Source organism: Homo sapiens, chromosome 3, assembly GCF_000001405.40.
Source record: "Homo sapiens chromosome 3, GRCh38.p14 Primary Assembly".
NCBI classification, from domain to species: Eukaryota; Metazoa; Chordata; class Mammalia; order Primates; family Hominidae; genus Homo; species Homo sapiens.
In genome coordinates this window covers 56491047-56726538 of record NC_000003.12, presented here as the reverse complement: position 1 = coordinate 56726538, position 235492 = coordinate 56491047, and the positions used below count along the sequence as shown (strand labels likewise).

Sequence of the window (235492 nt, the reverse complement as noted above, 5' to 3'; positions counted from 1 at the left end):
TAGCCAGGCTTGATGGCATGTGCCTATAGTCCCAGCTACTCAGGAGGCTGAGTCGGGAGGATCCCTTGAGCCTAGGAGGCAGAGGTTGCAGTGAGCTGTGATCACACCATTGCACTCCAGCCTGGGTGACAGAGTGAGAACCTATCTCAAAAAAGAAAAAAAAGATTAGTACTCTGTCCCACAATGAGTGAGGTTTTTTAGATGAAAAGGCTAAACATTTTTAAGCTGTTAGTAGCCAATTCTCAATAGCACATTGGCCCAATAAGGCTGGTAGTTAGTCTTATCTTTACAATAAGCTCTCACCATTTTCTTTTTTTTCTTTTTCTTTTTTTTTTTTTTTTTTTTTTGAGACAGTCTCGCTCTGTCACCCAGGCTGGAGTGCAGTGGTGCGATCTCAGCTCACTGCAAGCTCCACCTCCTGGGTTCATGCCATCCTTCTGCCTCAGCCTCCCAGGTAGCTGGGACTACAGGCGCACGCTGCCACGCCCGGCTAATTTTTTGTATTTTTAGTAGAGACGGGGTTTCACCGTGTTAGCCAGGATGGTCTCGATCTCCTGACCTTGTGATCTGCCTGCCTCGGCCTCCCAAAGTGCTGGGATTACAGGCCTGAGCCACCACGCCCGGCCAGCTCTCACCATTTTCTTTAACATACTGTTAATTCCCAAATTTGGCAAGATATTCACATAAATAAATATAAGTCCAAATTTTTTCCCAAATGCAAAGTCGCTTCTCCTAATTTTTTTCTTCCTCCTCCTCCTCATCTTTTTTGTCCGTCCTCTTTTCTCACTGCTGCTTTGGCTATTCCCTCTGTTTTTCACTCCTATAATTGTACTGACTGTCAATGCTAAAGGATGTATCTTACAGTATATTAGAAGATGTTTGTACTGACATTTTGTGGGTTAGTACAAATGAGTGAGGGCTAAATGGTTTTTCTTCAGTCAATTTTCAAGATGTTATTTCACATACAACTAGATGTAATCCTTGCAGTCTAAATGAAAACTCATAAGCAATGAACAGAGCCAGAACTAGCAATTTTCTGTAAAATTAGAGCATGGTTTCAGCTTCTGGGTTGTGGTCACCGCCACTGACTGCTTTAGTTTCCATTCCCAGCACAGTCTGCGGCAGCTAAGAATGCACAACTCTTCATAACCACAGCCCTGTTTCAACAAAGACTGTGTGGCTGCAGGAAACTGCAACCCACCATCTTGGTGAAGAGCCTGTTCAACTTTCCATTTACATTCTGTCCATGTCCGTTTTTTACTAATTCTCCCAAAGCCTGAGGACTCTCAAAGATTTGGCAAAGAAACTGTCTGGCCAATCAGTTTCACTCACCTGGTTCCCCTTGGCATTGAGGAGAGAAGACACTGAATACCCCCCCTTATTGATGCAGCTGATTCAATTAATTCACACTAGCTTGTTTATTGACAGAATTCTAGAACTACACTATTGGAAGGGAAGAGGGTTACCCAAGCCCAAACCTACCAGTAAAAATCTGACAATCATCAAAATTTAAAACCTTGTCCGCATGAGCACACAGTGAGAAAAGGTGACCGTATTCACTGTACCTGAAGGGTATTGAGGGAAACAAGTTGGAAAAAAAAATGCTCATGACATCATATCTCCTTTCTCCAGGCTTGGTTCATATATCAGTCAGCTGCACAGACCTACCTAGTCAAAGCAGTTTTCAGTTGACGTGAGGGAATAGCAAGGAATTAGAAGTCATGCACTGTATCTTTAAGAGCTAATCACTTAGCCTAGGAAACTGGACATGCATTCCAAAGCTTGTCCACATGCAAACATACCTAGGTATTAATGAACTGTGCTCTCTCATCTGTGAAAGGTTTGAAAATGACATCCTACAAGTGTTTTATTCTCTGTTGCCAGGGACACTGGACCCTTCAAGCCCATTTAAATGTGAGACTGTATGTGAAATCACTTTTTAAAAAGATACTAAGAGCTAGTAGTTTTCATTGTTATTTAATAATCACTTTTAAATTTGTACATGTTGCCCAGGCATGGTGCCTTATGCCTGTAATCCCAGCACTTTGGGAGGCCGAAGAGGGCAGATCACTTGAGACCAGGAGTTGAAGATCAGTCTGGCCAACATGGTGAAACCCCGTCTCTATTAAAAATATGAAAAATTAGCTGGGCATGGTGGCAGGCGCCTGTAATCCCAGATACTCAGGAGGCTGAGGCACGAGAATCACTTGAACTTGGGAGGTGGAGGTTGCAGTGAGCACAGATTGCACCACTGCATTCCAGCCTGGGTAACACAGTGAGACTCTGTCTCAAAAAATAAAAAAAAATAAACCGTACATGTGAAATTTCTCAAAAGTGTGGCCTTGGCCTGGGTCTTTTTCATTCGTTGTACTATATACCTGGAGAGACTTTTCAATCCAGATAATTTGGAATTTTTTCTTGTATTTTTTTTTCTTACATATTTTCATTCCCACAATTTTCTATTTTCTCTTTCAGGAATTCCAGAAAGAGAGATGAACCTTCTGGATTTTATGCCTTAACTTCTGGATTGATTTTCAAATAGTCTTAATCTCTTTATTCTTACTTTTTATTTATTTATATTTTGTTCAACTCTCAAGGAGATTTCCTCACCTTTGTCTTCAGATCCTTCTATTAATTTGAGGAGAGGGTTGCCATCAGTTTTTTTTTCTACTATAAGTTTTTCTATCATTCTTTCTATACTTAAAGCACCCTTATTTTTATTTAATGAAGGCAGTGTCTTCTCTGAACTCTCAGAAGATGTCACAGTTCAGTTGAATTTTCCTTCATCTTTCATTGTTTATCTGGGAATAATAATGGTAATTAATAGGATTTGGGGGAGGATTCAATGTAGTAATACATCCAAAGTACTTAGAATGGGCCAGGCATGGTGGCTCATGCCTGTAATCCCACCTGTAATCCCAGCACTTTGGGAGGCTGAGGCGGGCGGATCACGAAGTCAAGAGATCGAGACCATCCTGGCTGACATGGTGAGACTCCATTTCTACTTAAAATACAAAAAATTAGCTGGGTGTGGTGGCGTGCCCATAGTCCCAGCTACTCAGGAGGCTGAGGCAGGAGAATTGCTTGAACCTGGGAGGTGGAGGTTGCAGTGAGCCGAGATCACACCACTGCACTCCGGCCTGGCGACAGAGCGAGACTCCGTCTCAAAAAAAAAAAAAAAAAAAACCTTAGAATGGGGCTATGCCCCGTATTTTTGTTTACTTCTCCAAATCCACTATGCACCCTGATTCACTCTTCTGTGTGTACTTCATCATGGGCTCTCCTGCCTGACGTTTCTGGTTTGGTTTGGCCCAGTGAAAATCCTGTCATTATATCAGTGAGAGGGAGAAGAGTGAGTTTAGAGTATTCATTCCTCCAGCTCCCACCTGGAGGATTTCCTTGGGCTGGTTGCATCTCTTATCGTGAGGTCACAGCTTCTCTCAAGGAGTCCTCTCTGAATTCCTGTAACCCTTCTAGCCTAGTATGGTAACAACCCCACTGTCACTAGCCCCAGGATATTGTATTGTCCCTACACACTGCCCAAACTTTGTGTACTGTCCCTTTATTAAAACCTCCTAATTTGAATATGTGATATTTGAGTATGCTGCTGAGCCCCTGATAGATACTGGTTCCTGATATAGTAAACATATATGTCTACTATTGTCATCATTTATGTTATTTCACCATTTGCTTTCCATTTTCAAATGTTGTGGTCCAAGGATAAACAGATCTTTGGAATCATCAAAGATGGGTTTTGTGTTTCTATTTTTTGTTATCGTGATGGATTGTTTTCTGGGAAGATAAATGAAAGCGTATTTCAAAAACAAAGGCAAAATACTTTTTCAGGCATATGAAAGCTAAAAGAATTCATCACCAGCAGACCTCCACTACAAGAAATGTTAAAAGGACTTTCTTTGAAGAGAAACAGAATGATACCCTGTGGACATATGGATCCAAACAACAGAATGAAGAGCACTAAAAATGCAACTATGTCAGAAAATAGGAGAGGCTTTTCTTACTATTTAAACTTCTTTAAAAGTAATTAGTTCTAGGTCGGTTGTGGTAGCTCATGCCTGTAATCCCAGCACTATGGGAGGATCACTTGAGCCCAAGAGGCAGAGTTTGCAGTTAGCCAAAATCAAGCCACTGCACTGCAGCCTGGGTGACAGAGCAAGACACTGTCTTTAAAAAAAAAAAAAAAAAAAAAAGGCGGCCGCAGTGGCTCATGCCTGTAATCCCAGCACTTTAGGAGGCCAAGTTGGGAGGATCACCTGAGGTCAGGAGTTTAAGACCAGCCTGGCCAACATAGTGAAACCCCGTCTCTACTAAAAATACAAAAATTAGCTAGGTATGATGGTGCATGCCTGTAGTCCCAGCTACTTGGGAGGCTGAAGCAGGAGGATCTCTTGAACCCGGGAGGCGGAGGTTGCAGAGAGCCAAGATTGCACCACTGCACTCCAGCCTGGGCAACAGAGCGAGACTCCATCTCAAAAAAAAAAGAAAAGTAATTAGTTCTAGCCATGATGGAGTAACAGGCACCAGATTTGCCTTTGCAACTGAAATAAAAACAAAAAGATGAAAAAACCTATAAAGCTATAGCTTTGAAGACACTGGACATCAGGCAATGAAGGACAGTGACCCTAAGAGAAGAGGTATAAATGAGGTGAGCCCTGCAATTGCTCCAACTTCCAGTCTTGAAAGGGATTTCAGGACACAGCACAGGGAGGGTGTCCATTTGCATTGCTATAAAGGAATACCTAGCCTGGTTAATTTATGAAGAAAAGAAGTTTATTTGACTCATGGTTCTGCAGGCTGTACACGAAGCATAGTGCTGCCCTCTGCTTCTGGTAAGGGCCTCAAGAAGCTTCCAATCATGACAGAAGGTGAAGGGGAGCCAGCGTGTCACATGTCAGGAGAGAGTGAGAGAGCAAGGAGGAAGTTCCAGACTCTTAAACAATCAGATCTTGTGTGAACTCAGATAACTCATTACTGTGAGGATGACACCAAGACATTCATGAGGAATCTGCCCTCATGGTCCAAACACCTCCCACTAGGCCCCACCTCCAACATTGGGGATTACAGTTCAACATGAGATTTGGAAGGGACAGACATCCAAACTATATCAGAGGGGGATCCCAGGTAGACTCCAGTGAACTTCCTGAGTGGAAGTTTTGGAGCTGAGAGTTTAGGGAGACCAAGGCAGCTACAGTTTACAGAACAAAGAGGAGAGCAGTCCATGGAGAGACAACCTCAGAGATTACTGTAGAGAGTCCCCCTCAGGTATTAAGCAGAGTATTGAAAAGTGCATACATGTGAAGAAAATACCCAAGGCTGAGGGGAAATACCCTAAAAAAATTAGAACACACATAGTGCTTGGAATAGTGCCTATTCTCACAAACCAGACTAGAAGAATATAATTCACAGGGCATTGGGTAAAGTACTCAGAAGGGTCTAGTTTCAGTAGTGGAGAATAATTAGTCCTAGAGTAAACACTGCTCTGGTCCAACCTAATAAATCTTAAAGACCAAATAGTATCAAATTGTTTCCAAGTAACCTAACTGCATCCTGGAGCAAAGCTCAACAATATTTATGGGAATACAAAATTATCCAGCACTGAATAGGGTAAAATTCACAGTGCCTGCCATCTAATGAAAGACTACAAGACATGCAAAGCAGGAAAACACAACCCATAGAAGAAAAACATAAAAACCAATCCAAACTGACTTAGACCTGACAGAAATGTTAGAATTAGCCAACAAGGATGTTAAAACAGTTGTTATAGCTGTATTCCATATTTTTAATGTTAAGTAGAAACACGAAAGAGATGAAAAAAGACCCAAATATAATTTCTACAGATGAAAATTACCATCAATGAGATGAAAAATATGGCCAGGTGCGGTGGCTCAAGCCTGTAATCCCAAAACTTTGGGAGGCCGAGGCAGGTAGGTTAACTGAGGTCAGGAGTTCGAGACCATCCTGGCCAACATGGTGAAACCCCGTCTCTACTAAAAATACAAAAATTAGCTGGGCATGGTGGCACATGCCTGTAATCCCAGCTACTGGGAAGGCTGATGCAGGAGAATTGCTTGAGCCTGGGAAACGGAGGTTGCAGTGAGCCAAGACTGTGCTACTGCACTCCAGCCTGGCTGACAGAGCAAAACTCTGTCTCAAAAAGAAAAAAAAAAATACACTGGATGGGATTAAGAATAGTTTAGACATTGCAGAAGAAAATACTAGTGAAAAAGACAGCAATAAAAATTATTGAAAGTGAAACATGGAGAAAAGAGGATTTTAAAATGAAAAGAGTATCAGAGAGGCATTGTGTCTGGAATTGGTGGGTTCTTGGTCTCGCTGACTTCAAGAATGAAGCCGCGGACCCTCGTGGTGAGTGTTACAGCTCTTAAGGTGGTGCATCTGGAGTTTGTTCCTTCTGATGTTCGGATATGTTCGGAGTTCCTTCCTTCTGGTGGGTTCCTGGTCTCGCTGGCTCAGGAGTGAAGCTGCAGACCTTCACGGTGAGTGTTACAGCTCTTAAGGCAGCGCGTCTGGAGTTGTTCGTTCCTCCCGGTGGGCTCGTGGTCTCGCTGGGCTCAGGAGTGAAGCTGCAGACCTTCGCGGTGAGTGTTACAGCTCATAAAAGCGTGTGGACCCAAAGAGTAAGCAGCAGCAAGATTTATTGCAAAGAGTGAAAGAACAAAGCTTCCACAGTGTGGAAGGGGACCCGAGCGGGTTGCCACCGCTGGCTCGGGCAGCCTGCTTTTATTCTCTTATCTGGCCCCACCCACATCCTGCTGATTGGTAGAGCCGAGTGGTCTGTTTTGACAGGGCGCTGATTGGTGCGTTTACAATCCCTGAGCTAGATACACAGGTTCTCCACATCCCCACTAGATTAACTAGATACAGAGTGTCCACACAAAGGTTCTCCAAGGCCCCACCAGAGTAGCCAGATACAGAGTGTCGATTGGTGCACTCACAAACCCTGAGCTAGACACAGGGTGCTGACTGGTGTGTTTACAAACCTTGAGCTAGATACAGAGTGCCGATTGGTGTATTTACAATCCCTGAGCTAGACATAAAGGTTCTCCAAGGCCCCACCAGAGTAGCTAGATAGAGTGTCGATTGGTGCATTCACAGACCGTGAGTTAGACACAGGGTGCTGATTGGTGTATTTACAATCCCTGAGCTAGACATAAAGGTTCTCCACGTCTCCACCAGATTCAGGAGACGTGAATCTGAATTGGGTGGTCAATGGGACTGGGCGCCGTGGAGCAGGGGGTGGTGCTCATCGGGGAGGCTGGGGCTGCACAGGAGCCCATGGAGGGGGTGGGAGGCTCAGGCATGGCGGGCTGCAGGTCCGGAGCCCTGCCCTGCAGGAAGGCAGCTACAGCCTGGTGAGAAATCAAGTGCAGTGCCGGCAGGCTGGCACTGCTGGGAGACCCAGTACACCCTCCGCAGCCGCTGGCCCGGGTGCTAAGCCCCTCATTGCCCGGGCCGGCAGGGCCGGCCGGCTGCTCCGAGTGCGGGCCAGCCAAGCCCACGCCCACCCGGAACTCCAGGGGGCCCACAAGTGCCTCGCGCAGCCCAGGTTCCCGCTCGCGCCTCTCCCTCCACACCTCCCTGCAAGCTGAGGGAGCCAGCACTGGCCTTGGCCAGCCCAGAAAGGGGCTCCCACAGTGCAGCGGTGGGCTGAAGGGCTCCTCAAGTGCCGCCAAAGTGGGAGCCCAGGCAGAGGAGGCGCCGAGAGAGAGCAACGGCTGTGAGGACTGCCAGCACGCTGTCACCTCTCAATCCCCCCTCTAAACAGGACACCCCAACTGCTGTTGGGAATTTGGCCGATGACCGCTCTAGCTACTTCCTGCTGGACAGGGGCAAAGAAGGGGCCCTGCAGTTGTAGTGTCCTTCAGAGGAGAGGTCTCTAGGCCAGGGAAAGTGCCAGCGGGTCGGTCCAGGGGTCCTCGGTAGAAGTTGTTAGTTGAACTCATTTGGGGTTCCATTTGTAAGACCATCCGTAGCTTGATGGCCTCGATTCTAGAGAAAACAAATTTGACAAGAAGGTTAAAAATACAGGGCCCAAAGGCGAGTAACAGCAAGATGGCTGCCACGGGACCTAGAAAGGGGAGAAGCCATGTTGCCCAACTCCAGAGATTGGTATAAGACTTTGAAAGGCGTTGTCTGACTTCAGAAGCCTTTTCCTGTAAACGCTGGGCAGCATCTCGTGCTATCCCCGACTGGTTAGTGTAAAAACAACACTCTTCCCCTAAGAAGGTGCAGAGTCCTCCTTTCTCAGCAGTGAGGAGGTCTAGGCCTCGGTGGTTTTAGAGAGTCACTGCTGCCAAAGAGTCTATTTGGGATTATAAAGCAAGGATAGATTTCGTTATTTCTTGCAAACTGTCTGAGAGGCAGATATGGGTTGAAGATCCACATAAGTAGAATATGCCTTGGCTGGGTAGATAGACATTTACCCTGGCTTTTAAAGGAATAGGGTACACTGTTTTTTCTTTACTACTTACATCTCTCTCTTTCTCTCTTCGACTTCTCCTTTGTCTCTTCCTCTCTTTTTAACTCTCTCTCTGACTTCCTGTGTCTGTCCCTCTTTCTCTCTGACTCCTTCTTTATCTCTTCCTCTCTGTCTCTTTCTTTGACTTCCTGTCTCTTTCTTTCCTTTCTGCTGCCTCTGCCAGCTGCTTATGCTGCTGTTCTCCCCTCTCCTTCCCATTTTGATGGCTTTGTCAGTGTAAGAGCATGAGGTAACTTTCAGTGCCCTAATATATATGTAGTTGGAATCTCTAAAGACATGGAGAGAGGCAGGAAACAAAAATCGAAATAAAGCCAAAATTTCTCCAAACTTGATGAAAACTATAAACTCACAGATCCAAGAAGCTTAATGAACCCTCAAACACAAGAAGAAGAAAAATACAAGGCTTTTTTTTTTTTTTTTGAGACGGAGTCTCGCTCTGTTGCCCAGGCTGGAGTGCAGTGGCGCAGTCTTGGCTCACTGCAAGCTCCGTCTCCCGGATTCATGCCATTCTCCTGCCTCAGCCTCCCAAGTAGCTGGGACTACAGGCGCCCGCCACCTTGCCTGGCTAACTTTTTGTATTTTTAGTAGAGACGGGGTTTCACTGTATTAGCCAGGATGGTCTGGATCTCCTGATCTCGTGATCCGCCCGCATCGGCCTCCCTAAGAGCTGGGATTACAGGCGTGAGGCACCGCACCCGACCACAACAAGGCATTTTATAGTCAGACTGCTCAATACCAGTGATAAAGAGAAAAATCTTACAAAGCAGCCAGAGGAGGAAAACATGTTACTTACAGAGGAACAAAGATAAGGATTACAGAAGAATTATCATTGGAAACAAGGGAAGCAAGAAGACAGTGAGGAATATCTTTAAAATACTGAAAGATGGCTGGGCGCAGTGGCTCACGCCTGTAATCCCAGCACTTTGGGAGGCCGAGGCGGGCGGATCACAAGGTCAGGAGATCGAGACCAGCCTGGCTAACAAGGTGAAACCCCGTCTCTACTAAAAATACAAAAAAAATTAGCCAGGCGTGGTGGTGGGTGCCTGTAGTCCCAGCTACTCGGGAGGCTGAGGCAGGAGAATGGTGTGAACCAGGGAGGCAGAGCTTGCAGTGAGCTGAGATCGTGCCACTGCACTCCAGCCTGGGCAACAGAGCAAGACTCCGTCTCAAACAACAAGAAGGAAGAAAAGAAAAAAACTGAAAGAACAATAGCTCAACCTAGAATTCTGTACACAGTGAAAATATATTTCCAAAACAAAGACAAAGTAAAGACTTTCAAACATAAAGCTGAATTTATTACCAAAAGACCAGCATTACAAGAAATACTAAAGAAAATCCTGGCCGGGCACAGTGGCTCACACCTGTAATCCCAGCACTTTGAGAGGCCAAGGTGGGGGGTTGGGCGGGGGGGGCGGGGGGGGCTGGATCACGAGGTCAGGAGTTGGAGACCAGCCTGGCCAAAGAGACCAGCCTGGCCAACATGGTGAAACCCCGTCTCTACTAAAAATACAAAAATTAGCCAGGTGTGGTGGCGGGCACCTGTAATCCCAGCTACTCTGGAGGCTAAGGCAGGAGAATTGCTTGAACCTGGGAGGTGGAGGTTGCTGTGAGCCCAGATTGCGCCATTGCCTGGGTGACAGAGCAAAACACTGACTCAAAAAAAAAAAAAAATCCTTGAAGCAAAGAAAATGATGCCAAATGGTTGCTTTAACATTCAAAAATTAGTCAATGCAAATTACCAAAGTAAAAAAAAAAATAGATGCATAAAAATGCATTTGACAAAATTCAGCATACTGATTAAAAAAAGAAAATCTTCAGCAAACTAGGAATACAGGGAAATGTTCTGACTCTAATAAAGGCTATCTATAACAAACTATGACTAGCCCCACAGTACTGAAAAACTGAATGCTTTCCCCCTAAGATTGGAAACAAAAAAAGGATGCTCATTCTTACAACTTTTATTCAATATTGTACTGGAGATCCTAAATAATGTAGTAAGTAAAAATAAATAAAAGACATCCCAGTTGTAAAAGGAAAGGTAAAACTGTCTTAATTTATAGGTAACATGATTAGGTAGAAAATTTTATGGATATACAAAAAAGCAACTAAAACTAGTGAATAAGCTTAGCAAGTTTGCAGGATACACAATAAACATACAAAAAGCAATTATATTTCTATATGATAGCAATGAACAGTGACACATTTGAATTTGAAACAACACCATTTAGCATCAAAAATATGAAAAGCTTAGCGATACCTTTGAGAAAAATATGCAAAATGTACACTGAAAATTATAAAAAGAAATAACACTTAGAAGACCTAAGTGAATGGAAAGATATACCATGTTCATAGATGGAAGACTCAATATTAAGATGTCAGCTCTCCCTCAAATTAATTCATAGATTTAACACAATACAATCCTAAATCTAAGTGGGCTGTGTTGTAAAGATTGGCAATCTGATTTTAAAATAGTAATGGAAATCTAAGAGAACTAGAATAACCAAAACAATTCTGAAAAAGAACAACAAAGTTGAAAGACTTACCCAAACAAAACTCACTATAATGCTACAATAGCCAAGACAGTGTAATTCTGGTATGAAGATGGACAGTTGGGGCTGGGCGTGGTGGCTCACACCTGAAATCCTAGCACTTTGGGAGGCCGAGGCAGGCAGGTCATCTGAGGTCAGGAGTTTGAGACCAGCCTGACCAACATGGAGAAACCCTGTCTGTACTAAAAATACAAAATTATCCGGGTGTGGTGGCACATGCCTGTAATCCCAGCTACTCGGGAGGCTGAGACAGGAGAATTGCTTGAACCCAGGAGGCGGAGGTTGTGGTGAGCTGAGATCGTGCCATTGCACTCCAGCCTGGGCAACAAGATCGAAACTCCATCTCAAAACAAACAAACAAAAAAGATGGACAGTGGCCAGGCGCAGTGGTTCATGCCTGTAATCCCAGCACTTTGGGAGGCCGAGGAGGATGGATCACCTGAGGTCAGGAGTTCAAGACCAGCCTGGCCAACATGGTGAAACCCTGTCTCTACTAAAAATACAAAAATTAGTCGGGCATGGTGATGTGTGCCTATAATCCCAGCGACTTGGGAGGCTGAGGCAGGAGGATCGCTTGAACCTGGGAGGCAGAGGTTTCAGTAAGCTGAAATCACGCCACTGCACTCCAGCCTGGGCAACAGAGGGAGACTCTGTCTCAAAAAAAAAAAAAAAAAGATGGACAGTCAATAGATACAAATAGGAGTCCAGAAATATAACCAACATATATGGTCAATTGATTTTCAACAGGGTTGCAAAGTGAATTCAGTGATAAAGGATAATCCTTTCAATACATATTGTTAGAACAATTGGATATTTCTATGCAACAAAACCCAATAATTTAGGCCTTTACATTACATCTTATACAAAAATAAATGGATCATAGACATAAATGTAAAACCAAAAACTATACAACCTCTAGAGGAAATCAGGAGACAATATTTGTGACCTTGGGTTAGGCAAAGATTTCTTAAATGGGACCCACAAATTATAATCCATAAAAGAAAATAATTGATAACTAAGACATCATTAAAATTAAGAATTTCTGTTCTTCAAGATATGGATTAAAACACTGAAAAGACAAGCCACAGAGTGGTAGAAAATATTTGCAAATCACATCTCTGACAGAGAACCTGAATCCAGAATAAAGAAATCTCAAAATTCAGCCAGGTGTGGTGACTCACACCTGTAATTCCAGCACTTTGGGAGGCTGAGGAAAGTGGATCATTTGAGATCAGGAGTTTGAGACCAGCCTGGCCAACGTGGTGAAACCTGGTCTCTACTAATACTACAAAAATTAGCAGAGCATGGTGGCAGGTGCCTATAATCCCAGCTATTCGCGAGGCTGAGGCAGGAGAATCACTTGAGCCCGGGAAGCAGAGGTTGCAGTGAGTGAAGATTGCACCACTGCACTCCAGGCTGGGTGACAGAGTGAGACTCTGTCTCAAAAAAAAAAAAAGAAAGAAAAAAAAAGAAAAAAATCTTTAAAATTCAACGATAAGAAAACAACCCAATTTTAAAATGGGCAGAAGATTTAGACACTGACCAAAGAAGATATATGGATGGCAAATAAGCATATGAAAAGATACTCAACATTACTAGTCATTAGGTTAATGCAAATTAATGCCATGAGATACCACTACTCACCTACTCAGCTATTATAAATCTAAAGTTAAAAAGACTAACCATGGCAAATAGCATAAGAAAAATTGTTCAACATCACTAATCATCAGGGAAATGCAAATAAAAACTACAATGATATTATCTCACACCCATCAGTGGCTACTGTAAAAAAACAGATAATAAGTTAGCAAAGATGTGGAAAAATTGTACTTCAGTGGGAATGTAAAATGGTGCCACTGCTATGGAAAGCAGTACGGCAGTTCCTCAAAAAACGAAAAACAGAATTACCATGTGATTCAGCAAGCCCAATGCTGGGTATACACCCAAAAGAATTGAAAGCAGGATCTTGAAAAGATATTTGCACACCAGTGTTTGTTTCAACATTATTCACAATGGCCAAGACATGGAAGCAACCCTAGTATCAATGGATTAATGGATAAACAAACTATAGTAAATACACAAAACAGAATATTAGTCAGCTTTAAAAAGGAAGAAAATTATGATACATGCTACAGCATGGTTGAGCCTTGAGGACATTATGCTAGGTGAGATAAGCCAGTCACAAAAAGACAAACACTGTATGATTCCACTTACATGATGTATCTAAAGTAATAAAATTCATAAAAACAAAATAGAATGGTGGTTGCCAGGGGCTGGGTGGAGGAGAACATAAGGAGTTTTTGTTTAATGGAGATAAGAGTTTTAGCTTTGCAAAATAAGAAAGTTCTGGAGCTTTATTGTACAATAATGTGAATATATTTAACACTACTGTACACTTGAAGCCAGTTAAGGTGGTAAATATTATGTGGGGTTTTTACTTATTTCTTTTGAGATGGAGTCTCACTCTGTCGCCCAGGCTGGAGTGCAGTGGTGCGATCTCGGCTCACTGCAACCTCTGCCTCCTGGGTTCAAGCTATTCTCCTGCCTCAGCCGCCTGAGTAGTTGGGACTACAGGCATGTGCCCCCACGCCTAGCTAATTTTTATGTGGGTTTTTTAAACTACAATTAAAAATGAATAAAAATAGGCTGAGCTCGGTGGCTCATGCCTGTAATCCCAGCACTTTGGGAGGCCGAGGAAGGTGAATTGCCTGACCTCAGGAGTTCACAACCAGCCTGGGCAACCTAGTGAAACCCGGTCTCTACTAAAATACAAAAAATTAGCTGGCGTGGCGGCGTGCACTTGTAGTCCCAGTTTCTCAGGAGGCTGAGGCAGGAGAATTGCTTGAACCTGAGAGGCGGAGGTTGCAGTGAACCAAGATCGTGCTGTTGCACTCCAGCCTGGGCGACAAAGCGAGACTCCGTCTCAAAAAATAAAATAAATAAAAATAAACCAGGACTGGGCATGGTGGCTCATGGCTACAATCCCAGTACTTTGGGAGGCTGAGGTGGAAGGATCACTTGAGGCTAGGAGTTCTAGACCAGCCTGGGCAAAGTTATGAGATCTCATCTCTACTTAAAATGATACATTAGCCACACATGGTAGTGCATGCCTATTAGTTTCAGCTATTCGGGAGGCTGAAGTGGGAGAATCACTTGAGGTTACGAGTTTGAGGCTGCGATGAGCTAGGATCATGCCACTGCACTCTAGCCTGGGCAACAGAGCGAGGCTGTGTCTCTAAAAAAAAATAAAAAATAAAAATAAACCAAACTTCTGGTCCAGATAAGATGATGTAGACTCATTCCTCCCTGTTCCTCTTCACTAAGTACAACTATAAACCCTAGAAATAACTCAAAAGGCGACCAAAGAAGAATTCTGAAGGCTAAGAATAGGAAGGCAAACTGGTTTGAGACCCTGGAACTAGAGAAACAACACAGTGGCAGGGTATCTTACTCTCCACCCAACAGAAGACACTGACCCAGGCCCAGCATTTCTTGAAGCAGCAATAGAAGACAGCCCTGGTAGGCTCATTTTCCCAGATCCAACAGGAGCCTTCCAATACCACCAGGTGAGGCCAGCACCACCAGAGATGGGGATTGGTTGGGAGTCCTGCTAACAAGTGCCATGGGAAATAGTCTCCTTCCCCACTGAGAGATACCAAGATAACCAGGTGGTACCTGCAAGAGGGACCCTGCCACAAGTGGCTCAGCCCAGGAAGCCTCTGTGTTCCCATTGGCCTGAGACTCCTCTCCCCCACCCAGAGATGGCAAGGTCCCACCACAGCAAGCACCGGGCCCAGGAAGCAGTCTTTGTCCCTCACAAGCAAAGGGGATCCTGCCAAGCACCCAGCCAGGGAGACATCTTCATCCTCAAGGCTCTGAGTCTCATCTCCCCAACTGAGAGACACCTGGTGGTCTAGCCTGGGGAACCTCTGTTCCCTCCAGCAGCACCAATAAGGACCAGTGGGAGCCTCAGCAGCATCAGATAAACCAAGCAGACCAAAATAACACTGAAAGCGCTCTGAAAAATGTCATTGGAACCACAGCCCATAAAATTAGCCCAGGACCTGCACACTAAACCTAAACAAGGTAACTGCCAGTTAAAAGATTTAAGTAATATGCTCCTAATGTAATAGAAAAATGTCTAGAATATAATAAAAAATCACCCATCATGCCAAAAACCAGGAAAATTACAACTTGAATGAGAAAAGATCATCAATTGATGCCAACAAAAAAATAAGTCAAATACTGGCATTATCTGACAGGATTCTAAACCAGCTATCATAAAAATGCTTCAAAAGTCATTACAAGTTCTCTTCAGGAAGTCTCAGCAAATAAATAGATCTTATATTAAAATGTACTGAATGGAAAATATAGAACTTAAAAATACAAGCGCAGAAAAATTTTAAAATACTTCTTTGAATGGGCTCTATAGTAAAGTGAAGATGACAGACAAAAGAATCAGGGAATTCGAAGACAGATAAATAGAATTTATCTGAACCATAAAACACACTTAAATATTAACAAATAATGATGGGTGAGGTGGCTCACGCTGTAATCCCAGAACTTTGGGAGGCCGAGGTGGATGCATTGCTTAAGCTCAGGAGTTCAAGATCAGCCTGGGCAACATGGCAAAACCCTGTCTCTACAAAAACATATAAAAAAAAAATTGCTGGGTGTGGTGGCACCTGCCTGTAGTTCCAGCTACTGGGGAGGCTGAGGTGGGAGGATCACTTGAGCCCAGGAGGCAGACGTTGCAGTGAGCCAAGATCATGCCACTACACTTCAGTCCTGGTGACAGAGTGAGACCCTGTCTCAAAAAAAAAAAAAAGATAAAATACAGTTAAATATATATATATATATATATATATATATATATGAGCAGAGTCCCCAGGGACCTGTAAGATTTTTTTTTTTTTAAATCCAGCATTGTTATACACAGACAAATGTGTGCAAGTTCAAATGTGGACATCTAAATAAGATTGTCAGATTTTATCAATGTCAGTATTCTGCTTGTGATGCTCTACTGTAGTTCTGAAAAATGGTTACCACTGGGGGGAAGAAGGTAAAGGGTTCACAGGATCTCTTTGTATTATTTATTACAACTTTGCAGTTATCTCAATTAAAATGTCAGTGAAAAGATGACCCAGGTACAATGTGGAAAAGGAATGGCAAATACTGGAACCATGCCTGGCTAATTTCTTGGTGTTTTTTTGTTTGTTTGTTTTTGTTTTTGTTTTTTTTGAGACAGAGTCTCACTCTGTCGCCTAGGCTGGAGTGCAATGGTGTGATCTCGGCTCACTGCAACCTCTGCCTCCCAGGTTCAAGTGATTCTCCTGCCTCAGCCTCCCAAGCAGCTGGGATTACAGGCACCCACCATCACGCCCAGCTAATTTTTGTATTTTTATAGAGACAGGGTTTCACCATGTTGGCCAGGCTGGTCTTGAACTCCTGACCTCAGGTGATCCCCCCACCTCGGCCTCCTAAAGTGCTGAGATTACAGGTGTGAGCCACCGAGCCCAGCCATTTGTTTGCTTTTTCAGACAGGGTCTCACTATATTGTCCAGGCTGGTCTCCAACTCCTTTCTCAGCCTCCCAAAAAGCTAGGATTACAGGTGTGAGCCACCACACCTGGCCTTGATTTTCTGTCTACCTTTTATATTAATTAGAGAAGTACTAAAATTTCCAACTGTAAGTTTGGATTTGTCTATTTCTCCTTTAAATTCTATCAGTTTTGGGATATGTATTTTGAAGATTTGTTATTGGATACCAACACATTCAGGACTGTTTTATCTTCTTGATGAAATTACCCCTTCATGGTTATGAAATGTTTCTCCCTTAGCTCTAGTAATACTCCTCATTATAAAGTCTCTTTATATTGGCATAACCACTCTAGCTTTCTTTTGACTTGTAGCATATATGGTATATATTTTGTCATCTTATATATTTTAATCTGTGTGTGTGTGTGTGTGTGTGTGTGTGTATACTTTTTTTTTTGAGACAGAGTCTCACTCTATCACCCCAGCTGGAGTGCAATGGCCCAATCTCAGCTCACTGCAACTTCCACCTCCTGGGTTCAAGCGATTCTCCTGCCTCAGCCTCCCAAATAACTGGGATTACAGGCACCTGCCACCATGCTCAGCTAATTTTTTGTATTTTTAGTAGAGATGGGGTTTTACCATGTTGGCCAGGCTGGTCTCGAACTCCCGACCTCAAGTGATCTGCCTGCCTTGGCCTCCCAAAGTGCTGGGATTACAGGCTTGAGCCACCACGCCCGGACTAATATATATTTAAATAGATTTATTGTGGACAGCATATATATGAGTCTTGCTTTTTTTTTTTTTTTTTTTTTTTTTTTGCGACAGAGTCTTGCTCTGTCGCCAGGCTGGAGTGTAGTGGCATGATCTTGGTTCACTGCAACCTCTGACTCCCTGGCTCAAGAGATTCTCCTGCCTCAGCCTCCGAGTTGCTGGGATTACAGGCACATGCCACCAGGCCCAGCTAATTTTTGTATTTTTAGTAGAGACAGGGTTTCACCGTGTTGGCCAGGATGGTCTCAGTCTCCTGACCTTGTGATCCACCCACCTTAGCCTCCCAAAGTGCTGGGATTACAGGCATGAGCCACCACGCCCAGCCTCTTGCTTTTTTTTTTTCTAATCTAGCCTGACAGTCTCTTTCAATTGGAAGCTTTATACCCTTTATGTTTAATGTAATTAATAATATAATTCATTTTAAGTCTGCCATCTTGTTAGTTGTTTTCTGTATGTTCCATTTGTTTTAGATTCCACTTTCTCTCTTTACCAACTTTTTTTGGATTAATTACTTTTTTTTTTTTTTTTTTGAGACAAAGTCTCGTTCTGTCACCCAGGCTGGAGTGCAGTGGCAAGGGAACCTCTGCCTCCCGGGTTCAAGCAATTCTCATGCCTCTGCCTCCCAAGTAGCTGGGATTACAGGCACGTGCCACCACGCCCGGCTATTTTTTATATTTTTAGTAGAGACAGGGTTTCGCCATGTTGCCCAGCTGGTCTCGAACTCCTGACCTCAAGTGATCTGCCCGCCTCGGCCTCCCAAAGTGCTGGGATTACAGGCGTGAGCCACAGCACCTGACCAGATTAAATATTTTCTAATACTGTATTTGTCTCCCCTTTAGTAGTTATTCTCTTTGGTCTTTTTTGGTTTTTTGTTTGTTTGTTTAGTGTTTGTTCTTTAAATTATCACCATCTACCTTCAAATAATATCATACCGGCCACGCGCGGTAGTTTATGCCTGTGATGCCAGCACTTTGGGAGGCCAAGGCGGGTGGATCATGAGGTCCAGAGTTTAAGAGCAACCTGGACAATATGGTGAAACCCCGTCTCTTCTAAAAATACAAACATTAGCCGGAAGTGGTGGCAGGCACCTGTAATCCCAGCTACTCCGGAGGCTGAGGCAGGGAACTGCTTGAACCCAGGAGGCAGGGAACTGCTTGAACCCAGGAGGCAGAGGTTGCAGTGAGCTGAGATCGCGCCACTGCACTCCAGCCTGGGCAACCGAGTGAGACTCCGTCTCAAAAATAATAATAATAATAATAATAGTATCATACCTTTCATGTATAACGTAGAATCTTACACCAATATACTTCCATTTCCTTCACCCCCTTCTCTGTGGTAGTGTTGTTACACATGTGTCTTCTCATGTTTTAAGCTCCAAATTTTATTATTATTTTAACATAATAGAGATAGATAGACATATTTATCTTTTAAAGAAATAAAACAATTAGAAAAAATTGTTATATCTGTGCCAATATTTACCTTTTCTTTTTTTTTTTTTTTTTTGAGATGGAGTTTCACTCTTGTTGCCCAAGCCGAAGTGCAATGGCGCCATCTCGGCTCACTGCAACCTCCACCTCACAGGTTCAAGTGATTCTCCTGCCTCAGCTTCCCGAGTAGCTGGGATTACTGGCATGTGCCACCACGCCCGGCTAATTTTGTATTTTTAGTAGAGACAGGGTTTCTCCATGTTGGTCAGGCTGGTCTCAAACTCCTGACCTCAGGTGATCCACCCACCTTGGCCTCCCAAAGTGCTGGGATTACAGGTATGAGCCACCGCCCCCGGCTATATTTACCTTTCTAGTACTCTTATTTCATTTGTATAGAAAAAAGTTTCCATTTGGTATTATTTTATTTCAGCCTGAAGAACTTTCTTTGAACATTTTTTATATTGGAGATATATACTAACAATAAACTTCTCGGCTTTTGTTTGAAAAATCTTTAATCTTGTTTTAATTTTTAAACAGTATTTTCACTGAAAATAGAATTTTAATCTACAATATTTTTTTCTCTGAGCACTTTAAAGATATTACTTCATTGTCTTCTGGTTTGCAGTTTCTACCAGAAGCCTGTGAATAATTCTTATCTTTGTTCTTCTGTATGTAATGTGTATTTGGGGTTGAGAGGAGCCTGCATTTAAGATTGTATCTTAATCATTGGTTTTTTAGTGATTTTAATTATGACATGCCTTGGTGAGGTTTGTATGTGTGAGAATGTTTATCCTACTTGGCATTCAATGAATGTCTTGGGTTTCTGTGTCTGTGATTTCCATAAAATTTGAAAACTATAAGCCAATATTTATTAAAATAGTTTTTTTGTAGTATCCTTCCTTATGAGACTCCAATTATGAATATGTTAGACCACTCCATATTTTTCCAGAAGTCAGTGAGGCTCTGTTCATTTGGTTAAAAAATATTTTTAACATTTGTGCTTCATTTTTAAAAACAGATTCTATTGCCAGGTTCTCAAGTTTACTATTTATGTTTTAGCAGTTTCTAATCTTAATACCTCCAGAGAAACTTCCATTTTCATTCTGATACTATATTTTAATCTTTGGATATTCCATGTGTTACTCTTTTGTAGTTTCATTTCTTTGCTTATGATGTTCATATTTTCACTTAACTGTGTTTACACTGTAATAATAGTTATTTTAATATTTCTATCTGCTAGTTCCAGCATCCGTATCATTTTTGTCTGTTTTCATTGATTGATTTTCTCTTGGTTATAAGCTAGCACTTTCTGGCTTCTTGGCATGTTTAGTAATATTTTATTGGATGCTGGACATTGTAAGCATCTGAATTTTGTTGCTGTTGTTGTTATTTTAAGGATATTAGGCCAGTTTACTTTTGTTGAGCACCTTGATAAAAAAGAAGAAGAATATTAGTCCAGCCGTGGTGGTTTATGCCTATAATCCCAGCACTTTGGGAGGCCAGGAGGATCACTTGAGCACAGGAGGTCGAGGCTGCAGTGGGCCATGATTGCACCACCATACTCCAGTGGTGCAATCATAGCTGGAAACAAAGGAAGAGAAGAGAAGAGAGGAAGAGAAGATCAGGCTTTGTTATGGCAGGCAGGTAAGCTAATTATAGATTATTTTGATACCTTCTTTTTTTTTTTTTTTTTTTTTTGAGGCAGAGTCTCACTCTGTCAGCCAGGCTGGAGTGCAGTGGCACGATCTTGGCTCACTGCAACTTCTGTCTCCCGGGCTCAAGCAATTCTCCTGCCTCAGCCTCCCGAATAACTGGGATTACTGGCATGTGCCACTACACCCAGCTAATTTTTGTATTTTTAGTAGAGACAGGGTTTCACCATGTTGGTCAGGCTGGTCTTGAACTCCTAACCTCAGGTAATCCGCCTGCCTCGGCCTCCCAAAGTGCTGGGATTACAGGCGTGAGCCACCACACCCAGCCCAGTTTGATACTTTTAAGGCCTATTTTAATTTTTGCTATGGCAGATATAGATTAGCCTTTACTCCAGGATTATTCCGTCTAAGCATGATCCCCCTGAATATTTGTCACATGGCTCAGTTAATTATTGAAGACTTTCCATTGGTTATTCAGGACCTTGGCTAATTGAAGTTCTCACTTCTCCCCACTCAGTTTGAACACTGAGTGTAATTCAGTTTACAATTCCAAGTCTTTATTTTCTCAGCCTCATGAAGGTTTTACTCCACACATGCATAGTCAAGGGGACTTCCTATGCGGTCTTCTGAAACTCTTTTTCTACAAAGCTTCCAATTCTCTAGAATTTTGCCTGGCAACTTTCAGTTACCTTCTGCTCCCCAAATCTCGGAGAGATTGCTCAGCTTCACTTGCATTCCCCTCCCCGCATCCACAACCTGGAAATTGCCTTCAGACAAAATTCCGGTGTGGTTTTAGGGTTTACCTTTTTGTTTCCTTTCTTTTAGGGATTACAATCCACACTGCCTATTGTCTGATTTCTGAATATAGTTGTTTAGAGTATTTTGGCCAGTTTTCTAGTTGTTTATGGGGGGATCAGTATAATTGGAAGCAGGAGTCTCAAAGTCATTTTTTAAATTTCTGTTTTAAAATGTAACAGCTCTGTGTACATACAATGGAATATTATTCGGCCTTAAAAAGAAATCCTGACATATGATAAAACATAGATGAACCTTGAGGATGTTATGCTAAGTGAAACAAGCCAATCACAAAAAGACAAATACTATATGATTCCATTTCTATGAGGTACTTAGAGTAGTCAAATTTATAAAGACAGGAAGTAGAGTGATGGTTAGCAAGTACTGCGGGGAGAGGGAAATGGCGAGCTGTTCTTTAATTGGTATAGAGTTTCAGTTTTGCAATATGAAAAGGGGATAGGAGATTATTTGTACAACAGTGTGAATATGCTTAACACTATTGGACTGTATGCTTTTTTCTCCCATATATATTCTGCTTATGTAGACTGTACACTTAAAATGGTTGAGGCCAGGTGCAGTGCCTCACGCCTGTAATTCCAGCACTTTGGGAGGCCAAGGTGGACATATCACCTGAGCTCAGGAGTTTGAGACCAGCCTGGCCAACATGGTGAACATGCCTCTGTAAAAAATACAAAAATTAGCCAGCCAGAGAATCACTTGAACCCGGGAGGCAGAGGTTGCAGTGAGCCTAGACTGCACCACTGCACTCCAGCCTAGGAGCCTGGGCGACAGAGTGAGACTCCATCTGAAAAAAAAAAAAAAAAAAAAAAAAAAAAGGTTGAGATGGTAAATTTTCTGTTATATGTATTTTACAATTTTTTTAAAAAACAGCTAACAGTGACTGGGCGCGGTGGCTCACAGCTGTAATCCCAGCACTTTGGGAGGCCGAGGTGGGCGGATCACGAGGTCAGGAGATCGAGAACATCCTGGCTAACACGATGAAACCCCATCTCTACTAAAAATACAAAAAATTAGCCAGGTGTGGTGGCGGGTGCCTGTAGTCCCAGCTACTCGGGAGGCTGAGGCAGGAGAATGGCATGAACCGAGAAGGCGGAGCTTGCAGTGAGCCGAGATCACACCACTGCACTCCAGCCTAGGCGACAGAGCGAGACTCCATCTCAAAAAAAAACAAAAACAAAAAAACAAAACAACAACAACAACAACAAAAACCACACCTAACAGTGTTCCAGTCATTTTACATTACGCTTAATCTGTGCAACAACCTCTTAAGATGTAGGTGCAATCATTATTATTTTGTTTTGAGACACTGTCTTGCCCTATTATACAGTGTGTGGTACAGTGACGTGATCATAGCTCACTCTAGCCTTGAACTCCTGGGCTCAAGCAATCCTCCTGCCTCAGCCTCCCGAGTAGCTAGAACTACAGGCATGCACCTCCATGCCCAGCTAGTTTTTAATTTTTTTGTAGAGGTGGGGTCTTGCTTTGTTGCCCAGGTTGGTCTTCAACTCCTGACCTCAAAGGATTCTCCCCCTTTGGCCTCCCAAAGCGCCAAGATTGCAGGTGTGAGCCACTGCAGGTGGCTGGCCTAGGTGCCATTTTTTTTCTCAACATGGAGTCTTGCTCTGTTGCCCAGGCTGGAGTACAGTGCGGCGATCTCTGCTCACTGCAACCTCCACCTCACTGGTTCCAGCAATTCTCCTGCCTCAGCCTCCCGAGTAGCTGGGACTACAGGTGCCTGCCACCCCGCCCAGCTAATTTTTTTTATTTTTTAGTAGAGATGGGGGTTCACCATATTGGCCAGGCTGGTCTCGAACTCCTGACCTCGTGATCCACCCACCTCAGCCTCCCAAAGTGCCAGGATTACAGGTGTGAGCCTCTGCGCCCTGCTGGTGCAATTATTATCTCAGTTTTACAGATGAGAAAACTCAGACCCATAGTTACAACATATATATGTTGTAACTGTTATTATAAATATATATACACATGCTTATATAAACAACTATAAAATATGTGAGTATGTGTGTGTGTATATATATTTTGTGTGTGTGTGTGCATATATATGCACACACACACACACACACACATATACATATATATGCGTGCTTTTATAGATGCAGCCTCACTATGTTGCCCAGGCAGGACTCTTAACTCCTGGGCTTAGGTGATCCTCCCACCTCAGCCTCCCCAGTGCCTGGGACTACAGGCATGGGCCACCATACCTGCAGTGACAACATATTTTTTAAAAGAATCCCATTGTACCTTAAATCATGACTCTTTGTAAAAGAGTTGGAAAACCACCAGGCAGATGACCCCAGTAAGACATTGTGGCTCGTCTTTATTCCCTCTTGGCATTGCCCCAGGTCCTATCCATCTAAGAGCCTTCCGCAGTCTTTGAACTCTGGGAAGAATTCTGTCCTGCCTAAATATAAGTATGGTAATACTGTAATTCCACAAATACTATGAGATTGTAGTTGTGGAACTACAGAACTCTTCTGGGGGAATATTTTAAAAATATTATTAGGTAATACAGAAAAGCTGCTAGGGTTTTGAAAACTGCTTAGTGAAGTTTTGCTGCCCTCTGCTGGAATTAAGCTGTATGCTCTTGAATGTCTGGTTTTCAACAGAAGGATTATAAAGCATTTAGTATGCATTGTTAGAATTTCATGGAGGTGTCTCAGGCGTTCTGCAAGCGTCTGGCACAATTTTTTTTTTTTTGAGATGGAATATCACTTTGTTGCCCAGTGTGGAGTGCAGTGGCAAGATCTCAGCTCACTACAACCTCCGCCTCCCGGGTTCAAGGGATTACAGGCACGCACATGATGCCTGGCTATATTTTTGTATTTTCAGTGGAGACAAGGTTTCACCATGTTGGCCAGGCTGGTCTTGAACTCCTGACCTCAGGTGATCCGCCCGCCTCAGCCTCCCAAGTCCTGGGATTACAGGTGTGAGCCACCATGCCCAGCCCAAATTTTATATTCTAAACATATTTAAACTATTTTCACAATAAAAATAATATTGTGTATTTAAATGTTACATATCTTAGTTTGACATACCAGATATTGCCAGAATCTAGTCTTGGAATGGAAAGGGAAAACCTTCCTAAACTAACCATCCACTCTTCTTATCTGTTCTTACATGTTTGTGTTCCGTCACTCCATTTCAAGCCCTACGGCCTTCCGCTAAACCATTTCAATAAGGAAAACACTTATAATGTTTTATAGATGATGTGATTTTTAGCTTGAAAATTGTTAACTATTGTAAGGTCCTCTACATCTGAATTATGAATTGGAAGTGTTTATATCCTTTATTTGGCTTATTTTAAAACACCTGTAATTCTAGCACTTTGGGAGGCCAAGCTGGGTGAATTGCTTGAGCTCAGGAGTTCAAGATCAGCCTGGGCCACAGAGTGAAACCCCATCTCTACAGAAAATACAAAAATTAGCTGGGTGCAGTGGTACTCACCTGCATAGTTCCAGCTACCTGGGAGGCTGAGGTGGGAGGGTTGCTTAAGCCCAGGGGCCAGAGGTTTCAGTGAGCCTAGATCTTGCCACTACACTCCAGCCTGAGAGACAGAGTCTCAAAAACAAAACAAAACAACAAAACAAAACAAAACACCAAAAACAATTAAAACACCTTGGCATGGTGGCTCATGCCTGTAATCCCAGCACTTGGGAGGCCAAGGCGGGCGGATCACGAGGTCAGGAGATTGAGGCCATTCTGGTCAACATGGTGAAACCCCATCTCTACTAAAAATACAAAAAAATTAGCTGGGCATGGTGGCGCGTGCCTGTAATCCCAGCTACTTGGGAGGTTGAGGCAGGAGAATCGCTTGAACCTGGCAAGCGGAGGTTCAGTGAGCCAAGATCGAGCCACTGCACTTCAGCCTGGCAACAGAGTGAGACTCCATCTCAAAACAACAACAACAACAACAACAAAAACACGTAACAAAACACCTGGCATCATCATTTTATGGTTTATTATTTGGTCCTTTCAGAAAGTTATAAATTACTGACATGTTAAAAAAAGAATGTGGTGGGGAGTGGGGGAAAAACAACAGCATCCTTTAGTAACTGTGATTACTAGTACTTTAGTAAAACCCATCTCTACTTCTTTCCTGCTTCTTTGAAATTCTCTCACACTGTAGTGCAACCTCAGTTTGTATCTAGGCTGACAATGACCAAGGATGGAGAAGTTCTAAGCCATCCTTACCTAGATTTTTGCAACAATGTCCTAAGTAGTTTTGTTGACTCCAATCCACCTAAAATCCACCTTCTATAACGAGAACCAGAATGCTCACACCTGTAATCAAGCACTTTGGGTTGCCAAGGTGGGAGGACTGCTTGAGCCCAGGGGTTCGAAACCAGCCTGATAACACAGGTAGACTCCCGTCTCTGCAAAAAATAAGAAAATTAGCTGGGTGTGGTGGCACACACCTGTGGTCCCAGCTACTCGGGGAGCTGAGGTAGGAGGATAGCTTGGGCCCTGGAAGTTTCGGCTGCAGTGATCTGTGATTGTGCCACTGCACTCCAGCCTGGGTGACCGAGTGAGACCCTAAGAAAGAAAGGAAGAAAGAAGGAAGGAAGGAAGGAAGGAGAAGGAATGAAGGAAGGAAGGAGAAGGAAGGAAGGAGAAAGAAAGGACAGGAAGAGAAAGAAAAAAGGAAAGAGAGAAAGAAATGAAAAGTTAAAAACAACAAAGAAACCCAGAATGATCTGTCTAAAATGCACGACTGATTGGGTCAGCTTCTACCTAAAATCCTTAACTTCTTATATTTTGCATCAGGATTAAATCCAAATCCCTTAATGTGGCATATGTTCTGTGATTCAGCTAGAGCCTTCAGACCAGCCCGCCTCTCCACTTGCCGCCTCATCCTGTATACCACAACAGCCAACTGTGCTTCCCTGCTGCAGAAACCTTTTTGTTTCTCACATTGGTATCTTTGTTCTTTTTTTCTCTCACCGTTTCTCTACCTGGAATTCCACTCATGCCATTGCCCTTCCTCTTCATCTCTGACATTCACTGACTCAGCTAGTCTCTACAAGATAGTCTTCTTCTCTTTTGCTAGTGTATTTACAAGCAGGAACTGTGTCTTATGTTTTATTCCCTGGGTCAGATATAGTTCTTAGCAAACACAAATTGTTCAAGAACTAATTGCTAAGTAATTGCATGTGTTTAGTAAGTGGGTGCCAGTGATGTCAATGTAGTAAGCTCCAGATTATCAGTGTCCCAGCATGAGGGTATGAGCATTCTCCTGTCTTTTGAATGTCTTAGGTTATTGTAGACAGACTGTAGTTAAAGGTACTTGAGGCTTTGAGACAGAATTGTATGCTATTTTGTCTTTTTTTTTTTTTTAATTGAGACGGAGTCTCACTCTGTTGCCCAGGCTGGAGTGCAGTGGCGTGATCTCGGTTCACTGCAACCTCCGCCTCCCAGGTTCAACCAATTCTTCTGCCTCAGCCTCCTAGGTAGCTGGGATTACAGGCACACACCACCACTTCCGGCTAATTTTTGTATTTTTAGTAGAGACAGGGATTTCACCATGTTGGTCAGGCTGGTCTCGAACTCCTGACCTCGTGATGGCCGCCTGCCTCAGCCTCCCAAAATGCTGGGATTACAGGCATGAGCCTCTGCGCCCAGGCTTTTACATTTAAAAGAATGTAAAACTTGCATTTGACCCCACTTCAAACTCCTTCAGGTAAGAAATAGATGTCTTAGTCAGTTTGGGCTGCTGTAACAGAGTACCATATTGCTGGTGGCTTATAAACAACAAACACTTATTTCTCACAGTTCTAGAGGGTGGGAAGTTTGACATCAAGGCACTGGCAGATCCAGTGTCTGGTGAGGAACCACTCCCTCATTCGTGGACAGCCATCTTTCCACTGCGTCCTCACATGGCTAAAGGGGTAAAGGGGCTCTCTGAAGTCTGTTTTATAAAGACGCTAATCCCATGCATGAGGGCTCCACCCTCATGACCTAGTTACCTCCCAAAGGTCCTACTTCTTTATCTGACAATTATCAAGGATGGTGAAATCCTAAGAGTTTCAACATATGAATTTGGGTGGGACATAAAAATTTAGTCTGTAGCACTAGGGAAGTGGAATTTTGCTTATTATCAGGCTGGGCATGGTGGCTCACACCTGGAATCCCAGCACTTTGGGAGGCCAAGGTAGGCAGATCACTTGAACCCAGGAGTTCCAGACCAACCTGGGCAATATTGCACAATCCCATCTCTACAAAAAATACAAATTAGCCCGGGTGGTGGTGCATGCCTGTGGTCCCAGCTACTTGGGAGGCTGAGGTGGGAGGATCACCTGAGCCAGAGATGTCAAGGCTGCAGTGAGCTGTGATCTCACCACTGCACTCCAGCCTGGGTGGAAAAAAAAAAAAAAAAAAATATATATATATATATATATACACACACACACACACACACACACACACACACATACACACACACACATATATACACATATATATATACATATATAGTATCTTTATACTTATTTAGTATAAGAGATTTGGAACGACTTTGACAAAATTAAATATCTTACGTTGCTTATTATATTTCTAGTAAACAGAAATTCAACAAAGGGCCATAGGACTTGTAATAACAGATTGATTAAGAGAGTGAAGAGTTCTTTAGCACTGAAAGAAAGGAGAGCATTGGCGGGTGCGGTGGCTCACACCTGTAATCCCAGCACTTTGGGAGGCTGAGGCAGGTGGATCACCTGATGTCAGGAGTTCGAGACCAGCCTGGCCAACATAGTGAAACCCCGTCTCTACTAAAACTACAAAAATCAGCAGGGTGTGGTGGCGCACACCTGTAGTCCCAGACTCGGGAGGCTGAGGCAGGAGAATCACTTGAACCCAAGAGGCAGAGGTTGCAGTGAGCCGAGATCATGCCATTGCACTCCAGCCTGGGCGACAAGAGTAAAACTCCATCTCAAAAAAAAAAAAAAAAAAGAAAGAGAAAGAAAGGAAGGAAGGAAGGAAGGAAGGAGAGCATCATCTGGTGAGTGTTAACTACTCCACATCTCTAACAGGAATGTGGATAAGCATCTTCTAAAGGAATTATGGATTTATACTATTTCAATACTATTTTTATCAAGGAAATGTATATGAATAGTATTTTATTTTTAATATATATTTTTTGTTGTTGCTAAGTAAGCAAAACTGATTTTTTGGACCATTATTATCATATATTCTGTCTCTAGAGCAACTCAGATTCTCAAGAGAATGGACTAATCACCAAATGGCACAAACTGCAAGTAGAATTCCTCTAGATAAGTAACTGAACACCACATTTTCTTCAATTAGATAAATGTCTGGTGTTATGTTTCTATAATTTATGTAAATTGCAACCATAGACCTACCAATTACCCTATTTAAACTTGGCTGGTTCCCCAAAGATTTCTTAGGAAAAAACTTATTATTAATTGCCTATCTTTTCAGAGCCACTGGGCCGGGGGTGGGGGAAGGGTAGGGTACTGAAACTTGAACTCGTATTTTTTGTAAAGCTCTATTTTTGAGAATCTCTTTTAACTGGAATGTTTTACATTAAATGAAAAAATAATTGGGAAAAAATATTTTTTTCACTTGGGAGTATTATGGGGAAGGACATTTGAAATGAGGCATTTAAAGCCAAACCATTATCTAACTTTTTGTTTCCAAGAGTTGAAATGGAACTTTTTGGGGAAAAGAATCTGGAATATTTAATGTTGTTAAGTCACTGGGCTTTAGGTTTAATGTTCTTTTTGAAGAGGGTTAATGTGAATTAACTCTAATACGAATCATTAAAATATAAAAACCAGGAAAAGAGCCAGGCACGGTAACTCACGCCTGGAATCCCAGCACTTTGGGAGGCCGAGGCGGGTGGATCACCTGAGGTTGGGAGTTCGAGACCAGCCTGACCAACATGGAGAAACCCTGTCTCTACTAAAAATACAAAATTAGCCAGGCGTGGTAGCGCATGCCTGTAATCCTAGCTACTCTGGGGGCTGAGGCAGGAGAATCACTTGAACCTGGGAAGTGGAGGTTGCAGTGAGCTGAGATGGCGCCATTGCACTCCAGCCTGGGCAACAAGAGTGAAACTCCATCTCAAAAAAAAAAAAAAAAAAAAAAAAATCAGGAAAAGACACAGCTAGCACTTTTGCTACTCACATATTCACATCATGGCTGGATATAGACATGCATAAGGTGGAGGGTCCAATGCCAATTGCTGGTGCTTTAATTGACCCAGGCCATATCCCATTGTAATCTTTGCGTTATCTTGCTATTATTGTATTGGTCAAATTTAGAATTTTTTCTTTTCTTTTTTTGGTGGGGGCAGGTGGAGAGAAAACAGGAAATGATTTACTCAGTTCTTTCTACACAATTAACATAAATTTAAGCATAGTTGCCTGTCAAATAACTTCCTGTATTATATACCTGAGAAAGAATTTCCCCCAAGCTATTAGTGGAACACTATATCAACCTCCTTTTTTAAAAAACAGTTTAAGGCTGGGTGTGGGGGTTCACGCCTGTAAGTAATTCCAGCACTTTGGGTGGCCGAGGTGGGAGGATCACTTGAGGCTAGGAGTTCAAGTTTGCAGTGAGCTGTGATCATGCCAGCCTGGGCTACAGAGCAAGACTCCGTCTCAAAAAAATTAAATAAATAAATAAAAATAAAAAATAATAAAAAACCGGTTTTAGATCCTTTGGTAGTTCATAAATTTCAGCACATTACCCGTCAGACATGAAAAAAAAAAGTTTCATTGATATAATTCATGCACCATACAATTCACTGACTTAAAGCATACAATTCAATCGTCTTTAAGATAATCACAGAATTATGCAACTACATTTTCATCACCTTAAAAAGAACCTGTACCCTTTAGCTATCATCCCCAAATTCCCTCATTAACCTAGCCCTAGGAAACCACTGATCTAATTTCTGTCTGTATTGATTTCCCTGTTCTGGACATTTCCTATAAACAGAATCATACCATATGCAGCATTTTGTGACTGGCTTCTTTTTCTTAGCACAGTATTTTCCAGGTTCATCCATGTTGCAGGATGTATCAGTTCTTCACTCCTTTTTATGGACAAATAATATTCCATTGTATAAATGTAAGATATCTTGTTCATCTCTTCATATGTTGATGTACTTTTGCTAATTTCTCTTAAAATCAGCATTTTGTAGCACCAACCATATAGCAAAAGGTCATGTCAAATATCTTTTTATTACCAGGCTTTTATGGACTGGGGAGAAAATGTCCAAAATTAAGTCTGAATACCTTTCTGGTACTATGAAGCACCAAATAATAAAACAATAACCTGAATCATGTGACTTAAAAGGGAAGCAGCTCTCAATTTAGTTATTGGTCAGCCAAAGAAATTGGATGACTTTGATTACTTCTGTCTGCCCAGAAATCATATATAAATCTGTAGGAGCTACGAGAAATTAGTGAAGAAACTTGTGTTTTTAAGGGAGTTGGTGGGAATATTCCTGTTCACTCAGAAAAATGAAAGGACAAAACAAGGGAGAGAAATGATACATAGAGGAATGATTAAAATGCCCAGTGGGTAACTTTGTAATTTTTCTTGATTTCCATTGAGAGTCTTGATTAACAAAGTAGCCATCCCAGAGGCCTATAAGCAAGTAGAACTGGGGTAGTTGCAAGGGTTTGCAATTAGATTTAGGAGGCAAATCTGAGTCCTGTTCCCTCACTTACTGGTGATGTTTCCTTGAGCAAGGCAGTTAAGTTACCATTTCCTCATCTGACAAATGTAACAATGTTTCTCTGACAATGCTGGGAAGATTAAATGAGGCAATGGGTATAGAAGCATCAGAAAACAAACAGGGTCAGGATGGATCTGCTTGTTTACAGCTGTAACCTCAGAAGCCCATCTTAGGGCCTGGTAGCAGGTTGAGAGAATAAGTGAAGCATTTGGTAAATTGCAAGGTGTTATTCACATGTTCTCTCTGTATTGTTACTTCTTTTCCTCCAACTTATTCACTGTCTTCCAAATTGAGTGCTGAGATGGGTTATCTTGAAAATAGGAAGTTCCAGACAACTTTCTTTTGGCCTCTTTTATCATAAAAACATAAAATCGAAGACACTTTTAATTTGAAAATTTTTTTTTTCACACATTCCACCTACGTTTGCACTTTTGTAGTGTACCACTTCCTCTTGAGCATTTTTTTTCTCTTTGTGTAACTTGGATTGTTGGCACCAGCCTCCTTCTTACTTACAGAGCTCCACCAACCACAACGTGAAGTTAGTATAAATTTAGATCTTTGTTCAGATGATAATGGCAGTGGTGTAAATGACTCTATAACTGCGTCTATACTGGCCAGTCAGCTGATAGAAGAAAACCATCACTTCCAATTCTTAAACCCTATTGATTTCAACTAGGCTTGAATTTGGCAAATGAAGCTCATCTATTTTTCAAATGCAGTAAAAAACACCTGGAACTTGTATAAATCTCGTAACAGGCATTTGAGTACATGCACTCTAATTTATATTTTGAATAAATACAGATTTCCATATAATGGATTCAGTTTGCTTAAAGCAAGATATACCAAACATTTAATGGGGATAAATCCAAATCACGTAATGTGAGACATCAACAATTTTTCTGCCAGAGAATATCAGATAGTCACTTTATCCTCAGGAGTCAAAAACATATTTATTTATTTATTTAAGTCTAGCTCTGTCGCCCAGGCTGGAGTGCAGTGGCGTGACCTCAGCTCACTGCAAGCTCCACCTCCTAGGTTCACGCCATTCTCCTGCTTCAGCCTCCCAAGTATCTGGGACTACAGGTGCCCGCCACCACGCCTGGCTAAGTTTTTTTTTTTTTTTTTGTATTTTTAGTAGAGATGGGGTTTCACCCTGTTAGCCAGGAGGGTCTTGATCTTCTGACCTCGTGATCCACCTGCCTTGGCCTCCCAAAGTGCTGGGATTACAGGCGTGAGCCACTGCGCCCGGCCCAAAAACATATTTAGTAAACACTTACTGTGTTCCAGGCACTGTGGTGAGCCCTGGGGATACCATGGTAAGCAGAACCCAGACATTGACCCTCAGTCCATGGTATGGCACAGACTGTAGTGAGAGAGACAGATTTAATTAAATAGTCCCACAAATGAGGGAGTAATTACAAATTGAGGAAATTGGGAGGTAAATGGTCTGAGTAAAAGGAGCAAAATTCTGTAAGAGCATCCAATGGGGAACTCGACCTAGAATGGGGGGCCGATTATGAAAGAAGTTCACACAGGGAAGTGAAGCTTCAGCCAAAGGAAGTGCAGTAGCTTACTGGAACTGGAGAAGAGGGTGGCACGGGGAAGAATAACATCCCACACAGGAAACATATCATGTGCTGAGGTTGATTGCATGGCCAGGGAGTTTGGCAAGTGTGCCAGACATAGGAAGAACCAAGGAGGAGCTTAGGGAAGTGAAGTGCAAGATGGAAAGGCAGGCAAAGGTCAGAATCAGTAAGGGTCCATTGCCCACATGAAGAATTCTTATCTTTGTCCCTGGAATAATGAGAATCCATAGAAAAGTTTTGTTTTTGTTTATTTAATTGAAGAATAACATCACAGAATAAAATGCAACTCTATGCATACAGTTCAATGAATACTTATATGTGTATGCCCCTGTCTGTATAACTACCACCCAGATCAAGATACAGAGCATTTCCATCATTCCAGAAAGTTCCTTCATGTCCCCTTTGAGTCAATTACCTACCACCCCCACTCCAAAAAGGGAACCACAATTCCTTTACTACCATAGATTATTTTTGTCTGTCCTTGAACGTCATGTAAATGGGATCATACAGTACATCTTCACCCCCACAAGGGAACCACAATTCTTTTATTACCATAGATTATTTTTGTCTGTCCTTGAACATCATGTAAATGGGATCATACAGTACGTCTTTCATTTAACATTATGTCTATGACATTAATCCATGGCATTGCATGTAATAAAGTCTTAGAAGGGTTTCACTCAGAAATGAAACAAAACTTAAGTGACAGCTCTTGACTTCTGGGTTTAGCTGAGGTTTGTGGTTACCAGAGTCAGCTGTGTTGGTGAGAGGACACTTGCTTCTTGTTCATTGCTAACTATATTCTTTTTTTCAATTGAATTTCTCCCTTTTGTTGCTTCTCCTCATTGCATGGAAGTTTTTCTTCCAGTCATTAACCAGGAATCAACTTCAACATGGTTTCTTGCCAAATTAAGAGGGTCTTTTTCAGGCTTCCCTAGTGTGTCCGGAATTGGTGGGTTCTTGGTCTCACTGACTTCAAGAATGAAGCCGCGGACCCTTGCGGTGAGTGTTACATCTCTTGAGGTGGCACGTCTGGAGTTTGTTCCTTCTGATGTTCGGCTGTGTTCGGAGTTTTTTCCTTCTGGTGGGTTCATGGTCTCGCTGGCTCAGGAGTGAAGCTGCAGACCTTCGCAGTGAGTGTTACAGCTCATAAAAGCAGTGTGGACCCAAAGAGTGAGCAGTAGCAAGATTTATTGCAGAGCGAAAGAACAAAGCTTCCACAGTGTGGAAGGGGACCCGAGTAGGTTGCCACTGCTGGCTAGGGCAGCCTGCTTTTATTCTCTTATCTGGCCCCACCCACATCCTGCTGATTGGTAGAGCCAAGTGGTCTGTTTTGACAGGGCGCTGACTGGTGCGTTTACAATCCCTGAGCTAGACACAGAGGTCCTCCACGTCCCCACTAGATTAGCTAGATACAGAGTGTGGACACAAAGGTTCTCCAAGGCCCCACCAGAGTAGCTAAATACAGAGTGTCGATTGGTGCATTCACAAACCCTGAGCTAGACACAGGGTGCTGATTGGTGTGTTTACAAACCTTGAGCTAGATACAGAGTGCCGATTGGTGTATTTACAATCCCTGAGCTAGACATAAAGGTTCTCCACGTCCCCACCAGACTCAGGAGCCCAGCTGGCTTCACCCAGTGGATCCCGCACTGGGGCTGCAGGTGGAGCTGCCTGCCAGTCCCGCCCCTTGCGCCCGCACTCCTCAGCCCTTGGGTGGTCGATGGAACTGGGCGCCGTGGAGCAGGGGGCGGCGCTCATCGGGGAGGCTCGGGTCAGCACAGGAGCCCATGGAGGGGGTGGGAGGCTCAGGCATGGCGGGCTGCAGGTCCTGAGTCCTGCCCCGTGGGAAGGCAGCTAAGGCCGGGTGAGAAATCGAGCGCATCGCCGGTGGGCTGGCACTGCTGGGGGACCCACTACACCCTCCGCAGCCACTGGCCCGGGTGCTAAGCCCCTCATTGCCCGGGGCCGGCAGGGCCGGCCGGCTGCTCCGAGTGTGGGGCCGCCAAGCCCGCGCCCACACGGAACTCCAGCTGGCCAGCAAGCGCCGCGGGCAGCCCGGGTTCCCGCTTGCGGCTCTCCCTCCACACCTCCCTGCAAGCTGAGGGAGCTGGCTCTGGCCTTGGCCAGCCCAGAAAGGGGCTCCCACAGTGCAGCGGTGGGCTGAAGGACTCCTCAAGTGCCGCCAAATTGGGAGCCCAGGCAGAGGAGGCGCCCAGAGCCAGTGAGGGCTGTGAGGACTGCTAGCACGCTGTCACCTCTCACTAGGACACACCTAAGAAATATTTGCTCAATGAGTAACCAGAAAAACCCTTTGGGGAAAGAGGATGACTCCTTGGAAGTAGAATTATTGTTGCTCAATATATGGAGGGAATGACAATTTCACATTTTTTAATGCATCTGAATGGACAGTGGAGTTGTAACCTTGTAATATTTTCTTCATCCATAAAATGAATCAAACTAATTAAGATCCTTAAAGTTCTATGAATTAGATGTTAGTGGTACTTTTTTGTTGACTGGACTTTATTATCTTTACTACTGTCTTTAAATGAAAATGTTAAAAAACAAAAAGCCTCCTAGCTGTGTGACCTACAAGGCTCAAGATATATGTGAGCATCAAAAATCACATCTTTTGGCCAAGCATGGTGGCTTATGCCTATAATCCTAGCACTTTGGGATGCTGAGGCAGGAGGATTGCTTGAGCCTAGGAGTTTGAGACCAGTCTGGGCAACACAGTAAGACCCCAATATCTACAAAAAATAAGAAAATTAGCCAGGTATGGTGGTACACACCTGTAGTCCCAGCTACTCGGAGGCTGTGGCAGGAGGATCATTGGAGCCCACGAGGTCAAGGCTGGGTGAGCCATGACATGACAGAGGGAGACCCTGTCTCAAAAAAAAAAAAAAGAATATATATATATATATATTTTTTTTTAACCTGTCTTTTACATGAAAAGTATGAAAGGACATAGAGGGAAAAGTCTCTCCCATCTCTATCTTCTAGCCCCTGTTCCCTTTCCATAGGCAATCAATATTGCTAGCTACTTATGTAGACTTCCAGTAAAGTTTTATGCAAATAGATGTAAATATTTGTATATATTTCACTGTATTTCCCATTTTTTGATATAAATACTAACCCTCTATTCATCCTGTTCTGCGCCTTGTTTTTTGTTTTTCGTTTTTTTTTTTGTTTTTTTTTTTTTTTGAGATGGAGTCTTTCTCTGTCACCCAGGCTGGCGTGTAGTGGTGTGATCTTGGCTCACTGCCATCTCTGCCTCCTGGGTTCAAGCAATTCTCCTGCCTCAGCCTCCCGAGTAGCTGGGATTACAGGCGTGCACCACCATGCCTGGCTAATTTTTGTATTTTTAGTAGAGATGGGGTTTCACTATGTTGGCGAGGCTGGTCTTGAACTCCTGACCTTGTGATCCACCTGCCTTTGGCCTCCCAAAGTGCTGGGATTACAGATGTGAGCCACTGCACCCAGCCAGTTTTTTTTTTAAACACTTAGCACCTAATGAGCTTCTTTATTAGAAAAATGGGAATAATGTGAGTACTTACCTCATAGCGTTGTTGTGAAAATCAAATGAGTTAAAATATACAAAGCACTGGCCGGGCGCGGTGACTCACACCTGTAATCCCAGCACTTTGGGAGGCCGAGGTAGGCAGATCACGAGGTCAGGAGATCGAGACCATCCTGGCTAACATGGTGAAACCCCATCTCTACTAAAAACACAAAAAAATAGCCGGGTGTGATGGCATCGCGCCTGTAGTCCCAGCTACTTGGGAGGTTGAGGCAGGCAGCAGAATCGCTTGAGCCTGGGAGGCAAGAGGTTGCAGTGAGGTGAGATCGCGCTGCTGCACTCCAGCCTGGGCGACAGAGCGAGATTCCGTCTCAAAAACACACACACACACACACACACACACACACACACACACACACAGCACTTAGAAAATGCCAGGCAAGCACTTAGAAAATGCCAGGCATGGCTGGGCGCAGTGGTGCACGCCTGTAATCCCAGCACTTTGGGAGGCCGAGGCAGGCAGATCACCTGATGTCAGGAGTTCAAGACCAGCCTGGCCATCATGGTGAAACCCCGTCTCTACTAAAAATACAAAAATTAGCTGGGCCTGGTGGCGTGTGCCTGTAATCCCACCTACTCGGGAGCCCAAGGCAGAAGAATTGCTTGAACCTGGGAGGTGGAGGTTGTAGTGAGCCGAGATTGTGTCATTGCACTCCAGCCTGGGTGACAGAGCAAGACCCCTCTCAAAAAAAAAAAAAAAAAAAAGAAAAAAAAAGAAAGAAAGAAAAAGAAAATGCCAGGCATATTGTGACCTCTGTATTAGTTTTCTATTACTGCATAACAACTAACACAAACCTGGTGGCTTAGAACAATACTGTATTAGCTCACAGTTTCTGCAGGTCAGAAGTCCAGGCATGGCTTAGCTGGGGTCTGTGCTCAGAGTCTCACAAGGCTAGAATCATGCAGCTGGGCTGCATTCTCACCTGGAGACTCAACTACAAAAGGGTTCGCTCCCAAATTCCTTCAAGTTGTTGGCAGCTATAAAACTCATGGCAGCTTGTTTGTTCAAACCCAGCAACAGGAGAGAGTTTCTGCTGCTTGGAGTCTCTGACCTCAAGGAATGCCTAGTCCTCCCCACCACCTTGAGATATAATTCACATATTATAAAATTCATCTTTTTAAAGTATATAGTTCAGCCGGATGTGGTGGTTCACGCATGTAATCCCAGCACTTGGGGAGGCCGAGGTGGGTGGATCACGTGAGGTCAGGAGTTCAAGACTAGCCTGGCCAACATGGCGAAACCTCATCTCTACTAAAAATGCAAAAATTAGCTGGGTGTGATGGCAGGTGCCTGTAATCCCAGCTACTCGTGAAGCTGAGGCAGGAGAATCACTTGAACCCAGGAGGCAGAGGTTGCAGTGAGCCAAGATGGCACCACTGCATTCCAGTCTGGGTGACAGAGTGAGACTCATCTCAAATAAATAAATAAATAAATAAATAAATACAGTACATAGTTCAATGATTTTAAATATATCCACAAAGTTGTGGAATTACCACCACTAATTCCAGAATATTTTCATCACCCCAAAAAGAAACCCTGTACTCATTAGCAGTCAGTCCTCATTCCCCCTTCTCTCTAGCCCCTGGTAACCACTAATCATTTTTCTGTTTCTGTGGAATTTCCTATTTTTCATTTCCATATGAACAGAATCTATAATATATCGCTTTTGTGTCTGGCTTCTTTTACTTAGCATAATGTTTTCAAGGTTCATTCATGTTGTAGCATGCATCAGTGCCTCATTCCTTTTTATGGCTGTATTCCACTGGACATACCTTTTGATAGATACTTATTTCCAATCCTTTGCTATTATTAACAACACTAAAGAATATCCTTGAATACACATTTAGAATGTGAATGAGTACATCTGTACCATATACATTTCTAGAAGTAGAACTGCTAGGTCAAAAGGTTATGCATCAGTAATATTGATAGTTATTGCTGAGTTATGCTATTTATATCCTGTCTTTTAAAGTACTGTTTGAGGAAGGGAGATGAAATGACATAGTGGAAAATGCACTGAGTTTTGTATTTTGTTTCAAGAGAAGTTTAATATATTGTGGTTATTAACGGCATGGGGCTTTGGAGGCACAGTGCCTGTGTTAGAATCTTGGTTTTGCAACTTACACTCTAAATGACATTAAGTTAATTAACTGCTCTGCCTCAGTTTTTTTCATCTGTAAATGGAAATAACATCAGTACCTTCTCTGGGCATTGATGAGACTACACCTGTAACACTCTTAGAACAGTGTCTGGGCTGGGCGCAGTGGCTTACACCTGTAATCCCAGCACTTTGGGAGGCCAAGGCAGGCAGATCACCTGAGGTCGGGAGTTTGAGACCAGCCTGACCAACATGGAGAAACGCCGTCTCTACTAAAAATACAAAAATTAGCTGGGCATGGTGATGGGTGCTTGTAATCCCAGCTACTTGGGAGGATGAGGCAGGAGGATTGCTTGAACCCGGGAGGCAAAGCTTGTGGTGAGCAGAGATCATGCCATTGCACTCCAGCCTGGGCAACAAGAGCGAAACTCCATCTCAAAAAAAAAAAAAAAAAAAAAAGAACAGTGTCTTGACACATAGAAAGTACTCAATAAATGTTACTAGCTTGCTATATGATCTTGAGTCATTGTCTTTTCCTATTTTTATTTTTTTACTTTTTTGAGACAGAGTCTCACTCTGTCACCCAGGCTGGAGTGCCATGGCACAATCTCGGCTCACTGCAACCTCCGCCTCCCAGGTTCAAGTGATTCTCCTCCCTTAGCCTCCTGAGTACCTGGGATAATAGGCATGTGCCACCACGCCAAGTTAATTTTTTTTTTTTTTTTGAGACGGAGTCTAGCTCTGTTGCCCAGGCTGGAGTGCAGTGGCACGATCTCCGCTCACTGCAACCTCCGCCTCCCAGGTTCAAGCGATTCTCCTGCCTCAGCCTCCCGAGTAGTTCGGATTACAGGCGCCTGCCCCCATGATCAGCTAATTTTTGTATTTTTAGTAGAGACGGGGTTTCACTGTGTTGGCCAGGCTGGTCTCGAACTCCTGACCTCATGATCTGCCCGCCTCAGCCTCCCAAAATGCTGGGATTACAAGCGTGAGCCACTGCACCCGGCCTTAACTTTTGTATTTTTAGTAGAGACAGGGTTTTACCATGTTGGCTAGGCTGATCTCGAATTCCTAACCACAAGTGATCCACCTGCCTTGGCCTCCTAAAGTGCTCACGGCCTACAGGCGTGAGGCACCGTGCCCAGCCTCTCTTTTCCTATTTTTAAATTGTGGAGTTGAAATTGATTATTTTTATGTTTCCAAATTTTAAAAGGCAATTGTGGTCCCTGGAAATTTAATTTTACACTATTTTATACTGTTCTCTAATATTCCTTGTGCTGCTGCTTTGCCCATTACTGATAGCAGGAGACAACTACAGGCTTTATACTTAAAAGCATAAACTTTTGGTAGCTCGTGCTTCAGAACTATGTGCCTCTGTGGTACTCACCCCCCCAAAGATATCTATATACATAAACATATATGAATACCTAGATGGGTATCTTCTGTATGTCACTGTGTTAGTTTTCCTGAAATAGGTGGGATTCAGCAAATTTATACCCCTTTTCTGCCCCTCATGTTTCTGACTCCTTACTTTACCTTTAGGTCTCAGCTTAGCCATCACCATACATCCTAGTTTCAGACGCATTCCCCACTGAACAGCAAATTTGAAGAAGGTAACCCTGTTCATTTGCTTCAAAATGACATCCTTAGTAGGTAGCAGTGCTTAGTCCCCAATACATAAAAAATATTTCTAATAGTGAACATTAGTAATGTTCTCCAGCTAAACTGAAATTTTTTTGCTATCTACAATAAATGAATATGTATTTAAAATTATATTTTAGAGACTCCTAATTTTTTTATACCTTGTAAGGCATAATATAGAAAATCTGATTTCACTAATTTTTTTTCTTTTATTATGATTATTTTTGAGATGAAGTCTCTCTCTGTCGTCCAGGCTGGAGTGCAGTGGTGCAATCTTCACTCAATGCAACCTCTGCCTCCTGGGTTCAAGAGTTTCTCCTGCCTCAGCCTCCCAAGTAGCTGGGATTACAGGCACCCACCACCATGCCCAGCTAATTTTTTTTTTTTTTGAGACGGAGCTGTTGCCCAGGCTGGAGTGCAGTGGTATGATCTCAGCTCACTGCAAGCTCCGCTTCCCGGGTTCACGCTATTCTCCTGCCTCAGCCTCCTGAGTAGCTGGGACTACAAGCGCCCGCCACCACGCCCAGCTAATTTTTTGTATTTTTAGTAGAGACAGGGTTTCACCGTGTTAGCCAGAATGGTCTTGATCTCCTGACCTCGTGATCCAACTGCCTCGGCCTCCCAAAATGCTGGGATTACAGGTGTGAGCCACCACGCCTGGCCCATGCCCAGCTGATTTTTGTATTTTTAGTAGAGACAGGGTTTCACCATGTTGGCCAGGCTATTCTCGAACCCCTGACCTCAAGTCCACCTGCCTCGGCCTCCCAAAGTGCTAGGATTATTTATTTATTTTTTTTAAATAGAGACAGAGTCTCACCATATGGTGAAGGCTGGTCTTGAACTCCTAGGCTCAAGTGATCCTCCAGCCTTGGCTCCCAAAGTGCTGGATTATAGGTGTCAGCCACCACACCCAGCTACATTTCATTAAAGTTTTTTTTTTTTTTAATAAATGTTGATTTGGAATGGGAAGCAATTTTTATCTTCACAAAATTTAAGATTCAACCTCTGTGGAGGGCTAATGGTTCTGTCTAGCCTTAGTTTTAGGTACTCTTTACTAACAACCTGTGATTGCTTTATGCATAGCCTACGAGCTTACAAGTAGAGTTGCCTTTTCTTGAGTGGATAAGTGGTGGCATTAGCATGCAATTAGTTGTTTTTGTTTGTTTGTTTTTAATAGAGACAGGGTCTCACTTATTGCCCAGTCTGGGCTTGAACTCCTGGGCTCAAGTGATTCTCTTGCCTCCACCTCCCGAAGTAGGATTTTGACGTGAGCCACACCTGGCTACAATTCTTATTTTTGAATTTGATAAAAATGAGCTTTTAGGGATGCCTTCAATGAATCAACAAAAAAGAAAGTTACCAATTTGGGACTGCAATGTGAGTTTCTGATCTTCTGTACTCTCTTTTAAATCAAGTAAAGCCCTTCCCCCAACTAAAAAACTTTTTCTTAAAATAATGTATTTTTCCCTCAACCTAGACCTCAGTTTTTCATTTAAACATATTTTAAAATGTGTGTGTGTGTTTTGAGACAAAGTCTCAGCCCAGGGTGGAGTGCAATGGTGCCATCTCAGGTCAGTGCAACCTCTGCCTCCCGGGTTCAAGCAATTCTCAAGCCTCAGCCTCCTGAGTAGCTGGGATTACAGGCATGTGCTACCATGCCCGGCTAATTTTTGTATTTTTAGTAGAGATGGGGTTTCACCATGTTGGCCAGACTGGTCTCCAACCCCTGACCTCAGGTGATCTGCCCGCCTCGGCCTCCCAAAATGCTGGGATTATGGGCGTGAGCCACTGCGCCTGGCCTAAAATGTGTTTTTAAACTATTTACTAATAATGGATTTACACTCTCTTTCGTATGATTTACTAAATTGTTTCGAATAGGTTGGGCAATTCATGATTTTTTTTTAATATCAGCTGTTAAACAGTGGTAATGTTTATTAGAGGACAAAAGAATCCAACTTTCGTGTTGCCCTTAGGAATGCTCTTTAAGCCTGGGGCTTTATTATGATGATAATTTGGTCTGTAAACTCCTTGGGAGACAGTTTGAGACTAGAGATCTGGGTCTCAAACCTGATCCTGCTGCTTGGCGACCCTCAACAAAATGTCAGCCCTCTGTTGCTTCGTCCATAAAATGAATAAAAGTGCACAGCTGCTGTGAAAATTAGGTCTTAGAGAAGCAGTCAGTGCAGTGCTTAAGTACTTACTCGGAGAGTTAAATAGACCCGGTTTCAAATCTTCGGTTACCATAATTTGTCCAGTGTCTTGCAACGCTTCTTTCAAATTCTGCAAACTAGTATCTACCTCATGTCTGTTGCTGTGAGGATTAAATGGAGACAATGCACGTAAATCACTTGTCCAGTCCGTGTCTAGCACGTAGAAAGCACTCAGTAAATATTGGCTGTACTCACGATAACCCGTGATAGTTTATACTGATAAGGTAGAAACCACTATGTAAAGGGCTCTTAACTATGAAGTTGTTCCCTTTATGGGAGAGCGACGACCTGCTGTGTATTTTTTAATGTGACCGCAAGTTTATTTTTTCTTTAATATACATTTACTATAGGAAAACGTTGATGAACGTTCCAGTGGAAGAAACAGTGGAGTTAGAGGTTTATCAGTGGCCAGATTTTTAACAGAAGTAACCATAGAAAGGGAACAAATGGAGGCCAGGTGCGGTCTCCATGGCGTGTGGTGGGGGGGGGTGCGACTAAAGGAAAAAAATGGGAAAAGTTAACAGCCTCCTCCCCTCAAACTCCCCAGAACCAAATCCTGTTAACACTAGGTTGTTAAGTCCCATCAGAGGATCTCAGGTGAAAGTGCTTGCTGGAGCTGTGACACTGGGTCACACTCTCTGAGATAAAAGAGAAGGCCGGGTGCGAGTAATCTATCATAAAGATACAAGATCCGGTGAGAATAGCAGGTCGCAAAGGCTGTCGAGGCTTTTAGGCTATTACCGCCTAGCCCATTCTTTTATCTCCTCTCCAGGTTTTTGTACACATGCAAATAGTTCATAAAACCGAGATCGTCCCGCATCCACTGCTCTGAAGCCCGTTTGGGCCGAGATAACTCGTGCGCAGAGGAAGGGTTTTGCCCACAAATGGGCGACGCCTGCGCTCCGGAGAAGAGGCCAAGCTAGTCTCCCTCGCCTGCAGCGCGGCGGGGGAATCCCCGGGAACCCGAAGATCGCCAGGGGCCCACGCATTCCGCAGGCCACGGCTGCGGCGTCGAGGTCCTCGCGGGGCGTTGCGGTCGCCCCTTTTGGCGGGCTCGGGCGCCCCGAAACTCCGCCCCCCGGCGCGGTATTTCCGCACTCGCGCAGGCGGGTGCCGCGCTCCCATTGGTGGAGTGGCCCGCGGTGGCCCCGCCCCCTCCCGGCCCCGACGCGCGCACGTTGAGTGGCGGGGGAAGGCAGAAGAACTGCCCGAGGGAGGAGCGGCTCCGAGGACCGGGCAGCGCATTTGGGGTGCCCGCTACAGGGCCCCCCAAGAGGCTGCCAGGTCGGGAGCGCAGCCTGAGGCCACGGGGGGAAGGGGGTGGGTGGGCTGAGAGCAGCTCGGCGGCGAGACTGGCCCGCCGCCCCTTCCCCCCACACCCGTCGACCTTGTGGGCAGAAGCTTCCCAGAGCTCCTTAGGCCGGCGCGATGGCGACTGCTGTGGAGACGGAGGCCTGTCAGCCGACGGATGCGAGTTGGGAAAGTGGCGGCGGCGGAGACGACGAGATGAAGCAGGCGCTTCCGGAGCTTGAGTCCTCCCAACAAAATGGCGGCGGCGGCGGCCTCAACATCGCTGAGCCCAGCGGCGGCGCTGGGCGTGAGGAGAACGCGGGGGCCGAGGCCGCCCAGAGCCTCAGCCACGAGCAGCCTCAGGACTCCTCTGAGGCGGGCGCGGCCGCCCTGCCCAGAGGCCCCGAAGAGCCCGAAAGGCCTGTTAGGAGGAGTTTTCAGATCCCCAGGAAGAGCAGAGAAAAGAAAGGTGGTGCCTCCCCTTCTTCTCAACCCCCTCTCTCTCTCCCCTCCATCTTTTCATTAGAATCTTTCTATCTCCTCTTCCCACACCCATCCGAGATACGTAAACACGCATGCAGCGCCGGCCGCCTCTCCCCTCACCGCCACGGCCGCCCAGCTGCCGCGTTTGGTGCGAGAGAAAGCGGTGGAACCACGCTCCCCTGCTGCCCCTCCCCGCGGAAGTTGGAAGTAGCTCAGGTTTGAAGCTTGTCCGTAAGGCTGCAGCTCCCAGAGAGGAAAGATGGTGCTCGGCGCCCCTCCCTCCCAGCCCCTGAAAGCAGAGAAGCCGTTGTGTCCTCCTAAGGATGCTTCTGAGAAGTCTCGCTATGGAAATAGCCCGTGGCCATGGATTCTGGGGCTTTCTCCAAGGCCATTGCCAATGTTCTGAGGACCATGAGTGCTTCTCCCCGTGGAAATTCTTCAGTTCTGTGTGTCTACTTGAAATGTGCTTGATGTCAGCGTCCTCCCTTATTTAGAAATCTCTATTAGTAGATGTGATCCATGCACACTGCTGTTTTCCATCACACTTCATTTCCATGTAGATTTTTCCCCCTTGTTTTTGAAGCGTTAGATTAAATAGGTTTTTCTCTCTTTAAATTCGAACTTAGTATTGTTTTTCTTATATTTGAAAAGAATGGAAAGGTAGGTTCTTGGAGCAGTAATTTCCCAATGGAAAAAAACTAATGAGAAGTTACCTTATTCTCAAGAGTCACCAACTTGGTCTTCTAGATGGTAGAACTTCAGGTTAAAAAAAAGTCCAGTCTTAGTTTTTGGAACCCATATGGAAACAGTTACATTAATTACTTGTACTTTTAAAAAATCTTAATGCCATATTGTTAATATGGAGTCAGAATTCCTAATGGAGGTCAAAATTAGTATCGTTTTTTGTTATTGGGGTATTATTTTTTAACTATCCAGTAAATTTTGGATATTCTGAATTTAGACAACTTCCTTTTTGCCCTACTGTATGGTTAGGTTTTCATTATTTACTTTGGAAAAAAATAGGATTTGTTTTTTTCCCGTATCTTTTCCATCCATCTGGTACAGAGTCTTGGCTGTAGCATTATACTGACTTTCCATAAGCATCACCAGTTCCATTTGCACTACTGGAATTGTTTGAGCCTTTTATTGGAAAAATACAAATAAAGTTCATTTGTTTGGATGGCAAAGCCAAGAAAATACTTGGTGTGAGAAACCATGTTGACAAAGATGAAGTTAACCTTTGGAAATTAGCATGAGGAATGTTTCTAGAAATATCTTTTGAGTTAATGTAATTTTAGGGTTCAGAAAGATACTTTTAAAGGTCAAAACTCAGTTCTTTTCGTGTATTTAGTTAAAATTTGAGATGTATGATTATAGTCTGTATGAGAAAAGTTCCCAGTGTAATCAATTGGTAGAGAATAGGTAGGAAGTACATTCAAATGGGCTCTGGTTATGAGGTAGGAGGTGGAACTATTTTTTTTCTTCACAGCTTGATAAAAGCCGTTTGAAATCTATTTTTAAGGTTTAAGTGCCTAAGAATATGGACAAACCGTGATTTTTTTTTTTTTTTTTTTACTGTTTGTTAGGACCAGAAGATTGGCCTAGAAACTCTTCAAAATTTAGTTTGAAATGTGGGAAGGCAGTAGGAACTGGAAAGGCACTGTGTTTGTGTGTTTTTTTAAAATTAGATAAAATCCAGAGATTGTTGTAAAATAGACTTCAGCTGAACACACTAAAAGTGGAAATAATTGAGGGATTAGGAAATATAAATCTAGCTGTTGTCCCCCATAGTCTTGTACCTCTTGGGTAAAACTTGTATTTTCCATTTTTACTTACAGACAAAAGTTGGGAGGAAAATATATCGCAGTGGACTTTGTCATGATTAGTGAAAATGAGCAATTTTTAACTTGTGTAATTATTTATACCCTGAACACCAGCTGTTCAAATAGTAAAATAGCGATTTAAATAGAACTTTAAAAAATTAAATAAGCAGCTATTTTACCACCATGAATTTTATCTTGTTCAAGCTGAGAGAAGTTAGTGGTTGCTGATAGAATTTAATACATAAATTCAACTTTATTAAAAAAATTCAAAAACAGTGCAGGTTCTGTTGCATTCATATTTTAATATGGTAGACCTTTTCTTGTGACTGTGCTTTTCCAGTGAAATTTAAGATTAGGACTTAAATATTTTAATACCTTAAAGGTCACTGCTATGCAAATACAACTTGACTCAGAAAGTTCTTTTTTTGGTCTTCCCAGTAGTGTGACATCCAAAATAACTGCCATTGTAATTGAGTAATAATATTGGCAAACACTTGTATAGTGCCTAATAAGTTGTGGGCATTGTTCTAAGCAATTTACATACATTGACTAAATCTCAACAATGTTTTGTGGTAGGTACTATTCCCATTTTACAGATGAGGAGACTAAAGTACTGAGAAGTTAGGTAACTTGCTTCAGGTCACACAGCTAAGTTGTGGAGATGGAATTTGAAGGTAGTTGTAGAGTACTTTTACTACTATAAAAAAGAAAAATCTTGCTACCCAGTTTGAATAATCTAAGGGTTTAAGTTAGCTGCTTTTGACCTGACCTGTTAGTAACAAAAACTGTTCCCCCCCTTCATTAAATATAGAAATATTTAGTATGTTTTCATCCTTGGGGAATTTTGACATTCAGAAATTATGTTTACTATCAACATTTGGTTGGTACTGACATACTAAGTGCGTCTTTGACTGGAAAGGTATACATTTTACTGTTTTTGATGTATGTTATTTATTGGCTGAGGCATGATTCTTACATTTAACCAAATTATAGAATTTAACCAAATTGTAGAATTGCATTTTGTTGGTAGATGTTTCACTATTGCCTTCTTTAAATCTAGTGAGTCATAAAAAGTAAATTAAAATTGGTAATTGCATTTGATGTAATTTTTCCCTCCAAAGTTCTTGGGAAATGGAGTAGCGATGATTCACTTTCTGGAAAACGTTTATTGGTTAATGTTTTTGTAGGGTCCAAGGGAGTCTCAAAAATTAATTGCGCTCATGCACTAAATTTCCATACTGGTTTAGTCCAGAAGTAATGGCTAATTCTCCTAACCTCCATCTTCCCCCACAAAATTTTCACTTGCCTTTTTGAAGTCATTGGAGCCAAGTCTCATTCTTAAGGAAATTTCCATGGTATTTCATTAGTTGTATATGGATGAGTGGGTTCTGAGAACAATAGCTCTCTCCATACATAATAGCAAAGTAATCAAGGTAAAATTTACTTTGAGCTATCCTCAGTCCAAAAAACTTTGTTTCGTATTTGTACTCTTGATTCCTGCCAGCATATTCATTTCTAATTGTACACTATGTTCAACCTTGTTGATGTAGAGATGAAGTACCCACTCCTAAAGTATTGTCTGTGGTAATTTTTTTTAGAATGAAGAAAAGTGATTTTAAAAAAAGATCTTACTGTGAAGAACAAATGGATGGAGAGTGGTTGTATTATAATCATTAATAGGCGTCAGCTGTGAATTCAGAAAATTTCAGATCCTCAGCCTCTTCTTGCTAATTATTTCGTCATCTTCTATGTATTAGTTACTTTAAATCAGACAATTGTTTATTTGTACTTCGTATGACCCATTTGTATGTCTTTTTTTTTTTTTTTTTTGGAGTCAGAGCCTCTGTTGCCCAGGCTGGGATGCAGTGTTGCGATCCCGGCTGACTGCAGCCTCTGCATCCTAGGTTCAAAGGATTCTCCTTCCTTAGCCTCCCCCAGTAGTTCGGATTACAGGCATGTGCCACCACGCCCAGCTAATTTTTGTATTCTCCTTAGAGGTGGGATTTTGCCATGTTGGCCAGGCTGGTCTGGAACTCCTGACCTGAAGTGATCCGCCCTCCTTGGCCTCCCAAAGTGCTGGGATTACAGGCATGAGCCGCCACGCCCAGCCCCATTTGTATGTTTTGATAGGAATGATATGTCTTTTAAGTTTAGCTTTTTTAAATTTATGTATATATGATAATATTTTTTGTGATACATGTATACATAATACAAAAAGATCTGCCTTAACACCAAACAAATTGGTAAAACTAATTGATGAAGATGTTCTTTTGATTAAGGAACAAAGCTGTTTGATGACCTAAATTATATATCAATGCCCACTGCCTTTATAAATACAACCTTCAAATCTTGAGTGTGGGCTGGGCATGGTGGATCATGTCTGTAATCCCAGCACTTTGAGAGGCCGAGGTGGGCGAATCACGAGGTCAGGAGTTTGAGACCAGCCTGGCCAACGTGGTGAAACCCTGACTCTATTAAAAATACAAAAAATTAGCTGGGCCTGGTGGTGGGTGCCTGAAATCCCAGCTGCTCGGGAGGCTGAGGCAGGAGAATAGCTTGAACCCAGGAGGTGGAAGTTGCAGTGAGCCAAGATCGCGCCACTGCACTCCAGCCCGGGCAACAGTGCAGAACTCCATCTCAAAAAAAAAAAAAAAAAAAAAATCATAAGTGTGTTTTGTATGATACTAGTAATAAAAAATATTTGATGATAGTATGGCTAAGAGTCAGGAAATTTGAATTCCAGTTGAAATTCTATGATACTATCAGTTTCCTCGTTTGAATTATAAATCTCTAAGTGCCCTTGTAAATCTGCTCTTCAGTCTCGTAAAATACATCTATAATTTGTAAGTAGGGAAACCTTGTGTGATCAGTAATCAACTTAGCTGTTCTTCTGACAGGCATTTAATGGAAATCGATCAAATAAGCAAAATTACACATTTCTTAATGTGTGAAAGAACTTCTATTGCTACTGCTGTTAACCTTTATAAAACAAAGGGTGTTACGACTCTTGGCCCTGTTGTCTCTAGAGGAAAATTAAAATCAGAAAAAATTAAGAAATTTGAGAGAAGATAGGAAGGTAGAAAGAGCAGTATTAGAACGAAATTCTTTGTTCTTTTATATTAACTTCCTGTGTCTAAGTGTTGTATATGATTTCTAGTCTATAAAGTGAGGAAACAGTCATTTTTCCAGCTCTTGACATGATTGGACATTGTATGTCTAATACCCATATGCACACACACATCATATATTTCAGGATACAAGAAAGGGAGCTTAACCACTTGAATTTGAATCCCAGCAGCTTGATTCATTCATTAACCCTGTAACCTTGGGCCAACTCAAAAGGCTACTTGTCTCAGTTTCAATTGAGAAACGGGCATGTTGAACTTCATAGTGTAGTTTTGATGATTGAGATGATATATGTAAAGCTCTTAGTACAGTATTGAAGGTGGTACTTAACCACTAATGGTTAGACAGTAACTGTCAATCTAGAGAACAGTGTATTGAATACTGAGTTCCCTGAGTGAAATGGATAATTCATATACATAATGCTTTCCCTATTTGGATAGACACAGGGTTGTTTATTATTACTACCTCAAATAGTGACCCATAATTGAGATTTTTGACTTAAATATTTTCTTTAAAAGGAGTGACAGGATACATTGATCGAGATACATGTAGTGTTAAATGACCTCTGAGGACATAAAATAGACTACCAGAAAATGTACATTCAGAACATGAACTTAATAAATTTTCTGAACTGCTGTTAGCAGCAAGTTGACTTGAAATCCTTAAAAATAGTTGCAGGATAATTTTATTATCTTAGAAATTATCACCAGAAAAAATGAGAAATTATAACCGGCCTAACGAAGCCACTGAGGCATTTGCAATACAAAATAATTAGGATACAGATATTTATTGTTAAAGCTAAAATGCTTTTTCCTTTTCATTTGCAATAATTTTTTTCCTGTCAGCTGTCATTTTTAGTACATTGGACATGACTTGGACATTGCTTTAGAGTCAACTGGAAATGTTAAGTACTTTGAGAATAATTTGGATGTGAACTTTTATGCAGATTCATGATTTGACTAATTTTTTACTTACGATTAGATTAATGGTAGAAATTGTATTGGGTAGCTTAACTAATGAAAATTTCTTTTATGTAGACTAACATTTCATAGAAATTGGCAGCCATGTGATACCTTTTTTTGTGTACATTTTATATATCTGAAGTCATTTTGTTTAGAAACAAAATCGTGTAAAACCCAACTTTTAAAATCATAACCCAACTTTTAAAATCATGCTTGGCCCACTTTGGTTGTGAAAGCCTATAAAGACCTCCACATGCTGCTTTCCTTGCCAAGTTTTTCACAGTTTAATTGGGGACAATTATCACAAAGATAAGATGTTTTTGTCCTACGTTCCATAACACAGGTTTGAATGAAGACAATATATGCCTTCTACCCTCTTTTCTGAGCTTTCATTTGTGTTTCGTATATTACTGAATTGTTGAATTTGTGAAAGAGTCAATTTTAAATCACAGTCATTTAGTAGTAGAATATATTGTTACCATTTTTAAAGCTCTTGACAAAATTTCTCATTTTCTTGACTATTTAATATATTTAGGGCTGGCACTCACAGGTCTAGCTACTGGGATGTGGGAAACACGAGTAATGAGCAAGGCAGGTTCCTGCTCTCATGGAGCTTACAATCAATAGGTTACCGAGCATATTCGTCTGCTACAAGTTTGATTATAGGACACTTTGTGTTGAGTAGTCTTGTTCTATTTGAGTACTTGTTTGAGCTTACTCCTGTTTATTTTTTAATTGTATTGCTATAACTGTTGACTATTTTTTTCGTGCACAGTTCGAAAATAGTGGTAACCATTTGTTTGTACACATTGTGCCATTGAAAACTACGTTTTTACAGACACTTATGTAATATATACATGCTTTGGTAAATGAATGGATGAATGGCTCTGTCATTTGACATGTCTTTTAAAGTCTAATAATCATGTATAAAAAAGATAACGGTTCGCTGCATCTGTTACCTTTAGGAGTATGTACAAGTGGAACATTATGTTTTCAGTAGTGACCTGTTTTGACTGTTACATTCTTGACCCTTATTAAATAGTGTCTTGAAAGAAATTAAGGTAATAGAGAATAACATAGTTTCTATGAGTAGTTCTCTCTACAGTGAAAAGTGGTTCCTTTTTGATTTGGGGAAATATATATATGTATAGACTTTTAGGTGTATTAGTAAATTAAAGTATTTTGTGCATAAGATGGAAATTTGAGGTTACTAGACCAGTAATTCTCAAGAACTAATTGCATAGTTGATTTAAATGTTTTAAAAATTAAGTGGGGACCGGGCACGGTGGCTCATGCCCGTAATCCCAGCACTTTGGGAGGCCGAGGCAGGTGGATTACCTGAGGTCAGGGGTTCGAGACCAGCCTGGCCAACATGGTGAAACCCCATATCTACTAAAAATCTAAAAATTAGCTGGGCGTGGTAGCAGGCATCTGTAATCCCAGCTAGTTGGAAGACTGAGGCAGGAGAATCGCTTGAACCTGGGAGGCGCGGAGGTTGCAGTGAACCAAAATCGTGCCACTGCACTTCAGCCTGGGCAACAAGAGCGAAACTCCATCTCAAAAAAAAAAAAAATTCAGTGGGATGTAGAATGGTTGGGGATGTGGAGGATAAAAACTTAAATGTCCTGGCTGGGCACGGTGGCTCATGCCTGAATCTCAGCACTTTGGGAGGCCGAGGCAGGTGGATCACGAGGTCAGGAGATCGAGACCATCCTGGCTAACACAGTGAAACCCCGTCTCTACTAAAAACACACACACACAAAAATTAGCCGGGTGTGGTGGTGGGTGCCTGTAGTCCCAGCTACTTGGGAGGCTGAGGCAGGAGAATGGTGTGTACCTTGGAGGCGGAGCTTGCAGTGAGCCAAGATTGTGTCACTGCACTCCAGCCTGGGTGACAGAGCGAGACTCCATCTCAAAACAAACAATGTCCTACTATGCGTCAGATGCTATGCTTAGAGCTTTTTCCACGTGTTGTCTAGTGTGGCATGTGGCATATAGTGGTTATTAGAGTAGCTGGAGTTTGCCATTTTACATATGAGAGAGCTGAGCTATATAAGTAATTTATTTACCTGCATTTTACTCCAAGCCAGTAATGCTAGGTCTGGTATTTGTGTCCAGCTTTGACTCTAAAGCCCCACATGTTTTCATTTTACTAAGTTGTCATAATAAATGTTCTACTACTTTTTGTGGATTATACAAGAAGCCACGTGAGTGCAGCATTTTATTTTTTATTTTTATTTTTGAGACAGGGTCTCTCTCTCACTCCCAGACTGGAGTGCGGTGGGAGAACGTGGCTCACTGCAGCCTTGAACTCCTGGGCTCAAAGGATCCTCCTGCCTCAGCCTCCCAAGTAGCTGGTACTACAGGCATGCACCACCATGCCTGGCTAATTTTTTTTTTTTTTTAATGGTTTGTAGAGACAGGGTCTCACTGTGTTGCCCAGGCTGCTCTGGAACTCCTGAGCTCAAGCAGTCTTGCTGCCTTGGCCTCCCAAAGAGCTGGAATTACAAGCATGAGCCACCAAGCTTTTTTTTTTTTTTTTTTTTTTTAAACTTAAAGACCAGTGTGTCAGTAACAGCATATTTTGTTACTTCACATAACGTCTTAAATGCTTTTATGGTCTCATACATGGTATAGGTAGTTTGCTGAAATACACAGTCTGAGACATACTTCAGTGTAACATAAAATAGGAGCTAAGTTGAGTATAAACACAGGTTCTTTTAAGAGTCTTTAAGCAATTTAGGTTGCCTAATATAGCATGCCTAAGGTTTGCAAAATTGCACCTTCCTTGTCTATGTATGTAATGCCAGATCCTCATTGTTGAAGGAACTGGTGTATGTAGGCAACTAGTTTTACATTTTTTTTCAATGAGTTAATAAGTATCTCTTTTGCGTATCACAAAGTAAGATAGCCTTGATGCCTTTTTTCATGGTATTTAAAGTTACATTAACCCACAAAAATATAAAAAGCTATATTTAAGATGGAGTAATGTTAAACATTTTAAATGTTTGTTTTTTTATTTTAGCACTTTTCCAGCCATTAACTCCAGGCTCTCGAGAATTTGAAGATGTTGTAAATATTCTCCATTCTTCTTACCTTGAACCAACCTCAGTAACAAATTTTAACTACAGACGTGCTTGCTTGGTACACAATGAGCTTTTGGAAAAGGAGGTATGTTTTAAATTATACTTACTGTAAGATTGTTTTCAGAACCAGTTAACAGCCTGGGAAAAAAATGTTCTCTAGAAATACTAAAATTTTTAGGAAAACCAAATTACAAAGGGAAAACAAGTTTTTTTTTTTTTTTTTTTTTTTTTGGAGACGGAGTTTCACTGTTGTTGCCCAGGCTGGAGTACAGTGGCGCGATCTCGGCTCACTACAGCCTCTGCCTCCCTGGTTCAAGCAGTTCTCCTGCCTCAGCCTCCAAAGTAGCTGGGATTACAGTCATGTGCCACTGCACCTGCCTAATTGGGAAAACAAGTTTTAAATGACATCTCTTTTTTCCACCAGATGTTGCTGTAGCATTACATTTATCTGCTGTGTTAAATTGTTACTAATATGCAATTATGTAAAATAACTTTTTAACTGAAAATCTTAAGTGTAGAGATAGCTTACTAGCTAATGGTTCAATTGTAAATTCAGCTGAGCATGGTGGCTCATGCCTGTAATCCCAGCACTTTGGGAGGCCGAGGTGGACGGGTCGCTTGAGGCCAGGGGTTTGAGACCAGCCTGGCCAACGTGGCAAAACCCGTCTCTACGAAAATTAGCTAGGCGTGGTGGCACATGCCTGTAATCCCAGCTTCTTGGGAGGGTGAGGCAGGAGAATTGCTTGAACCCGTGAGGTTGCAGTGAGCTGAGATCGCGCCACTGCACTCAAGCCTGGGTGATAGAACAAGAACTCTGTCTCAGATAAATAAGTAAATAAATAAATTGTGAATTAGTAGGGCTTTTTGCTCTTTGAGTATTGTACATGTTAATTAAATGCCTAAATTGGAAGGTAATTAATGAAGTCAAATATATGGGTGTGTTTGTTTTTAGGACATGCTTCATTTTTTCCACAATTATTGCCTGGTGGCTATATTAGGATTTTATCATTAGTACATATTCTTAGTGAAAAAGTTCAAACAAAGAAGAATAATTGAGCATGTTAGACAGTGAACTTAAGTTTCATGTACAAATTAGAATATTTGAGTTTTGATTTAGGAAAAGCCAGAATGTATAGATGTTTTGAAATATTTGATGCATAATGATTTCCGATGGACCTGAAATACGAATTTTTTATTTTTGCAAGTTGGTTAACCAAGTGGTACCAGGATTTAATTTTGAAAGGTTCCCTAAAGGGCACTGAATCCCAGAGAAAATTAAAATCTTAGTAGTTTGAATTGATGTGGTTTCATGGTATGGTAGCGATTATTTGTTAATTTCATATGAAAATTTAGTCTGAAGATAAATTAGTTATTAAAGAGCAGTAATAGCCTGAATATAAAATGTTAGCTATTTTATATTTTAAATGCATATCTATTTTATAGATAGGAAAGCCAGTGGTTTAGGATAACTTATAGTTCCAACTAGTTAGAAAAAGTCACTCTTCCATCCTATAAATATGTATGGAGCACATCTTATGTGCTTGGCATTGAGAATACAGTTACAGAGAAAAGAAGCATTTTTCTTGTCCTAATTGAGTTTATAATCTAGAAGTTGGTCATTCAGCAGATTTATTAAACCACCTGTTGGATGCAGTGTACCATGTTAAGTAAAATGGAAGATACAAAGATAATTAAAGCATGAATTTATAATCTATGGGAGAGTTGGAATGTGGTAAAATTATAAGATAAATTTAAAGATTGGTGAGCATTAGATGTTTATTTGACTATATTAATATTATATATAAAGAGCCAGTTAAAATAGGGGAAAAACTGAAGGACAGAGAGTATAGAGAGATAGAGATTATTTTTCCATTTTGGTAGGTGTGAGATTTCTTGGAAAAAAAAATAAAACTTGTAGCTTGAAAAACATAATCACATGCTAAGTAGTTGTTATAGTTTTAATTTCATTTAGTTTACAGAAAAGCGAAGAGAACTGAAGTTTGATGGTCGTTTAGATAAGGAACTTTCAGAATCCTATGCATTTCTGATGGTTGATCGATACCAGGTGAGTTAACGCATTTTATAAAAAACAATTTGGGGATGTTTCCATTGTAAGTTACTAATTTTGTGATTATTCAACAGTATTCTTTACAATTACAGACTTTTTTGATATATAAGTGGAATACATGATTTAATGGGGCAAAATGTTTATTGTTTGTAATTTGTTTTTCAAATGTACTCAGTTTTTTCTCTGACCAGTCCTATTTTCTTCCCCTAGAATGTGCTTGATAATAATACTTTTCTGTTTATTTATTTATTTTTTTCTGAGATGGAGTCTTGCTCTGTCACCCAGGCTGGAGTGCAGTGGCGTGATCTTGGCTCACTGCGACCTCTGTCTCCTGAGTTCAAGCGATTCTCCTGCCTCAGCCTCCCAAGTACATGGGGTTACAGAAACACCCCCCCACACCTGGCTAATTTTTGTATTTTTAGTAGAGACGGGGTATCACCATGTGGGCCAGGCTGGTCTTGAACTCCTGACCTCATGATCCACCCACCTCGGCCTCCCAAAGTGCTGGGATTACAGGTGTGAGCCACCGCGCCTGGCCTTTTTTCTTTATTAAGAAGACTGTCTTCTATATTGTTGATTATATGTGAGATTATCTTCTATATTGTTGATTCTATGTGCCTGGAACCATTTTTCCTTTTTTTTTTTTTTTTTTTTTTGAGATGGAGTCTCACTCTGTTGCTCAGGCTGGAGTTAAATGGTGTGATCGCGGCTCACTCACTGCAACCTCCTTCTCCCAGATACAAGTGATTCTTGTGCCTCAGCCTCCCGAGTAGCTGGGATTACAGGACACGCCACCGCACCCGGCTAATTTTTTTGCGTTTTTAGTAGAGTTGGGGTTTCCCCATGTTGGCCAGGCTGGTCTTGAACTCCTGACCTCAAGTGATCTGCCTGCCTTGGCCTCCCAAAGTGCTGGTATTACAGGCGTGAGCCACCATGCCTGGTCTGTTTTTTCCCCTTTTAATCGAAGATATTTAGGTGGAATAATATTTTGCTGTTTCTAATTCTCTTTGAAAAGAATTGGTTATATATATTGAGTGGCAGGAGTTAAGAGTATCTGTCACACCTGGCATGAAGAAAAATGATTGAAAAGTAGCCAGGCATGGTGGTGAGCACTTGTAGTTCTAGTTACTTGGGAGGCTGAGGTGAGAGGATCACTTGAGCCCAGGAGTTCAAGGTCATGCCACTGCACTCCAGCCTAGAGGGCAGAGGGAGACCCTATCTCTAAAAAAATTAAAATGAAGAAAAATGGATTCTAGATATGGTTACTTTGAGAAGTGTAAGTCAGTTTTACATTAATATTTATAAAGTGGCAAATATATAAGATTTCTGTGATCTAGAATGATACATAGTTAAGAAGCTTTGTTTTTATTTAAACCAAGTTTATAAAATTATTTTTTCATGTTTTAAATGTTGTTATGACTGCAAGATGAAGTATTTTTTTTTAAATTTAGGTTCAAACCATATGTGAAAAAGGATTACATGTGGGTCAGTCCAAAATAACAATTCTTGGCAGTCCTTCCATGGGTAATCTTTTTTCTTTTTAAATATAAATATCTACTACTAAGTTGCTGTCTAAAAATACATTGTCTCGTAATTTCACTGCAGTTGTTATTAAATTCATGCTTTATTATGTTCCCAGAAAAAGACTAGTCATAGGTTCTGAAATGTAAGATCAGTTTTATCTTTTGTTTCTGATTTTTGAACACCTCAAATTGATGAAGGATAACTTCTTAAAAATGTCTTATTTTAGTCCTAGTGATTTTGAAAAATATAATCAGTTTCCTTAATTTTTCCGTCTTTTCTAGGTGTCTATCTTTCTAGGTATGCTGATTTATTACAAGCGAATCCTTTGGACACGGGGGCAATGGGTGATGTTGTTATTTTTAAAATAATGAAGGTAATTTAAACTTACACACTTCATGTATGAAAAACTACACTTGATTTGGATTTTAATTTTTAGATGATGCTGTTTTTAGGAGATTGTTTAAAAGTTCATGCTTGTTAGTGTTTGGTACTTAAAGATACTTTTGAAAATGGTTTATTTGCCATCTTTTTTTGTGTGTGTGTTGTTTTTTGTTTTTTGGTTTTTTGAGATGGAGTCTCGCTCTGTTGCCCAGGCTGGATGGAGTGCAGTGGCGCCATCTTGGCTCACTGCAAGCTCCGCCTCCCGAGTTCATGCCATTCTCCTGCTTCAACCTCCCAAGTAGCTGGGACTACAAGTGCCCGCCACCAAGCCCGGCTAATTTTTTGTATTTTTAGTAGAGACGGGTTTTCACCGTGTTAGCCAGGATGGTCTCGATCTCCTGACTTCGTGATCCACCCGCGTCAGCCTCCCAAAGTGCTGGGATTACAGGCATGAGCCACTGCGCCTGGCCTATTTGCCATCTTTGAGCTAAGCTAACCGTACTTAAGAGTTTGTTTTCCTTTCCAAAGAAAGGAATGTAGAGAGTAATATGTTGGTAATATGATTTATATTAGTGAAGAGTATTATGAATGGAGTTTCTATTTACTTGTTATTAAACAAGTTCAAATGATTTTTTTTTTTTCTTTTAGTGATTAGCTTTTTCTTACTGCTTCAAATTTGGTAAAAGTGTTCTATGAGATATTATTTTATTTATTTTTTGGAGACGGAGTCTCACTCTGTCACACAGGCTGGAGTGCAGTGGCACAATCTTGGCTCACTGCAACCTCCGCCTCCCAGGTTCAAGCAGTTCTGCCTGCCATAGCTTCCTGAGTAGCTGGGATTAAAAGCGTGCGCCACCATGCACTGCTAATTTTTGTATTTTTAGTAGAGACGGTTTCGCCATGTTGGCCAGGCTGGTCTCGAACTCCTGACCTCAGGTGATCCGCCTGCCTTGGCCTCCCAAAGTGCTGGGATTACAGGCCTGAGTCACCGCGCCCAGCTGTTCTGTGAGATATTAAAGGGAAAAAATGGTTGGGATAGTTGATCTATATTCAAAGAAGTATTTCATAATATTAATGTTATATAGTCAACAATTAGGTTTAGGTAGACACTTAAAAGGTTTTCTCTATTTTAGGGTAAAATAAAGAGTATATATGACCCCATGGGTGTAAAAAGTTTGGAATCTATGTTAAATAAGAGTGCTTTGGACCCCACACCAAAGCATGAATGTCACGTGTCAAAGAATGCCAATCGAATTACATCACTTTTGGCTTACAGAGCCTATGAGCTTACTCAGGTAGGTTCCAGGATCCGTTGTAATGTTGTGATCTCATACCTGTTTGTTACCAAATCCTTTAAAATGTCTCCCTTTCAGTTCTCTCTGTCCCCACATTAGTCTAGACTCTGGTGTCTGCATATCACTTCCAGACTCCAGTGTCTGTTGCTGCTGTTTGTTCAGTGTTTTCTGAGATGTCTCAGAAACATGCAGTGGGTCTTCAAGGTTACAGGGTAATATTTATAGACTCCCTAGTCTAGCTCTTCCTGCCAGTAGACTGTGACCTGGTTTTTATATGATCATTGCCCTCAACACACCTCATTTCATTTTGAAACCTTGGCATTTCCTGGCCTAGAAAGATCTCTTGCCTAATAAGATACTACTCATCTTTCAAGGTAAAGTTGAAACCCCTTGAAATAATCTTAATGCATAACATTTTATACTATTGATTTGATAGGTATTTTCTATCTTTATTAACATTTTTAAAGATGCAAACCTAGAACTATTTTTTAAGCCTTATTCAAGTATAATTGACATATACTACACCTATATAAGAGTAACATTTGATGAGCTTTAGTGTTAAGTTTTTATATGAGGTTTGACTATAAAGCAATGGTTTTTTGTTTTTGTGTTTGTCTTTTTAAATAGAGATGGGGGTCTCCCTGTTTTGCCCAGGCTGGTCTAGAACTCCTGGGCTCAAGTGATCTTCCCACTTCGGCCTCCCTATTCTTGTTTTTTAATTATTAGTATTTTGTTGTTTTGAGACGGAGTCTCGCTCTGTTGTCCAGTCTGGAGTGTGGTGGTGTGATCTTGGCTCACTGCAACCTCTGCCCCCCAGGTTCAAATGATTCTCCTGCCTCAGCCTCCCAAGTAGCTGGGATTATAGGCACCTGCCACCTCACCTAGCTAATTTTTTGTATTTTTTTTAGTAGAGATGGGGTTTCACCATGTTGGCCAGGCTGGTCTCAAACTCCTGACCTCAGGTGATCCTGTCTGCCTCAGCCTCCCAAAGTGTTGGGATTACAACTGTGAGCCACCACACCCGGCACCTGTTCTTTTTAACATTAAAAAAAATGTCTATAACCAAATAGACTGCTTGTGAAAAGTAGTAATGTTAACTTCCCTGGAAATGTTCTTTCTTTAATTTTTGCTTTATTTATGTAAAATAAAATTTTAAGAACTATTGTTGTGGGCTTTTAGCAAAAATTATATTCACCAAAGTCATTTGGGACTGACTCATTTGATTACCCTCTGGACAGTAGCAATATTGGTAGGTGTGAAGTATACATGTAAGATAGTTATTGGCTTTTCTAGAAGGACTTGCAAACTGGCCTTACGTTTTTTAAAAACTCCAGCCATTTTTAGAGCAATAACAACATTATTGAAATCAATAGTTTCCCAGGGGAATGGACTTTGAAGAACTGTACTACTTTGTTCATAAACTCAGGCATTCTTAAAGTGAAAATCACTACTCTGAAAGTTACAAAACTGTACTATACTGAATGTGGTGAAGAGGTGAAGGGGAAAGACTGATGGGTAATGGGAAGAGGGAAGGCTATCTTTGTCACCTATGTTCAGATTCTTTTCCGTATCTCCCTTTGCTACTTTGTTTGCAATTGGAGCCCAGGTGTGTTTTTCTTTTGAAATAGCAAAACCATAGTTTGGTTTAGTTGAGATTGTGTTCTTAGTATTTTGCTTTTTGTATTAGATTGGCTATTCTGAGCTGACCTGGGAGCTTAGGCTCTGTTTATAATATTTTTATTAGGAAACTCCCGGTGGTCAACTCTTCAGAAGTAAACTTTTGGAATAGTTAGTAATACTCTGGGATCTTACGCACTTAGATGCAGAATATTTTATATCACAAAATGAATACAAAGTACTAATTATTTTAGTTAAATTGGCACGCAGAGCTTAAAGACATTTTTTGTCAGAAGTGCATATATGGTTTTCTATTTCTCAGAAATCAGGCAGTTAAATATAAGGTTTCACCTTGCCTTTTTAAAGAAGTTAATTTTTCATTTTCTTATTTTTAGTATTATTTTTATGAGTATGGCTTTGATGAGCTAAGGCGAAGACCAAGACACGTTTGTCCATATGCAGTTGTGTCTTTTACTTACAAAGATGATATACAAACTCCGAAGTTTGTACCTTCATCAAGGTAAGACTTAGGAGTTTTAGACATCATCCGCAGTGATAATTCTACTACAGATCCTGTACTACTGAGTTAGGAGGACCATTTTGTTTCCTTCCCATTTTTTTTTTTTTAACTTCCCTTGAAGTTGGTTGGAGACTGAAGTGTTTACAATGACTTTTAAATGGTCGGTGTGAAGAACAGACAGTTTACCATGTGGAAATAAATACAAGCTAAAATTTAAACCTCATCTCGCTAATCTCTTCCTTAGAAATGAAGGTTTGTGTAGTTGAGTAAGTGGCAGGTTTTGTTTGTTTTGAGATGGAGTCTCTCTCTGTCCCCCAGGCTGGAGTGCATTGGCAGGATCTCGGCTCACTGCAAGCTCCGCCTCCCGGGTTCACGCCATTCTGCCTCAGCCTCCCGAGTAGCTGGGACTACAGGCACATACCACCATGCCTGGCTAATTTTTTTGTATTTTTAGTAGAGACGGGGTTTCACTGTGTTACCCAGGATGGTCTTGATCTCCTGACCTCGGGATCTTACTGCCTCGACCTCCCAAAGTGCTGGGATTACAGGCGTCAGCCACCGCACCTGGCCAGTAAGTGGCAGTTTTAAAAAGTGAGATTTTGGCCAGGCGCAGTGGCTCATGCCTGTAATTCCAGCACTTTGGGAGGACGAGGTGGGTGGATCACCTGAGGTCAGGAGTTCAAGAACAGCCTGGCCAACATGGTGAAACTGTGTCTCTACTAAAACTACAAAAAAATTAGCTGGATGTGGTGGTACGTGCCTGTAGTCCTAGCTACTTGGGAGGCTGAAGCAAGAGAATCGCTTGAACCTGGGCGGTGGAGGTTGGCAGTGAGCTGTGATCGCACCACTGCACTACAGCCTGGGTGACAGAGCAAGACTTCGTCTGTATTTAAACAACAACAACAACAAAAAAGTGAGATTTTGTGTATTAGCACCCTTGGAAATGGGGAGCTTCTACAAAGGATGCTCATGCCTCACCACAAACCAATCAAATATTTAGTGGGCAGTCAAGGCATTGATAGTTTTTAAAAGCTTCCAGGTGATTCTGATTTTCAGCCAGTGTTGAGGACCCTCTGTTTCTTTTTTTTTCCTCTTTAGAGACAAAGTCTTGCTCTGTTGCCCAGGCTGTAGTGAGTAAAGCGGTGCAGTCATAGCTTGCTGCAGCCTCAAACCCCTGTGTGCAAGCGATCCTCCCAAGTAGCTGGGACTACAGGCATGCACCATCATGTCTGGTTTATTTTTAGTTTTCATGGAAATGGGTCTTGCTGTGTTGGCCAGGCTGGTCTCAAACTCCTGGCCTCAAGCAGTTCTCCTGCCTTGGTATTCCAGAGCACTAGGATTATAGGCATGAGCTGCCACACTTGGCCTGATGATTTCTTTCCTTTTTTTTGGTTTTCTGTTCTTGTGTTACTGAGTATTTCTTAAAAGCTCTAGTATAAGGTGACCAAATAGGAAGCAGTTACCATTTTTTTTCCCCATGTGTTGATTCTAAAAATGCTTTAGCCAAATGGAATAAGTATATTTATAGGGATGTAGGTGAGATGGTCAAATGTCTGCTCATTTTTTACTTTGGGTGTGTATACATATTTGAAGTCATGTATGATATCTATTAATTTAGAAATACTGCTGTTCTAAAACCATATATCATGAAACATATATGTACATTTTTGAGGTTGACCTCTTTGTCAGTTTTCCAGATCAAATTATCTTCTCTTCCATTTACGGTCCTTTTATGTAGGTGAATAATCCTTGGAAACCATCTATAGCCACAGGTACCAATTGACATAGTATCCAGACAGTTGTGGCTTTCATTTTTTGTGGCTCTAAATTTATGATCACTGTGATACATACTTTCACTACAGTGTTTTCATAAGTACTCTTTAAAAGACATCCAGCACTTAAAATTATGAGGTCATGCCCCCAGGAATAATGACTGTTAATTTCTTTGCCTCCTCTTTGATTCCATCTCTTGACCTCTATATCATTTCAAAGGAGCATTGAGTGAACATCCATCCTTGTACCTTGAATATTCCATGAATGCTCCTGCTTCAGGGCCTCTGCATTTGCTGTTCTCTCACTTTCCCCAGTAAGCTGCATAATTCATTCTACATTTCTTCACGTATTTCCTTATGATTGAGGTTTCTCTGTTTTTTTTTTTTACCTCTATACTCTTATGTCTCTTTTTATAGCACTGAAAACCATCATGATCTGTTATATATCATTGTTTTCTGTCTTCCTCATTAGATTTATGTAGGTTGGAACTTTGTTCTGTTTATCTCTATAATCCTATTACCTAGAACTGTGCCTGGTAAATAAGAGCTTAGTATGTATTTACTGAATGATGAATTAATATATTTATATATTGAGGCTGTGTCTTCTAATGTCAGCAAAATAATTGACAAGAGACTTTGGTGGACACTGTTCTCTCTTGGTTAATATTTTTGGAAAAAACAACTCCCTTAAATTTGGGTAAATGTGGTAATTTGAGCGAAGTAAGTACTTCTGTTTTCTCTAAGTAGACTTGGATTTACTAGACTTTGTAATGAGTAATTTCTTTGTTCTTCCTACCTGGAGGAAGGACTTAACTGTAGTATGCCATTAAAAATTGCACTTATATCATCTTACATGTTAATTTTTATGATTATACTAATGAGTAATGTTTTTCTTTTCTTTTAAAAAATTTGTAGATCTAACAGCTTTAATACAGATAGAAACATAGGTAAGAGATTTATGTTTCTTTAGTTTTATAAATGGAAAGAATAAGTACATATAGCAAAAGATTAAGTGCTTTGTATTATTTTTATAATGAATGAAAATCTGCAAAGTATGAAAAGTTATAATGTAGCATCAGCGCATTTGGTTGTCCAAGCATAAGATCTCCTTTGAAAATCTGCTACTGTGAATAGACTGAAAGGTTTTAGCACTTTAATAGAAAAAGATAAAAAATAAAACAGGTTTCATAACTCAGCTTTTTAAAAGTATTAAATTCACCAGAGGTGTAGGACTTAGAATTAGAGAAGATTGAAAGTAGCATTGACATTAAACTATTTTAAAGTTTCTTTGTTTTTTTTTCTTTTCTGAGACAGAGTCTTACTCTCGCCCAGGCTGGGGTGCAGTGGCGTGATCTCGGCTCACTGCAACCTCTGCCTCCTGGGTTCCAGCGATTCTCCAGCCTCAGCCTTCTCCTGAGTAGCTAGGATTACAGGCGCCCACCACCACACCCGGCTAATTTTTTGTATTTTTAGTAGAGTTGGGGTTTCACCAAGTTGGCCAGGCTGGTCTCGAACTCCTAACCTTAAGTGATCCACCCGCCTCGGCCTCCCAAAGTGCTGGGGTTACAGGTGTGAGCCACCATGCCCAGCCTATTTTAAAGTTTCTTTATAATGAAAACACAATGAGTAGAAGATACAGGACACTGTAGGCATTCATATAATCAACCAGATTTCATACAGTGTCCCTTTGGAGGAAATAAGAGATGAATAATTATCTTGTCTTTGCTCCCCAACTTTTCTGATAATGACATTTAGACAGATACATTTGTTATTCTTTGCAACTGGAATGATTTTGTAGGGGATAAATACCTGAAACAAAAATCCTAATATTTGAACTGTTAGTAAATAGAAGTGTAGAAGAGTCACTGTTTTTTTTTTTTTGCCCTCCTACTTAAACCTTGTTTCTAGATATTTTCCGTCTCATTTCTAATAAATGTGCACTCACTTCTCTGGGCTGCCAAGTGACTAAGCTGTGTCATTATATTCTTTTTATTTAGATAAATATAACTATACCTTGTGGAAAGGACAGCTTTTAAATAAAGGAAAACTTTTGTGTTATATTTCTCTGAGGTCAGCCACTCGTGCTTTTTTGCCTATCAAACTGTAAGTATAAGTAAAGAGCAGTTCGTGGTTGCTAATTTTATCACTTTCTTGAGCCTTTTTCCTTATTTCTTTTTCATATTTAAATTTTATTTTGGTTCATAAGAACTTCAATATAAATGTTGGTTTGTTTTTTAAATGGTTGATTTGAAATTACGTGATTTGGCAATATGAGTCCTCTACGTCTCTGTCTTGATTTGAGGATAGGCTAGTCAGTACATTTACGGTATAAAACTTTATCTTTTTTTTTTTTTTTTGAGACGGAGTTTCGCTCTTGTCACTCAGTCTAGAGTGCAGTGGTGCAATCTCGGCTCGCTGCAACCTTCGCCTCCCGGGTTCAAGCGATTCTCCCATCTCAGCCTCCTGAGTAGCTGGGATTACAGGGTCCTGCCACCATACCCAGCTAATTTTTTTTTGTATTTTTAGTAGAGACGGGGCTTTTGCCATGTCAGTCAGTCTGGTCTCGAACTCCTGACCTCATATGATCCTCCCGCCTTGGCCTCACGAAGTGTTGGGATTACAGGCGTGAGCTACCACGCCCAGCCTAAAACTTTTTCTTAGTGATTTAAGTCTGAAATATAATTTTTTAGTTTTATTCTAAGTAGATATATTTTTTTATGTAGCATTTTGAATATAGTAGACTTAAAAGTTACCAGTTCTTTGTTGGGAAGAGCTTTGATTTGGTGAGTTAAAATATATAGGCTGTTTTTAGTCCTATGCAGCATATGTTGGTATAGAAAGGTCTAAAATCTCTTGCTTCCATCATTGTGGGCCTTTATAAACATGTGAAGATTAACAGTTTATACTTCAGTTGTCCTTAATAAAATGACAGCCTTTTAGTTTCTGGCTTAAGGATGGAAGGTTGGAAATATTGCCTGGCTAGCTATCTACCCATGTATATATCTGGACTTCCAGTATCAAATCCCCTTTACTGCTGGGCACAGTGGCTCACTCATGTAATCCCAACACTTTGGGAGGCTGAGGTGGGAGGATCACTTGAGACCGGGAATTTGAGACCAGCCTGAGCAACGTAAGGAGACCTTGTCTCTACAAAAAGACCCAAAAAAACCAAAATTACCCTAGCGTGGTGGCACATGCCTGTAGTCCCAGCTGCCCTGGAGGTTGAGGTGGGAGAATCACTTGATCCTAGGAGGTTGAAGCTGCAGTGAGCTGTGATCGCACCACTGCACTCTAGCCTAGGTGACAGAGTGAGACTGTCACAAACGAAACAAAAGATCTTTAGAATAAGGTGAGATATTCGTAGATATGCTCTTCTATTTTCCATCAAGTGTACTTTTTTGTGTATGTGTTAAGATTGCTAGAGTTGAAAATACAGATAAGGCAAACATGTTTTTAAAATTTTCTTTCAGACCTGAGAAATTAGATGTTGAAACAGTTATGAGTATTGATCATCTGAAACAGAAAATCCCTCCAGCACTGTTTTATAAGGAAACATACTTAGGTCCAAATGAAGGTAAGGTAATTTAATTTTATTGAAATGCATTAGAAGCAGACTTGATTTGGATATTTACTATGTATTTTTCTTATGTCAGTTTTGAAGAATGGAATGTATTGCAGCCTTTATGAAGTTGTGGAAAAGACAAGAATTGGAAGTAACATGGAGAGTTTACTGCAAAAACTAGACAGAGAAAAACTTGTGAGTGAAAAGTTTTTTAATGTTTCTCATTCTTTGTTACAAATATGCATATTCATGTGTGATCATATTAGTGTTTCAGTTTATTTTTGCCTCTGAAAGTACCATGAGGTGTCTGTCTGTTGCTGCTGTTTAGTTAACAGTGTTTTACTGTGGTTCTGGTATTCTTTTATTTGGGCCATGGTATTGGAGCTTGTGCAAACCAGTCTTTCCCATGGAATATCTTTTTTTTTTTTTTTTTTTTGAGACGGAGTCTTGCTGTCTCACCAGGATGGAGTACAGTGGCGTGATCTTGGCTCACTGTAATCTCCGCCTTCCTGGGTTCAAGCAATTCTCCTGCCTCAGCCTCCTGAGTAGCTGGGATTACATGTGCACACCACCACAGCCAGCTGATTTTTGTATTTTTAGTAGAGACGGGGTTTCACCGTGTTGTCCAGGATGGTCTCAATCTCCTGACCTCGTGATCTGCCCGCCTCAGCCTCCCAAAGTGCTGGAATTAGAGGCGTGAGCCACCGTGCCCAGCCCCCATGGAATATCTTTATTATACTTTGTGATTAAGAATGTGATTATCAGGCCGGGCGTTGGTGGCTCACGCCTGTAATCCCAGCACTTTAGGAGGCCAAGGCAGGCAGATCATAAGATCAGGAGATCGGGACCATCCTGACCAACATGGAGAAACCCTGTCTCTACTAAAAATATAAAATTAGCTTGGTGTGGTGTAATCTCAGCTACTGGGGAGGCTGAGGCAGGAGAATCGCTTGAACCCAGGAGGAAGAGGTTGTGGTGAGCCAAGATCGTACCATTGCGCTCCAGCCTGAGTGACAAAAGCGAGACTCCATCTCAAAAAAAAAAGAAAAAAGAAAATCCAAGAACAATAAACTCAGTGAGGTTGAGGAGATAAAGGAACACTAGAGTAGTTGGGGGAAAGTAGTAGGGACCTGTGTCATACAGCGTCATTCAGGCAGTGTTCAAGTGTTTGGAAATTTGGATTTGATCCTAAGAGCAGCAGATTTTGAAGGATTTTCAAGGGTGTGCATTGAAACTTTGAAAGTGTATGCAACATAAGATCTGTGTTTTGAATAATTACGTTAGTTACTCGAGAATAAATTGAGGGGAGATGAGGTAGAAACTATTACATTAGAGGGTGATGGCGGGTGGGATGACAAGGTAATGATACAAGAAGAGACAGATTTATGGGATATTTCTGAGGTAAGGTCCAATTTAATACTGAAGCATATCTAGTTTGGGTAGAGGGATTGGGTCAAACATCAGATTGTGGTGGGTTGAGAAGTGAATGGAAAATGAATGTGATGCCAGTATATGTGGTTTAGCTGAAGGCGAGGAGGTGGTTGGAGAGAAGGGAAGTGGCTGTTCCAAGGTTTCTTTTTGTCTTGCTAAATGGTGGTCGTAAGTTCCAAGAAAGAGGGATACAACTTTTTTGCATAGGTGCGCCATTTAATACAAGTTTTACAACAGTTGACTTTTTACTTCTCACTTTGTTGAGCCTCAGTTTCCAGGTAGTCGAATGGCAGTCAAATATCTTTGAGTTTCAGAACGTGCAACTTCATGTTTAATGGCTACATAGAATTTAATTATTTTCATATATATGTGCTTAATCAGTCTGTTGTTTATAGATGGGATAGTCAGATTGACATAAAACTTCCAGGCAGAGTTATAAAACCCTTGCGAGTCTTTGACTTACAGGCTAGAAACCTTTCAATTAAATGTCCTAGAATTAAAACACACACGCGTGCACACACACACACACACACACACACACACACACAGTCTCTCTCTCACTCTCTGTCTCTCTCTCTTTTTTTTTTGAGACAGACTCTCTCGCCCAGGCTGGAGCGCAGTGGCACAGTCTCAGCTCACTGCAACCTCCGGGTTCAACCTTCCGGGTTCAAGCGATTCTCCTGCCTCAGCTTCTCGAGTAGCTGGGATTAGAGGCATGTGCCACGACACCCAGCTAATTTTTGTATTTTTAGTAGAGACGGGGTTTTATCATGTTGCCCAGGCTGGTCTCAAACTCCTGACCTCAAGTGATCCACCCGCCTCGGCCTCCCAAAGTGTTGGGTGAGCCACCGCGCCTGGCCCTTCCTTCTTACTTTCTCACTGCATATGAACATAATTTTATGTTTGTATTACATGGCTTGTTTTCTTCTGAAAGCCTGACTACAATGCAAGCATTCCTCATCATCAAAATCTATTCAGTTCCCAAGTTCAGAAAGTGAAAGTTGAGATAGTAGGTTTGGATATGGAGAGATACTGAGTTACACAAATCTATTTGGTTCTTGTGTTTCAGAGAGTGAGTATTGAGAATTCGGACAATGAGGGGTTTATCAGAAAATTACAATATCTTTCGGTTACTGATATGAGGATCAGGATAGGAAAGATGGCATTTCGTTCCTCACCTGACCAAGTATTACATTATGTTAATGGAAGACTGGATCTTTTCCAGAATCAAGAAGTAAAGTAAAATCCTAGATCTTAAAGGTTGCTAGCATTCTACAAGGATACACTCCCAGAATCTAATGTACCTAGGAATTTTGTGTAGCTATCCGTTTTCCAGCAGGCCTCACTGGGATTATTCCGTCTATAGCTACTTTATTCATAGTTTTCTTGATAATGAGCAGTGCATTGAGGAATACTGATTTTTAAATTTTGTCCAAGAAATGCACACAAGGTTTTCTGAATCAGAGACAGATTTTGTGAATACCCCACAGTAAGTAAAAATGTATTGGCCCTCCTTTGCCTTAGTCCTTAACTCCCTAGGGCATGCAGGCCTAAGCCACTTGTCCTGAGTAGCTGCATACTACATAGGTAAAAGATGGGGACAAATACTTTCTATTTGCTTATAAAAGGGAAGAGGCAGCTATTCCCTGCTATCCTGAATGTGTCTCTTTGAAATGTTATGAATATTAACTCCAACTCTTTGGTATATAAATAAAATCGCTTCAGGAGCCATTTGTTTAGCCCTCTTGGACCAAGAGACATTTCCAAATTCCTGGAAACTCATTCTGTATTGAAATGTAAATGCTTAGGGAGATCTCCATAGTCTTCTTGGCACCTCTGGACTTAACCTAGGAACCTCTCTTTGCTGTAATCTCTTAATCTACCCCACTTGATGCTCTCAGGGAGATAAAATAAGTTTTATTATTGTGGAGCAGAGCAATTAACTAGATAAATGACTACAGATCTAAATCTTAAGGTATGCGAAGAGTAAAATATTTGTGGGGGATATGAAAGCAAACATTCCCTTATCTTTATATCATATACATTTTTGTATATTAGAAGGCTAGGACTTTTTGCAGTGGCACGTAGAAATCCAGGGAAGTTTTCTTTTCACCCAGGGAGATGATACACGAAATAAGATTATATTGACTTTTTTTTTTTTTTTTTTCGAGACAGAGCCTTGCTCTGTTGCTGGGCTGGAGTGCAGTGGCGTGATCTCGGCTCACTGCAATCTCTGCCTCCTGAGTTCAAGTGATTCCCTTGCCTCAGTCTCCGGAGTAGCTGGGATTACAGGCGCCTGCCACCATGCTCGGCTAATTTTTGTATTCTTAGTAGAGATGGGGTTTCACCATGTAGGCCAGGCTGGTCTTGAACTCTTGACCTCATGATCTGCCTGCCTTGGCCTCTGAAAGTGCTGAGATTACAGGCGTGAGCCACCGTGCCTGGCCATCTCGCCCTTTCTTTAGTGTATTCTTTTTTTTTTTTTTGACGGTGTTTCGCTCTTGTTGCCCAGGTTGGAGTGCAATGGTGCAATCTCGGCTCACCGCAACCTCCTCCTCCTGGGTTCAAGCAGTTCTCCTGCATCAGCCTCCAGAGTAGCTGGGATTACAGGCATGCTCCACCATGCCTGGTTAATTGTGTATTTTTAGTAGAGATGGGACTTCCTCCATGTTGGTCAGGCTGGTCTCGAACTCCTGACCTCATCATCTGCCTGCCTCGACCTCCCAAAGTGCTGGGATTACAGGTGTGAGCCACTGCGCCCAGCCTAGTGTATTCTTTTAATAGAGTTTTAGAATTTTCTGGATACTAGTCTTGCTCATTTTTTGTTAGATTTATCCCCAGCTGTCTTACATTTTTTGATGCTTTTGTAAATAGTATTTTCTTTCTTTTTTTGGGGGGGGGCGGGGGACAGAGTCTCGCTCTGTCACCCAGGCTGGAATGCAGTGGTGTGATCTCAGCTCACTGCAACCTCCGCCTCCCAGGTTCAAGGAATTCTCCTGCCTCAGCCTCCTGAGTAGCTGGGACTACAGGCGTGCAACACCATACCTGGCTAATTTTTTTTGTATTTTTTGTAGAGATGGGGTTTTGCCATGTTGGCCAGGCTGGTCTTGAACTCTTGACCTCAAGTGATCTGCCTGCCTCAACCTCCCAAAGTGCTGGGATTACAGGTGTGAACCGCCATGCCTGGCCCGTGAATAGTATTTTCCATGTTAGTACATTTTCTGTTTCTTGTATATATAGAAATGTAATTGATACTTACATATTGATTTAATGCAGATCAATGTGAAATTTGAATGAAGTGTTTATTTTTGTACATTTTTGGGGGTTTCTATATAGAATTCATTATCTGGAAGGTAGATTGGTTTTATTTTTTTCTTCTCATCTTTATAGTAGTCCCCTGTTATCCTTGGTTTTGCTTTCTGTAGTTTCAGTTACCTGTGGTCAGCTGTTGTCTGAAAATACTAAATGGAAAGCTCCAGAAATAATTAATAAGTTTTAAATTAGTTTTCAGTAGTAGCCTAATGCTGCATCACAATGTCTATGTCATCAGCCTCACTTCCATCTCATCACATAGGCATTTCATCATCTCACGTCATCATAAGAAGGGTGAGTACATTACAATAAGATTTTGAGAGAGAGAGAGACCACATTACATAACCCTTATTATTATATATTGTTGCAGTTACTCTATTTTTTTGGTGGGAGGACAGGATTTCATTCTGTTGCCCAGGCTGGAGTACAGTGGTGTGATGTGATCATAGCTACTGCAGCCTTGAACTACTTGTCTTTTAAGTGATTCTCCCACCTCAGCCTCCTGGGTAGCTGGGCTGCAGGTGTATACCACCATGCCCAGCTAGTTTTTAAAATTTATCTATTTTTTAAAATTTTTAATAGAGAATAGGGTCTTACTGTGTTGCCCAGGCTTGTCTCAAACTCCTGGCCTTAAGCAACCCTCATGCCTCCACCTCCCAAAGTGCTGGTATTATAGGCATGAACCACCATGCCCAGCCTGTTCTATTTTATTATTAATTATTGTCGTTAGTCTCTTAGTATGCCTAATTTAAAAGTTAAACTTTATTATAGGTATGTATACATAAGAAAAAACATAGGGTTTGTTACTATCTGTGATTTCAGACATTCACTGGGGGTCTTGTAATATATCTTCTGCAGATAAAAGGGAACTACTATATACTACTTCTTTTTCCATGTTAATGTGCAGTCTAGGATCTGTACTAAGAAGTTGAATAAAAATGGTGATTTTGGGCATTCTTGCCTTCTTGATTTAAAGAAAAAAAAGCCTTATAACATTTTACCATTAAGTAGGAAGTCCACAGTAGTTTTTTATGTTTTAAACTTTGCTTCTTTATTTTTTTAACCATGAATGGATTTTGAATTTTAGCAGATGGTTTTTGTTTTGGGTCAGGGGTTGCATTTATCAATCTGGTCACACAGTATTTTTGGGTTCTGCAGAGAAACAGAACCAATAGTTTATGGTGGGGGTGGTATGTAAAAAGAGATTTATTGTAAAGAATTGGCTCACACATTTATGGAGGCTGACATGTCCCAAGATCATATCTGCAGTTAACAAGCTGGAGACCCAGGAGAGCCAATGGTACAGTTTCAGTCTGAGTATGCAGGTGCAAGAACCAGGACTGCCAGTGGTATAGTTCTAAGGCTGGCAGGCTCAAGACTCAGGAAGAGCCAATGTTTCAGTTCAAGTCTGAAGGCAGGGAACAGTTGACATCCCAACTTGGAAGACAGACAGGAGGAATTCTTTTGTTGTGGGGGTTAGGGTTTGCCTTTCATTCTCTTTAGGCCTTCAGCTGATTGGATATGGCCAACCTGCATTAGGGAGGTTGGCTTGCTTTACTCAGTCTGTTGGTTGTAAACTCATCCGAAAATAGCTTGACAGGAACACCCAGAAAAATATTTGATCAAATACCTGGGCACTCCCTGGCCAAATCTAGTTGACCTAAAAAATTAACCATCACACATGGTATTTATTCTGTAGACCTACTAAGGTGAGTTATATTTATAGTTTTCCAATATTAAACTACCCCTGCATTGCTTGTATAGAAACTACCACCCCCCAACCCCGCCCACCCCTGCCACAGCTTTTAAAGTAAATTGTGGGGTTTGGCTTTTGTTTAGGAATTTTGTATCTGTGATGATGAATGAGATTGACCTGAAATTTTCCTTTCTTATACCATCTCTGCCTTTTTTTTTTGAGACAGAGTTTCGCTCTTGTCTCCCAGGCCAGAGTGCAGTGGCACAATCTCAGCTCACTGCAACCTCTGCCTCCCGGGTTCAAGGGATTCTCCTGCCTCAGCCTCCCAAGTAGCTGGGATTACAGGCATGCTCCATGACACCTGGCTAATTTTTGTATTTTTAGTAGAGACAGGGTTTCATCATGTTGCCCAGATTGGTCTCAAACTCCTGGGCTCAAGTGATCTGCCTGCCTCGGCCTCCCGTAGTGCTGGGATTACCAGGGTGAGTCACCAAGCCTGGCCAACTTTTACTTTTTTGAGACTTGTTTTGCTATTTCTGTCTTTAAGTCAGAAAAATAGTCAATAAATACTCAGTTGTAAGTAGTGCTTTAGTTGCATTTCACGTTTTAATGTGCAGTATTTTCATTATTCATTTCTAAGAAATTTTTATTTTTTAGTTTCCAATTTTTTTTTAACTTTGATATATGATGTAGAGGTATGTGTATAGGGAAACAGGGATACTTTTGTCTTTTTTATTTCTAATTTAATTGCATTGTAATCAACAATGGTGGTGATTATTTGAAATTTGTTGAGACTAAGATCTACTGTGTGGTCAATTTTTGTACATGCTCCTTCTGTGTTTGAGAAAAATGTATAATCTATAATCATTGGGTGCTGGGTACACAATTCTGGGTTGACAGCTATTTTCTTGCACTTTGACTATGCTGCAGTGTCTTATGGCTTCTATTTTTGTTTAGGGGTTAGCTCTCAGTCTAATTGTTCCTTTGTAGGTCCCCTGCCGCCCCCTGGCTACTTTTTAAATCTTTTTTTTTTTTGGTCTTTGATGTTTAGCAGTTACAGTATCTAGGTGTAGATTTCTATTTATCCAGCTTGGTATATCTTTTCCTTTCATATCTGTGGATTTGTGTCTTTTTTTCTGGAAAATTAGTTATCTCTTTTATTGTACTTCTCCCTCATTTTCTTTAGCTTGTCTTTTCTTTTTTTTTTTTTTTTTTTTTTTTTTTGAGATGGAGTCTCACTCTGTTGCCCAGGCTGGTGTGCAGTGGCATGATCTTGGCTGACTGCAACCTCCACCTCCCGGGTTCAAGCAGTTCTCCTGTTTCAGCCTCCCGAGTAGCTGGGGTTGTAGGTGTGTGCCACCACACCTGGCTAATTTTCGTGTATTTAGTAGAGACAGGGTTTCGCCATGTTGGCCAGTGGTTGTGAACTCCTGACCTCAGGTGATCCACTGGCCTCGGCCTCCCAAAGTGCTGGGATTACAGGCGTGAGCCACTGCGCCCGGCCTGGCCTGTCTTTTTAGGACTCTGAAGAGGCATATTTTCCACGTCTGTTAACCTTGTCTATGTTTTCCATCTATTTGTTTCTCTGTGCTGCATTCTAAGTAACTTCATCATAACTATCTTCTAGTTTAAAAATCCTGTATTTAGCTGTGTCTTATTTGTTGCTTTATTTATTTATTGTGTTTTTAATTTCACAGGGAATGTTTTTTATTTTTAAAAGTTACATTTGAATTTTTTTGGATCTGCCTGGTTATTTTATAGCAGGTTCTTGTTAAGTCTTTCAGAAGTATTTAGTGAGTACCTATCATACGCCAGGCAGAGTTCTAGGAGGTGCACATTATATTCCGGTATTCTTTGCCTATATTTTTTAAGTGAAATAAAATTCACATAACATAAAATTAACCATTTTAGCCATTTTTTTTTTTTTTTTAAATAGGCAGGGTCTTGCTTTGTCATCCAGGCTGGAGTGCAGTGGTGTGATCCTGGCTCACTGCACCCTCGACTTTCTGGGGTCCAGTGATCCTCTTACCTCATCCTCCTGGGTAGCTGGGGCTACAGGTGCGTACCACCACACCTGCCTGATTTTTGTATGTTTTGTAGAGACAGGGTTTTGCCATATTGCCTGGGCTGTTCTTGAACTTGGCCTCCCAGAGTGCTGGGATTACAGGTGTGCACCACCGTGCCCAGCCATTTTAGCCATTTTAAAGTATATAATTCTATGTTTTTTTTAAAAGTAGATTCACACTGTTGTGCAACATCAACACTATCTAATTCCCGAACATTTTCATCTCAGAATTCACTGTACATTCCCCCTTCCTAATCCCTAACAGCCATTAATCTACTTCTGTCTCTATGGATTTATCTGCTCTGAACATTTTATATAAATAGAGTCAAGAATATGTGGCGTTCGGTGCCTGGCTTCTTTCACTAAGCATAATTTTCAAGGCTCATTGATGTTGTAGCATATATCAGAACTTCATTCTGTTTTATGGCCCAGTATGCTTTCATTGTGTAGATAATACCACATTTTGTTTGTTCTTTTATCAGTTATTTCTATTTCTTGGCTACTATGAATAATGGTGCTATGAACATTAGCGTAAACATTTTTGCTTGAAAATGTTTTTAATTCTTCCAATTATTTTATGTCTTTAAAGATTTCATAGTGGATTATTTTCCTTTTTGCATCTGATAATTCCAATTTTTGATGCCTTTGAGTGTTTGAATCTTTTTTTTTCTGCTGAATCTCACTTTAGTGTAGCTTATTTCCTTCTAAGCTTTTTTTTTTTGAGACAGGACTCTCTGTTGCCTAGGCTGAGGTGCTATAGTGCGTGGCACAATCACAGCTTCACAGCTTGAACTCTCAGGATCAGGCAATTCTCCCACCTTAGCTTTCCAAGTAGCCAGGACTATAGGCATATGACGCCACACATGACAACTTTTAAAATTTTTTTTGTAGAGTTGGGGTCTTGCTGTGTTGCCAAGGTTGGTCTTCAACTCCTGGCTTCAAGCAATCCTCCTCCCACTTCGACTTCCCAAAGTGCTGAGATTACAGGCATGAGCCACTGCGCCTGGCCCATTGTACATGTATTTATACTAACTCTTTTTTTGTGGGGGTGGGGGAGTGCTATAATACCTTTAATGTTATCTGGAAATTTAAAATAGTAGAATAAACTAATTTAAAAACCCCAGAGATTGGATTAATATCTTTTTTTTTTTTTAAGAATAACCAAACAGCTAAAATAGAGACAACAGGAGCACAATTTGCAGGATTTTTCTTTTCTGCAGAGTTGAATGGATTTCATTGGGCTGAAGCCACAGATATAACTGCTGAAGCCTCTGTCAGCCTTAGTGTTGTTTCTGATCATAGATTGCTTGTACTCCATGGATTTCTGGAAACATTGGGCCCCCTTAAAATACAGGAATCTTTAGGTTACTGGTAGTGGAATTTATAAAACCTAGTATTTGGAGTGAGTGAGAGGTTAAAGGCATCTAATTGGTTTTCGTCAGTGAGCACAAAACATGAAAATCTTGTGCTTCGTAACTTTTTATTTCATCAACTAGGAGTTTGAACAAAATATTAAAAGAAGTATATTATCTAAAATACTTTGGATAAAAGTATTTGAAACAAAATTTTCAGGTACATTGTCCGCTTGTAGTATACTCTAAGAGACTTAGCGTGGCTATAAATGGTAGCCGTAAGACCCAGTTAAATATCTTGCAGGGCCAATACTATATGTCAGCAGTATGATGTAACTTGGCCTGAGGATTTTTAACCTTGGCCCTGGGATTTTTAGGAAACAAGGCCACCTCAGCACAGATTAACTATTAGAAACCTTACAACAAAGTTTACCCTTACAAGAATATTTGAACTTCCTTTATAAAAGAAAGACCTGATAACTGACCCTCATGGAATCCAGGCAGTAAAAATGGGGAAAGATTCCCCAAAGTTTAGAATGGTCTTCAGATGGACCTAGTCATTTGGTCATCTGACCCCATGACTTTATCTGTCCCATACCACCAGCCTGCTTCCACTAAAATAACCTCCTTGAGTACCAGGTATCTAAGACTCATTTTTGGCACAGATTGAACTGAAGGAGAAGTTGACCCTGGAGAAAGTGGTCAACTAAGCTACCTGAAACCCCCAAACACAATACCACTTTACTTTTGAGTGTGCAAACAATGTTTTTATTAAATGTGAATTAGTAGCACAGTTACTTTTTGTCCTCTGAATTATTAGTTTTTATACAGGCGTTGTTTACTGGAATTGTTTTAGTAGGAATTTAGGTAGTACGAGTTTTCTTTCAGAGCTCAGATATCCTTTTGTGTTCAGTTGCCATGCTCAGTTTCTCATTTACCCAAAACATTGTGAACTATTGCAGTAGCCCCTGAAATAAATTCTTTGCATTAGATTGTTTTTCTGCGTCCTGCACTGTGCTGTCAAGTCTTCTTTCTTACTGTTGTTTTAAGGAAACAGTAGCTCAAAGGGATATGCTCTCAAGGACATTCCTGGCCAGCCTGGCTTCTGGTCTTTTTACAGCTAACCCATGATCTTTCATTCCCGACTTGTCTTATACATTTATCCTAGTCTGTCCTCACCCTGTTGCCAGTGATAAATATTGTGATGTTTGTAAACTGTCCATTACAACTCACCTTTGCTCATGGTGTTGCCTCTACTGAAATGTCCTTCCTACAATCTCAGGCTCTTGTCAGTGTACCCATTCTTCAAAATCCACTTTTGATACACTTTCAGTAAACCTTTCTTGACCATCTTTTACTACCGTAAACAAACTGTATTTTTCCATTTCTGTTATTTTGTAAATCTCTTAGGGAACTTTTCTGTCTTATGTAATTACTGGTATTTATTGTGGTACTCTTTCTACCTAATTATAAACTTCTCGTGATCAAGGATCTTGTGTTGCTTGTATTTGGATATCTCTGGGCAAATTCCCTTACATGTGAAAAGTGTTCATGTAATATGTGTGCAGTTAGATTATGGCAACACATTGGGTTTGTGATTAGTCTGAACTCTTGCAACGCAGTGTTTCAAAGCATGTTTTGTATCTAGCATCTAGCACATTACCTTGGCCATTAATAAACATGTCTTTTGAACTGATGAAGAAAATTGAAGTCTTTAGCTTGGTCCTTGTATTTTAGCTTCAGGGAAAAATTAACGTGGTTTTGCAGTTAGGGGAGTTCTTTCAGTAACATTTTCTCATTAATGTTATGAAAACCAAGGAATTTTTATTTGATTGGAATCCTGTTAATCAGCAGAGTTGGTAGAAAGAATTAACTAATTCATTAGCAATATTTTTTCTTAAAAGATGATTAAGAACTTTTTTTCTTTACAATTAGTAGAAAATGCTGTGTGTCTGCCTTATGGTGAATAATAATAAAGCAGATACAACTTCTTCCTTCCCCTCAAAATACAGGTTCTTGTTAAACCTTTGGGAGACCGAGGATACCTTTTTCTTCTCTCCCCTTATCAGATGGTTCCTCCATATGGTAGGTGGTCTCTCTTTAATAAATTTTTACAATTCTTTCTTAACTTTTTAGTTAAAACACATTGCTAATGAGTTTGGCTTCTGTTTTTTAGAATATCAGACTGCCAAGTCTCGAGTCCTACATGCTTTGTTTCTATTTCAAGAACCTAGAAGCATAGTTACTTGTAAGTTCTTTGAATATCTAAATCTGGTTACTTATAGATACTTAACATTTCATTGAAATTTTCCAGATAACTCACTAAACATTTTGTCTTTCTTACCTCATGTTTCAGGAAATACTGGGGGTTAAGAGGTATTAGCAATATAAGACACAAATTATATGAATTTTTTTTTTTTTTTTTTTTTTTTTTTTTTGATACAGAGTTTTGCTCTTCTTGCCCAGGCTGGAGTGCAGGGGCGCGATCTCAGCTCACTGCGACCTCCACCTCCCAGGTTCAAGTGATTCTCCTGCCTCAGCCTCCTGAGTAGCTGGGATTACAAGGCATCTACCACCACTCCCAGCTAATTTTTTTGTATTTTTAGTAGAGACGGGGTTTCACCATGTTGGCCAGGCTGGTCTCGAACTCCTGACCTCAAGTGATCCTCCTGCCTCGGTCTCCCAAAGTGCTGGGATTACAGGCATGAGCCACTGTGCCTGGCTGACGATTTTTTTTAACTATGAAAAATTAATTTGTGTTTATCAGTGCTCTCATAAAGCTTGATTATAATTGTTATAGTACTGTAGCTTAGTTATGATGGTTACTTTTTATTTATTTTAGAGATAGAGTCTCACTCTGTTGGAGATAGAGTCTCACTCTGTTGCCCAGGCAGTGGTGCGATCATGGCTCACTACATACAGCCTTGCCCTCCCTCCTAGGCTCAAGTGATCCTCCTGCCTCAGCCTCTTGAGTAGCTTGGGATTACAGGCGTGCGCCAGCACAGCTAGCTAAGTTTAAATTTTTTTTTTTTCTTTAGAAGCAGGATCTCACTATATTGTCTAGGTTGTTCTTGAACTCCTGGCCTGAAGCGATCCAACTACCTCAGCCTCCCAAGCTGCTGGGATTAGAGGCATGAGCCACTATTCCCGGTCTGTGAGGGTTTTGTATGATTATTTTTTAGCTTAGTTCAATTTTGCATTCAAATTTTAGTAACTCTAAAGCATCATTTGCCAGGATAAATATTAGGCAATTCAAAATTAATGAGAATTTTTGGCACTGATATAAGACAAGATTTGTTAACCACCTTTTCTAAGAATGAACTTTAATACTGTGTATTAAGCTAAAGTTCCCACTAATGGCTTTATTTCACTGTTGGATTAAGGATGAGTTTCTCAGTTGTGGCTACTCAGCATCTACATATCTGTTCATGTGAAGTTAGTTACTACTTTATAAGAGGAAGAGATGACATGCAGGACTGTTTTGCTTGGAGCCTCAGATCTTGTTCTGTCTCTGTTTCTTCTTACATATTGCTTGCCACTATTTGAATTTCCTGGGGGCAGTAGGAAGTGAGATCTTCAATGAGTGGGTGATTTTTCCTTTAAAAATGTGTTCTGCTTTTTCATTTGTTTTAGTTTCTTATTGGCCTGTTTTAGGATCCTGGACTTTACAAGCATGCTATTCATATATTTGCTATATTGTATATATGTACTAGGGTACATACTCGTCTGGTTCAACATTAATGTATAAATGTTTTTATACTTCTTTGGCAATATTTAGATCTGTATTTGATTAGTTTCTTGATTGCTAACATGGTTTGCTTTTTTGTTTGTTTGTTTTATTTACAGCACAAAAAGGTTCAACCAATGCAGCACCACAGGAGAGGCATGAGAGCATGCCAGATGTATTAAAAATAGCTCAGTTTTTACAATTTTCTTTGATTCAGTGTCGAAAGGAATTCAAAAATATAAGCGCCATAAATTTTCATTCTGTTGTTGAAAAGTATGTAAGTGAATTTTTTAAGCGAGGTTTTGGTTCAGGTAAACGAGAGTTTATTATGTTTCCATATGATTCACGATTAGATGATAAAAAATTCTTATACTCAGCTCCCAGAAATAAATCCCATATTGATACTTGTTTGCATGCCTATATTTTTCGGCCTGAAGTGTATCAGTTACCTATTTGTAAATTAAAAGAACTATTTGAAGAAAATAGAAAACTTCAGCAGTTTAGTCCACTTTCAGATTATGAAGGTCAAGAAGAAGAAATGAATGGTACAAAAATGAAATTTGGAAAACGAAATAACTCAAGAGGTGAAGCCATTATATCTGGAAAGCAAAGATCATCTCATTCTTTGGATTATGATAAGGATAGAGTCAAAGAATTGATTAATTTAATTCAGTGTAGGAAAAAGAGTGTGGGTGGGGACTCAGACACAGAAGATATGAGAAGCAAAACTGTCTTGAAGAGGAAGCTTGAGGATCTACCTGAAAATATGAGAAAGCTCGCCAAAACCAGTAATTTATCTGAAAATTGCCATCTGTATGAAGGTAAAATATCAGATTGCTCTTATAACAGCCAAAAATAAAGTAGTTCTGTTCTTTCTTGTAGCAGAGGGGCGTATAAATTAAAGCCTGAGGGTCAAATTCAGCCTGTCCACTATTTTTGTAAAGAAAGTTGTATTTGAATACAGCCATGCCCATTTATTTATGTGTATGTAGCTGCTCTCATGCTGTCATGGCAGAGTTGGCACTGAGACTGTATGGCCCACAAAGCCTAAAATATTTGCTACCTGGCCCAGTACAGGAAACACTTTACAATTCCTGCCCTGGTACATCAGATTTCTAAATTGTTTGGTTTAGGTTAACATGACATAATAATACTAATCAGAACTCTTGTCCTTTTATATTCCTTTATTTTTTTTGAGACGGAGTCTTGATGTCTCCCCAAGGCTGGAGTGTAGTGGCATGATCTCGGCTCACTGCAAGCTCCACCTCCTGGGTTCATGCCATTCTCCTGCCTCAGCCTCCCGAGTAGCTGGGACTGCAGGCGCCTGCCACCATGCCCGGCTAATTTTTTGTATTTTTAGTAGAGACGGGGTTTCACCATGTGAGCCAGGATGGTCTCGATCTCCTGACCTCGTGATCCGCCTGCCTCGGCCTCCCAAAGTGCTGGGATTACAGGCGTGAGCCACCACGCCTGGCCATATTCCTTTATTTTTATAGTTGAAGAAGTATAATATCAGAATAGTAGTATCTTTTAGGCTGTTGCATAATGAAAAGGAACCTTCTGAATTTGAAAATAAAATATGCATACACATACTCTTTTCTACCCCAAGAATCCAGGAATATCTTTGGGTTTTTCTTTTTTTGTTGTTCTTTTTTCCTTTGTTTTGTTTTAGTTGACAGAAAAAGATAGACATGTAAGGCGCTTGTTTTAAGTGTGTTTGTTTCAATATTGCAAGTCAGCTAAAACACTTTTATCTAGATTTTTAAGATCTTCACACTACTAGTTGATAAGCACAGAATGAGTTCTTTTGCATTCATAGAAAGTTGACATAACAATCCACGTTTTGTGTTACTGTTGCTCCTCTGATTATGGCAGAACTGAATATTCTTATGCTTTTTATTAAGCAACTTGTCTCTTCAGATTCAGTGTGTCTTAGTCTAGGTTAGTCAGATCAGTGTCTTAGTCTAGGTTAGTCAGATCAGTGTCTTTTTACACTTTTGCTCTTAGCAATCTGTATTTGTATCCTCACTTTTCACTTTCCTGCTCTTTTTATTTATTTATTTATTTTTGAGACAAAATCTCACTCCGTCACCCAGGCTGTAGTGCAGTGGCTCAGTCTTGGCTCACTGCAACCTCTGCCTACCTGGTTCAAAAGATTCTCGTGCCTGAGTCTCCCCAGTAGCTGGAATTACAGGCACGTACTACTGTGCCTGGCTAATTTTTGTATCTTTAGTGGAGACGGGGTTTTGCCATGTTGGCCAGGCTGGTCTTGAACTCCTGACCTCAAGTGATCTGTCTGCCTCGGCCTCCCAAAGTGCTGGGATTACAGTCGTCAGCCACCATGCTCAGCCTGCTCTCCTTTTACTTCTTTTATTGTTATGGTATTCAATGTGGTAGCCACTAGCCATATGTTTTTATTTAAGTTTGAATTAAAATGAAATTAAAATACATTTCAACAACCACACCATTGTATTAGTACAGAGAGAGAACATTTCCATTATTGCAGAAAGTTCTATTTGACATTACTTTTCTTTGCAGTAACTATAATGATTTTTTCTTTAGTTAACCTGTGTGTCTCTTTCTCTTTGCAATGTTGTTACTCTTTGTCTGTGTTCTTTATCTCTTTGGTGGCCTTCCTGACTTACTACCTTCTTGCACCCGTTTCAGTATCATGTTCTTCTCAGTATTGCTTTGCTAATTTGCTACCAATCTCATCTTATATACTTGCTTTTTAAGGCTTTGTTATAGACTAGCCATGTCCAGCCATGTTTCCCACTGTTCTCTCACATGTCTTGGTTAAGGGTCATCTCTCTCTGCCTAGAGTATGTCATGGTCAGTCTTTTATTTCCCTCTTTTTTTTCCTGAAGTAGCTTCCATTTCTTTCAAGCCTTATATCTTTGCAGTTCATATTCTCCTCAGCTTTCTGTCTATTCTCCTTAATGGTCTCCTCTAGTTTATGCTGGATTTGCAATCTGTGCTGAACCTGTTAGCACTTACTGACACATACTGTCTTATCTTGTGACATGTCTTGAGAGCTCTGTTTACTATGTGCTAGGTACTTTATGTATATGAACTCATTTATTAATAGTTCTTGAGTGATAGGCATTATTATCCTAATTTTGCAGATGAGAAAATCATCTCAGATAAGTTAAATAACTTTACCAAAAGTTATGAAGTTAGTGGCACAATCCGAAGTCAGTTCTGACTGACTCCAAAGCATTGTTGACAACAAACTGCTGCATTTCCTGTCACTGAGCACATTATATGCACTCAATAAATAAGATACTTATTTTTTGGTACTGTTTTTGTTGGTAACTAATTCTGTGTATGTGAAAAAATAGTTGTGGGTAAAAATCAGGCTTCATCAATAATTAAAATGATGAGAAAGCCATACTAATTATAATAAACCAAATGAGAAATGGAGCAGAGGAAGAAGGGTAGAATGCTTAACTAAAACTAGTGACTATCAGACTTGCATTTTTAGGTGTTTCTTACTTATTTCTTTTTAAGTAATTTTGCATACTTTGTTTCTGAAGGTAGAGATTTCAAGGTTGTATTCTAACTTTTTTTTTTGTTTTTTTTTTTTTTGAGACGGAGTCTCGCTCTGTCGCCCAGGCTGGAGTGCAGTGGCACAATCTCGGCTCACTGCAAGCTCCGCCTCCCTGGTTCTCGCCATTCTCTTGCCTCAGCCTCCCGAGTAGCTGGGGCGCCCGCCACCATGCCTGGTTACTTGTTTGTGTTTTTAGCAGAGACGGGGTTTCACCGTGTTAGCCAGGATGGTCTCGATCTCCTGACCTTGTGATCCGCCCGCCTCGGCCTCCCAAAGTGCTGGGATTACAGGCGTGAGCCACCATGCCCAGCCATATTCTAACTTTTAAAACACCCTGATCTTGATTTGGTGGTGAGCCCAGTCATTTTATGAGGTAACCTCCTAACCCATTCCCACCACCCCTTGTAACTTTTAACATAAACTGTTTTGAGGTACAGTTTATATCAGTGTACCTATTTAAGCACACAGTATGATTAGTTTTGACAGCTGTGTAATCACCGCTCCAATATATAGAACTTTTTTTTTTTTTTAAGATGGAGTCTTACTCTGTCTTCCAGGCTGGAGTGCAGTGACCCGATCTCGGCTCATTGCAACCTCTGCCTCCTGGGTTAAGCGATTCTCCTATCTCAGCCTTCCGAGTAGCTGGGATTACAGGCGTGTGCCACCATACCCAGCTAATTTTTGTATTTTTAGTAGAGACAGGGTTTCACCATGTTGGCTGAGCTAGTTTCGAACTCCTGACTTCAGGTGATCCACCCTCCTCAGCCTTCCAAAGTGCTGAGATTACAGGCGTGAGCCTATAGAATTTTTTTTTTTGGTGATGGAGTCTCGCTCTGTTGCCCAGGCTGGAGTGCAGTGGCATGATCTCGGCTCACCGCAACCTCCGCCTCCTGGGTTCAAGTGATTCTCCTGCCTCAGCCTCCCAAGTAGCTGGGACTACAGGTTCATGCCACTACGCCCAGCGAATTTTTTGTATTTTTTTAGTAGAGACGGGGTTTCACCTTGTTAGCCAGGATGGTCTCGATCTCCTGACCTTGTGATCTGCCCACCTCAGCCTGCCAAAGTGCTGGGATTATAGGCATGAGCCACCGTGCCTGGCCAGAACATTTTTATATGTTGCTTTGTGTTCTTTGTTAGGTAGCTCACCCCACTCCACTACTGATCTGCTTTTTGTCTTTATAGATTAGTTTTGCCTGCTCTATAAAAAGTTTACATAATTAGAGTCATACAGTATGCACTCCTTTGTTTCTGACATTTATTTTTGTTGTGGTACATTATACTCTTAAATTTGAAATCCTAACTCAGGCTTCACCCAATCCCTACCCCACCCCAATATTAAAGCACATGACTTTCTGAATGTTTGCGCCCTTTACAAGTTTTAAAATATATTGATTGTTACAGATTATACAGATTTATAGTGCATGCATGAAACCATGTCTTAACGTGTTTCCTCTTATAATACTTTTTGTTCTTGATGCAAATTTCGTGGAGATTTCTTCAGGGTGATTTTATCTCTATAATACCCTAGCTTCATTATGAATTTAAGTAATCTAGTCATTCAAGATAAGGTGTAGATTTTAAGTGTGTCAGCCAATGCCTTAAGGACAAAATATAATAGGTATGGAAAAGATAGAAATCAAATTGTCATTTTTTTAGTAGCCTAGTGTAATACACATATAATCCTAACAATTGGCAAAATAGTAATTACAAATGTTTCATCTCTTGTCAAGCACCTGGTTGACTTTGAGATTTTGATGGTAGTTATTAATACACATATTTAAAACCTAATGCATGAGCTTATTTTCCTATTGATAGAATGCTTAAATTACAATGGAAATTAAACTTTAATAGCAATTTTGAACTATGTGCAAAATTTTACAATTCTTTTTGTAAAGTGATGCGAATATTTGTAAAGTCTAAGCAAATTGGTTGAGTTCCTGACCATAAATGCTTTATGATAATTTTTTAGGTATATTTGATTTTAAAAGTTTTATGCTTGCTTTTAAACTTAACTTCAACCAATGACTTCCTTTTTCTCAGAGTCTCCACAGCCTATTGGCTCACTTGGACATGATGCTGACTTGAGGCGGCAGCAGCAGGATACCTGTAACTCCGGCATTGCTGACATCCATAGGCTGTTTAATTGGTTATCAGAAACACTAGCAAATGCGCGCCATTCTGATGCATCTCTGACAGACACAGTCAACAAAGCCTTAGGATTGAGCACTGATGATGCCTATGAAGAGCTGAGGCAAAAACATGAGTATGAGTTGAACTCTACCCCAGATAAGAAAGACTATGAGCAGCCTACTTGTGCAAAAGTTGAAAATGCACAGTTTAAGGGTACTCAGAGCTTATTACTAGAAGTTGATGCAACATCTAAGTATTCTGTTGCTATTTCTACCAGCGAAGTGGGCACTGACCATAAGCTACATTTGAAAGAAGTAAGCATATAGCTGTTGGTTACCTTTGTGTTTGTGAGTGTGTGTGTGAAAGAGGTGCTGTGAGTATGCTTCAGGGAATGATTTTTTTCTTTGAAAAAGAAATAAAATGCACTTTTGAGTAAAGGTGCCTGTCTAGGATGGTACTTCCTAAGTTATTCCTTGTTACAAAGAGATAAATGCTGAAGTAGTTTTCCTTCCTTCTTAGAAGCTTAATATATTGTCTACAGTTTACTTGTGATAAAGCTTAGGCGGAACAATCTATTAATATTTGTCAGAAATGGCTTATTGGGAGTTAATTCCTTATTGTTTCATAATGAAGTTGAATTATTAAAGCATTGGCTTTCTGTCGGCAGTAACAGAGAACCCAAAGGTGAGGCAGATGAGGATGCCAGTCTCAGTACAGCAGTGTGACAGTTAGGTACTTGGTATTTCTTACGCAAATAGGAATGGAACATAAGCAGCCTTTAGGATTACCCCTGAAGTGACTCTCAGCCTTGCTTATTAGAGTGTCCAGTATATTTATGATATATGTTCAGAGTGCTGGTTTGTAGCTGAGAAGTAGCCTTATCTGCCTTAAGCAGTCACTGCATCACTGGGGAATAGTTCTAGGATTGCACCGTATTCCTATGGGCTTATTTCTTCATTTACTGTCTCCATTTTCTCTTCCCTGCCTTTGTTTAAAAGTTGTATGCATGTCCCCATTCTTTCTCGATGTCGTTTTGGGATATTTATTTCAAGGGGAAGATGATGGCAGGAGGGTTATTGGGGTATGTAAGGTAGGCACTGAGGAACTAACCTGTATTAATATTTTCTGATATCTTTTGTATTTTAAATCAAGTTGATGGGGGGCGGGGGCATGGGTTGAACCTAGCACACTACCCATTTTTATAACTAAAGTTTTATTGGAGTACAGCTGTGTCCATTTGTTTAGGTATTGCCTGTGATAGACTAGAGAGTCTGGCCTGCAGAGCCTAAAATATTTAATGTTTGGCACTTCAGCACAAACGTTTACCAATCCCTGTTCTAAATTAACATAAAATTATGTTTCGAGGGAAAAGATGTTTTAATTTTGAAACTAGAGTATAACTTTACCATGTTGATTTTACGCATTTGTAATGTTTAGATTGAAGCACGTGAATTTTCAGTGAAAAAACAGTTTATTCTTGACATTAAAATGAATTGGAAATAAAGCTATTCAGTGTGTACTTTGATTTTTAGGATCCAAATTTAATTAGCGTGAATAATTTTGAAGATTGCAGTTTGTGTCCCAGTGTTCCCATTGAACATGGATTTCGTAGACAACAGTCTAAGTCAAATAATGTTGAAGAGACTGAAATACATTGGAAACTGATTCCAATTACAGGTAAGAAAAGTATACTTGGACTTGTGTTTGCTTCATTTTACTTAGAGACCAGTTTCCTGAATGTTTCCATCTTCTGTGGATTTCACTCTTGGGTCACTAGGTGCTTCATCTTAATTGGTGCTGACATCTTCAGTGTCTTATTTTGAGTAATACAGTGTTCATCACTGAGTGTTGCTGTTCTTGGTCAGCATCAGCAAGCACCTGCAAAATCACCTTAAAAACAGGGATTTAAGACACACTGTCTCTATGGAGTTTAGCATGCAGACTGCTGAATGAAGACTGTTGGCAGAAACTGAGTTTTTGATAAGGTGAGGTAGCTGCAGAGATAAAATGGTGCTCTTTGGACAACCAATTAAATGCTGTCTTCTCAAACTTTAAACTTCACCGTAACAAGCTGTCATCTAATAAGTGATAATGTTGAGGTTCATCTATTAGAAATTTGATTTCTTAATACTGGATTATCTTAAATAAATTGGATTATCTTAGAGAATGGCCTGAATGATCAAATGTAAATGTTATTGAACTGTGAGGCAAAAAGTTTAGCAGATGTTGAAATATTATCTTTTTTTTTTTTTGGTAGCATTCTAATTTCTCTGTGCAAACACATACATACACACACATAAATACATACTCTTAATATTCCAAGTTGTTACTCACTTTTCTAGCTAAACATTTTTGGAAATATTTTCAGGGTATACGTCTTTTCCAGTCCTACACCTCTAACCTTTTAAAAACAATAGCAACAGCAAACAACTTTTTGTTACAAAGTAGACTGGCCTGTGAACTAAACTAGAACCTGCTGAGACTTCCGAGGACTCTGAGAAGAATTTATAAAACTTGATGAGTTCCCATGGGCTTTAGCACCATCTTCTACTTAACATCTTTCTGGAGGGTAGGAGGCCTGTAGGTGATGATAGAGGGAACCTAGTATTGTTTTATGAGGTGGAAACATCAGCTTGAGTAGGAGAAACAAAAGAAGTAGTTGATATAAGAAGGTTATCCTAACCGTTTCTCATTTAGACACCTTCATACTTGGTGTTGGGTCATTTGAAGGTACAATGTCTTAAGTGTTGATATTCCATCATCACCAGTATGACCCTTCAGATTATTTTAGGCAGAAGAAGGAATGCTTGCATTGTTATCACTTGGGGTTGTCTGAAAGGTGCTTAGTGTAGGTATCACTAATGTCTGAAGAGAGTCTAATGGATGCTTTCCCTCAGGAGGGAATGCAAGAAGCCCAGAAGACCAGCTGGGGAAACATGGTGAGAAACAAACACCAGGTGAGAAGGCTTGCTTTGCTTTTCTTCCCAGTGTGCCCTTCTTCAGAGTTGCTACTTGCATTTCTGATACTCCATCAATAGGGCATTGACTTAAATTTTTTTAATTACAGAAAATTTGGACAGTACCATATTTATTTATATGTAAATCATTACTTGAGTTGTATCCACTATTCTTACTATAAAGAGTGTTCAGATAAGTCACCGAATATTTATATAAATTTTCTTCACCCATAGTAGAGTCTATCTTACAATATGATTTGGGAAGACCAGAATATATTCCTAAGCCATTTGTGCAGTATATTTTATGATAAACTCTTCTTTTTTTGTTTTTGGTTTTTTTGAGATGGAAGCTTGCTCTGTCACCCAGGCTGGAGTGCAGTGGCGTGACCTTGGCTCACTGCAACCTCTGCCTCCCGAGGTTCAAGCAATTCACCTTCCTCAGCCTCCCAAGTAGCTGGGATTACAGGCGCATGCCACCATGCCCAGCTTATTTTTTTATTTTTAGTAGAGACGGGATTTCACCATGTTTGCCAGGCTGGTCTCAAACTCCTGACCTCAGGTGATCCACCTGCTTCAGCCTCCCAAAGTGCTGGGATTACAGGCTTGAGCCCCCAAACCTGGGTTTCTTCTTTTTTAAATTTTTAAAAAATAGCCAAGAAGGGTAAGCCATTTATATTTTAGGTATACTATTCATAGTCTTTTAACCTAGTTCTTCTGATTGTAAAACTAATTTCTGCAGGTAGATTAAATAAGATTAAGAAACTTGGATTTCAGAAACAGTTGCAGATATTATTGATTAGCTAGTTGGCAGTGGGTACCTAGGAGATAATCTTTGTCTGATCTTGGTGGATTCAACTTCTCTGCAGATGGTCATAGGCATTGTTTTCTTGTTTACAGTTTGGTGGTGATCTTTTTTATATTTTCCTTCAGTTTTGTTGTATCTGACTCTTTTCAGAAATTAAAGTGTTGTTTTTTTATTTGTAAGAAATGTGAAATGACTACATCTTTGTAGTTATTTATTTCCTTTGGGAGTTCCCCTCCCCCGCTAATTAAAGTTACTAGTTTCCTTGAAGAAAATCTTCACCATCTCCTTCTAGGAAAATGTGGTTAAAAAAAAAAAGAAACCATGAACAACAGATATATAACATAGAGGAAAGTTCACAAATCTTTTTTTTTTTCCCCTCTGATACAGAATCTCTCTCTGTCACCCAGGCTGGAGTGCAATGGCATGATCTTGGTTCACTGCAACCTCTGCCTCCTGGGTTAAGCGATTCTCCTGCCTCAGCCTCCCAAGTAGCTGGGATTACAGGCATGTGCCACCGCACCCGGCTGATTTTTGTAGTTTTAGTAGAGACAGGGTTTCACCTTGTCGGCCAGGCTAGTCTCGAACTCCTGACCTCAAGTGAGCCACTGAACCTGGCCACAGATCTTTATTGTACAGCTTTTTGAAATTTTACATATGTACATGACCATCACCCAAATCAAGATGTAGAACGTTTCTAGCATCCCAGAAGATTTTCTTCCACATTCTCCTAGTTAGTACTCTCCTTGTTCCCAAGTAAGTGCTAATCTGATTAGTTTTGCCTGTTGTTGAACTTAGGATAAATAGAGCCTACTCATGTCGTCTCTCGTGTTTGGTACTTTCATGCAATATCGTGTCAGGGAGTCCATGTTTTGCATCTATCAGTAATTCTTTTCTGATTTCGGGGTTTTACCATGTTGGCCAGGATGGTCTCAATCTCTTGACCTCGTGATCTGCCCACCTTGGCCTCCCAAAGTGTTGGGATTACAGGTGTGAGCCACTGTGCCCGGCTAGTAGTTATCTTTCTTATGCTTCAGAATGTTCCATCAGCACCTGCATTCCTCTTATTTGGAAATACCATCTTTATATTTTGTAAGCTAAAGTGTAGACATCTGAATGATGGTGCCTTTAGAGAACTGACTACTCCCCTTTCACTTAAAAGTTAAAATACTGCAATTATTTAATGGCAATAAGTTTTTTTTTAAAAAAGCACGGTGTCTCATGTTTGTAATCCCAGCACTTTGGGAGGCCAAGGTGTGCGGATCAGGAGGTCAAGACATCGAGACCATCCTGGCCAACATGGTAAAACCCTGTCTACTAAAAATAAAAAAATTAGCTGAGCATGGTGGCTTGAGCCTGTAGTCGCAGCTACTCGGGAGGCTGAGGCAGGAGAATTGTTTGAACCTGGGAGGTGGAGGTTGCAGTGAGCCGAGATCTCACCACTGCACTCCAGCCTGGTGGCAGAGCGAGTCTCTGTCTCAACAACAACAACAACAACACCACCACCACCACCAACAACAAAAGCTTTATTATGGATTGACATGTATGTGTGTTTTCAATCACTTATAGATGAAGATATTTTCAAAATAATTAAGTTTTGTTTTTTTTTTCTATTTTTTTTTGCAACAGAATCTTGCTCTGTTGCCCAGGCAGGCTGGAGTGCAGTGGTGCAATCTTGGCTCACTGCAGCCTCTGCTTCCTGAGTAGCTGAGATTACAGGTGCTCGCCACCACGCCTGGCTAATTTTTGTATTTTTTTTTTTAGTAGAGACGAGGTTTCACCATGTTGGCCAGGCTGGTCTCGAACTCCTGACCTCAGGTGATCTGCCTGCCTTGGCCTCCCAAAGTGCTGGGATTACAGGCATGAGCCACTGTGCCTGAGCAGTTAAGTTCTTAATAAAATCATACAGGGAAATTTGTGCAAAATAAAATTAGGTTGTGATTATTTATATTTTATAAAGGGATCTATTTGGTTTAGAGGTTTTTAATTATGGAAAATTCTCCATGTGGATTTAATTTATATTTCAGGTTAAAAATATTCCCTTTATTTATAACCCTTGAGGAGTAAACTTACTGGTTGTTGTTTAGCTATACATTTTGGGAGCCACTGTTGCATTTAAAGTAATAAATAGCTGGGTGTGGTGGTATGTACCTGTAATCCCATCTACTTGGAAGACTGAGGCAGGAGGAATTGAGGCCAGAAATTCAGGGCCAGTCTGGGAAACATAGTGAGGCCCCATGTCTAATAAATAATTCAGAATTTTTTAAATTAAGGTAGTTCTTCGCAACCCATATGTTTTATGAGATGCAATTCAATTTTTTTTCTTTGAATATATCAGATATTTGACATGATACGTAATTCAAGAAGTCCAAAAATACTTAAGAAAGTAATACTGCCCCAGCCCGGAACACTTAGATTCTTCCCCATATATTAGCCATGGTTACCAATTTCTCGTGTATCCTTCCAGACACTTTATGTGTACTAAAGCACATTTTAATGTTGGAGATTTAAGATACTCAGGATATTTAGTACTCCTAATTATCTTATGAAACTTGGATTTTCTGGTTTATCAATTTCATACAGTTCTAATTCTTATCCTGGCACGTTGGATATTTTGTTCCCCTCTCACCTCCGCCTACAGACCCGCCTTGGGTCTTTTCACTGTGCTGACAAATTGCCTTTGCAATAGTTAATGAGTGTACTGGTTCATGATAACCACCAGGATTGGTAGAGAATGTCATAAGCTCGACTCCTAGTGAGGCTATTTAAACCTTTAGAAAAGTGTGATGAGTGTGAGCAAAATCTTCACTGTAAGTTTGAAAACTACCTGTACCTGGACTTTCTGATTTAGAGGCACCATTTCCTATACTACAGCAGCAATTTGTTAGGGAATGTTGGCCAAGGCTTAAAGAAAAACAGTAATTTTTTAGCGGGTAAAATTGTGTATACGTCTTCTAAGCAAAGATCATGAGTTTTTGTCCTTTCCTAAAATATAACACTAAAATTGAAGTTAAATATATTTTTCCCCTTGTTGCTTAAAAATGGAATTAGAGTTCCCTTTTTCAAATGTAGTTTCAAAAACATACTGTGTTTGAATTTAGGATTTTTTTGGGGAAAGTATGATCTTTTGGATTGAGCTGTTTGTCAAGAGTGAAAGGTTTTAATCTCATTAGTATCAGCTAACCTTAGTATCAGCTAACATCTGTATCTCAAATGAGGTATAGCTATCTTTTCTTTTAGAATTATTTCCAAACAAAAGGAAAATATTTATGAAAGGACTGTCAAAAATGTGCAGCTGTGAAATATGTTCTTCTCTTGTCTTATTATTGTTCCTTTTATTTCCTGATAAAATGAAGTCCCTGACATTACAGGAAATCTACTTAGCAACCTCGTAAGTGAGAACAAGTCTGAAAGCAGATAAAATTAATTATCCTAGATCCTAGATGCAACTTTTAACTTGGCAGTTATTCCCACAGCATTTCTGTTTGGTATTCTTACAATTGCCTTACACTCAGAATTCTTACTAAGGGGCCATTACCATAGTAGATATTACTTGGCAAATAATAAATACAGGGATTGAGCAAGCTGATGTAATTGACTGTCTTGATTTAAAATGTGTATTAAACTTAGATCTACAGAATGGTAGGGAGGCAGAAACAAGCAAATGACTTAATTTGTATTGATGCCAAATTGGTGCTTGCTTGAGCGCTTCAAAATAGCAGAGTTGTTAACACTAGCTACAACTCTAAGGACCATCCCATAAGTAGGGCACATAGGGAATAGAATTCATACCAGAATTTTAGGATTTTATTTTACCTTCTAATATATAATTAGTTCTAAATGTGTGTTAACCCTTTTTTCCCCCAATTTAAGGGTTTGTGTTTTCATATCTTATCTTTTTGGATTGCTCTTATAATAATGAACTCTTCCTGTATAGGTATGAAATCACCAGAAGAACAACTGGTGTGTGTGCCACCACAGGAGGCCTTTCCTAACGACCCCCGGGTAATAAATAGACAGAGAAGTTCTGATTACCAGTTTCCATCCTCTCCATTTACAGACACACTAAAGGGCACCACTGAGGATGACGTGTTGACAGGTCAGGTGGAGGAGCAGTGTGTGCCAGCAGCAGAGGCAGAGCCGCCTGCAGTGAGCGAAACCACAGAGAGGACAGTGTTAGGAGAGTACAATCTCTTTTCTAGGAAGATAGAAGAGATTTTGAAGCAAAAGAATGTTTCATATGTCAGTACAGTTTCCACACCTATCTTTTCAACACAAGAGAAGATGAAACGGCTTTCCGAGTTCATATATTCTAAGACTTCCAAAGCTGGTGTGCAGGAGTTTGTAGATGGTTTGCATGAGAAGCTAAATACTATTATTATTAAAGCATCAGCCAAGGGTGGGAATTTGCCACCAGTCAGTCCTAACGATTCTGGTGCTAAGATAGCATCGAATCCTCTGGAAAGGCATGTCATACCAGTTTCCTCAAGTGACTTCAACAATAAACATCTCCTTGAGCCACTGTGTAGTGATCCTTTGAAAGATACCAACTCTGATGAGCAGCATTCCACTTCGGCTTTAACTGAAGTAGAAATGAACCAGCCTCAACATGCCACAGAGTTAATGGTGACTTCTGATCATATTGTACCTGGTGATATGGCCCGGGAACCAGTAGAAGAAACAACAAAATCCCCCAGTGATGTAAACATTTCTGCTCAACCAGCTCTTTCAAATTTTATAAGCCAGTTAGAACCTGAAGTATTTAATAGTTTGGTTAAAATCATGAAAGACGTCCAGAAAAATACTGTGAAATTTTATATTCATGAAGAAGAAGAGAGTGTGCTCTGTAAAGAAATAAAGGTAACTAAACCAGAAGGTAATAGTAATGCTGTACAAACTTCTCTTGTTGGTGTGACCTCTATAAAATGGAAGTTTTTTGTATTTAAATGTTTTGTGTTTAAATGTTAGGCCAGGAATGGTGGCTAATACCTGTAATCCCAAAACTTGGGAGGCTGAGGCAGGAGGATTGCTTGAGGCCAGGAGTTCATGACAAGCCTGGGCAACATAACAAGACATTGTCTCTTAAATTAATAACAAAAATTAGGTGTGGTGGCACTCTACTGTAGTCCCAGCTGCTTGGGAAGCTCAAGTGGGAGGATCACTTGAGCCCAGGCATTCAAGATTACAGTTAGCTATGATTGTGCCAGCCTAGGTAATAGAGTCAGACCCTGTCTCTAAAAATAAATGTTAATTGTGTATTTTCATAATTTAACTCAGGGTGGAATAAAAGAGTGGTAAGTCCAAGTAAATTCAGAACTTCTGATCTATGTTAGAATTTAGAATCTTGTTTTATAGTGTCATTTATGCACATACCTTTTAAACTTGATTTGAAGGTTTTAAGTATTTCTTGGATTTTTGTTTTTTTTTTTGAGACAGAGTCTCCTTCTGTCGCCCAGGCTGGAGTGCAGTGGCGTGATCTCGGCTCACTGCAACCTCTGCCTCCCAAGTTCAAGCGATTCTCCTGCCTCAGCCTCCGAGGTAGCTGGGATTACAGGCGTGCCACACCATGCCTGGCTAATTTTTTTTTGTATTTTTAGTAGAGGTGGGGTTTCACCATGTTGATCAGGCTGGTCTGGAACTCCTGGCCTCGTGATCCGTCCACCTCAGCCTCCCAAAGTGCTGAGATTACAGGCGTGGGCCACTGCGCCTGGCCGTTTCTTGCATTTTTAATGAAGAGGAGGGAAAAAAACAGAGAGGAAAAGTTAAGTTGCCAGGGTTTATCTCATGGGATTTGATCAATCATATAGAAAAACAAACTGCCCAGGGTTGGCCTAATGATAAACTTTTGGTGTTTCTTGATACCCTAGCCATGTAACATTCCCTTTAGCCTTTATTGATCAAGAAACTTGATAATCTTGAAAGACTCCTCAGTCATGAAAGATTTCTCATTGTGAGGTGTATTTTTTCTACCGAAGCTGCAGACTAATATTTTAGATAGTTGGTTTAAACACACACACAGATGGCTGGGCGTGGTGGCTCACGCCTGTAATCCCAGCACTTTGGGAGGCCAAGACGGGTGGATCACGAGTTCAGGAGATTGAGACCATCCTGGCTAACATGGTGAAAACCCCGTCTGTACTAAAGTACAAAAAATTAGCCGGGCATGGGGGCAGGCGCCTGTAGTCCCAGCTACTCAGGAGGCTGAGGCAGGAGAATGGGGTGAATCCGGGAGGCGGAGCTTGCAGTGAGCCGAGATCACGCCAGTGCACTCCAGCCTGGGCGACAGAGCAAGACTCCATCTCAAAAAAAAAAAAAAAAACAAAAAAACACAGACACACACACACACGCCTTTCTGTGTGTCTGTATGTTTAGACATAGATACGTAAGTTTGTTACCAGTAGGTAGGTAAATGGTAACACATTGGAGCAATTACATTAGTGGTATAATAGTAAAATTAATCATAAATTATGGGATTTTAATTCCTCAAGGGAATGCCTAGGATTTTGAAATAAATGCCTGCTCTCATTTATGGAGTTTACTTACCATGACTGGAATTTCATTAGAGGAAGCAGAGGGACCATGGGCTTTATAGCTACTAACATGTCCTAAGCCTTCTGTAAGTTTGGGGATCTCTGAGGTCAGCATGTTTTGTGTGATGTTACCTGGTCAAGACCTGAAGAACATAGAAATTACATGAGTCAGAGTACTGTGTTGGGCTTTCCTTACTGATTGCTAATGGTTTCTTGGGAAAATGAAATAAGACTTCTAGGAATTCCTTGGTTGCATTTTTGCCCTACATGACTGAATGTAGAGTTTCTCAACTTTTCCCCACCAGCCAGCAACAAGTTCCCTAGCACAGTACTCTTTGGGGGCATAGCTAGCTGCATATTGGTTTGGGGTTAGATGAGAGAATAGGTTGGGCACAGTTCCCGGTGTGCTTAGCATAACTCCAACTTCCTCCATCCCCGCACCCCCCACCCCCCACCCCCCCGCTCCTTTTTTTAAAAGGATTTGTAACACATACCTATTTGACATTTTAAAAAATTTATTTATTTATTGAGACGGAGTTTTGCTCTTGTTGCCCAGGGTGGAGTGTAATGGCACTATCTTGGCTCACTGCAACCTCCGCCTTCTGGGGTCAAGCAATTCTCCTGCCTCATCCTCCCAAATAGCTGGGATTGCAGGCACCCGCCACCACTCCCAGCTAATTTTTTGTATTTTTAGTAGAGACAGGGTTTCACCATGTTGGCCAGGCTGGTCTCGAACTCCTGACCTTAGGTGATGTGCCCGCCTTGGCCTCCCAAAGTACTGGGATTACAGGCGTGAGCCATCGCACCCAGCCGTTACATTTAGATTAAGGGGATAGGAGATGCATTTCCTAATTAATTGTGCTTTTAATTTATCTGGCATAGAATAAGTCATTTCTGTCATTTATATAGAATAAAAGAGCATTCTTTGTTTTACGAATCTGATAGAAAACCAGATTGAAACTTTAATTCTTTTAATCAGTATCCATTGGAAATATTCCAGCAAAAATACTACAGTAAAAGACTTTATGAATAAAAATGTAAACTTTATATATTTCTGGAGTCAAACTGATTTATTATGTGAATTAAACTGTCTTATTTAAAATGAGCTTAAAGCTTCTTAATGTAAGAAGACATCAAAGATTACCAGCAGGGAGGCTGAGGCGGGCAGATCACGAGGTCAGGAGATTGGGACCATCCTGATTGACATGGTGAAACCCCGTCTCTACTAAAAATACAAAAAATTAGCCAGGCATGGTGGTGGGTGCCTGTAGTCCCAGCTACTTGGGAGGCTGAGGCAGGAGAATGGTGTGAACCCAGGAGGCAGAGCTTGCAGTGAGCCGAGATAGCGCCACTGCACTGCAGCCTGGGTGACAGAGCGAGACTCCATCTCAAAAAAAAAAAAAATTACCAGCAGGCATGTCAGATGGTAATTTACCTTTTCATTAACTGACTAAGCTGGTCTGAGATCTGCCCAAAAGTTCCAGAGATTGGATCAAAATCAGTGTAGAAGGTGCTGCTTTAGCACAACAGCATCCTCTTTGGGGTAACACTTCAGGTTGAAAGAGCAGCAGACTGGTTGTCAGGTAAGCTGGGTTTTTATTATAGCTGTCTGACCAGCTGTGCTGACATTAAAAGTAATCTCTGAAATGAGGAATATGACCTCCAGGATCCTGCAGTTTGCTTCAGTGTTCAGGATTCCACCAGCAAGCAGAGAGCAAAGGGAACTCTGCATGAAAGTCTGCCTGTGTCCTGTGAAAGGCAGTACCATGTTCACCAGCATGGAGGAAGAGTTACTAGTTGGGAAAGTCTACTTTGAAGACAGAAACTTGACAGAAATGGCTAATTTGTATGTGAATACCATTGTACATAATGAAGCTCTATATAAATGCTTTTTTAGCTGTTGTGAATTAGAGCTATGGTTGTGAAAGTTCTTAACTCTGAAGGCGTTTATCCCAGTTAATACTGCTGCAAATAACCAAGGGCCTACTTAGAATGGAAAGGAAAAGGTGAGCTAGGGAGTGGTTAATGATTAGACTCTAGGTTGCCTTAAAGTGTTTCTCATAGGATATTATAGTCAACCTAGAGTCTAATCATTAACCTCTATAATAACTAAAGGAGCTGGGTTAAGAACCTGGCCTAATTAACAGTTCTTTCTGTTAACTCACACTGTTACTTGGCTGGCTTTGCATAGTGCTGTAACATTGTGACTGTGTGATTGGTGAAGCTCTGTAACATTGTGACTATGTGATTGGTGAAGCTCTGACCTTTAGATTCCTCTTCTAGAAAAGAAAAGTGGATTTGGGCCATGTGCAGTGGCTCACGCCTGTAATCCCAGCACTTTGGGCGGCCAAGGCAGGAGGATCACTCGAGCCCAGGAATTTAAGACCAGCTTGGGCAACACAGCAAGACTCTGTCTCTTACAAAAAAAAAAAAAAAAAAAAAAATTAGCCTGGTATGGTGGTGCGAGCCTAGTGCCATCCATGTATTCAGGAGGCTGAGGTGGGAGGGTGGCTTGAGCCTGGGAGGTCAAGGCTGCAGTGAGCTGTGATCATGCTGCTATACTCCAGCCTGGGCAATGGTGAGACCCTGTCTCAAAGAAAAAAAAAAAGGATTTGATGGTCTCTTAGAGTGTAAGTTCATTCATTGTTAATAATGTCATGGTAGTAGTTAAGCTTATCAGTTTATCTTGCATTTCTGGTGTTAAATTGATGTTTACAAAGAAGTATTTTAATATTGATTTAGTTGTTTTTCTTTAACAGGAATATCTTATCAAATTAGGCAATACAGAATGTCATCCTGAACAGTTTTTGGAAAGAAGATCAAAATTAGATAAACTATTGATTATTATTCAAAATGAAGACATTGCAGGTTTCATTCACAAGGTAGACTATTAAGTCAAATTCACTACTTTGGTTTTAAAAACTCCCTTATTTTAAAATCTTACTGTCTGCCAGACTAGTGTTTTTAAAATAAGCTTTAAAGGAGATTAAACTTAAGGACCCATCTGTGAATCAGCTTGTGAGATTCAAGTTTGTACCTATGCAAAATTTTAAATTGCTGCACATCACAGATCTTCCCTGTCACTCAGGTAGTCAAGACTAATAAGAGTACTGAATCCTTGAATGCCATTGGGTCTGCTGACTGACTACATAATGTTTTCATCTTCATTTGTATGTCCTAGGAAAAACCTATTTGTGCTCCATCTTTGCCAGACCAGTCCCCTTTTCCCTTAAATTTTGAGGTATCCCATCTAGTCTTAGGAGCCCTATCTCCATCCTACATCTTGGACGTCTTTCCTGATTGACTGTTCGAGCACATAGGCTTTTGCCTTCGTCTGAATTCTGACTGTACTCACAGGTTATAGAGAGGTCAGCTTTTGTCCATTTTGTGTTTTCAGGTCTATTGTAAGCTCCTTTTCCTTAGTCGTCTGTGGTAGGTCCCAGTACATAAATGTTGGTTTATATATTGGGAAATAATGTTGGGAATATTATTTGTGTGGCTTTCCAGAGGTAATCCACTAATATAGATGAGCCATAATGCATTCTGTTAGACTTCTTGTAGGTTCCTTCACACTTGAGTCTGTCAATTCATTCCCTCCATCTGTTTCTCTTTTTGTTTTGGGATTTAAACAGATACCTGGCTTGGTGACTTTAAAGAAGCTCCCCTGTGTTAGTTTTGCTGGTGTTGATAGCCTGGATGATGTTAAAAATCATACATACAATGAATTATTTGTATCTGGAGGTTTTATCGTATCTGATGAATCAATTCTAAACCCAGAGGTTGTCACAGTTGGTAAGATGATGTTCTTTTGAGCACGTAACTCCTCTTCTGACTCTCATACTTTTTAATGTACTGTCCATTTATTCTGCCATTCACAGATAACTAGTACATTTCAGTCTTTTCTTGAGCTTTTATTACCTCAAATTTCTTTCTCCTTCTCTTAGACCAATAATATCCTCTAAATGTGGTGTAAAGCAAGGCTGTCTGCCCCTGCTGCAGTTGAATCACTTCTTGTATTACTGTCATCAACATGTTCTTTTTTATGTGTAGATGTTATATTATTAGAGCTTTAGGCATGTATAGATCTGTCTCCCTTAGACAAAGAGAAATGAAAATAGTACATAGGAAAGTAGGTGTTTCTACATAATATGAAAAAACACTTCTTTCATAATTCACTTATGGAATGATTATTTATTGAATTAAAAACAAACTTCATTATCTCTAACAGAGAACCTTAAAAATTTTTTGACATTCCTTGAGGAACTTAGTACTCCAGAAGGAAAATGGCAATGGAAAGTCCACTGTAAATTTCAGAAGAAACTAAAGGAACTAGGCAGGTAAGCTTTGAAACATAACTATATAATGGTTGTTGATTTTAACATTGTACTCATAATATTTCTCTCTTCCCATGTTTGTAGATTATGGATGTTCATTTTTCACAGATGTCCATAGCCAGCCATAATTGAGTATAGATACTGAATTATTCTAGCCTTTATAAGAAGCAGTATTTTTCAGTAGAAGTTTGCTGAAGTTGTTATGTGCATAGGTAAAATTGGTTTAATCTTTGCCATTTGTGGATTTAGAGTAATCATCCAAATGGAATGATCAGCATTTTTTTCTTTTTTTTTTTGAGATAGAGTTTTGCTTTTGTAGCCCAGGCTGGAGTGCAATGGGACGATCTCGCCTCACTGCAACCTCCACCTCCTGGGTTCAAGCAATTCTCCTACCTCAGCCTCTCAAGTAGCTGAGATTACAGGCGCCCGCCACCATGCCCAGCTAATTTTTGTATTTTTAGTAGAGATGGGGTTTCACCGTGTTGGCCCGGCTGGTCTCGAACTCCTGTCTTCAGGTGATCCACCTGCCTCGGCCTCCCAAAGTGCTGGGATTACAGGTGTGAGCCACTGTGCCTGGCCAGCATTTTCCTTTTTTAACTGAACTGTATGTGCCAACTACATCAGGCCCTCTCCCAACTGACTACTTTATAGGTAGCTAATAAAATTACATATATTTGGACAAGGATTAATCTTGACCTGGTGAAGTGATTTGTGAGTAGGACATCAATTCATGTATACATAGATAATTTCTAAAATGCATGGAAGTCACTTCTCCAAGTGTGATCTTTGGAACACTAGTCAATTGAGAGATTCCATAAATGATTATGGTAATCAGGCATGTTTGGGACACTATATTCTACTAGTAAAGTCTATAAAATGTATTTACACATTAAAGGATATGAAGAACTCTAGTTAAAAGAATTTACATTGTGTCAATCATTATTTCCTTAAACTTTATACCACAAAAATTTCTTAAAATACGACATTCCATGGTACACTGTTCAGGAAATTAAGGCTTAAATAATTTTTGAGTATTTAATTCATTGTAGCAATTCACTTTTAAAAGCTTATCTCCACTTGTTGCCTTGTCCCTTGCAATATAGAAACAGCTTAGAGCTGGCCGGGCACGGTGGCTTACGCCTGTAATCCCAGCACATTGGGAGGCTGAGGCGGGTGGATCACAAGGTCAGGAGATTGAGAGTATCCTGTCCAACATGGTGAAACCCCATCTGTACTAAAAATACAAAAATTAGCTGGGTGTGGTGGCATACACCTGTAGTCCCAGCTACTCGGGAAGCTGAGGCAGGAGAATCGGCGACAGAGTGAGACTCTGTCTCAAAAAAAAAAAAGAAATAGCTTAGAGCCATAATAGTGTATTTAATTTTATTTTTTAAGACAGAGTTTCGTTCTTGTTGCCCAGACTGGAGTGTAATAGAGCAGTCTCAGCTCACTGCAACCTCTGCCTCCTGGGTTCAAGTGATTCTTCTGCCTCAGCCTCCCAAGTAGTTCGGATTACAGGCATGAGCCACCTCATCCGGCTAATTGTGAATTTTGAGTAGAGATGGGGTTTCACCATGTTGGCCAGGCTGGTCTCGAACTCCTGATCTCAGGTGATCCAACTGCTTTGGCCTCCCAAAGTTTTGGGATTACAGGTGTGAGCCACCAGGCCTGGTCCATATATTGTGTTTTTTGAAGGAAGGATTTATACTGTTTTTGTCCCTTTAAGTCCTTCATTAAAGTTCAAAATTAATAAAGGTAATCATAATTTATTATTTAGTAAGTAGAATAATCAGCTGAGATTTTAGCCTAAGCTGTATAGCTGGCCCTGAGGCCTCGCGACCAAGAAACCCCTGGACTTATCCCTTCTTTCTTTCTTTCCAAAGAAGCACACCCCCTACATCAGGCAGAGAGCTAAAGCAGTGCAGTTGTCATTAGTTGCCTCAGTGGAGAAATTGAATTTTAATCTAAAGCAGAAATTTCCATACTAAATTTTAGAAGTACAGATCCAGAAACTGAACTGCTTAATTTCACAGATTGAATGCTAAAGCTCTAAGTCTGTTGACGCTTCTGAATGTCTATCAGAAGAAACATCTGGTTGAAATTTTGTCATACCACAATTGTGATTCACAAACTCGAAATGCTCCAGAATTGGATTGCCTTATCAGACTTCAGGCTCAGAACATACAGCAACGACACATAGTCTTTTTAACAGGTAAAGAGAGCACTCCTAAGCTTTCTACTATGAATATAGGAATGTGAATGAAAGGATTTTATGGGGCTGTGGTGGGTATTGCTAAGCTTTGATTCTGAAAATGTGAAGGAAAAGATTTTGTGAGGGCTAGGGGCTGTCTATATTTTGAAGTGTTTCATACATGAAACTTTTTTTCTTAATTTAGAGAAGAACATCAAGATGCTTTCCAGTTATACAGATAATGGAATAGTGGTTGCAACTGCTGAAGACTTCATGCAAAACTTTAAAAATCTTGTGGGCTATCACAATTCAATCACAGAAGAAAACCTTCCACAGCTTGGTGCTAATGAGAATCTTGAGTCGCAGTCAGGTAACTTTTCAGTGGTTTTCATTTTCTTTAACGCAGACAGAAAAAGAGGAATGGTTTTGCTGTTACCAAATAATGAAATGACCATTTTGAAACCACGTACCTCAGTATAAACAGCCATAGGGAAAGTGTTTCAAGACATTTATCATTCTAATACTTAGCATGCACAAGATCTGCTCATTTATTATACTGTAGCCAGTGTAAGTTGTAAGTTATTATAGATTATGCATTTCTACCTATATTGTAGACAGTGCATACTATGGAGTATGCATTTTGTCTTTGAGGTTTTTGTAAGCATTATTGGTTACTATTGTCAGCAAAGGGGTTATATTAATAAAAAGGTAGGAAACCAGATATGGCGATTTAGCATTGAGCTACTAGATTTCCCCACATGCATAAAGCAATTTAATTGCAAGATAGTAGAGCTGTCATAGCTTTAATCTTTTGTGAGATGGCCTCTGCTTTGGTTCCAGGTTCTGTGTAAAATGAAAGATGTACTTTTGTTTTTGATGAAAAAAAGCAGAAATGATCATTCATTTAGTGCTAACCAACTAGTTTAGTAATCCAGTGAAGCTAGATGTCAAAAAATTTTATTTTATATTTGTCTTGTCAAATACTGAATTACCGTATAACTTTAGATGCTGTTTTGACATTAACCCCTTTGGAGCTGGGAGTTGGGATTTCCCAACATTAAACGTGAACACATTTCGCAGAAGCTTTTAGCATCGGATTATCTGGACATTCACATCTAGTGTGAGTGTTGTGACTAAGTGAACTTGTGGCAGAAGACCAAGCTTTAAGGGATTGTGGACTTGCAGACCCTGACGCGTTATATTGTGTGAGTAGTGTATAATTTTAAAACTTAAACAAACTGTGTATTTCAATAGAGGAGGACTTTTTGTTTTTTAAATGTAGCTCTTTTAGAAAACGATGAAAAGGATGAAGAGGATATGTCTCTGGATTCAGGGGATGAAATCTCACATATAGAAGTATGCAGCAATTTTCATTCAGAAATATGGGAGAAAGAGACCAAAGGATCACGTGGAACAGATCAAAAAAAGAATACTCAAATTGAGTTGCAATCGTCTCCTGATGTGCAAAACAGTTTATTAGAAGATAAGACTTACCTTGATTCTGAAGAGAGAACTTCTATTGATATAGTATGCTCTGAAGGAGAGAACAGCAATTCAACAGAACAAGATTCATATAGTAACTTTCAGGTTTATCATAGTCAATTAAATATGTCCCATCAGTTTAGTCATTTTAATGTTCTCACTCATCAGACATTTTTGGGGACACCATATGCCCTTTCATCAAGTCAGTCTCAAGAAAATGAGAATTACTTCTTATCTGCTTATACTGAAAGCTTGGATAGAGATAAATCTCCACCTCCCTTAAGTTGGGGGAAAAGTGATTCTTCCAGGCCATATTCACAAGAGAAATAACTGTAGTAACTTTTTTTTTAAGAGATTGTTGTGGACTTTGTTTATTAACAATTTATATTTCATTCTCTAAACAAAAGGTTCTTGTTCTTTCTCAAATGTTTTTTCTTTTATTTAAATCATGATGGCCTGTAACAGTTGAAGCATCTAAAAATTGAAATAAATATATATTTTTAACATATATTGTACTTGAATTATCTCATGTTGGCACTTCTAAGTTTTACTTTTTGTATGTTACCTGTACTTAGGCTTCAAATTGAAGCCTGTTTTATGTGTAAAATCAGATGCTTGCAGGAGGACGGTAAACAGCAAAGGCTTTACTTCTTTTTCTCTAATGTCACCTGATATAAAGTACTTTTGTTGAAGTGAATTATTTTGATGTAGGCTTTTGTATACTGTGTTTACACAGGTATAAGTCAGTAATAGCAGTGTTAATATTTACAGGATTTTGGCTCGATACCTCAAGATTTATCTAACAGTGCAGTTTCATTTAGATAATAAACTATGTACATAGGACACATTTTTTATCTCTAGGCTTAGTCATGTAAAAACTGCCTATTGCTAAAATTCTGGTAACTTTTTGAGAGTATTGGATAATTTTCAGTACCTGCGCAATCCTTGATTTAATGAAATTAAATTTTTTATTTCAAAAGATAGGCTTCTGTTTATCAAAGGCGTTGAACAATTTGATTTTTAAATTAGTTTTAGCAAAATGGAAGTATAATGGGAATATATTTTTGAGGTGGTCTTAGTAGTAATTACCATTTGTTGAACACATTAATGCTATACTAGACAGATACAGTGGAGATAGCTTTCAAACCCGTATCTATTCCTAACTACTGCCTCTAATACTAATTACTAACTTGTTACTAATGCTAACTTTTAAAAATGTTTTTGAAAATTGCAATTTCTACAAATAAATGTCATAGTGCAAATAAATGTCAGGATTTAGAGAAGGAGCCTAAACTGAATTTGTGTTATTTCAGTAAAAGTTATGGAGTTATGGGTCTAGACGTGTTAATAAGTTAGACAGAACTTTGGCACTTTAGAACAAATGCATGAGTGGTATTTCAGTTCCTAAGTTACATAAAAAGTGTGAAAGAACACTGTGAGGTCCCAGCAACGCCAGACTATATTAAGGTAAGTAGAAAGTGTTTTTATAGGGCTTCAATACCCAGGTGGTGACAGAGCAGAAGAACCGGTTTTTTTTTTTTTTTTTTTACTACTAAGCTTTTACAAAAGAAGTATCTGTTTTATTGTATAGAACAAGTACAGCATTTTACTACATAGTATACAAGTTTTTAATGAGCATTTAAAAAAATAAGTAAATCTAGGCTATTTGAAAAATACAGTTGAGCCAGTGAGCACATTTTATAATTTGGAAGACACAAATCAAATGTGAAGGATTTGATTTTCTACATTTAAAATGAAGAACCAAAACTCTCTTCTTGATTTTCAGCTAAAGGCAGGAGACTACTTTCCAACTCCTTTTGCTTCTGGAGAAGGCCCTGAAATCACATTGATATATGTTTGTTAGTAAAATGTGCACACCTGACTTGCAATGTTGTGTTAAACTAGAATTATATTCACTTGGAAAACATATCGCTTAGGATAAAATTTTGTCATTCAAAAATTTTTTCAGAAATGCTTGTACTAGACCACCTCATTTGGATATATAGCTATCACATTTGTAAGATTCTGTTTTTAGCATAAAAATCAATAGGGATGAAAATTTTCTTAGAACTCAAGACTCCATAACTATGGGGGTAAATGAAGTCATCCCTTCTCCCCCAGTCCACCCCCAAGTGCTCTTAGATACTGAAGGAGTCTCCCTTAACATACAGTGTTTTTTTTTTGTTGTTGTTGTTTTGTTTTTTTTTGGAGATGGAGTCTCGCTCTGTCGCCCAAGCTGGAGTACAGTGGTGCAATCTCACTGCAAGCTCTGCCTCCCAGGTTCACACCATTCTCCTGCCTCAACCTCCCGAATGGCTGGGACTACAGGCACCCACCACCACGCCTGGCTAACTAACTAACTAACTTTTTGTATTTTTAGTAGAGACAGGGTTTCACTGTGTTAGCCAGGATGGTCTTGATCTCCTGACCTCATGATCTGCCTGCCTCAGCCTCCCAAAGTGCTGGGATTACAGGCTTGAGCCACTGCTCCTGGCCAACATCCAGTATTTTATCTTGACTGTCCTAACCTTACCTTAGATGCTAACAGAAGGGTCCTGCTGAAATAACACTGGGTGCTATATTGATGGGTAAATGTGTACATCCTATTCCTTCCTCTTTATCTCACAATTTTTGTCTCCACTAAGCAAGAAGTAAACTAACACTTCGTCACTCTAAAGAAATAACTTATGTAAAACTCTTAGTAACCCTGTTTGTCTTCAAATGAGTAAATAGACCAAAGTGGGGGGACAATTTTCTAGTTCTGTAGAGGGAAAAACATCTGAGTCAACATTTTGAAATGCAGAGGGTATTGGTACATGACGACATGGAAAAGGGCACTTTTAAACACAGCTTACTCTTCCTCAAGTACAGAGAGTATATAGTGAATCAAAACTAACTACAGCCATTCTTTTTAAAGCCCAAGGGATGGAGCAAAGGTGTAAGGATGTTACCTGTTTGTTTTAATCAGAGAGCAAAAAGAAGTCACAATAGTTTGGGAGAAAAAGTAGTATGGTGAGTAAGGTTATGCGTATAATTTCATACTGAATTTATTACTATTTGGGATGTACGTCAATGTTCTAACAAACACTGCCAACACGTCAATTTTTTAAAAAGCGTGGGCCACATTGCTAAGAATTTGTTAAAGCATAACTGTATTTTTTGTTTTAGGGCCTTATTGATGTTTTGCCGTTCCAATGTATGCATTTTTTTACTCAATAAACTTGTCTTAATTTTAGAACTGTCTGATGATTTCGTACTGGAAAGAACTACTCAAAGACGGCAGTGTAAAAGCAAGTCTTAGGAAAGTCCCATTTTATTTGTGTCTAACAAACATACAGGAACTGAAATATTTTTGTTAAATCCTGGGATGCACCGAAGTAACTTAAAACAAACCGTTCAACAGGTTCCCCCAACCGCCCACGCCACATAAAGAACAGACATATCTACACTTGAAAAAGCTCATACCTGTCTCAGTTCTGAAAGTCCCTTAAGGATTGCTTGCTGTCGATCCCTATTTTTCACCATGTTAGGATTAAGAAGTGGATCCCTGACACAGTCAGAATCAAATAGCTGTCGTTTTTGGCCACAGTCTAAAGCCAGATGAAAGTAACAAGTCAGTCAATTACATTAGTAAAATGACATAGCCCTGTGCTATATAATATTGTCAGGAGTCATTATAATAAGTATGTATCCTAGGAAAGTACTAAGAAAAATTTAAGACATATTCAAGAAACTTTATAGAACTAAGTGCAGGAATTACTAATTTGGAATTTAAAGTTGTTGACGGGGTTTACATGGGTCTTCAATTTTTACAGTTAGAATGCTTAATATTTACTTACCTTGTGAATTTTGGTACTGAGGGTCCTGGGTTGAAGGCCCAGACAATGGTGCATCGGGATCAAGGTAATAGATCTCATTTGTTCGAACATACGGAATAAAATGGGATGATTCAGAAATCCCAGATGATAATTCTGTTTGATTACTTCCTGAGATCAAATTCTCTCTCTCATAGCTACTGTTTTTTAGTGGTAAATGTAATGTATTTTGAGTTTGTTGGGTTCTGTTTTTCACTACTGGAACTGGTGATGATGGAGACCTATTTAAAAAAAAAATAGTAAAAAATTGTGTATTTAGATTAAGTATATCTCTTTAATCACATTTCACTTTATTTATGAGATGAAGTCTCGCTCTGTTGCCCAGGCTGGAGTGCAGTGGCGCGATCTCAGCTCACTGCAACTCTCCTGCTTCAGCCTCCCAAGTAGCTGGGATTACAGGCGCACGCCACAGTGCCCAGCTAGTTTCTGTATTTTTAGTAGAGACGGGGTTCACCAAGTTGGCCAGGCTGGTCTTGAACTCCTGACCTCAGGTGGATCCACCTGCCTCGGCCTCCCAAAGTGCTGGGATTACAGGCGTGAGCCACATGCCTGGCCCATTTCACTTTATTCTAAATGTACCTGTAACACCTTTGGGAATGTATGCATAGAAGCCTGAACTCTATAATATTGTTCCATAAAACCGGGGAAGAGAATGGTATTCATTTATGTTTTTACTAGCACTAGCTATGGTATGTGTACTGTAGCACAAGGGAGAAATTTAATTCCTAGATCCTGAGGAACAGTGCTGGCTTGGTTAATCTGAGCCTACTGTTTCTCCTTAGATAATTCACCATACAATAATGTACTCACCATTTGAATGAAACTTGTTTTTAGAGCCCCATTCTGAGACAACTAAACCAGCTGGTTCATGCACAAAGAATAAAAATTCTAATGGTTCTAAATCTCTCATTAACTGACTGAATTTCTCATTGTCCTTATCAGTCATTTCTTCCCATTCACAGCCCCCAGCCATCCCTCCTCCCAAAGCAGAATGCCTATTCTGCTAATGACATACCTGGAATATCAAAATCACTTAGTTAAGTCTAGAGATAAAAGTAAATGTTATCTACATTCCTGCCTAGGCCCAGTCCAACTTGGGCCTTCAAGCTCCTGCTAAAGTGCCACACTATCCCTTAAACCTCTAACCCTCACCTGGAAGCCACACCCTTTCTGATTGTTCTCTACATATACCATATGATGCTGTCCAGATCTTGAATCCCTTTTTTGTCCCACATAGAAAGCATTAAGTAGCTGCGGAATTAATCTGATGCATACTTACCTTTCCTTGCTGAATGAATGAATATTCAGAGGCTCTTCTTCCTAAAATATGGATAGATAAATGCAGAAAGGAATATATAGCATCTTCACATGTCCCCACAAATATTTTTAGGGCTACTTGTTGAAATAGTCTGAGGGTAATATTTGAATAACAGGTACTGACTGAGCAATGGAATAGATATAGTTTTTTCCAGAGTCAAAACTAATCCTTGGGAGTTCCTAATCTCCCAAACCTCTGTCTATGTGGACTATAAACAAGGGTTTTAAAGGGGTATTTGAATACACAGCATCCATCTACAGAAGTTGTGTAAGTGTAAAGGACTCGATAAGCATAAGGAAACCTTTTCAGCTTTGTGGGCCATATTGTTTCTGTTGCTAGTCTGGTGTGTGAAGTCAGCCACAGACAATTCATAAAAGAATGAGTTGACTATGTTCGTATAAAACTTTCCAAAAACAGGCAGCAGCCTGGATTTGCCCATGGGATATAGTTTGCTGATCCCTAATGTAAACTGAAACAGATCAGAACAGCCTTACCAAAGCATACGTATGAGAAACTGTGTTTTGAATCCAGAAACGTCAACACATCATCTAAGATGGAAGAGCTTTACCTTTTTGACTAGATGCCACCTCAACTTTGACTCCGTTTCTTGATGAGATGAATGAAAAATTTCTGGTGAAATGCCTCTGTTTTGAGAGAGGTGCCCAGGATTATTTTTTTCTACCAAATGAAGCAATTCCATCTGCCTCCTTACTTTTTTTTCTTCTCTCTGCTTTTGAAGCTGTTTAGGGTACTTTTCTGATGCTGGAATATACCTTTTAGGTGGCTTATTTATATTCCAATCAGGCCTTTTAGGATATTTCTTCATGTGTTTTGTTTGTTTCTCTATTCTTGTGAACTGATTACACTGGTCATTACACCGATTGTTTTCTTTTTCTAAGCTGGCTCCTTTATCCTGAGTTAGTTCTTGCTTGTTTTTCTTGGTGCTAAACTGTCCAATAAGTTCTGCCGAAATCTCAGGAGATGAACAATTTGTGATGTCCCTCTCCATTAATGATCCACAATGTGATTCTGCATTGGTGAATATTCCTATATTTAAGTCATCTAAAAAAAAGTTGCAAATGATTTTTAAAAATTGTAAACAAAATTTTCAATATTAAATAATTTTCCCCAAAACATTAAACAATTATTGCCCTCTAAGACTTTTTTCTTTCATTAATTTTCAACAAAACCGAACCTCTATACTCATTAAAGAACAACCACATACTCCCAACCACTGGCAGCCACCACTCTAATTTCCATTTCTATGAACTGATAATCATGAAAAGATGCTCAACATCATCAGTCACTGGGGGGGAAATGCAAACCAAAACCACCTGAGATACCACTTCACAACCAGTAGAATAACAAGGGCTGGCAAGGATATAGAGAATCAGAACCCACATGCACTGATGGTGGGAATGTAAAATGGTACCACTGCTTTGGAGAAGAGTTTGGTGGTTCCTCAAAATGCTAAACATACAGTACCTGTTACTCATGACTCAGCAATTCTACTCTTCTCTCGAACTAAAAATGTACATCCACAAAAATCTATATATGAATGTTCACAGCAGCATATTCATAGCCAAAAAGTGGAGATAACCCAAATGTTCATCAACTCATGAATAAAAATGTGGTATTATAAATGTAATATTTATTCAGTGACAAACAGGAATGAAGTACTGACACATGCTACAACATGGATGAACCTTAAAACATGCTAAGAGAGAAAGAAGCCAGAGAAGACCGTTATGTGGTCTAATTCCAGTTACGTGAAATGTCCACAACAGGCAAAAATATTCAGAGACAGAATGTTAACTGGAGGAGAAAAGAGAAATAGAAAGTGGCAAGTAATGGGTACAGTGTTTCTAGAGTGATCAAAATGTTTTAGAATTGATTGTGGTAATGGTTGCACCACTGAATACCAAAAAAGACTAAACTGTAGGATAAATTTTGTGGTACATGACATGTTTCAACAAAGCTGTTATCCCTTTATTTTGTAACTCTTACTGAAAACCTCAAGTTTTGTTAATTTTTGAACTTTTAAATTGAACTTAATTCTAACTGCTTTAATTATGACTTTAAGTAAATTTTAAACCAAACCACAATTTCCACACAAATACCTGTTTGCACACCAGTATCCTTCTTAGAAGTCGTAGAATTCATATATGTATTCATTTTACCACTGATTTCATCAGAATCATGTCTTGAATTTGAAATGTTAGATGCATTATATTCCATTTGTATTGTATCAACTGGCAAAGAGAAATCACCTGATAAAACAACACTTAAGGAATATTAATAAAAATTATGTATAGCAGCAACTAAATACAATAATTTTCACTTAATCAGAATGAACACTGCAATAAAAATTTTCTTACAAAAAGTACCCACATTCCTATCAGTTACTGAATTTAGGGAGATCATTTAATAATTGTTCTCGGTAAAAATAGACACAAAAAGTACACATTTTACCTATTATTTTAACATTAACACATTTTAACCTTTAGTTCTGCTTTTATTGCAATTTTCCACATAAATTAAGCATTCCTATTTATAAAATTATACTAGTTTAAAGTCTGATATTCCTACAAGAATAGTAGGTATATTGAAGGTATTAAAAATAGGCAATCATTTAGGCTGGGTGCAGTGACTCACACCTGTAATCCCAACACTTTGGGAGGCCAAGGTGGGAGAGTCATCTGAAGGCAGCAAGACCAGCCTGGGCAACAAAGCGAGATTCCATGTCTACAAAAAATATGAGGTTGCAGTGAGCTGTGATGGCACCACTGCACTCTAGCCTGTGCAACAGAATGAGTCCTTGTCTCCAAACAAAGATAAAAAGGAATTATTTAAAATCATCTTCTAAAAATATTATAAATAAAGTTCTGGTTAGGCCCTTACCACCAAGATTTTTAATCAGTCTAGAAGTGTCATGTCCCTTTTGCGCCAATTCTCGGATTCTTTGTTCTTGTTTTAGTCTCTGTGCCAGTTCCTGTGCTCGCTGCATTGTCTGGAATAGCTCATTTGTCTTGAGAGTCATGATTTCCTGTCAATATTGATGTGTTACTAAATTCATCTATTAAACATACAAAGACTTGACTATTTCCTCTCAGTAAACATTTTCTAAGCTTCTCCTATGTATCAGGCACTTGTTTAGACACTAAGGGTACAACAGTCAACAAGGCAAAGTTCCTGCCCTTTTGGAGCTTACATTTTAACATCTTTTTCTACAGCTGTATTCAATCACAAATATAACTCTTTTTACCCATTTCAAATTTATACTAAAAGTTTTCAAAGTTTTAAAAACTTTTATTACATTTAAAAATAGATTTTAAAAGGTAAACACAAGATTTATGACCATTTCTTGCGGTTCAAATGATACTTTACTGATTTCCTCATGTTACCTAGGGGTAACTGGCTCAGCCTATCAACTCAATGAAACTGGAACCCAGACCATGTGTCCCTTTACCAGCCAATTTTGGAGTGAAGGTTGCCAAGTGGGAAAACTGCAGCAAAAGGCAAGAAAATGTTTAAAGTGCTCTACACTTTAAAACTTTAGCAAGTGAGTATTTTTGTTAGGTTAGCTCAAATATGGTACCACCACCATACATACCTATCTTGTCTGCACCACTTAGGGTTCTCCTAGCCAACTAGGTATCTACTTTTTAAAAAGGCCATTTAACACAGAGATCTCTAACAGTCACAAATTGTATCATCAATCCCAGCCAATTATTCTGCAAATGTATGTTCCTAAGTGGATAATGATAGGCCAATCATTTCTCTTAACATACCTAGAATAATTATTGATATAATAATTATTGCTTAGAAATGAAGCAAAAAAACTAGGAGTAGATAAAAATGAAGCACATAGGTAATTTGCTTTGTGCTGTAATAATTCATCTTGACCTCCTCAACAGAAAAAGCCAAACCAATATAACATTTGAGAACTATATCATGTGAAATAATAAAACTTTCTCAAGCTTCTCTCTTTGCTAACTTTATGTGAAGGTCTGACATTTCCATACATAGCTTCACAATTCAAAATAATAGAAATGTTCAACTTCTGGTTATTTTTCCTTTAAAAACATATCCATTTTTATTCTAAAATGTTACAATTAGGAGGCCAAGCATGGTAGCTCACACCTGTAATACCAACACTTTAGGAGGCTGAGGTGGGAGGATCGCTTGAACATAGTGAGACCCTGTCTCCACAGACCAACAAAAAAATTAGCCAGATGTGTTGGTACGTGCCTGTAGTCCCTGCTACTGAGGAGACCAAGGTGGAAGGACAACTTGTGCCCAGAGGTCAAGACTGCAGTGAGCTATGATTGCACCACTGCACTCCAACCTGGGCAAAAGAGTGAGACCCTGTCTCAAAAACACAAACAAAAACCAAAGTTACAATTAGAATGTAAGTACCTACTTCCTTTTGTTTTTGCTTAAGTATGTCTTCTTCATACTGTTTCTGCATCTCTTCACGTTCCTGTGCTAAGCGAAGCTCCTCTTCTTGTTCTTCCTTCTTTCTTTGCTCTTCCTCCAGTTGTTTCTTCCTGCGCTTCTCTTCTACCTGGGCAGTGATGGCTTTCTAGTCATAAGCAATCACGTAAATCATTGTCAAAAATAAAAATCTAAGCAGGAGGGAATTCAAGATGGCTGACTAGATACATTCAGTGCTCACCTCTTCCACAGAGGGGAACCAAAATAATGAGTAGACAATCATACTTCACGTAGATCTAACAGAGAACAGTGGAATTCAACATGACAGGAAGCATCAAAAGCAAGGAAGAAAGCAAAGCAGCCTGTCTTGACAGGATTAGCTAGGAGTCTACAGAGGCTGCCTAATTGGAGGAAAAGGAAAGTGAGCAATCCCCAGCAATCCACATGCCCATCAAGGACTCCTACAATCCTAACCATCAAACAGCCCCTTGACTCTTGTGGGTCTCAAGACTAACAGGGCGTTACCTGGAGACCACATGAAAGCACTGCTCAAGAGGGAGCTCACACTAGGCTCCACAAACACCCAAGACCTAAGGAACTGTAGCATGGCACTATTTTGAGAGCCCAGTCCCTAGTGGTCCTGCATCTTGCTCTGGGGCCCAACAGCCCCTGCATCTCCACATCCCTAGAGCCCCACTGACATTCACCATCTGCAAGAGCAACCCACTGAAAGCAAACCCACCCTCCCTAGTAGCAGAGCTACAATGCAGCTGCTACTGCCCCAACCTAAGCATTCTGCTGGTGGCCTGGGAAATCATCCCACCCCTGCCTACAACAGCCAGCACTGCACACAACACCTTGGGAACCCGGGGGCAGGTCTGCCCAGCCTTGCTGCATCTCCACCAGTAACCAAGCACATTGGTCCAGGGACCTGGGGACTGCCCTGCCCAGGACACCACCATTGGCACCTGAGCACTCCTCCTAGAGTATGGGCCCAATCAACCTGCCATTACCATCACAGCTGGCACCCACCCTCATATGCCACCTGCAAGTCTGGGGACTGGCCCACGCAGCCCATTATAGCCACCGCCAACACCACCACTGGCTGCTTGGATCCCAGAGGGTTGTCCCACTACTACTACTGCCATTGCCCATGTTTGCTGCCCAGTGGCTTGAAAACCTACTCACCCACCCAACCCACTGTCACCATTCTCAGCACCTGAGCAAGCCATCTAGAAGCCCAATAATTGGCCTGGCTTGACCTGCTACCACTGATGCCAGTGTATACAGCCCTGGGGCCCAAGGACAGGCATGCTCAGCCTACTGCTAGCATCCTGCAACCTAACGACTGGTCCATTTGGTGTCCCCGTTCACAACAAAACTTTACCACAGCCTCCACGAACAACTGCACCCTAAGCCACCAAGGAAATTACAGATACCACAGATACTGTTTTCGGCCAAAAAAAAGTCTATAGAGATTACACTACTGCACATACCCAGAATCAAAGCCAAAGTGCCTACCCAACCACCATCATAGATATGAAAGCAAATTCAAAAAATCGGAAGAAGTGATCGTTATACCAGATATGCAGATATCAAGGTGCAGAATATGTAAAAAAGCAAGGAAATAGGAGTTGAGGACCATGGCAGATGGGAGGCAGGACTAGATTGCAGCTCCAGACACAGCAGCATGTGGAGGCTTGCATTGTGAATTTTAGCTATAGATCAACTGCAAGAACAGACCAGCAATCCTTAGAGGACCCTCTGAAGAAAGCAGACTGCTGCTGCAGGAGCTGGGAGACACCCCAAATACTGTGAGTGACCCAACTGTGGAAGTGGGAAAGGGAGACCCTCCTCTCCCGAACACACACCCCCACTGGAGAAGCTGAAAGTCTTTGCGGGAGAAGCTCCCGACTTTACCTGGGGCTGAGTCAAGTTAGAGAGCCGAGCCCAGTGAAATACATGGGTAGAGGAAGTAGCAGAAAGACACTGGGAGCTCGTGGGATCCCCAAGGATCCCATCCCTGCCTGGCACCACAGGGATCCATCAGGAGGGTGGCCAGAGGAGCAGGGGTTAAAACTCCACAGGGAGAATTACTTCTCTAGATGAACTTTGTAACAACTTGAACAGGACGAGAAGCTTCCTTGCCAGAACTGGGCGTGGGGGGTGGGGGGTGGGCATGAATTGGGCTTGCAGACTCCACAGGTGGGGGAAGAACTAAAGCCGTTTTCTTTCGCAGCTGGGGAGGTCTTCTTTCATAGCTGGGCCCTATACCTGGAAACAGACTCGGGGGATGTTGCAGGCGTTTGAGGGGGTCGGGGGACACAGTGAGACTGGCCCTTTGGTTTGTGGGGGAGTTGGGTGAGGCCTGTGACTGCTGGCTTTCCCCCACTTCCCTGACAACCTGCATGACTCAGCACAGGCAGCCATAATCCTCCTAGGTACACTACTCCAGTGACCTGGGAATCTCATCCCCGTCCCCCACAGCAGCCACAGCAAGACCCACCCAAGGAGAGCCTGACCTCAGACACACCTAGCCCCGCCCCCACCTGGTGGTCCTTCTCTATCCACCCTGGTATCGGAAGACAAAAGACATATAATCTTGAGAGTTCTAGGGCCCTCACCATGGCTGGTCCCTCTCCACACACTACTACAGCTGATGCTTTCTGGAAAGCACCACCTCCTGGCAGGAGGCCAACCAGCACAAAAATAGAGCATTAAACCATCAAAGCTAAGGAGTCCCACGGAGTCCACTGCATCCTCCACCACCTCCACCAGAACAGGCACTGGTATCCACGGCTGAGAGAGCCACAGACAGTTCACATAAGCACTCTGTGCAGACAACTCCCAGCACCAGCCCGGAGCCAAGTAGACTCACTGGGTGGCTGGACCCAGAAGACAGACAATAATCACTGCAGTTAGGCTCACAGGAAGCAACATCCACAGGAAAAGGGGGAAGCGTAATACATAGGGAACACCCTGTGGGACAAAAAAATCTGAACAACACTCTTCAGCCCTAGACAATCCCTCTGACAGAGCCTACCCAAATAAGAAGGAACCAGAAAACCAACTGTGGTAATATAATAAAACAAGGCTCGTCAACACCCCCCCAAAAATCACACTACTTCACCAGCAATGGATCTAAACCAAAAAGAAATCCCTGATTTACCTGAAAAAGAATTCAGGAGGTTAGTTATTATGCTAATCAGAGAGGGACCAGAGAAAGGCGAAGCCCAATGCAAGGAAATCAGAAAAATGATACAAGAAGTAAAGGGAGAAATATTCAGTGAAATAGATAGCTTAAAGAAAAAACCAAAAATTCAGGAAACTTTGGACACACTTTTAGAAATGTGAAATGCTCTGGTAAGTCTCAGCAACAGAATTGAACAAGGAGAAGAAAGAAATTTAGAGCTCAAAGAAAGTGGACACACTTTTAGAAATATGAAATGCTCTGGAAAGTCTCAGCAATAGAATTGAACAAGTAGAAGAAAGAAATTCAGAGCTCGGATGACCAAACCTAAGAATAATTGGTGTTCCTGAGGGAGAAGACAATTCTAAAAGCTTGCAAAACATATTTAGGGGAATAATTGAGGAAAACTTCCCTGGCCTTGCTAAAGACCTAGACATGCATACACAAGAAGCACAAAGAACACCTGGGAAATTCAACACAAAAAGATCTCTGCCTAGGCACAGTGTCATCAGGTTATCCAAAGTGAAGACGAAGGAAAGAATCTTAAGAGCTGTGAGACAGAAGCACCAGGTAACCTATAAAGGAAAACCTATCAGATTAACAGCAGATTTCTCAGCAGAAACCCTACAAGCTAGAAGAGATTGGGGCCCTATCTTCAGCCTCCTCAAACAAAAAAATTATCAGCCAAATTTTGTATTTGGCAAAACTAAGCATCATATAGTCATTTTCAGACAAATGCTGAGAGAATTCGCCATTACCAAGCCACCACTAAAAGAACTGCTAAAAGGAGCTCTAAATCTTGAAACAAATCCTGGAAACACATCAAAACAGAATCTCTTTAAAACATAAATCACACAGGAGGACCTATAAAACAAAAATACAAGTTAAAAAACAAAAACAAAAAACAAATCCAAAGTACGCAAGCAACAAACAGCATGATGAATGCAACAGTACCTCACATTTCAATATTAACATTGAATGTAAATGGCCTAAAGGCTCCACTTAAAAGATACAGAACTGCAGAATGGATAAGAACTTACCAACCATCTGCCCTCTTAGGAGACTCACCTAAACTTTAAGTTTATGTGAGCGGAAAAACACATTTCATGCAAATGCACACCAAAAGCAAACAGGATAGCTATTCTTATATCAGACAAAACAAACTTTAAAGCAACAGTGGTTAAAAGAGACAAAGAGGGACATTACATAATAGTAAAAGGCCTGGTCCAACAGGAGAACATCACAATCCTAAACATATATGCACCTAACACTGTAGCTCCCAAACTTGTAATTACTAATAGACCTAAGAAATGAGATAGCAACACCATAATAGTGGAGGACTTCAATACTCCACTGACTAGACAGGTCATCAAGACAGAAAGTCAACAAAGAAACAATGGATTTAAACTATACCCTGGAACAAATGGACCTAACAGATATATACAGAACATTTAGTCTAACAACCACAGAATACACATTCTATTCAAAAGCACGTGGAACTTTCTCCAAAATAGACTATATGACAGGCCATAAAACAAGCCTCAATAAATTTAAGAAAACTGAAATTATATCAAGCACTCTCTCAGACCACAGTGGAATAAAAGTGGAAATCAACTCCAAAAGGAACCTTCAAAACCACACAAATACATGGAAATTAAATAAATTGCTCCTGAATGAGCACTGGGCCAAAAATGAAATCAAGATGAAAATTTAAAAATTCTTTGAACTGAACGACAGTAATGACACAACCTATCAAAACCTTTGGGATACAGTTAAGACAGTGCTAAGAGGAAAGTTCATAGCCCTAAAACACCTACATCAAAAAAGTCTGAAAGAGCACAGACAGACAATCTAAGGTCACACCTCAAGGAAATGGAGAAACAAGAACAAACCAAACCTAGCAGAAGAAAGGAAACAACCAACATCAGAGCAGAACTAAATGAAATTGAAACAAACGACAAATGAAACAAAAAGCTGGTTCTTTGAAAAGATAAATAAAATGGATAGATTAGCAAGATTAACCAAGAAAAGAACAGAGAAAATCCAAACACCTCACTAAGAAACAAAACAGGAGATATTACAACTGACACCACTGAAATACAAAAGATCATTCAAGGCTACTATGAACACCTTTACACACATAAACTAGAAAACCTAGAAGAAATGGATAAAGACCCGGAAAAATACAACCCTCCTAGCTTAAATCAGAATTAGATACCCTGAACAGACCAATAGCAAGCAGTGAGATTGAAATGGTAATTTAAAAATTACCAACAAAAAAAGTCCAGGACCAGATGGATTAACAGCAGCATTCTACCAGACATTCAGGTAATTGGTACCAATTCTTTTGACGCTATTCCACAAGATGGAGAAAGAAGGAACCCTCCCTAATTCATTCTATGAAGCCAGCATCACCCTAATACCAAAACCAGGAAAGGACACACCCAAAAAAGAAAACTACAGACCAATATCTTTGATGAACATAGATGCTAAAATCCTTAACAAAATACTAGCTAACTGAATCTAACAACATATCAAAAAGATAATCCACCATGATCAAGTGGGTTTCATACCAGGGATGCAGGGATGGTTTAACATACTCAATAAATGTAATATACCACATAAACAGAATTAAGAACAAAAATCACATGATCATCTCAATAGATGCAGAAAAAGCATTAGACAAAATCCAGCATCCTTTATGATCAAAACCCTCAGCAAAATCAGCATACAAGGGACATACCTTAATGTAATAAAAGCAATCTATGACAAACCCACAGCCAACATAATACTGAATGGGGAAAAGTTGAAAGCATTCCCTCTGAGAACAGGAACAAGACAAGGATGCCCACTCTCATCACTCCTCTTCAACGTAGTACTGGAAGTCCCAGCCAGAACAATCAGACAACAGAAATAAATAAAGGGCATCCAAATCAGTAAAGAGGAAGTCAAACTGTCCCTGTTTGCTGACAATATAACTGTTTACCTTAGGAGTCTGTAAGACTCCTCCAGAAAGCTCCTAGAACTGATAAAATAATTCTGCAAAGTTTCCAGATACAAGATTAATGGACACAAATCAGTAGCTCTTCTATATACCAACAGCGACCAAGCAGAGAAATCAAGAACTCAAGCCCTTTCACAACTGCAAAAAAATATATAAAATACTTAGGAATATACCTAACAAAGGAGTCGAAAGACCTCTATAAGGAAAACTACAAAACGCTGCTGAAAGAAATCACAGATTACACAAACAAATGGAAACACATCCCATGCTCATGGATGGGTAGAATCAACATTGTGAAAATGACCATACTGCCAAAAGCAATCTACAAATTCAACATAATCCCCATCAAAATACCACCATCATTCTTCACAGAGTTAGAAAAAACAATTCTAAACTTCATATGGAACCAAAAAAGAGCCCACATAGCCACAGCAAGACTAAGCAAAAAGAACAAATCTGGAGGCATCATATTACCTGATTTCAAACTATACTATAAGGCCGCAGTCACCAAAACAGCATGGTACTCATATAAAAATAGGCACATAGACCAATGGAACAGAACAGAGAACCCAGAAATAAACCCAAATACTTACAGCCAACTGATCTTCGACAAAGCAAACAAAAACATGAAGTGGGGAAAGGACACCCTTTTCAACAAATGGTGTTGGAATAATTGGCTAGCCACATATAGGAGAATGAAACTGGATCCTCATCTCTCACCTTATACAAAAATCAACTCAAGATGGATTCAGGGCTTAAACCTAAGACCTGAAACTATAAAAATTCTAGAAGATGGAGGGTTGTTGGCAAGATGGCCGAATAGGAAGAGCTCCGGTCTGTAGCTCCCAGCAAGATCGACACAGAAGGCGGGTGATTTCTGCATTTCCAACTTAGGTACCTAGTTCATCTCATTGGGACTGGTTGGACAGTGGGTGCAGCCCACAGAGAGCGAGCCGAAGCAGGGTGAGGCGCCACCTCAACCCAGAAAGTGCAAAGGGTCAGGGAAATCTCTTCCCTACCCAAGGGAATCCATGAGGGATGTGCCATGCTGTGAGGAATGGTGCACTCTGGCCCAGATACTGTGCTTTTCCCACAGTCTTCGCCACCCGCAGACCAGGAGATTCCCTCTGGTGCCTATGCCACCAGGGCCTGGATTTCAAGCACAAAACTGGGCGGCCGTTTGTGCAGACACCGAGCTAACTGTAGGAGTTTTTTTTCCATACCCCAGTGGTGCCTGGAATGCCAGTGAGACAGAACTGTTCACTCTCCTGGAAAGGGGGCGGAAGCCAGGGAGCCTTGCAAGTAGTCAGGCTCGGAGGGTCCTATCCCCAGGGAGCTCAGCAAGCTATGATCCACTGACTTGAAATTCTCCCTGCCAGCACAACAGTCTGAGGTTGACCTGGGACTCTCAAGCTTGGTGGGGTGAGGGGCACCCACCACTGCTGAGGCTTGAGTAGGTGGTTCTACCCTCATAGTGTAAACAAAGCGGCCTGGAAGATCGAACTGGGCAGAGCCCACCGCAGCTCAGCAAGGCTGCTGTGGCCAGATTGCCTCTCTAGATTCCTCCTCTTTGGACAGGGAATCTCTGAAAAAAAGGCAGCAGCCCCAGTCAGGGGCTTATAGATAAAACCCCTACCTCTCTGAGGCAGAGCACCAGGGGGAAGGGGTGGCTGTGGGTGCAGCTTCAGCAGACTTAAACGTCCCTGCCTGATGGCTCTGAAGAGAGCAGTGGATCGCCCAGCACAGCATTCGAGCTCTACTAAGGGTCAGACTGCCTCCTCAAGTGGGTCCCTGACACCCATGTATCCTGACTAGGAGACACTTCCTAGTAGGGGCTGACAGACACTTCATACAGGAGAGCTCTGGCTGGCATGTGACGGGTGCCCCTCTGGGACGAAGCTTCCAGAGGAAGGAACAAGCAGCAATCTTTGCTGTTCTGCAGCCTCTGCTGGTGATACCCAGGCAAACAGGATATGGAATGGACCTCCAGCAAACTCCAGCAGACCTGCAGCAGAGGGGCCTGACTATTAGAAGGAAAACTAACAAACAGAAAGGATTAGCATCAACAACAAAAAGGATGTCCACTCAGAGACCCCATCCAAAGGTCACCAAGATCAAAGACCAAAGGTAGATAAATCCATGAAGATGGGGAGAAACCAGCACAAAAAGACTGAAAATTCCAAAAACCAGAACGCCTCTTCTCCTCCAAAGGATCACAAGTCCTTGCCAGCAAGGGAACAAAACTGGACAGAGAATGAGTTTTACGAATTGACAGAAGAAGGCTTCAGAAGGTAGGTAATAACAAACTCCTCCGAGCTAAAGGAGCCTGTTCTAACCCAATGCAAGGAAGCTAAGAACCTTGAAAAAAGGTTAGACAAATTGCTAACTAGAATAACCGTTTAGAGAAGAACATAAATGACCTGACGGAGCTGAAAAACACAGCACAAGAACCTTGTGAAGCATACACAAGTATCAATAGCCAAACTGATTAAGCGTAAGAAAGGGTATCAGTGATTGAAGATCAACTTAATGAAATACAGCAAAAAGACAAGATTAGAAAAAAAAGAATGAAAAAGAACAAACACAGCCTCCAAGAAATGTGGGAGTATGTGAAAAGACCAAATCTACGTTTGATTAGTGTACCTGAAAGTGACAGGGAGAATGGAACCAAGTTGGAAAACACTCTTCAGGATATTATCCAGGAGAACTTCCCCAACCTAGCAAGACAGGCCAACATTCAAATTCAGGAAATGCAAAGATACTCCTGGAGAAGAGCAACCCAAAGACACATAATCATCAGATTCACCAAGACTGAAATGGAGGAAAAAATGTTAAGGGCAGCCAGAGAGAAAGGTCGGGTTACCCACAAAGGGAAGCCCATCAGACTAACAGCGGATCTCTCTGCAGAAACTCTACGAGCCAGGAGAGAGTTGGGGCCAATATTCAACATTCTTAAAAAAAAAAAAGAATTTTCAACCCGGAATTTCATATCCAGCCAAACTCAGTTTCATAAGCAAAGGAGAAATAAAATCCTTTATAGACAAGGAAATTCTGAGAGATTTTGTCACCACCAGGCCTGCCTTACAAGAGGTCCTGAAGGAAGCACTAAACATGGAAAGGAACAACTGGTACCACCCACTGCAAAAACATACCAAATTGTAAAGACCATCGACACTATGAAGAAACTGCATCAACTAATGAGCAAAATAACCAGCTAGCATCATAATGACAGGATCAAATTCACACATAACAATATAAACCTTAAATGTAAATGGGCTAAATGTCCCAATTAAAAGACACAGACTGGCAAACTGGATAAAGAATCAAGACCCAACAGTGTGCTGTATTCAGGAGACCCATCTCACACGCAGAGACACACATAGGCTCAAAATAAAGGGATGAAGGAGTATTTACCAATCAAACGGAGAGAAAGAAAAGCAATCCTAGTCTCTGATAAAACAGACTTTAAACCAACAAAGATCAAAAGAGACAAAGAAGGCCATTACATAATGGTAAAGGGATCAATGCAACAAGAAGAGCTAACTATCCTAAATATATATGTACCCAAAACAGAAGCACCCAGATTCATAAAGCAAGTCCTTAGAGACCTACAAAGAGACTTAGACTCCCACACAATGATAATGGGAGACTTTAACATCCCACTGTCAATATCAGACAGATCAATGAGACAGAAAATTAACAAGGATATTCAGGACTTGAACTCAGCTCTGGACCAAGCAGACCTAATAGACATCTACAGAACTCTCCACCCCAAATCAACAGAATCTACATTCTTCTGAGGACTTAATCACACTTATTCTAAAATTAACCACACAATTGGAAGTAAAACACTCCTCAGCAAATGCAAAAAAAACTAGATATAAAAACACAGTCTCTCAGACCACAGTGCAATCAAATTAGAACTCAGGATTAAGAAACTCACTCAAAACCGCTCAACTACGTGGAAAATGACCAACCTGCTCCTGAATGACTACTGGGTAAATAACGAAATTAAGACAGAAATAAAGATGTTATTTGAAACCAATGAGAACAAAGAGACAACGTACCAAAATCTATGGGACACATTTAAAGCAGTGTTTACAGGGAAATTTATAGCACTAAATGCCCACAGGAGAAAGCAGGAAAGATCTAAAATTGACACCCTAACATCACAACTAAAAGAACTAGAGAAACAAGAGCAAACAAATTCAAAAGCTACCAGAAGACAAGAAATAACTAAGATTAGAGCAGAACTGTAGGAGATACAGACACGAAACCCTTCAAAAAAAATCAATGAATCCAGGAGCTGGCTTTTTGAAAAGATCAACAAAATAGACAGACCACTAGCCAGACTAATAAGAAGAAAAGAGAGAAGAATCAAACAGACGCAATAAAAAATGATAAAGGGGGCCGGGTGCCGTGCCTCACACCTGTAATCCCAGTACTTTGGGAGGCCGAGGTGGGTGGATCACGAGGTTGGGAGATTGAGACCATCCTGGCTAACACGGTGAAACCCCGTCTCTACTAAAAAATACAAAAAATTAGCTGGGTGTGATGGTGGGCGCCTGTAGTCCCAGCTACTCAGGAGGCTGAGGCAGGAGAATGGCGTGAACCTGGGAGGCAGAGCTTGCAGTGAGCCGAGATCATGCCACTGCACTCCAGCCTGGGTGACAGAGCAACACTCTGTCTCAAAAAAAAAAAAAAAAAATGATAAAGGGGATATCACCGCTGTTCCCACAGAAATACAAACTACCATCAAAGAATACTATAAACACCTCTACACAAATAAACTAGAAAATCTAGAAGAAATGGATAAATTCCTGGACACATACACCCTCCCAAGTCTAAACCAAGAAGAAGACGAATCCCTGAAGATACCAATAACCAGGTCTGAAATTGAGGCAATAATTAATAGCCTACCAACCAAAAGAAGTCCAGGACCAGACGGATTCACAGCAGAATTCTACCAGAGGTACAAAGAGGAGCTGGTACCATTCCTTCTGAAACTATTCCAATCAATAGAAATAGAGGGAATCCTCCCTAATTAATTTTATGAGACCAACATCATCCTGATACCAAAACCTGGCAGAGACACAACAACAACAAAAAAAGAGAATTTCAGGCCAATATCCCTGATGAACATTGATGCAAAAATCCTCAACAAAATACTGTCAAATCAAATCCAGCAGCACATCAAAAAGCTTATCCAGCACGATCAAGTTGGCTTCATATCTGGGATGCAAGGCTGGTTCATCATATGGAAATCAGTAAACGTAATCTATTCACATAAACAGAACCAATGACAAAAACCACATGATTATCTCAATAGTTGCACAAAAAGCCTTCAACAAAATTCAACATCCCTTCATGCTAAAAACTCTCAATAAACTAGGTATTGATGGAACGTATCTAAAAATAATAAGAGCTACTTATGACAAACCCACAGCCAATATCATACTGAATGGGCAAAAACTGGAAGCATTCCCTTGAAAAACGGCAAAAGGCAAGGATGCCCTCTCTCTCCACTCCTATTCAACATAGTATTGGAAGTTCTGGCCAAGGCAATCAGGCATGAGAAAGAAATAAAGGGTATTCAAATAGGAAAAGAGGAAGTTAAGTTGTCTCTGTTTGCAGATGACATGATTGTATATTTAGAAAACCCCATTGTCTCAGCCCCAAATCTCCTTAAGCTGATAAGCAACTTCAGCAAAGTCTCAGGATACAAAATCAATGTGCAAAAATCACAAGCATTCTTATACACCAATAACAGACAAACAGCCAAATCATGAGTGAACTCCCATTCACAACTGCTACTAAGAGAATAAAATACCTAGGAATACAACTTACAAGGGACGTGAAGGACCTCTTTAAGGAGAACTACAAACCACTGCTCAAGGAAATAAAAGAGGACACAAACAAATGGAAAAACACTCCATACTCATGGATAGGAAGAATTAATATTGTGAAAATGACCATATTGCCCAAAGTAATGTACAGATTCAATGCTATCCCCATCAAGCTACCACTCACTTTCTTCACAGAATTGGAAAAAACTACTTTAAATTTCCTATGGAATCAAAAAACAGCCCAAACAGCCAACACAATCCTAACCAAAAAGAACAAAGCTGGAGGCATCATGCTGTCTCACTTCAAACTATACTACAAGGTTACAATAACCAAAGCAGCATGGTACTGGTACCAAAACAGATATATAGATGAATAGAACAGAAGAGAGGCCTCAGAAATAACACCACACACCCACAACCATCTGATCTTTGACAAACCTGACACAAACAAGCAATGGGGAAAGGATTCCTTACTTCATAAATGGTGTTGGGAAAACTGGCTAGCCATATGCAGAAAACTGAAACTGGACTCCTTCCTTACACCTTATACAAAAATTAACTCAAGATGGAATAAAGACTTAAACGTAAGACCTAAAACCATAAAAACCCTAGAAGTAAACCTAGGCAGTATCATTCAGGACACAGGCATGGACAAAATGACTAAAACACCAAAAGCAATGGCAACAAAAGCTGAAATTGACAAATGGGATCTAATTAAACTAAAGAACTTCTGCACAGCAAAAGAAACTATCATCAGAGTGAACAGGCAACCCACAGAATGGCAGACAATTTCTGCAATCTACCCATCTGACAAAGGGCTAATATTCAAAATCTACAAAGAACCTAAACAAATTTACAAGAAAAAAACAACCCCATCAAAAAGTAGGCAAAGGACTATGAGCAGACACTTCTCAAAAGAAGACATTTATGCAGCCAACAAACATATGGAGAAAAGCTCATCATCACTGGTCATTAGAGAAATGCAAATCAAAACCACAATGAGATACCATCTCATGCCAGTTAGAATGGCGATCATTAAAAAGTCAGGAAACAACAGATGCTGGAGAGGATGTGGTGAAATAGGAACGCTTTTACACTGTTGGTGGGAGCGTAAATTAGTTCAACCATTGTGGAAGACAGTGTGGCAATTCCTCAAGGATCCAGAACCAGAACTACCATTCGACCCAGCAATCCCATTACTAGGTATATACCGAAGGGATTATAAATCATTCTACTATAAAGATACATGCAGCCGGGCGCGGTGGCTCATGCCTGTAATCCCAGCACTTTTGGAGGCCAAGGTAGCCCGATCATGGGGTCAGGAGATTGAGACCATCCTGGCCAACATGGTGAAATGCTCTCTGTACTAAAAATACAAAAATTAGCCAGGCACGGTGGCGGGCACCTATAATCCCAGCTACTTGGGAGGGTGGGGCAGGAGAATCACTTGAACCCGGGAGGCAGAGGTCGCAGTGAGCTGAGATTGCACCACTGCACTCCAGCCTGGCGACAGAGCAAGACTCTGTCTCAAAAAAAAAAAAAAAAAAGATAAGTGCACATGTATGTTTATTGCAGCACTACAGCAAAGACTTGGAACCAACCCAAATGCCCATCAATGATAGACTCGATAAAGAAAATGTGGCACATATACACCATGGAATACTATGCAGCCATAAAAAAGGATGAGTGCATGTCCTTTGCAGGGACATGGATGAAGCTGGAAACCATAATTCTCAGCAAACTAACACAAGAACAGAAAACCAAACACTGCACGTTCTCACTCATAAGTGGGAGTTGAACCATGAGAACACATGGACACAGAACATCTCATCCAACAGTTAAGAGAATACACATTCTTTTCATTAGCATAAGGATTATTCTCCAGGACAGATCATATGTTAGGACACAAAACAAATCTTAACAAACTTTAAAAAACTGACTTCATATCAAGTATCTTCTCAAACCACAATGGAACAAAACCAGTAATCAATAATGAGAGGAACACTGGCAACTGTACCAATAAATAGAAATTAAACCACATGCTTCTGAACAAGCATCCAGTCAAGGAAAAAATTTAAAAAAATTCTTGAAAAAAATGAAAATTTAAACCCAACATACCAAAACCTATGGGATACAGCAAAAGCAGTGCTAAGAGGGAAATTTTAGCAATAAGTGCCTATATCAAAAAAGTGGAAACATTTCAAAAAGCAATCTAATGATGTACCTAAAAGGAACTAGAAAAGAACAAACCCCAAATTAGTGGAAAGAAATAACAAACACTAGAGCAGAATTAAACAAAATAGAGACACACAATACAAAGGATCAAAGAAACAAAGATTTTTTAAAAGATAAACAAAACCAATAAGCTACTTGATAGACTAACCAAGAACCGAAGAGAGAAGACCCAAATAAAATCAGGAATAAAAAAGGAGAAATTACAACTGATACCACAGAAATACAAGAGATCATCAGAGGCTATTATGAACAACTACACACAGACAAACTAGAAAATCTAGAAGAAATGGATAAATTCCTGGAGACACACAAGCTATCAAGATTGAATCAGGAAGAAATAGAAAACCTGAACAGACCAGTAATGAGTAATAAGACTGAATTGGTAATAAAAAAGTCTCCCAACAAAGGAAAGTCCAGGACCAGACAACTTCACTAATGAATTCTACCAAACTATCAAAGAACTAACCAATTCTTCCCAAACTATTCCAAAAAAATCAAAGAGGAGGGAATTTTCCCTAACTCATTCTGTGAGGCCAGCATTACCCTGATACCAAAGCCAGAGAAGGACACAACAAAAAAGAACAAAGAAAATTACAGGCCACTATTTTTGATGAACATAGATGCAAAAATTCTCAACAAAATACTAGCAAACTCAATCCAACAGCACATGAGAAAACTAATACCCAATAATTAAGTGGGATTTATCCCAGGGATGCAGGCAGAATTCAACATACACAAATCAATAAATGTGATACATCACATCAACAGAATGAAAGACAAAAACCATATGATCATCTCAGTAGACAAGAAAAAACATTTCACAAAATTCAACATCACTAAATAATAAAAACTCTCAACAAACTAGGCACAGAAGGTATATACCTTAAAATAATAAAGACTATATATGACAAACCCACAGCTAACATCATACTTAATGGGGAAAAGCTGAAAGCCTTTCCCCTAAGAGCTAAAACAAAACAAGGATGCCCACTTTCACCATTCTTATTCAACATAGCAACAGAAGTCCTAGCCAGAGCAACCAGGCAAGATAAATAAAAGGCACCTAAATTAGAAAATAAATAAAATAAATAAAATAGAAAATAAATAAAATAAAATAAAAAGTCCCCTATGCAAAAATTACCCAGGCATGGTGGCACACACCTGTAATTCCAGCTACTTGGGTGGCTGAGGCATGGGAATTGCTTGAACCCAGAAGGTGGAGGTTGTAGTGATCCAACATTGTGCCACTGAAGTCCAGCCTAGGTGACAGAGCTGTCTCAAAACAAACAAACAAACAAACAAACAAACAAAACAAAACAAAACAAACTAAAATCAAAACGTCCCCTTTGCTGATGTTATCATCTTATATCTTAAAAACCCTAGACTCCACTGGCACAGTGGCTCATGCCTGAAATCCCAGCACTTTGGGAGGCCAAGGCGGGTGGATCACCTGAGGTCAGGAGTTCGAGACCAGCCTGGCCAACACTGCGAAACCCCATCTCTACTAAAAAAATACAAAAATTACAAGGTGCGGTGGCACATGCCTGTAGTCCCAGCTACTTGGAAGGCTGAGGCAGGAGAATCGCTTGAACCTGTGAGGCAGAGGTTGCAGTGGGATGAGATCGCGCCACTGCACTCCAGCCTAGGCAACAGAGCGAGGCTCTGTCTCAAAAAAAAAAAAAAACCCCAAAACAAAACCTAGACTCCACAAAAACCTCACATCTGATCAATAAATTCAGTAAAGTTGCAGAATACAAAATCAACATACAAAAATCAGTAGCATTTCTATACACTAGCTGAGAAATAAAGAAGGCAATCCCACCTACAATAGCTACAAAACAATAAAATATCTAGGAATAAATTTAACCAAGGGGGTTACACATTTCTACATAAAAAACTACAAAACAGATGAAATAAACGAAAGAGGATACAAACAAATGGCAAGACATCCCATGTTCATGGATCAGAAGAATTATGCCTAAGGCAATCTACAAATTCAATGCTATCTCTATCAAAATACCACCTTCATTTTTCACAGAAGTAGAAAAAATTCAAAACTTTCTATGAAACCAAAAAAGAGCCGTAATAACCAAATCAAGGTGGATCAAAAGAACAAAGCTGAAGGCATCACACTACCTGACTTCAAAATACATTACAAGACTATAGGAACCACAACAGCATGGTATTGGTATAAAAACAGACATATAGATCAATGGAACAGAATAGGGAATCCAGAAATAAATCCATGTATTTACAGCCAACTGATTTTCAACAAAAGTGTCAAGAACATAGTTGGGGAAAGCACACACTCTTCAATAAATAATGCTTGGAAAATTGGATATCTATATGCAGAGGAATGAAATTGGAGCCCCATCTCTCACCATATTCAAAAAACAATTCAAGGGCTGGTGTGGTAGCTCATGCCTGTAATCCTAGCACTTTGGGAGGGCAAGGCAGGTGGATCATTTAAGGTCAGGAGTTCAAGACCAGCCTGGCCAACATGGTGAAACCCCATCTGTACTAAAAAAAAAAAAAAAAAATTAGCCAGGTGTGGTGGCATGCACCCGTAATCCCAGCTACTCAGGAGGCTGAGCAGGGAGAATTGCTTGAACCTGGGAGGTGGAGGCGGCAGTGAGCTGATCACGTCACTGCATTCCAGGGTGACAGTCTGAGACTCCACTTCAAAAAAAAAAAAAAAAAAAATTCAAGATGGATTAAATAGTTAAATGTATGACCCAAAAATGTAAACCTACTAGAAGAAAACATACGGAAAACACTTCAAGACACTGGTATAGAGTTTGTGGTCGAGACCTCAAAAACACAGGGACCAAAAACATACGAATAGGGCTACATTGAACTAAAAATCTTCTGCACGGGAAAGGAAACAATAACCAGAGTGAAAGAGACAGTCTGTCCCCCAGTTTGAATATTCAGTAGTTTGAATATTCAATAGCTTGCATATTCAGTAGTTTGAATATCTGCAAACTATTCATCCAACAAAGGGCTACTATCCAGAATGCCTAAGAAACTCAAACTAAACACACACACACACCAAAAATCCAAATAATTCCATTAAAAAGTGGGCAAAGAACATTAATAAACATTTTTCTAAAGAAGACATATAAATGGCAAACAGGTACATGAAAAAATGCTCAACATTACTAATCACAGAAATGCAAATCAAACCCATAATGAGATATCATATCGCCTCAGTTAGAATGGCTATTACTAAAAAGACAAAAATGCTGGGCCCGGTGGCTCATGCCTGTAATCCCAGCACTCTGGGAGGCTGAGGTTGGAGGACTGTTTGAGGCAAGGAGCTCGAAACCAGTCTGGTCAACATAGTGAGACTGTGTCTCTATAAAAGAAAAAAATTAACATTAGCCTGACATGGTGGCGCATGCTTGTAATATCAGCTACTGGGGAGGCTCGGGCAGCAGGATTGCTTGAGCCCAGGGGTATGAGGCTACAGTGAGCCATGATTATGCCACTGCATACCAGACTGCGCAGCAGAGCAAGACCCTGTCTCAAAAACAAGCAAACAAACAAACATACCAAAAGACAAAAACTAACAGATACTGCCAAGGAAGCGGAGAAAAGGGAATCCTTATACATTGTTAGTGGGAATGTAAATAAATACAGTCACTATGGAAAACAGTATGGAGACGTCTCAAAAAACTAAAAATGGAACTACCATATGATCCAGCATTCCCAGTACTGGATATTTATCGAAAGAACATGAAATCTGTATATCAAAAGGAAACCTGCACTCTTGTGCTAACTGTAGCACTATTTACAATCTGAGTGTCCATTGATGAACAAATAGATAAACAAAATGTGGTATATACACAATGGGATACTATTTGGCCATAAAGAAAGAATAGAATCTTGTCATTTACAGCAACACAGATGGGACTGGACGTCATTATGTTAAGTGAAATAAGCCAGGTATATAAAGATAAACATCACATGTTCCCACTCATATGTGGGAGCTAAAAAAGTAGGTCTCAACGAGCTAAAGAATGGAATGATAGGTATCAAAGGCTGGGAAGGGTGTGTGTGAGGGTGGTAGTGATCAAGAGAGGTAGGTTAATGGGTACAAACATATGGTTAGATGAAAGGAATAAGTTCTAATGTTTGATAGCAATAGTAAGGTGACTATGGTCAGCAACAATGTATTATATATTTCAAATTGGCTAGTAAACTTGAAATGTTCCCAACACAGAAATGATAAATACTCAAGGTGATAGATACCAGAATACTCTGGCTGAATCATTACGCATTCTACATATATAACAAAATATCATATGTATCCTATAAATATATAAAACATTATATATCAATTTTTAAAATCCATGAAGCATTAGTTTGGTGACTGTAGAAATAAGTTTTTATCAGCATACTGAAAGTATTATTTATATAAGTGAAGTGGAAATGTCAAATTTCCAATGCATTTCTCCCATCTCCCATTTGTACTGTCAAGTTCTACATGCCTTTTCTTCAACCCTAGGAGGGCTACTGGAGGAAATGGTATTAAAAAAAACTGAAGAAATAATCTCAGTGCTTAGCATAGTGCCTGTTAAGTAGCAGATGCTCTGCAAATGTCTGCTCACTGACTAAGCATAACATTAATGATGCCAAATTCATATATCAAAGGATTTGAAGAATTATGCAGATATTAAAGTCCCTTTAGCATTAGGCTAAAATCAGGACAGGAAGTTTTAATTTTAATTTTAGCCTCCTTTCTTATATTATGCATTAGATTTCTTTTTTTTTTTTGAGATGGAGTCTCACTCTGTCGCCCAGGCTGGAGTGCAGTAGCACAATCTCAGCTCACTGCAAGCTCTGCCTCCCAGGTTCATGCCATTCTCCCACCTCAGCCTCCCGAGTAGCTGGGGACTACAGGCGCCTGCCACCACGCCCAGCTAATTTTTTGTATTTTTAGTAGAGACGGGGTTTCACCATTCACAGGATGGTCTTGATCTCCTGACCTCGTGATCTGCCCACTCAGCCTCCCAAAGTGCTGGGATTACAGGCGTGAGCCACCGTGCCCGGCCATTATGCATTAGATTTCTTAGTCATAATTCTAGTTCAATCCCTATTCAAAGAATGAATTCTCATCTTAAACAGAACTCAGGAGAAATAAATTGATGAAAAAAAAAAAAACCAGTACTAACCTAAGACAACACAAATTCACATATACAACTTAATATATTAAAGACCTTCTGTACTGGAAGGCAGGTGGCTGTAGCATTTGATAAGCTAATTCTAATATTACAATGCCAGTTGTGGTAGGGATTGGATTCGTGACACAACTGGACAGGACCTATGCTGTAAAGTTTACATCAGAATTTAAATTTCCATTTACTTAGGTATATGTTCACCATGACTGTTACTTATTAAGGTAAAGAACAATGTTTAACAATGCAATACCTGATGCTCTAATTGTTTTTGTCGTCGTCTGTCTCGTTCCTCAATCTGAGCTGGGTCCAAGAGAGCAGTCATAGAACGGAGAAAGCTGGCAAGATACATACATTAGCTATTCAAAACCTCAAAAAGGTAGATTCAACAAGCTAAATCATTTTTGTTTGGGATAAATCTACTAATTATTTCTATTTCAAAGACAAATACCAAACCTGAAACCAATTAGACATAACAACAGTCTTACTAAAGCACACAGACTTTCTGAAAAGTCAATAAATACATAAGCATGAACTTACTTTGTTTTCTTACTGTTTGCCATAACCACATCCTTAATAGGTTTTGCTATATGCTCCTCCTCTGAAGGTTCAACCTGGCTTCCGGTTGTAGGTGTACAAACACTGCTGACATCAGCCAGCTCCTGAGTGTCAGGAGAGACACAGAAGTACTCAGGTTGTTTGTGTGTTGACTGAGAGAACAGCTGAGATTGAGAACCAGGATAACTCTTTAATGAATCAAAGTGCATTGCCCATCTGTCATGTTCCTCACCCTAATGATGACAAATAAGAATTGCTAAGAATTTTTCCAATTATTCTCATATATAATTCTAAATGACAACCAAAGATGATTTCTAAAAGTCACCTTAGAGCAGAATAAGCATCATAAAAATTAACAAGACTGTACTGTTTAGAGTCCTTATACATATAGATCACTAGCTTTGAAAATTTGAGAAATTCAAAGAATTAGGAAATTTCTAAAAAGTTGTAAGAAGCTATGCAACATCACATAATGCATTCAATGAAACAGGTTCACATGGGCAAATGTGGAATAAATGGAATATTCTGGTCTTGTCAAGAGTTTCAGAATACTTCTAGTTTTAATTGATTAAAGACTTTGATTTTATTTTTTCTTTTATAGCCACAAAACCTCATAAGTTACCTTTGAATATATAATTTTTTCCTCTATTTTTCTTTGACGGTCATCTTCTATTTGCTTATTCAACTCTTCAATCCATTTTCTTTGCAGTTCTTGTTTCACAGCACTGAAAGGGTGCTCCAGCAGTACTGTTTCCTAAACAACAGCCATAAAAGCCATCTAAAGTTCAGTTCTCTTTTTCTAATCACTTAATATGTGCAAATCTTGCCAAAGTAACATACAGATTTAATCCACTGAGGCATTTATCTGTAAGAGGAGCAATAACTTCAAACGAATTTGAATTCAAAGAATTAAGTAGATATATTCTGATTCTCAGAATCATATTTTAAATATACTAGATCAGAGATATATAATAAGATATCTAAGTGTAAGGGAAGGGAATTTTCTAATGAAAAACAGAAAATTCTTTCTCCAAAACAATTAAAAGACTTTCAAAATTCAGCTGGATGCAGCAGCTCATGACTATAATCCCAGCATGTTGGGAGGCTGACATGGGCAGATCACTTGAGCCCAGGAGTTCAAGGCCAGCCCCTGGCCAACATGGCAAAATCTCATCTCTACTGAAAAAAAAAAAAAAAATTAGCCAGCTGTGGTGGTGCATGTCTGTAATCCCAGCTACTTGAGAGGCTGAGACACAAATCACTTGAACCCGGGAGGTGGAGGTTGTAGTGAGCTGAAATCATGCCACTGCACTCCAGCATGGGCAACAGAGTGAGACCCTGTCTCAAAAATATTGTTTTTCAAAATTCTAAGTCTCTTTTAGAGGCTGAAAGAGTTATTAATTTAAAACAGATGAATATTGTTTTACATTTGGCTTTGGAATACAACATTTGGAATATTGTCTTTGGACCAAGAACAAGGAGAATATAGAAAGATGTGTGAGAGCAAGAGACTTTCCCTATTGAATCATGTCTCTCTCTAGGAGAACCTCTGTCTTCTAGGTTTCTGCTACTACAGCTCTATCACAGCCTATGATGTTTCAATAACAAAAATATACTGTGTCCAGAACGAGTCTTTGAATCTTAAGGAAAAAGTAAAAAATGAAAACAGTAGCATAAAAGTTTGCTGCCACTTTAATTGATGAGTTTAGGATACTCTTTTAAAAAAGGAAAAAAATATATTCTACTCAAATTCTTCTGAAATGCAACAGGCAAACAACAAAACATTTCATTACATGAAATAACTACAAGACATAATTAAGAAAAACTGTTTGACAGAATCCTACAATGACGATATACCTCACAATGTTACTTTCTTCCCTTGTTTTTACCAGAAAAGATCACAAAGCTCATAGTTTACAACTCACTGTTTTGATCAGAAGAAATATTTATACAAAAAGTAAAGATCCTTCTATCTCAGGTCCTCCTACATTCTAACCAGATTAAAAACCATCCAACTTATTTAAGTCTAAAACAATCACTTCAAAAGGAACATTATCTTTAGGTAAAAGATTTAACAATTTTTATACCTCAAGAAATGTTTTAGAGGTCAAAATGGGAAAAGAAAAACGAGCATTGTCCAACCTGTGGCCCAAGACAGCTTTGAATGTGGCCCAACACAAATTTGTAAACTTCCTTAAAACATTATGAAAGTGTTTTGCAATTTTTTTTAAGTTTATCAGCTATCACAGTGTTAGTTTATTTCATCTGTTGCCCAAGACCGTTTTTCTTCTTGCAGTGTGACCCAGGGAAGCTAAAAGAGTGGATGCTGTATATTTGTTTAAGTTTGATGTAACCAGATCTGATTCCATATTTTAGTGTAGTGGCATTGCAAATTATTCAGGGATTAGACAAAAGTTAAAATTACCCTTAAAAATTCCTTAAACACTCAAAATGTTTTATCTATATTCATAACCCTAAGATAACTGAACAATTAGATCTCTCAGTTGAGTCTTTAATTTCTTACTCAAGGATGTCTTACAAAGCTACTACCACTTAACTGCATTTCATTTCTGTCGTTGACTGGGAAAGGCTTTACATTATTCTTACATTCTTTTTCACAAGTCTCTCCCAATGTGCATTCAGTTAGAAGAATGAAAAACATGGGGGTGGGAGATGGGGAGAGGTAGTAGGTAGAACTGCATTCCTTTTGGTTTACTGCATGCATTTAGTTGAAGGTGAGTAAGGCATATTTGTGTATAACACAAGACACACTGTAACAATTGTTTTGACCTTCTTCTAGCATTCCCTCTCACTAAATCCTCCATACAGTTAAAGAAAGAAGCCTCTTTTCCCAGGCTAACTGACTTTTTCACTCTATCTCCCTATTATTGACCTGAGACTTCCCCTACATAAAAACTGGTTTCCTAAACGTGTTTGGAGCCTATTCTCTTTTGTGTTTTTATTTTTTTTTTTTAGGCAGGGTCTCACTGTCACCCAGGCTGGAGTGCACAATCACGGCTCACTGCTGCCTCAACCTCCCATGCTCAAGTGATCCTCCTGCCTCAGATTCCCAAGTAGCTGGGACTACAGATGCACACCACCACACCCGGCTATTTTTATTTTTTTGTAGAGACAGGATTTTATCATGTTGTTGCCCAGGATGGCCTTGAACTCCTGGGCTCAAGAAATCCACCCGCCTTGATCTCCCAAAGAGCCACTGCACATGGCCTATTCTCACATGACAGCCTTGTGTGAAAACTCATAGGAAACCCACTACAACCTTCCCCTAAAATAGTTCCTGATGTTACAGAGTCCTAATGTAATTCTTTCAGTCTTCAAATTATTCTGTTAGGAAATCTTAGTCTCACTCCTGATTCAAATGCTGTACAAATGGCAGCTGGTTAAGTCACAACTGAAAATAAAGGGCTTTTCAAATGGTCCACTACAGATGCCTGTTTCCATTTCATGTAATTCTCCCCTTAAAGCAGTCTTATAAAAATGCAGCTTTGGGAAAGAACACTCAGTGTTGACTTTGCCATGGGCCAGAACAGCCCTTCTTGCCAGTTCATGATTCCCCAGTTAAGATGACAACATCCACCTGCCGACCTTGTCTACTGGCCACGCAGAAAAGGTATTCATGTGGGTGGTAGGGATGTCGGGACACTGGATTACAAAGACCATTCATTACCTTACAGGAGGAACAGCAGCAAAACACAGAGCTGAAATCACTTTTTAAAAAACAAAATTACTTTGAACTTAAAAATTAATTAAATTCCCTCTGGAACCAGAGGGCCCATAGAGGTTTAACAAATGGCTAAAAATCCGTTTCTCATGTATTTATTTGCCATATATCCTCTTTGGAGCCATGTCTATTAAAATTCTGCCAATTAAAAAAATTGGGTTGTCTAATTAGTGAATGTTTAGTTTTTAAAAATATATGCTGGATGTAAGTCCTTTTATCAAGGATTAATCTGCAAACATTTTCTCCCTCTATTTTATAATATTAACTTTAACCTTCCAAGAACAGAACTTGTGATTAGGTCATTCATCAATTACTTTTTAACAGATCATCCTTTCAATGTTGTGCTAATGACACTGGTACATTAATTCTTGTGTCTAGCCACTTTTATTAAATTTACCTATTATTTTTATAAATATGATGACTATCATTGATTTGTGAATGTTAAACCTAGCTTGCTTTCATTCATTGAATAGACCCAACTCATCATGATTTATTATTCTTTCTTGTATTTATTTTTCTTTCTTATATTTCCTGTTGGGTTTTGGTATTAAAAAATGTTAGTTTTGGGTATCAGGTTTACTACCCTTATAAACAACCTAAAAGGTTTTCACTTCTACCTTTGTTGGGAAGAATTCACCAGTAAACACATTTGGTTCTGGAGTTTATTTTGTTGGGTTTTTAGTAATAAGCTCAATTTCATTAATAAAGATAGTACCATTCTGATTTACTGCTTCTTGTGTCAATTTTAGTAATCTATGTTTTTCTAATAATTTGCTCATTTTTAAGCCCAAATTCTCTAACTTATTGGTGAAGTTATTCAGAAAATCCCCTTCTCTTTCTAATGTCATATTCTCTGGTAATATCTCCTTTTTAATTCATCTCGATTTTATGAGGGGCTTATCAATTTAAATAACTTTTCAAACAATTAACTTTTGGCTTTGTTAATTTTATTGTAGGTATTTCCAGTTTTACTAATATCCACTTTGACCTACCTTGGGCTTCAATTTTGCTGTTCTTTCTCTAACCTCTTGAGATGAATACTTTAGGTCACTATTCCTTGATTTTCAGTCTTTCAAGAGATGCATTTAAGGTGAAAAATTTCCCTCTCAGCACAGGAAACCTACATTTTGATATGTAATATTTTCATTATCACTCAGTTAAAAATATTTTCTAATGTGAATTTCTCTTTCAGTCAGAAGTATACTGCCTAATTATCAAACATTTGGGAATTTTCTAGTTACTATTTGTTACTGATATCTAGCTTAATTCCATTATATGGTTTGATTCTGTGTCCCCATCAAAACTCATGTTGAATTGTAATCCCCAGTGTTGGAGGTAGGGCCTGGTGGGAGATGACTGGATCACAGGGATGGTTTCTCATAGTTTAACATCACCCCACTTGGTGCTATCATTGCGATAAGTTCTCATGAGATCTTTTTATTTTTTAGGTTGATGCAAAAGTAAATTGCGGTTTTTGCCATTGAAAGTAATGGGTAAAACTGCAATTACTTTTTAAAAAAATTTTTATTTCTATAGGTTTTGGGGGAACAGGTGGTATTTGGTTACATGAGTAAGTTCTTTAGTGGTGATCTGTGAGATTCTGGTGTATGCATCACCCGAGCAGTATAGACTGAATCCAATTTGTAGTCTTTTATCCCTCAGCCCCCTCCCAGCCTTTCTCCATAAGTCCTCAAAGTCCACTGTATCATTCTTATGCCTTTGCATCCTCATAGCTTAGCTCCCACTTATGAGTGAGAACATAAGATGTTTGGTTTTCCATTCCTGAGTTACTTCACTTAAAATAATACTCTCCAACTCCATCCAGGTTGCTGCAAATGCTATTCATTCATTCCTTTTTATGGCTGAGTAGGATTCCATCATATATCCATATCTATATCTATCTCACAGTTTCTTTATCCACTCATTGACTGATGGCCATTTGGGCTGGTTCCATATTTTTTGAATTGTGAATTATGCTGCTATAAATGTGTGTCCAAGTATCTTTTCCGTATAATGACTTCTTTTCCTCTGGGTAGTTACCCAGTAGTGAGAATGCTGAATCAAATGGTAGTTCTACTTTTGGTTCTTTTTTTATTTTTATTTTACTTTTATTTTTTGAGACGGAGTCTCTGTCACACAGGCTGGAGTGCAGTGGTGCGATCTCGGCTCACTGCAACCTCTGCCTCCTGGATTCAAGCAATTCTCCTGCCTCAGCCTCCTGAGTAGCTGGGATTACAGGCGCCTGCTACCACGCCTGGCTAATTTTTGTATTTTTAGGGAACGGGGTTTCACCATATTAGCCAGGCTGGTCTCGAACTCCTGACCTCAGGTAATCCGCCTGCCTAGGCCTCCCAAAGTGCTGGAATTACAGGCATGAGCCACCACGCCCAGCCTAACTTTTAGTTCTTTAAGGAATCTCCACATTGTTTTTCATGGTAAGATCTGGTCGTTTAAAAGTGTGTAGCCCTCCCTGCTACTTCTCTCTTGGTCCTGTTTCTGCCATGTTAGATGCCTGCTTCCATTTTGCCTTCCACCATGACTGAAAGCTCCCTGGGGCCTCCCCAGAAGCAGAAGCCACTATGCTTTCTGTATAGTCTGCAAAACTGTAAGCCTATTAAACCTCTTTATAAATTACCCAGTCCCCAGAGATTTCTTTACAGTAATGAGAGAACAAACTAATAAAATCCACTATAACATTCTATGTAATGTGAACCTATGAAATTTGTTGAGACTTTTATAGCCTAATAAATTATTAATTCTCACTTTTTACTTTGAATATTTCATCTATAGATTCTTTGGGGTTTCTATACACATGACGAATAACTACACTTTCATTTTTTCCTCTCCAATTCTTAGGACTTGAAATTTATTTTCCTTGTTATATTGCCTAGAACCACCAATACAAATAGTAATAATATATTGGCATCTTATCTCTTTTTAGAGACAGGGTCTTGCTCTGTGGCCCAAGCATAATCATAGCTCACTGCAGCCTCTAACTCCTGGGCTAAAGTAATTCCTTCACCTCAGCCTCCAGAATAGCTAGGACTACAGGAACATCCCACCATGCTCGGCTAATTTTTTAGTTTTTTTGTGTTGTGGAGGCAGGGTCTCACTATGTTGCCCACGCTGGTCTCAAACTCTTGGCTCAAGGCAGCTACTCTTCTGCCCTGGCCTCCCAAAGTGCTGGGCTTATAGGCATGAGCCACTGTATCCAGCCCATAATTTTTAATAATGTATAATTTTATTGTAAGTATGTCTCTTTTAAGCATCAAGTCTTTGGAGTTTTCATATCTCTGCTTTTTAACAAAGGATTTTTGACTTTTCAGAGTTGATTCTTGTTATCTTGCTATTACTATTTATCTTGATGTTTACTGTACAAACTATGTTGGCAGATACTCTTTATAATTATACTAATGATTACTTTAGTTTTCTTTTTTTCTTTTTTTTTTTTTGAGAAAGAGTCTTGCTCTGCCCCCAGGCCAGAGTGCAGTGGTGTGATCTCAGCTCACTGTAACCTTTGCCTCCCAGGTTCAAGCCATTCCCCTGCCTCAGCCTCCTGAGTAGCTGGGATTACAGGCGTGCGCCACCACACCCGGCTAATTTTTTTGTATTTTTTAAGTAGAGATGGGGTTTCACCATGTTGGCCAGGATGGTCTCGATTTCCTGACCTCGTGATCCACCCGCCTCAGCCTCCCAAAGTGCTGGGATTACAGGCGTGAGCCACCACGCCTGGCCGGTTACTTTAGTTTTGTACATTCTTTAACTTTTATCTGATTTTCACAATCATAATAAACTCTGCCTTTATGGAGAGATCACACAACAGCTAAACACTTTGCACAATATTCTAACAAAACAAATGCATAAAGAATTAGAAGGTTCTCCTTGTTTCCTTCCACTGTCCTTCACCAGAGTGAGACAATACCACCATTCTGCTTTTTGTGTGTGTTTGTGTGTTTATGTATGTACTAGTCTTTTAAAGTCTTTCTTTAAATATAGATATGGTTATAGTATATGCATTACTCTTTTCATTTCACAATGTCTTAGAGACTTTTGTGTCAGCTACTCATTACTTTCTAACCACAAAATTCTTGTAAATTGTTTTAATTTTGACCCATTTTTCTGATCCAGAAATGATCTTTAAGAACTTTTGTATTAAAAGAAATATTTGGGAGAAATATTTTATGTAATTATTCAGGTCTGAGTATGTCTATGTTCTCTTTATAAATGAACATCTTGTCTAGGCATTAAATATTTTAGCTCTATTTATTAAACCCTTATAAATATTGCTATACTATATACAGAGAAGAAAACTAAGGTTACTTTGATTTTTGTTGTCATTTTCTCATATTTAAATGCTTGAAGAAGTATATCCTTATTCTTGATATTTGCAAACTTATTATGATATACCTTCAAATTGGCCCTCTTTTCATTCAACCTAATTTTCTTCTGGATCTAGAAAGTTTTTTCTATGAAACTTGATATATTATTACTTCTGTTTTCTTCTTTAGGAAAGCCTATGATTCAAGATTGTATTTTTATAAGCTATTTATAATATCTTTGATGCCAGATTTTTCATCTCTTTTGAAACTTCTTCCTATATTCTGGGAGTGTTCCCACAGCAATTTCTTCTTTTTCCTCACTGTATTTTAAATTTAATGTTATACCAAGTCTTTTTTCTTTCCTATGATTGTATGTATTGTTGTTTTCTTCCACCCATCTTATGTTGGGCCTATTCCTGTACAAAGATTTCCTGGACCACTTCAATTCCTTAAGATATGAGTAGATAAAAACTGAGTGAATATTTTCTTAAAAAACTCTTAACTAGTCCCTCTCCCTCTCCCTCTCCCTCCCTCTCCCTCTCCCCCTCCCCCTCCCCATGGTCTCCCTCTCCCTCTCTTTCCACTGTCTCCCTCTGATGCCGAGCCGAAGCTGGACTGTACTGCTGCCATCTCGGCTCACTGCAACCTCCCTGCCTGATTCTCCCGCCTCAGCCTGCCGAGTGCCTGCGACTGCAGGCGTGTGCCGCCACGCCTGACTGGTTTTCATATTTTTTTGGTGGAGACGGGGTTTCGCTATGCTGGCCGGGCTGGTCTGCAGCTCCTAACCGTGAGTGATCTGCCAGCCTCGGCCTCCCGAGGTGCTGGGATTGCAGACGGAGTCTCGTTCACTCAGTGCTCAATGTTGCCCAGGCTGGAGTGCAGTGGAGTGATCTCGGCTAGCTACAACCTCCACTTCCCAGCCACCTGCCTTGGCCTCCCAAAGTGCCGAGATTGCAGCCTCTGCCCGGCCGCCACCCTGCCTGGGAAGTGAGGAGCGTCTCTGCCTGGCTGCCCATCGTCTGGGATGTGAGGAGCCCCTCTGCCCGGCCGCCCAGTCTGGGAAGTCAGGAGCGCCTCTTCCCGGCCGCCATCCCATCTGGGAAGTGAGGAGCGTCTCTGCCCGGCTGCCCATCATCTGAGATGTGGGGAGCGCCTCTGCCCTGCCGCCCCGTCTGGGATGTGAGGAGCACCTCTGCCTGGCCGCGACCCCGTCTGGGAGGTGAGGAGCGTCTCCGCCTGGCCGCCCCGTCTGAGAAGTGAGGAGCCCCTCCACCCGGCAGCCGCCCCGTCTGAGAAGTGAGGAGCCCCTCTACCCGGCAGCCGCCCCGTCTGAGAAGTGAAGAACCCCTCCGCCCGGCAGCCACCCCGTCTGAGAAGTGAGGAGCCCCTCCGCCCGGCAGCCGCCCCGTCTGAGAAGTGAGGAGCCCCTCCGCCCGGCAGCCACCCCGTCTGGGAAGTGAGGAGCGTCTCCGCCCGGCAGCCGCCCCGCCCGGGAGGTGGGGGGCCGCCCCCGCCCGGCCAGCCGCCCCGTCCGGGAGGGAGGTGGGGGGCAGCCCCCGCCCGGCCAGCCGCCCCGTCCGGGAGGGAGGTGGGGGGCAGCCCCCGCCCGGCCAGCCGCCCCGTCCGGGAGGGAGGTGGGGGGCAGCCCCCCGCCCGGCCAGCCGCCCCGTCCGGGAGGGAGGTGGGGGGCAGCCCCCGCCCGGCCAGCCGCCCCGTCCGGGAGGGAGGTGGGGGGCAGCCCCCGCCCAGCCGCCGCCCCATCCGGGAGGTGGGGGGCGCCTCTGCCCGGCCGCCCCTTCTGGGAAGTGAGGAGCCCCTCTTCCTGGCCGCCACCCCGTCTGGGAGGTGTACCCAACAGCTCATTGAGAACGGGCCATGATGACGATGGCGGTTTTGTGGAATAGAAAAGGGGGAAATGTGGGGAAAAGATAGAGATATCAGATTGTTGCTGTGTCTGTGTAGAAAGAAGTAGACATAGGAGACTCCATTTTGTTCTGTACTAAGAAAGATTCTTCTGCCTTGGGATGCTGTTGATCTATGACCTTGCCCCCAACCCTGTGCTCTCTGAAACATGTGCTGTGTCCACTCAGGGTTAAATGGATTAAGGGCGGTGCAAGACGTGCTTTGTTAAACAGATGCTTGAAGGCAGCATGCTCCCTAAGAGTCATCACCACTCCCTAATCTCAAGTACCCAGGGACACAAACACTGCGGAAGGCCGCAGGGTCCTCTGCCTAGGAGAACCAGAGACCTTTGTTCACTTGTTTATCTGCTGACCTTCCCTCCACTATTGTCCTATGACCCTGCCAAATCCCCCTCTGGGAGAAACACCCAAGAATGATCAATAAAACAAACAAACAAACAAAAACCTCTTAACTATGCCATACGAGGGGCTCTTCCTAAATATGTATGACATGATAGAAATGTCTTCTGTACTATCCTTTATGTTTTTTTTGCATTTCACAAATACATATAATATTTTTAAAAGTCAGAAAGTTGGCCAGGCACAGCAGCTCAAGCCTATAATCCCAGCCCTTTGGGAGGCAAAGGCAGTTGCACTGCTTGAACCCAGGAGTTTGAGACCAGCCTGAGCAACCCTGTCTCTACAGAATACGAAAAATTAGCCAGTCATGGTGGCAGGTACCTGTAGTCCCAGCTACTTGTAAGGCTGAGATGGGAGGATTGCTTGAGCCCAGGAAGGTCAAGGCTGCAGTTAGCCGTGATTGTGCCAGTGCATTCTAGCCTGGGTGACAGGTTATGAGACCCTATCTAATAATAATAATAATAATAATAATAATAATAATAATAATAATAAAGAAAGTTGAGAAGTCAAAAAAGGGAAAGATATGTAGAATTCAATTATGATTATGCATATATGACTATCTTGAGCATTAATGTAGATCGAAGTTTATGTATCTACTCATCAAGAAAGCAAAATAGTACCAGAAGGATCCACATCAAACTCTTGCACTGGACAATGACCATCACTAAGATTCTAAAAAACACTTTTAGAATAAATTCAGCAAAGTTGCAGGAGATAAAACCAACACACAAAAATAAGTTGTGTTTCTACATACTAATCTATATACCAATAAAGAACAATTCTTAAAGGGTATTTAAAAAAATTCCGGAGGAGGTTCCAAGATGGCCAAATAGCAACAGCTCCAGTCTGCAGCTTCCAGCGTGAGCAATGCAGAAGACAGGTGATTTCTGCATTTCCAACTGAGGTACCAGGTTCATCTCACTGGGGATTGTCAGACAGTGGGTGCAGCCCACGGAGCAGGTGGGGCATCGCCTCACCCTGGAAGTGCAAGGGGTCGGGGAATTCCCTTTCCTAGCAAAGGGAAGCCGTGACAGACGGTACCTGGAAAATCGGGACACTCCCACCCTAATACTGCGCTTTTCCAATGGCCTTAGCAAATGGCACATCAGGAGATTATATCCTGCACCTGGCTTGGAGGGTCCCACGCCCACGGAGCCTCGCTCACTGCTAGCACAGCAGTCTGAGACTGAACTGCAAGGCGGCAGCAAGGCTGGGGAGGGGCGTCCCCTATTGCTGAGGCTTGAGTAGGTAAACAAAGCAGCCAGGAAGCTCGGACTGGGTGGAGCCCACCGCAGCTCAAGGAGGCCTGCCTGCCTCTGTAGACTCCACCTCTGGGGGCAGGGCATAGCTGAACAAAAGGCAGCAGAAACTTCTGCAGATTTAAACGTCCCTGTCTGACAGCTTTGAAGAGAGTAGTGCTTCTCCCAGCACAGAGTTTGAGATCTGAGAACGGACAGACTGCCTCCTCATGTGGGTCCCTAACCACCGAGTAGCCTAACTGGGAGACACCTCCCAGTAGGGGCCGACTGTCACCTCATAAAGCTGGGTGCCCCTCTGAGATGAAGCTTCCAGAAGAAGGATCAGACAGCAACATTTGCTGTTCTGCAATATCTGCTGTTCTGAAGCCTCCGCTGGTGATACCCAGGCAAACAGGATCTGGAGTGGACCTCCAGCAAACTCCAACAGACCTGCAGCTGAGGGTCCTGACTGTTAGAAGGAAAACTAGCAAACAGAAAGGACATCCACACCAAAACCCCATCTGTACGTCACCATCATCAAAGACCAAGGGTAGATAAAACCACACAGATGGGGAGAAACCAGAGCAGAAAAGCTGAAAATTCTAAAAATCAGAGCACCTCTTCTCCTCCAAAGGAACATAGCTCCTCACTAGCAATGGAACAAAGCTGGACAGAGAATGACTTTGATGAGTTGAGAGAAGAAGGCTTCAGACGATCGGTAATAACAAACTTCTCCAAGCTAAAGGAGGATGTTCCAACCCATTGCAAAGAAGCTAAAAACCTTGAAAAAAGATTAGACAAATGGCTAACTAGAATAAACAGTGTAGAGAAGTCCTTAAATGACCTGATGGAGCTGAAAACCATGGCACGAGAACTACATGACAAATGCACAAGCTTCAGTAGCTAATTTGATCAAGTGGAAGAAAGGGTATCAGTGACTGAAGATCAAATGAATGAAATGAAGCAAGAAGAGAAGTTTAGAGAAAAAAGAGTAAAAAGAAACAAACAAAGCCTCCAAGAAATATGGGACTATGTGAAAAGACCAAATCTACATCTCGTGTACCTGAAAGTGATGGGGAGAATGGAACCAAGTTGGAAAACACTCTGCAGGATATCATCCAGGAGAACTTTCCCCAACCTAGCAAGGCAGGCCAACATTCAAATTCAGGAAATACAGAGAACACCACAAAGATACTCCTCAAGAAGAGCAACCCCAAGACACATAATTGTCAGATTCACCAAAGTTGAAAGAAGGAAAAAATGTTAAGGGCAGCCAGAGAGAAAGGTCAGGTTACCCACAAAGGGAAGCCCATCGGACTAACAGTGGATCCCTAAGCAGAAACTCTACAAGCCAGAAGACAGTGGGGGCCAATATTCAACATTCTTAAAGAAAAGAATTTTCAACCCAGAATTTCATATCCAGCCAAACTAAGCTTCATAAATGAAGGAGAAATAAAATCCTTTACAAACAAACAAATGCTGAGAGATTTTGTCACCACCAGGCCTGCCTTACAAGAGCTCCTGAAGGAAGCACTAAACATGGAAAGGAACAACCGGTACCAGCCACTGCAAAAACATGCCAAATTGTAAAGACCATCGAGGCTAGGAAGAAACTGCATCAACTAATGAGCAAAATAACCAGCTAACATCATAATGACAGGATCAAATTCACACAGAACAATATTAACCTTACATGTTCATGAACTAAATGCTCCAATTAAAAGACACAGACTGGCAAAATGGATAAAGAGTCAAGACCCATCAGTGTGCTGTATTCCGGAGACCCATCTCACATGCAGAGACACACACAGGCTCAAAATAAAGGGATGGAGGAAGATCTACCAAGCAAATGGAAAACAAAAAAAAGCAGGGGTTGCAATCCTAGTCTCTGATAAAACAGACTTTAAACCAACAAAGATCAAAAGAGACAAAGAAGGCCATTACATACTGGTAAAGGGATCAATTCAACAAGAAGAGCTAACTATCCTAAATATATATGCAACCAATACAGGAGCACCCAGATTCATAAAGCAAGTCCTTAGAGACCTACAAAGAGACTTAGACTCCCACACAATAATAATGGGAGACTTTAACACCCCACTGTCAACATTAGACAGATCAACGAGACAGAAAGTTAACAAGGATATCGAGGAATTGAACTCAGCTCTGCACCAAGCAGACCTAACAGACATCTACAGAACTCTCCACCCCAAATCAACAGAATAAACATTCTTCTCAGTACCACATCACACTTATTCCAAAATTGACCACGAAGCTGGAAGTAAAGCACTCCTCAGCAAATGTAAAAGAACAGAAATTTTAACAAACTATCTCTCAGACTACAGTGCAATCAAACTAGAACTCAGGATTAAGAAATTCACTCAAAACCACTCAACTACATGGAAACTGATCAACCTGCTCCTGAATGACTACTGGGTACATAACGAAATGAAGGCAGAAATTAACATGTTCTTTGAAACCATGAGAACAAAGACACAACATACCAGAATCTCTGGGACACATTCAAAGCAGTGTGTAGAGGGAAATTTATAGCACTTAATGTCCACAAGAGAAAGCAGGAAAGATCTAAAATTGACACCCTAATATCACAATTAAAAGAACTAGAGAAGCAAGAGCAAACACATTCAAAAGCTAGCAGAAGGCAAGAAATAACTAAGATCAAAGCAGAACTGAAGGAGATAGAGACACAAAAAACCCTTCAAAAAAAATCAATGAATCCAGGAGCTGGTTTTTTGAAAAGATCAACAAAATTGATAGACCACTAGCAAGACTAATAAAGAAGAAAAGAGAGAAGAATCAAATAGATGCAATAAAAAATGATAAAGGGGATATCACCACTAATCCCACAGAAATACAAACTAACATCAGAGAATACTATAAACACCTCTACACAAATAAACTAGAAAATCTAGAAGAAATGGATAAATTCCTGGACACATACACCCTCCCACATCTAAACCAGGAAGATGAATCCCTGAATAGACCAATAACAGGTTCTGAAATTGAGGCAATAATTAATAGCCTACCAACCAAAAAAAGTCCAGGACCAAACGGATTCACAGCCAAATTCGACCAGAGGTATAAAGAGGAGCTGGTACCATTCCTTCTGAAACTATTCCAATCAATAGAAAAAGAGGGAATCCTCCCTAACTCATTTTATGAGACCAACATCATCCTGATACCAAAGCCTGGCAAAGACACAACAAAAAAAGAGAATTTTAGACCAATATCCCTGATGAACATCGATGCAGAAATCCTCAATAAAATACTGGCAAACCGAATCCAGCAGCACATCAAAAAGCTTATCCACCATGATCAAGTTGGCTTCTTATCTGGGATGCAAGGCTGGTTCATCATACGCAAATCAATAAACGTAATCTATTCACATAAGCAGAACCAATGACAAAAACCACATGATTATCTCAATAGTTGCACAAAAGGCCTTCAACAAAATTCAACACTCCTTCATGCTAAAAACTCTCAATAAACTAGGTATTGATGGAACGTATCTCAAAATAATAAGAGCTACTTATGACAAACCCACAGCCAATATCGTACTGAATGGACGAAAACTGGAAGCGTTCCCTTTGAAAAACGGCATAAAACAAGGATGCCCTCTCTCTCCACTCCTATTCAACATAGTATTGGAAGTTCTGGCCAGGGCAATCAGGTATGAGGAAGAAATAAAGGGTATTCAAATAGGAAAAGAGGAAGTCAAATTGTCTCTGTTAGCAGATGACATGATTGTATATTTAGAAAACCCCATCATCTCAGCCCCAAATCTCCTTAAGCTGATAAGCAACTTCAGCAAAGTCTCAGGATACAAAATCAATGTGCAAAAATCACAAGCATTCCTATACACCAAGAACAGAGAGCCAAATCATGAGCAAACTCCCATTCACAACTGCTACTAAGAGAATAAAATACCTAGGAATACAACTTACAAGGGATGTGAAGGACCGCTTCAAGAACTACAAATCACTGCTCAAGGAAATAAAAGAGGACACAAACAAATGGAAAAACATTGCATACTCATGGATAGGAAGAATCAATATTGTGAAAATGGCCATACTGCCCAAAGTAATGTATAGATTCAATGCTATCCCCATCAAGCTACCACTGACTTTCTTCACAGAATTGGAAAAAACTACTTTAAATTTCTTATGGAATCAAAAAACAGCCCAAATAGCCAACACAATCCTAACCAAAAAGAACAAAGCTGGAGGCATCATGCTGTCTCACTTCAAACTACACTACAAGGTTACCATAACCAAAGCAGCATGGTACTGGTACCAAAACAGATATATAGACAACTGGAACAGAACAGAGGCCTCAGAAATAACACCACACATCTACAACCATCTGATCTTTGACAAACCTGACAAAAACAAGCAATGGGGAAAGGATTCCTTACTTCATAAATGGTGTTGGGAAAACTGGCTAGCCATATGCAGAAAACTGAAACTGGACCCCTTCCCTTCCTTACACCTTATACAAAAATTAACTCAAGATGAAATAAAGACTTAAACCTAAGACCTAAAACCATAAAAACCCTAGAAGTAAACCTAGGCAATATCATTCAGGACATCATGGACAAAATGACTAAAACACCAAAAGCAATGGCAACAAAAGCTAAAATTGACAAATGGGATCTAATTAAACTAAAGAGCTTCTGCACAGCAAAAGAAACTACCATCAGAGTAAACAGGCAACCTACAGAATGGGAGAAAAATTTTGCAATCTACTCATCTGACAAAGGGCTAATATCCAGAATCTATAAATAACTTAAACAAATTTATAAGAAAAAATCAAACAACTCCATCAAAAAGTGGGCAAAGGATATGAACAGACACTTCTCAAAAGAAGACATTTATGCAGCCAACAGACACATGAAAAAAATGCTCATCATCACTGGCCATCAGAGAAATGCAAATCAAAACCACAATGAGATACCATCTCACAGCAGTTAGAATAGTGATCATTAAAAAATCAGGGAACAACAGGTGCTAGAGAGGATGTGGAGAAATAGGAACACTTTTACACTGTTAGTGGGACTACATGCTAGTTCAGCCATTGTAGAAGACAGTGTGGCAATTCCTCAAGGATCTAGAACTAGAAATACTATTTGACCCAGCCATCCCATTACTGGGTATATACCCAAAGGATTATAAATCATGCTGCTATGAAGACACATGCATACGTATGTTTACTGCGGCACTATTCACAATAGCAAAGACTTGGAACCAACCCAAATGTCCATCAATGATAGACTGGATTAATACACATACACCATGGAATACTATGCACATATACACCATGCAATACTCTGCAGCCATAAAAAAGATGAGTTCATGTCCTTTGTAGGGACATGGATGAAGCTGGAAACCATCATTCTAAGCAAACTATTGCAAGGAGAGAAAACCAAACATTGCATGTTCTCACTTATAGGTGGGAACTAAACAATGAGAACACTTGGACACAGGGTGGGGAACATCACACATCGGGGCTTGTCGTGGGGTGGGGGGAGGGAGGAGGGATAGCATTAGGAGGTATATCTAATGTAAATGACGAGTTAATGGGTGCAGCACACCAACATGACACATGTATACATATGTAACAAACCTGCATGTTGTGCACATTTACCCCAGAACTTAAAGTATAATAATAAAAAAAAAAATTCCATGTACAATGGCATAAAATTTTTTTTAAAAATCCCATGTACAATGGCATCAAAAAGAAAAAATACTTAGGAATAAACTTAACCAAAACAATAAAAAGAAAAATATATAAAAAAACAAAAAAAATTTAAAAAATTAAAAAGAAAAACTTAACCAAGGAGGAGTAAGACTTGTACACTGAAAACTACAAAACATTGCTGAAAAAAAATTAAAGACACAAATAAATGGAAAGATATCCTGCATTCATTAATTGGAAGACTTAATATTATTGAGATATTAATATTACCCAAAGCAATCTACAGTTTCAATGCAATCTCTATGAAAATATCAATAATCTTTTTTTTTTGCAGAAATAGAAAAATCCATCCTAAAATTCATATGGAATCTCAAGGGACCACGAATAGACAAAACAATCTTAAAAAAGAAGAAAGTTGGAAGGGTCATAGTTCCTGATGGTGAGGCAGTAGCATACAGACAGACTAATGGAATAGAGGAGACCAGAAATAAATCCTCACATACACAGTGAAATAGTTATGGACAAGGGAGCCAACACCATTCAATGGGGAAAGGACATTCTTCAACAATGGTGCTAGGAAAAACTAGATGTCCACATGCAAAAGAATAAAGTAGGGCCCTGACCTTATACCATATAGAAAACTTAATTCAAAATAGATCAAAGACCTAAACATAAGAGCTAGAACTAGAAAACTCTTAGAAGAAAATACAGTCCGATGATCAGACTTGGCAATGATTTCTTTGATAGGACATTAAAAACACAGGCAACAAAAGAAAAGAGATAAAACAGACTTCATCAAAATTAAAGACTTTTGTGCATCAAAGGACACTATTATCAAGAGAGTGAAAAAGTAGCTCACAGAATGGGAGAAAACAGTTGTGAATCATGTATCTGACAAGGGATTATCATACAAAATATATAACTCCTACAACTCAACAACAAAAAAACCCCCAAAAAACCTGACTGAAATGGGCAAAGGATCTCAATAGACATTTCTTCAAATACATGCAAATAGTCAATAAGCCTGTGGGAAAATGTTCCACATCACTAATCATTGGGAAGTGCAAATGAAAACCACAATGATACCATTTCACAACCATTGGGATGGATACTGTCAATAAATCAGAAAGTAAGTGTTGGTGAGGATGTGAAGAAATTGGAACACAGTGCACTGCTGATGGAAATATACATGGTACAGCTGCTGTGGAAAGCAGTTTAACACAAAATTTAACACAAAATAGTTTAACACAAAATTACAAAATTAAAATTGGTAAAAATTTAACATAAAAATTAAACAAAAAATTACCACACAATCCTGCAATTCCAATTCTGAGTACACACCCAAAAGAATTGAAGCAGGAACTCAAAAAGATTATTTATACACCAATGTTCATAGCAGCATTATTCCCAATAGCCAAAAGGTAGAAACAATCCAAATTTCTATCCATGGATTAATGGATAAAGAAAACATGGTATATACATACAATAGGATGTTATTTAGCATTAAAAAGAAATGAAATTCTGACACATGCTACAGTATGGGTAAACCTTGAGGACATTATGCTAAGTGAAATAAGCCAGTTAGAGGCTGAGACAGGAGAATCACTTGAACCCAGGAGTTCAAGGCTGGAGTGCAACATGACTGTGCCTGTTCAGCCTGGGTAACAAAGTGAGACCCCAACTCTTTAAATTATAAGTAGAACAAAACTTTGTTAGCATTTGTTCTATTGTCAGTCACTATTCTAAGCACTTCATATGCATTACCTCATGTTTTAACACTCAAGGCTTTGGTGACTGCCTACAACCAAACTTCTTTCCCTCCCAATTATATGGAGAGACTAACTAGATATTCAAATAGTATAAATAGTTGTGGCTACAGCTGGGATTTCTGAAAACAACTGCTCTAAGGTATTTGAGAAGAGGGCTTTTTTGTTACACAGCAAATTCCTTTTCCCTCAATAACATCTCTCCAATTTTGTACCACATTCGCATACAAATACATAAAAACTGATTTTTTTTTTTTTTTTGAGACAGAGTCTTGCTCTGTCGCCCAGGCTGGAGTGCAGTGGCACGATCTCAGCTCACTGCAACCTCCACCTCCCAGGTTCAAGCAATTCTCCTGCCTCAGCCTCCCAAATAGCTGGGACTACAGGCACGTGCCACCATGTCCAGCTAATTTTTGTATTTTTAGCAGAGATGGGGTTTCACCACGTTGGCTGGGATGGTCTCAATCTCATGACCTCGTGATCCGCCCACCTCGGCCTCCCAAAGTGCTGGAATTACAGGCATGAGCCACTGCACCCAGCGAAAACTGCATTTAAATAGTAAAAAAAATGAGCCAATAATCATACTCTTTTAACTCTTGGTTGTCCAGTCCTGGATATAGCATGTGTTTCGTTTTCTAGTCCTTCTCCCATCATCAACCCCCACAACTTTTGATTCCAAAAATTTTTTAAATAACTTTATTGTTTTTTTTTAGTTATTTAAAAAAAGATACACATGAGGAATAAAAGTAAAATTCTAAGTCCCCCAACCAACTGAATGGATCTCTTGGCCAAGGACCCCAAAGTGCCTTGAAAACTGAGTTCTTGGCCATGAGTGGATGGGGAAATCAGACACACCACATTATACCTCCTCCCTCCCTGGCTAACCACTATTTAGCCTAAGGGCTAAACAGAAACCAGCCCTTCAGAAGATGTCAGCACTGATACCAACCAACCACCTGATGCTTCTGTCCAAAAGGTTTTTGTGTCCTCTGCTTTACTTTTTGATGTCAGAGGGCTGAAAACTCTACCCTTGGATCATGCTAACGCTGACATTTTTTGTACATGGGACCCATGAAGGGGCATAAAACTCAATTGTGCATGGATGTTTCTCCTTTCATAAATATTCATGACTCCTTCTATGCTTATTAAATACGTATATTCAGCCACTTCACTCAGCATAAATTCCTGTTCCCTTCCCCAACACCTTGAAGTTTCTGGCTCCTGGTTGGCCGAAGGCTATGCTTCCCAGCCTGTCAGAATGGCCATGCTGCAGGTTGCAACTGCTGATGAGAAATAAAGTTCTCCTTTCCAAATTCATGAGCCTCGTCATTTCATCAACTGACAAATACTATCATTAAAAAATATATACAAAATATTTTAAAACCTAAATGTCACCTCAAATGGTTCTTTACTTGCATTAACAATCATGGTATGGATTATCCCCAGATAATAAATGACCTAAAAAGCCATGCAAATTAAGAAATAAATTATATATTGACATTTCAACTGAAAATTTGGCAACTGAAATTATTTAACATTTTTAGTATTACAGATTTTTTATCCTGATGTTGAAAAGTAAATAAGCCAACAACGGATCCTCACCAACTTCATGAAAACTTAGTTTTAGCTACAACTTTTAACGGTGTCTGCATACAACTTCTAAACTTTACACACTTAAAATTATCACCCAGAGCTACAGAATTTTCCAAAATGAGTTCTACCAAGACAACCTTATTGCCTTTTCAGTCAATGTGCTTTTGGGATTGTGGGCAAATGCAATTCAGATTTCATTCCTTTTGTTAATGTAAAATTATCAACAGACAACAAAAGTATTCAATGTAGGCAAGTCAGCTCTACATGAAGCAGAACAGACAGCCATGCACAAAATTTAACTTGAAGGGTTTCTATAAGAAATTTACCTAATTAGGCCATAGTGCCAAAAATTTCTACCACCAGAATCATCTCTTTAGGAGAATCATCCCTTCAGGTTACTACATTATTTTCAGAATACATTTGCTAAAATGTAAATGTTCACAAGGAGGAAGGGATAGCAAATGAAGCATAATACACTCAAGTAAAAATTAACTGATAACTAAAAATAAGGAGGACTTAGATTCTCTCCTTCAAGGAAAATAGGTTAGAGGTCAAATACTAAAAGGTTTAAATATCCAAAGTACTGACACTTAGGACTTACCTCTAAAGTCTGACTAGCTCTAAGTTGTGAATGCCCCATCAGCTTGGACCACCATAACCTGGCTACGAGACTGTGATAGAATGCTTGAAGAGCTAGCAGAAGTGTAAAAATAAATAGAAAAACAGTGACACTGTTTCTTTACCCAAAATTAACCACAGATAAAATTTAAAAATCACAAAAGCACTACACAAGACACACTTGGCATATGTGTATATTTGATAACTAAACACTTACACATAGTGGCAGAGTTTTGTATTCATTTCAAAAATTGCACAGCTCCTTTATAAGACTCTAAAGGGAGCCTCTACATTCACCTAACGACATAACGAGACAACTCACAGAATGTAAATAGAGACCAGTTAAGGTCATAATTAAATTAAAAATAACACTGTTTTAAAATACCATATGAGCCAGGCCCAGTGGCTCACACCTACAATCCCAGCTACTCAGGAGGCCAAGGTGGGAGGATCGCTTGAGGTCAGAAGTTTGACACCAGCCTGAGCAACACAGTGAGACCCTGTCTCTAAAAAAAATTTTTTTTAATTAGCTGGGCATGGTGGAGTACACCTGTAGTACCAGCCATTTGGGAGGCAGAGGCAGGAGGATCCCTTCAGTCCAGAAGTTCAAGGCTGCAGGGAATTATGTTTTCACCACTGCATACCTGCCTGAGCAACAGAGCAAGACCCTGTTTCTTTTTTTAAAAAAAACACACATACAAAAAACCCAAAAATATGACAAGTTTTTTTAAATAGGCTGGGCACGGTGGCTCATGCCTGTAATCCCAGCACTTTGGGAGGTCAAGGCTGGCAGATCACATGAGGCCAGGAGTTCGAGACCATCCTGAGTGGTGAAATACCATCTCTATTAAGAATACAAAAAATTAGCTGGCCATGGTGGTGAGTACCTGTAGTCCTAGCTACTCGGGAGGCTGAGGCAGGAGAATCGCTTGAGCCTGGGAGGGGTAGGTTGCAGTGAGCTGAGACTGTGCCACTGCATTCCAGCCTGGGCAACAAGAGAGAAACTCCGTCTCAAAAAAAAAACTTTTTTTTTTTAATAAGCTTTAAAAATAAATTCTATAATATGAACACTGCTTAGTATTTTAAAAATTGCAATTAAGATGTCTTACCCTAGATTGGTCAAGAATTTGATGTTTTTCCCATATTATTTTATCACTTTCAGATTTTTTCCAAGGATCATTCCATTTTTCAGAAACTTCTTTTTCTTTCTTCTTTAAAGCAACCTGTTCATCTGTAAATAATGTCCTTTTTAAAAAAATGTACAAAAACTGTAAAAACAGAACCATGTAAACAAATCTGACCTTCTTAATGCAGATACCAACACAGATCTAATCAAAACTCTTTTTTAGGAAGGAGATTAACTCACAAAGTGGAGAATAATTTTTTAGGGACACAGAATAAGAAAAAATTTAATCAGAACCAAAGTTAAGTATGGTACAATTTTATTATCACAATTACCAATAAGGAGCAGTTTTATTGGAATAACTTATTTTATACTTTGTCAATTATCACGAGGTTCTAGTTTCCTGTAATGTTCATTCAATTATTATTAAGAGAATTAAAAGCTAGAATTCTGAAGTAGAGAACTATGGGTTAAAATTCAAGTTCAACAACTTCCCAGCTACGTGACTGTTAGCAAACTGCTGGTAAGCTTTTTTTTTTTTTAATATAGAGTCTCATTCTGTCAGCAGCCTGGAGTGCAATGGCGCTATCTCAGCTCACTGCAATCTCCGCCTCCCAGGTTCAAGCGATTCCCCTGCCTCAGCCTCCTGAGTAGCTGGGGCTACAGGCAGCACCACCACGCCCGGCTAATTTTTGTATTTTAGTGGAGATGTGGTTTCACCATGTTGGCTAGGATGGTCTCTATTTCCTGACCTTGTGATCCACCTGCCTCGGCCTCCCAACGTGGTAGGATTACAGGCATGAGCCCACCGCAGTTGGCCAACTGCTGGTAAGCTTTCTAAGCCTTGGTTTCTTCTATAAAATGGGGATAATAATAGTGCCTATCTCAATATAGGGCTTGGCACAAAGTAAATATTCAATGAATGTTAGCTATTATTTCTTAATTGCTGACAAGTAAAAAACATAAAAGCCTGTGTCTGAGAGATATAGTCAAAACTAACCCCCCAATCAACAGTAGTTCTTTAAATACAAAATTCAATGTTGTATAAATTTAAATTCCAAGAATGTTACTGGAAGCATGACTTAAATAGAGGCACTTTACTGAGACAAGTTAAAAAAACAGTAAACTGATTTTTAAAATAATTAAAGCATAAGGCCAGGTGTGGTGGCTCACAACTGTAATCACAGCACTTCGGGAGGCCAAGGCAGGCGGATCACCTGAGGTTAGGAGTTTGAGACCAGCCTGGCCAACATGGTGAAACCCTGTCTCTACTAAAGATACAAAAAGTAAGTTGGGCATGGTGGCAGGTGCCTGTAATCCCAGCTACTCAGGAGGCTGAGGCAGGAGAATCACTTGAACCCAGCAAGCAGAGGTTGCAGTGAGCTGAGATGGTGCCATTGCACTCCAGCTTGGGCAACAAGAATGAAACTCCGTCTCAAAACAACAACAACAACAAAAATGATTAAAGCACAAAATATTCTGGTCATTTCCAAGTAGTTCCATATTATTTCAGACATTTGGTATTGCATTTTGATGTGGAATGTGCTGAAAGAAAATATTTAAAGATGAAATTGTGATATAAACACACATCAAGACCGCCAAACCTTCTGATACTGCTAACATAAGTTTAATCTCTTCATTCTTCTTTTACCTTGATGATACAGTTTGGATATTTGTCCCCTTCAAATCTCATGTTGAAATGTGATTCCCCAGTGTTGGAGGTGGGGCCTAAGGGGAGGTGTTTGGGTCACAGGAGATGAATCCCTCATGAATGGCTTGGTGCCATCCCCTTGGGATGATGCTTGAGTTCTCCCTCTGTCAGTTCACATGAGAGCTGGTTGTGTAAAAGAGCCTGGCATCTCTCTTGCCATGTAAAATGCCTGCTCCCCCTTTGCCTTCCACCGTGAGTAAAAGCTTCCTGAGGCCTCACCAGAAGCCGAGGAGATGCTGGTACCATGCTTGTACAGTCTGCAAAACTGTGGGCCAAATAAACCTCTTTTATCAATTATTCAGTCTCAGGTATTCCTTTATAGCAACACAAAACAGACTAACACACTTGACTTCCAGCATCAATTCACTCCTTATTTCTGCTGCTTCTCTCTGTTTTTTTGTAGAGATAGGGTCTCACTCTGTTGCTCCAGCAGGCTGATGTTGAACCCCTGGCCTCAAGCAATCCTCCCATCTTGGCCTTCCAAAGTGCTGGGATTACATGTGAGCCACTCAGCTGGTCTTGCTTATCTCTTTTTCTAAATCATCTATCCCAGCCAAGTTAGTGATGGCCTCACAAGACTTTCTTGTTTTTCAACTAGGGTGAAGCCCATCTCATGCCTTTAGCATAGCTATTCCTAAGAAATACAACTGTTACGTCACATGTTTTGCAGATTGTGATACGCAGACTCCAAGTTTAGTCGAAGAAGTAATGGATATTTCTTAGTCACTAACGAAATTTCAAGACTCTAACAGAAATTATAGATTTTTCTGTTATAAGGTCCAAAGCTGAAAGAAAGCAATAAGCTTATTTCTGTCTAGAATACATACTGTCTGATACAACAATGATTCTTCTTCATTAGAATGTTTTGGTTATTTAAAAAAGTGAAATCAATTAGTTTTTAGTAAAACCATCCTTAAACGCATAGGATGTCTGCTATCAAAAATTATAAAAAAGGATTTCCAGGAAATGGGAAAAGTTTACAAATCTTTGACCTTACAAGGGCTGCAGAATGTACTGATGACATTAATGTTTTTGGTGCACACTTCAGAGTAACAAAAAGACACGACCTAAGGCATTATGAAACCACTAAGTTTCTTAAGCATTTGTAGAGAACTACTCTAGATGTCAAATATTATAAAATACGACTTTTGATAATATCATACTAAAAGATATACAGTAGGCCCTCCATATCCATGGATTCCACATGAGCATCTGTGCATTTTGGCACCCTGAAGTGGGAAGACTATCCTTGAACCAGTCTCTCATGGATACTGAGGGATAACTATACTTTAAAGGGAACTACAGTGTTTTACCCCAAAATGTATTAATTTGACACATTTCAAGATGGCTGTTCAGAGGGCCTACAAACAGAAGTAGCCTTGCAAAGCTGTCTTTTGTGGGGAAGATTTGCATCTGTAGAGAAAATCTGCAATGACGCAGCCAGGCTTTCTCTGAGGATTCTCCCCTGTCCAGATCTAGGATAAATTAACCGAGTCTGACACCTTTAAAGGTCTGAAGGAAACATTTGTCATCTGTTCTCTGAAGGCTACTACCTTTGAGGTCTCATGTACATAATAAAACCACTTTTGGCCGGGCGTGGTGGCTCACGCCTGTAATCCTAGCACTTTGGGAGGCCGAGGCAGGTGGATCATGAGGTCAGGAGATCAAGACCATCCTGGCTAACACAGTGAAACCCCGTCTCTACTAAAAATACAAAAAAATTAGCCGGGCGTGGTAGTGGGTGCCTGTAGTCCCAGCTACTGGGGAGGCTGAGGCAGAATGGCGTGAACCCGGGAGGTGGAGCTTGCAGTGAGCCGAGATCACACCACTGTACTCCAGCCTGGGCAACACAGCGAGACCCCATCTCAAAAAACAAAACAAAACAAAACAAAAAAACACTTTTACTGGCCAGGTTGCCTCTCCTCCCCCTCCCATAATCTGTTTTGCCATGCTCCAACCCCTATTGTTTCTGTAACCTCAACATGGTGGACAAGTGTCAGCCATCTGGCCATTTATTTTAGTTTTTATATTTTGTAAAACTTCCATGCATGTTAATAAATTTGTATGCCTTTTATTAATTTGCCTTTTGTCAGTTGATCTTTCAGAAAACCTCCAGAGGGCAAAGGGGACGTTTTCCCTTGGCCCCTAAACTTCATCCTCAATACATATTCTTTTTTATTTATTTATTTGAGATGGAGTCTTGCTCGGTAGCCCAGCTGGAGTGCAGTGGCACGATCTTGGCTCACTGCAACCTCTGCCTCCCAGGTTCAAGCAATTCTCCTGCCTCAGCCTCCCGAGTAGCTGGGATTACAGGCGTGCACCACCACGCCCAGCTAATTTTTATATTTTTAGTAGAGATGGGATTTCACCATGTTGGCCAGGATGGTCTTGATCTCTTGCCCTCCTGATCCACCCACCTCGGCTTCCCAAAGTGCTGGTATTACAGGTGTGAGCCACCGTGCCCGGCTTCAATACATATTCTTTAAGCCAATAAAACTATAATAAAGGTATAAAAGTTACCTACCTAGCTCTTTCCTCCACTGGGCTTTTTTTGCTTCCAACGAACTTCTATCACATTCCCTTTCCCCCAGAGTACTGAATATATCAGCTGGTTTCCATTCATTCTCTCTAAGGTAAAACACAAAAGATAACAGAAACTGTATCATACATTTCTACACAACTGACTCCATAAATATTAAGTAATAAGCTTTTAAATAGCTCTAAGTATTCAGAGTAACTATTTCACATGCAAGTAAAGGAAAAGCAAAACCATATTCTGAAGATGACCACACAATAACAACAGATAGGAGTTACATACATGGCAATTTTTTGCTCACACTGTTTAGATGTCTCCTGATGTTCATTTAAGACAGATTTATTTTCAGCTGGGACAGATGAAACCATTTCAGTTTTTTTGAATAATCCCATAATGTTCTCATCCTTTGGCTGATTAGAAATACTGTTTAAATATAGACTATATTGACCTAGGAGGTAAAATACATGTTTTAAAATTAACACTAAATTACATCTGTTATAATACTTGGCATAGTGCTATACAGTTCTTACATGTCTTACACGTTACTTAAATTAACTCTCAAAACAATCCTTGAGGTAGCCATTAAGTTTCCCTTCCTGTCAAAAAGAAAAAAAGGAAGCAGGGAGTGGTGGCTCACACCTGTAGTCCCAGAACTTTGGAAGGCTGACGTGGGCAGATTGCTTAAGCTCAGGAGTTCGAGATCAGCCTGGGCAACATGACAAAACCTCGTCTCTACAAAAATTACAAAAATTAGGTAGGTGTGGTGGCACGTGCCTGTAGTCCTAGCTATTTGGGACACTGAGGTGGGAGGATGGGTTGAGCCCAAGAGGTGGAGGTTTCAGTGAGCTGAGATTGTGCCACTGCACTCTGCACTCCAGTCTGGGCCAGATGTCGTCTCAAAAAAACAAAACAAAACAAAACAAAACAAAACAAAGGAAACTGAAGCCCAGAGGTTAAATGGCTTGCTCATGACCATAGCCATACAATTTCTTATATCAAATAAGGAAAACAAGCGAGCAACAACAGAAAACAAATCTCCATTTCCTCTTGCCAGCATGCTTTTAAAAATAAAAACTGGCCAGGCACGGTGGCTCACGCCTGTAATCCCAGCACTTTGGGAGGCCAAGGTGGGCGGATCACGAGGTCAGGAGATCGAGACCATCCTGGCGAACACGGTGAAACCCCGTCTCTACTAAAAATACAAAACATTAGCCGGGCGTGGTGGCGGGCGCCTGTAGTCCCAGGTACTTGGGAGGCTGAGGCAGGAGAATGGCGTGAACCTGGGAGGCGGAGCTTGCAGTGAGCCGAGATCGCACCACTGCACTCCAGCCTGGGCGATGCAGCGAGACTCCAGCCTGGGCGACGCAGCGAGACTCCAGCCTGGGCAACGGAGCGAGACTCCATCTAAAAAAATAATAATAATAAATAAAAAATAAAAATAAAAATTATATGGCTGGGTGTGGTGGCTCATGCCTGTAATCCCAGCACTTTAGGAGGCTGAGGCAGGCGGATCATGAGGTCAGGAGACTGAGATCATCCTGGCTAACACGGTGAAACCCCGTCTCTACTAAAAATACAAAAAAAAGAAAAAAAAAAAAAAGTTAGCCGGGTGTGGTGGCATGCGCCTGTAGTCCCAGCTACTCGGGAGGCTGAGGCAGGAGAATGGTGTGAACCCGGGAGGCAGAGCTTGCAGTGAGCCAAGATCGTGCCACTGCACTCCAGCCTGGGTGACAAAGCGAGACCCCATCTCAAAAAATAAATAAATAAATAAAATAAAAATTATAACACAAATCACAACCTAAAGGGGAATACAAATATCTTGATAAATACTCATTACCTTGACGTTATTTTTCTTATTTAGCTGTGAAATCAGTGGAAAACCTTTTCATGAATTGTCTCTATGCCCAGCTATAATATCAAAATCAGATGTTTTAGAGGGCTCACAGGATGGCTCAAAAAATGTTCTGATTTCTTTTGAATGTGCTAGTTCTCCCAGTGAAGAGAAAGAAATCATGAAAGTCTACGTGATTAGGCAAATTCTGCTTTTAACTTTGTTGATATGATTTCTCGTTATGCCTAATAAGCAGGTTGTTGCTAGAATTTTAGCCTTAAAGACAAAATCCAGCTCCCTCATTTTACCAAGAATAATCTATAACAAGAGAGTAAATAATTCCATCTTGAGTATCACGGGAATATTCAGGAGTTAATGGGTCCCCAAACCATTTGTGGGGCCTCTCCATGTGAACTGTTAATTTTTTATTTATTTCACTATTGCCTAATAAAATTTTAGATATTTCTATTGTCTTCATATTCGCAATTCCTTATCCCAAAGTGGAAATTAGAAGGCTTTTAAAAACACAATACAATGCCAGGACTTGTGAAAGACAAAGCATGTAACACTCTACTGTTCCTTCCAAATCTGTGTTAACCTTGTTTTTTAAAAAAAGTACTGCCATTTCTTAGCATGGAATGAGGAACAGGAAGAGTAAATGCTGTGGCCAGGAAAGCAATGTTTTTCAGTAACTCAAGTCAAATAGTCATAGTAAGGTTTCCTTAATTTTCACTGGAAATACCGTAATTTGTTTTTAAACAATGTTTCATATAACTATTTTAAATATGAGTAAAGCCTCCTATATTCTAAAATAAGTATAATAATAGTTTTTTGTACTAACATTTTTTCTAAAATCCACAGAAACTAGGTTTCTTAATATTCTGAACACTAACCTTAAAATATGGCACAACTATAAAAATAATTTTGCATATTAGAGAAAGTCCTCTAAAAGAACAATTATTTTAATAGATTGACAGGTTAAATTAGAGTTTAAGAGTCACAGTTACATAAAACCCAATGAATCTGATATTCTAAAACACATATTGAAAAAATCAAAATTCATGAAAACTTTAGAAAAATCTTACTTTTTGCCTCCTTTCCATTCTCAGTCAGGGAAAGAGATCTATTTCCTTGGTTTACAGTCATCAAAATCTGTTGTAGTTGGTCTTGTGTTAGACACACCAAACTGCTCTTCATGTTTTCAGCTGTGATGTGTTTTTTGTGAGGCTTCTGTTTACCTACTAGAGATGTATTTACGGTGTTTCTAGTCTTCTGCATATTAGGGGTTGCAGGTGAAATCTCTTTCTGGATATGAAGACAGTCTTTATCTATACATTGTTTACATAAATCCTTAGTGGATGAAAAAGTCATTCCATTTTTTTCACCTTTTGCCTGTGATGTTTCTGAACCAACTGGCTTCTTTTGCAAAAGTTTTTCACTCCCAATACAAGTATCTTGTGTTGATTTTAGAATGTGCCCAGTTTTTGTTCTTAAAGGACATTTTGCAATCTTGGCCTTATTTCCCATCTGTTAAAACACCAGAAGCTTATTCTTTATAACTGTCCAAGAAAAATCACCAATTATCTTTATATGATCTGTGATAAATCAGTCCTCTAAACTTTTTTCCATTTTGCTATTTAGGTAATATAACCATAAGAAACTAACTCTTAATACTTGCAAATCTTCATCAACAACTAGAAATTATCTTACTTCAGGAACTTTTATTATAGTTGTTATAGGACATCTCCACTATACTCCAGCTTTGAATCTTATGTCATTAGATTATACCACCTACATTATCTCTTTTTTTTTTTTTTCAATTAAAAAAATTTTTTTAACTACTTTTTTTTGACACAGCATTTCACTCTGTTGCCCAGGCTGGAGTGCAACAGCACGATCTCAGCTCACTGCAACCTCCACCTCCCCGGTTGAAGCAATTCTCCTGCCTCAGCCACCTGAGTAGCTGGGATTACAGGTGCCCACCACCAAGCCTGGCTAGTTTTTGTATTTTTAGTAGGGACGGGGTTTCACCATGTTAGCCGGGCTGGTCTCGAACTCCTGACCTCAGGTGATCCACCTGCCTTGGCCTCCCAAAGAGCTGGGATTACAGGCGTGAGCCACCAAGCCCAGCCATTTTTTATTATTATAAAGACAATGTTCAATGGATTTGTTTAATATCAGCTCACTTCACAATTTATATGGGGCCAGGATCCCAAGGCCAGAACAAATCAGAGAAAAGTAACATTTTTAAATATAAAATGTGGGCCAGGGTGCAATGGCTCATGCCTGTAATCCCAGCACTTTGGGAGGCCGAGGTGGGTGGATTGCCTGAGGTCAGGAGTTCAAGGCCAGCCTGGCCAACAAGGTAAAACACCATCTCTACTAAAAAAAAAAAATACAAAAAATTAGCTGGGCGTGGTGGTGGGCTCCTGTAATCCCAGCTACTCGAGGGGCTGAGGCAAGAGAATCGCTTGAACCCAGAAGGCAGAGGTTGCAGTGAACCGAGATCGTGCCACTGCACTCCAGCCTGGGCAACAACAACGAAACTTCATCTCTAAAACAAACAAAATATATATATATAAAATGTGCTACCTAGCACTAATATTACAAATACCTTTTAGTATGTCACTGATTCTCACGTGCAGAGGTACTCATAAAAATTTTTTTATTGTTTTATAGTTCAACTAATCTTTGAGACTATTTTAAGTGTAAGAGTTTTAGAATCCATTATTTTAATAAATTACTTATGATACTGTATTATCTGTATTTTCCCATTTCTCTTCCTATAAACCTAAGAAATTAGGAAAGTAACCAAGTTTACTTCATTACCACAGATTGAAGAAAAATAAAAATGTAGGAGAGGCTGGGCACAGTGGCTCACACCTATAATCCTAGCACTCTGGGAGGCTGAGGCGGAAGGATCGCTTGAGCCCAGGAGTTTGAGACAAGCCTGGGCAACACAGGAAGACTCCCGTCTGTACAAAAAATTTTAAACAATTAACTGAGCCTGGTGGTGTGGGCACGCGCCTGTAGTCCTAGCTACTTGGGAGGCTGAGGCAGGAGGATCCCTTGAGCCCAGGAGGTCGAGGCTGCAGTGAGCCATAATTGTCCCACTGCACTCCAGCCTGGACAAAGAGAGAGAGCCTGCCTCAAAAAAGAAAAAAAAAAAGAAAAGAAAAATGCACAGATTTTGATAGAATTAGGAAAGCACTTTGACCACATATATGTTAAACTTGATGATAATGAGATAGAGTTCAGCTGTGTTTAAAGAACAAACTATGGAGATTACAATAATTCAACCAGTGGGAAATGGGGGAAAAAAAAAGAGACCTGTAGGTGTTGTAGTAACTCAGGAGCTTACCCCATTAGAAGGAATAAAGAAAAGCACTATGCAGAGATAATTCATGAATAACTTGCAGAAAAGAGAATTCAACATCTAGTGGCAGAACTGTGAAATTTGGGAAACTAAAAAACAAAACAAAAAAGGAAGAAAATACTACTGATTTTGGTGTTTATAGTCTGTGAAGAGCAAAAAAGAAATGAGGAGGATCTCTGTAACCTCTATCAATATGGGAAGAGAAACTTCTTGAAAACAATCAATACAGAAGGGAAACTTAGGTTGCATCAGTATTTTGAAGTCCCAAATGCAATGGGGATAAACCCAAACAATTTGCTTTAAGGCAGTAAACAATTTAGGCTCAACATCAGTTGAGAACACAGTAGTTACTCTTAAAAAAAAAATTCTAAAACACCTTTAGATAGCTGATAGAATTTTATGATTAAAAGTCTAGTAATCAAAAGTCCAAGACTAGTAACTTTATTATAGGCCTACCAAAAATCCAAGACCAGTAATTCTGTTTATTATAGGCCTATAAAGGGGATCTTCAGATGTTCTGAGTTGGTTAAAATGACAATAAAATGTCTTCACAAATGTGGCTTCTATAACAAATCAGCCTGGAGAAGATAAAAATCAACCATTACAAACAGCTTTTCATCTAGGAACTTGATAAAGGCCACTGTATTTGTGAATGTGTTTCAAATAACAGCAGTTAGTTGCAATTTTTAATAGGGAAAGGGGTAGGAATAACATACAATCTGTAGTCTGTGATTGGGGAGCATACATGGTATATAACTATATGATAGAGAAAGAGAAACAATTTTTATATGTAGTTTGTGGAATTGTTCTGATCATCTTCACCTATTTATTGAGTGATATTTCGGGTACTCCAGCAACTTCTTCACCTTAATTAAACCTGCAAGTAAAGCCATCAAGGGCTTAGAGTTGAAGGATAAAGTGGTACATCATCCAAACTGGGTTCTATCCACAGACAAGCAAAGACTTTAAGACACTGCAAAGATAAAAGGGGGCTGTAGTAAGTTATGGAAGAGAAGAGAAATTCCTACTGATATTAATCTAAAAATTAAAAAAGAAATAGGTAGCAAGAAGAGTAGAAGTATCAAAACAGTTGGCTTTTTTTGCTTTTGTTTTTTGAGAAGGAATTTCGCTCTGTCCCCCAGGCTGGAGTGCAGTGGTGCGATCTCGGCTCACTACAACCTCCATCTCCAGGGTTCAAGTGATTCTTCTGCCTCAGCCTCCTAAGTAGCTGGGACTAGCGCCACCACATCTAATTTTTGTATTTTTCATAAAGATGGGGTTTCACCATGTTGGCCAGGCTGGCCTTGAACTCCTGACCTCAGGTGATCCACCCACCTTGGCCTCCCAAAGTGCTGGGATTACAGGCATGAGCCACCATGCCCAACCTCAAAAAAATTTTTTAAATGGTAATTCCAGCCTATGCAACATAGTGAGATCCCATCTCTACTAAAAATAAAAAAAATTAGCTGGGCATGGTGGCTCATGCACACGGTCCCAGCTACTCAGGAGGCTGGAGGAGGAAGATCTGCAGCCATGATTATGCCACTACACTCCAACCTGGGTGACAAGAGTGAGACTCTGCCTCAAAAATTAAAATAAACAAAGTGATAATGTATTTTGTAGAAAAAAGCACAATAGATTTCTGATAAGGGAAAATAATTTAAAAGGAAAATTACCCTTAAGCTCAAGTGCAACCTTTTAAAGGAAAATGCTAAATGCATGCTACAATTTGTGAATTAAATTTCCCCTTTGGTGTGGGCAAATGGAATTTGAGTATGAAAAGAAAAAACATTTCTGTTTAAAGTCTGAATATCTATTTTTAAAGATCTCTGGAGTGCATTGTCCAGTACAATCCATTATCCATTAAATTCCATTAAAAATTAAAGGAAATTAGAAATTCAGTTGCTCAGTCATACTAGTTACATTTTAAGGGTTCAATAACTATACATGACTAGTGGCTTCCATATTCAATAATACTGATTTTATTAATGAACACTTCCATTAACACAGATGCTTTACTGAATAGCACTTATCTAGAGAAAGAGGTTCTATTGGGCTAAACCTAAAATGATTCAATTTCTGTGAAAGGACCAATCTGAAAGCAAGAAAATAATAACTCCTCACTATAATTCCAAACCCCTTAGAACACTTGACATTTCCCAGGAATTATTTTCTAACCACTATAAATAAAACTGCATTTTACATTTGAAAACAGGTCAGGTCAAAGTTATACGGCTTACCTTCACAGAAATTTTTGATTTATGTTCTACAAAAGAAAAAAGAAATTACTAAACTATCCACCAAAAGCATACTAAGGTGGTAATGCAAGAAAACTGTAATTAATATTGTTATAAGATTTTAAGCTAGCAACATTATCCTCGAAAGCATAAACTTTAGATCTTGACTGAGTATTTTTTTCTAATCCAGTTCAAGGATTTACTTCTATTTTATTTTTGTTTTTTATCTTTCCAAGGTAAAACTATAAACAGAAAAAAAAATGCGAAGGAGAAGGTACCAAAGTACACTGAGTTTAAAAACGAATACTAAAAGTGACTTTAGCATTTTACGGTGGTCTTACTATAAACTTTTCTCAAATGATACATTCTTTACATGCAAAGAACATAATTACATAAATTTTACTTGTATTATTCATCAGGCAATGAGGATATTTGCTATATGGATATAATGAACACGCAATATACTGGAACATTAAATGTTATGAGTCTGAATACTGACAGTAGTAAGCAGTGTTGTAATCTGATTTTATTTGGCTAGAAGGAAATCTGCAGAAGTTTGAGGAAACAGCTTTTTCTAAAATATCATTTAAATATCACTCTATTACAAGCAAAAAGTCTGTTGAACTAATATAAATTTTATGTATGAATTTAAAAGTTAACATTTCAGATTTCTGTAACACAACATACCATATGGAGACAATATTAGCTTGGTTTTTCCATCCAGTAATTCAGTTTCAAGCTTTAAACCATCTCTGTAATAAAAAAAGAAAGTTGTCTCTCATTTTTAACAAACCGCAACATTTTAAATAACCAGAAATGTTCATTTGAACCTGACAATAAATCCATTATTTTGAATTTATGCAGGAATCTTGTACACATCGAACCAGTGTTTTAATTAAAAACGTTTGCAATCCAAGATAAAACCCACAACTACAGGGGGAAAATTCTTGAAACTCTTCAATACTACAAGCATTGTTATCATTAACCTGAAATCTCATTTTGTTATTGGTAAACTATAAATTAAGTTATCATACCACCATTTTTTAATAATGCTGTTACCAAAACTCCTCACATAAGTTAAAGGAACAAGATATATTTAACCGCCATTCATTAGTTTCATAATGAACTCATGACTAAAACATTCTATGGAGTGCTGGAGCATCGATATGACTACTAACAATGCCATCAAGGTTAGTAACTGCTTGAGCAAAGAGTACCACTTTCAATATTTCAAATAATACATAGTGATATTTAGTATGGTGCTTTATACGTGCATATCAGAAGCAAAGGCATAAAGTAACAGTAGCCACTGCCAACAAAACTTGAACGTCTGTTAAGGTCCTAAAACTCCACTGAGAACAAAAATGGCAGCCCATACATACAGTCCATAATTCAGAGAGAGAAAATTAAATCCAGCAAGCCAGTCAAGGGAGAGAGAGGCTGGGAAAGGTCTGATTAGGAATGCGAAATTTGCGGTGTTGCTCAGGTAGGGGAAATCAAATTACCTCACCTTAACTATTAAAGGTAAAACACTGGAAAGAATAGGTTTTACGGCTTTCCTTATTGTAGGGTTATGAACAGTTCGTGTTTATGTTGGTGAAACGTCACCAAGAAAGAAAAGAGCTTCAATGGTAAAGTACCTTCAATGACGCACTGCACTGTAATCTCCTTAAGGGACACACTATCTTATTTATTTCCATATCCCCAGATTCTAAAACATAATAACATTTGCTGAACGATGTGTAGTTAGGTCTGAGTTTGGTGGCTTCTCATCTTCTCAAAATATCAAACTTGCGAGTGATGAAGACCATGCACCAGCCCTTTTTATTTATTCACCCCTACTTAAGGAGCGCCTACTAGGTGTTAGGCACTGGTACTACATCGATTTCTTGAGAAGCCTGGTTCCCCGCCTCGTGGGCCTAAAACGAATTTGGGCGTTTCAACATTCTGCAAGACTCCAAAAACAAGGTGGCGAAGAACCCGGGGCATGGGCCAGGAGTCCTCCCCAGGAGCCGCCACGCTTCCTCTAACTGTCTCGTCATTTCTCTCCTTTCCTCCTCACCTCTCTTCCCTCCTCATCCTGAGGTAAATAAGGGACCGAAAGGGGATCACTGGCAGTTTTAATGCTAGTCATTAAGTGAAAACGTAAGGTCTGTGGAGTCGCTAAGGGCCGACCCATCTGCCTCGATCTTCTACCCGAGAACTGGGCTCTGCCCCTCTCGGCGGCGCAGGTTGGGAACGTTCTCCAGTAAAGACTCCAAGGGACAACCCAGACACACATGCCTCCCTCTCCGCTGACGACCACCTTGCTTACCCCAGCTTACCCCAGCTTACCCCTGCTTACCCCAAGTTCATGGCCTGACCTCGCACTCTCTCCACAGAACGCTCAAGCCCCTTGTGTACGTCGGTTGCCGCCGCCGCTCAGCAAGCGCTACGCCAATTGGATATAGGGGTGCCGGCGAGCTGAGCAAGTGGACCAATCAGGGTGGGGCATGCTGGCGGGTGCGCTGAGCTGGGCCGGGGCTCCCGCGGGGACGGTTGCGTATGCCGTTTGTTCCCCTTTTGTGCCCCGTTTGTGCCGTTTGTTCCCCTACGCACAGCGGAATTTGGCCTGACCCGGCTTATGAGTCTAAAGCTTCGGTGGCGGAGACCTGCGCTTCTCGCAATTGTAGCCTTCCAAAGCGCGTACACAGACACACACACACACACACACACACACACACACACACACACACACACACACACACACACACACCTTTTTGGGGTCACCATTTGCAAGTAAGTTACAGACATTGTAACACTTAACCCTTTAACATTGCAGACATTGTAACACTTAACCCTTTAACATTGCAGCATGTATCTCCTAAGAATAGATGTTCTGCTACATAACCGCAGTACAATTATTATACCTAAGATCATTAATTTCATAATAATTCTCTTCCCGATTTAATTTCCCCCACTTGTCCTAAGAATATCTTATAGGCATTTTATTTAGAAAGCAAGAGCCAATCGCGCCACTGCATTCCAGCAGCTTGGGCGACAGAGTGAGACTCCGTCTCAAAAAAAAAAAAAAAAAATGCAAGAGCCGATCAAGGATCACACATTACATTTGGTTGTTAAGTATCTTTGCACACACTCTTTCCAGACAAAAACAATGAAAGGTATTAATTATTAAATGCCTGACAAACCTTTACTTTTTTATTTTTTATTGTTGTAATATGTGTGTTAAAATTTGCTATTTTTAGCCATTTTCAAGTGACAATTCCATGATACAATGTTGTGGAATACGCCAGTATATTTTTCCAAAAGCTTTTTAGTACCCCCAAATAAAAATTCTGTACCCATTAAGCAACAACTTCCCATTTTCCTCTCCCCTCAATCCTAAGAAACCTCTAATCTTATTTCTGTCTCTAGGAATTTGCCTATTATAGATACTTCATGTCATAAAAGTGGAATCATACAATATTTGTCCTTTTGTGTCTTCTCTCAAGTAACATAATGTATTCAAGGTGCATCCATGTTGTAGGATGTATCAGAGCTTCATATCTGTTTATGATTGAATAGTATTCCATTCTATGTATATATATACCACAATTCGTTTACTCATTCATCCATTAATAGACATTTGGGTTGTTTCCATCTTTTAGTTATTGTGAATAATGCTGTAGTGAACACTGATGTACAAGTATCTGTTTGAATCCCTATTTTCAATTTTCTTGGTATACACCTAAGAGTGGAATTACTGGGTCACATGGTAATTCTATGGTTAACTTTTCGAGAAACTGCCAAACTGTTTTCATAACAGTTGCAGCATCTTACATTTCTGCCAGCAATGTATATGAGGTTCTAATTTCTTCACCCCAACACTTGCTTTTTCTTTTTCTTTTCTTTCTTTTTTTTTTTTTTTTAGAGACAGGGTTTTGCTCTGTCACCCAGGCCGCCTACATTGGTACGAACATAACACTGTAACCTCGAACTCCTGGTCTTAAATGATCCTCCTGTCTCAGCCTCCCAAGTAGCTAGGGCTACAGGCATGCACCACTACGCCTGGTTAATTTTTAAAAAAATTTTTGTAGAGACAGAGTCTGTTTACGTTGCCCAGGCTGGTCTCAAACTCCTGGCCTCAAGTAGTCCTCCCACCTCAGACTCCCAAAGTGCTGGGATTATAGGCGTGAGCCTGTAGCCAGAATGATTTCTAAAATGTGAATCTGCTTAATTCACTCTGCTTCTTAAAATCTCTCAATATAGGAGAACGTCCTTAACTTGATAAGCAATATCTACAAAAAATCTCCTAGAGACCGGGTGTGGTGGCTTATGCCTGTAATTGCAGCACTTTGGAAGGCCAAGGCAGGAGGATTGCTTGAGTGTAGGAGTTCGAGACCAGCCTGGGCAACATGGTGAGACTCTATCTCTATTTTTTAAAAAAATCCTGTAGAGCCCAATATCACACTTAACAGTGAAAAAGTGCAACTTTTCCACTGAGATTGGGAACAAGAGCAAGGCAAGAATGTCTCTTCTTATCACTGCTTTTCAACATCACACTGGAAGTCTGAGCTAATCCTAAGACTTAGCCTTAGTCCTAGCTAAGACAAGAAAAAGAAATAAGTATACAGACTGGGAAGAAAGAAAGAAAACTTTGTTTGCAGATGACATGATTGTCTATGTAGAAAATCTGAAAGAAGCCACAAAAAATCCTCCTGGAATTAATAAGTGAGTATAGTGGCATTGCAGAATGCAAGGTTAATACACAAAAGCCAATTGCTTTCCTGTATGTCAGCAATGAACAAATAGAAGCTGAAAATAAAAACACGATACTGCCCAGGCGCGGTGGCTCACGCCTATAATCCCAGCACTTTGGGAGGCTGAGGCGGGCGGATCACGAGGTCAGGAGATCGAGACTGTCCTGGCTAACACGGTGAAACCCCGTCTCTACTAAAAATACAAAAAATTAGCTGCGTGTGGTTGCAGACGCCTGTAGTCCCAGCTACTCAGGAGGCTGAGGCGGGAGAATGGCCTGAACCCAGGAGGTGGAGCTTGCAGTGAGCCGAGATCGCACCACTGCACTCCAGCCTGGGCAACAGAGAGAGACTCCGTCACAAAAACAAACAAACAAACAAACAATACTATTCACATTAGCATCCCATCAAATCAAATGCTTAGGTATAGATCTAACAATATATGTATAAAATCTATATGAGGAAAATTACAAAACTCTGATGAAAGAAATCAAAGAACTAAATAAATGGAGAGATATTCTGTGTTTATAGATTGGAAGACTCAATATTGTCAAGGTGTCAGTTCTTCCCAACTTGATCTATAGATTCAACACTATGCCAATCAAAATCCCAGCAAGTTATTTTGTGGATATCAACAAACCGAATCTAAAGTTTATATGGAGAGACAAAAGACCCAGAACAGCGAAAACAATATTGAAGATGAACAAAGTCAGAAGACTGACACTACCCGACATCAAGACTTACTATAAAGCTACAGTAATTAAAACAGTGTAGTATTAGTGAAAGAATAAACAAATAGATAAATAATAAAACAGAGTGCCTAGAAATAGACCCACATAAATAGTCAACCGGTCTTTGACAAAGGAGTAAAGCCAAAACAAAGGAGAAAAGATTATCTTTCAACAAATGGTGCTGGAACAATTGGATATCCACATGCAAAAATATTAGTCTGACCCAAACCTTGCATTCTTCACAAAAATGAACTCAATATAGAACAGAGTCCTAAATGTAAAATGCAGAACTGTATAACTCCTAGAAGAAAACATAGGAGAAAATCTAGATGACTTTGGGTTTGATGATAACTTTTTTTTAACAAGCCCACAGCTAACATCATATGATGATAACTGTTTAGATGCAACACCAAAGGCATGATCCATCAAAGAAAGAATTGATAAGCTGGACTTCATTAAAATCAAAATTTTCCATTTTGTAAAAGACACCGATAAGAGAAAGAAAAGATAAGCCACATTCTAAGAGAGAATATTTACCAAAGACATATCAGATAAAGGACTGTTATTCAAAATATAAGAAAAGATCTTTAAACTCAACAATAAGAACATAAACAACCCAATTTTAAAAATGAGCCAAAGACCTTGATGAATGCCTCACCTAAAAAGATGCTGAATACAGATGGCAAATAACCATATGCAAGATGCTATATGTCATATGTCATCAGGAAATGCAAAATAAGACAACAATGAAATACTATTACACACCTATTAGAATGGTCAAACTCTAGATCACTGATAACACAAAGTGCTGGTGAGGATGCAATCTCATTCATTGTTGGTGAGAATGCAAAATGGTGTAGCCACTTGGAAGACATCTTGGTGATTTTCTTTTAGTTTTTTGTTTTCGTTGTTGAGACAGGGTCTCACTGTGTTGTCCAGGCTGGAGTGCAGTAGCGTGATTTTGGCCCACTGCAGTCTTGAACTGCTGGGCTCAAGAAATCCTCCCACCTCAGCCTCCTGAGTAGCTAGGACTACAGGCGTGTGCCACCATGCCTAGCTAATTTTTGTATTTTTTTGTGGAGATGGGCTTTTGCCATGTTGCCAAAGCTGATCTTGAACTCCTGAGCTCAAGGGATCCACCTGCCTCGGCCTTCCAAAGTGCTGGAATTATAGGCATGTGCCACTGTACCTGGCATTTGTGGTTTCTTACAGAACTAAACATATTCCTACCATGTGCGTGACCCAGCAATTGCATTATTTGGTATTTATCCAAAGGCGTTGAAAATGTATGTCCACAGGAAAACCTACACATGGATGTTTATAGCAGCTTTATTCATAATTGTCAAAACTTGAAAACAACCAGGATGTCCTTCAGTAGGTGAATGCATAAACTGTGGCACATCCTGACAATGAAATATTATTCAGAACTAAGAAAAAATGAGCTTGATACCAAGTCATGAAAAGGCATGGAGAAAATGTAAATTGTTATTACTAAGTGAAAGAACCAATTTGGAAAGGCTACAAACTGTATGAGTTCGATTATATGGCATTCTGGAAAAGGCAAAACTATGGAGACAGTAAAAAGATCAGTGGTTGCCAGGGATTGGAAGAAGGAGGGATAAATAGCCAGAGCACAGAGGATTTTCAGGGCAGTAAAACTACTCTGTATGATACTGTAATAGTGGATACATGTTGATATTGTGTCCCCACCCAAATCTCATCTTGAATTGTGACCCTCATAATCCCCATAACCCCCATGTGTGAAGGGAGAGACCAGGTGGAGGTAGTTGAATCATGGGGGCAGTTTCCCACATGCTGTTCTTGTGATAGTGAATGAGTTCTCACAAGATCTGATGGTTTTATGAGGAGCTCTTCCCCCTTTGCTCAGCCCTCCTCCTTCCTGTTGTCTTGTGAAGAGGGCACCTTGCTTCCCTGTCACCTCCCACTGTGATTGTAAGTTTCCTGAGGCCTCCCCAGCCATGCTGAACTATGAGTCAATTAAACCTCTTTCTTTGATAAATTACCCAGTGTTGGGCAGTTCTTTATAGCCGTATGAAAACGGACTAATAAACATGTCATTTTCATCCAAACCCGTAAAATGCACAAGAGCAAGAGCAAACTCTAATGGAAGCTATGAACTTTGAGCAAGAATGGTTTGTCCTGATAAATTCATCCATTGTAACAAATGTACTACTCTAGTCGGGGATGTTGACAAAGAGGTAGGTTGGGGAAGGGGCAGAAAGTATATGGGAAATCTCTGTATTTCCTGTTAATTTTGCAGCGAACCTAAAATCACTCTTATAAAACAGTCTATTAAAATAAAAAACTCCCAATAATTAAAAAACCCTATTGCTCCTGATACAAAGCACGAAGGGCTTAACAATCTCATGAGTCCCATCTTGACCTTTTAAATTTCTTTCTTTTTTTTTTGAGACGGAGTCTCGCTCTGTCGCCCAGGCTGGAGTGCAGTGGCGCGATCTCGGCTCACTGCAAGCTCTGCCTCCCGGGTTCACGCCATTCTCCTGCCTCAGCCTCCCCAGCAGCTGGGACTACAGGCGCCCGCCGCCATGCCCAGCTAATTTTTTTTTTTTGTATTTTTAGTAGAGACGGGGTTTCACCGTGTTAGCCAGGATGGTCTCGATCTCCCGATCTCGTGATCCGCCCGCCTCGGCCTCCCAAAGCGCTGGGATTACAGGCATGAGCCACCGTGCCCGGCCTCAACCTTTTAAATTTCACCTCTCACCACTGCCCTCTTAACACACTGAGCTTTCATTTCCTCAAATGTAGCCACACTTGTTCCTATCTTCCACCTTTGCATAGTCATCTGTTCCACATATTTTATTGAGTGCCTAATGTGTCCGCAGAATTGTTTTTAGCAAAAGGGATAAAGCTATAACCAAAATAGACAAAATCCCTGCCCTCCTGGAGTGATTTCTGTTTGCTGAAATGCTGTTCCTCAGGATGCCCCTCACCTGAGCAACTTGTTCTACAGGGTTGTTGCTGAGATGTCACATCTTCCTGGGAACCTCCCTTACTGTCTCCGTCTCTGGGTTAGACCCTTCTTCCACTCCAGGGTGTACTCTGCACTTCCCTCCACAGAGCATTTGTGACTGTCCCTGAATGCCCACTAGAGTATAATCTCTGAGAGCAGGGACATGCTGCCCTTGCTCTGTATTGCCCCCAAAGCCTAACACGTGGGAAGCTCTAAGTAAATATCTGTTGGAAAGAAGATACATAAAAATTGCCGTAAACCAGTAACTGCCTGCTAGAAAAGGAATCATGTAAAATGGGAACATGCTACTTCTAAACCTGTAATGTGGCAATAGAAGTTCATAATTTATATATTAACTTAGACATATCAAAGAAAAGAGAACACTATGGTTGGTATAAGACTTAGCAGCAATGAAGGAGAGGTTAGCTGGGCAGTCCTGACTCTTAAATTTGGGGAAATTCTTCTTGAGAGCAAAGGTATTGTAATAGAACTCTGCATGAACTCTCCAGGATAATTGTTGCTTTCAAGGAGACTTCTCTGGTCAGTCTTAATAAAACACACAGAAGTAAAAGGTGAACACATTTATCTATGAGGAAAATGAATTGTGCCACCAATTAATTGTGTTTATGACAGGTCAATGTACATGGAAGCACCTTGCAGCAAACAGAATAATGGTGTCCCCAAAAATTCTACATCCTAATCCCTGAAAACTGTGAATATGTAACCTTACATGGCAAAGGGGAATTAAGGTTGCAGATGGATTTAGGATTGCTAATCAACCCACCTTAAAATAGGGAGATTATCCTAGATAATTTGGGTGGGCCCAATGTAATTACAAGGATCGTTAAAAATGAAAGAGGGAAACAGAAGTTCAGAGAGAGAGGTATGACAATGCAAACAGGGTCAAAGAGATGCTACATTGTTGGCTTTGAAGATGGAGAAGGGGAGCCACAAGTTAAGGACTGTGGGTGGCCTCTAGGAATTGGAAAAAGCGGGGAAATGGATTCTCCTCTAGAGCCTCCAAAAGACATTCATCCCTGGCAACACCTTAATTTTAGCCCGGTGAGTCCCACATCAGACCTCTGACTTACAGAACCGTAAGATAATAAAGTTGTGTTGTTTTGAGCCACTAAATTTGTGGTAATTTGTTAAAGTAATAATACAACTAATGCATATACAGTCATGTGCCACATAACCACATTTCAGTCAACGACGACCCTCATATACGGTGGTGGTCAGAGCAATAGTGATACAAGATAGCCTAGGCGTGCAACAGGCTGTGTCATCTAAGTTTGTGTAAGTACACTCTATGATGTTCACACAATGACAAAATCACCTAAAAGGCATTTCTCAGAATGTATTCCCATCATTAAGGGACATATGACTGTACTTGTTCCATGAAGCACCCCTCCTTTCCAGTACAGTACCCAACAAGAGTTGAGACCGTAGCTCTAATTGAAATCTATAGAGATGAACAAATTATGGGATTTGCTTTTGAGTTTTGAATGGCTTGGAGTTCTCCAGCTTTCCTTGTCTCCCATTTCTTGCACCACCCACACACACATACCACCTCATGCACAGAAACCCGACTCAGAAAGATGCAGTCTGTCACCAATATGTCTAAGATTTCTGTTTAGCAATACCATCTGAGATGGCTTTCTCTGGGGTCCTTTAACCTAGACCTTGCAGGCTCCTCTGTGGCGCTATCTTCTGTTTTCTTTCTAGCCTGCCTGATATACATTTAAAGTAGTTTATTTTTTTTTTGAGACGGAGTTTCACTCTTGTCACCCAGACTGGAGGGCAATGGCATGATCTCTGTTTACTGCAACCTCTTGGGTTCAAGTGATTCTCCTGCCTCAGCCTCCTGAGTAGCTGGGATTACAGGCACCCACCACCACGCCTGGCTAATTTTTGTATTTTTAGTAGAGATGGGGTTTCACCGTGTTAGCCAGGATGGCCTCAAACTCCTGACCTCAGGTGATCCTCCCACCTTGGCCTCCCAAAGTGCTGGGATTACAGGCGTGAGCCACCGTGTCTGGACTTAAACTAGTTCATTCTTACATAAAAGTGTTGAAGGAGATGGGGAACTGGATTGCAGATGGTGTGGTGTCTCTGGCTCAATATTTTTCCTCCTGGAATTGTCTCTATTCAGGTTCATTATTAGAAGGGCAGTTACATGATAAGACCAAAAGAAAGAGGTTTAAGTTATAGTTAGCTAGAGTGGTCAGATACTGGGGAGAATTGCAGTAAGAGCATTTTCATCGTTTGTAGAGGGATATACTGCTGCATCTCATGACTGACTCCCCAGTTTTGTTTTCTAGCATCCATGGCCCCTGCTCTTCTCCCAGGCCCTACTTCTGACTGCTCAACCTCTCTCTTACCTCCCTTGAACTCTTATTTCTGTAGGGATTGTAAGGGTGGGTCTGAAACTCCCAGTTTCTACTTCTCTCCTCACCTATGCAGTCTCCTGTTGCAGCTGCCAGTTCTCGCATGGCTGTGTGGAATCACCTCGAATGCAGCAGAGGCAATGCTACATTGTACTGTCCTTTCCCAACATGACTCTTGTGGTTCCATTTCCCTTCATTCTGTCAATGGCACAGTGGCTTTTGTAGGCCCTAGAAATCCATCTTTATGTCCCGTATCCCCTGATGCTCCAGCTGTGACAGTCTACTTACTCTTCCCCAAATATACTTACTATCCTCTCTCATTTCTGTGTCTCTTCTTCAGCTTTCCCTTTATGTAGAATACTTTTCTCCCCACATGAACCTGTAATGTGACAATGGGGGCTTATAATTTACATATTACCATAGACATACCAAAGAAAGGGAACACCAATCACTTAGCGGCAACCAAGGAGAGATCATCTGGGCATCTCTGAATCTTAAATTTGGGAAAAAATCCTCCTGGGAATAACAGGACTGTTTTGGAATAGAGCTCTCTCCACTAATTTTCCAGGGTGAAGTTGCTAGCATAGAAACTTCTTCACTGGTCAACCTTAGTAAAGCACACAGAAGTAAAAGGTGAACACATTTACCTATTAGATGTGCATATTTGCCTGTGAAAGGCTTTCCCAGTGATAAACATGACAACCATGAGGGTAATTTCCTTGGGTGGGAGTGGTGACAATGAGACCAGGGAGACAAACCCAGCAAGTATCAATGGCATTGGTAATATTCATTTTTTAGTAAAGATGGTGGAAACATAAATTTTGTTATATTATTCTCTATTCATTTTTGTGTCCCTGAAATATGTCATGTTAAAACACACAAACACATACAATTTCTCCCCACACTGCTAATACAAGTTGAAATAAATAACTGCTAGTACTTATTTTCCCCTGCATTCATTTTCCAAGAAGCAAAGTAATACGGGTTTTCAATATAATTTTTTTGCATTTCTTAAACCCGGTTTATGTGGGTGATGTTAAACCTAATCTTGACACAGCAGATGGCAGTGTGGGTCCAGCTTTATATACAACAATACCATATGGACGTTTTAACAGATGAGATTTATTTTAGTTGAATAATCATGGTTTTAAATGGTTAACACAGAAAATATAAAATTCTAGAAAATCATGACTCTCTTCCTGAAGACTTAGAGACACATTTTCTGATTATATTAAGCTTATTAAAAAATACTTCCTTAATAAATCTAAAGCTAATTCTTAAGCAGAAATAGGAATCATCATCTCCAAAGAGATTTTCACAATATTTGAGTAATTGTATAAACTAGTACTTGAAGTTTGACTTTTGCAAATAAGCCCCCTTACATAAAATTACTTAAGAATCTTCACATTTTATTTATTTATTTCTTTTCTTTTCTTTTCTTTGTTTTTTTTTGAGATGGAGTCTCACTCTGTTGCCCAGGCTGGAGTGCAGTGATGTGGTCTTGGCTCACTGCAACCTTCGCCTCCTGGGTTCAAGCTATTCTCATGCCTCAGCCCCTGAGCAGCTGGGATTATGGGCATGCGTTACCATGTCTGGCTAATTTTTGTATTTTTAGTAGAGACGGGGTTTCACCATGTTGGCCAGGCTGGTCTCAAACTCCTGGCCTCAGGTGATCTGCCCACCTTGGCCTCCCAGAGTGCTGGGATTATAGGTGTGAGCCACCACACCTGGCCAAGAATCTCATGCTTTATTACTGTGGTATAAGATAACATTTTTGCCAAGGCTTAAAAAAAAAACACACACAAAGAAAAATTTAAATAAATTTTTACTTAAGAACTAGAGGTATGAAGTTTTGCCAGTACCTTTTCTTCACATTCCCCCACTGCTTTCCTAAATTCCTTTGAATCTCCTGCTTTCCTCGCATTACCAAGAGCTAGTAGTACAGCAAGGTGGAGAAGAATGCAGGCTCTGATTAAATAGACCCAGATTCAAATTCCTGACTTGCTGCTAACTTTGCTGTGTGGTCCGGGGGAAGTTCATTGGCCTCTCTAAGTCTCAGTTTCTTTCCCCATAAAATGGGGATAATATTAGAATTTGGCATTTAGGGTTTTTGGAGAGTTAAATGTGAAAATGTGTTCACACTATTACTACAGATGCCTGTTCTTGAGGATTTCCAGGTGCCAATCTCATTATTCTCCTCTTGTATGTATTCTCTCTCTTTCTCTGCCCTTCTACAGAATGTGGAAAAACACCTGTCACCAGACATCCTTCTTTCCCAGCCTTTGGAAAAATGTGTCTCCGATATGCTGCCCCTTGTTAGGCCCTGATTGTTTCTTCTTTCTTTCTTTCCTCTTTCCCATTCTGAAACTCCACTTCTGTCTCATTTTGCTCACCAGTGTTCAGCTTTATTGACTCTGAATTTCCACAGAAATTAGTGACAGGCCTTGTTTACTCCTTCCCCACTGGGGACACAGCCATCTTCTCTTCGGGTCCACCCACCTTTCCTATCGTTCCCTGGGAAAGGCTCAACAGAACTGAAAACTCCTTGCTTCAACTAGAAGATTCAGCAGATGGGCTTTTCTCCCAATGTTAGAAATATTTGAAAATGCGCCGCTTTAGAAAGATACTTAAAAGTATTAAATCATATAATTTTCAATCTTTTGGGAAGACTTTTGTGACAGTTTAATTTTGTATTTTATGTTGTACTGTTGGAAGGGAATGCATCTATTTTTGAAAGTGTCATTAATTTTCCTAGACTACAAAATAACAAAATAGATCACAGCAAGAATTATCTAACTTTCTTTCTTTCTTTCTTTTTGAGATAGGGTCTAGCCCTGTCACCCAGGCTGAAATGAAGTGGCATGATCATGGCTTACTGCAGCTTTGACCTCCCAGGATCAAGTGATCCTTCCTACTCAGCCTCCTGTGTAGCTGGGACTACAGGCATATGTCACCATGCCAGGCTAATTTTCTAATTTTTTGTAGAGACAGCGTCTCACTATGTTTCCTGGGTTGGTATCAAACTCTTGGGCTCAAGTGATCTTCTTGCTTTGGCCTCCCAAAGTGTTGGGATTACAGAGGCGAGCCACCACTCCCAGCCCCCAACTTTATTTCTACAGAGGTTCACTGGATAGAAACAAAAATTGTAATCATGATATTCTTGAACAGACAACAAAATAACCAATTGATTGATTGTTTTAGTAATAATAAACTGAAATAAGTTCCTGTTTATTGAGTACTTGTTATATTTGACATAGAACTAAGAATTTTAAAAGTGTCTCAAACTATTCTTAAACAAATGAAAACTCTGTTGTAGATATTAGTATTTTCTCCATCTTACAGAAGACAAAACTGAGGCTTAGAGAAGTAAAATACCTTGATTAAGTCAGACGGTGAGTAATGGTAGAGTCAAATTAGTCTACCGGGCTGGGCGCGGTGGCTCACGCCTGTAATCCCAGCACTTTGGGAGGCTGAGACGGGTGGATCACGAGGTCAGGAGTTCAAGACCAGCCTGGCCAAGATACTGAAACCCTGTCTCTAGTAAAAATACAAAAATTAGCCAGGCATGATGGCACACACCTGTAATCCCAGCTACTTGGGAGGCTGAGGCAGGAGAATTGCTTGAAACCGGGTGGCAGAGGTTGCAGTGAGCCAAGATCGTGCCACTGCATTCCAGCCTGGGTGACAGAGCAAGACTCTGTCTCAAAAAAAAAAAAAAAAAGAAAAAAAGTCTATCTCTGAAGTCTAACTTCAATATCACTATTAGATGGTATCTGGTCAGTACAAGGTAAATATTCCTGATGAAATTGGCATCCGTAGATGAAGTTAAATCCAGTTTTTTCTTTTTAAAATTACAGTTCAAATTTTATTATAAAAATATGGGGGTGCCATAAAAAAGTTTGAAGCAAGGGAATAACAAGAGATTAGTATTTCTTTTTTTCTTTTTATTTTATTTTATTATTATTATACTTTAAGTTTTAGGGTACATGTGCACAATGTGCAGGTTAGTTACATATGTATACATGTGCCATGCTGGTGTGCTGCACCCATTAACTCTTCAATTAGCATTAGGTATATCTCCTAAAGCTATCCCTCCCCCCTCCCCCCACCCCACAACAGGCCCCAGAGTGTGATGTTCCCCTTCCTGTGTCCATGTGTTCTCATTGTTCAATTCCCACCTATGAATGAGAATATGCAGTGTTTGGTTTTTTGTTCTTGTGATAGTTTACTGAGAATGATGATTTCCAATTTCATCCATGTCCCTACAAAAGACATGAACTCATCATTTTTTATGGCTGCATAGTATTCCATGGTGTATATGTGCCACATTTTCTTAATCCAGTCTATCATTGTTGGACATTTGGCTTGGTTCCAAGTCTTTCCTACTGTGAATAGTGCCGCAATAAACATACGTGTGCATGTGTCTTTATAGCAGCATGATTTATAGTCCTTTGGGTATATACCCAGTAATGGGATGGCTGGGTCGAATGGTATTTCTAGTTCTAGATCCCTGAGGAATCGCCACACTGACTTCCACAATGGTTGAACTAGTTTACAGTCCCACCAACAGTGTAAAAGTGTTCCTATTTCTCCACATCCTCTCTAGCACCTGTTGTTTCTTGACTTTTTAATGATCGCCATTCTAACTGGTGTGAGATGGTATCTCATTGTGGTTTTGATTTGCATTTCTCTGATGGCCAGTGACGGTGAGCATTTTTTCATGTGCTTTTTGGCTGCATAAATGTCTTCTTTTGAGAAGTGTCTGTTCATATCTTTTCCCACTTTTTGATGGGGTTGTTTGTTTTTTTCTTGTAAATTTGTTTGTGTTCATTGTAGATTCTGGATATTAGCCCTTTTTCCGGTACCAGCCGCTGCAAAATCATGCCAAAATGTAAAGACCATCGAGACTAGGAAGAAACTGCATCAACTAACAAGCAAAATAACCAGCTAACATCATAATGACAGGATCAAATTCACACATAACAATATTAACTTTAAATGTAAATGGACTAAATGCTCCAATTAAAAGACACAGACTGGCAAATTGGATAAAGAGTCAAGACCCATCAGTGTGCTGTATTCAGGAAACCCATCTCACGTGCAGAGACACACATAGGCTCAAAATAAAAGGATGGAGGAAGATCTACCAAGCAAATGGAAAACAAAAAAAGGCAGGGGTTGCAATCCTAGTCTCTGATAAAACAGACTTTAAACCAACAAAGATCAAAAGAGACAAAGAAGGCCATTACATAATGGTAAAGAGATCAATTCAACAAGAAGAGCTAACTATCCTAAATATATATGCACCCAATACAGGAGCACCCAGATTCATAAAGCAAGTCCTGAGTGACCTACAAAGAGACTTAGACTCCCACACAATAATAATGGGAGACTTTAACACCCCACTGTCAACATTAGACAGATCAACGAGACAGAAAGTTAACAAGGATACCCAGGAATTGAACTCAGCTCTGCACCAAGCGGGCCTAATAGACATCTACAGAGCTCTCCACCCCAAATCAACAGAATATACATTTTTTCAGCACCACACCACACCTATTCCAAAATTGACCACATAGTTGGAAGTAAAGCTCTCCTCAGCAAATGTAAAAGAACAGAAATTATAACAAACTGTCTCTCCGACCACAGTGCAATCAAACTAGAACTCAGGATTAAGAAACTCACTCAAAACTGCTCAACTACATGGAAACTGAACAACCTGCTCCTGAATGACTACTGGGTACATAACGAAATGAAGGCAGAAATAAAGATATTCTTTGAAACCAACGAGAACAAAGACACAACATACCAGATCTCTGGGACACATTCAAAGCAGTGTGTAGAGGGAAATTTATAGCACTAAATGCCCACAAGAGAAAGCAGGAAAGATCCAAAATTGACACCCTAACATCACAATTAAAAGAACTAGAAAAGCAAGAGCAAACACATTCAAAAGCTAGCAGAAGGCAAGAAATAACTAAGATCAGAGCAGAACTGAAGGGAATAGAGACACAAAAAAACCCTTCAAAAAATTAATGAATCCAGGAGCTGGTTTTTTGAAAGAGATTAGTATTTTAAGAAAAAATAAAATTTTGATAAAGTGAGAAAACTGGATTGCAAAAGTTTGAGATAAGGTGATTGATTGGTTAGGATTCCGTTGGAAGACTTCCTCTTCTGGTCAAGATGGAGGTACAGGACTGGATTTAACTTCCCAACAAAAACAACAAAAACAAACAATATACCTAAAGCAATGGTTTTCAAAACACTGGACATCAGGCAATAAAAGACAGAGATCCTTGTGAAACAGGAAACATGAAGGATAGACAAATCCTACAGCCCTACGCACTGCTTTGAGAGAGTTTCCAGACTCTGATGCAGGGAGAGGAAACCCAGGTGGAGCCCAGCGGTCTCCCTGAGTGAGGAGACCAAGCTGAGAGTTTGGGGAGACCAAGACAAGTTCCTAGAACAGAGCACCACAGAGGAGAGAGCTGCACAAAGGCAGAGAAGCCTGGAGATGTGCAGACGCTCCTTCAGTATTCAGCAAAGTGCTAAGCAGCACGCGTGTAAGGCCAGGGATGTAACCACTCAGAAGAGTTAGAGAGAAGAGTAGCTGGTACTCAGGCATGTCCAGGAACAATACCTCCTCCCATCAGCCAGACTGGAGAAACCCAAAATCCAGGGTAGATTAATCAGGAAGCTTTTGCCTCAGTATTGGAATAGACTGAACACTGCTGCAGATCTGCCTAACAAGTCATAAAAGCTAGACCTGAAAGGATCAAACTATTTCCAAGTAATTTAACTTCATCCCAGACTCAGGAAAATTTACAGGGATACAAAAAGTGTACCTTGTACCCAAACAAGGTAAAATTTGTGATTTCTGTCATCCAATCAAATATTACCCTACAAAGAAGCAGGAAATTATGGCCCAGTATAAGAAGAATAATCAATCAATTTAAACTGACTGAGAACGTACACAGATGGAATTAGCAGAGAAAGATATTAAATTAGTTATTATAACTGGATTGCAAATGTTTTAAAAGTGAAGTAGAGGCGGGCACAGTGGTTCACACCTGTAATCCCAGCACTTCGGGAAGCTGAAGTGGGCGGATGACTTGAGGTCAGGAGTTTGCGACCAGCCTGGCCAACGTGGCGAAATCCTGTCTCTACTAAAAATACAAAATTAGCTGGGTGTGGTGGCATGCACCTGTAGTCCCGGCTACTCAGGAGTCTGAGACAGGAGAATCGCTTGAACTCGGAGTTGGAGGTTGCAGTGAGCTGAGATTGTGCCATGGCATTCCAGCCTGGGCAACAGGGCAAAACTCCATCTCAAAAAAAAAGTGAAATAGAGACATAGAAAATATTTTAAAGACCCAAATTGAACTTCTAAAGATGAAAAATACAGTGTCTGAGATGAAAAATATACTTAACGGTATTAACAGTATTTTATAACAATTATATCTCAATGAAGCTGTTAAGAAAAAAAAAGATTCCATTGCATTTGTCCAAGGAGAGGTAAGGAGAGCGTTAACAGGTAAGGGGTATATTGAGGTAGAACTCTGAGGATTTTCTGACAATTGGGTAAGGGCGTGGGGCAGAAAAAGAGTGGGAGATTGGGTGTCAAATGCTGCCATTCACAAGAACAAGGAATAAAGATGGAAAGATGTGGATGGGAGGTAGAAAAAACATTGTTTCAGGCATATTGACTTTAATGTGCTCCATGATAGAACTCTCAGAAACTCCAACATTTAAGGGGTTGATGGAAAAAGAGAAACTTATCAAAGGAAGTGAGAAGGCATGGTCCCAGAAATAGAGAATCAGGGGTAAGAGGCTTCACGGAAGCCAAAGCAGCTCCAAATTTCAAGGAAGAAATGATTGGCATGACCAATGCTGCAGAGATTAAGCAGGAGAAAATATGAGAAGTGGCCAAAGTGGCTCCTGTACCTGGAAGGTAAGAAGTCACTGATGATCTCAGATATGTGATGGCAGGGACTCCATCTGTTTTGTTCGCTACTATATACCCAGTTCATATTTCACAGTTTCTGGAACAGAGTAGGTGCTCAAAACCATTTGGTGAATGAGTAGATGAATTCAACACAGTTGAATGTGTAAGGTACCTGGTGCTTGGCGGAGCCTCTTTGTGATCTCAGCAAGGGCAGATTTAGTGAGAACAGAAGGCTGGAAGGCTGGAAGCTAGACTACAGTGGAGGCAGTGAAGACTGGAAAGTGAAGGGAAGAAGGCCACAGGAAGATGCAAGATGAAGACAGACTTTTATTTTAACGGGGAGGGAAGTGGAGAGGAGTGAGATCTGAAAAATATTGAGAAATTTGAAAAACACTGAGGCGGACAAACGTGGTGTTTAAGGGTACCTGCTCAGGAGTCAAGTTGTCCAGGTCAAATATTTTTTCCTGTCCTTACTCAAGTTAGTTACCTTCTCTGAGCCTCACTGCCCTGATCTGCAATAGAAGTCTCTATCACTTAGGGCTGTTGTCAGGGTTTAATGAAGTAACACATGTAAAGTGTTTGGAGCCATCCCTGGCTCAGTGAATGCTAGCTGTAACCACCCGGAAGGTAAGACCGTAAGAGACACACAAGTGCCAGGTTGCCTGGTCTGAAGGAGGGAGGATGGATGGAGGTAGGTAAGCTCAAGATAAATAAGAAGTTCATGGGACTGGAGTTTTCCATATGGGACTTAACAAAGCTGATTGAATTTTGAGAAAGATTCTTTGGCGTAGAAAGAACTACACATCACAGCTTGGAGACAGAGAATGAAGGAGGATTTGGAAAAGATGTGCTAGAAATGAACTAGAAGGGCAGTCGGAGAAGGGCTTGGCCTGAGCCAATGCAAAACAGCATTTTGAAGCAACCATTTACTGTAAGCATTTGTGTTGGTTAAATGTAGCACAGTCCTTTAGTTACAATTCTGAAATTCATAGCATTCATCTCTAGTCTTGAGAAATACTGCATATAGAAATCTTTACATCTGATTAAGGTAAAAGAGATAGGAAAATATAACAGTTGGAGTTCTTTGGCTGTGGGCCAAAGAAACTAACTCTGGCTAATTTAAGCAAAAATAAAAAATTTTGGAGTAGCTTACAGAATTTAAGGAAAGTTGAAGAACCAAGTCTCAGTGGCTGTCCAGGACCCAATAGCACAAAAGCTGACAGTCATCTTCTCAGGGGCCCATGCCATTGAGATGATGGTCTCATCTGCCCCTTTCAGCCTAAGTAACCCCTTAAGATTCAAATTCTTGGGAGAAGACAGGTCTAATTGGCCAGATTCAAGGCATGTGGTCATAATTAGTTTGCTTTCTGAGTTTGTGACATTTGTACCCAGCATTCAGTCTTCAGTAAAGTTGGCAGGACTGGGAAAGGGATGATTCCAGGAAAACCATCTAGTGTGTTGTTTTTCTTTTCCTTCTTTCCTTTTTCAGTGAATATTTTATGTATCTGCTATGTTCCAGGCGCTCTGTTAGAAGAAAGAGATATAAGTAATAATGTGCCAAACCAGACGCAGAGTCTGCTCCTCTGGAGGGTTGGATTGTGGGAGATTGACTTTTTTTTTTTTTTTTTTTTTTTTAAAAGAGTCTCACTCTGTCGCCCAGGCTGGAGTGCAGTGGCACAATCATAGCTCTTGCAACCTCAAACTCCTGGGCTCAAGTGGTCCTCTCCCACCTCAGCCTCCTGAGGAGCTAGGACTATTGGCATGCACCACCGCACTTGGCTAATTAAAAAAAAAAAATTATAGAAGCTGGGCACGGTGGCTCATGCCTGTAATCCCAGCACTTCGGGAAGCTGAGGTGTGCAGATGGCCTGAGATCAGGAGTTCAAAACTAGCCTGGGCAACATGGCAAAACCCCAGGTCTACAAAGAATACAAAAATTAGCCGGGCATGGTGGCATGTGCCTATAGTCCCAACTACTTGGGACTCAGAGGCAGGAGGATATCTTGAGCCGAGGGGGTTGAGGCTACAGTGAGCTTTGATCCTGCCACTGCACTCCAGCCTAGGCAACAAAGTGAGATCTTATCTCAAAAAAAATTTTTTTTTGTAAAGACAGAATCTCACTATGCTGTCTAGACTGGTCTTGAACTCCTGGCATCAAGTGATCCTCCTGCCTTGTGCTGAAATTACAGCATGAGCCACTGCACCTGGTCTGAGATTGCCCTTAGTTCAACATCTAACTTAATGATTATATAATTGCAAACCAAAGAACTGCTCTAAAGGAACTAAATGCCTCCAAGAGAGTGTATAATAAAGGAATCTGATCTAAACTAGGGGCCTGGGGAAATACTTCCTATAGGTAGAGATGTCTGAATTGAGATCTGAAGGATGAATGAAGAGCATGGCAAACAAGACAAACAGCATGCGCCAAGGCCCTGTGGCTGGAGGGAACCTGTTATACCCTTGGTTGAATATAAATCTTGCAGTAAAAATTAAATCAAATTTTATCAAGCTGTAGCTTTCTAAAATATAATAATGATCACATTATATGACAAATAATAAGAAAAAACATAATTTAAAGCAAATTTAAGAATTTTATTTTAGGTGAACTGTTTTCTGTAGGGAATCATTATATGGAATTTGTGTAAACTTTAAGAGCCAAGGTAGATGTTTTCATATCTCTGTAATCATCAATTAGATATGACTCCTTAAAATTTGCCTACTAAATATAATTAAATGTTTATCATAGATGTAACAATTTCACTTGAGCTTTAAAAATTCTAGCAATATATTACTAACTGTTACATAAAATAGTCAAGAAAGTACAGGTCAGGCTGGTTGCAGTGGCTCACACCTGTAATCCTAGCACTTTGGGAATCCGAGGCTGGCAGATCACTTGAAGTCAGGAGTTTGAGACCAGCCTGGCCGACATGGCAAAACCCTGTCTCTGCTAAAAATACAAAAATTAGCCCGGTGTGATGGTATGCACCTGTGATCCCAGGTACTCGGGAGGTGAGGCAGGAGAATCATTTGAACCAGGGAGGTGGAGGTTGCAGTGAGCCAAGATCACGCCACTGCACTCCAGCCTGGAAGACAGAGCGAGACTCTGTCTCAAAAAAAAAAAAAAAAAAAAAAAAAAAAGGTCAAATTTTGTAATTGTTTTTTAGAAAAACTTCTCATGCACAAATACCTATTTTATGTAAAGTTGATATACACAAGAATTATTAGTATTAGTACAAAGTTTAAATATCATATTGGGCCATATTTTTTAATTCATAGGATTTGGAGAAAATCCTTTTGAAAAGTCATTTGTCATTACCATTCACCACCATCTAGTTTTAGAACATTATTATTATCACAGAAATTTTCCTCTACATTTAAGTGTTTTTCTTTTTGGAACAACTATCACCTGAAAAAAAGAGTAATTATGTGTAAATGACTAGAGTATAAAATGCTTGTTGAACAGGCAAGCTAATCAATCTCAAAAATTCAATCTCAAAAGTAAATGACATCCAATCCACACTTTTACCCTAAGCCCCAGGCAACCAGTGATCTGCTTTCAGTCTCTATATAGAAGTTTTTGACCTAATTAAATTCAATTGAACAGGAGAAAAATGTAGAAGTTTTATATGCTGTGGCTTCACATGTAGTCCCTGGCACATTGTAGGTGCTCAGTTAATTGAGTCCCTTGGTAAGTGCTATGTATAAATGTCTGCTGAATGTATTGTAATTACTTTCTAAGATTTATTTCCTTCTTGTGCCAGAGTGCAAAATACTGTATCCACAAGAGTTCCAAAGGGGAGAAAAACAATCCAATTTATCCTTCTAGATGCTTTATTCAAATCTTCTTGGATAATGTTTCCATTGACAATGAGAGCACTTTGTAACTGTCACCTCCTCTATTGTTCCTTTCTATAAGTATAAACACCATTAGCTTGTAAAGTAGGAAAGTGGAGAGGATATCGTTTTTCAAGTTTGCATGAGCCCATCTGGGTTTACTATTGTAGAAATAAGCTAAAGTCGTCTCATTTTATCATATGAATGTCCTTATTTCTCTTTTCTTGATACATTAATTTTTTTCTAAGTAGAAGAATTTGATACTATTCATTTTTGAGATTGAATCGCGAATTCAAGAGTAAACATTTTATCATCTAGTCATCTATAATTACTTTTTTTCAGGTTATAGATGTTTTACAAAAGAAACAAACACATTTTAAAATGTGTTGTCAAATTATGGTAAAGCACTCATTTCCTAATTAGATGAGCTAATATGGAACTTTCACAATTAACACATGTTCAGGATTTTACTCTGTGTATCTTTTCTGGATTAGCTACATAGGGAAATTTCTTTTTCTTTTCTTTTTATTTTTTTTGGCTTTCATTATAGTTTTACTGATATGCATGCGTCCGTTATGGGCTGAATTGTGTTCCTGTGCCAAATTCATATGTTGGAGTCCTAACCTCCAGTATCTCAGAATGTGACTGTATTTGGAAATATGGTTGTTGAAGAGATAATTCTGTTAAAATGAGGTCACATGGGTGGTCCTTGATCTAATATGACTGGTGTCCTTTTAAGAAGAGGAAATTTGGACACAGAATGTGTACAGAGGGAAGACCATGTGAAGACATTTAGAGAAGAGAACCACCTATAAGCCAAGAAAAGAAGCCTCAGAAGAAATCAAGCCTGCTGATTCAAATTTTGAGCCTCCAGATTTATGAGAAAATAAAATTGTGTTGCTTAATCCGTTTTGTTATGGCAGCCCTAGAAAACTAATTCAGTATCTTTAGCAGTATTTGATTTGCTCTTGAATTTTGTATAAATGGATTCGTATTCTAAGAAATCGTCTGTACCTTGCTTTTTTCACTCAATGACATGGTTTCTGAGATTCAACCAAGTTGATGTTTGAGCAGTAGTTCGTTCTTTTACTGCTGTATAGTGCTTATAACAACATGCTGTACTTACATCCATTTACCTATTAATTTTTGTTCGTTTGTTTGCCTTTTTTATTTTTTGAGATGGAATCTAGCTCTGTCTCCCAGGCTGGAGTGCAGTGGCACGACGTCGGCTCACTGCAACCGCCGCCTCCCGGGTTCAAGCGATTCTCCTGCCTCAGCCTCCTGAGTAGCTGGGATTACAGGCACGCCACCACGCCCGGCTAATTTTTGTGTTTTTAGTAGAGACGGGGTTTCACCATGTTGGTAAGGCTGGTCTGGAGCTCCTGACCTCGTGATCCGCCCGCCTCGGCCTCCCAAAGAGCTGGGATTAGAGGCGTGAGCCACCACACCCGGCCAATTTATGTGGTTTTTTTAGTCTGTTAGTTTTCATTTTCTTTGGTTGTTTGTTTGTTCGTTTGTTTGTTTTTTGAGACGGCGTCTCGCTTTGTCGCCCAGGCTGGAGTGCAGTGGCTCGATCTCGGCTCACTGCAAGCTCCGCCTCCCGGGTTCACACCGTTCTCCTGCCTCAGCCTCCCAAGTAGCTGGGACTACAGGCGCCTGCCACCAGGCCCGGCTAATTTTTTTGTATTTTTAATAGAGATGGGGTTTCACCGTGTTAGCCAGGACGGTCTCGATCTCCTGACCTCGTGATCTGCCCGCCTCGGCCTCTCGAAGTGCTGGGATTACAGGTGTGAGCCACTGCGCACGGCAGTTTTCATTTTATTTCTTATAAATGATGCTGCTGTAAATAATTTCATATCTATTTCCTGCTCATAGGGTATATGTATCCTTACCTTTACCGGATAGGGCCAAATCACTTTTTAAATAGTTTGTAATTACACTCCCATGAGCACTGTAAAAGCATTTCTGTTGTTTCAAATCCTCACCAAAATGTTCTGCTTCAGATCTGTAATTCTTGCCCATCTGGAAGATATGTAATGGTATCTCATTGGCTTTAACTGGCATTTTCCTGATTATTATGTGTGTGTGTGTGTGTTTTGTTTGTTGGTTTGTTTTGAGACTGAGTCTCGCTCTGTCGTCCAGGCTGGAGTGAAATGGTGCAATCTCGGCTCACTGCAACCTCTGTCTCTCGGGTACAAGTGATTCTCCTGCCTCAGCCTCCTGAGTAGCTGGGATTACAGGTGCCTGCCACCACGCCCAGTTCATTTTTATATTTTTAGTAGAGACAGGGTTTCACCATGTTGGTAAGGCTGGTCTTGAACTCCTGACCTCAGGTGATTCACCCTCCTCGGCCTACCAAAGTGCTGGGATTACAGGCGTGAGCCACTGCACCTGGCCTTTCCTGATTATTAATAAGGTTTTTCATTTTTTTAATTGGTCAGGCATGGTGGCTGACACCTGTAATCCCAGAATTTTGGGAGGCTGAGGCAGGAGAATCACTGGAGGCCAGGAGTTCAAGATCAGGTCAGGCAACATAGAGAGACCTTGTCTCTACAAAAAAATTCAAAAAAAAGTTAACCAGGCATGGTGGCACGTGCCTGTGGTCCCCAGCTACTCAAGAGGCTGAGGCAGGAGGATAGCTTGAGCCAAGGAGGTCAGGAGGTCGAGGCTGCAGTGAGCTGATTGTGCCAGTGCACTCCAGCCTGAGTGAGAGAGTGAGGCTCTGTATCTAAAAAATAAAATTTTTATAATTTTTGTCATAAAGTCTTCTTTTTTTTTATCATAAAGTCTTGAAAATCTCTTGCTAGATTTATTTTAATGTACCTCACAGTTTTTAGCCTTGCAAATGGTGTCCGTATAGTTGCTTTTGCTTCTGTAAACAGTATGGCTTTTAAAAACAATATTGGCTATTTATTACTATTGTATCTGCTTTTAAACTTATAAGTTATATTTTATAACTATTAATTTCAGTAATTTGTTAATAGATTCTTTTTGGTTTTCTGTGTAAGCAGGTATATCATTTTCAAATTAAAAATGTGGTTTTTTCCTGTCCAATCTTAGTATCTTTAATTTCTTTTTCATATATTACTCTGCTGACCAGGATCTCTAACATAATGTAAACTAGAAGTGGTGATCGTAGGCCGACTTGTATCTTCTTGTTTTTTTTTTTTTTTTTTTTTTTTTTTTTGAGACGGAGTCTCACTCTGTCACCCAGGCTGGAGTGCAGTGGCACGATCTTGGCTCACTGCAACCTCAGCGCCCTGGGTCCAAGTGATTCTCCTGCCTCAGCCTCCCTAGCAGCTGGGATTACAGGTGCCTGCCACTGCGCCCAACTAATTTTTGTATTTTTAGTAGAGACGGGGTTTCACCGTCTTGGCCAGGCTGGTCACACCTCCCAAAGCGCTGAGATTACAGGTGTGAGCCACTGCACCTGGCCCCAATATCTGCTTGTTTTTAACAGGAATGCTCAATATTTCACCATTATGAAGGGTATTTGCTGTAGATATTTTATAGTTACCCTTTTGAAGGTTAAGGAAACTCACTTTCATTGTGAAGTGGATGAAAACTTTTATTGTACATGTTAATTTTATCAAGCACTTTTTCCAGACCTATTGGGTTGGTCATTTGGTTTTTTCCTTCTTTAATCTAGAAATGTCAGTAAATACACTAACATGTTTTTCGAATGTTAAACCAGTTTTACATTTCTTAGATAACTGTATCTTGGTCATGATATGTAGTGTAAAATTTAGCTTATCAATATTGTATTTATGGTTCTTGTTTTGGTGTGCATGAGGGTGATTGGCCTGGAATTTTCTTTTCTTACATATTCCTAATGTTGTTTTGATGTAGAGGTTATATTAAGTTTATAAAATAACTTGGGACTTATTTCTCCTTTTTTATTCTCTGGAAGAGTTTGTGTAAGATTGGAATTATTTGCTCATTGAAAATTGTAATATGTGTATCTTTATCTTATGTATAACCTTCAAAGTTAGGTGTAGAAGCAGAGACATATGGGGACTGACATTTGCAAAGCTGAATAATAAATCAGGATTAAAGTAATTGGTGTTAACAACTCAGCTTTCTTCCAGGATTTCACAACATGTACCTAACAAGAGAAAAAGAGAAAGCGATTACGAATTGTGAGGATCTTCTCTAAGTCTAATGTTTCTTTGGTGGGCATTTATGCAGATAGGAAAGATAAAAATGAAAAGCTTTGAACTTCTGTTGAAAGAAAGTGAATCCTTATTTACGGCAGACAAATTGAAGCTGATTGCCACCTTTCTCCAGTCATGCATCCAGCTTCTCTCATTTGCCATCAGATAGCACAGATTGATGTGCACTGTCAGTCCTTAGAATGTTGTGTTGCCATAGGCACTTGCCCAATTCTCAAATCCCCTTTATTCCGCTCATTTCTTTCACAAAAGGAGTGCTGATTGAGTTCAAGCAAATTCATGCAAAAAAAAAAAAATCTGTACATAGAAGGAAAAACGAGATTAGAATCTGGTTGAGCTTCTTTCCTTCCTAACCCCCCACCTCCAGATTCTTTTCTTAGCTAACGAAAGGAGCAACTTGCTTAATGGCGTATACCTACAACTCACTACTCTTTCTAAACTCATTCAATAATTCTTGAAATAAAACTAAGCCAAAAAAGCAAAGCTTACATAAAAATTAACTGAGAAATTTTCTGTCACAAATTTATTTCTTATATAATTGCATCATTCTTCATTTGTTTGTACTGAATGGCATTATTAATAATTTCACCTTGTATTAATGTTGCATTTCATAGATTACAATCAATGTTGATGTATATTATTTTTATGTGTTTCCAGTGACATAGATGAGTATCATTGCCATTTTACAAATGTGAATCACCTCAGAGTAGTCATTCATTTCCCAATGGGAATCAGATTTAGTTAAATTTATATTTAATACCTCATGTACTTAATTAAAAGGATATTAAAATTATCGATAACTTGATTAGGATTATTTTATTTATAACTAGGACTTGCCTAGGAAAAGAAAAAAATAGACCCTTGGAAAACAAAAGCAGATTTATGCTATTTAAAATATTTCTTTTTTTCTCCTCTTGGCTGGAGAAGCAAAACGGGAAAAGCATCATGAAGCTGCTTGTCTTTGCCAATGTTGAGGTTGAATCTACTTTAATATTGCATTATTATTAGAAACTTTTGTAATATGTGGTGGGTCCATTTAGATACTGCTTGTTATGTGCTGAACTGTGTTTCTTCAAAATTTATATGTTGAAGCTGTAACCCCTAACCTTGGCCATTAGGTGGGCCCTAATCTAACCTGACTGGCGTCCTTATAAGAAGAGGAAATTTGGACACAAGAAGAATTAGGATGAGCACAGAGGAGAAAGGCCATGTGAAGACACAGCAAAAAGGTGCTCATCTGCAAGCCAAGAAGAGAGGCCTCAGGGGAAACCAAATCTGCCGACACCTTGATATTGGACTTCTAGTCTCCAGACTATGAGAAAATTAATTTCTGTTGTTTAAACCACCCAGTCTTTAGCATTTTGTTATGGCAGCCTTAGAAAACTACTACACCACTCAAACACATTGAATATGGGGAGAAGGAATGATCAGTTATCAATGAGAAGCAACCTGAGGCCCCTTAAATTTCTTAAGTCCCAAATTAAGCCTTTCAAAAAGAAGTCTCCCCATAAACTAAAAAATAAAGATTGGCATATAACTATAAATACTTGAGGAATCATTTCATGAATAGCATCCTTTATTCTGGAAAAATGGCTCCAAATGAACTGCTCATTACCAAACCCTTGACTGAACCACATTATGCAGAAGCATGGCAAGGGTTCAGCATCATTTGCAAATTAACAATGAGTTATAAGCAGCTCTATATTCTTTTTCTGGGCCTTTCTCCAGAAGGAATTATTTAATTTGGAATTCATTTTTGTATTCAAGTAAATGTTTAATAAAGTGGGTTTTTTGAAACAGCAAATTCACATAAAAATATATTTTAGGTGCTATATTTCTTATTTTTAATAATTTATTGAGGTGAAAATCACATAACATAAAATTAAACAGTTTTAAGGGAACAATTCAGTGGCATTAATTACAGCCCCAATATTGTGCAACCATCACCTCTATCTGGTTATAAAACATTCCTGTCACTCCAAAGTAAGATTCCTTACCCATTAAATCTTGTGCGTCGTTTTCTGGTGTCCCAAGGCAAGTTAACCTCATTGGGGCAGGTGAGTAACGTACCAGAATTAACAGTGTTGGATTTTTTGTCTTTTAAAATAGTTGACTTGGGATGCAGCTTCCAATTTTGCTTTAGTTGGAAGTCATAAGATAGGATGGTAGTGATATCCATATCAGAGGTGTGGGAAGTATTTTAGAATGTTGCCACTTACTGTAGCCCATAGCTGAGCTTTTATAAAAACTTAAAGAAGCAAAGTGTGATGGGAGGCTCTGATCCTAGCTCATGGTATTGAAATTTATACCAAATAACTTTTTCCCTAGAGCTGCCTTTTGTAGGTAGGAGTATCGATTCCTTCAACAGATATTTGTCAAGGACTGCAGGCTGCAGGGGATTCAGTGGTGGACAAGTGAATTGTAGTGACTGTGGTGGAACAGGTCACTACACTTGTTAATTGGAGGACATTCAATTAAACAAGCCATACTATGAAGTGTAATAAGAACTTCAACAGTGGAAACACACATCAGGAACCCCCGACTCTACTTCAGAAACAAAAAGCATCTTGGCTCAAACCCCTATTTTTCAGGTGTGGAAACTGAATGCAGAGAAGGGAGGTGACTCACCCTTTGTTAGTAACTAAGCCAGGAATAAAATTCTTGTTTCTCAATTTTGCTTTTTTTTTATTTTTTTATTTTTATTTTTTTGAGTCAGGGCCTCACTCTATTGCCCAGGCTGGAGTATAGTGCGGTGCCATCTCGGATCATCACAGCCTTGATCTCCTGGGCTCAGTCGATCCTCCTGCCTCAGCCTCCTAAGTAGCTGGGACTACAAGCACATGCCACCACACCCAGCTAATTTTTTTGTAGAGATGAGGTCTCGCCATGTTTCCCAGGTTGGTCTCAAACTCCAGGCCTCAAGTGATCCTCCCAGAAGTGGTGGGATTATAGATGTCAGCCACCATGCCCAGCCTTCAATTCAGCATTTTAAAAACAGAATCTCTGCTATCCTTTCTTTCTGAATTAGTTTGAAAATCTGATCTTTGCTTTTAATTTCTTTTTTACTCATATAGAAGTTAGTTTGATTGTTCAAAAGCCTGAGAAGAGTGCTGCAATTGTGAAGGTCAATTACTATGCAGGCATTCCATGGCACAGTTAGTGCACTCCAGCCACTGTGGGTTTGATCTGCAGACAGGACTCTCCTCATCTGATCCAGCCCACAGGATCAAGTCTAGAGGTGTTGGATGTTATGATTTGGCTCTGTGTCCCCACCCAAGTCTCATCTCCAGTTGTAACCCCTAGATGTTGAGGGAGGGACATGGTGGGGGGTGACTGGATCACAGAGGTGGTTTCCCTCATGCTGTTCTCATGATAGTAGTTAGTTCTCATGGGATCAGGTGGTTTTATAAGGGTCTCTTCCCCCTTCACTCTCTCTTCTCTCTTTCTTGCTGCCTTGTGAAGAAGGTGCTTGCTGTTTCTTTGCCTTCCACGACTGTAAATTTCCTGAGGCCTCGCCAGCCACGCAGAACTGTGAGTCAATGAAACCTCTCTCCTTTATAAATTACCCAGTCTTGGGTAGTATCTTTATAGTAGTGTGAAAATGGACTAATACACTTGACAATGCTCACATACTTCCAGCAGACCCTGGGCAACTTCAGCCCCATGGCCCTTTCTCCTCAGACCAACCTTAAACCTGGACTTTACTTATGAACTCAGCCTCTCTGTAAATCGCAACTGCCTTTAAAGTCTAACACATTCTATTGCTTAACAGTTGGTTATGTGATGACATAAAGAAAACCATATTTTAGTTTTTATCATGGATTGGGTCCGGATCGCATAGCAATTCCCCTTGGATTTTTATTTCCTGTGACCTGAGTAAGGCAAGCAGAGACATGCTAGTTTGACATGTCAACTTGTGAGCAGCCACCAGCAGCCCAGGGCTTGAGGGATCCTGAAAGATCTTCCTTGGAGACCATTTGGAATGACACAATTTCAGGGTTGGAAGGAACCTTAAAATGATCACCTAGTTCAACCAAATACCCTTTTAACTGGTGAATGTCATTTACTGTTTATTTGTTGGATGGACATTCAGCCAGTCTGGTGTCCTTCCTTAATTGTTCCACTGAAACTGCTTTTGATTGGTTCACCAATGACTTTCTGGACAAACACTGGTTCCTTTGGTTCTCGTTTTACTCAATATCTCTTAGGATTTTAACATTGTTAACTATTTTTCAAGCCCTTGGCTTCTGTGACACACTTTGTTTCCTGTTTTCCTCTTAGATCTTTGATCAATGGTTTTCGATCAGGGACAATTTTACCCACAAAGGCATTTGGGAGTATCTGGAGGCATTTTTGATTGTCAAAACAGGGAGGAGAGTGCTTCTAGTGAGCAGAGGCCAGTGCTGTTGCTAAACAAATGCCAAGGACAGCCCTCTGAGACAAAGGATTATGCGGGCCCAAATATCAATTGTGCTGAGATTTAGAAACCTGATCTTTGATCACCCCTTCTCTTTTCTTCTTCATGTTATAATTTTTTAAATTTTGGAATTACCCAAGTTTCCTTAACCTTTCACTTTCCTCTCCTGATGCATTTTCTGTGGTGCACACCATCCAGTTCCATGTCTTTGACTCCTACCTATACCCATGTCTTCAGCTTTGACATTTCTCTTGGACTCCAACCAAGTAGAAACAACTACCAAGTAGATATTTCTGCCTTTATATCCTGCAGACACAGTGTAATAGGCCATTCTTGCACTACTATAAAGAAATACCAGAGACTGGGCAATTTATTAAAAAAAGAGATTTAATTGGCTCATGGTTCTGCAGGTTGTACAAACATGGTACCAGCATCTAGTCAGCTTCTGGGGAGGCCTCAGGGCTTTTACTCATAGCAGAAGGTGAAGCAGGAGCAGGCACTTCGCATGGTGAAAGCAAAGAGAGAGTGAAGGTGTGGGAGGTGCAACAATACCAGATCTTGTGAGAACTAACTCACTATTGCAAGGACAGCACCAAGCCACAAGGGATCTGCTCCTATGACCCAAACACCTCCCACCAGGCCCTACTTTCAACATTGGGGATTGGCAATCCAACATGAGATTTGGCAGGGACATATATTCAAACTATATAATTCTGTCCCTGGCCCCTCAAATCTCATGTCCTTATTACATTACAAAATACAATCATGGCTTCTCAACAGCCCCCCAAAATCTTAACTTGTTCCAGCATCAACTCAATCAAAAGTCCCAAGTCCAAAATCTCATGTGGAAATGCATTCCTTCTACCTATGACCCTGCAAGTTCAAAATCCAACAGGGCAGTCATTAAATCTTAAAGCTCCAAAATAATCTTCTTTGACTACATATCCCACATTCAGAGTACACTGGTGCAAAGGTTGGGCTCCCCAGCCTTGGGCAGCTTCATCCCTGTGGCTTTGCAGGGTTCAATCTGCACAGCTGCCATCACAGATTGTTGAGTGCCAGTGGCTTTTCCAGGTGCAGGGTGCAAGCTGCCAGTGGATCTACCATTCTGGGATCTGCAGGATGGTGGCCCCTTTCCCACAGCTCCACTAGAAAGTGTCCCAGTGGGGACTCTGTGTGGCGCACCCAACCCTACATTTCCCCTCTGTTCTGCTCTAGTGGAGGTTCTCTGTGAGGACTCCACCCCTGGCTTTCTCATACATCCTCTGAAATCTAGATAGAGGCTGCCAAGCCCCCTTCTCTATTGCACTCTGTGCACCTGCAGGCTTAATGCCATGTGGAAGCCACCAAGGTTTATGGCTTGCACCCTTTGAAGCAGGAGTCCAAGTTGTATCTGGGGACCTTTGAGCTGAGTTGGAGCCAGAGTGCCCGGATGTAGGGAGCATTGTCCCAGGGACACAGGGAGCACTGTCCCAAAGACTGCACAGGGCAGTGGGGCTGGGGACCTAGCCCATAAAACCATTCAGTCTTCCTAGGCCTAAGGGCCTCTAATGGCAGAGACAGCCTCAGAGATCTCTGAAATGCCTTCAAGGCCTTTTTTCCATTGTCTTGGCTATTAGCACTTGGCTCATTTTTAGTTATGCAAATTTCTCTAGCAAATGATTGCTCTACAGCCTGCTTGACTTTCTCTCCTGAAAAAGCTTTTTCTTTCTCTGCCACATGGCCAGGCTGCAAATTTTCCAAATTTTATGCTCTGCTTTCCCTTTAAATATAAATTCCCACTTTAAGTCATTTATTTGCTATCAAATCTGAGCATAGGTTATTAAAAGAAGCCATGCCACTTCTCAAATGCTTTGCTACTTAGAAATTTCTTCTGCCAGATATCCAAAACCATCACTCTGAAGCTCAAACTTTCATAGAACCCTAGGGCATAAACAGAACGCAGCCAGGTTCTTGGCTGAAGCATAAAATGGGTGACCTTTGCTTTAGCTCCCAATAAAATTCCTCATTTCCATTTGAGACCTCGTAAGCCTGGACTTTATTGTCCATATCACTATCAGGATTTTAACCAGGCTATTAAAAATTCCAAACTTTCCCTTGTCTTCCTGTCTTCTTCTGAGCCATCCAAACTCTTCCCATTACCCAGTTCCAAAGTTGCTTCCACATTTTCAGGTATCTTTATAGCAATGCCTACTCCCTGGTACCAATTTTCTGCATTAGGCCATTCTTGCATTGCTATAAAGGAATACCTGAGACTGGATAATTTATAAAGAAAAGAGATTTAATTGGCTTATGTTTCTGCAGGCTGTACAAGCATGGCACTAGCATCTGCTCGGCTTCTGGGGAGGCCTCAGAGAGCTTTTACTCATGGTGAAGGCAAAGCAGGAGCCAGAGCAGGCACATCACATGGCGAAAGCAAGAGCAGAGAGTGGGGAGGAGGTGCCACACACTTAAACAACCAGATCTTGTGTGGACTCACTCACTATTGTGAGGACAGCACCAAGCCATGAGGGTTCCACCCCTATAACCCAAACATCTCCCACCAGGCCCACCTTCAACATTGGGAATTACAATTCAGCATGAGATTTGGCAGGGATATATATTCTACGTCACACAGCAAACTCAGCAGTGCACCAAACAAACTGGTTATCTTCCCCTCAAGTCTGCTGTTACTCCTTTTCCTCTGTCTAGGATTTCTTTTCTTAATAGCTGCCAGATCTTCAGGGTTGGTTCTGAGAGCTCTCATCTCAGGTGTACAATTTATGTGTGTCTCTTGGAGGCTTGAGGACTCTCAACCATTGTCCAGGATGCTGCCTGCTCCAGAATTTGCTGCTCCTGTCAGATCTAGAGACCTGGCACCATCTCCTAATAAAACCTGTGCATTTGAAAAGACACCCAAGTGGCCACATATGCCTGCTTTTCATGATCTCTCATTCATGCTGCTGCTGCTGGCAAAACCAGCACTTGGAAAGTTAATCTGTAGTTGAAAGAGATGTGGCTTGGGCCGATCTGCCTGCCCTGGTGGCTTTTGTTGCTGCTGTTGCTGCAGCCAACCCCAAAATAGGCCTCAATGGCCCCTCCAGGGGGTGCACATCTTCACTCCGAGTTACACTTAAGGAACAGGGCTCTTTGCTGGACTGGTGGGCCTGAGGGTTATAACTCATTAGTTTTTTGCATACTGTCAGTTCCTGTGGGTTGATGTTTACCACTAAGAAGCAGAGATGCATGAGGCAGGTTCTGATTTAGCTGCCTACTGGGTCTATTTTAAAAGTTTCCATCCAACTGACTCCTGGTACACAGGTCAGTACTCATGGTCCTTCCCAGCCACACAATATTCCCTCTTGGGAGCCTCCTTGTCCCTTCTTCCCATCTCTATGACCTTGATTACAGCCATCCCTGGGCTGGGCCAGGCCACAAAAAGTGGACTGAACTTGGATCCTGGAGTAAAAGATGACTTGGACTTGGTTTAAAATGGTCTTTTCCTCATTATAACACTGAATCAGCAAGTACTCAATGCAAAGGACACACATGCAGAGCCCACTGAGAGGACATAGCTTCCAAATGGCCTCTGCATTCCATAGAAGTACCTGCTAAAGTGGAGATCCTAGCATTTTGTGTGGAGTAAGCAATCTGGGGTAGAAAGAACCCTAATCCCTGAGCTCATCAATGGGCTCAGAGTGGGGCCATGGCAGGTCTGAAACGCCTGCTCTCATCACATAAGAAAATGTCTTCTTTTTTTGTTACTTCCATGTTCTATTTTTTTAAATTGTGCCATTGGGTTTAAAGTAGGTCTTACCATGCTCTATCTTAACCTCAAGTCACCAGATAATTTTCGATAACTTTCAACTTCAAAGTAGTCGGAACCTTAGTTTCAGCATGAACAGGATTTTTTGGTTGTGAGCAGCAGAAACAACCGATTCTGGTCAATCTAAATAAAACACAAAAACAAAATCAAAACAAGGATTTAAAGGAAAGATATGAGGTAGCTCAAAGGATAAGAATCTACACAGGTCCTGAAATATAGGAATCAGAAACTAAGAACACTGTTGGAATGATTATGTTGTAATCTTTTTCTGTCCTTGTGTTTTACAGTTCATGATTCAGATTCTTAGAAGAAAACATTTATTGGTCTTGCTTATTGCATGTGTTTATCTCTGGACTAGGTAGGGCTATGATTGACAGTCCACCAAAACTGCTTTCAGTGGTTTCTGTATATCCAAAGGAAAGTCAGGATGCTTTTAACTAACAGAGCAAGAATTCTCAGCAGGCAAAACCAGCAGATGTCCATTTGTTCCCCGTCTTAATCAGTTTGGGCTGCTATAACAAAGTACGATAGACTGGTGGCTTATAAACAACAGAAATAGTCCACAGTTCTGGAGGCTGGAAGTTTGAGATCAGGATGCCAGCATAGTTGGGTTCTGCTGAGGGCCCTCTTCTGGATTGTAAACTTCCCATTTCTCATGAAATGGCAGATAAAGAGCTAGTTAGCTTTCTGGTTTCTTCTTATAAGGGCACTCACTAATCCCATTTATGAGGATTTCACCCTCATGACCCAATTACCTCCCAAAGGCTCTACCTCCAAATACCATCACATTGTGTGTTAGGATTTCAACATATGAATTTCGGAGCAAGACAAAACATTCTGTCCATAACAGTCCCCTTCTTCCCAGGAGGCTGTGCAGGCTGAGGATTTTGATACAATTCCTGCCTCCATAGTTTTTTCTCTGAAGGCCAGCGTGTTAGGAGAAGGGTGGCTGGAATCCATCTGCCTTTAGGATTGGAGCCCTGGGTTTAGTCAAGTTTTCTTGTTCCATCATATTCTTCAAGATTAGACTACATTTTGTAAATCAGTCTTTTATTTATTGCAGACCTGAAATGTAAAACCAATATTTTAAAATGTATTTTCAGGTTTATAGTATCCTTCAAAGCTGCAGACAAGTTTTTTTTCCAGATCAAAGCATGAAAATGCCAGGAAGGAAATCACCTAAGCCAAGTAATGTCCAGAGAAAATTTTATGTACATTGAAATTGATAGAGAAAGCACTGGAGCAGTGCAATCTTAAATCAAATGCACAGGTAAAAGGAAAATGCTAAATATAGAAAGTAGCATCATCTAGTAATTATAATTCTATAGTCTCCCGATCAGTTGTTTGCTTATTTATTGACTCCTTAAATATTTATCAAGTGCCTCCTCTGCACCAGGCATTATGTTGGGTGCTGAGGATGGATACAATCCCTGCCTATAGAGAGTATATAGTGTAGTAGGGATCATATTCTAGTGTTATGTTCATTTACAATAAACCCTATAGCTTAAATATTCAAATATTTTAAATACCTAAGTCACAAAACTATGCCAAAGTCCACTGAGGAGCTCAAAGGAAAAATTCACATTTCACTTGTGGGAATAAATACTCAGTATTTACTTCTCTAACTTCTTCCCACCCTTTAACACATACTCCCATTTCCCTTAATCTTGTTTCTTTCTCTTTAAAAAAATTAGAGAAATTAAGTAAGGTAAAACTTTCCAAACATTTAAGTATGTGTCTGCTACACTCAATTTAGAGTAACTAAAGCTTTCAAGGAATTACAGTGGAGTTCTCCATGAAATAATGTGGCTTTTCCCAACACTTGAAAAATCATATTTGTGCTTGGGACTTTTTTCCTTTAGATTTATCAGGTTGGCTGTTAAATGCACCACGTGGTTAAAAAAAGAGGTATGAGGAACCGTTCGGAGCTGTCTGGAGCAGCAGCTACAGCAAGAGACTGGAGGTTTAGGGGCCTCTCCCCTTAGGCCACGGCTGAGCTTCCAGCAGGAGGCTACTGCCCGGGGATGCATGCATGAATGAAGACAGCTAAGCTGAGCACTCAGTGAGGGCAGAGATACCCTCTGCCACGGTCATTGCCGGCAACCTCAGCATCAAGCACTGTGGCTGGCAGAGGGCTGGCACTCAGTAAGCTTTTGTTACATGAATGAATAAAAATAAAAAGGGCTTTGAACAAGAGAAGAGAAAATTTGATCTCCCTGGATTTATAATCAGACAATTAAAAAAAATTTTTACTTTAATTCTGGGATATATGTGCTGAATATGCAGGTTTGTCACATAGGTATACATGTGCCTATGGTGGTTTGCTGCATCTATCAACATGTCATGTAGGTTTTAAGCCCCACATGCATTAGGTATTTGCCCTAATGCTCTCCCTCCCCTTACCCCCGACAGGCCCCTGGTGTGTGATGTTCCCCTCCCTGTATCCATGTGTTCTCATTGTTCAGTTCCCACTTATGAGTGAGAACATGCGGTGTTTGGTTTTCTGTTCCTGTGTTAGTTTGCTGAGGATGATGGTTTCCAGCTTCATCCATGTCCCCGCAAAGGACATGAACTCATTCTTTTTTATGGCTGCATATTATTCCATGCTGTTTATGTGCCACACTTTCTTTATCCAGTCTCTCATTGATGGGCATTTGGGTTGGTTCCAAGTCTTTGCTATTGCCATATGTGTGCATGTGTCTTTATAGTAGAATGATTTATAAATCCTTTGGGTATATATCCAGTAATGGGATTCATGGGTCAAATGGTATTTCTGGTTCTAGATCCTTGAGGAATCGCCACACTGTCTTCCACAATGGTTGAACTAATTGACACTCCCACCAACAGTGTAAAAGCGTTCTTATTTCTCCACATCCTCGCCAGCCATCTGTTGTTTCCAGACTTTTTAATGATCCCCATTCTAACTGGCATGAGATGGTATCTCATTGTGGTTTTGATTTGCATTTCTCTAATAACCAGTGATGATGAGCTTTTTTTCATATGTTTGTTGGCCGCATAAATGTCTTCTTTTGAGAAGTGTCTGTTCATAGACTATGAACAGAAGTGTCTGTTTATAGTCTGTTCAAAAAGTACCCACTTTTTGATGTTTGTTTTTTTTTTCTTGTAAATTTGTTTAAGTTCCCTGTAGATAAGCAGATGATTTTTTTTTTTTTTTTGAGATGGAGTCTCACTCTGTCTCCCAGGCTGGAGTGCAATGGCGTGATCTTGGCTCACTGCAACCTCCACCTCCTGGGTTTAAGCGATTATCCTGCCTCAGCCTCCTGAGGAGCTGGGATTACAGGTGTCCGCCACCGTGCCCAGCTAATTTTTGTATTTTTAGTAGAGACGGGGTTTCACCACGTTGGTCAGGCTGGTCTTGAACTCCTGACCTTGTGATCCGCCCACCTTGGCCTCCCAAAGTGCTGGGATTACAGGCATGAGCCACCGTGCCCGGCCGATAATCAGATGATTTTTAACAGCTCCTTTGATTAATTGGGTGATTCTGAGTTGCATTTGATATACTAAAGACCCAAGGCCCAATAAAAGCAGACAAAGAATTTGGGTTTCCAGATACCTCTGCCTTTTTTTTTTTTTTTTTTTTTTTTGAGATATAGCCCTAGGTGCCTCTTTGGTTATATTTAAAGTAAACTTTAATGCCTATTTAGTCAGCTCTCTGATTTAATTACAAATTCTTCTTGATTATGGGTTAAATTTTGACTTCATAAGATAATTTGAATTCTAGCTCTGTATACTTGGAAGTTATTATTTTGGGACACTTTACTAATTAAGAAAGGTTTCTGTATCTGGTAGGCATAAAGAAGGTTTTCCTGTATAGGTGATAGCAATTGAATTTCATCTCACTTGTCAATTTTAATGGATTGGTTTGTGTGGGGTGTTAGATTGAGAAGGATTCTGAGGCCAAGCCTGAGGTCTGTAGAGAACGTTACCATGCATGACAGATGATCAAGGTCTTCTTGGCTGACAGAGGCAGGAGGATAGAACATGTCCTTCATAATTTCTATCCCTGCTCCACAAACTATCATATGAGATCGAAAGTGCCTCTTCTGTGACCAGAGACTGAATGCAACCAAGATCTGCAAACCAGGGGAGTGATTAGTAGACACATCAACATAACTCCATCCTGAGGGAGTCATTTGTTGTTAGCTTGATGACAAATAGCCTGAAATGAAATTATTGAGGGAATCTGATTCCTTGTTAGAAAGATGAAGATGTAAATCAACACAAAATTGTGAAGTCCAAGAAGTCACTGAGAAGTGTTCCGGAGAAGGAGTCTTCTGGAAAGAAAGTTAATAAGCCTAGTAGAGTAAAAAATAGCCCAGGGATTGGTACCAGATAAACACGATTGTCATCAGCTGTGTGCCTTTGGATAACTCAGCCTTTCTTCCTGGGACTGCTTTCTCCTCTCTAAATATGGATACTAATACTTGCTCTGCAGACGATAACAAGTATATATAAAAAGGGCCTGGCGCAGAGAACAACTCCAGCGATAGCCATTTTCCCATAGAAGTGTAAATTGCTGGATATCTTTGGACATTTTCCTTTAGATTTGTTTCTTAACAAGTTTATATTTTAAACATTCTTTTGGGAACCTTTCTACTTTAGAAGATCCATGAGTGTCAGCTATTGCTGGCTTTATGAATATTTAAAGAAAGCAATATAACTCCCATGCAATAGTTGGCACTGGCAATTCAATGTAAGAGATAATCTAGAGTTAAGCTAAATTACCACTGTCTTTTGAATCTACTCGTATGTGTCCTCTGACTTGATCCAAGCTGTCTGTTGATGCTTCCACTGCCTAGTTCAAATAAACTTTGTCACCTCTTCAGCTGCCTTAGTAGCACAACATATAGATCAGAAGAAATTGCATCAAAATAACAGATACATAACTCAGAAAAGAGACAAACTCTGGGCTTAGGGAAAGATGGCGTTCTCAGCACTCTTTCACATGACTCTTGTAATTTCAGTTGCTCTTAGAAACAGATTTCTTTACATGGCAGTTGCTTTTTAAATCCAATTTATACTTACACTTATCTCCAGAGTTATCTCCAAAGGAGTTCTAGCAAAGAGAACTATGCAAACATTGTTTATTGGGTGGAACTGTTTTTCTAGATCCCTTTAGAATTTCAAATATGGAAATTTGGGTAGGAAAAGATCATTATCAAAATGGTACGTTTCCAAAGAGATTTTATCTTTATTTACTTGGATGTAGGAAAGCAGTCTACATATCCGCTTCTGTTTCCACATGGGAGAGAAAGTTGGGAAGCAAGTGAAATGTTTATCATTTGCCTACGGTTTTAAAATGTAAAAAATTTCCAGTTGGGCCTATGGAGGTAAAAGCTGCTTTATAAAAAATACATTTGGATACAGGAATATCTAAAATGTAGAATAGGACATTTGTGTATTGAATTATTGAGACAACCTGGAAAAATTTATCATGGAGAAAGTAAAAAGAAAACATACAGGTGCACACACACACACAAGCACTCACACACACACTGCTGATTGGTAAGAGAAATGGTGTGCATGCACATCTGGGAAAAGAAAGCTACATAGAAATATGAGATTTTAAAATTTCAAGAGTCATTTTATAGCACTTTCAGGCTTGGGAGGCAGTAGAGTTCCATGGTTATGACATTGGACTCTGTAGGCTGACAGATCTGGGTGCAAGTCTTAGCAACCTAGGAATATGGGTTTTGTTTTATTATTCTTCTCCCAACTCCAAGCTCTCTGATAGTTCTTTCTTTTCTTTTCTTCTTTCTTTCTTTTTCTTTCTTTCTTTCTCTTCCTTCCTTCCTTCCCTCCCTCCCACCTTTCTTTCTTTTCTTTCTTTCTTTCTTTCTTCTCTCTCTCTTTTCCTTCCTTCCTTCCTTCCCTCCCTACCACCTTTCTTTCTTTTCTCTTTCTTTCTTTCTTTCTTTCTTCTCTCTCTTTTCCTTCCTTCCTTCCCTCCCTCCCACATTTCTTTTTCTTTCTTTCTTTCTTTCTTTCTTTCTTTCTTTCTTTCTTTCTTTCTTTCTTTCTTTCTTTCTTTCTTCTTTCTCTCTTTTCCTTCCTTCCTTCCTTCCTTCCTTCCTTCCTTCCTTCCTTCCTTCACTCCTTCCTTCTTTCCTTCCTTCTTTTCTTTCCAGGGTCTCCCTCTTTCACCCAGGCTAGAGTGCAATGGCACCATCTCAGCTCACCACAGCCTCAACCTCCCGGGCTCAGGTGGTGATCCTGCCACCTCAGCTTCCCTAGTAGCTGGGACTACAGGTGGGTGCCACCACACCTGGCTAATTTTTTTGTATTTTTTGTAGAGATGGGGGTTTTACCATGTTGGCCAGGCTGGTCTTGAATTCTACATATTCTCAGACACCCACAGTTCATATTTAGTTTTTATGAATGAAATTAGCCACACTGTCAAATAATATTTCATATGGTCTGTTTGCATAGTGAAACCTTCTTTTTTCTTCTTGAGACTCAGTAGGAGACTTGCATTTGCCCCTTGTATTTGGTCACTTTTGTCTATGTTCAAGCCTCTCTAGGTGGATTAATTTTCATCTGTCCATATCGGAGTCTAAACTAAAAGACAGATGTTACAGTGGGGGAAAACTATTTCCTCTAGCTAAGCTGCAAAGGATTATGTAATCAAGAGGCATCAAGGAGCTCTGGAACCAATGGCTTAATATTCTTGATATATGGTGATGATTGTACAACTCTATACATTTGCTACAAATCACTGGATGGCACACTTATGTGGTTGACTTTTATGGTATGTAAAATCTACCTCAATAAAACTGTAAAAAAAAGCATTGATATATTAAAAAAAAAACAAACCCTAAAAAGCAATCTGGAAAGAAAGCAACAAGTCAGTTGCAAAATGCGAAAGACATCTGAGTAGGGAGTGGATGGCCAATAAACATAAAAACAAGTTCAATGTCACCAGCAATTAGGAAACTGCACTCTGAAACAGCAGTGAGAGCACTCATCATCTACCATTTGGCAGATTTTTAATGTCTGAATTCAAACTGTAAAAATTATTTGAATAGGTAGTACATTTAAAGGGTTCAACGATAAAGATGAAAATAGGTATAAAAAATGTATGTGGAAAGTTCCCTTTCCACCTCTTTCTCCCAGATCTCTTGTGCCTTTTCCCTCAATGCAATCCGTTATCAATATCTTGTGTAATTTCCCAGACACTGTCTTTAATGTACATACAGTAAAACATGTATATTTACTACCACCACTTTAAACACTAGTGGTTATGCACTGTATAAATTGCTCTGCATCCTGCTTTGTTCCTCTACCTTCAAGAGCTTCCCCTATGGATATATACAGTGAGTCCTTGCTATTTTGTTAATAGATGCACAGAACTTCATTGTGCAGATATACAACAATCTGTCCAAATGTTTCCCTATTGGTGAAATATTTTTTCAGTATTTTTCCATTAACAGTGCAGTGTACATTCATGACTTCCCATAAGTGTGAATATGTCTGTGGAGTAGTTTTTGGATGCAGTTTTGGTAATTGTGGAAAAATGTTTAAAGGTTGATTGCATACAGCATCAGTGAGGGTTTAGAGAAATGAGGAGCCCACGGTTTTTTTGCAGGGGGGCACAATCTTACTGTATATCAACACCAGAAATGTATATACCCTTTGATCCAAAAATTGTATTTCTAGGAATCTCCCCTACAAAAATTCTTATATACGAACACAAAGTTGTATGTTCCAGGATTGTTTGAAATAGCAAAACATTGGAATCAACCTAAATATATAGCAATCTTAGTAGTAAACAAATTATGGTACATTTACACTATGAAATATTCTGAAGAAGTAAAAAGAAAGAGGTAGATCTTTATAAATTGACACGGAAGAGCAACCCTCTAAAATGTGTTAATGTGAAAATCATGTTGCCTGTGTGTTGTGGTCCCTCATAAGATAGATGGATAGGTAGATAGCTATCTAGATATCTATCTAGATATCTCATAAATCTCTTTTTCTCTCTTCTTCCCTCCCTTCTTCCCTTTCTCCCCTTTCCTCCCTTCTTTCCTTTCTACGAATGCGTAGGAAAATAATTAGGGGCATATATATGTATTTACACACACACATATATAAGATATTATTCCATGTGACTATATTTATGTGTTCCATTTTCATATTGCTATAAAGTATACCTGACTGAGTAATTTACAAAGGAAAGAGGTTTAATTGACTCACAGTTCCACATGGTTGGGGAGGCCTCAAGAAACTTATAATCATGGCAGAAGGAGAAGGGGAAACAAGGCATGTCTTACATGGTGGCAGGAGAGAGAGTGTGCAGGGGAAACTGCCACTTTCAAATCATCAGATCTGATGAGAACTCCCTCACTATCATGAGAACAGCATGGGGAAAACCACCCCCATGATCCAGTCACCTCCCACCAGGTCCCTCCCTCGACATGTTGGGATTACAATTCTAGATGAAATTTAGGGTGGGGACACAGAGACGAATCATATCAATATATATACACAATCACTAATGTTAGTGTGTGTGTGTATATACACACCACATATGTATACACACTGTTAGTGAATGTGTGTGTATACATATAAACACACACACTAATGTTATACTAATATTAGTATATATCTAATGGTAATATACTAGTAATATACTAATGTTAGTATATATATGTTAGTGTGTATATATAACATATATAGTATATATGTATTATGTATTATATATACATATATGTTCATAGTATATATGTATATATGTACACTATAATACATGTATTATACTATGTATACTATATATACTTCATATAGTATAATATATGTATTATACTGTATATGTGTACTGTATATACATATATAGTATAATATATGTAATATATACTATATATAGTATAATACATGTATTATACTATACATGTATATATATAGTACATGTATTATACTATGTATTATACTATGTATAATATACTATAATACATGTATTATATTATGTATAATATACTATAATACATGTATTATACTATGTATAATATACTATAATACATGTATTATACTATGTATAATATACTATAATACATGTATTATACTACGTGTATACGTGTATTATGTACATAATACATGTATTATGCTACGTGCATACGTGTATTATGTACATAATACATGTATTATGCTACGTGCATACGTGTATTATGTACATAATACATTTATTATGCTACGTGCATACGTGTATTATGTACATAATACATGTATTATGCTACGTGCATACGTGTATTATGTACATAATACATGTATTATGCTACGTGCATACGTGTATTATGTACATAATACATGTATTATGCTACGTGCATACGTGTATTATGTACATAATACATGTATTATGCTACGTGCATACGTGTATTATGTACATAATACATGTATTATGCTACGTGCATACGTGTATTATGTACATAATACATGTATTATGCTACGTGCATACGTGTATTATGTACATAATACATGTAATATGCTATGTGTATACTTGTATTATATACTATAATACATGTAATATGCTACGTGTATACGTGTATTATATACTACAATACACGTATATACTACGTGTATACGTGTATTATATACTACAATACACGTATATACTACGTGTATACGTGTATTATATACTACAATACACGTATATACTACGTGTATACGTGTATTATATACTATAATACACGTATATGCTATGTGTATGCGTGTATTATATACTACAATACACGTATATGCTATGTGTATACATGTATGATATACTATAAAATACATGTATTATACTATGTGTATACAGGTATTATATACTATAATACATGTATTATACTATGTGTATACATGTATTATATACTATAAAATACATGTGTCATACTATGTGTATACATGTATTATATACTATAAAATACATGTGTTATACTATGTGTATACATGTATTATATACTATAATACATGTGTTATACTATGTGTATACATGTATTATATACTATAATACATGTGTTATACTATGTGTATACATGTATTATATACTATAATACATGTGTTATACTATGTGTATACATGTATTATATACTATAATACATGTGTTATACTATGTGTATACATGTATTATATACTATAATACATGTGTTATACTATGTGTATACATGTATTATATACTATAATACATGTGTTATACTATGTGTATACATGTATTATATACTATAATACATGTGTTATACTATGTATAACACATGTATTATATACTATAATACATGTGTTATACTATGTATAATACATGTATTATATGCTATAATACATGTGTTATACTATGTATAATACATGTATTATATACTATAATACACGTTTATACTATGTGTATACATGTATTATATACTACAATACACGTATATACTATGTGTATACATGTATTATATACTACAATACACGTATATACTATGTGTATACATGTATTATATACTACAATACACGTATATACTATGTGTATACATGTATTATATACTACAATACACGTATGTACTATGTGTATACATGTATTATATACTACAATACACGTATATACTATGTGTATACATGTATTATATACTACAATACACGTATTATACTATGTGTATACATGTATTATATACTGTAATACACGTATTATACTATGTATAATACATGTATTATATACTATAATACATGTGTTATACTATGTGTATACATGTATTATATACTATAATACATGTTTATACTATGTATATACATGTATTATATACTATAATACATGTTTATACTATGTATATACATGTATTATATACTATAATACATGTATTATACTATGTTTATAGTATAATACATATAATATATAATATACATTAATGTTTATAGTATAATACATATAATATATAATATACATTAATGTATATAGTATATATATCACATACACACAATATATAGTATATATACTATATATGTATACAATAGTATGTATAGTATATATACATATACTATATACATATACATTATACTATATATGCATATAGTATAATATATGTATTATGCTATATATGCATATATAGTATAATATATGTATTATACTATATATACATATATATGTAGTATAATGTGTATATATACACAATACACACACACACACACACACACACACACACACACACACACACACTAACATGTAGCAGTAGTAACCTAAGGAGAGAGAAAAAGAAATAGAATGAAAGGGGAATTTCTATTTTTTATTTTTATTTTTGTATTGTTGAATGGTTTTTACAATGAACACATATTCACATATAACTTCTGTAATTTAACAAATGATATTTTAAAATACCAAGAAAAATTCTAGTATAAGTTATTAACTGCCCCTCTAAGACTTTCTTTTTCTTTCTTCCCCCACCCTGTTTTTTGTTAATCATGAGAATTTTCAAGTATCTATAAAGTATAGAAAATAATATTACAGACAACCACGTACCCATCATCCAAATTTAACAGATGTTAACATTTTGCCAAATTTGCTTCAGATTCTGTTCTAACAAAAAGACAGAAAATGTTACTGATAATAGTTAAAGGTTTGTGCCCTACACTCTCGAGGTGGTGATTTTCTTGGAGTTGTGTATTATTTACAATTTTTTAGATCAGAAAATAAGGTGCCCTCAGATGATTTAAAAGAAAAAAGTCTTGACCAGGCATGGTGACTCACGCATGTAATCTCAGCACTTTGGGAGGCCGAGGTGGGCCTGTGGTCAGGAGTTTGAGACCAGCCTGACCAACGCAGAGAAACCCCATCTCTACTAAAAATACAAAATTAGCCGGACAAGCTGGCGCATGGCTGTAATCCCGGCTACTTGGGAGGCTGAGGCAGGAGAATCGCTTGAACCTGGGAGGAAGAGGTTGCGGTGAGCTGAGATCACACCATTGCACCCCAGCCTGGGCTCGAAACTCCATCACAAAAAAAAAAAAAAAAAAAGAAAAAGTCTTAAGTGCAGTTTTCCACATTTTGTAGAAAACTTCCTGTAAGAGGGATTAGAAATTGCATCTTTCTTTTTCCTTTGAAATACTTGGAGGGTTTGCCATTCTCCCCTTCTGGTCCCTCATCTCACTCCCATCTCCCTGAATGAGCATCTCCCCGAATGAACATCTCCCCTGGGCTCTTGACTTCTTCTCTCTGTTCCATCTTGGCAGCCACTGCCAGACTATCTTCCTAAAGCCAGGTTTCTCAACTTTGTTACTACTGTCATTTTGTGTGGATAATTCTTTGTTGTGGGGGCTGTTCTGTGCATTGTACAGTGTTTAGCAGCATCCCTGGCCTCTGACCACTAGATGCTTTCCCCTGTTGTGACAACCATAAGTGTCTCCAGCTATTGCCACATGTGCCCCTGGGGAGCAAAATTGCCTGTGGTTAAGAATTACTGCACTAAATTGTGATTTTTGATATCACTTCCATGCTCCTAAAAGTCCCATGGTTCTCTACTGCCCATCACACCATGTTCAAACTCTCCTCACACCTGCCACTGGCCCCATGTGATTTCAAGTCACCTCTGCTCCCACCTCCTCCTGTTTTTGTGCTTCATCCCATCAATCAGTCACTACCTCCCTGCTCTCCTAGTCCTCTTGTATTAAGCTAAATCTCACAGTTGGGCTTTTGTGCATGCTTTCCTGCATCTTATGGTGTCATATCTTTTAGTTTCTGCCTGTCCAACTGTTGCTTGCCTTTCAAGGTCAGGCGTAAGTCCCATTGCTTCATATAATGTTTCCTGGTTTATTTGGCCCTTGTTTGTGTCCTCTTGATTTGGAAGCAGTAAGCTCTGGTGGGTCTGTGAATGGACTTCAGGATCAGATGAATGTGGGTATAGCCCTGACACTCCTACACATGAACTGTGTTACATGGGCAACTAGTTTAGTCTCTCTATGCTTTGTCTCCTCAATAGCATAATGGGGACAGCCATCCCTACCTTACAGGCTGGTTGACAGGATTAAATTACATTTTTTAGGCCCCACTTAGCTCCCGAGTATATATACTACTTCACATGTGTTTGTCTTAACTGTGCAAATGGAATGAAGTTTATTTGTTTGAGACAGGGACTCTGCCACCTAGGCTGGAGTGCAGTCATGCAATCATAGCTCACTGCAGCCTCAACTCCTGGGTTCAAGCAATCCTCCCACTTCGGCCTGCCAAAGAGCTGTGATTACAGGCACGAGCCGCTGCGCCTAGCCAGAATGAAGTTCTTTAAAGAAGTATGTTAAACTTCTCCTCTGTCGTCTCTTGTGACAGATGCTTTGTAGATATCCAATAGGTATCACTGACTGCATAGGGAAAATGCAGCAGTACATACCTACCAATTACTATACTGCTTCTGTACGTACTCACAACCTTGGGGTCCTTGATCTTTCATTCCTTCCAAATGAGTTTCAGAAGGATTAGGTTTATCACCTTGATTTTTTTTTATTTTTTAATGATCATTGGTGTATAATAGGTGTATACATTTATGGGGCACATGTAATGTTTTGATACAGGCATACAATGTGTAACAATAAAATCAGGGTAATTGGGGTATCCATCTACTTAAGTATTTATCATTTCTTTGTGTTAGGAACATTCCAATTTCAGTCTTTTAGTTGTTTTGAAATATACAATAAGTTATTATTGACCATAGTCACCTGTTATACTACCAGATTCTAGAATTATTTATTCTATCTAACTATATTTTTGTACCCATTAACCTTCCCCAGTTTATCCTCACTACCCTTCCCAGCATCTGGTAACCATCATTCTACTATTTCCGTGAGATCCATTGTTTTAATTTTAACAATATATATTACCAGGGGCTAAGTGGGCTCCCACATATGAGAATATGCACAATTTGTCTTTCTGTGCATGGCTTGTTTCACTTAACGTAACGTCCTCCAGTTCCATCCATGCTGTTGTAAATGACAGGATCTTCTTTTTTAATGGTTGAATAATATTCCATTGTGTATATGTGCCACATTTACTTTATCCATTCATCCGCTGATGGACATTTAGATTCCAAATCTTGGCTATTGTGAATAGTGCTGCCATAAATATGGAAGTGCAGATATTTCTTCGATATACTGATTTTCTTTCTTTTGGATATATCCCTAGCAGTGGGATTGCTGGATCGTATGGTAGCTCTATTTTTAGTTTTTTGAGGAACTTCCATACTGTTCTCCACAGTAGCTGTACTAATTTACATTCCCACCGACAGTGTACGAGGGTTCCCTTTCCTCCACATCCCTGCCAGCATTTGTTATTGCCTGTCTTTTGAATAAAAGCCATTTTAACTGGGATGAGATGATATCTCATTGCAGATTTGATTTGCATTTCTCTGATGGTTAATGATGTTAAACATTTTTTCATACACTTCTTGTCCATTTCTATGTCTTCTTTTGAGAAATGTCTATTCAGATCTTTTGCCTTTTTTTTTTTTTTTTTTTTTTTTGAGACCGAGTCTCCCTCTCTTGCCCAGGCTGGAGTGCAGTGGTGCGATCTCAGCTCATTGCAGGCTCCGCCTCCCGGGTTCACGCCATTCTCCTGCCTCAGCCTCCGGAGTAGCTGGGACTACAGGCGCCCGCCACCACGCCCAGCTAATTTTTTGTATTTTTAGTAGAGACGGGGTTTCACCGTGTTATCCAGGATGGTCTCGATCTCCTCACCTTGTGATCTGCCCGCCTCGGCCTCCCAAAGTGTTGGGATTACAGGCATGAGCCACCATGTCCGGCCTGCCCTTTTAATATTTATTTATTTATTTGTTTATTTATTTTTGAGACAGAGTCTCGCTCTGTCCCCCAGGCTGCAGTGCAGTGGCGCCATCTCGGCTCACTGCAACCTCCACTCGCGGGTTCACGCCATTCTTCTGCCTCAGCCTCCCGAGTAGTTGGGACTACAGGCGCCCGCCACCACGCCCGGCTAATTTTATTTTGTATTTTTATTAGAGACGGGGTTTCTCTATGTTAGCCAGGATGGTCTCGATCTCCTGACCTCGCAATCTGCGCGCCTCAGCCTCCCAAAGTGCTGGGATTACAGGCGTGAGCCACCACGCCCCGCCCTACTTATTATTTATTTATTTATTTAATTTGAGACAGAGTCTGACACTGTTGCCTGGGTTGGAGTGCAATGGCGCGATCTTGGCTCACTACAACCTCCGCCTTCTGGGTTCAAGCAATTCTCCTGCCTCAGCCTCCCAAGTAGCTGAGATACAGGTGCACACCACTATACCTTGCTAATTTTTTGTATTTTTAGTAGAAACAGGGTTTCACTATGTTGGCCAGACTGGTCTCGAACTCCTGACCTTGTGATCCGCCTGCCATGGCCTCCCAAAATACTGGGATTACAGGCGTGAGCCACCACGCCTGGCCTATTTATTTTTGAGAAGGAGTCTTGCTTTGTTGCCCAGGCTGGAGTGCAGTGATATGACCATGGATCACTGCAACCTCAACCTCCCGGACTCAAGAGATCCTCCCACCTCAGCCTCCCTAGTACCTGGGACTATAGGCGCACGCCATTACACATGGCTAATGTTTGTATTTTTGTAGAGACAGGCTTTTGCCATGTTGCCCAGGCTAGTCTTGAACGTCTGGGCTCAAGGAATCCACCCACCTTGGCCTCCCTAAGTGCTGAGATTATAGGCTTGAGCCATTGCACCCAGGCCCTTTTGCCCTTTTTAAAATATAATTATTTGATTTTTTTCTATAGAGTTGTTTGAGCTCTTTGTATATTCTGGTTATCAATCCCTTGTGAGATGAGTAGTTTGCAAATATTTTCTCCCATTCTGTGGCTTGGCTCTTCACATTGTTGATTGTTTCCTCTGCTGTGAGGAAGCTTTTTAGCTTGATGTGATCCCACTTGTCTAGTTTTGCTTTGGTTGCCTGTGCTTTTGAGGTATTACTCAAGAAATCTTTGCCCAGAACAATGTCCTGGAGAGTTTACTCAATGTTTTCTTTTAGGAGTTTCATAGCATCAGTCTTATATTTAAGCCTTTAATCCATTTTAATTGAATTATGTATATGGCAAGAGCTAGAGGTCTAGTTTCATTGTCTCTTGTAGAATGTTTAGCAGCATCCCTGGCCTCTAACCACTAGATGCCAGTAGGTGCCTTCCCCGGTTGTGACAACCATACGTGTTGCCAACTATTGCCACATGTGCCCCTGGGGAGAAAAATTGCCTGTGGTTAAAAATTGCTGTCCTAAATATCCATTTTTTTCCATCATCATTTGTTTAAGAGGCTATCCTTTTCCCAGTGTATGTTCTTGGCACCTTTGTAAAAAATGAGTTCACTATAGATGTGTGGATTTATTACTGGGTTCTCTATTCTGTTCCATTGTTCTATGTGTTTGTTTTTATGTCAGTACCATGCTGCTTTGATTACTGTAGCTCTGTAGTACAATTTGAAGTCAGGTAATTCAATTCCTCCAGGTTTGTTCTTTTTGCTCAGGGTGGCTTTGGCTATTCTGGGTCTTTTGTGATTCCATATAAATTTTAATAATCTTTTTCTATTTCTGTGAAGACTGTCATCAGTATTTTGATAGGGATTGCATTAAATCTGTACACTGCTTTAGATAGTATGAACATTTTAACAATATTGATTCTCCCAGCCCATGAACATGGAATACCTTTCCATTTTTGTGTGTCTTATTTAATTTTTTATCAATGTTTTTTGTAAGTTTCATAATAGAGATTTTTTTCTTTGGTTAAGTTTATTCCTAGGCATTTTATTTTATCTGTAGCTATTATAAATGGAATTACTTCCCTGGTTTCTTTTTCAGATTGTTCACTGTTAGCATCTAGAAATGCTATTCATTATTGTATGTTGATTTTGTATCCTGCAATTTTACTGAATTTATTTACCAGACCTAACAGTTTTTTGCTGGAGTCTTTAGGTTTTTCTAAATATAAGATCATATTGTCTGCAAAGAAGGATAATTTAACTTCTTCTTTTCCAATTTGGATGCCCTTTATTTCATTTTCTGTCTAATTGTTCTAGCTAGGAGTTCCAGTACTATGTTGAATAATGGTGGTAAAAGTTGATATCCTTGTCTTCTTCCCCACCTTAGAGGAAAACCTATCAGTTTTTCCCCATTCAGTATGATATTAGCCATGGGTCTGTCAGATATGGCTTTTATAATGTTGAGGTATGTTGTTCTGTACCCCATTTTGTGAGAGGTTTTATCATAAAGTTTTATCATAAATGTTGAATTTTATTGAATGCTTTTTCAGTGTCAATTTAAATAATCATATAGTTTTTGTCCTTCATTCTGTTGATATGATGTGTTACATTCATTGATTTGTGTATATTGAATCATCCTTGCATCCCTAGGATGAATCCCGTTTAGTCGTGATTAATGATTTTTTTTAGTGTATTGTTAAATTTGGTTTATTAGTCTTGTGCTGAGGATTTTTGCATCTATGTTCCTCAGAGATACTGGCCTGCAGTTTTTATTTTTTTTCATTGTGTCTTTGTCTGGTTTTGGTATCAGGATAATACTGAACTTGTAGAATGAGTTTGGAAGTATTCCCACTTTCTTGATTTTTTTGAAATAGTTTGACTAGGGTTAGTTTTAGTCCCTCTTTAAATGTTTGGTAGGGGCAGGGCATGGTGGCTCATGCCTGTAATCCCAGCACTTTGGGAGGCTGATGGGGGTGGATCATCTGAGGTCAGGAATTTGAGATCAGCCTGGCCAACATGGTGAAATCCCGTCTCTTCTAAAAATACAAAAAATTAGCTGGGAGTGGTGGTGGGTGCCTGAAATCCCAGATACTCAGGAGGCTGAGACAGGATAATCGCTTGAATCTGGGAGGTAGAGGTTGCAGTGAGCTGAGATTGCACCACCGCACTCCAGCCTGGGTGACAGAGCAAGACTGTCTCAAAAAAAAAAAAAAAATTAGGTAGAATACAAGAGTGAAGCCACTGGGTCCTGGGCTTTTCTTTGTTGGTAAACTTTTAATTACGACTTTACTGTCATTACTTGTTATTGGTCTATTCAGGTTTTGGATTTCTTCATGGTTCAATCTTGGTAAGTTGTATGTGTCTAGGAATTTGTCCACTTCTAGGTTTACCAATTTATCGGCATATCATTGCTCATAGTAGTCTCTAATGATCCCGTGAATTTCTGCAGTGTCACTTGTAATGTCTCTTTTTTCATCTCTGATTTTATTTAATTGGATCCTGTCTTTTTCTTAGCCTGGCTAAGGTTTTGTCAATTTTGTTTGTCTTTTATCTTTTCACAAAATCAACTTTTTGTTTCGTTGATTTTTTGTATTTTTTTGTTTTAATTTCATTAACTTCTGCTCTGATTTTTATTATTTCTTTTCTTCTTGGAATTTTGATTTTGGCTTGCTCTTGCTTTTCTAATACTTTAAGAGGTATCATTAGGTTGTTTATTTGATGATTTTCTGCTTCTTTGATGTTGGTGCTTATTGCTATAAACTTTCCTCTTAGTACTGTTCTTGCTATATCCCATAGATTTTGGTATGTTATGTTTCCATTTTCATTTGTTTCAAGAAATTTTAAAATTTCCTTATTGACCCACTGGTCATTCAGGAACATATTGTTTAGCTTCCGTATGGTTGTACAGTTTCCAAAACTCCTCTTGTTATTGATTTACAGTTTTATTCCGTTGTGGTCAAAGAAGATGCTTGATACAATTTCAATTTTTTAAGACTTGTTTTGTGGCCTAATTTGTGGTCTATCCTTGAGAATAATCCATGGGCTGAGGAGAAGAATGTGTATTCTGGGCAGGCGCTGTGGCTCATGCCTGTAATCCCAACACTTTGGGAGACTGAGGCAGGTGGATTGCTTGAGCCCAGGAGTTTGAGACCAACCTGGGCAACAAGGTGAGACCCCATCTCTTTTACAAAAAATACAAAAATTAGCCACGCATGGTGAGGCATGCCTATATTCCCCGCTACTCAGTCCTCGCTTAAGGGGTCCAGGCATGGTGGCTCATGCCTGTAATCCCAACACTTTGGGAGGCTGAGGCTGGTGGATCATTTGAGGCCAGGAGTTCAAGACCAGCCTGGCCAACATGGTGAAACCCCGTCTCTACTAAAAATATAAAAATTAGCCAGGCATGTGGTGCATGCCTGTAGCCTCAGCTACTTGGTAGTCTGAGGCATGAGAATCACTTGAACCCAGGAGATAGAGGTTGCAGTGAACCAGCTAGCACCACTGCACTCCAGCCTGGGCAACAGAGCCAGACCCTGTCCAGGGGAAAAAAAAAAAAAAAAAAAAAAAAAAAAAAGAAGGCTTGCATGAGCCCAGGAGATTTAGGCTGCAGTGAGCTGTGATTGTGTTACTGCACTCCAGCCTGGGCAATAGAGTGAGATCCTGTCTCAAAAAACAAACAAACAGAAAAAAGAATGTGTATTCTGCAGCTGTTGGATGAAATGTTCATAAATATCTATCAGGTCCATTTGGTTTATAGTGCAGATAAAGTCCAATGTTTCTTTGTTGATATTCTGTCTGGATGATCTGTCCAATGCTGAAAGTGGGGTGTTGAGCTATTATTACCCCACTGAAAGTGGGGTCTCCAGCTATTATTACGTTAGGGTCATTTCTCTCTTTAGCTCTAATAGTGTTTGCTTTATATATCTAGGTGCTCATATATATTTAGAATTTTTACATAATCCTTGATTATTTTAAAAATAAATGTACTATGCCAATTGGTTGTTGCCTTGTTGAAATGACTGAAATAATGAATTGTCCAATGATTGGTGAGGATGATTCATTTCATAATGCTCTTGGAAATACAGATAGACATATAGCACTCAAAATCTTCAATTCTATGGCTTCTTTTTGGGATTATCCTCTGTTAAGGTGCTGAGTGTTACTAGTATTTTGAATTTCTTCTTCATAGACTCATAGTTAAGAGTACATATTTAGAATTCAGACCATGATTGTAATTTCAACTCTGCTGCATACTAAAAATCTGACTTCGAGAAATTTTCTTTTCTTTTCTTTTTTTTTTTTTGAGACAGAGTCTCGCTCTATCACCCAGGCTGGAGTGCAGTGGCGCGATCTTGGCTCACTGCAAGCTCCGCCTCCTGGGTTCACGCCATTCTCCTGCCTCAGCCTCCCGAGTAGCTGGGACTACAGGCGTCCACCACCACCCCTGGCTAATTTTTTGTATTCTTAGTAGAGATGGGGTTTCACCGTGTTACCCAGGATGGTTTCCATCTCCTGACCTCGTGATCTGCCCGCCTCGGCCTCCCAAAGTTCTAGGATTACAGGCATGAGCCACCACGCCCAGCCAAGAGAAAATTTTTAAAAACCCCTTTCAGCCTCTATTTCATTATGTTTAATTGGAGGAAATGATAGCCCTTCCCTTATGGGACTGCTATGAGATAATGTATGTGCAGTCTTAGCACGGTTCTTGGCACATGCCAAGTGCTCTGTAAATGCTACCTATGCATCATTATTTTTTCTCTTTACAAATATTCATCAGACATCAACTATGCTCCAGGCAATGAACAAAACAGAAATGGCCCTGCCCTCAGACAGCTTACGTCCAGTTTTTATTATTTTGAGGATGGTAGGCGGTTTTAAGTAGAGGGCGCATTTGACTCTGCAGACGTAAAAGTCCTTTCAGAAAAAATGACTGTAAGAACTGATCTAAAAATTCAAATAAGAATTATTAGAAAGAGACTTTATAAATAACAACATTATTCTATGGTCATTTTCAATATTTGGAAATAAACCTAATATGGATGTAAAGACTTAACCTTCCAGAAAGCCTCTTATGTCAAATATCATTTTTATTGTTGTGCAAATGAATGTCGTTGACAGTGACATATGAGAGAACCAGTGTATAGAATCACAGAGCCAGAGCCAACCATTTAAATTAACCCACACCCTGCCCTGTGTGCTTTCTGTGTAATGGACTGAATGTTTATGTCTTCCCTACCCTCAAAATTAATATGTTGAAATCTTAACCCCCAATGTCATGGTATTAGGGAACTTTTCGAGGTGATTATGGTGGGGCCTTTGGGAGGTAATTATGTCACGAGGTAGAACCCCCATGAATGGCACTAGTGTCCTTGTAAGAGGCCCTGGAGAGGCCTTTCCTTCCACCATGTGAAGACACAGAGAGAAGGTCGCATCTGTGAAAAAGCAGGCCCTCACCAGACACTAAATCTGCTGGTGCCTTGATCTTGGACTTCTCAGCCTGTAGAATTGTGAGAAATAAATCTCTGTTGTTCATAAGCCACCCTGTTTGTGGTATTTTTTTATAGCAGCCTGAATGGACTAAGACATCACCCCATTCTGGTGCTCACATTATATCCCAGGCATGGAAGATTTTTCTATGGGGATGTGTGTATATTTTGTTTTCTTTTTAGACTTAGAAACTTATTTATAAAAGCATGATGATAAAGTAGCATGAATGTGAAGCTCTTTGCTTCCTGGCCCCTAAAACATGCATTTTTTGTACATGTTTCTTTAATTATAAAGCAAAACGTGGGGTGAAAAAATGAATGACAGATCCTTCACTCTCTGGGGGCTAAAAGAATCCTGTGGAGCAGAGGAGCAACTCCCTGGGGTCTTCTCTGCCTTTTCTGGGTCTCTATTTCGTGGTGAAGGTAACTTGTGGTGACACGACAACTGTAAAGCCTGGGGCTTCCTGACTCAGCATTTCAGGGAAGATTAACTGACAAATTCCACTTCTAGGAATTGATCTTATAAAAAGTAATGATAGAGATGCAACATGATCTAGTTATAAAGATGTTCATTGCAGTGTTGTTTATAATAAAAAGTGGAGACCCCCTAAGTACCTAAGAACACATATTAGTTAAGAAAACAGTGGTAAATCCATATGTTAAAAAATATAATTGACATGGAAAGATGTTCAAGATATGATGAAATAAAAAAGTAGGCTGCTGCCAGGCGCAGTGGCTCATGCCTGTAATCCCAGCACTTTGGGAGTCTAAGGTGGGCAGATCACGAGGTCAGGAGTTCGAGACCAGCCTGACCAATGTGGTCTCTACTAAAAATACCAAAGTTAGCTGGGCATGGTGGCATGCACCAGTAGTCCCAGCTACTTGGGAGGCTGAGGCAGGAGAATCGCTGGAACCGGGGAGGCGGAGGTTGCAATGAGCTGAGATTGTGTGCACCACTGCACTCCAGGCTGGGCGACAGAGTGAGACTCCGTCTCAAAAAAAAAAAAAAAAAAAAAGTAGACTGCAAAACAGTAGGCACAGTAGGATCCTATTTTGTTAAAAAGGACGTATGTCTGTGTTAGCTGTGTACACATAAGAAATGACTAGAAGGTATATAGAGTGGGTCCCTATGGGTGATGAGATTACAAGTAATTTGGATTTTCTTCTTTTTGGTTCTTTATATGCTCTGCAAATAACTAGTGGCAGTCATCACTGGTACCTGTTAAGTGCTGATTATGTCTCCCCAAATTCACATGCTGGAGTTCAGGATATGATTATTTGGAGATAGCAATTTTAAAGAGGTAATTGAGTTAAAATAAGGTTATATGGGTGGGCCTAATTTGATAGGACTGGTGTCCTTATGAAAGGAGGAAAGTTGGACGCAGACATATATAAAGGGAAGACCACGTGAAGACATAGAGAGAAGATGGCCATCTACAAGCCAATAAGAGAGACCTTAGAAGAAATCAACTCTGCCGACACCTTGATCTTAAACTTCTAGCCTCTGAAGCTGTGAGAAAATAAATTTTTGTTGTTTAAGCCACCTAGTCTCTAGTATTTTGTTACAGTTACCCTAGCAAGCTAATGTAGTACCCAAACCCCAACAACCTTTATGCCTTCCTCCTCTCTAACGAAACTCCAGCTTGGTTTAGGTATCCACCTTCCTCCGTGAGAAATGGGCTGAATCCCTGTCACCCATGCCAATGGTGGTAGGCCCCTTCCCTTGACAGATATTGACTTAAACATGCACATGTGACTCAGTTATGGGTAATCAGAAGTGAAAAATCTTGAGAGCTTCTAAGTTTTCCTAGAGGATGAGATACACCCTAAGGCATAGTCCCTCGTTTGGTTTATATTTTTGCTGGATATTGTCATATCTGCCTAAGTGTGGTAGCACCTTGAGATCATGAGAGAAGCTGACCTGATCTCATGATCAGAGGGCCACCTTGCCTTATGGAGGACAGAAAAGCAGAAAAATAAAAAGAATCTGGATCGATGGTGTCTTTGAATACCCAAATAAATTACCCCCATGGAGTCAAACACCTGAAGAATTGTTTCATGAGATAATACAGTTTCTTTATTTTTAAGCCAGTTTAAGTTTGTTTTTTCCTTGCTTGGAGCCCAAAGCATCCGAATTGGTACAATTGAAACCCAAAACAAAACACACAAGTGCAAAATACGTTCTATAAACCCTCAGATAACTCTAGGCCTCTACCTAAAAGCATGGACTCCACATCTAACAGACTGCTCCAGCATGAAATAGCCTTCTTTGGCTAAAGCATAGGTGCTAGTTAAAAAATTCATTCTGTTCACAATACTGATAACTGCAGAATACACATCTGAATGCCCCCCAGTCAGGTTCCCCTGTCACTGAGTTCTACTCAGTGAATACAAGAGCCCAAGGGCCATGTTGCATAAGAACTTCAGGGATTATTTAATTAGAGCAGCTGCCTCATCTGAGCCATTTAACATTTGAATGCCTATGGAATATACAACCCAGGACCCTGTCCTGGTGGGAAACTGTGGGACTACTAAGCATATGGAATTAAGCCCTGCCTGCAAACAGATTATGTTCAAGGTAGGATAAGACAGACATGTGGGGGAACCCCAAGACAAGGCAAGACCACGTATAGGTGAAGTAGGATAGGCAGAGGGGTAGACACAGGATTTGCTTCCCCTGGGGATGGGACGAAAGGACCAGAAAGTCAGGATTGTTTCCTAGTTCCACTTTTTTTTTTTTTTTTTGAGATGGAGTTTCCCTCTGTCACTCAGGCTGGAGTGCAATGGCACGATCTGGGGTCACTGCCACTTCCACCTCCCGGGTTCCAGCAATTCTCCTGCCTCAGTCCCCTGAGTAGCTGGGACTACAGGCATGCACCACCATGCCTGGCTAATTTTTTATTTTTATTTTTATTTTTATTTTTGGAGCCAGAGTTTTGCTCTTGTTGCCCAGGCTGGAGTGCAATGGCGAGATCTTACCTCACCGCAACCTCCACCTCCTGAGTTCAAGTGATTCTCCTGTCTCAGCCTCCCGAGTAGCTGGGATTACAGGCATGTGCCACCATGCCTGGCTAATTTTTGTATTTTCAGTAGAGATGGTGTTTCACCATGTTGGCTAGGCTGGTCTCAAACTCCTGACCTCAAATGATCTGACCACCTTGGCCTCCTAAAGTGCTGGGATTACAGTCGTGAGCCACGGTGCCTGGCTGCTGGTCCCACATATTTTGTAAATCATTTGCTGTGTTTAGTCTTTTACTTCATTCAGGTCCCTTTGCTAATTTCATCCCCATGGAGAAGTCTTTGTTATCTAGAGTGTCCCACACATCATTCCCCAATTCCCTCCTATCCACTCACACAGCTTTTAATTTTTTTCATAGTACTTATGCCAACACTATGTGTATCTCTCTAGGAGAGATTGTCTCTCAGTTTTTATCTCTCTTAATTTAGCACCCATGTACAAATCAATCAAAGCTGTGAACTCCAGGAGACTTTGGAAGTTAACTGATTTTCACTCTCCTGCTGGGAATAGATCTTAAAAAACTTGCTTAAATATGGACATAAAGACATATATGCTAGAGTGTTCATTACAATATTGTTTGCAATAGAGAAAACTAGAAAACAACTCAAGTGTCCATTAATAAGGTAGTTACTACATAATTTATGATACATCCATACTATGTTTCTTAGTTACAGAAACATAGTTGCATAAGTTATGATACAAAATCCCTGTTATAGTTCAGGCTACTATAACAAAAGTACCATAGGCTGGGTGGCTTAAACCACAGACATTTACTTCATACAGTTCTGGAGGCTGGGAAGTCCTAGTTCAAGGTGCCAGCAGATTTGGTAGCTGGGGAGCACCATTTTATGGTTCATATATTGCTGTCTTCTTAAAGAAAGGGCCAAGAGCTCTGAGGTCTCTGTTTTTTTGCGGGGGAGTCTCTTTTACAAGAGTATTAAACCCATTATGAGGATTTACATGAACTAATCACTTCCCAAAGGCCCCATCTCCTGAAACCATCTCATTGAGGTTTAGGATTTCAACAGGAATTCTCAGGGTACACAAATATGTAGCCCAGAACACTATGGAATATTATGTACCAGCTAATATATAATTAATAGTAATAAAATAATAATATGACCAGCCTCAGCAACATTGTAAGACTTCGTCTCTAAAAAAAAATTACCTTGGCAGGGTGCTCACCTGCAGTCCTAGCTACTTGGGAGGCTGAGGTGGGATGATCATTTGAGCCAAGGAGTTTGAGTTTCAGTGAGCCATGATCATGCCACTGCACTCCCGCCTGGTTGACAGAGCGAGAACCTGTCTCTTAAAAGAAGAAAAGTTGCTAAATTTACTAAATGCTTACTTATATTTTATCATTTCTCTTCCCTTCCACCACTCTAAGACGCATACTTTTTTTATCCCTAGTTCACAGATGAATAACTGAGGCACACAGAGTTTAAGGGATTTGGTCAAGATCAGACAATTAGGAAGTGGCAAAATCAGGATCATGACTAGTCGGAGGCTAGCACACACAGCCAGCCGCTTCTCCATAATGTCTTACAAGAATATGTAAGAGATATGTATACTGAGATTTTAAAAAATCGCCTAGGAATTTTGTTAACTAAAAATAAAAGCAAATGGGCCTAGAATGAGTCCATTCACAAAACAAAAGGTGTTGGTAAGTAAATATATGTATGTCTTGTGTTTTATCAGTGCTAACTTCCAAGGAAAGTAGGAGAGGAAGGATAATAGGAACTTGCACATTTACTCTGTATTTTTAAGATGCTTGGCTTTATTTATTTATTTTTTTTTTTGAGACGGAGTCTCACTCTCTTGCCCAGGCTGGAGTGCAGTGGTGCGATCTCGGCTCACTGCAAGCTCCGCCTCCCGGGTTCACGCCATTCTCCTGCCTCAGCCTCCCGAGTAGCTGGGACTACAGGCGCCCGTCACCACACCCAGCTAATTTTTTTGTATTTTTATTAGAGACGGGGTTTCACCATGTTAGCCAGGATGGTCTCGATCTCCTGACCTCGTGATCCACCCACCTCAGCCTCTCAAAGAGCTGGGATTACAGGCGTGAGCCACCGCACCCAGCCCTAATGGTTGGATGTTTTATAACATTTTCATGTGTTATCTGAATAAAGGCACCCCTCATGTTAGTGCACTTCACTTTATTGAGCTTCGTTGATACTGTGTCCTTTACAAATGGAAAGTTTGTGGCAACCCTGCCTTGAGCAAGTCTGTTGTTGTCATTTTTCCAACAGCATGTGCTCAATTCATGTCTCTGTGTCACATTTTGGTCGTTCTTACAATATTTCAAGCTTTTTCATTATGATTTATCTGTTATGGTGATCTGCAATTAGTGATTTTTGTTGTCACTATTGTAATTGTTTTGGGGCATCATGAACTACTCCCATGTAAGATGGCAAACTTAATTGGTAAATTAAGTTTGACCGGGTCTTCTTGCATCTCTCCATCTTCTTTGGCCTCCCTATTCCCTGAAACACAGCAATATTGAAATCAGATCAACTAATAACCCTACAGTGGCCTCTTGGTGTTCAAGTGAAAGGAAGAGTCGCAGATCTCTTGCTTCAAATCAGAAACTATTTCTAGCTTTAATATCTAGATTAAATTTAGTGAGGCAGGCGTGTTGAAAGCCAACACAGGCCAAAAGCTAGGCCTCTTGCACCAAACAGTTAGCCAAGTTGCGAATGCAAAGGAAAAGTTCTTGAAGGAAATTAATAGTGTTACTCCAGTGAACATATAAATAAGAGGGTGAACAGCCTTATCACTGATATGGAGAGAGTTTGAGTGGTCTGGATAGAAGATCAAACCAGCCACAACATTTCCTTAAACCAAAACCTAATCCAGGGCAAGGCCCTAACTCTCTTCAATTCTATGAAGGCTGAGAGAAGTAAGGAAGCTGTAGAAGAAAAGTCTGACACCAACGGAGTTTGACTAATGAGGTTTAAGAAAAGAAGCTGTTTCTATAACACGAAAGTGAAAGGTGAAACTGTAAGTGATGGAGAAGCTGCAGCAAGTTTTCTAGAAGATCTAGCTAAGATCATTTGTGAAAGTGGCTACACTAAAAAACAGATTTTCAGTGTAGACAAAACAGACTTCCATTGGAGGAAGATGCCCCCTAGAAATTTCACAGCTAGAGAAGAGAAGTCAATGCCTGGCTTCAGAGCTTCAAAGGACAGGCTGACTCTCTTGTTAGGGGCTAAGTCAGCTGGTGACTTTGAGTTGAAGCCAATGCTTATTTACCATTCTGAAAACCCTAAAGTCCTAAGAATTAAGCTAAATCTACTCTGCCTGTGCTCTACAAATGGAAAACCAAAGCCCGGATGAAGGCATATCTGTTTATAACATGGTTTACTGAATATTTTAAGCCCACTCTTGAGACCTGTTGCTCAGAAAAAAATATTCCTTTCAAAATATTACCACTCATTCACAAAGCATCTGGTTACCCATGAGCTGTGATGGAGATGTGAGGCAGCGCTCCTTTCTTGGGAGCACTAGCTGCAGAGGGTCTGTTCCTGCAGACCCCTGATTTGGTGACGGATGAATAAACATACACTGACACACAGATATTCTGCTTTGCCAGTCCAGCTGAGGGTCCGAGGCCACTCACAGACTCCAAGAAGAGTCCTGTAAAGAATGGCAGGTGTTGCCCTGAACGGTTCGCACTCCAGGCATTTATTTAGTGTAGAATTAACAATGGAAGCTTTGAGTCAACACACTTGTGGATAATTAACATGGTTAAGAGAGTAGTTCTACGAATGATTAAAGCTCAGGTACTGTGGTCTAAAGTAAATACCATTGGGGGCAATTTTCCTGGTAGACCTCTCCCGCCACCCCCCCAGGGCCATCTGGCTCAAAGGTTAGTTAATGGAGGTAGGGTAAACAGACTTAACTGGGGAAGCCTCTATTGTCCCTAGTATTTAACCTATGACTTAATGCTCTAAGGTAAGAACCGGCAGCCTTCAGCCTGTTCAATTATTACAAGCTATGTAACCTTTCAGCCTTCCAGAGAGGTTTGTGACTATTCCCTATAACTTTCCCTAATATTTCCCTTTAATATTTCTGCCACCATCCTGAGTGAATCCCAACAGAGACGTACAAAGGGATTAATGTTTTCCTGCCTGCTAATAATACAATATCCATTCTGTAGCCCATGGATCCAGGAGTAATTTTGACTTTCAAACCTTATTATTTGTAGAAATCCATTCCATAAAGCTATAGTTGCCATAGATAATGATTTCTCCAATGGATCTGGGCAAAATAAATGGAAAATCCTCTGGAAAGGATTCTAGATGTCATTAAGAACATTTATGATTCATGGAAGGAGGCCAAAATAGCAACATGAACAGGAATTCGAAAGAAGTTCACTCCAGCCCTCGTGAATGACATTGAGGGGTTTAAGACTTCCATGGAGGAAGTTATTGCAGATGTGGTGGAATTAGCAAGAGAACTAGAATTAGAAGTGGAGCCTGAAGGTCTGACTGAATTGCTGCAATCTCATGATAAAACTTGAATGGTTTAGGAGTTGATTCTTATGGATGAGCAAAAAAACTTGTTTCTTGAGATGGAATCTACTCCTGGCAAAGATGCTGTGAACATTGTTGCAGTGACAACAAAAGGATTTAGAATGTTACATAAACTTATTTGATAAAGCAGCAGCAGGGTTGGAGGGGATTAACTTTAATTTTGAAAGAAGTTTACTGTAGGTAAAATGCTATCAAACAGCATCACATGCTACAGATAAATCTTTCATGAAAGGAAAAATCAATCAATGCAACAAAGTTCATTGTTGTCTTTTTTAAAGAAATTTCCACAGCCACTCCAACTTTCAGCAACCCCCACCCTGATCTGTCAGCAGCCATCCACACTGAGGCAAGAACCTTCACCAGCAAAGATATTATGACTTGCTAAAGGCTCAGATGATCATTAGCAATTTTTTAGCAATAAAATATTTTAAATTAAGGTATGTACATTTTTCCGGAGACAAGGTCTCACTCTGTTGCCCAGGAAGGAATGCAGTGGCATGATCATAGCTCACTGCAGCCTCAATCTCCCAGGCTCAAGTGATCCCCCTACCTCAGCCTCCTGAGCAGCTGGGACTACAAATGCACAGCACCATGTCCAGCTAATTTTTAATCTTTTTTTTTTTTTTAAAGAAATGAGTTCTCACTGTGTTGCCCAGAGTAGTGTCAAAGTCCTGGGCTCAAGTGATCCTCCCACCCTTGTCTCCCAAAGTGCTGGAATTACAGGTGTGAGCCACTTTGCCAAGTCAGTACATTGTTTTTTGACCTAATGTTATTGCACGCTTAATAGACTACAGTACAGTGCAAATATAACTTTTATATGCACTGCAGAACCAGAGCTATTCTGATACTAGCTTTACTGTGGTTGTCTGGAACCCAACCTGCAATATCTCCGAGGTACACCTGAAATTTTAAAAACAGTTGTGCAATAACTAAAGCAACCACTAGAGGGCTCAACAAAGCGGCTTACCATGCCCTCTAGAGGTGGTGCCAAGAGAGCTGTCCAGGTGCTGAAGTGTGTAGAAAGGTTGCTCACTGGAGTGACACTAGGGAATCTAGAATGTGCCTTGGAGATTCCACTGCACAGCTCTGTGGGCTGGAAACCGATTGGTGTTAGGTGTCAGGCGAGAGTACAGAACTGCTCTGAATTCTTTAGTCCTTTCTATTATTCCAACATGAATCAAACCTAGCATGTCGGGGCAGGGTAAGCAAGTGATAGTATTTTGATATGCTTCTCACCCAAGAAAAGAAATGACACTTTGCAATCAAACCTGGTGATGGTGGAAGCCCAGTCAAGGTGAAAGCTTCAGCTAGCAATAGAGACTGATAATTTTTACCTAGTTCTCAAATGGTTGCGAAAGGATGTGGTCTAGGAAGAGAAGATAATATGTTTTTTATTGTTTGTTTTTAACTTCTTTTTTTTAAGATACAAGGTCCCACTCTGTCACCCAGGCTGGAGTCCAGTAGCACAATCACAGTTTACTGCAGCCTCCAACTCCTAGGCTCAAGCTATCCTCCTGCCTCAGCCTCCTGGGTGGCTAAGACTACAGGCATGCATCACCATACTTGGCTAATCTTTAAAATCTTTTTTATAGAAATGGGGTCTCACTGTGTTTCCCAGGCTGGCCTCAAACTACTGGCCTCAAGTGATCCTCCTTCCTCAGCCTCCCAAAGTGCTGGGATTACAGGCATGATCCACTGCACCTGGCCTGAGATTTTTTTTTTTGTTTTAAAGATTTATTGCCTGAATTAACTTAAAAAACCTAAACTTTAAAGTCTGTTGTCACATAGTTTGTAAACAATAGCAAGGCCCTTCATCTCTTCATCTTACTATTTTATAAAAGATTATACATTCAAATGTAAAAATAAGAAATCTATAAAAATGAAAATTATCTACGTTGCCCAAATTTTCTGAAGGATTGGGCAAATAAGTATGGATGTATATTACTCCTGAGGGTTTTAATTGTTGCAACCTTTTAGAGGGCAATTTGGCAGAATCTATCAAAATATCAATAGGTATTCTTGTTTTTTTTTTTTTAATACAGAGCCTCACTTTGTCACCCAGGCTGGAGTGCAGTGGTGCAATCACAGCTCACTGCAGCCTTGACCTCCTGGGTTCAAGGAATCCTCCCATCTCAGTTTCCCAAGCAGCTGGGACTACAGGCATGTGCCACCACACCCAGCCATTTTTTTTTTTTTTAAGATATGGGGTCTTGCCATGTTGCCCAGGCTGGTCTCAAACTCCTGGGCTCAAGTGATCCTCTCACCTCTGTCTCCCAAAGTGCTGAGATTACAGGTGTGAGCCACTGTGTCTGACCTGGGTATTCTTTTTGACCCGGCAAAACTATGTTAGAAATTTAACTTAAAGAAGTATAAATAAATATGAAGCATCTTTTTATTACAATCATGCAGAAATTATACCACTGATGTTATGGTAAAAAAATTAGAACCAATGTAAATGTTATCAGTAGGAGATAAGTTGTGGTTCAGCAATTACTATGCAGTCATTCAGAACATTGATTTATATGAATAGGCAAGGAAACATATCCACAATATTTTGTTGGATTAAAAAATATAGGGCAGAGAATGGTATGCATAGTATAATCTATTGAGGCAAATACATTTGTAGATGTATGCACAGAAGAATCTAGAAGGCCATACACTAAAGTATTAACATTAGGTTTTATTGAAAGACTGATCTACCAGGGGAAAGTGGAGGGCCTTTTCACTGTTTGGTACACATTTGTATCATACAATAGGCATGTACTATTTATACTTTTAAAAAGATAAAAAGGAACTGTGTAAACCAAAATATTGAGGCAGGGAATATTACTATTCCCTGTGTCTGTATCCTTTTAAATTTTTATTCCTTTCCGTTTTATATTTAACACCACTAGATAATTTGATTCTTTTTATTTTATCCTTCTGGTTGCCAGCCAAGGACTTTATTAGAATATTTTTTAAAAGTGAGATGGGGCCAGGCATGGTGGCTCATGCTTGTAATCCCAGCACTTTAGGTGGCTGAGGTGGGCAGATCACCTGAGGTCGGGAGTTCGAGACCAGCCTGAACAACATGGTGAAACCCTGTCTCTACTAAAAATAGAAAAATTAGCCGAGTGTGGTGGCTCATGCCTGTAATCCCAGCTATGTGGGAGGCTGAGGCAGGATAATCGCTTCAACCCGGGAGGCGGAGGTTGCAGTGAGCTGAGATCATACCATTATTTGCACTCCGACCTTGGCAAAAAGAGTAAAACTCCCTCTCAGAAAAAAAAAGTGAGATGGATATTACCCCCAAAATTTTTCATTGAGAATCAAATCACAAAAGTCTCCTGGCAGCTTAATCGATCAGTTCGCATGTCAATTCTGCAAAAGTTATCATAACAGACAGCTATGGATATATAAACCACTAACAAAGGCTTTAGATACTGGTCTATTGAATCCAAAGATCTGAGAATACATAGCTTAGGTCTGTATTAACTTATAAGAGTCATCTTTAAATTGACTTATGCAAAATTCAATTTGTATTGATTAAGCTCTTGACCTTAGAAAGCGTATTAGTCCTTTTTTACCCTGGTGATAATGACATACCTGAGACTGAGTAATTTATAAAGAAGAAGAGGTTTAACGGACTCACAGTTCCATGTGGCTGGGGAGGCCTCACAATTACGGTGGAAGGTAAAAGTCACATCTTACATGGTGGCAGACAAGAGAGAATGAGAACCAGGTGATAGGGGTTTCCCCTTATAAACTGTCAGATCATGTGAGACTTATTCACTACCATGAGAACAGTATGGGGGGGAACAACCCCCGTGATTCAATTATCACCCACTGGGTCCCTCCCACAACATGGGAATTATGGGAGCTACAACTCAAGACGAGATTTAGGTGGGGACACAGCCAAACCATATCAGAAGGGATAGTGAGGTTTTGGGAAGTGGAAAGTCTGTTTAGCATTGGAAGGATTCCTGGACCAGACACAAAAGGAATCCTTTGCAAAGATTCCAAATGAAAGGGTGAGTATTGCAACAGATTATTCATAAACATGATCTAAGGCACCAGATTCATTAATGTTTGCAAACTGTACAATCACTGGATAATTCCTCCAACTTGTGTCATGGGGTGGGGAGAATGAATCACCACAAAGGCTGAAATCCTGTGACAGGATTGCCTGCATGTGGTAATTAGAAGTTTTCTAATAAAATGTTAGTTGTCTTTTGGTACAGTTTGCTCAGAATCATGTTTGGCAAGTCCATCTTTTAACGTTTCTTCATCCTTACGTTTAATGCATTTAGTAAATAGAACATAGTGTAGTTGATGCTTTGGATGCATCACATTGCTATTCAAACAGAAACGTAACAACTAATGGGGCTAGAAAACATTATTGAGGTAAAAAGCATTCCACCCTGGAGTGCCAGTGAAGAGAGAGGGGAACCTGGGTTCCATCATTTATCTCTTCTAACCAGTACAATGCTGTGTGGCTCATCTCAAAACAAGAAAAAGTGAAAGGCAAGAGACATATACTTCTTCATATACTGCAGAACTGAATCCGCAGCGATTTTATACCTTTTGGGTGAGATCACTTTCCTTTTCCCAGGTGTGGCTTTACAATAAAATAATAATAATAATTCTCTTTTAATGGAGCACTTACTATATGCCAGACAAATTTATCTAACTTAATCTTCACTGCAATCTCATCAGATACATTCTATTTAAGAGACAGAATTTATTACCTGTTTACAGATGTGAAAACTGAGGATTAATGTATCTGAGGAACGTAACTGCCGACTAGCAGGAGTAGTTTACCATTTA

The 235492-nt window shown here is 40.1% G+C and overlaps 2 protein-coding genes across 49 annotated transcripts, besides 7 other annotated features; one reads left to right on the top strand and one right to left on the bottom strand.

Moving 5' to 3' along the window:
* Positions 43142-43441: a silencer, noted in NCBI's record as "silent region_14471". NCBI's record gives its function as "represses an Ori minimal core promoter by ATAC-STARR-seq in GM12878 lymphoblastoid cells {active_cell/tissue: GM12878}" and the evidence as "EXISTENCE:reporter gene assay evidence [ECO:0000049][PMID:35858748]".
* On the top strand, positions 43274-106407 carry TASOR (transcription activation suppressor). Of its 9 annotated transcripts, none has more exons than NM_001365636.2 (24): positions 43274-43863; positions 52814-52959; positions 54847-54939; positions 56394-56466; positions 56748-56839; positions 57981-58142; positions 60155-60279; positions 62967-62998; positions 64049-64154; positions 65522-65625; positions 65705-65808; positions 77482-77554; positions 77646-77717; positions 79316-80017; positions 84787-85190; positions 86409-86553; positions 87774-87833; positions 92696-93495; positions 97925-98047; positions 98798-98957; positions 99394-99502; positions 101533-101711; positions 101896-102060; positions 102973-106407. In NM_001365636.2, exons 1-24 carry the CDS (start codon positions 43533-43535, stop codon positions 103500-103502), a joined length of 4890 nt encoding a protein of 1629 aa, NP_001352565.1. In that variant the 5' UTR covers positions 43274-43532; the 3' UTR covers positions 103503-106407. The 9 variants fall into 9 exon arrangements, with proteins under 9 accessions (NP_001352565.1, NP_001352566.1, NP_001352564.1 ...); NM_001365637.2 differs by having other exon boundaries at positions 102696-106407; NM_001365635.2 differs by having other exon boundaries at positions 92573-93495.
* Positions 43499-44443: an enhancer, noted in NCBI's record as "NANOG-H3K27ac-H3K4me1 hESC enhancer chr3:56716124-56717068 (GRCh37/hg19 assembly coordinates)". NCBI's record gives its function as "activates a minimal SCP1, AML or CMV promoter by ChIP-STARR-seq in naive H9 embryonic stem cells {active_cell/tissue: H9 hESC(naive)}" and the evidence as "EXISTENCE:reporter gene assay evidence [ECO:0000049][PMID:30033119]".
* Positions 43582-43751: an enhancer, noted in NCBI's record as "active region_19981". NCBI's record gives its function as "activates an Ori minimal core promoter by ATAC-STARR-seq in GM12878 lymphoblastoid cells {active_cell/tissue: GM12878}" and the evidence as "EXISTENCE:reporter gene assay evidence [ECO:0000049][PMID:35858748]".
* Positions 44172-44291: an enhancer, noted in NCBI's record as "active region_19980". NCBI's record gives its function as "activates an Ori minimal core promoter by ATAC-STARR-seq in GM12878 lymphoblastoid cells {active_cell/tissue: GM12878}" and the evidence as "EXISTENCE:reporter gene assay evidence [ECO:0000049][PMID:35858748]".
* CCDC66 (coiled-coil domain containing 66) lies at positions 104702-169383 on the bottom strand. 40 transcript variants are annotated; one of them, NR_148372.1, is made up of 20 exons: positions 169286-169383; positions 167629-167693; positions 166945-166970; positions 162414-162855; positions 161335-161405; positions 159799-159945; positions 159486-159589; positions 155237-155358; positions 133438-133569; positions 132798-133048; positions 132511-132595; positions 128239-128349; positions 112785-112950; positions 111267-111411; positions 110486-110617; positions 108934-109427; positions 108327-108367; positions 107012-107268; positions 106638-106762; positions 104702-105007 (listed from the first exon to the last, which is right to left on the bottom strand). NR_148372.1 is itself a non-coding variant. In NM_001353158.1 (20 exons), exons 9-20 carry the CDS (start codon positions 154147-154149, stop codon positions 104921-104923), a joined length of 1821 nt encoding a protein of 606 aa, NP_001340087.1. In that variant the 5' UTR covers positions 154150-154202; positions 155015-155112; positions 155237-155358; positions 159486-159589; positions 159780-159945; positions 162414-162855; positions 166945-166970; positions 167629-167693; positions 169286-169383; the 3' UTR covers positions 104702-104920. The 40 variants fall into 40 exon arrangements, 26 of the variants coding, with proteins under 26 accessions (NP_001340087.1, XP_047303973.1, XP_047303974.1 ...); NR_148371.1 differs by lacking the exons at positions 128239-128349; positions 161335-161405 and adding exons at positions 154111-154202; positions 155015-155112 and having other exon boundaries at positions 159780-159945; NR_148374.1 differs by lacking the exon at positions 161335-161405 and adding an exon at positions 154111-154202 and having other exon boundaries at positions 112789-112950.
* Positions 168577-169248: an enhancer, noted in NCBI's record as "H3K27ac hESC enhancer chr3:56591319-56591990 (GRCh37/hg19 assembly coordinates)". NCBI's record gives its function as "activates a minimal SCP1, AML or CMV promoter by ChIP-STARR-seq in naive H9 embryonic stem cells {active_cell/tissue: H9 hESC(naive)}" and the evidence as "EXISTENCE:reporter gene assay evidence [ECO:0000049][PMID:30033119]".
* Positions 168949-169108: an enhancer, noted in NCBI's record as "active region_19979". NCBI's record gives its function as "activates an Ori minimal core promoter by ATAC-STARR-seq in GM12878 lymphoblastoid cells {active_cell/tissue: GM12878}" and the evidence as "EXISTENCE:reporter gene assay evidence [ECO:0000049][PMID:35858748]".
* Positions 169249-169921: an enhancer, noted in NCBI's record as "H3K27ac hESC enhancer chr3:56590646-56591318 (GRCh37/hg19 assembly coordinates)". NCBI's record gives its function as "activates a minimal SCP1, AML or CMV promoter by ChIP-STARR-seq in naive H9 embryonic stem cells {active_cell/tissue: H9 hESC(naive)}" and the evidence as "EXISTENCE:reporter gene assay evidence [ECO:0000049][PMID:30033119]".

Bases quoted from the DNA above. Each gene is read 5' to 3' on its own strand.
- TASOR (NM_001365635.2), top strand. From the start codon at position 43,533: ATGGCGACTGCTGTGGAGACGGAGGCCTGTCAGCCGACGGATGCGAGT. The intron at 77,555-77,645 runs GTAGGTGGTCTC...TCTGTTTTTTAG, and splicing joins TCAGATGGTTCCTCCATATG to AATATCAGACTGCCAAGTCT. The intron at 93,496-97,924 runs GTAACTAAACCA...TTTCTTTAACAG, and splicing joins TGCTCTGTAAAGAAATAAAG to GAATATCTTATCAAATTAGG.
- CCDC66 (NM_001353147.1), bottom strand. The intron at 107,269-108,326 runs GTAAGTATGCAT...TTTTTTAAATAG, and splicing joins CATTCATTCAGCAAGGAAAG to GTCTCCATCATCACCAGTTC. The intron at 106,763-107,011 runs GTAAGTAAATAT...ATCTGGCTTTAG, and splicing joins TCAGTACCAAAATTCACAAG to ACTGTGGCCAAAAACGACAG.